At 37.3% G+C, this 223231-nt stretch overlaps 11 protein-coding genes and 1 long non-coding RNA gene across 31 annotated transcripts; 6 read left to right on the plus strand and 6 right to left on the minus strand.

Moving 5' to 3' along the window:
* The first annotated feature begins 27093 nt into the window (after window positions 1-27093).
* On the plus strand, window positions 27094-68565 carry fgd5a (FYVE, RhoGEF and PH domain containing 5a). Of its 3 annotated transcripts, none has more exons than XM_058791940.1 (21): window positions 27094-27885; window positions 29948-32643; window positions 38160-38277; window positions 39570-39628; window positions 40093-40123; window positions 45204-45352; window positions 45715-45871; window positions 53570-53660; window positions 54880-54930; window positions 55034-55092; window positions 55351-55422; window positions 55588-55656; window positions 62824-62907; window positions 63022-63101; window positions 63196-63289; window positions 63426-63563; window positions 65086-65188; window positions 65487-65623; window positions 65706-65834; window positions 66666-66820; window positions 66907-68565. In XM_058791940.1, the coding sequence occupies exons 2-21, from the start codon at window positions 30017-30019 to the stop codon at window positions 66941-66943; spliced, it is 4440 nt and encodes a 1479-aa protein (XP_058647923.1). In that variant the 5' UTR covers window positions 27094-27885; window positions 29948-30016; the 3' UTR covers window positions 66944-68565. The 3 variants fall into 3 exon arrangements, with proteins under 3 accessions (XP_058647923.1, XP_058647926.1, XP_058647925.1); XM_058791943.1 differs by having other exon boundaries at window positions 65706-65807; XM_058791942.1 differs by lacking the exon at window positions 27094-27885 and adding an exon at window positions 29473-29635.
* Window positions 68566-73851: 5286 nt separating this feature from the next.
* On the plus strand, window positions 73852-95636 carry prkcdb (protein kinase C, delta b). Of its 2 annotated transcripts, none has more exons than XM_058792128.1 (16): window positions 73852-74004; window positions 83060-83187; window positions 83348-83614; window positions 84815-84980; window positions 86123-86154; window positions 86415-86500; window positions 87924-88053; window positions 88162-88262; window positions 88465-88552; window positions 89116-89240; window positions 89321-89494; window positions 92282-92373; window positions 92510-92572; window positions 93060-93387; window positions 93479-93607; window positions 94923-95636. In XM_058792128.1, exons 2-16 carry the CDS (start codon window positions 83079-83081, stop codon window positions 95079-95081), a joined length of 2049 nt encoding a protein of 682 aa, XP_058648111.1. In that variant the 5' UTR covers window positions 73852-74004; window positions 83060-83078; the 3' UTR covers window positions 95082-95636. The 2 variants fall into 2 exon arrangements, with proteins under 2 accessions (XP_058648111.1, XP_058648112.1); XM_058792129.1 differs by lacking the exon at window positions 73852-74004 and adding an exon at window positions 74681-74792.
* A 688-nt stretch (window positions 95637-96324) lies between these two features.
* sfmbt1 (Scm like with four mbt domains 1) lies at window positions 96325-121202 on the plus strand. 4 transcript variants are annotated; one of them, XM_058792017.1, is made up of 22 exons: window positions 97487-97710; window positions 97820-98045; window positions 101164-101221; window positions 102443-102537; window positions 104825-105068; window positions 105709-105797; window positions 106268-106520; window positions 107887-107984; window positions 109736-109837; window positions 110269-110428; window positions 111294-111376; window positions 111695-111821; window positions 112052-112165; window positions 112793-112835; window positions 112918-112988; window positions 113118-113257; window positions 114113-114222; window positions 114378-114553; window positions 116880-117058; window positions 118516-118740; window positions 119144-119272; window positions 119701-121200. In XM_058792017.1, the coding sequence occupies exons 3-22, from the start codon at window positions 101197-101199 to the stop codon at window positions 119839-119841; spliced, it is 2604 nt and encodes an 867-aa protein (XP_058648000.1). In that variant the 5' UTR covers window positions 97487-97710; window positions 97820-98045; window positions 101164-101196; the 3' UTR covers window positions 119842-121200. The 4 variants fall into 4 exon arrangements, with proteins under 4 accessions (XP_058648001.1, XP_058648002.1, XP_058648000.1 ...); XM_058792018.1 differs by lacking the exons at window positions 97487-97710; window positions 97820-98045 and adding an exon at window positions 96325-96380 and having other exon boundaries at window positions 119701-121201; XM_058792019.1 differs by having other exon boundaries at window positions 97485-98045; window positions 112921-112988; window positions 119701-121202.
* A 725-nt stretch (window positions 121203-121927) lies between these two features.
* On the plus strand, window positions 121928-131857 carry stimate (STIM activating enhance). 2 transcript variants are annotated; one of them, XM_058791387.1, is made up of 8 exons: window positions 121928-122892; window positions 124938-124986; window positions 125171-125266; window positions 125405-125526; window positions 126379-126491; window positions 126717-126794; window positions 127400-127593; window positions 129949-131857. In XM_058791387.1, the coding sequence occupies exons 1-7, from the start codon at window positions 122721-122723 to the stop codon at window positions 127565-127567; spliced, it is 798 nt and encodes a 265-aa protein (XP_058647370.1). In that variant the 5' UTR covers window positions 121928-122720; the 3' UTR covers window positions 127568-127593; window positions 129949-131857. The 2 variants fall into 2 exon arrangements, with proteins under 2 accessions (XP_058647370.1, XP_058647369.1); XM_058791386.1 differs by having other exon boundaries at window positions 121930-122892; window positions 127400-127549.
* LOC131549321 (THAP domain-containing protein 10) lies at window positions 128944-138018 on the minus strand. Of its 3 annotated transcripts, none has more exons than XM_058791389.1 (4): window positions 136572-138018; window positions 135460-135562; window positions 135161-135365; window positions 128944-130024 (listed from the first exon to the last, which is right to left on the minus strand). In XM_058791389.1, the coding sequence occupies exons 1-4, from the start codon at window positions 136836-136838 to the stop codon at window positions 129982-129984; spliced, it is 618 nt and encodes a 205-aa protein (XP_058647372.1). In that variant the 5' UTR covers window positions 136839-138018; the 3' UTR covers window positions 128944-129981. The 3 variants fall into 3 exon arrangements, with proteins under 3 accessions (XP_058647372.1, XP_058647371.1, XP_058647373.1); XM_058791388.1 differs by lacking the exon at window positions 136572-138018 and adding an exon at window positions 136061-136562; XM_058791390.1 differs by lacking the exon at window positions 136572-138018 and adding an exon at window positions 136061-136562 and having other exon boundaries at window positions 128944-133196.
* Window positions 138019-146751: 8733 nt separating this feature from the next.
* Window positions 146752-148383, plus strand: mustn1b (musculoskeletal, embryonic nuclear protein 1b). The gene is made up of 3 exons (XM_058791391.1): window positions 146752-146932; window positions 147041-147161; window positions 147793-148383. Exons 1-3 carry the CDS (start codon window positions 146924-146926, stop codon window positions 147897-147899), a joined length of 237 nt encoding a protein of 78 aa, XP_058647374.1. The 5' UTR covers window positions 146752-146923; the 3' UTR covers window positions 147900-148383.
* A 4381-nt stretch (window positions 148384-152764) lies between these two features.
* Window positions 152765-176557, minus strand: tmcc1b (transmembrane and coiled-coil domain family 1b). 10 transcript variants are annotated; one of them, XM_058791097.1, is made up of 10 exons: window positions 176409-176557; window positions 174475-174647; window positions 171062-171105; window positions 170380-170489; window positions 170114-170254; window positions 168337-168599; window positions 164166-164597; window positions 157209-157705; window positions 156884-157019; window positions 152765-153911 (listed from the first exon to the last, which is right to left on the minus strand). In XM_058791097.1, the coding sequence occupies exons 6-10, from the start codon at window positions 168556-168558 to the stop codon at window positions 153597-153599; spliced, it is 1602 nt and encodes a 533-aa protein (XP_058647080.1). In that variant the 5' UTR covers window positions 168559-168599; window positions 170114-170254; window positions 170380-170489; window positions 171062-171105; window positions 174475-174647; window positions 176409-176557; the 3' UTR covers window positions 152765-153596. The 10 variants fall into 10 exon arrangements, 9 of the variants coding, with proteins under 9 accessions (XP_058647080.1, XP_058647078.1, XP_058647081.1 ...); XM_058791095.1 differs by having other exon boundaries at window positions 168337-169107; XM_058791098.1 differs by lacking the exon at window positions 170114-170254.
* A 21167-nt stretch (window positions 176558-197724) lies between these two features.
* Window positions 197725-199661, minus strand: LOC131549464 (uncharacterized). Its single transcript, XM_058791673.1, has 6 exons — window positions 199356-199661; window positions 199149-199268; window positions 198949-199067; window positions 198705-198852; window positions 198510-198628; window positions 197725-198421 (listed from the first exon to the last, which is right to left on the minus strand). The coding sequence occupies exons 1-6, from the start codon at window positions 199588-199590 to the stop codon at window positions 197846-197848; spliced, it is 1317 nt and encodes a 438-aa protein (XP_058647656.1). The 5' UTR covers window positions 199591-199661; the 3' UTR covers window positions 197725-197845.
* Window positions 199662-200584: 923 nt separating this feature from the next.
* On the plus strand, window positions 200585-203121 carry LOC131549652 (uncharacterized). Of its 2 annotated transcripts, none has more exons than XR_009273457.1 (3): window positions 200585-200945; window positions 201574-201686; window positions 202567-203121. It is a non-coding gene; the product is annotated as an uncharacterized LOC131549652 (long non-coding RNA). The 2 variants fall into 2 exon arrangements; XR_009273456.1 differs by having other exon boundaries at window positions 201574-201711; window positions 202567-203116.
* A 2491-nt stretch (window positions 203122-205612) lies between these two features.
* On the minus strand, window positions 205613-207582 carry LOC131549471 (uncharacterized). The gene is made up of 6 exons (XM_058791684.1): window positions 207290-207582; window positions 207063-207182; window positions 206875-206993; window positions 206624-206771; window positions 206427-206545; window positions 205613-206338 (listed from the first exon to the last, which is right to left on the minus strand). Exons 1-6 carry the CDS (start codon window positions 207504-207506, stop codon window positions 205757-205759), a joined length of 1305 nt encoding a protein of 434 aa, XP_058647667.1. The 5' UTR covers window positions 207507-207582; the 3' UTR covers window positions 205613-205756.
* Window positions 207583-212040: 4458 nt separating this feature from the next.
* On the minus strand, window positions 212041-215895 carry LOC131549468 (uncharacterized). Its single transcript, XM_058791681.1, has 6 exons — window positions 215601-215895; window positions 215405-215524; window positions 215214-215332; window positions 214966-215113; window positions 214775-214893; window positions 212041-212741 (listed from the first exon to the last, which is right to left on the minus strand). Exons 1-6 carry the CDS (start codon window positions 215818-215820, stop codon window positions 212151-212153), a joined length of 1317 nt encoding a protein of 438 aa, XP_058647664.1. The 5' UTR covers window positions 215821-215895; the 3' UTR covers window positions 212041-212150.
* A 1199-nt stretch (window positions 215896-217094) lies between these two features.
* Window positions 217095-220299, minus strand: LOC131549132 (uncharacterized). Its single transcript, XM_058790983.1, has 4 exons — window positions 219066-220299; window positions 218858-218942; window positions 218620-218749; window positions 217095-217947 (listed from the first exon to the last, which is right to left on the minus strand). Exons 1-4 carry the CDS (start codon window positions 219900-219902, stop codon window positions 217095-217097), a joined length of 1905 nt encoding a protein of 634 aa, XP_058646966.1. The 5' UTR covers window positions 219903-220299.
* Between the last annotated feature and the right edge of the window lie 2932 nt (window positions 220300-223231).

Raw genomic sequence — 223231 nt, forward strand, 5'->3', positions numbered from 1 at the left:
TTAAATTATGTTAATCTTGGCCCCTATTTCTGCCAAAGGACGATAGTTTCTTTTATTAAAATTTGGATATACATAAAAAAAACACTGGAAAAATGGTCTGTGGTACCTTTATAGTCTTTATTCTAAAAGATTAAAACACTTTACAGTCTAAAAACATTAAATTATAAGATTAAATGGCTCTGAAGGAAAGACATTTCAGATATATTTTGAGTTTGAATCATATTGCAAGTTAGTTTGTGGTGTTACCAGGAAAGACAGTAACACAACAGACAAATCATCCTAAATCCAGATTTTTCTAAAATGGGGGCTGCCATCATGATGATTTCAAGATCAGGGGGCATTTTGAAAATATTAATAAGTATGTATTTATCAAAATATGGATAAAAATATGTCAGATCTGCAAGTTATCAACATAACACCACAGACACTAATAAAATGCGACACATGAAATTCTCAGAAGTTTAGCTAAATTTAAGAAAATGAATAAGAAAGAATGTATTCCCCATGCACCTCTCAGATCAACCAGCACCTGCAATGACCTTTACACACAGGAAGTAGTCCAAATAGCATTCACCCTTTTCTTAAAGGGGCGACATCCATTGTTGTAACACCACAGACATGAATTTGGGGGACACAATGCACTTTTTTCTTAAATATAACAAAATATGTATTTTTTTTAAAACAATTTAGTAAAACTGTACAGGTTAAATAAAATCTATATTCACAATATAACCACTTTATTTGTGTTAAAAATGTTATACTGTTGGCAGAAACATGCATATTTTGTTACAAATGCAATCTCTCAAACTCAATTAAATATGTATTTTAAAACAAAAATGTAACTATTAACAGTGCACAACAGGACACCACCTGCCACCACAAATGAAGAATGACCCTGCAGGTGATGTTTGAGAGAGGGACATTAACATTCTATAGAGCATCTGATTGGACAAAAATCTGTAGTCCAGTCATCAAAAGCATATTTGTACTAAAATTCGTTTAAGAGTATGCTAGCATAATGATGGATTGAAAGATAGGCCTAATTGTTATCATTCTCATTTAGCTGGATTGCAGTTGCTGGGTTGATGCAGGACCTCTCTTAAAGGGATAGTTCACCCAAAAATGAAAATTAATTTTCTCTCCCTCAAGTAGTTCCAAACCTGTATAAATGTCTTTGTTCTGCCGAACTCAAAGGAAGATATTCTGAAGAATGTGGGAAACAGAGCAGTTCTGGGGCACCATTGACTTCCATAGTATTTTTTTTTCCTACTATGGAAGTCAACGGTGCCCCAAAACAGCCTGGTTACAAACTTTCTTCAAAATATCTTCCTTTGTGTTCAGCAGAACAAAGAAACTCATACAGGTTTGGAACTACTTGAGGGTGAGTAAATGATGACAGAATATTCATTTTTTGGGTGAACTATCCCTTTAAGTAAGCGATTTGGATTTATGGGACCACAGAACTTTTCGAGCCATTTTGCCCGTGCTGTTCATCCGTGTTGTTACATACACTCTTAAAAATAAACGTGCTTAAAAGGTTCTTCACAGCGATGCCATAGAACAGGGGTCTTCAACTAAAACGGCTCGAGGTCCAGTAATGAACCCTCCCCACCAGCCGAGGTCCGAACAATTATATATAAAAAACAATTGATGGTTTTTGCCAGGCCAGGGTATCTGCAGGATATTTAAGCTTAAATTCAAGACTTTTAAAGACCTTTTTTTTTTAAGACCTGCACAAAAAAATTAAAAAAAATTAAAAATTAAATGACTGTAAAAAGCACGATTTACTGTTCAGATGCAGGTTTTCACAAAAACAATCAAGTATTATATTAATTAAATAACATATAAATATATTTTACTGCCTTAATTGTTTACATTTTATAACACATCTTGTTGATCCACCAGTTCACATTTACAACTCTGCGTGTTTGCTTAAAAACATGGATTGATTTTCACATTGGCCTTTGACAACAGCAGACTGTACGGGCTGATTGAAAATGGAAAATCATTCTCTTCCAGCAGGTGGCGCTTTGGGAATGGCAGTACACAAAGCCCAACAGACAGACTCCACAAAGCAGCGAAGCAGATGACTTTGAAACGTGCAGCGCTCATATTTATTCAAAGAATAGCGCAATTCTTGTCTTTCAGTCCCCACATTTAACACCTCCTGAAATCATAATTAAGACTTTCTTGTAACATTTAAGATTTTTAAGGACCCGTCAACTTTCCTAATTTTTGAAAATGCCATTGCTTTTCACCCACTGAAAGTTTCATCTGTCTGCGCGCAGCGGGCAGCTCTCTGCTCTCATCACTGCACGCACGAGCGCACCCAAACGGCTCTAGAGCTGACCTTGATCTGCTAGATATAAATTTGATGTACTAGAAATTAGCGTTTGGTATTTATTTCATTATGTCACAAGCCTTCACGGACTCGGACCGGAGTCCGCTACCGTAAAGACTACAAAAGCTGCGCCAGTTGAAATAGAAGCTAGATATGTAGGTCCGGGTCCAGATGGGACGGCTTCTGGGTCCGGACCCGGACCGCGGTCCGCCTGTTAGTGACCTATGCCATAGAAGAACCATTTTTGGTTCCACAAAGAACCATTCAGTCAAAGGTTCTTTAAAGAACAATCTTTTCCCTCTAAACCACTAGATGGCACAAAAACGTAGCACTTTCCAAAACATCCGCTTTTCAAGATGCAAGTGTTGTAGGCTATATTTGTCTGATCCTAGACGAGATCGCGCGCAGCAGCGCAAAGTTGATTCTGTGCTTACTTGTACTAATATTTTATGTTTTTTTTAATGTTGTAGATTTAAGTAGCAAATGAGAATCGCTCAAATTAATGCACATATTTTGAGACAAAGGTCTTCTTAACGATGTTCAGTTTTTAAATTAAAGCAACCGTTTTTAAATAACGAAAGAATATGTAAAAGTATTGTATTTGGGGTAAAAAGCGCCCTTGCTGTTGGGGCTAAAGGCACAGTAATTAACATGATAATTAACAGATGGCTGACTTTTCCATTTGTTGACATGACATGGTTAGATTCAGATGGTAGGCTAAATAGTATCATATGTTGGGTGTCCATATTAGACATAATCACCATGTTCAGAATGAAGCAATCATATTTCAAATCATAATAAAATATAATTTGTTGTTACTACTGTAAATCTATATTCATTTGTTATGGGATCTCCTTCAGTGCTTTCAGAATCTTTACTTTTTAAAATTATTTTGTTTCTGTATTTTAAAATATATTTTTTTATATTAACATTTTAATGACAGTGAACAAAACTTAATTCTTTTATTTTTTCATAATAAGCAGAAAATAGTACAAACTTTGCTAAAGTGATTGTTTTGAACAAGTATTAACTTAAGACATTATTTAAAACAACAACAACAACAATGACTTGTATGATTTATTTTCACACAAAATCTGTTGCTCCATTAATGTTCAATACAATACAAGTATATTTTTTCTGCAGTTATGCATTTTAGGTGCAGGGAATAGCAACTTTTTTCTTAAGGTGTGCATTTAGTGAAAAAGAAATAAAACATTTCCAGCGACTATATCTAATCAATTATACAAAATCAATAAATGATTTTAATCGAGATTTAAAAAAAGATAGGACACTTGCATGACTTGCATGAATATTGATTTATAATAAATATTTTATTTATTTAGTTTATGTATTTATTTTCATTCATCATATTAGATTTCATATACTTTACACTGCAAATAATGAATGATAGACCCTTCTATGTCATTGCAATAGCTCATCAGTAGGTGGTGGTAAATGCTCAGAGAGAAAACAGTGGGAAAGAACGACAGTGGACAAATTAAACAACCCAACAAATGTGCAGGTGTAATGTCTTAATGATGTATGTTTCCATAGTTTTATGAAAAGTAATGGATACAACTGAATTATCATCTCTGATGTAAATGTAAATAAATCCAAGAATAAAATTCAGTAATTATTTAATTATATTTGTCTTTTTGCCAATGTCATCCTATGTATTTTGATTAATAACTGTATATCATTGTAACAGGATATTTTTGGCCTGGTAGCACAAATATATGGTTTGTGATATCTATCAATCCTGCCCTTTTTAAGGTCATTCAGAATGATACCCTCAGTGTCATTTCAGTGCGGTTCAGGCGTCTTATCATTCATCACAGCCAGCCAGTAAAGAGCAAGCAAAAGGCCCATAGAATCCAGAATAAAATGTTCTTTTTACTGAACCTCTCCATCATTCTGTTGAGCTGTAAGCTTTTGGTTTGTCTCACATAGAAACCTACACACACTCAGTGTGTGACCTTTATCTGTGTTCCTATGATGTTAATTGTACTAGAAACCCAGCAAAATATATCAAACACAATTGAAGTGTGCCGTGACATGCAGTGACATCCATTAGTTTGTAGTTTACATTTGTTCATCATTTTAAGGTTATGTGTGTTTCGTACTGGTCCTTAGGGGACACAACAGAATGGCATTAGTGATGTTCCCAGACATGATACATTTTTGTGTTTGTGTATGTTTATGAAGGTGTTATGGTTTGTGTCAGTTATGTTGTTGTTGAGTATTGTACAGGCTCCTCATTAATGATCTGGATGGCTTTGAAGAGGTTCAGGAGAAGTTACTACCTCCATGCTTGATCTTAAGGTTGCAGTGAAAAGAAGTTTTTGTATGAGTTCTGGGATCCTTAATGATTTTTCTGGCCTTAGTCTTGCTCCTGCACCAGTGTTGAGAATAAAGATGATATTCAACTCCAGAGAAAACAGCTGAAACCAGCCTAAACTGGTTTTCTGGCCTTAAAACTTCTCCAAGCGTAGTCAAGCTGGTCTTTGGCTGGTTTTCAAGTAGTTTTCAAATGGTCATGCTGAGAGACCAGCTGGCTTCCCAGTTAAAATCCAGCTTGGACAGGCTGGGAGACCAGAAAACCAGCTTAGTGTGGTTTAAGCAGGGTTTTTTTTATACATGGTAATAAAAGGATCCTCACAGTGTCCTTTCCTACACTCTTAAAAATAAATGTTCCAAAAGGGGTTTTTACAGTGACGCCATAGACTTTTTTTTTAATAATCCAATAAACCTTTTGTGGAATGCAAAGATCAATGGCTATTAAAGGTTTTTCATGGAACCATAAATGCCAATGATGTACCTTTATTTTTAAGAGTGTATAGTCCAAGTGGGATGGGGTAGAGTTAGATCCTGTCCCAAATGACATCCTCAACTCTTGCAGTCCACAAAATAGAACACTTGACATCTATTTGCAGGATCTGCCTTTGTCCATTTGCTCACATGCAAAGTAGTGAACTAGCGAATCAAATATAGATTAATTTAGATTATTTTACCAAATGCAGAAATGTTTTGATTCACTTCTGTTTTTGAGTTTAAAGTTAAATTGTTGATTTGTGACATACAGGCCCTCATATAGGCAAACAGGAGTATCTGCAATACAAATAATAATAATAATAGCATGTTTGAAATGACAGCTTTATTACCCACGGACACTGCAGAGATGCTTCTTAGGACAGGGAGATGGGAAAGAGAGGGGGGGGGGGGAAGAGGGACAGAGCACTGAATGATTGATTATTCCCTTATACCTTTGTGGTTTGATTAAAGCGTCCATGATTTATCTGCACCACTCACAACATCATTACACCATGTACAGTATCTCTGTGTGTGTGTGACAGTGTGAGTGTGTGTTTGTAATCTCAAGGTATATTGAATCGCATGCTAAAAATATCCCAAACAAAGGCCTGCCAAGGTGTTTGCATAAATGTCTGTCGTCTCGATAAATATGCTCTCTTCTACTGACACTTAATATTAAAATGGGAATCATCCCCTGTCGCGCTACTGCACATATTAGGTTATTTAATACTTGATGGATGTGTTTACTTTAAGCAGATGTTGCCTAGAGTGTAATCATTTAGCAACCATCAGTTGTGTGTCTGCTCCACTTGCTTAGGCTTTTCCTTCGGCTCAGTTTTATAAGTTCTGGGAAGACAGATGTAGTCTGCATGGGACCGTGGACATGAATTTTTGTTGTTTTGAATAACAGTGTTAAATATATATATGTATATATGTATACTTACTATATTGCCAGAAGCATTGGGAATAAACAGGTTTGACTACTTTAGTAATTTCCATGAGTACAAATCTTATATATATATATATATATATATATATATATATATATATATATATATATATATAAAGCACAACTGTTTCCAACACTGATAATAAATCAGCAATTATTTCTGAAGGATCATATAACACTGAAGACAGGAATAAATTACATTTTAAAGTATGTTAAATTAGTAAACTGTTTTATTTTAAATTGTAATAATATTTTTATTGTATTTTTATCCAATAAAAACAGCCTTAACAAGCATAAGACATGTCTTTAAAAACATTAATATCTTACTGATCACAAACTTTTGAATGATAGTGTGTGTGTGTGTGTGTGTGTGTGTTCAGGTAGTAGCTAGAAAAAGATAAACCGTCCAGGTAATATTTAATTTAAATACTATTAATTTGTATTTTAATTATATAATATATAATGCAATGCACTTTTGTTTTAGTATAATGACAGTATCAAAGCAAATGAATTAATATTTTTTTCTTTCAAAGTATAAATGGTTCTTTGTACATGAAACTATATTTATGCCTTTATTTTTTAGGAGGGGGACCCCTTCAAGGTTCAGACGTGGGTGTCTTTGATCTCAATTTGGTCTCACTTTGGTCTAGATTGCAAAGTGCATTTTAAAAGCTCACATAATTCATAGTTGTTCATTGTGAAAGTAAGAGATTCATGAATACATATAGCATGAAATAATCTTTTTATTTTTTAATTGGAAAAAAATCCACTTTTTTTTTTTTTTTTAGAACTGTTCACTTCAAAGCATATTGGCCAAATAGGCCTATTCAGTATAAGATGCCTGCCTCGTGTGAAGGTCTATGTTAAAGGTCTGTTACTGGCATGCGAGCAAGGTTGAGATTTCTGTGTACTTCCTGGTTGGAGGGGTGGGTTGTGGATGCTGGTTTGCACTTTGTGCTTCCTGTCTCTGATGGGCCAGGCCCTTCGGCACTTCCTGCTTAGAGGGGTGGAGGGCGTACTGTGACCTTGCCTCGTGTTTTTCCCGCTGGGTTGTCCCATCAAGCCATTCTAAGATGGGCACACTGCAGTACTCTGGCTGGTGGGGAAAAGAAACATAAGTAATAGAGAAACAGAAGATGTTAAGCGAGGTTTGATTGTGCTTTATGGTATGGAATCCTGCTTATAAAAAAATAAAAACAGTTTTAGGGCTGCATGATTTGGGGAAGAAATTGTGTGATTATATTCCAATATGACTATAAAATAATAATTATAATATATTTATATGTAAAAAAAAAAAAAAAAAAAAAAATCATTAGTAATAAGCATTATTATTAATAATTATTGTTATTATTTCCTATTGTTATTATTTATTAAAACGTATTTATTAATACTATTTCACTGTAAAATAAAAAAGAGTATTTAAAAATATGATGATAATAATCATTTTTACAGTTTAACTGAAAAATTAGAATACTAATATTTATGGCTCAGTGAGTCTCATTTTTTCAAATGTTAAACCATCAAGTTTTTATTTTGGCAGAAAAACGCAGGGAGTCCTTAAAGCTTCCCTTTTGCCATTTTAGCCTTATTTCTATGAATCCTGCAGGAATGCTACATAAAATACTTCAGCTCTCTAGGATCTAGATTTTAAGGATAGAGTTATTGTCATTCTTGCACTGAAGGAGGGAAATTACACCCTTCGCTATTTCAGCTCTCATTTATTCCTGCCTCTGCTTCCTGTTTCCTGTCTCCCTCAGTGTACTTCCTCTCCCGCCTCACCTGCATGCAAGCCAGAAGATGTTTAGGATGAGCCACCGAGGAATTAGAAAGGAAAAAATTAAGTAACATGTCTTCTAAGCCTTATTATTTTCAGTTGTGCTGAAGACTCTTTAACTAAAGTTTTTAAAGGAATAATTCACCCAAAAATGAAAATCTGCTGAAAATGTACTCACCCTTAGGCCATCCAAGATGTAGATGAGTTTGTGTCTTCATTGAACAGATTTGGAGAAATTACAACTTCAAACAGCGAATAATCAATAATACACACAACTCCAGTCCATCAATGAACTCAGTCTTGTGAAGTGAAAAGCTGCGTGTTTGTGAGAAACCAATCCATCATTAAGGCATTTTAACTTTCCATCCTTAATTCATAATAACGCTTTTTCCAGTGAAAACATCATAACATGTTATTCTCTCATCAAAATCCACATATTTGTTTAGAACTTTTTTTGGTGCTTGATCTGTCATATTTCTCTCCTGATTCAGACGAGACAAATTTTTCACTGGAGAAAGCAATATTATGGTTAAAGGAAGCAAAGATTTGAAGTTGAAATATCTTAACCCAGGTGAAAAAAGGTACACTTCCATAATGTACTTGAGTATGAAAGATGGGTTCAAGTGTACTACAAGTGGTAACTAAATACATTTTTTAAATACAGAGATAGTACATTAAAAGTGCATTTTAGTTCATATTCATTCACGGTGTTCCAAAATAGCACAGTTGAGTACACTTAAATGATCTTAAGTTTATCTAAAGAATATTGTATATTCTTGTATATTAAATTCAAAATTAGTGTGCGAAAACAGACCACTTTATTATGGAAGTGCACTTTTTTTCACCTGTGAATGATGAATTTGTTTATTACAAACTCTCAGCTTTTCACTTCACACTAATTGATGGACTGTCATCAAGTCGTGTGGATTGCTTGTGGATGTTTTAATCGGTTTGGACTCTTATTCTGACAGCACCCATTCATTGCAAGTGATGTATTGCTAAATTTCTCCAAATCTGTTCTAATGAAGAAACAAACGTATCTTGGATGGCCTGAGGGTGAAGACATTTTCAGCAAATTTTCATTTTGGGATGAACTATTCCTTTAATTTAGCTGTAGAATTAACTGCATAATTTTTAAGCAACTAAATCAGAAGGTTTTTCATGAACCATAAATGAAAGCATGAATAAGCATATTGATCGGACTCGAGCATTTTGACAGAGCACACAACACAATACCAGGAGATGTGCTCCAGCACACAGAGCTCAGAAAGGAATGCGGTGTGCTTCCAGAGATCCAGCACACTGCCTGTTGTGAGGGATCCCACCCACAGGTTAATCCCCCCGGGAGTCTTTAAGCCAAAATGTAATTCTCTCCTCTTCTTTCCCCGTGCGCGATGCACATGCTAGGGTGTGGAGCTCAGGGAAGTAGGGTATATCCTTCCTCCCAGTTGAGGACATGTTGAATGGGGGAGGGTGATTTTGGGTTCTGAGCCACTGATTGAGAACTTTCTATTTTATATGTCCAAAATGTTCTATTTAGATACAAGCGTTATGGGTAGATTGAATATTTATTGGTCCGTTAAAGGGTTTATAAGACTTCATTATCACTGACAAGCTAATATAATCAACTAATGTATGGTACTAAACTAAATTAGGGGCTTAATATGTTTGAATGATTGTTTAACTGTTACTTAGTTACATTTCATTATTTTTATGTTTCTTTTGTAATGTGTTATCACTTGAAGTTAATGGAGATGTAATTGATTATAACAATATGTTAGTAGGGTTACAAGTATTTGTCATGACATTAATATAAAGCTGTATGTATTAGTGTCTCATGTTAAACAGTGCAAGTATTTATCATGGCTAATCACACTGCAGACAACAAAGAACAAAATTAGCCAGGGGTTACTCGATAAATGTAGCAACACTGCTAACATTAAAAAAAAAAAACAATTCTCTGATAGTCATTTAGCTGTTTTTAAGGTACAACCCGAATTCCGGAAATGTTGGGACGTTTTTTTAGATTTGAATAAAATGAAAACTAAAAAACTTTCAAATCACATGAGCCAATATTTTATTCACAATAGAACATAGAGAACTGTTTAAACAAAGAAATTTGACACTTTTATCCACTAAATGAGCATTTCAAATTCATTGAATTTGAGCATTTCATTTCAAATTTGATGCCTGCTACAGGTATCAAAAAAGTTGGCAAGGGGCAACAAAGGGCTCAAAAGGCAAGAAATTTTAGAAGATTCAGCTGGGAGAACATCTAGCAACTAATTAAGTTGAGTGCGTAAAAAGATTGTTGAATACTTTAAAAACAACGTTCCTCAACGTCAAATTCCAACACCAAAAATTTGGAACCAAATTCCAACACCAAAAATTTGGAACCAAATTCCAACACCAAAACTCCAGAAACTCATAACCTCGATGCCCAGACGTCTTCAAACTGTTTTGAAAAGAAGAGGAGATTCGACACCATGGTAAACATGCCCCCGTCCCAACTATTTTGAGACCTGTAGCAGGCGTCAAATTTGAGCTCATTTTGTGAATAAAAATGTAAAAATTCTCAGTTTAAACATTTGTTATGCTCTCTATGTTCTATTGTGAATAAAATATTGGCTCATGTGATTTGAAATTCTTTTAGTTTTTATTTTATTCAAATTTAAAAAACGTTTCCGTAATTCGGGTTGTAGTTTATATTTTCTAGTAACAAGCCATTTTTTTTCCAACAAAGCACTTTCCTTAAAGGGTTAGTTCACCCAAAAATGAAAATTCTGTCATTAGTTACTCACCCTCATTTCGTTCCAAACCCGTAACACCTTCGTTCATTTTCGAAACACAAATTAAGATATTTTTGATGAGCTCTCTGATCCTCCATAGACAGCAACACAACTGAAATATTCCCAGACCCAGAAACGAAGTACATCAATAAAACAGTCCATGTGACATTAGTGACTGAACTTCAATTTTGCGAAGCTACGAGAATACTTTTTGTGTGCAAAGAAAACAAAAATAACATAATTCATACAACAATTCTTCACCCCGAGTTAACGGCTTCCACCATATTTTAAGAGCATCACGATGCATATGTGCGCTTTCCCCAGAACGTAATTGACGTAATCAGCGTTGTTTACGTTCAGCATGTGCACGCTTTCTCATGAACTTATGAACTTATTCATATATATGAAAATGCATTGTCTCATTGAGGATGTAGTTATAAAAGAAAAAATCTGAAAAAAAATATAGTTGCAGTGTTTTAGATTTTATGTAGGCCTATTTAACTTACATTTAAAACCTGTATTTCATTAACTGCTACAGTGCTAATGTACTAACCTTCTGACGTACTAAAATTCAAATTATAATACATCCTTAAACTTTTGGAGTTATTGTTTATAACCATGCTGGTCTTTGAGTGTCACTGAGATAAATATGTATCTCAGAAACAAGCTCTTTGAGAATGCTGTGTGATATATTTTTTTTACATTTTTTTTATCTTCTAAAACGAGGTCAAGCCAATGCGTTTGATTTGCAATGGTTTGATGACATACGTTTATACACGTGGGAAACCTATTCTAACTATGATTAGCACAGTAAAGAGAGATCATTAGTTTGGCCCCTTGAGAGCTCAAAGCAGAACTAGAGGCAGTGTGCAGGATTTCCTTAGTGGTTTGCCACATATTTATTATAGCACAGTTGTGAGGACCTTTGATTAAAATCAATCCCATCCATGGCACACACTTCATCTGAACCATTTTTCCCAAGCATAGGTGTTTCTCAACACCAATCAATGAAGTGATGGATGGTAGCTGGTGTACTTAGGGAAAATAATGCATGCGCACACATGAGAGTGAGATTTCTCATGACTGAACCATGTCGCCGTGTGTCACTGTCATGCTGCATTGCCCAGAGTGATTGCCGACTCTGACGTGCGTATGCTTGCAGCAATAACAGCCCTAAATGCCCAGGAAATTAAATGCTCCACAGAGGTAATAAGGAGAGTAAGTCCAAGGGCTCGTCGCTACTGAGTGGGTGGGTTGAGAAAATGATATTTCATATTACCTTAGGCAAAAAAAGAAAGCACTTATGCAGACGTGTATTATTGAGTCAGTGGTTTGTGCATTATTTAACACTGTGATGTAGGCTGTTGTTATCTGAATCTGTGCACCTGCGTAATGTTTGTTCCAATAAATGAAATGCAGGATTGACTTATAATTGGCATTTTCAGAGGTGATTGTTATTTTATGAGTCAAAATCAAATCAAATTTGCCTAATAAATGCATGTTCATGGTCATGGTCATTAGTTAATGTTTTCAAAAAAAAAATAATAATAATAATTTAAAAAATGTTATTTGATTAATCTTGTAATCAAAATGCAATACAAAAGTAAAATGGGTTTAAACTGCAATTAACTTTGACTTTAACATTTAATTATGAGAGAAACATCTTTGACAGTGTTTCATGTTTATAGGTATCTTTAATGATGTCAAAAGAAATATCACTCTTGGGTTGTGTTATTTTATTTTGGACTATTTTAGACTATTTTCGATTATTTTAGACTATGTTATTTTAGACCAAAAGCCAGAATAACTACTCAAACGTTGTTTTAACAAATGCACATCTGTTCTGACTTCATTCATGTATTTTTCTCTATATTTTTACTGTGATTCAATCAATTCCCGAAGCATAAAATCAAATCCTGCTGTATTTTTTTTCTTGATAATCCAGTTTCATTTGTGAATGTCATATTACAGCTTCTGCAATTACTGTTGACCTTTATATTAATTGTTAGATAAATGTATTTGTCAGCGTTTCAGGAATATATAGACATAATGATTATCTTTAATAATGTAATTTAAGGACAATCATTCTTGGGTCAGTCACAAATAATCAACACCAAATCACAAATGCAAGCTTCATAATTTTACTATTTTATTTTATTTTAAAACATCTCTTTGGGTTGATTATTAGTAAGAGCTATAGCATGATTAAAACACACACGGGCCCTGGAAGAAACAGTGTGAAACCAGATTAATGTTACCTGGGTTTTGATGCATTTGACAGAAATGCTTTAGAGAGCATCAAGTGTCTTATCACAGTACAGTTTCCTGTCATGAAATGATGCTGCCAAAAAGGAGCCTTCACACTCCATTTGCAGGCATCATAACAGGACACCACAGTTATCTTTCGTCTGTCTCTGCTATCATTTCAGTGTCATGACTGATGACGTTCAACACCGAAGGAGACAGAAGGCCTTTGGCTTTCTCTGTGAACACCACGACCCACTAAATCATCGCAGCCGTGGATGTGGAGGCTCATATGAGTCTGGGATATTGTGGGTGCTGAGTGCCGAGTTGTGAATACCACATTTGCTGCTATCAATTTTATGATCACTGTATGAAACTATAAAAACAGCAATGGCCAGTGTTAGTAGCTATTGTAAAAGAATGCTGTAAAGTAGCGTTGATCTCTGTAAAATTTAGAAATATTACACTTTGGACTATAATCATAGATCACTGTCAGAGGTGACAATTATTGTAAATCCATAACCGCTTGCTAGATTGGACCCTCATGAGTTTATGTTTTTTTCTTTCAGCAAATGGCCAGGGAAAGGAAACCTTGTTCATCCACCGCTAAATATTATATGTGCCAGTTTATTTGATCTTTATGCATACATTTTTTAAAGGTATTTATTTTAAATAAATGCTTCTATTATGTATTATTTATTTATTTTTTGCCATAGGGCACATGTCTACACCCATTTTAAACCCTGAAAATGTTATTTCACAACTTTCTACCAATAAACATCCAAATTAAATACATAAATGATCAAGTAAAAAAAAAACAAAATACATTAAAAATGTTTTTAATTATAAATACAATTATTAAAGTACATAAAAATAAAACATTACAAACAATTCTACATTTTATTGTTAAAAAATAATACTACATTTTTATTGGTCACACATCTTTTTGCTAGTTCACCAAACTTGGGCCGTTTTATTAGATTTAGACTAACCTCTGCAGGAAAGAGCATCTTTTTAGTAAAGAAACACTATTTTCTCTGTTATTGTTATGTTTGCTTTGACATTCAAACAGTTCAAACAGACAAAAAATCATGTATTTGCAGTGAAAGTGATGCTAAATGTCAGACATATTTACCTTTCTGTAAGCTGCTGGTGTCACAGCGGATTGCCATTTCAAACACAAATGAATAAATGATGAAAAGAGTTAAAGATTCCAGATATTTTGTACAACAGAGGAAAATTGGCCATCTAGTAATGAGCAGATGCACATATCAAAATGCAGCATTTATGAGAAAACTACTTAAATTATATAGCTTTTGATGTACACAGTGGCTGCAGGGGTAATGCAATATTCAGCAAAAACATCTTAAAGACGCTTACAGTGGGTAACATCATAAGCTGGATGGCCAGATATGGTCATTAATCCCTTTAATCATTATATCATTATCCCCACCGGACACCCTCAGCATTTAGCACGGAACTGAAAATGCAGAATTTTGAGCTCGCATGTGGTGATGGCTTAAAACACATTCGTGACATTTTAATCATATTTTAGTTGTTGTTTTTTCACATCGAGGTGAAATACAGGTCAGTGTTTGCAGAGCAAATCCGTCTGTGCAAATCCCAATTTTGTCTAATCTTTCCTTCGAATAACACAAATATTTTACTTTTCCTCAAATGTGTGTCACTGTATGGAATAGCAGTCATGCAACCATAATCCTGTAATATCCTGTAATTCTCCGCTGAACAGTGCTTTTCAATAATGCATCACAAACAACATCCACAGATCTGCTAAACATACAACTTTAAGGATCTGGTGATGATGGTTTGTGTGCAAATCGGTGTGGTTGTGGTCGTTTACTGCATTTACTGACTGACTACTTGCTTTTAATAATAGGTTGAAGGTCTATTTGACATATCTGTGCAGTTATAGTGGGGGAATGTATCAAAATGTGCTGCTATTAGGAAAATTTTTTAAGCAAGGTCTTCTGATCATTGCAAGTCCAGAAAGCATGTTTACGGTTATAAAAGAATTGTGTAAAGGTTCACAGTGTGCTTAGAATCAGGATGAAGTTAGTTTACAGCAGATCAATCTGTAGGAGCCATATATTAGTTCCACTCATCATCTTTACGTTTGTTTTCTTGTTAGCTTCCATGAGGATGAATACTTTTAGTCACGTAATCAATACTTGAGTGCTTTAATGATAAATACGTTTTTAGCTGTTAGTGATCAAATTAAAATATAGTACAAAACATTATTATATTATATTATATCATATTATATTATATAGCCTATATTATATATTATAATCATGGCAGTCGCTTCATTCAGCAGGTAATTAAAACCATGCAATCTGTCTGAGACATCTCCACGTACTGCGACACAGCAAGAAAGCCATTCATTTCCCTTTTGTGCACTCCACAATGTTATGAAGAGACATTGTTGATACATTAAAGGGAAAAAAGCCTTTTTCCATATGTACTCAAGATGCTGGAGTGGGTGTTCTGAAGATCTGTCTTCATTTCCCCAGTTTTGACCCCAAGCCCAACCCCAAGATCACGAAGCGGCATAATGAAAGATGCATTTGGGTGCTAATGTACTGCTGGTCTTCCTTTCCATCACTGAAGGGGAAGATGTTGGCAAATGTGAGAAAAAAAAAAAAAAAACAGTTTGAAATGCAATGTTTTATGTGGCAGCATAAACACAAGCTGGAAGTGAGAATGGAGGTTCAATATCAGCTCAATGGACAGTATGCCCTGAGGATGGTTTGTGTGCTTTTATGGGTTCTTCTCCCCTTCAGCATTAGAAAGAAAACATTATGAGACTCATAAAATCATGCTGTTGTTATATATTGTGAGAACCCCTGCAGTGTTTTAACCAGCCTGAATAGGCTTGCAAGCTGTTCTAAGAATTGGAAATAAAACATGACGAGTTCGTCAAGTAAAGGCCCTCAGAATATGAGAAGTGTGCATTTATTGTAGTTTGGTTAGTTGGTTTGTTTTAAGAGTGACTTCCTTTTGAACATATAATTTTGTTTGGTTGTTCTTTTCATTGCTTTACTTTCCTGTATTTAATGATAATTTATATTTTCTATATTTTGATCATTGCTTCCCTTTTTGCCTGAATTGTATTTTTTTATTTTGTTTTATTATTTTTTTTAAATTTTATTTGTACTGTATTGTAATTGTACTGGTTGCTCATTTCCAAACAGCTGTTTACTTCTGCGACAAAATTGAATCAGTGAGTTGTACTCAAGAGCTGAATCAGTCCTATTGATTGACTCACGCTTTTATGAACTGAATCAACTTATCAACTTTTCAACCCATTTATTGTAATCAGTATTATTTTAGTGATATTAATATACTATTATAGTTTATATACTATTTATATACTATTATTAATATTCTAAATTAGCTTTAATTTAAATTTAAAGTTTTAATTATTATTATTTTTTTTGTCATTTTGTTATTATTATCATTATTATTGTTATTGTTAATAATTATGACTGTTTAGGACTAATTATTTTTTCAGATTTAGTTTTACTTCACTGTTGGTTTTTGTTTATTCCCAGTTAGTAATTTTAGTGTTTCATCTTAAACTTTTATTAGTAATTAAAGTTGTCAGTCCAAACAATGATTTTATGCACATAGCCTACATGATTAGCCATTTCCAGAATATGAACTGATGTATAACATTATTGTGTAATAAAATTATTCCATAATTCCTAATCTGGATAAACTGTACAATCTGTCTTGAAAAGGTCCGCAGCACACACACACACATAAATACGCGTGCACACGTACAAGATCATGAGATTAGTCCACGTGTGAGGTTACTGTGAGTGTAAGCTGTGTAAAAGCTGCCACATCAATCAAATCAGACATGTTTTAGGTTGGAAAAAATGGGTATATATACGTGGTGTGATTCCAGCTCTGAGAGACATCAGTGGTCATAAGATGGTGGTTATGAAAATCTATAGTCTGTGATTGCTCTCATGAGCATATAATAATGCTTGACTGTAATCAGTGAAGAAAATGTATTATGTATTTTTTGGTGTTGTAGCCTTGATATTACACAGATTTAAAGTGATTCACGATAAACAGAATCATTATTGAGGTATAGAAAATTTCTGTGTATGCTCATTTGCATCATCCAAACTTTATAACAGAGGGATATTTACAGCTCATTACACAAGTTCACAGGCTGATAACAGATTTAGATTTCCAGTCAGTGAATTGTTTATTGTTAAGCAAGCATGTGACAAAATGATGCAGAAATGAATTCAGTGTGACTGTATTATATTGTTATCCCATTCAACTGGATTCTTTCTTTCTATATATATAGTATATGTAGTGGTAACACTGCACTTTGGATGGTTAAAATGTCTTTTATTAACATGTGTGAAAGTTAATATACTATGACTGTATTATATTGCTGCTTTGAGGTTTACAGCATCTTCTTCTCTCTTCTCTCCTCTAGGTCAGTTCAAGGTCAGTTCAGGTAAACGCAGCAGGAGTTCATGGCAGGTGAAAAAGCCCACATAGAGCATCCTTCACAGAGACAGTCATGGTCACAATTAAGCTTTATGATGGCACTCCATAAGCCCATGGGCCATTTGTTTAGACCGTCCTCATCTAATCATCAACGCGTGATCAAATTTGTGAAGCTGCCTCTTGCAGAGTTCCCCACACTTTTTGATAATGTCTAAATGTATTCATAGAGCACCTATGGGCCTAAATGTATTAGCAGTAGAGAGGTTATTAATGAAGTAATAAATGAAGAGAAGAGAGTAAAGGGGAACACAGTCATCCGCTCCTGTAGTGAGCCCAGCTGGCACCAGCATACAAACATCCAGTATTAAAACTTGTGCGCCTGAGCACACACATAAACACAAACACACAAAATGAAAACAGTTAAGTTGCTCAGAATCTCCGTGGAGCTTGATATGTGCACACAAACTCTGTATAAACTGTCATATAAACTCCCACAGCAACCACTGCTCCCACCAAAAGCTCACAGCGCATATGCTTTTATGGGTGGCCAAGGAGACATGGACTAGTTTTTAATCTTACCTTTATTGTATGGGGTCCTAGGTGTGGTGTATCTTTTGACAAGATGAACAACATAATAAAGGGGAGGTTTCTTTTTATGTCATCTTTATTTCTCCATGTCAGTTTTTCTTTATGTCTTTATAGCTGATTGACTGATTTGTCCTATTTGCTGAGTCTCAGCTTTGTAAACAAATGAACAGACATCACAGAGGTGACATGTAGTCTCGGTAGTTGACAGAAACTGACTTTTGACAGCAGAGTGACACATCCATCATGTGACGGAGTGCCACTGATATTGGTATGTAGGTTAAGAAGCTCATCACAGAATGAAAAAGAGGATGATGAAGTCACACTTAAGCAGTTCGGATGGCAAGTCTTTTTTGTTGTAAAAGGGGAAGTTCACCCAAAATTGAAAATAAATTACTTACTCTCAATGGGTCCAATTATGTTTTGGTCCCCCATGACACTTTTGTGTTCCACAGAAGAATGAAAGTTAAGGCCCTGTTCACACCTAGGATGATAACTGTAGTGATTTCTATAAAGTTTTAATAATCGCTCTGACTCTAAGACAGGGGTCACCAGACTCGGTCCTGGAGGCGGTGTCCTGCAGAGTTTAGCTCCAAACCCAATTAAACACACCTGAACCAGCTATCAAGGTCTTACTAGGTATACAGGCAGGTGTGCTGAGCTAAACTCTGCAGGACACCGGCCCTCCAGGATCGAGTTTGGTGACCCCTGCTCTAAGAGAATAGTGGAGTCCGCACCACAACTATAACAATAGCAACACAGAGCCAATCAAAAACATTGGCAGTCAATCTAGCTGACTTTAATATACTCAAGCATTTAAAGTGGTAGACCATCCGTTTTTGATGTAAACAGCTCTTTGGAATGACATGAGGGTGATTAAATGATGACAGAATTTGCATTTTTGGACAACTAGTTCGCTTATAGGAAATGTTGTCTTGTTTTAATCAGTGTCAATTTTTGTCTGAATTTGCACTGTAATTTTTATAATGCAGATAGGCCTACAAGATAAACTAAGCTCGTCATATCAGAATGTAACACAGTTATTTTCTTAAATACCATAGACGTTTTAATGCATAACCATTTAAGCCATCAGTGTCCTGACATTTAATGGATAAAAGGTTCTTGCTAGTGCCCAAATGTGTTCACCATAATACTGATTTACTCCATTGGGACCTAAATTTTGCCTGCAGAAAGGTGTATTGTCTGTGATGAATGTAGCTTAGACAGAAGTCACTTTCAAACCAAGCAGCTTTCTGTTGGTCAATGCGAATTGGTGTGGGGAGATCTTTCGCCTTTACATGAAATTCAAGTGGATTCCTATTGAAATGACTAGATTTGCACGAATTCAGAGAACAAAAGTAAATTTGAATACACCTTACTTGGTGCAATATTTGGTGACCGTGACATGCTATAATAATGATGTGAAATATACTTTAAGATGGTGCAAAAGTATTGTAGAAACAGTAACAGATTGAAATCACAGTCTGTACAAGTCCAGCATCACTACATTATTAATGGTTCTGAATAAAAATTCAGCGAAACAGTTCTGCTGATGTGGTGCAAGTTTGCACAGAAAGGATGATCTGTCATTGCCTGTTCATCCTTGACTGTATGTTCAGGCTGGAAAATAATGTGTATGTCTGTTTTAATGTGTATAAAACAGGCAAAGATGACCTCAGCAAAGGTTGTCCCATCTCATTGAATGGACTCCTGAGGGAATCCCAGCAGAGTACTGGTGAGGGTCACCTTATATTACCTTAGACTTAATCAGGTTCCAATAATCTCATCTCAGATATATCGGCAATGTTTCAATATTATGGCCAAACTGAATTTTGCAGAAAGGAATTGTACAGATTGTTGCATTGATTTAGCAAAAGTACATAAAAAGTGGCAGGTGTGAAAGTGTTCGGATTATGGCACTAATTGCAGCCCATTGTTGAGGAATTATTGATTATTGGCTCATCAATAAATCTGTTTGGTATCTTGGTCTCTTTAAAAGTCTGAAACTGTCCTAAATGCTAAATGCATTGATGATAATGCCGTTCTGACACTCTTGTCTTGCTCTTGTCTTGTCCCAAAATAATTTGGATTCCAAAGGATTTATTTAGTCAAAAACAAAAAACAAGGGCTTTTTAAAAATAAAAATAAACAGAGCCTATGACAATCACCCATCTGCTGCTTAACACTCTGCAAACCAGCATTACAGTCTATCAAAGCTTGTTTTTTTTTTTTCTTCTTCTTTTTTTTTTCATGGGAGCTGGGTAAAACATTCCTATCTGTCTAATCTGTAAAAGTCAAAGGCTTTGGAAACAGTTTTTTATCATTTTAAAAAACTGTATATGCAAGATAATGCCATATTAAAAGACCACTTAAGCAAGTACACCTCTAAAAATTGCAAGTATACATTTTAGATCATTATCTTTAGTTGTTCTCTCAAGAATTACACATACTTGTGTTGACTAAAAACTTCATCCTTACAAACTGTAATTACAAATATATTTAAATGCATTGCAAGTTTAGAAATGACATTAAGTTTACTCATTCTTGTCAGTACATTTGGCAGTACACTTTAACCAATTTTCGACCAAAACAAGAGAAGCAATCATGACTTAATTGTATTTAATATAAATCTAAATCTCTATAATACAGTTTCATTTAACTGCAATTAACAATGTCTTAAATTACATTACGTTCACAATTAAGTGCAGTTTATCTTTTAAATTATATTATTTTAGTATTTATTTAAGCATTTTATTTTAAAAGCATGCTATAGTGCACTTCTTTTCCATAAGGGGAATTCTATGGCTACTTTATTTTATTCTCATTTCAAATAAAGTACAATAAATACACATCAAGAATTTATTGAGAAACGTAATTTGCAAGTTAGCATGATTGTGCTCTCTAATTTATCACCTTCCTTGCTTAAGATGTTTAGATACATGGGAGCGGCTGACAGCCAAGGCCAAAAGAGGTTAGAAAACACAGATATTTTTAAACTTAGTATCTGTATCCGTTCAGTCTCATTTGGCTGAAAGATGTGAAAACAGTCACAGGAAAAAGTAAATCCAGGCTACGGGACTTTTTCACAGTGGTATTGTTCCCCTTAGGACCTCCAGAAAGAAAGATCAGCAACTTGGTCTTACTAATCAGCTTGGAAATTATTCTTTTGCACAGACCTGCATTTGTTTTAGTAATGGTTGAGCTATGGAATCCAGCTCTTGGATCAAAAGAAATATCATTGCGGCCTAATGAGATTCTCTGTCATGCTGCACTGTGCGGAGCTGTAAGGCGCATGTGTTCGTGTTTGCATTAGAATACTAAGCAAAACAGAAAGTGAGAATGAATGTGACGGAAAAGGGCAGCCAGGCACTCTGCATCATTTTTCAAAAGAAATCAAGCTCTCCCGGGTCCATAAATCTATTGTGCTAAAGGCTATAGGCTAGTGTTTGACTGGCCCATTGTGCAGCGCTTTTAAAGGCCAAGCCACAAGTCTTTTTATGAGGCTTCTTGAGACTTTTATTCATGACCGGTAAATCGATGTTATTACAGTGCAGCTCTGACGATTGTGTCTTTCTGAGAGGGGTATGGAGGCAAAACAAGAGACTTGTTCTCAAGACCTGCCCTCCTGCTTAGCATATCACACCTGTTTAAAATCTCACTAATCACTCTATCTCTCCCTAAGCAGTTACTTAAGTTAATTTTCCTGCTCTCAGCATCTGAAAATAGCAATATACCTTCTTGACAATAAGACTTGAAATGAGTAGCACTCACTGACAGTTTACTGCATCACCTGCCGTCTTGATTTTTTTTTTTAAACAAGTAAATTCAGCTTATGAAATTAAACGTTTTATAATCAACATAATGCAACGTTTTATAATCAACATAATTTTAAGCTATTAATGATATTTTTAATAAATAAGAGTGTTCATAATAAAGAAAATTACAACTTTTTAAAAGAAATCTTTTAAAAATCTAGTTTAAAACACAAAGTTCTTTCAATTTGTATTCATGTTGGTTTTATATGGTTTTGAAAAACCAGAAGTGTAAAAAAAATGTCACATGGTGTAGCCTAGTAAAAAGTAGAACATATCTTTTTTTCCATCTTGAGTACATTTCAATGTATCTTCATTATTTTCAAAAAATGTTTTAAAATGTATATTTCAATGTTTCTTTTTTCTTCTTCTTTTTTTTCTAATTTTTTTTTTATTCTGTATGTTGGTTGCACCACAATTATTTTATTGGTTGCACCACTTTGAGGGTGATTTTTTTAATAAGCATAATAATAATAGTCATAATAACAATAATAAAATATTATTAAATATTGTTGCATGTTATTAAATATTATTAATATTAAACCTTAATATGGATAATATAAATATTTTCTGAGAAATAATAATGGGAAATTATGCATTTTTAATTTTAAGGCAACGGGTTTTCAAAAAATTTTTAAGTTAAGTCAACTTATCACTTTTTACAGTGTGCCAATGATGAAAGGTTGTTCTTTTCAAGAACTAATCCCTAAAGGTCTTTGCACACTGAGTCCGAAATTTTCATCTGAAATTCATCTATATACGACCTCATGTTGTTTCAATCAAATTTACACACTGCCTCCGAAATTTTGTTTCGTCATAAAAAAATTTGGATCAGGTTCAATTTTCAGTTTTCTACGTTTTCGCATCCGTAGCAAGCATTTTGATAGGAAAGGATGACAAATATGAAAAAAAAAAAAACGCATGTGAAAATTTCTCACTCAGTGTGCAAGGACCTTTAATGTTGCTTTTTTCATTATGACATCTGAACAGACATTTTTGTAGACTTTATGCTCCAAAAAAAAAAAAAAAAAAATCAATGAAAAGGTCCAGACAAAAACACATTGACCCAATTAATGTATATGAACACAAGGTTAAAAACTACTGCATAACAGATTGTTACAGACTGCTCTATAATCTTTAACTACATATATGCGTTCTTCTATAACCCTGCATGGCCAGCAGTGTGGTATTGATTTGGCTTGAGAGGTCCTGGACTCCACAGGGAGTGCAGTCTTTGTTTGCTATTTTTGATGAAGTGCTGACTCCTGGCTTCACCTGTTTTTCTCTGGAAGTGGCATTGGTCGAGGGACTGGGGGAAGGTGAGAGTGTTGTTTCTGTAGCTGTGCTTTTGAGTTGCCTAAGAGTGCTGATGCCATTTTTTCTTTCATGTTCTCTTCTAGGGGAATATGATTGTCTGACACCTGGAAATCCCAGACTGGAGTGGAGCTTTAGTGCTAAAAAAGTTTTTTAGTTTTTAAAAAAAAATTCTAAGAGGCTTTCAATAGATTTTTTCTTAATTAGAATTGCTTAAGATAAATTGGTGGGAAGTTACAATAATTAAAAAAAAAAAAAAAAAAAAGCTTTTTTAATTTTTTTTTTTTTTATCACCGATATCTGTAATATTTAATTATGTAACACTGAGTTTGATGCATATCAATGAGACGTCCTTCTGTGAAAACATCCATCAATATAGATTCTTATTGTTTTTAAATAATTTTCAATTATTGCATTGAGACTTCTTTTTGTGAAAACATTTTGCAGTTTTCACTGTCCGAATGTACCTTTTCAGTTCAATAATAATCAGCTTTTTTTCCCAGCTTGTCAGAATTTAGAAACATTCAGCGTGTTCTTTTAAAGGCAGGTGTTATGTAAAGGGTGGTGAAAGACTCATATGAGCTCTGGGAAAAAGTCATTGACCCTCTTTCCCAATCAGTTTCCTGTTTGGGTCAGTTCTGTGAATACATATGTGTGTTTATGAGTAAAAAAAAAAAGGTTTTGGACATGTTTTTCCTCTTATTCCAAGCATGTGCCATAATGCAGCCATCCAGGTGGAGGGGCACAGATCTGGAGGGGCAGATCTGCTCGGTCAGAAATATTTGTTCACAGAATCTAGAAAACTTGTTTTCATCCTGTGCATATAGACCACATCTGTAGGGTTATTTATCTCAGAGCTATTCTTTCAGTCACCCCTTCAATTACAATGCCTACAAACACTCCCCGCTTTGCACCCGTCCCCAAAGACGAAAACACATTTGTCTGATAAAACGCAAAAAAGGTCAAATTTGGTGCCATAGCATACTTTCCAGTAAGGGACACAATTAGCACAGCAAAATGCCAGCCGTGTGCTATCTTTGGCTTTGGTTTGCCATTAAAAGAACAAAAGAAGAGGCACAGCTAGGAAAGTTTTCAGTCTAAAGCTTGAAAAAATATACGTATGTTGAAAATTTATCAGGTTATCTATGAAAACATTTGAGAACACAGTTTTTAAGAAAGCAGATTTCTGCTAAATGTTGTCATTTAAGCTGTCGGACCGTTTACAGGAATAACAATGTTTCCTGTGAGAGCTCATGTGACGCTATAGCTGTTGTAAATATTGGTCCTGGGAGGGGTCAAGGCCACAAAAACAATTATTTTATGGTGTATACTCTTGTCTAGCTCATAATGAAAGTGGTTTACGGCAGTTTGATGTCCATTTCAGAAGCCAACATGGTCAAGAGAACAAATTGTTAATTAATAGTCACTGCTGGCAGTTATGAAACATTCTGAACATATGGTTTATTCCCCTGTACTACACTCCCTGTATCTCAGCACTGCTATCCTATCACTCGTGGTGTTCATCTGACCTTCAGTTTGCAGATATATAGAGGGAAAGAGAGATACATATGAGGAAATGAGTCCTGTGGAGTTATATATATATATATATATATATATATATACGTCCTATGGAATTTGCCACCTAATGTTTGATGTTTTGGCTTGTGATATAAGCTGTCAACATGGAGCCCCAGGTGGCTGACAGTTTTCTCTCCTGAGTTTCAGGACTGTTGTCTGCCCTTGAACATCACGGCAGCGGCTCAGCTGGGGGTTATCTTGTCTTACAATTCGGTGTTCATTAGGCTTCAACAAAGGCTCTGTCAAAGAATATCTGATTTGGTGGATAGCCTATATGCCAAAGATCTGTGTGCATGGATGTCTTGGTGTAAAGGAGAGGCTATGAAAGTAGAATTAACAGAATTATATTTACACTATATGTTTAGAATTATGTTTAGACACAGTTGACTTCCAAACATTTTACTTCTACAGAATGTCATTTGATTTAATTTGATTGTTTCCACTGATTTAGACTGATTTTGTCTTGAATTGTCTGGCCCATGATTATGAGGTAAAATGTGTTTGTGCAGTAAAATTATAAGTAATTTCTTTTTGCAGAAAATTTGCTTTAAATAATAAATGCATGATGATGATTGGCTGTCAAGGTCAGCTGCAACTTTGCTTGGTGTATGAAAATTATAATAAGAAGAAACTGAATTATTACTATTATTATTATAGTTATATATTAAGTCAGGATTTGCATGCCAAATGAAAATTCTAGCACCAATTCTTTTTCTTTCTTTCTTTTGTTCATGCTGAGTTCAACTGAGTCAGGATTAGGTGTAAAGAGTAGGCCTGCTGGAAAACCATACTTGAGTAAAAGTACAGAAAATTACTCCACTGCAAGCTAAAAGTCACCAATTTTAACAGTACTAAAGTATTTTACTTATACTAAATATAGGCTCAAAGATGCACTATTCAAAGAGACATGCCAGTCAAAAACTGCAATGTTGTGGAAAAGCTGTGGAAAACAGGCAGAGGCAAGGATCTACATGCAGGCATTTCATGAAAAAAATTAGAACAACCAATAAGCCAAAAACCAAAGGGAACAAAGAACAGAATGACAGGCAAACAGACAACCATTACATTCAACAACTCACAAAGAACTAAAGAAACACTGGGGCTATATACAGTATATACAGGAGGCTAACAAGCTGAACAGATAAGATATAAACTGACTACAAACACCACGGGAGACAGGAAGTGACATAAAAGTCTAAGACAAGGCACAGTGAACATGTAACACAAACAAGAAAGAGTTGATTTGTGAGGAGAGCAATCACGTTTATTTTCTAAAAACAAAATAAAACTGAGCACCTCATAATTGCAAGCAATAAATTAATTAATTAAATTAGTTAAAAAGTTAGTCTTCTTGCACTGGATGTGCTGTTTCGGCCTCATTGCCAGCTGCAGTCATCTAAAACACCTGTGATTCACAACTATACTTGCTAAGGAGCTCACATTCACGTAAACTTGTTGACAAGTTTGGGTGAGTTATGCCGAGTTCACACTGTATGATTTTCAAAGTCACCGGATCACCGTTGTTTTCACACTGCACGACTATCTGGGGTAGCATTCAGTTGCTGGTTGTTCACATTACACGATGAATCGCCGACAGGTCCAGATATTTAGCATGCCAAATATTCCATGGGCGTCTGCGATTCTCTCAGATTGCATCTTTGATAATTCACACTGCGTGATTGTCACTCGCGTAATCCGATTTGACTCCGATTTCGGGCATTTGTTGGCGATTTTGCAAAACCTGTCGGCGAGTGAAAATCGGGGCTAAAATCGTGCGGTGTGAACTCGGCATAAGTACTTTCAGTGCCCTGTAGTAGACAGTATCACATCTTTTGTAGCAGAAAAAAATTGCTGCAGAAAAGCTAGGTGAAATGTAATGTGTAACTGCAACGCTCCAAATGTAGTGGAGTAAAGAGTACAGATACTCATTCAAAAATGTAGTGAAGTAGAGAGTAAAAGTTGCTAATATCTTTGATACTCGGTAAAACTACAAAGTATCTGAAAAGATACTTAGTTACTTAGATACAGTAATTAGTTACATTTACTCCAATACTTTACACCTCTGCACCGGCGGGACCTAAAATACTCTGTGTCTCCCCTGGGCGTCCCCTGTTTGGATTATTTATAAGAACTGTTTTCGTCTAAAAATACTCATTGAATTAGTGATCTCCTATCAGTTTGGAGTTCCATTAGGAAAAATAGAGTCTAAATCTTGAATGCAGTAATTCCCCAGTAGCGTTAACAGCAGCACCTTTGTTCATTTGTTGCTAAGGAAGCGTTGCCTGTTGTGCAGGAAAGAGGGATAGCAGTTTCCTGTTATGAAGAGAGGTTTTTAAAGAGCTGCTTTCCTCCAATCAGGCAGCAGATGATCAAAAAGGAAGCCTGGCCAAAAGCATTTAGAGAAACTGATTTAGAACATGTTTTTAGGAACATTTGTTTGCCCAAATCACAACAGTCTTTGATAGGCTACCAACAAAATTACTGCATTTTTATGTTTTTTTTGTTATTATTTTTATAGCTAAAAAATTAACCAGGGCACAGTTAACGTAATGTTAAATATTCTGACATAGGCTAGTTAAAGATTTAAGCCACCTTTTCAAGGCTATAAATCTAAATCGAATGACAATGTGGTGATACAAACCCACTTTGATTAGAAATTTCGAGTTATTTTTTATTGTATTGTATTGTATTTTTTTCTGTGAGAGCAAGAAATTCTGTAAAAGATCCTCTAATAGGGACACTCGTGACAGCAATGGAGCAGCTGTTCGTGAAAGTGCCGTACGCAACTGATGGTTATTGGCTTTAGATGTTTTTCTCTGTGGTTTCGGTCATCGATCCTTGTATTCCCGTGAGGGAGACTCGTTGTACCTCCTCAGGAAGCGCGCGGAAAACACCTTCAGTCTTCACGCTCAGACCGGAGCGCGAGCGCATCTCTCTCATTCCTTCAGGCGGGAAGCGCGCTGTTCTGAAGAGACCTGCTGCAACAGTCGCTAATAAAACTGATATTTTTTTGGAAGCACGCCGTCGAATTAGTGATGAAGTGTTCCATGTTTACTTCGCAGGCTTTATGACATATGTCATTGGAGTAAGTTCACGGCACCTCTGGATATATACTGTTGCTTCGGCGGAATATCAAGGAATAATGTGGAAATATTTCAGATGCCATGGTGGATGACATCCGACAATGAACGCTGGTATGAAACCAAATAGTTCTGAGTAAACTTTTCAGTACAGTTAATTTATTTGACTTTTTATGTGAAACCTAAAAGGATAATAGTCAACAGCCAGATCATGTCCACAGTTTTGCAGGGTATTTTATGAATGCATATAGCCTATACTGAAAAAAGTATGACATAAGAAGTAACTGTTTGTCCTTTCATCCTGTAGTAGTCCTTTTAAGCAAATATCGATAATGTTATTATAGTTCTCCATAGAACGACAATGCTGTATTCAGTTATTTTCCCTTCATTTCTTAATTGAATAACATAATTCACACACGCATACATACACATGTATGTAATTCACACACACACACACACACACACACACACACACGCACAGACACAGCCTATATGAAGAGTTCAGATGCAAAAGCCTCTAAGTGCCATATGACATTTTCATCTAAAATTATCATTTTTATTAGGCTCCTATGTTTAGGTAGGCTACAGTAATTTTACTCTAATGGCAATGTGTAGGTCCTTTTCTATGCAATTAAAGTAAAATTTAGAAGAAAATTTCAGATGGCACTTAGAGGCTTTTACATCTGAACTCTTCATATATATACACAAATATATATATATATATATATGTGTGTGTGTTTATGTGTGTATATTTATATGTGACCCTGGACCACAGTCATAAGTGTCAACTGAAAACATAAGCTTTCCATTGATGTATGGTTTGTTAGGATAGGACAATATTTGGCCGAGATACGACTATTTGAAAATCTGGAATCTTGATCAAAAAATCAAAATACTGAGACAATTGCCATTACAGTTGTCCAAATTAAGTTCTTAGCAATGCATATTACTAATCAAAAATGAAGTCTGAATATATTTACGGTAGGAAATTTACAAAATATCTTCATGGAACATGATCTTTACTTAATATCCTGATGATTTTTGGCATAAAAGAAAAATGGATAATTTTGACCCATACAATGTATTTTTGGCTATTGCTACAAATATAGCCCAGACTGGTTTTGTGGTCCAGGGTCACATGTATATAGGCTCTTGATTTATGTTAATTTAGTTTGTCCTGTTCACTTTCAGCTGGTAGGACTAAATTAGCAAAGCACTTTACAGCCCATATCTTAGATCATGTACTGATGGCTTTGCACAGTGAGAGTTTGTTTCTCCCTTTATTCCTCCCATTGTGTTTAACCATTTGTTTTAAGTGAATTCTTGTTGCATAATTCATATCCTGTTATTTTGCCAAGGGGACCTTAGTTGGGATGTTGATGTTTCTCTTTTTATTGTTCTTAAACGCACTGAAACGACCTTTTCAGCAAAAAAAAAAAAAAAATCTAGTCTGGGGGGTTGTGTGTCTGGGTGGGATTTTTCACTGGAGAGTGAATCATGGGAAGTCTGACGAGAAGGAAGTGTATTTGTGTTGTGCAAAACTGCACTCTTGTAGAAAAAAATGGGGAGGGGGGTTCATGTAGAAGACATGGTGCGCTGTTAATGTCCTTCCCCTTTGCACTTCCTGTTCACAGTCCTTCCAGGAGAGTCTGCTGGAATAGTTAATTAGTCGTGTCAGGAAACAACATCTTAGCAGGGTGAGCACCAAGTGCATGGCGAGTTTAATAGGACGTGCGTCAAGGCAGGTAGCAAATAACAGGAAAAGACAAGGGGTGTATGAGTTTTGTTAAGAGAAAGGGTGTGTTTCACCAAAAATTATCTTCAAGTTAACCCTTTTTGAGAAGATGCACTTGGAAATCAATGGGTGAGATCTTATTAGTTGTTATTAGTTCTTTTTCATTGTTTATAATTTTTATTATTTTTTACGGCTGTGAAAATGCTATTTGGTGTGAATGGACTGAGCAAATAATCACTTCATTATGTTTTAAGTTTAGAGGTTGCAGTTCATCAGTCAAATGATCAATGTAGATCAATCATGCTGCTTTAAAGGAGCAGCTGATCTCATAATGGCGTATTGTCAGTCAGTTTGTAGATTATTTCACTTATTTTTATTGCAAGGGCAAGGATATCCAATTCAGCATCGAAATGTAATTTTCTTCTCTCTTTCTATTTGCAGATTTTTAGAAGTAATTCCAAACTTATCAACCAAAGACAAAGCCAGACTATAACTGTGTGCTCCACCCTGATGTCAAGGCCTTGTCCTTCCACCCGAGGTCCTAAACCTCCTGTGGCACCCAAACCAAGGTTAGCCTCTGAGGTGAGCCAAAGCATTGTGGGCAATGGGGACATAACATCCTCCGATAGACTGGAGCTGAACCAGGATAATGAATCAGATGTCACACAGGATGAAGCAGACACATCCAGAGAAAACTGTACAGGTGATGACGTGGACTTATCTGACAAAGAGTTTACTGTAAATTATGAGACTAACCATGACACAAGTTGCTACAATGAAATAGAGGAAGAATTACAAATGGCAGTGGATGAAACACTGGGAGAGGATGAAGGTAAAGTTCATCAAGCCACTGAAATACAGCATTCAGCTTCTTCAGATTTATCAGAAGTGGTCGATGAAAGTCTTGTTTCAGGAGATGAGGACCACAGCAAAAACACTGATGATACCAAGCCAGCTGAGAATGGAGAAGATACTTATAATGTCCTTGAGGACACCTGTGCACTGTCTGAGAGTGAGACGCTCATTAAAGATCAGCCTGCAGGTGAATCTCAAAGTCCGTATGAGGAGATTGAGGACCCATCATCAGGCGGTTTTTATTGTGCCAATAATCAATATGAAGAGGACACTAGAGCAGGTGCAAAATATGTTCATGAGGCACAAGAAGATGAGACTGGACTTTCTTCAAAAGCTACAAACTGCAGTCAACCCTCACTATGTGAGGAATACCCTTATGATGTTATTGGCACACCGGATGACAACAGCACTTGGCAGGCTGAACGTGCTACCAAAGACCCATCTGGACGTTTCAGGTTTGCAGAGGAGACAGAGGATGCATTCGAGCCCTACTCTGTCATTGAAGTTGTGCCAAGTGATTTGACTTGTACCTCTGATCCAGAAGCAAGATGCACTGATGATGAGTCCAGCAATGAGAAACCTAAAGACTCTGAGATCGCAACAGAGGGAACGTCAAACCAAGAGCCTTACTATGTATCATCGAACGATGTGGCAGAGTTAGAGGAGGAACAGGAGAAATTAGAAAACGGTGTCTCTCAACCTGCTTCTGAGGGTCAAGAGATGGCAAAAAATGAAGAAGTGGATGACTATGCTGACATCAAAGACAACGATGGTGATGATCAGCATGTGGAGTGCGTGTCGTCTGAAGATTACGTTGAGATAGGAGATGAAGATGAGCCGGTAAACATGGAGAGGAAAACAAAGGGTAAAAGTATAAGAGAACGATCAGCTAGAAGGGGACAAGCTCAGTTGAGTCAGAGGAACAGCTGCCAGCCACGTCTCAGACTTTGCAACATTACCGTTCCTGCTGACTTGGATGTAGGCAGAACTCCAGAACTTACAAACCGTGTGGTTTTTGCCCACACCACAGAAGCATTTGAAGAGGACATCGAAGAGCTGGACTGTCATATTGTGCCTTTCTTTGAGGACTCAGACACAGAAAGTGAGGAACACATTTACGAGGAGGCTGGCTTCGACTCGGAGGGCGAGAATTTTATCTCTCTGGACAGGAAGAGCATTGTGACGAGATCTCGCTCGCTTTCTGGGAAAGTACCTGGATATGTTCCTGAGACTGTGCCTGAGGAGACAGGCACTGAGTACCAGTCTCACGACTATTACACTGTGGCTTTGGACCAGAATGGAGTTCCACATCCCAAGCTTTCAGATGAAACAGAGGAAAACCGTGTAATTCCCTCGTTGAAGCCAAGGCGCTTTCTTCTTTCTCCTCGTTCGCTTTCTGTTGAGGGCAGAGATTTGCCATTCCCAGGGTACTTTGAGGGTGAGAAATCTCCTAGAGTGGAATGCAGATTGCAAAGAAAAGATGACACACTTTCTTTGCCCTGTGTGATTACTTCCTCTGGAAGCTTTTCTCAAAGAAGTCACCAGTCCTCCAGTGGTGTGTCGACACCTACATCTCTAGTTGATATCCCACCACCCTTTGAGTTAGCTTACATAACTAAGAGGCCTGTAACCAAAAGCTCTCCATCACTTCTAATCCAACACGAATCTCCTGACAACCCCCAAAAGAAGAAGACTTCGTTTAAACGTTTCTTGGCTTTAAAATTTAAGAAAAAATCAGAAAGCAAAGCCCGTGGAGATGGCAGTGTCCGCTCTTCCAGGTCATCTTCTGAGTCTAGCCACCACGGGCCAATTCGAGTGCTGGAGCTTGATCGAAGGAGTACAAGCGACTCCCCACAGCTTCAGTCCCGTGTGGGAAAACCACAACGTAATTCAGAAATACCTACCACTTTTCTGCTTTACAAAGAGAGGCAAAGAAGGCAAGGTGCACCCAAGAGTTATAGCAACAGGGGTATAGCCAGAGTGGAGTCTTTTGAGGACCGCTCTCGGCCCCCCTTCATGCCCCTACCCCTCACTAAACCACGCTCCATCTCCTTCCCAAGTGCAGATACTTCTGATTATGAAAACATTCCTGCAATAAACTCAGACTATGAGAATATTCAGATTCCACATGGACGACCCACTCGGGCAGTCACTATTACAGAGTTCTTCGATGACCACAATCGGACAGCAGCACCTGCCAATGAAAATGATGGCTATGTGGACATGAATAGCTTTGCAGGAATAGAAAACAAGCCCACCACGCAAGAGCAAGACCCTGAAAGGTATAGTCAGGTTTTTATACAACTACATACTTAAAATGAACATTTTCCACATTGGTAATCGTAAAAAGGGATCTGAAACAAACTATATTAGGAAGACGTATTTCTGTTTAAGTCATCAAACTCTAGCATAAGATTGTCTAGAGAGTTATATTTTAAATGCTGAAACACCTTCCTCTCAACACAATGGCAATATCATCACACAAGTCTGGAGGAAGTGCTGTCCAAAACAATGTTAACAGGAAATTAGGCAAGTGTTTGGTCACTCTGATAGCTCAGCTTGAGCCTCTCTCTGTCTCAGAATATTTTCTGTAATCTTCCTGGCTGAGTAAACAAGACTTAAGTATTACAGATATTCTAGAATATATATAATGAAACATTGGAGAGCTAGATACAGTATACAACAAGATGTTGTCCAACATTGCTTTTATGCAACAGTTCTTTGCAAAAGTTAATAATAAACAACTTAACATTTTAGACACATTATGCTCCAGTTGTTTTTCCAATCAAGAATTGTTGCAAACAAAGCTAAAGCAAGATCAACATAGCTGGAAAGCCACTAGCTGTTGTCTAAAGTAGTGTATAATTATGCAAGCTGACTTGCCAAACACTTAGGTGCCGTGTTGCACATGTGGTAGTGGAGCAGCCTGTGGCGTTGAGATTCATGGGTTGGAAAGACGGACTATGTTTGCAGGGTAGCTTATCTGATTTTCTCATTTGCAGGATTTGATGGTACATTTGTTGGAGTACCCTATCTGTGTGAGAAAGAATACAACGCAATTGTTCAATGATACAAATAGTATAGGAAGAAAGTGGATTAAATGTTAGGGCTATTTTTCACCTTTATTGCAATGCTCTCACAGCCTGATGCAGCTGAGTGGAGGGGAATAGATGAGAAAACCAGGGAGAGATTTCTGTCCTCTGGGTGAGCATTTTGGTAGCATGTAGTGTTATTAAGCCAAATTCCCCATGTGTGTTTCTTTTATTGGGCTTTTGGGAGATTTGAGGATTTACAGAGGTTTAACGACGGATGACTTTCTGCCCTTCCTTTGACTGTATGACCCTCTCTGCTCTCACTTTGCCACCCTAGAGTCATCATTAGAAACCTCTGCTCGATTACCTCCAGTGTAGTCTAAAGACCCTGACTTTTTCAAGTGGCCTCTGGGTAGATTTTTAATCCGATTTTCAGAGAAACACAAGGGAAATTTCCAGAATTGCTTATTGGTATTGTTAGACTTTCCATTGTTTATTGCTCATTCTGCAGTTTTATACATTTTTCATAATTTTATTCAGAATGGGAGAAAATCTATTTTTGTATTGGCTCTGTAAAAAAATATGTATCCAAATACATATAATTATATATTCACTTCCTTTAGATTTAAATTTTATAGATTATGCATACATTAAGCATTATAAATTTACTTTCTTAAAGCTCATCTGACAGTACAGATTTAATGCTTTAATGCAAAATAAAATACATTACTTGAAGTTAAATAAAGTGATAGCTTGATATAGGTTTTTTCCCCCATGGAAACATTTGGATGTTACCCTGGGCCATAGTGTTTATGTGCCACACTTTTAAGCATCCTCCATTATTCAGAAGATGATATGGGAGCCAGGGACCTTTTTCTGGTGACATTATTGACTCATTGTGTTGCTGTGCAATCTAACAGCATTGCATGTTTGCAAATGGGCCTATGTGTCTGCACCATTAGCCTCTCTGTGTCCCAAGAGAATCCTCCGTCACTGCTGATGTTCTGTCTGTTTTTGTTTGTCGTATTTTGAATGCTTGCAGAGAAAAATTGACATTGCTTCTTTGGTGGATGGAGACACAATGACAGTAAACTCTTGGTGATTGATTGCAGATGCATAAAAAATAATATTTTTTCATGCCTAAGCCAATCAGAGGAACGTTTTGTACTCATTGCTGATACCAAAGGACAGTGGGTAGTGTGAGAGAATGATTGAGGAAAGATGTGAAAGTCCTTTAGCATAATAGTGTTATAGTTATAAATAGCAACTAGTGTGTTTAATATTGACTATTAAACCCCCTATATTATGAAATGTTTGTCTATTCATATTCTGAATAATCCTTATTTTGAAAAGTATTCATGCGTCAAAGACAAAAAGTACAATAAACAATAAGTGTAATACAGATTTTTTTAATATTACATTATATTATTACTTTGGCTCTTCATTTCCATGGCACTTATGCAATAGTTATAGAAAAGGAAAATTACAACAGACATACAACAAACACAGCATTAAACATAATTGAATTTTTGTTGTTGTTTTTCAGTACATTAGATCATGTCCTGTTTAATTAAATAGTTTTTCTGCACAAAAAAAAAAAAAAATCATACTTTTTACCATGATTTACAGAAAACAGCCACTAAAATGTAATTCAGTGTAACAGTCTTGTCAGGCATATTTACCACAACAGTCAGTTTATGACATATTAAAAAACTAATTAGTTTTATCCCAAACACTACTTGTAATTTTACATGTTTAAACTTTGCCACTATGCTATTTTGGCCATGTGTCAGCAAGATTTAAAATGCAATAAAATTTAGTATGCACTTATTTTTATATATATTTTAATATGTACAGGTCGGAATAAATATGTTGTTTAAATTTTTACATAAATATAGTCCTAAGTGTTACACTGAATGACAGTGGAACATTATTTTACCCACATTTTGACATTTTATTTTCCCAGAACTTATTTGAAACCTTTACTTGCATTTAATGTGCTTTCTATATATATATATAAAATCACTTTTGTAAAATTTCTGTTGATGTGGACTTTAGAATGTCTTTGACCCTCATATAGAATTTAATCATCAGAATTTTTCTGTTATTATATTATATTATATTATTACTTTGGCTCTTCATTTTCATGGCACTTATAAATTATAATATTATTATGCAATATTTATAGAATAGGAAAATTACAATAAACATAGCATCAAACATAAAAAAAGGAAAAGAGTTTGAGATACTTAGAAACATATTTTGAAACATACTTCCAGATAATTGAGAAAATGAGCATATCTTTTAATTTACGTTCTAAGTGCCTTCTGCATTTTGATGCTCACAAAGTTGGGTGTGGATCTGGCCTGGTCTGGTCCGGTCCAAATTGGGCCTGGTGCCCAGGGCTCTCAGGTCATTGCCAGGTTATCCCAAGAGGGGACGCACCCAGCCAATGAGCCTCCATGCCGCTGTTTACAGGAAATGCAGGACAAGGGCGAGGGGACAGGGTCAGTGGGATGGGGTGGAGACAGGCAATACCGATCTCCCAGACTCCCCTGCGACCCAAACAACAAGGCGAGGTGTGGCAGTCAGGAAAGCAAGGCTACCACAAAGATGTTGTTGTTGTCATCGTTCCCAGCTTTCTCCATCTCTTTTCTAATATTACAGTAAAGGCAGGGGCCAGTGTTTGACTTGAATGCTATTTACAATGTAAATATGTACACATTTGTCAGAAGGCAGATCATCTGAACTAAATGTAACCATTTTAAAAGCCATATTTAACATTACAGATAACTTAAATGGTTCTGAAATGATGACTAAATAAACAAAAACCCCATTTAGAAATGAAATTAGACCCTTTTTTATCTGTTCTGAATCTTAGCCCCACCAAACTAAAGTCAAGCAAGAATATGCATCTCTCGGTTCACACGTGCTGCTCGTCACTTTCTCCTCATCTGCATTCAAATACGTTTTGTTAAATGAAGTCTGGTAATGAAGTCATCTCAGCGATGCTTATCTTCTATAATAGCACTATTACACAGATTCAGACAGAGAAACACTGGGGTTTCTAATGTATATTTTATTATCAAGAGTTTAAATCAATTGAATTACATATAACAAGCCTCGAGGAAGCATCAGGCAGTAGGACATATAGGTGTGTTATAGGAAATCATTGCACTCTCTTTGTAATTTTCTGCAGTAAATTTAGCTCATGGGTACCTTAAAGCAAACAGCTTAGAGAAGTACTTTGCTCCATAATTGCTTCTCATAAATGGTAATGTTGAAGTGTCAGGAGGATTGTGTAAATTGTCACTTTTGGGAGATGGAGAGATAATATACAGTAGGATTGATGCATGTTTTTCATGACATTTTCAGAATTTTCCAATGCCTTTTTGTTTGTTAAATTTGTATTTTATTATGTATTTTATATTGTACTGTTTCTTTTGTGATATGTTCATATTGATTTATTTATTTTACTGGACTATTTTACTATTTTTATTTATTCGATTATTTTGTTGTATTATTTTATTGTTGTGTTGTGACAGTCCCCTCTGCATGATGCAAAATCCATATGTATTCATAAAAATATCTTAGTTTTATTTGATTTGATCCTGGAGAGCTACATATGGGCAGTTTCAGCTTGAATTTATTTGAAAGTTGTTTCAGATGAAAGAAGAAGCTTGTTTTGTCTTATGCTAACCCTCATTCCGATTTCACTGAAAATAGAGTCCTCAGCTGGTGAGATCGCTGAAGATTGTAGTGACGTCCTGCCAGAAGGCTCCTATATGCTTCATCTGTGGCCTCTAAACGAACTGTCCCCTTAGCTCGCCCAGTTCAGCTGGCTATGAGCAATGATGAGCAATTTCCACTTCCAGCTGCAGACATTGTGTGTGTGCAGTGTACAGTGTCCTTGAGTAGTATAACACCTATCTGGGCACCTCTAAACCTTTGGTACATTGACAATATGCACACACAATAACTTTAATTGCTTTGAAATTTGATTCTGTTCAACACCACTAATGCAAAAGACAGAAGAGTTGCTTGTTAATGCCTGTAGATACAGTAAGTGTAAGCACAAATGCACTCAAGGTTTCCCTTATATGTGCATTTGAATGTACCCTCCACAGTATATAAGCAGCTTCACTATGTGCACATTTGCATATGCTCAGGGCTATTTTTTATTTTTTTTGGTTTAAGTGCTCACCACAGGATCACCAAGTCAGCCCTTCATGCCCAACCGTAAATTTCTTTGCAATCTGGCCCCAGCCATCCGTGTTACTACTGTAAGGAGGATCAGGGGAGAAAAAAGAATTATTCTCACCAGGTCTTGTTTAAATGAAGAGGGGGAATATGTTTCTCCTTGGCGAAGGGTAATTTCTGCTCGGCTAGACACCAAAGTGCCCTCTAATATAAAACATTGTGCTTTGAGAGGGTTTGTTCCATAGTTTTGGTAGTGGGCTTTGTATCAGTAGAGATTAAATATAAATTTACACATTATGTTTAGGATTTTTAGCCTAGGATAAAAGCTGAAAACTAAACACAACTCATTAAAGTTTCTGCGTATGAATGATGTGCACGATCTCTAAAGAAGAGATTTATTAACTAGCAAATAAAAATGGGCCAAACATGGTCCCTTTCAAATTAAAAGTGTACCATTTTCATAATACAGGGTCAAAATCCAAGGTTAAGTGTTGTGTGAAAGCCTACAGTAACTTACCCATAGTGATCATACATGTAACTCTCTTTCATGTTTCATCTATTCACAGTGCCTACACTGAGCCATTCCCTGTTTGTTCTGTGTCTGCCACTGTGTCCAATGAAGAAGACCATGGACGCACATCTGAGGAAGAGGACGGTTGTGGAGACCACTGCCATGACCGACAGGTCAGCTATTATATAATATAGTGGTACATACACAAACCAAGGTTATAAATAATAAATTATATTTTAAAATACATTCATTTAAATTGTAAATTGCAGAAAATTTGAGAGATAAAGAAATATTTTAAAATTATTTCAGTTAAACATATTGCAACATTGATTTTTCAGGAATCGCTTACTATACAGTACTTATAGTACAGAACTTTTAAAACTTAATACAATGTACATATTATACACTATAATAAAAAATATAAAAAATATCACAGTACTAATGGGTCTTTAACATATTTAGCTGATTTTATATTGTAAGAAGGCTTAAACTCATTATTTTTGTGGGTCCCTGATATCAAAAACTTTTATAAACCCCTGTGTTATAGTTTAACACACAGTAATACTGTATGATCTTATACTTTATAACTATGTATACACTTTTACTGTTGTACCTCTTCTAACCTTTATACTTTTACTCAAGTAATAACAGCTTTGCATGCTAAAGTAGATAAAAACAAGGACCCTCCCTGTTAAACTGGAATTCCCTGTGTGTGCAATTTTTGTGAGATCCAGGTTCATACGTCTCCTGGCAGTCAGTTTAGCGCTGCAGTGAGAGGTGGACCCCACCCCTTCCCTCTGCCACTGTAATATCAGCCGGGGCCCGGCCTTGTGACGCCTGCTTCCTTGTTTTCTTCGTCTTTAAAAAGAAAAGAATATCTGGGAGTAACCTATCCCAGCCTGATTTCAGCATAACAACAAGCTGGAAACAAGCCAGCTGCACTGTAATTAGTTTTATTATGGATTTTTTATATGTGCATAAAAGTGACCCAAGCACATATTAAAGACTTTATTAAAATCTAAACATGGATATATCAGTACTAGCAGTGAAGTCCCAGTCATGCAGTCATGTTCTCCTAAATATGTCCATTCAGTAGTAACACTCGTGTTCAGACAGCTGTGATTAGCTTGCAAATCAATGGTGGATTTGTGCTTGCCATGAACACAGTGTCTCATCCATAATGCATCTGTGCTTAAAGCGGCACGTCCAGGAAAGCTTTCTCATTTACGTTGTGCTTTAATGAAATAATCAGTCTTCTTTTGACAGGATTGTATGAGAAATTAGATCAGAACATCCACTCCTCTCTCGCTCTGTCTCCATCTATGCATCTATCAATATTTTTATATATAAATATCATCTATATATTTCTCTTTACCATGCTCTGTGACTGAACTGTGTATACTTGAACTCTTTAAACACTGGGTTTCTTCATTTATCTGTCATGGCTCTTTTCTGTCACTCTCAGATTGATGGCCGATCCAGAGCCTACTATGTTGCCAAAGACCTGGTGGACTCAGAAAGAGAGTAAGTGTTTGTCTTTGTCTGGATTTAAACACGTTCCAAATACATTCTAGTTGTTTTTCATGTGATGTCCTTCAGGGATCTTCTTTATCCAGACCCTGTCCACATCTTTATCACTGTCTAGTCTTATTCACTCAACAGCTCCTCTGATATTCGAACTGACAGCCTATTACTGGACTGTCTGCCTTAAGATACCACATTTCAGCAGCGGCTCAATGAGTCATTAAGTGTGAAGATTTATTAAATGTGATCCACTATCTAAGCAAGCCTGCTTTTTCCCCCTAAGCCCTTCAAATGTATTTGTTATGTATCAACTGGCTTCGTTAATCAGCTGTCTAGATGTTGGCATCACTTGGATGATCAGGAATATATCTGCTTGACAGAACTGAACAGCTGTTTTTGTTCTAAGTCTATTTGTTTTTATTTGTCTACTAACAGTAATGTCATCTCTTTTTAATAATCCACAGACACGTGAAGGCTTTACAGATTCTTCAGGAGGTATGAAAATCTGTTTTGTTTATGCATAATATTCTGTTTAATTGTGGTCAAACTGCAGTGGTCGTAAGTGATATTTTTGCATACATTATCATTTGAAAGTTTGGGGTCAGTAAGATTTTTCTTTTTTAAAGATCTTTAATATTTTCATTTACCAAGAAGCATTAAATTGATTGAAAGTGACACTTAGAGGAAAGATTTCTAAACAGAGGAAAGAAAAATATTAAGTAACACAACCATTTTAATCACTGATAATATTAAGAAATGTTTCTTGAGCACCAAATCAGCATATTCGATTGATTTCTGATGAATCACATTTAATAATAATATTTCACAATATTACACTACCTCAAGTTATGCATGTTGTTAAGAAGAGGTATGCTGTTACTTATCTAGCAATCGGACCAGAACACTTTAGCAACTAAGCAATACTCTTGCAACCACCTAAAACACATTAGCAACCAGATAGCAACACCCTGGAAACCACCCTAGTCTTACCCTATCATAATTTTGGTGACTTTTGCATGGGCAAAACTCATGAATTAATGAATTTTAAATGACACAACCTATGTAAAACAGTTAGATTTGATTTCATGAGTAAAGCAAAGGTCCCGTAAAAGGGCTCCTAATACTGCTGCTGTCACTACTTGTGTCTTCTGTCTTGGCAGCCAAATGTATAAATGTACCTTGCACCTTTATGCACATACGTTTAAACATACATGAGAGACACACAGTTGGGTGGGGGGTTTGCAAACCTTTATCAGTGTTGTTTCAGTAACTGAGACTTCCTGGCCTTGACAACCTTGTCTTGAAAAAGTCAGCCTGTGAGTGACGCAATACCTACGCACCAGGCTTTTGTTTTGGGAATCTTCTCATGAGTCTCGTCACTTGTAAACATAAAAACACGTCAGTTTTGGCTTCAAGCCCCAAACAACTTGTGAAATTGTTTATGTTTAAGTATTCAAAGTGGTTTTAAAGGGATTTCACCCAAATATAAAAGTTGTCATCATTTACTCATTCATAACCTTTATGACTTTTTTTCTTTAGTTTTAGTATTTATTTGGTAACATTTTAACCAATTCTCACTAATAACTAGTTGCTTATTAGCATGCCTATTATTAACATATTGGCTGTTTATTAGTGCTTACAAAGCGCATATTCTGCATGATGATATTCTAAATCCCTAACCCTACCCTACCTACCCTACTAACTATTAATAAGCAGCGAATTAGGAGTTTATTGAGGCAAAAGTCCTAGTTAATGGTTTGTTAATAGAGAGAAATTGACCATAAAATAAAGTGTGACCTTTTATATATTTATTTATTTTTGTCAGTTTTTTTTTTTTGTATTTCTATATAGATTTTATTTATTTTATTTCAATTATGTTACTACATTGAGTTGAATGAAAAGTGTGTGTGTCTTAATGCATTGGCTCTTCACACCGTACTTAATATTGCTCTGTCATGTAGTGTGTCAAATTTAAGTTATCATTTGTTTTCATTAGCTCTCCCACTCTGACAGCCAAAGTGTCTTTCTAACCTGGTTCCCTAGGGCTGCGTGTGTGTGTGTGTGTGTGTGTGTTTGTGCTTGGCTTGCAGGGTCCGTGTGAGTGATGAGATTAGCCAGAAAAAAAAAACTATAACCTATTGTTTTAAACATTGTCCTCTAGACTGTAACCTCATAACCAGATTTAGCACTTTTGTTTTCATGATTAATACAATATGTATCCCAATTATCAAGTCGAGGTGGGGCTGAATGGGAGCAATTTAACACAATCCAGTGGGAACTTAAGTTCTTCATATGGTGCACCTCATGTAAATTACTATACTTCATATTCACTGTTTTAATTGCCTCATTTGAATAAAATAAGCCATTGTCAATAGAGTCGCTGTCCTATTAACGACTAAAGAATGCTAATCATATACATGCCTGTGTGTCTCGTATGCATATACTGTATTGTATTACAGTAGAGCTGTAATTATAGTTCCCCTTATTCATACATAATGCTGTAGATTTGCATTGGGCTGCATAACGGGAGGGATCATGAATGGAGCCAAATGAATAGGCACATCATAGTAAGTGCTGCAGTAGTATTACATGTCTAGCTTTCGTTTGAGAGAATGTTCAGTTTGATATTGATGTGCTATAAATATTTATACTGCATTTAACAATTAGTGGGTATGTGGAAAAGATAAAGATGTCATTAATCACTGTGCTGTGCTGTGCTGAATGATAATGAGCTGGAGGATCTGAGTCACCTTGATTTTCAGTCCACTATGACATCATTAAATCAGTGTTCAGCTGCTGTCAATGGTGACTTTGAGGGCGTTTCCTTCCCCACTGTTGCTTGGGGATTTTTACAGTTTTTAGGTTTAGCATATACATCTCTTAAAGGTACTTGACAGTACTGATTGGTCCTAGATGAAGAGGCTGAAGAAACAAAGCAAAATAGTGCAAATAGCGTCACTGCATTACCTTTTTTAATAAAAAATTACTCTCAGTGAAATTAAATTGAGATCAAATGGAGACCTTTCATAGAAAGTTCAAAAGAGCAGCATTTATTTGAAATGGTTAAGGTAAAGTTTAGGAAAAATCTGAATAAAAATATTTTCCTGGGTTACTTGGCTTGCCATTTTTGTTCTCCAGTTTTTATTTATCTTTTTGTCTCTTTTTCTCTCTCAGTCTCTCTCTCTGTTTTGTGTACTCTGAAAGGAACAGAGTGCTCCATCAGAAGGCTACTAGACAGAAAATGTGCCCATTGTTCCATTGTTTGTTATTGAATAACACAGAAATACAAAGAATTTCCAGAACCTGTCCCTAATGGGAAGTTATGCTTGTAATTGTAGTGCAGGTTGCTATGCGTGTGATTTTTGAGAATTTGCAGCTTTTTTATGGTTTTGAGCAACAAATGAAAGCTTGCAGATGCATAAAAGGGTACAAGAATGCAAGTATCTCCCACCAGCCGGTTCATTCCTGTGTCAAATTTAATGCACTTTAACTGTAAAAAAGCAAAGAAAGTTTAATGAGACTTAAGAAGGCCACTGTAAACAAAGCACTTTAATTACAATGAGCATTTGGAAATTTGTCAGGCAGTTTCAGCTATTAAGATGCTATCGGAGGAAACAAGTTTCATAGTACCTTGGAGGACTATATAACAGCTCTGAGTTATTTATGAGAGAATTGACAAATGCTGACATGGCTGTGATCGATACACATTGATTCATGTGTGAAGCTCAGAAAGGAATTCCAGCATACCACCTCCCAGCACGACCGCTTACACATCTGTGTGCGCATGCATGTCTGACTTTGTTTTATGCCATCCCTTTTCTCATAATGGATACACATTCCCTAATGGCTTTCCCTGTGAAGACATTTCAGAGCAGATTTTATCCCGATTCATAAGGTACATGACTTGTGTATATATAGTGGGTCAAGTAAATCCTCTCTGGATCCTTAGCCATCAGGCTAGTGTGGTCCCCGAACAGGCCAGCTCATGGGCGCTCAAATTCACTGTCTGTTACGGCCAAAACAAATATATTCAGCAGAAACTAATAACATGTTCCCCTGACGGATTGTATTGTGGGCTAAGATTGTGTCAAAGCTGGAGGCTCGTGCACAGGCTGCTTTTAGCTCTATCCAGTTGCTTAAGCCTGGAAGCTCATCCAGAGGGATGAATGTGGTCAGAGATCAGAGAGGACAAGTACAGATTATGATGTATTCGCACAGAAGCCTGAGGAAGCTGGTATTGTTCTTTGCATTTTGTATAACTTTTTTTGCCACTGTTATTAGACAATGATTTCTACTGTATATCACCACCTTGAATGGCTAACACACCCACTGCTTTATAGCTGTTTTATTATAGAACAATCTGCTTATGATGTTCAACCCAGGTGTTAGGTTATAGAATATGTATCATGTACTGAAACTACATTTTTATGCAGTAAATTAAGTATATGCAATACTTAATGTGAACATCTGTTCATTTCTTTCTGCTTACTCAGTCTCGATGTATGTTACTTTAATTTTTTTTAACCATTATTTTACTTATATAATCATATATTACCGTAAGTTTTACTTATTTTCTGTCTGTTCTCTTATATATGTGTATGTACTGTATATAAGTACCTAGAGCTTCAGGAAACCATTCCAAATTCTGATTCTGAGAATGGAATGCGGAATTCTGTGGAATGGATTTAAACATGATAATTTATGTCACTAGTACACTTTTATTGGCAGCTGAAATCATCAAACGATACAAAATATTTAAAGGAATAGTTCATCAAAAATGAAAATTTTCTGCCATCCAAGATGTAGATGAGTTTGTTTCAGAACATATTTGGTTTGGAGAAATGTAGCATTATCACTTGCTCACCATTGGATCCTCTGCAGTGAATGGGTGCCGTCAGAATGAGGTCAAACATCTGATAAAAACAACAATCCACAAGTAATCCACAAAACTCCAGTCTGTCAATGTTTTCTCAGGTGAAAAGCTGCGTGGTTGTAAGAAACAAATCCATCAGGACATCTTAACTTTAAACCGTTGCGACTGGCAAAAATTGTTTGTAATCCATAATAATGCTTCCTCTCATATCAAAACGCTTCTCACATCAAAATCCACAAAAATATTAGTTTGGAACTGTTTTAGACTGTTTTTGCATGTAAACAGTGCTTGATCTGTGCATGTTTCTCTCCTGATTCATACTGGAGGAAGCAATATTATGGATAGAGGACTCACATTTTAACCTGTATCAATGGTTTGATGATGAATTTGTTTATTATAAACATACAGATTTCACTTCACAAGATGTTAATTAATGGACTATCATTTGATGGAGATTTTTTCAGGTGTTTGAACTCTTATTCTGACGGCACCCAGAGGATCCATTGGTGAGCAAGTGGTGTAATGTTAATTTCTTTTCATCTCTGATAACCAAACTGTCTTGAACCATCCTGAGTGGCCTGAGGGTGAATAAATTGTTAGCAAATTTTCATTTTTGGGTGAACTATTCCTTTAATATGCCTTCGCATTTTGTTTTGGAATATTTAATTTCATGATTCCTCATGCCAGTCCACTTTCTTACAGGATTTCAGAGCAGCAGTGGAGTCAGCAGGAGATGATGAGGAACCACTGTTAGAAAATGGGAAGCTGGATGAGATCCTGAGCACTCTTCCTCAGGCCTACCACCTTCACAATGAGATCTTCAATGAGCTGGAGACCCGCATTAAACAGTGGTGAGAACACACATACTGAAGCACATTAAACTAATGCACATCACAAAATTCCACATGCTTATGCACACATTTAATAGCATGTCATTCCATAAATATTCCTTACTTGTGTTTTATATAACATGTGCTTCCTTTACAAGGTGCTAATGCATGCACTCCGCATCTACTGTACTGTATGCATCCCCCCACCTGAGCCACATACTAATATAGACAAGCTGATGTGTTCTTGCCCACATTACATTACATTACACATCTCTTTCATAGCAGTACATATGATGTTACAGTAGCACAATCCATTATAATGCCAGCATGAGTGTCCTTGGATGCCCTATGAAAAGTTCTCGTTGTTTCTCATTCATTTTCAGGGAGGACAGTCCGAGAGTGGTTGATGTCATATTAACTCGCCAGGCTGAGTTTTCATCCTTCGCAACCTACATCTCAGCCTATGACCGCAGTATGTCACTGCTGGAGGAGAGCTGTAGACAGAGTAAAGCTTTCGAGGATGTGGTGAAACGGTTTGAGGTGAGGTCTGACACGCAAATGTGTGTGGTTTGATTGGGAATTGATCCCAATTTGATGATACGGTTTGTTAGGATCGGACAATATTTGACTGAGATACAACTATTTGAAAATCTGGAATCTGAGGTTGCAAAAAAATCTGAATATTGAGAAAATCGCCTTTAAAGTTGTGCAAATTAACTTCTTAGCAATGCATATTACTAATCAAAAATTAAGTTTTGATATATTTACAGTAAGAAATTTACAAAATATCTTCATGGAACATGATGTTTATTTAATATCATAATGATTTTTGGCATAAAAAGAAAAATCGATAATTTTGACCCATACAATGTATTGTTGGCTATTGCTACAAATATACCCCAGCGACTTAAGACTGAAAAAAGGATTCTGGAAAAAAAAAATCTGAATTGATAGATAAAATGTAGCCTTTGAATTACTCTTTTTGTTTTGTGCCAGAAAGAGAATAAGAAAGTCAGAATTCAGACTTTTTTAAGCTTTATGTCTCAATTATTTTGATAACTTCTCACAGTTGTAAGAAAAATGTCTGAATTGTAAAATAAAAAGTCTCAATTACCGTTTTTATTTTTTAAGCATATGCATATTTTCTAACATAATCATTTTAGATCATTTTAATATATATTTGTATAATTTTCTGTATAGTATTTATATATAAACAAATTAACACATTATATGTGTTAATATCTCTTAATATTTTATTAATATCTTTGCCTTTTTAAATAGTGTTTTCAATAGTTTTTCACATTTTTTTTGTGAAATTTTTTTTAGAATCATAAAATCTGGTTTCATCAACTGCTGTGGTTTTCTGTTCAGTTCACCGTAGCAGCCATATTCGACAGAGGCTCCGCTGAATCATTTAATTGGAGGATGGTTGGTGGAGTCACTGACCACACATTTCAGTGGTGATCGGGATCACCAACGACAAGAAGCCAGCTGTCCTCGCTCATTAATATGCATGAGCATCTGTATTCAGAGAAGCCTCGGTGGGTGGCAGACTCAAATTAGACCCTCAATGTATAGCAGGGAGAGATCAGGAAAGAGAGAAAGAAAGGCTGATTTAGCCAAATGTCCTTTAAATGTGGCATTGTCATCAGCTGCTCAAACTGAGAAGTAAAATTGTGGGTAGATTTCTTCTTATATGCATGAATTAAGCTTGGTGATATGCTCAGGGGTTTGTGAAATAAGTTAAGGGGTGCTTTTTTATATTTTTTAAATCAAGGACTGCATCTTTGTAAGATATAATGTGTGACAGCCTGCCATGGCTTCAAACGCAGAGGCTCAAGATCCAAATAACCCCAGAGTAATGAAACAAGATTAAGATGTAATTTCTGCCTATAACAGCACATATTATTCTTCACAAAGCATTTCAACACAATGTAATTCATTTGTGGCTGTGAAATGTGCTCACTCAGTGCTCTCAGTGAGTCCAGGTCAGTACGGCTGCAGTAACGCTTATAGGCTTTGACTGGGTGATGTATGTACCAAGCATCACTGGTTGCCTCTGGTCACTCCGCACTAATGAAACTGATAGAGCTGACTCTCAATGGTGTACCACCACGTAAACACACACACAAGTCAACAGCGAGGCAGGCTTTTCCTTACATTTCTCTTATCCTGCCAGCCATTTGTCTAGCCACCGCTGACTTGTTTTATTCACCCAATCTGTCCTGTGAATTCTCTCGGCTCGTTAAATGGGAGGAGATGCAGTTGTTTTATTGATCGGGGCCTGAAGGTGGACAAGTCAGGAGTTTAAACACCCGCTTGACTTTATCAGTACATCCCACCACTGTAGCTCTGTAGAAATGTTAAATGTTGAAATGGTACTGGATCACTTCATCAAGAATTTGTCTGGGTCATATTTCACCCCAAACAAATTCTGTTTAATAAAATGGTGCCTGGTTTAAGGACCATATGTGACCCTGGACCACAAAACCAGTCTTAAGTCGCTGGGGTATATTTGTAGCAATAGCCAAAAATACATTGTATGGGTCAAAATGATCCATTTTTATTTTATGTCAAAAATCATTAGGATATTAAGTAAAGATCATGTTCCAAGAAGATATTTTGTAAATTTCTTACCGTAAATATATCAAAACTTAATTTTTGATTAGTAATATGCATTGCTAAGAACTTCATCTGAACAACTTTAAAAGGCGATTTTTTCAATATTTTGATTTTTTTGCATCCTCAGATTCCAGATTTTCAAATAGTTGTATCTCGACCAAATATTGTCTGATCCTAACAAACCATACATCAATGGAAAGCTTATTTTTTCACCTTTTAGGTGTTGTATAAATCTCAATTTTGAAAAATGTACACTTAAGACTGGTTTTATGGTCCAGGGTCACATATGATTTTATTGAATTATAAAATTTAAGCACGTTTTCTTCCCAGTCCTCATTATCATTATGCAAAATTTCATATTCTATCATTTAAAACAAGATTGATATTCAAATTTTAAAGTATTTATGTTTTATGGAAGTATTTTCTGCACCAACTTAAAGTATGCTGTTTTACAGTAATCTAATGAGAATCATTGAGAATAAATTTAATTACTAAAAAAAAAAAACAGCCTGACACATTACAGTAATAACAACTTGGGGGAATAATAAGATAAAAAATACTAAGGATAGGAATTTCTAATAATATAATATAAAATGTATTCAAAATATTATTTATTTTAAAACAATTTAACAATGTAACATTTATTGTTTTTATTATTTTATTTTTATCTCTTTTTTTTTTAACTTGCAGGGTGAAGTGTGACCTGGCCATGCTTTTGTGAGATTCCTCATATATGTCTCTATCTGTTATATTTATCTTCTACTTTACACATGGAAATGAATGTGGATTTTACCACATGGGTTTCAATGATGTGGCATTTCGTATTAGCAAACACACCAGCAGCATTTGAGCTTTTTGATGAAGGATAGTAGATGCATTGAGGATCGAGGATGCATTAGGAATTCTCTTCTCTGGAGCCGAGCTTGAGTAATCTCATTTTGTGCGTGCGTGTGCGTGCTGGGTTGATGACAGAGATGAAGTATCTACAGTAGCTGATCTGATCACCGCTGTGGTCTGATAGGATTAAACCCTGTTCAGCTACACTGTTTGCGAGGGTTTTCACCACAAACGTGTGTGTTTGTAAGTATCTGGCTGTGTGTGTGCAGAATGTGTAAGGAGGAAGGAGACAAAGGTGGGCTGCTCTGAAAGAGAGCGAGAGATACGAAGAAAAATATATATGTACATATACATATACACATACACACATATATATATATATATAATAAACATTTAAATTGAGCTGAATCATAAGACTAAAAGGGCATGATATATAGTATATGTGTGTAGTATATAAATATTTATATGCATTCATTAATATTTATTTATTTATTTATTTATTCTTGCATTCATCTCAAAGGCCATGTTTGCACTATGAGCAGGCCTGGTGTTTCTTTGGATGTGTATTATTGGTACACAGTGTTGCTCTTAAAATGTACAGGTGGAAAGGACAAGATAAAGACAGAACAAGACACTGACACACATACACACAGATCTGGCATTTAGGCAATGAGGCGGAAAAAAGCTAATTAGCCAAGCAGTCTTCTTAAACAACCCTCAATTAAATCAGCTGTCCACGCAGACGCTGCTTCAGCCGGACCAGTGCCTGATTTGTGTAGCCTGTCTGTTCTCTGGCACGAGCCGCCGTTCGTTCTCCTGGCTGTGTCCCAACTCTACTAAATATCTGCGCTTACACACATACACAAAGACTGGCCACTTCTTCAGCACAAATGTCAATTGGATTGCAGTTTGGTGCAAGTGTTCAGTACGAAGCTGTTCATTAGTTCTGCTGCCTTATACAATGAGACCATGTTGTGCTTAAACACAGGAATCTGACAGGCTTTATGGTCAGGATGAGGCTCACTGCAGTGAAGGAACAATACAGAGAGGAAGTAATTAGATAATGAAGTACAGGTGCAAGATATTAAGAGTTGAAGAAGTAGAAAGGCTACATTCACACCTGAAAGTGCCTAATGTAGACTTTCTAATTTACACTAATCTAATTGAGATTTAGACTAATTTTATGCTTTAAAATGTGGTCTTATGCTCCTTAACATAACATCATAAATAAATTTGATAATTCACATGAAATAACGTTAACATCAACCTTTTGACTTGTATCATTACTGTATAATACATCAGTATATCTGGTAATATAGATTTAGTGCATCAGTAAACAAGTGCAGTTTACAGAATACTTTAAATATTTTATACATCATGAAATTGTGCAATGTTTTAATATTTAATTTAATATTTTATAATATATTATATGAAATCAAAATTTTGCCATAATTTTGCACTTTATTTACTCTTGAAGTGAACAAAAATTCTATATTTATTATTATTTTAATATGATTGCATATTTTGATATGAAATTAGAAATCGAGTATATGCATTAGCATAAACCTTTTAATTTGTATTGTTGCTATGTATCTAATACATCAATTTGCTGAATATTTTAAATATGAAATATTAATTGAATATTATATTGAATAATTAAATTTTTATTTGATTAAAATCAATTAAATATTTTTTCAACTGAATTTTTTTAAACAGATTTTCTGTTTTAGTACACACAAATAGAGAATGTAAAATACAAAAATATCTACACCAAGACACTCACATTCAATGAAATATTTTATAAAACATTAAACTGAATATCAATTTCAGGTTACACTTTATTTTAAGGTGTCCTTGTTACATTGTAATTATACATTTATGTACTGAGTAATTAACTACATGTACTTATATGGTTAGGGTTTGACTTAGGGTTACTTGCATGTAGTTATGCATAATTAATTATTATTTTAATAGTAAGTACATGTAACATACTTGAATTTACTTGAATTTTCAGACTTAATGTGTGTGTGTGTGTGTGTAATTTATGAAGAAAATGAAGAGAAATAAGAAATGTGATGGATAAAACCTGTGAATTATATGATGATGATGACAGTAAGGTTATGACACAGTTAGAGAGCTGGTGGGGAAAAAGATAATGAAACCCAGAGAGTGTCTTTCAGAGGTGTTGTGGGAATGATGTTGTGGCAGGTGTGCAAACTGGACAAACTGAACACTGTCTTGTGTTCGTTTATCTTGAAGCCACAACTCCCCACAAGGTCATTAACAGCATCCCTTTTTCCCTTTTCTTGTTGAAGATCTCAAGCATTGTCTCATGTCTCTGGATGTCCATAACTCTGAAGTTATTTGCCCTTATCTGCCCTTTACTGACCTCTCACGTCCCCCCTGGCTCCTCAGAGCTCGCATGAACAATGACGTGTCAAAGTCAATTAGGCCTTGATTGATTTCTTCTCACCGCGTGTTTGACTGATTCACTTGTTCACTTTTTCTCCCAGTGAATGATATAATTGGGATGGAATTGGATGGAATGAGGCGTACTCAGGGTTTTGTGTAGCTGGAAAAAGGGAAGGTCAATGAATAACCTTGAAATGGGCTTTTCTAAGTGGTGCCATTGTGATCTATGGTACTGTATCTTGTCGGTCAAGAGAGAGCACAGGTGGCATGTAACTCTTGATTGTGTATGACTGTGCGATCGAGTTTGTGTGTGAGTTTTAAGGGAAAAACTGTTTTGTGTTTATAGAGATCTTTTTGGGTCTATACATTTATGTGCAGCACGTGCAGATGCTATAAAAAATAATTGTAATTACTAGGTATGCGCCAATGTATTGGCCGTCAATATTTATCCTCCTATTTTTGAATAATTTAGAGCCATCGGCATATCGGAAATAGCATGAAAAGGGCTGATACCGATGGTTTACTAATTAACTGCATGGAGACAATGAGTTGCATGTCTGTTGCAAAATCCAACGGTTTTCTCTGGGCAGGATAATTAAATACTTAATAATTAAATACCGAAACAGAATAAAATCTGTACAAAATATGTGAATGACTGCGCTCAGCTGTAAATTCATCATAGGTATGTCGCAATGGCGATTCATCATTATCTGTTAGTATGCGTCTGTGAACGGACAAAACAGAATAAAATAGGCTACATAAAAAAGGAATAGGCCTACACACCAAATATATTTTGTTTCATTAACAGATTAATACGTAACATCAACCTTCACATAGGCTATATCAGTAATAATAATACGATGTGCGATTTGACATTGAGTATATTGCAAAAATCTAACAAAAGACACAGAGTGCACGCATACATTACGTAAAGAAGTCCAGTAGGTTAGACTAGTGCACGTGTGAGTGCGTTCTTTCACTGCATAATTCAGTATTAAAATGCATGAAGAATGATCAGAAAATTCAAGATATGGAGGCAGAAAATGTAGCCTATATATTTTGATATCATTTCATATAGTTAAACAATATCATTTTAGACACCATATTGCCTGTTTTTGCTCTATTTCACCAACAAAAATAACTCCAAACACAGCAACAGCACTGTTTTGTGTCTCTGAGCAATATAACGGAGTTTCTTTCCTGAATGAATCAACCGTTTAAATGATACGGTTCAGTCGCAATGACTCACATATTAACAGTGACTTGATGCCACCTTATAGTGGTTTTAATTTCACATTTAAAGTATCCTTTTTATTTTTAAAATAATTTCAAATATCAGTATTCAAAGTTTTACGTATCAAAACATTATTTATTCATTTCTAACTGCAGGTTAAATCATTCCATGTCCCTCAGAGCTGCATTAAACAGTGGGTGAATATATCTATTCCACTTCAGATGCAGCTTCTGTGTTTCCTCTGCATTGCAAAGATGAATTTTGATGATACTGATTTCATTTGTTGGTAACAGCCCAAATGTCTTATTATACTAATTGACTGAATAAATGTAAGAATTTGACTCAAAAGGTGATGCACACTTTTAGAAAAAAGGCTTTATAAAGGTAAAAATGCCCATAAAAGGTAAACTTAAGTTAAATTAAAATTAATTTCTATCACTGCTGTGAACTGACCACCACACAGAATATGAAAAATATCAAAAACTTTAGGAGTCAGCTGTCCATGGTAGTCCTTAATTAAGATATCAGCACAATAACACACTCAAAATATCGTCTAATTATCGCTATCGAAACCCCCAGAAAATATTGAGATATCTTTTTTATCATATATTGCACACCCCTAACAGGAACAGATATGTTCAAATACCGATTCTGCCTGGACAGAACCAGTCGATTATTTTTTTTCAGTTTTTAAGCCCTGCTTTATGCAACTGACCAATATCTGTATCGGAATCGGCCAGTAAAAAAAATCCTATCGGTGCATCCCTAGTAATTACCATAATTATGAGTTTCTGGCTAGTAAAATGGTTCACATCTTTGTTAAATTGATGAATTTGATACAAATTTAGATTTATCTTAATTTACCTTTGTGACATCATGTAAAAACAACAAAATGGCAGCTTCTTCAACAGTTAAAAAAGTTTTATCATGAGGAGTAACAAATCCTGTTTGACATGAATGCAGCATTAGTGCATGATTTATTTTGAGTGTGTGTGTGTGTGTGTGTGTGTGTGTGTGTGTGTGTATTCCAAGTCCTCCTTCTGTATGTCTCTGTTTACAGTAATAATATGTTTGCATGCATTGTATATTGTTTTATGTGCCATTTCTCATATGCATGTGTGTTTGTATTTCAGACACAGAATGCAGAAGGAGTTCATGTTCCTCTGAAACACCAGCTGCTGCGGGTCATTGTGCGTGTGCTCCAGTACCGCATGATCCTCACAGGTGAACACTGCGTGATTCAAATATTTAGTCCAGATGATATTTTCCCATATTAATATTTTATCGCATTCAGTTCCTTTTTAAGGAAAGAAGACTAAATAATTTGTGCAATTTGGTTATTGTTAACTAAAACTGACATTTTACATTTTTTAAGTTTTTATTAATAAAATAAAATTAATAAAAATAAAACTGAAATAAAAAAATTATGAGTAACAGATTTAACCTTGTTTAAACTAGTTGTTTTGGAAACTAACTTAAATAATTATTGCTGTCAAACGATTAATCGCAATTAATTGCATCCAAAATAAATGTTTTTGTTTACATAATATGTGTATGTGTACTGTGTATATTTGTTATATATATATATATATATATATAAATACACACACATACGGTATATATTTTAAAAATATTTACATGTATTTACATGCATAAATTTATATTCATATAATTTATATTGTATATAAATATATTTAATATATAAACATAACATTTTTCTTAAATATACATGCATGTATTGCATGCAGTATTCAAATTACTAAAATGAAAACTGAAATAAGAATAAATGAAAGCTAAATAGAAATATTTAATACATTTATTTAAAAAAATAACTTTAAAAAAATTACAAAGCACATAGGAAAAATAACTAAAACTCAAAATAAAATTGAAATTAAAACTGAAAATACAAAAAATATTTAATTTAAAAATATTAATAAATATTATAATAGTACAGAAGTAATGCAAAAATAACAATTATTGGGTTCTACATGTGTAAATGTTGGAAGTACAGGTATGTGCATAAATACTGCATACAGAGATACTGAACAAAGGTGCATTTATGCAACAAAAGTCTATATTTATGAATCTGCATAAAAATGCACAGGAAACAGTAATTAAATAATACAACTCAACACTTTATTGACATAATCTCACAGTAGGTGTACATTGTTGTTTTTGTTGCTGACTTGCAGTTCTGGTGTTCACATTTTGATAGATGGTATTTCACTTGTGAATGATTTGTCTCTTAATTAAATCTCACCATACAAAGGCTGCCAATGACTTTGAGGTTTGGGGTAAAAATGAACTGTAAATAATGTACTGTATGTCGGATCTTGTACATAAAACATACGACTGTTTGAGTGTTTAAAAGAGTATGGGATGATGAAGTAGAAGCTATTTTGTCTGTTTATCAGTAATTTGGTTTTCATCTCATTCTTTCCAGACTACTTAAACAACCTCTCTCCGGATTCAAAAGAGTATGAAGACACACAAGGTATTGTTGTCTCAGTCTCTCTCCCACACAATGATGACCACTGACCATGTTCGAACTGTGAAAACATTAATTGTGCTTATGACTGTAACTTTTTTATCAACAGCTGCACTGGTAATCGTGTCAGAGGTCGCAGACCAGGTTAATGACAATCTAAAACACGGGGTGAGTTGTTTCTGTGTGTGAGAGAGCATGTTGTATTGTTGATACATGATGAAAAAGGAGCGAGGGGATATGATGTCATCATAGTGTACCAGGTGTTGAGAAACAAAGAGAGTAGTGTGAAATCAGCCAAACACAGAGGCATTTCCAAACACATACACACAGACCCTTATTCATTTCTGAGCAGCTCTTCCTTTTTCTCATCCACAAATCAATTCTATTTCTCATTCTTACTCTTATGTCTTTCTGGCGCAATCCCAGGAGAACCTGCTTCGTTTGGTCCACATCGACTACAGCGTGAGAGGAAAACGAGACCTTCTTCAACCAGGAAGGGTACATTCAGCGTCATACGCTGTATTTATGGTTTCATGTTTATAGTTTATTACTGTTTTTACTGGCAGTAAAACCTGAAAGATCAGTTATTAGACATCAAAGGTTTAAGTGAAAAACACCCTTACCCATAAGTCACCTGCCCTCTTGCACCTGTGTGTTTTTCAGGTTTTTGTCAAGGAGGGCACTCTGATGAAGGTCTCTCGGAAAAGCAGGCAGCCCAGACACCTCTTCCTGGTATTTTTTCATGCTTCTCTCTACTTGCAGTGCACTTAATTATATTAAATGTGCACTTGAAGTGTAATTCAAATCTTTAAGTATATTTAAAAAAACTACACTTGCAGATAATATAATATTAATTAAACATAAACGAAACAGGCCACTTAAGTGCACATAAAGCAAGTAAACTTTCATGACTTTCTTAACATACTTAAGTACACTTTTGAAAAGTGCACTTTGTAATAATGTCAGATTAAAAGTTTATGTACCGATTAACTAGTACATTTTAATAATCATTTGTCATAAAGAAATACTTCATTATAATTTTAACTTTAGATTTAAGGTTAATATACTTTTAACATATTACACTGAACAAAATTATAAATGCAACACTTTTGTTTTTGCCCCCATTTTTCATGAGCTGAACTCAAAGAACTAAGACTTTTTCTATGTACACAAAAGGCCTATTTCGCTCAAATATTGTTCACAAATCTGTCTAAATCTGTGTTAGTGAGCACTTCTCCTTTGTCGAGATAATCCATCCACCTCACAGGTGTGGCATATCAAGATGCTGATTAGACAGCATGATTATTGCACAGGTGTGCCTTAGGCTGGCCACAATAAAAGGCCACTCTAAAATGTGCAGTTTTATCACACAGCACAATGTCACAGATGTCGCAAGTTCTGAGGGAGCGTGCAATTGGCATTCTGACTGCAGGAATGTCCACCAGAGCTGTTGCCCGTGAATTGAATGTTCATTTCTCTACCATAAGCCGTCTCCAAAGGCGTTTCAGAGAATTTGGCAGTACATCCAACCGGCCTCACAACCGCAGACCACGTGTAACCACACCAGCCCAGGACCTCCACATCCAGCATCTTCACCTCCAAGATCGTCTGAGACCAGCCACCCGGACAGCTGCTGCAACAATCGGTTTGCGTAACCAAAGAATTTCTGCACAAACTGTCAGAAACCGTCTCAGGGAAGCTCATCTGCATGCTCGTCGTCCTCATCGGGGTCTCGACCTAATTGCAGTTCGTCGTCGTAAACCGACTTGAGTGGGCAAATGCTCACATTCGATGGCGTCTGGCACTTTGGAGAGGTGTTCTCTTCACGGATGAATCCCAGTTTTCACTGTACAGGGCAGATGGCAGACAGCGTGTATGGCATCGTGTGGGTGAGCGGTTTGCTGATATCAATGTTGTGGATCAAGTGGCCTATGGTGGCGGTGGGGTTATGGTATGGACAGGCGTATGTTATGGAAAAACGAACACAGGTGCATTTTATTGATGGCATTTTGAATGCACAGAGATACCGTGACGAGATCCTGAGGCCCATTGTTGTGCCATTCATCCACGACCATCACCTCATGTTGCAGCATGATAATGCACGGCCCCATGTTGCAAGGATCTGTACACAATTCCTGGAAGCTGAAAACATCCCAGTTCTTGCATGGCCAGCATATTCACCGGACATGTCACCCATTGAGCATGTTTGGGATGCTCTGGATCGGCGTATACGGCAGCGTGTTCCAGTTCCTGCCAATATCCAGCAACTTCGCACAGCCATTGAAGAGGAGTGGACCAACATTCACAGGCCACAATCAACAACCTGATCAACTCTATGCGAAGGAGATGTGTTGCACTGCGTGAGGCAAATGGTGGTCACACCAGATACTGACTGGTTTTGCTGTCTAATCAGCATCTTGATACGCCACACCTGAGGTGGATGGATTATCTCGGCAAAGGAGAAGTGCTCACTAACACAGATTTAGACAGATTTGTGAACAATATTTGAGAGAAATAGGCCTTTTGTGTACATAGAAAAAGTCTTAGATCTTTAAGTTCAGCTCATGAAAAATGGGGGCAAAAACAAAAGTGTTGCGTTTATAATTTTGTTCAGTGTAAATTGCTGCATCATTATTACAAATGTGTAATTACAAATAGATTAAAATACAAGTTTCAATAGAAATGTATTATATATTTTACATTACATTATTATATATTTTAGTTTACCATAAATGCTTGTCAGTGCAATACAATGAACTATGAAATTACTTTTAAAGATGTACTTAAGTGGGTAAAATAGCACTCTTGCATAGTATTTCTGCATTTACATGGGTTAATTTACATTCCTTAGAACAGGTGGCTTCCAGCCATTTGGAGCTCACCTGACTTTGTTTGTGTCTGAAAATTATTGATCAAACCAATTGGCAGAGTGGGACCGTTAAGAGCTTCTCTTTCAGTTAGATCTGTATTGCTTCTTGTGTCTGAGGGCAAGTAGGTGTTGCATTCTTAAAGCTATAGCTGTATTTAGTATAAACTGTTTTATTATACAGTTGGTTTTATTATACTGTCATCGCAGGGAAAAGTCTGAATGGAATCTTGCTTGGCAAGTTAGTTAAAGTTAGTTAAACTGTCAGCATGTTTAAAGCTAGTTGCCTGACACATTCCATTTAATATGATGAAGGTACGTATTATTTCCCTCTTAAGTACTGAGCAGTTATTGACAGGTATGTGCATTGATGATATTTGATCATTCAAAAAGGCAGCCAGTTTCCTAGACAGTAAGTGAGCTGGTTTATATGTGCCTTAACTGTTCAGCAGACACTGGAGGCTACATTAGCTGTAGCACAAGGCTACCCCCACCCCTCTTTATAGCGCTCTTGTTTTCGAGGGTCGTACTTCCTCTCAGGATGTCTGCTGTAGGTCATTGGATGCCAGCTTCCTGTGCTGGGACTTAACTGACAGCACACTGAAGACTAGGCCCAGAGAACAACAGATCAACAACACTGAGCCACCGCAGCTGAAAAACAACGCTAAAAACATTAGGCCGAGCGGTCAGTTGAGTTGTTTACCTGAAGTACATTTACTCCGTTACTTCCACTCGGGTGGTTTTCTGAATGTCTTAAGGTACTTGCACACTCCGAACTTGCCACGGATGCGAAAACGCAGTGATTGACACAACGTGAGGTCGTATTTATTTTTTAGCGTGTTAAAATTTCAAACGAAAATCAATGTGCAATGACCTCTAATGACAAGATTTTAAAAAGAATGGGCTCTGTGGGCTCTGCCGAGATGTTTTAAATAATGTCAACAAAAAATTTGAGGTCAGTTTGATTGTTTTACGATTGTCAGAAATAAAACACTTTTTAAAAAGTCATTTTTTTACAGTGGCACATTTTCTCTACATACACACAGGAAGCTATTTTCTAATATTGCAACACTCTTGGCTCTGAAGATCCCAGATACTGGAGTCTTTCTTCATCTCTTGTCATCCTCTCCTTTCTGCTCTCTTCTCTCCCTTAATCGATCAATCTCTGACTGGTGTTTTTTTTTTAAATTTTTTATGATAACTTGTGACTGATGTCATAGAGTCCAGCACTGACTGGTTGTGATATGATATCAGAGGGTCCCCTAACGATGATTCTTCGAGATCTGGATTTAATTTATGGATTAATAAGTGAACCAACTATCACTCACACACTGATGCCCAAAGGCCATTTCCTCTGTCAAAACTACCCTTCATTGCCTGTACAAATCTACCACTTCACAGTATGAAATATCTTTGAAAGTCTATCTCTGATCACTGAGATAGGGTTTCCATGATCATGGTCATGGAATTTTAATTCTGTGATTTACACCATGTTGTTATTGTTCACTAAAACTAAAACATGTAAAATCATTTATGTTAATTGAAGTCAATCTGAAATAAACTAAAATGAAAAACTAAATGAAAAACATGAATGAATATTAGGAATGTTACCTTGAACTAATTGAAATAAAAAAGGTTAAGTTGAAGTACTAAATTACTAAAACTGAAATACAAAAGTAAAGCTAAATAGAAATAGTAATACATAATGAAATAAAAATAAAAAAAATGAGCACATAACAAAATTACGGAAACTTAAATTGAAAACTGAAAATATCAAATTAAATGCTATTTTAAAATATTAATAAATGCTATAACAGTATACAAATAATACTACAAAAAAAAATTATAATAAAGAAAACCTGTCCTAGAAATCCCTATAAAACTCTTTATCCAATAATCATGAACCACCAGAAAAGTTTTGGTCAAGTTTATTCACCTGAGCTGAATTGGACAAAAAATTGTCACAAATATCATGCAATACTAGTTACCTTGTGTTGGCCTTGTTTTTTGTGGCTACTGTACTGGTATCAGATCACTATGGAGGTCTTACGTAGGACTCTAACTGTAAGTTATTTGTTGTTTTCTCTCATATGTTTTCTTCACCAAGGTCCAGTCTCAAGGGACACACACTAGTTACATGAGAACTGATACATTCTCGGCTGTTTGAGGGTTGTTGTGGCTGTTGTTGTTGATGTTTTTGTTGTCTCTGTCCTGCTGTCTCCACCCAAAAAGGCTTTCTCAGAAGCATCCAGGCTGAATTCCTGAACCCGGCCTGTGAACTGCGGATGTTTGGGGCACGCACATTGCATGTCTGATGATGTCACTACTTTTGTTTGGAGCTATATATGTCGAGCAAACACAATGGTTTGAAGTGTAGGGCTAGCCTGTTTTTGGGTGTGAGTTTGTGTTCTTAGCACAACTACTTCATTGTCAGGAATGAAGCAAAGCAGAAAATACCCCATAAACTGTTTTTATCAAGCACAAGCTATTGCATTGAACGTGTGAATTGCTTTCTTGGGTACTGAACTGAATTTGCTACACCTTTGGAAGAATGTGCATTGAGCAGACAGGAAAAACTATTTAAAGCAGTTGTTTTAAAGCAGGGGTCCAGGGCCCACTAGGGGGCCTCAAGGTGGCTTAAAAAATACTGAGTAAAATAATTAACACCATGTACTTCAGGTTTAGTTGCTTGTAATTGTGCAGAATTTACTATTATAAATTCTAAAATACACTGTAAAATAAAGTGTTGCCGTTATTTTCATCTATGGACACTCCTAATTCTTTTTAAAATAAAAAAGGGAGATGGGGGACTTGAAATCAAAAAGGCTGATACCCACCGATTTAAAGCTTATACTGCCTCCTTGTGGTAGACATAAACATAACAGAAAGCAAGCATCACTATTACTTTGCTCATACTTAAGTTTAGGGGTAGAGCCCTGCACGGGCCTCAAATATAGGCCCTAGCCCGGCCCTGGCCCGAGATGCTCAGGCCCTAGCCCTGCCCGTGTCCGACAGTTTATCAGAATTACCGACCCGAGTCCGTCTTTTTTTTTTTTTTTTTATTCTTCTCCCAAAACGGCTCATATTTCAGCTGTTAAAATAGTTCAGTTTTGTATGTAATGGCAAAGTGATTTATAGTTCGTTTTTTTCCTTTTTTAAATTTTTTTTTTTTTATTAAGTTAATTTTGAAAAACGTTTGGAGCATTTTTTGTTCGTTAAACAAGTTATTTATTTCTTAAAGTAACGACCAAGCGGCCAGCGGCAGACCGGCAGGCTGATCATAGCATGTTTGATCAATTTAGCCTTCTCAAATCATCACGACTTGCCTAAAATAAAATCTATAGATATACTAAAACAGTTCAAGCATATAACAATGTTTAAAGGTTAAACCTAGATAAATGTGCGCTATATCCAATAGTTTGTGTGGAGAACGGAAGCTAAAGCGCAGGACACGGAGGCGCCAGCGCAATCAATTGCATTTTTTTTTTCAATGGAAACAACTTAAAATAGGCAGTAATTTTTGCTCATAAAGGTAGGAGTAATACATCATTCGGAACTGTAAAGGGTCTACTTCTATTTGTGTGCACTCACAATATCAACAAAACGTTGTGCTTTTAAGAAAACGATACGCTTTCTGCCGTCTCGTCTTGAACAGGAGAGCTTCACAAAAATGAACCGAAAGTCAGCGAATACATTCCTCACAGACATGATAAATATATCTATAGAAAGCTTTAAATTACTACTTAACGAAATAAATCAAATCGAAAACAAAAACTCATTCATTATAATCATAATCCGTGAAGATGCACTTCTCTCTAAAGGCGCGTCTAATGAGGAGATGAATCCACACTGATGCAACACTGACACAGAAAACACTAGTTTATTAGTAAGTAATTCAAATATCTCCTTACTATTTCCCTCGGACACATTCATGGTAATTACTTTTGCTGGGGCTTTACGGCAAGCTTTATTGCGTGTATTTGAACGCAGAACAGCTGCGCTGACGGCGCGATCGCTGCTGCGGGACACTAAACACCGTCGAGCCGCTCTTCACAGTCGCGGCACGGTCTCGTGTTGTTTCCACCAGCGCGGCAATTTTTTTTTTCATCACTAATTGATAATAATAATAATTCCTTACATTTATATAGCGCTTTTCTAAGCACTTGGCTTAGACATTGATGGATGTCTAAAATATAAAAATAAGGAGAAAACTAAAACAGGCCCGAGGCCCGGCCCTCGTCTGAGCTATGACGTGAAAATTGGCCCAAAGCCCGGCCCTAGGGACGTAAAAAAGTCGAAATGCAGGGCTCTACTTAGGGGTTTAAATAATGTAAATATTATTATTTTGATAGTCTATTCAATAGAAATATACTACAATAATAACGAAACTAATAATTATGATTAAATAATGTAAATCTAATCTAAATGGTTTAAGTTGGACAGGGATAGAGCAGAATTGTGCAGACTTAAATGTTTTACTGCCTCCTTGTGGTGGCATCACTATTTACTTTTGCTCACATTTAATTTTAGGTTTGAATAATTTAAATATATTATGATTAGTAGTAGTAATATTAGTAGTAGTATTGTCTATAGGAGTAATAATGATGCTAATAATTATAATAATCATAAATCCACAATAATAATATATAATAATTAATATTAAATCATATAAATCACTAATCTAAATGGTTTAACTTTAATAATTAATTGAAGTGCTCATGCACTCGTGTTATTTAAAATTGTGTATATATTTGTGTACTGTATAAAGGTATGTGTGTGTGTGTGTGTGTGTGTGTGTGTGTGTGTACATATTTTGGGGACAAATTTGTACCCAGAAATGAGTTAAATCTGACAAAACCACCTTGTAAGAATGGTATTACATTAAAGTAGATTTTTATTGTAAAAAATGCAGAACATTTAGAGTGCTGGTTAGGGTTAGGTTATAGTATATATAATTAGCTGTATATAAAGCCATTTCTAGTCCATGGAATGTCTCCATTTAGATAGTGAACATGTTTGTGCATGTGTTGCAGATGAATGACGTGATGCTGTACACCTACCCTCAGCAGGATGGTAAATACAGGCTGAAAAACACACTGACTCTAAGTGGAATGAAGGTAAGACAGCAGCGTCTCTCAGCACATTCATTTTGTTTTTTGGTTAACCTACTAGAAACAAAACAGATTAGGCTAAGTGTGAACTGAGCTGTATGTGTTTTCATGTGTCTGTAGGTCAGTAAACCTGTCGTAGACAATGTGCTCAACACGCTCAGGATAGAAGTCAGCGATGTTACCATCACTCTCTCAGCGAGGTAATGAGCATTTCCATAATGGTTTGCATGTGTCTGTACTGACATCTACTGTCATGCAATCACATCAAGCATGGCTTCTTTCTGTCTCTGATAGTTCTTTAGGTGAGAGAGAGGACTGGTTCCACACGCTGAGCCGGGCTATAGCGGATCACGCCGCAGGCCTCAATACCTTCAGCTGCTCTAGTGAGGTGTGGGGAAATATTTTACACAGCCTCTGTATCAAACAAGCAACAGAAAAAAGTCATTGTTAATTTTTTTTGTTTACTGCATTCAGTATTCAATATTAATGTAACTAAATGACGAAATCACTGTCCATGTTTCCAGGCGAGAGAGAAATTATGGATGTCTCTGGGAGAGGCTGCTCCTGTTCTAGTTCCTGTTTCACATGTGATGATGTGCATGAACTGCACGTCAGACTTCAGGCTAACATTGCGACGGCATCACTGCAATGCATGTGGAAAGGTAAAACATCTGTACCACACGTAGGGAAATGTCTGATAGTCTTAAAGGGATAGTTCACCCAAAAATGAAAATTCTGTCATTTATTACTCACTCACGCTCATGTCGTTCCAAACCCATAAGACCTTCATTCATCTTCAGAACACAAATTAAGATTTGTTTTAATGAAATCCAAGAGCTTTCTGACTCTCCATACACAGTAATGCAACTGAAATGTTTTATGGGCAAGAAAAGTAGTAAAAACATTGTTAAAATAGTCCATGTGACATCAGTCGTTCAACCGTAATCTTATGAAGCTACAAGAATACATTTCAGAAAATATGTAAGGCTGGGCAAAAAATTGTTGAAAACACAAAAAGTATTCTCGTAGCTTCATAACGTTATGGTTGAACCACTGATGTCATGGATGCATGGACTGTTTTAATGTTGTCCTTACTACCTTTCTGGGCCTTGAACGTGGTAGTTGCGTTACTGTCTATGGAGGGTCAGAAAGCTCTCGGATTTCATCAGAAATATCTTAATTTGTGTTCCGAAGATGAATGAAGGATCCTACGGTTTTGGAACGAAATGAGGGAGAGTAAATAATGACAGAATTGTCTTTTTTGGGGTTAACTAGCCTTATAAATTTAAGACATATATTCTTTGATATGTTACAGTTAACAATAAAACACTCAGAGGTGGTCTTTAAAGTGACCCTAATAAGCATTTAGACTCAAAAATGTATGAACAGCATTGTATTAGATAATAATAAATTATCAAACAGCAGGATTACATTAGTGGATATTTCACAGGATTGTATGTACAGATATTTTTGCATGTAGTACATATGTATGTTTTGATTTCAACCAAAAAAAAGTAACTTTTTTCAAGAACTTTTATGGAATTACTATTTTTATTGCCATCAAAGAAACATTTGTTCTGTGATATTATGAATAGGATTGTTGTTAGTGATTGACTAGTAAATCAGCCTAGTTAGTCAGCAAATATTTGGCATTGGCTGGTAGCAGTGCCCACTTGGCCAGTTAACAGAAGTGCCAGCTCCCCCTTGTGGTAGGAAAGGGTTTTGTTCATTGTTCACTTCATTCTGAGACTTTATAGTGTTTTGCAATATCTTGAGTGAATTTTGAGGAAATAATGTGCAAAGTAGATTACAAGGATTTTGTGTACATTCCATTTGTTTTCTAATTTTAAAATGTAATTTATTCCTGTGATGCAAAGCTAAATTATCAGCAGCTATTACTGCAGTTTTCAGCATCACATGATCTTTCAAATCATTCTAATGCTGATTTGGTGCTCAAGAAACCTTTCTTCTTATTATTAATGTTGAAAACAGTTGTGCTGAATAAAAGTATTAATTTCTTTAAATGCATACTTAAATAATTCTTACTGACCCAAAACATGTTAAATGGTAGTATATACTGAATATCAGTATTAAATTGTGACCCTGCTTTCTCTTAATTTTATTATTGTCTCTCATCGCATCTCATTTTTACTATTCATCTGAACTGTCTCGCCCTGTTTTTAGGTTGTGTGTCGCTCCTGCTCGAGAAACAGGTATCCTCTAAAATACCTGAAGGACAGGATGGCTAAAGTCTGTGACCACTGCTACGCTGAGCTCAGAAAGAGAGGTAAGAGAAAAAGCCTCCAAAATGAAATCAAACTTTAAAATAAAGTGTTATGCAATTTAGAGTTAGAAATAGTACGGAAATCATTCATGTAAACTGTTCACTTTAATTGAACCATTTCATACTCACCATTACAGTTAAAATGATTTTTTACAATATTATCAAGAATATAATTTAGGTTTGTTATTTTTCATTATTCATATGCAATTGATTGTTTAAACAAAATAGGCTGTTTCCATTATAAACATTTAAATTATCACAGTAGCTGTATAGTTCATGTCCGTGCATGATGTGTTTGTAGGTGGTAATATTCTAGGATCGTGTGGGAGCGCCAGTCCCCACACAAACAGGGCCAGCAGGCCTCTCTCTGCTGTGTTCCAGAGCCTACAGCCGCCCAGTCTGTGGAGGAACAGAAAGAGCAACTCACCTCTCACACAGGTACACACACAAACGCTCACATTCACATCTGAATTATTGAGAAATTTTTATACTCAGAGTTAAAAAGTCTCGGTGTGTGCAGGTATCTGTGGGTGCCGAGGGATCCAGCATGAGTGGCAGTCTGCAAAGACGCAAAAAGAGCAAAAGGAAGTGGAAGAGGCTGTGGTTTCTGCTCAAAGACAAGGTGCTCTACACCTTTAAAGCACGAGAGGTGAGGGGACCCAGAGTCTCCCACACCAACACAGACACTACATTATGTACAAACAAATACTCATGCATACATACGCACATTATAACCTGCACAAACTACATTTAATGTGTTGGATCAATACCAAAATTTTGATTTTGATACAATATCAGCCTCTTGATATTGCCTCTCTCACATCATTACTAAATCAATAGCTTAGGCAACAAATAAACCACTTTTGGTGACTGATGAAATACAACTAGGACTGTCAATATTAATAATTTGTAAACATGGCAATACATTTTTTTTTTTTACGCTACTACTTAAATGTTTGGGGTTTTAAAAGGTTTTAAAAGTTTTTGAAAGAAGTCTCACCAAGGCTGCATTTATCTGTTCAAACATACAGTAAAAACAGTAATATTATTACATTTTAAGATGTTATGTTTTAATATATTTTGAAGTGTCATTTCTTTGTCAGGGCAAAGCTGAATTTTCAGCATCATTTCTTCAGTCTTCAGTGTCACATGATCCTTCAAAACTCATTGCAATATGCTGATTTGTGGTCTGATTATTGTTAATGTTGAAAACTGTGCTGGTTAATATTAAATATTAATAAAATAATTATACAAAATTAAATAATTAGATCCTTCTTACCCCAAATTACTGAATTACGGATAAATTACAGAATGAAATTGTCAAATTTAATTTTTTACATCACATTGTCTGAACTGCTAAACTGTGCTGTCTTTTTTTGGTCAGGTGCTGAAATATGCAAAATGATAATACTGAAATAATTAAAACAAAGCACAAACCCTGCACACATTTAACCTCTCTCTCTGTTTCCTATGTCTGCAGGATAAAGTGGCATCTGAAAGTCTTCCTCTGCAGGGCTTTACTGTGAAGCTGTCGGATCGATCAGAAGGGGAAGACAAAGACAATGTTTTCCAGCTGTACCATAAAAAAACACTGTATTATACCTTCAAAGCAGACGACCAGCATACTGCACGCAGGTACGACACACAAGAGTCATCGGCATTGTTCATTCCCATTTGAAATCCTCAGAATTATGATAAAGAAATGAACTGTTATTTTGCAGGTGGGTAAATGCAATGGAAGAGGCCACAGTGTTATAGTATCCAGCTATCTGCCCAGACGACAACAGGACTCTGGGCAGGATTCCCCAGACAGCTCAACCCATTACGGGCTTAATCCTATGACATCAAAGTCACCTGTGCCTGAGAAACCAGCGGAATCACACCATTAATACCTTCATTTTGATTTCTATCTTCATTTTGGCTGCTGAATTTATGGACAGATTCACACAAGGCATGTCACGCTCGGTGTTTGTGCTGTCCCAGGACGAGTCTCATGCCTCACCTACTTCACAGACTCATTAAAAAAGTGCCATATGTAAACAGTGCAGTTCAGTGAAGCTCAGGTGTTGTGCATGATTGCTCTGAAACTACTCGTCTGTGTCCAATAAATGAGAATGTACTTCTTTTTCTTTTTTTTAAGAAATTGTAACTGCCTTTCTATATGCAGTGCTGTCATTTTATACATTCATGTAAAATTAAAAATAAATGAAGGCATTTGTTATAGTTTGGAAGAATATGATAAGCCAAAACTGGCTTGTTATAGACAATGTATCGTTCATCTGAATTAACAGCTAAATGTTTAGCATGGCATATCCTACCACCTCAGATATAAAAAGTCCATGTTTTATATACAAATGACATCATGTGATATATATATATATATATATATATATATATATATATATATATATATTTACATTTGGATTTGATACAGAATTGTATAGCCTAAATGAAGAAAGCTGTACATTTTACAATTCAGTGTAATATATTTAATTTGCAGCTGTATTAAGATATTGCTATCATCTGCTGTGATTCATTTTTCTCTGCACATTTGGTAGTTACTTTACCGTGGTCCCCAAGTTGACTTTGTTCCCTTATAAACATCACCATGCCAACCATTGTTTTCACTAGAATACCACTACAGTTATTGTTACTACAGTGAAGCTGTGCTAATTTGATATTAGTCACCACCACTGACATCAAAAAACTATCAGGAGAAAAATTCTATTTTGAATATGATCCTATATGCATTTGGTATAATTACATCGATATGAATAACTATGGTATATGGTCAGAAACAATGGTTACTATGGTCATTTTATGTAAGGATGGTTGTATGCGCCACAGTGTATACATATGAAGGCCACATTTGGTAAAACCTCGATGTAAATCAGTATGCAAATGTTGTGAACATCTGTGTCGGTTGAACCTTTCATTAAAAATTGTGACGTGTCATACGCTTTTTGTACAGTATCAGCCTTAAGTTTTTTATTTAGGCAATCATCTAAAGCCATGTTATTCCCAAAAAACATGTTTAATATATATATATTTTTAAATGCCATAAACATTCAAACTGCATTTCTTCAAATGAGTTTAGGCGAATGTTGTTGTATATATTCATCTAGAAAAACCGTTTGTCTGAGTTGGGCCTTTTTCTGTTCAGTATTTTCAAAATGCCTAGAAGGACTCATTTTTCTTTTTACATCATGTTTGTTTTTTATTTGTCTTTCAATGTTACATTTTAAAAATGCGTTCTGTAAAACTAAAAAAGTGCCAGTATTCATTCTCAGTAATTTGTATCTGATATTTCCCAGCACAGACCCTATTCCCACAGAGATCATCCCTCTTCCTTAATGCTTTATTAAATTTAAATAAAGCCCCTGCATAATGAAGAATAAAAAGGCATGTAAACCTGCATTTTAAAAGTAAGAAAAATGCATTTTGGTTTAATTTCACAGTTAAAATTATTCCCATTAAAGCAGCAGTTTCATAAGAAATGACTGATTATACGATTGTTTGGCTTCACATGTTTAGATATTTGTGACCCTGGACCACAAAACCAGTCTTAAGTCGCTGAGGTATATTTGTAGCAATAGCCAAAAATACACTGTATGGGTCAAAATTATCGATTTTTCTTTTATGCCAAAAATCATTAGGATATTAAGTAAAGATGATGTTCCATGAAGATATTTTGTAAATTTCTTACCGTAAATGTATCAAAACTTAATTTTTGATTAGTAATATGCATTGCTAAGAACTTCATTTGGACAAGGCATTCATATTTTCTCAATATTTTGATTTTTTTGCACCCTCAGATTCCAGATTTTCAAATAGTTGTATCTCAGCCAAATATTGTCCGATCCTAACAAACCATACATCAATGGAAAGCTTATTCAGCTTTCAGATGATGTATAAATCTCAATTTCGAAAAATTGACACTTAAGACTGGTTTTGTCGTCCAGGGTCACATTTGGTATTATGATAGACAGAATGTTTCTGTTTTAGAAGGAGATTAATAGGCCTATATTATTTATAGCCTACAATGCATCGATTAGAGTATAAAAAGACTTTCCAATGGTCTCTAGGGGGCGACACACACTTAAGCAGGGAGCAGCAAGTCACGCTTCTTGGCAGTGATTATTATGCGGTAGTTAAATATTTGCTAGTAATAAAAATAATTGATCAGATTTCGATGCTGTTTTGCTTTTAGAACATTTGTTTAATAATTAAGCGTATTTCATTACAATATTTTATTTTCTTTATTGTAAACGGGCCTTCAAACCTAGCAACAAACAGCTAATTGTGATGACACGCGGTGATTATTCGAGTCAAATGTGTATCCCTCTCACCATTATCTCAATAATCTGCCCGAGTGTGACCTCTATTATCAAACTGCAGCCTAGTAATGCGATATAACTAGGTTAAGATAATTAGCTTTATCAAAGTGGTCTGTGGCACTTCGGCCAACAGCCAAAGAGAGGTTGATTAAGCAGCAGAATGCCTAAATAATTGATATGATAGAAAAAAAGAGGCAGCACAAAACATTTTGCCCTATTTCTTTTCATCCTTTGAAATATTAATGATGCTGAGGTCCACTGTGCTATTGTAGGTCCCCTGAAATCTGTTATTTTGACACTGATCTGGGATCAGTTTTCCAAACTTAAATACAAAGGCTATTCACTTGAGGGGGGAAAAAAGCACAATGCTGATGTCAGATCAGCATACATTTCACTAATAGCTTCTAGTCTGCTGTCAAGACTAAAGTAGACTTCATTAGACTGAGCTTTACTAGGTCATCAAGACAAGACACGAAGGATAGAAAAGAAAGTAGAAAGCAAAGGACAGGAAGGAGGACTGAAAAGGAGGATCCAGGGAATATAGCAATAGTTTGGCAATGAAAAGGTGGCGATATGGCAAGAAAGAGAAAAAGGATGTTAAAGAAGGAAAGTGAGATAGAAATGGAACTGTTCTAGTTGCCACACTCCCTTGAGTTCCCCTGACCCACTAATGAAAGAGTAATTGATAAATTCGAAGCATTTAATTGCTTAAAATGTCATTTCATTAGATTGGGGACTGTATTTTTGTTAGCATGTCAGTTTTGGTGAAGTAGGTGTACGTGTACAGGTGGATAAAGAACGAGCTCATAACCAAGTTCAGACATAGGCTACAGAGAACAAGGTGCCTTTATGACTCCACTTCCTCTCTTGAAGTGTCTGTACTATGACCATTAAACTAGAACATTCAATGACTGCCTTTGCCTCATTTAAAGGAACAGTTCAAATTTTGCTGGCAATTTACTCACCCTCAGGCCATCCAAGATGTAGATGAGATTGTTTCGTCATTGCAACAGATTTGGAGAAATTTGTGCAGTGAATGGGTGCCGTCAGATTCAGAGTTCAAACAGCTGATACAAATTGAAGCTAAAAATATCAGTACCGCTGTTTGACTTTACCAGCAAAAATGACTGAAAATATTGTCTAAAATCCGCGTTTCACAATATTATTTTCTCGTTGTTTTAATCTTTGTTTTAAAGCAGTTAGAGTAAGCAATCATGGTCATGTTATGTGAACAAACAGCACGATTACCGGTGATTTTTATATATGTATATATTTGATATATCAGTTTGTGCAGCACATAACTATAAATTTCATTGAGCCGTGATATAAAGTGGTCATATTTTAGTTCTACAGTAATTCTGAGAGACTCTTATTTGAGAAAGATCAACCTCAAACTGAAACAAAGGTTGACCACACACAGATGTTCCTCTGTTCCTCAAGACCTAAAGCACAATGGGCATAAAAAACACAAAATCCATTAGGGCTTGGGAAACATAAGCTTGTGCTCAGCAGTACCTGGCTTTTGTGGTTTCATGAATGAGCTTCACTTCCATTACTGACAAAAACTTACAGAACTTCAGAGTTTGGAGTCCTTTTTCCATTTGCCTGTTCGAAATGCATGCATTTGAATGGTAAATGAGCATCTTTTCTTTACAAACAAACAGAGGTAGTCTTCTGTTAGCACTGTTCTCCCCAACCAGGTTAATGTATTCCAGGATATAAGCACCTTTGCTCTTTATTTCCTGATTTTCCATCACCCTCACCCATAATGAATATGAGCTATTTATCTCCAGTGCGAGGGCAGAGTTCCAGAGCGCTATCGCTGTATCCATGAGGTCACCACCATTATCAAGCTTTCTTTTGGAGAACACAGCCTGGACATTAACATTCCTGTCTTCTCTTTAAGCAGAGAACAACAGTATAACAACATACAACAGAGTACAAAATACACAAACCAGTTTATTATACTATGTACCATTAAAAGCAGTGGTGGTCGGAATGCCTCTGAATCACTTGGACATTACTTCTGGCATGGAATCGCACAGCTTTATTTTTATGTTTCTAGTTATGTTTGTGTTACAACATACATACCGTTTCTTCAGTGCCACTTTTGTACCAGAAAGATATCAGAAGGGACAGAAACAGAGTGAGACAGAGTGAGGAATAGATAGCAGTCGATAATGAATTGTTCTTTTTGAGGGGGTTTCCTCTTTCCTCCCTACTGGGTTCCTGTCCTTACTCACAGACTGCTTGCCTTGTGGGGAAACTGGCTCTGACTCCACCCTCGGTCAATCATTCCTTTGCCCAGTGATCAGCCTCACTGACACAGTGAGAGTGAGTCCACCAAGAGCCTATAGTTTAAGCAGGAAAGTCAGGGAAGTCAAAGCTATTAGCGTCTTTCCTGTAAATGTCTGTTACGATGGAGACAGTAAAGATCAGTAAAAGACATCGATGAGTTTGTTTCTTGATCAGAACAGATTTGGAGAAATTCATTGCTTACTCGCCAATGGATCCTCTGTAGTGAATGGGTGCCGTCAGATTATCATGATAATCTACAGATAATACACACGACTCCAGTCCATCAATTAATGTCTTGTGAAGTGAAAAGCTGTGTGTTTGTAAGAAACAAATCCATCAAGACATTTTTAACATTCTGGCTAAAATACTAGTCCTCTATCCATAATATTGCTTTCTCCAGTGAAAAAGTTGTTCTCTCTAAATCAGGAGGATCCATGGGTGAGCAGTTTCTCCTAATCTATTCCAATGAAGAAACAAACACATTAACATCTTGGAATTTTAGCCAATTTAAATTTTTGGTTGAATTATTCCTTTTAAGGGCATTTTTGTTTACTTTTTTTTGCATTAAGCAATTTTGGTATTTTGTTGGGTTGCTACTTTATATTCAAATCCAATCCTTCTGAGAGTAAAATAAAAAGTTAGATTTGGTTACGATGCGATCAAATGAATGTGAAGATTTCAGATGAGTGAGGAAGAAACACGAAATATGCTAGAAAAATGAAGTTGTTCTTAAACATATTTAAAACTCATTACAGACTTGGGTTTAAAGATAGAGGGAAAGAAGAGGGAAGTAAAAGTAAAAGAGAAGTGAGGCAAGACTGATAAACTGTATTAAAAGGGGTGAGATAACACAGAAAGGAAGAGGGGAGAAAAATAAGGAGGAAAGAGAAACAGTAAAGGAGAAGAAAGGAATAACTGGTAAGAAGCAGTTCTATAAAACAGGAGAGAAGTGAAACCACACATCATAAACCAACGCAATGAGTCCTCGCTATTCCTAAGAACTTTCTATAAAAATGGTATTGGTTGGATTGCAGTTTACACACCTTAATTTGTTACACATAAAGTGTTAAATTGGGTTAAACAGACAGTTATTGGAAATGATACTAAATATAGAAACACTAAAACTCACAGCTTTATACAGCACTGACAGACCTAGATTGAAGGGGTGGGGCAGTCTATGAGTCAGCATCATGTGACTGCTGCCTCTCTGTGTATGTGTGTGTGTGTGCGTGTATGCGTGCATGTGTGTGTGAGTGTGTGTGTGTGTGAATGCAGTAAATGTTTTGTCCATGCCCATTCCTTGTGTTGGTGTGGGGCGGGACTAAATGGAGTTCCCAAAGCTAAGGTTTCCTTCAGGAATCTCCTGCCTTCAGGAAATGAAAGCATCAGGTCAACTACCAACAATGGTAATTCATAAACCAGTCCAAGGGCAGTTAAATGAGAAACATACATGTTTATGTGTTTTTATTAAATTATGACCTCGATTGTGCACATCTGCTAAATCTTTAACCATACGACATTATAAAGTTTCTATATCTCTCAAAGACATTATGAACTCCTGCTTAAAATGTCATTTCATAGCATGAGACAGTAGGACAGATAGATAAATTGATTGATTGATTGATTAAAGGGATAGTTCACCAAAAAATGAAAATTCTGTCATCATTTACTCACCAAGTTGTTTCAAAACTATGAGTTTCTTTCTTCTGATGAACAAAAAATAAGACATTTTGACGAATAACCAAACACTTCACGGTAGCCATTGACTTCTTTTGTTTTCATAGCTACTGTCAGCTACCAACATTCTTCAAAATATCTTCTATTGTGCTCAACAGACAAAGAAACTCATGTTTGGGACAAATTGAGGGTGAATAAATGATGACAGAATTCATTTCTGGGTCAACTCTTACAGAGAAACAGATTAATGTATGGACAGACAGACAGACAGACAGAGAGATACTAGATAGCTAGATAGATAGAAACCCCCTCCCTCTCTCTCTCTCTCTCTCTCTCTCTCTACCTGCCCGACGTCACTCCTCCAGTATTGTCAAACCCCAGACACAGACACAGAAAGCGGGTAAATACTTCCTCAAACACGGCGCGCCGCTCATTCTGCTCTCAATTTACACAGCGACAGTGAGAATAAGAGACGAATTACTGAAACCCTCTCGGACTTTGAAGTTGGTGAGTTTTGTGCTTGCAACTTTTCACTTTTAATGCGCTTTGTGGGTACTTACAAATCCGCCCATCGGGAGAGTAGAAATGACAGACCTGTATAACACGAACCGTCCACGTTGTTCGCCAACAACCAATAGATTTCGTCGCATTTTCGATGTTTGTTTATCGGTCGCCGCGAGCATCTAGCGACACATATCCAGCAAATCCATTTCTGATTCATTGGAGACAATTCTAGACATTTGAACGAGAGATTAGAAACGCTTTTTGTTTTAACAGGAAGTCGTTTAAATGTTTAGTATCGTGTGTTCCCAAACATTCGAGTTCAGGAAAAGAAACTTGATATATTCTTTTTTAATTCGGTTTAGTTACGCTGTCCAGATACGCGGAAGCAGCAGCAGCTGTACTTTTTTTTTTTTTTTTTAACAGTGTTTCATAGAATGCGCTGCGATAGTTATGTCAACACATTTAGAAAGACCAGACTTACAACGCTTTCCCGCTCCGGCTCCTTCATACTGTAAAATATATACAGTTTTATAATGTGTATACATTTAGTAACGTAACTGTTGGCCTACTGTACGGTCTTGTTTCTCAAGTTCTTTGAGATGGAGATAGAGATATAGGCGAAACTAACTAGTCTTAATGACAATGTCTTATTCGCTTATTAAAAATAATAGATAAAATAAACTGCGCCGGATTCGCTTTCAAGAACGTTTCAGAAGCGTCTTAATAATGGTGGTTTCCATAGTTACCGCTTTGGCTAGCAAGTTCTTCAAGAGGCGTTTTGGAGGCTAGAGGTAAAATATATTTTGTTTTCCTACTGAGATCAGACTCAAACCCATTGCTTAAAGCTGTGCCATTTTTGTAAAGCAGGTTTATTTATTTTTTTGCGAAAGCATTATCTGCCACCACAAAATGAGCAGTGTAGACTATTGTTTGACAATATTTACCAAACCATTCAGTATGACAACTGTTCCTGCACGATCTATCCATCCACCCTTAAAAACAAACAGAACATGGGAAATATCTGTACTGTAAGCCTCGATGTGTGGTAATGCTTTGTCATTTTCATTCTTTTTGTTTTTAATTTGTACTAAAATTAGAGTACACTTTATATACTAAAGTGTACTAAAAACTTGCATATTTGCATTGGGTAGACTCAGGGAACATATGCAGGCCGTTGAGTACTACTGTTGACTACTACTTTTAATTATTTCATCCTGACACTTGGCATGCACCAAAGCTGACATAGACAACACTAATTATTTGTATATTATGGCCAGTAACCAATATGATGGCCGATATTAAACCAACTTTATTAGTTTTGATGTGTCATGCACATGTGTCCTGTGTTGACACAGCTGTTGGTTGTTTACGGTTGCCAAGAAACTCCACAAATTGGTGCACAGAATTCAACTAATGTTGAATATTTCAAAAGTAGTGCATCCATTTATATTATGTATATTCCTTAATATTTGTGGATTGCTTTTTACACTTTACTAAACTTAACTTTCATCTGTTATTAATTCCCAATACAGTTTGTTGTGCATTCATCAAGCTCAAAAATATGAAAAGTGAAGTTAAGAGTACCCTTTCAAGAGTTCAAATTTAAAGTTGAACATTTTGAGCCAAATTTTCAAAGGCAGCTTCAGACCAAGAAAGATAATGATGTCTCTAATATGTCAATATTGATCATTTAAAAAAGTTGGCCAGTTCCAGTATGATCGCAGATATATTGCGCATCCCCGCTTAAAATGTATTGCAACCGAGCTTCTCTTTTTTGATTGGCTACACTGCATTGCACCATTCTCTTACTAACCACAGACTTAATCATTTTTAATCTTTCCTTTTCAAGCACACACGCACAAGCCACCATATTGCACCATTTTTTTTTTGTTCTTTCCTCTTTCACACATTCTCACTGGGTGTTTTGTTCTTGACATTGACCAGAGACTTCAGCAGTTTGTCTCTTTTGTTTCATTGTATAATGAATGCTTGTATGTCATTAGTCTCTACTGTACATCCACAACCTGTGCGGTGAACTGCATCAACACATTGTTTTCAGCCGGAAGGCACATGTTAGTAAAGGTCTTAATCAACAACATGCACCTCCTCTAAATAATTTATCTACCAAACTGCAGGGGAGAAGAATGTAGCGATGATGGTGTACGTCCACATGCCTGTCAACAGCAGTGTTGTTTCTGTAACGTGCACGACAAGCAAACACCATTAGGAGCATTCATTCCTATCATTGGCTTTGTTTTGAGTTTTTTCCATCATAGTGCCTCTGGCAAACACAAATATAGCACAAAGTCAGTTTTGTATAGAGGCTCAGAGTGCAACACCCGACAGTATCATTTGCTTTCTGTACATTTTACATGTCATTGCTCATTTTGTCTTGTATCATTTTTTGAACACACAGCAACAGCAAAGGTCTGTTGCGTACTTTTATGGTTGCGAGCAGACAGGCCGCTCTCTGTTGGTCTTGGATTAATGAAGCTTTTGTGAAGTGTGCGCAAGGCAGAAATGGACACCGCTCTTATTGCACAGACAGACAGAGGCAAGCTCAGCTTCACCTTTAGGTCGACATACCAACATACACACACATACATATCCGTGTGTGTGAATTCTTGTCCAAAATACTGCAGTGAGCGGATTTGTGCCCTAATATGGCACACACACATTTGTAAGCAAACTGGCAGTCACACAGTAAGCCCTGTTTCAGAGAGGAATTGGCTTTTCCAAACTAACCTTGTCCAACCATTGTGTGCTTTTGTGTGTGTGTGTGTGTGTGTGTGTGTTATAGGCAAGCGCGAGAAAGACAGAAGCATAGGGTCTCTTGTTTCTTAGCCTAAGGGAAGAGAGGGGTGAGAAATCAATGCTACACTAAAACGAATGTCACATGGCACTCAGCACTCATCTGACCTTGAAGTCACTGATCTCTTGCTCTCCATGTTTCTCTCCCTCACTCTGTCACTTTCTCTGCACACAAATGCTTCCTTGATGTGTGTTATTTTAACCCAATAACCCTATGACATATGTGTAGAGAATAAATGGTTTTGCTTGATGTTATGCAACACTAGCACAATTACATTTTTGTTCTTGAATCCAATGATCGGTAACTGATTAAACTCACCTACAGACATTTACACTTAATTCTAGATCTTGCTCACTAAAACGAGGAATGCAAATTTTTATTTGTATTTGCTAAAAAGACTATGTTTTCCAGTTTTAACAGGATAAACATGTTATTGTTCTTGGGTGTGTTGTAGATTTGTAATATGAAATGAAAAATAACACTATTTACTTTTTTTTTTTAATGGAAGTTCCTTGTCTTATTGTGGATGATTTATTGATTCATGTTAGTCCAAAGAAAATATTTGTGCTTCTTGAATCAAGGTAACACAATCTTCCTCTGAAATGTCAACTGATGTTAATGATATAGTGAAAAAAATTCAGGTGTGGCTTCATTCTGGTGTGTAATATTTAATTTTCTTATTTTAACCTTACTTTAACCATTAGATGGACAAGATAACATGAAAAATTCCTTTCATTTCCAACATTTCCTTGCTGAGTGTGAATCTTGTTTTACTTGAAAATAAAACTGATCAAAGGTTTGGCATTAGAAAGATCTTTTTTAAAATAAATGAATAATTTTAAATGATCAAATAATCCTGAAATAAATATATCATAAATAAATATTAAATATATTTTTGCAAATATAAAAAAAATATTAACCATGTTTAACATTGATAATAATAAAAATGTTTCTTGAGCACCAAATCAACAAGACTGTTTTAAAAATATGCAAAAAAAAAAAAAATTTAATTAAAGCTCTCCCCTCCAATCACCTTGTCATATAGGAGCCACTTTTTACGATCCAAAAAAGTTCTCGATCAAGTCTGTCCCTTTTTTTCTTGTACATCCTTTTTCACATTAATGTGCTACATTATGAAAGTAAAATGAATTGCAAGCACTGTTTTATATTGACTTCAAGCTGAGGATTTTGCATTGCTTAACTGTATTATGAAGACTGCTATGCACAGAGGGGGATTTTGGGAAGCTGGGGGATTATTTTTGCTTCATGTTAGCAAAGTACAAACAGCAGCATGGTGCTTTTAACTCTGACAAACTCAGCTGTATGTGTGTAATTCCATGAATGCATACATTCACAAGTGTGGTTATAGAAAAATACAACCGCACCATCCGGACTAACAGGTTACCCGTGTGCTCTGAATCATGGCTGTCCTCTTATAAACTTTCAGATTCTCTGCACCATGTTCACATTTTTTCTATAGCCTACTTGTACTTGTGGCACATTTCATTCCCCATACGTTCATTCCTCACCATAGCGTAACCGTAGCCTCATTTTCCGACATAACCTGTTTGTTTGTTTTGCTCTGTACTTAAAGTGACAGTCTACCCCTTTCTCATACCTATTATGCAGATGAGTACAATACCATGAAATGAAAACCATAGTAATGAAAGATCTTGCAGTGCAAAGCACTTTCTAATTCTACAACAGTGTCTTATTTAGGAAAAAGCAGCTGTGTTATCTATCATAAGTACACAGCATTCTCTAAACTAAAATATATAGATGTTTTCAAGCCACTGTTAGTCAAAATAGTTCAATTCTTTTGTTGCTTTAAACTAACAACAACCACTTAAAGTCAAAATGTGTCTTTCTTCTCCAGTGATCTAAGATATAGAATATAACTTACTTCAAGGCTACATTTATGCTTCAGATTTAAGTTTCACTTTCACACTTGTGTACTTTCTGCACTGAAGAAATGTGTGGGGTTTTTTTCAATGGTAAAATGCTTTCTTCTAGTCTATTCATAAGTTTCAACCTGGTCTCCATTTGATCTGTTGTTTAATGAGATCATCTGAAATATATGTGCATGTTTCCAGCCCAGTATTGAGCGAGAACAGTTTGGAGACTGTGTAGGAAGTTCCAAAAAAAAGGCGAGCGGAGCAGCTGTCTGGTGCAGGACAGCGAACAGAGCGATTCTTTTTTGCACTATGCACTGTAATTCTCACCAATTACTTGAACACAAACACCCGCACACAGAGAGAGATCTCCAGAACAGACAAAGCCTGTGTGAGCTGAGACTAATATCACACAGAAAGAAAAACAGAATGTGTCCAATAGATAAAACCAGTGAAAGGTCAGAAACAATAGAGCGAGAAAATGTAGATATTTCATGCTTTCAATCAGTATACAGTTTTAAGAAGTGAGATCAGTGAATCATAAAATTTTAACAGTGCTTCTAGTATCTCAAATGGAAGCCCAATGTGTTTACATTTATCTCAATGAAACATGAAGTTGTAAAGTTTATAATGTGTGCGAGAGAAAAAATCAAAAAGATAAATGTAACTTTGCATTAACATTTTCATTCGGATTTCATGAACACTTCTCCTAGACTGCTATTGGCTGACCAAACAGAAAGTTCCATCCCAAAACTACGCCATTGGTTGGCTAGTTCGTGGCCTGTTACGCAAAGCTAGTTCAAAAAACTAAAAGGAGTCAGGAGCTCAGCTGTCATCTCAGAGTCTATAACTCTGGAGCATGTACACCTGAAAATGTGACATCTGCGGTGAACAGCCTATCATCCAAAACGTAGCAGATCGATACCCATGAAAGAGCCTTCATGAAATAGGCTACTGGCTGCTCAAACAAACAAAACGATCCTGCATCTTTAATCTGTTTTGCTTTAGCATGTTGGCTAACTTGTGTCCAAGTTCAATGTGTCCAAGTGTCCAAAAATGACTTTTTTCATATTGTACATATCATACAACAGAATTGTTCTATAGTATTGGAACATAAATTAGCAATGATGAAGCAGCGCTGATGGTAAAGCATGGTAAAGTGTCTTCAGTGTGAACAGTACTCTATACAAAAAAAGAATAAAATACTGGGGGGGGACTCATAATTAACTCATTTAACTCAACTAAGTTAACTCATTAACTCGTAGTTATCTTTGCACATTAAACTAGGATAGAAATGATTTAACATGGAAAAAATGACACTTTACATCTACTTCACACGTAGCCCCACACATGACATAAATAGATATTGTGGCCATGATTTATTAATTTGTGGCTACTTTGTACTAACTCATTTAATTCAGTTAAATTTTGGCCATGAATTAGTAAGCTACAAAAAGAGCATTACCTAAACCAAGGTAACAAATAAATAAAGTGGGAACAAATTCATGGTCATGGTATCTTGGCATCATAACAGCCTGCGTGTTAATAACTTCATTTTTGTGAAGTGTTGCTTTAAGTGTTAGTGAGGCTCTGTCTGTTCCTCGTCCAACTACCTTAATTGCATGCATTTGTGTAATCTGATCATAATACCTTACTCCATTTGTTTAGCACAGAAGCATTGCGGTTACCAGTTTTAACATCAAAAGAGTTAAATGTAGTGCCATGCACACATTACCACACGTCTACATAGGCATACCAGAGGGATGTGTGTTAATTAAGCAGCAACCGGTCTGGGTGTGAGGGAGGTGACCTCTCTTGACAGATTAATGGGCCGCTGAGGGAACTGAGGCTACTGAAAAGATACACGCACACACCGGACACACTTATTCATTTCATATTAAAATAAATGACGAAACCTTGTAGTAATGACGTGTATTTTGTACACTTAAAACATGATTTGTAGACATGGATTTATGAATGCACTACATTAGTAAGGCAGTAATAGCCTAACAGTCTGGATGTTTAGTAAGCACATTGAACTTCCAGTATGTTGCTCAATGCTTTCTTTCTTCCTTCCCCCTTTCTAGTTTTTCCTCATTTTCTCTCCATCCCCTCCCTTGCCGCATGGGCTCATTTTTTCCACTCTCTCCAGGGAAACATTTTTTTTTTCTGTAGTCTTATGCATTCGAGTGTAAGAGGTTTATGTTTGACTGTGTGTTTCATTAGTTGATATTAATGCATTTTTTGTCATATTATGTGTGTGTGGTCCCAGATTATCCTTAATTTTTCTCACTCTCTCTATTATAGATGTACATGTTTGAATATACAACACATCATCACCATGTAGAATAGAGAAGATAAAAACAAATATCACCAGATTGTTTTCCCTTTGTATTTGAGAGTTTGTGTGGGAGCTTTTAAAGCTGGTTCCAGTTATCTCAATTTACCATTTTATGATGATATAATTCATGGAGGATTATATAATTTGTGGAGCAAGGCTCTGTTACAACCTTCAGCAATGATCTAAATCTACTCTGTATCAGTATTTAATACTGTGTTTGACACAGATTTAGTTCAAAACCATCCATTTTTAGGACAATTTTAGGGCATGCAGTTTCTAAGCTTTGGAACACCAAGTGTTTGAGAGCATATCAAAACTTCAGAGGTTTTCCCAATGAAACCTTCTATATTTTGGGTTGTGGATTAACTCTTCTTTATCATTTGCTTTGACTGAGATGCCCACATACATGTCCTCTGTCATTTTATGTTGTTACCTGCACAGACTTACATTTCTGTTGGCCTGTCCTGCAGTCATTGTCACTCATCTGGGTGGTCTCAACACTTTGTTGGTGTGGAGCCGCTGGCCTAAAACTGTGGCAGATCAGCAAATACATCTCGATTAATCTCTCAGTACTCCATCATGGGTGGTGTCACAAATGGTCCCACTTCACTTGCTCTACATTTTATCTTTCAGCGATCAGTCATGAGGCAGAGATAAAGATACTCAAAGCTGCTTCATCGGAGTTTTAAGATAAAGTGTGAATTTGTTCGTTTTTAAGCACTTAATATGCCACTACAGCATGAGTAAGCCATTTGTAGGTTGATTTTCCTGAAAAGTACGAACACTGTGGTTCTGTGGTACTTTCCCAATGTTGATCTGTTTGTTTGAGCATTGCCCGACAGCAGCAACACTGATTTGGTCAAAGGTTTGAGTTTGGGGCGGAGCTATCTGTTTATCTGACCAATGACAGATGAGTGGGGTGTTGAGGAAACCTGTTTGATAACAAAGTACATTTCTTAAAAACTATTTAAATAAGTAGAAGGTTGGTGACAGATTTACCATATACAAATTGCACTTGCAGTTTGTGTTTTTCATTCACTTCTTTTTCCATTGTGTTTGTGTGTGTTTAGTGTGTATCTGAGCTTTTAATCCCAGTGATTAAACTGTGAAACCAAGTAAAGGTCTGCAGTTGGCCAGTTGCGCCCCAGAATCCCATCAAAGCTCTGTGAGCCATTGTGTGTTCTGTAATTCCAGCAGGAGAGGGGTGGGATTGGAAAATGATGTGGCTATGAAAAATAAGACATTATTTAGCTTCTACTCTGTAGTTATGCCTATTAGGAAAATAAAACTAGCTAGTCAGCTGCAGTGAAAATGATGTAAGCAGAACCATCAAAACAAAAGTAGATTTCACAAGTATTGGCTTTTCACAATAGGAAGCTGAAGCAATAATCATGAAACTTTAGCAAATCTTGAGGGTTTTATGAATAGTTGTTATGGAAAATATTCTATATACTGTACAATATCATTCAGCCTCGCCATCACAGCAATACAATTACATTTTAAAATAGAAAAGTTATTTTAAATTAGATTAATATTGCTGTTCTTACAAATGTTTGGTTAAATAAATGCACCCAAAACCTACTATTTTCAAAAAAACGTAACTTTTTTCCCCAAACTTGTTTTTTTGTGTAAAATCCAAAATATTCAAACGTTCGAGTCAAATAAATGTGTTTCTGTTTTTCATTTTAGAATTTTTTTTATTACAAATTATATTCTCAGCATAATATCGAAATTACGAAAAATGCGTACGTTTCATAATTTCTCCACTGTATATCAGAAAGAATGAACTGATCACTCACACATCACACATATCATGTTTGTTCATCTTTTAAAAAATACTGCATTATATTTCTTTGCCTATCACAGCATATCTCTGCCTAAACAGTGTTTTGTCAAAGCAAGTGATGTTTCTGCTATTTATGAGAAAAAAAACAACAACTTTTCTCTGAGTGAGAGATGTCTGCCGACCTCCAGCAACCTATGAACTTCATCTGTTTTTTCTTTTGTATGTAGGCAGAGTGATATCTCAACCATGGCTCCGTTCCTGCGGATTGCCTTCAGTGATTTTCAACTGGGAGAGCTTCCCCCTATGACAGAGCAACCATTCTGTGCCATCAAGATGAAGGAATCCCTCAGCACAGGTCAGTGAGGTTTTTAAACAGAGCAAGGTAAAATTCACTTTTTGTGATTGTCTACTAAAGATAAACAGTATGCGGTGCTGCCTCAGAATTTGGCATAAACAGGGTAACTTAGGAGGCATCATAATTTCATTAGCATTTCTTCCTCTCTTTGTCCACCCAGAGCGGGGGAAGACACTGGTCCAGAGGAAGCCTACTATGTACCCTGCGTGGAAATCCACATTTGACGCACACATCTATGAAGGCCGTGTCATACAGGTGGTCCTGATGAAAACGGCAGAGGAGGCTTTGTCGGAGGCAACGGTTGGGGTCTCTGTCATTGCTGAGCGCTGCAAAAAAGGAAATGGCTGTGCTGAGTTTTGGGTCGACCTGCAGCCTTCTGGGAAGGTGATGATGTCCGTCCAATTCTTTGTAGAGGGTTCAGACCTAGGTAGGTACATGCAAGCGTATATACCATTCAAAAGTATAAAGTTGGGGTCAATAAAATTTTGTAGTGTTTTGAAAGAAGTCTCTTATGCTCATCATGGTTGTGTTTATTTGATCAAAAATACAGTAAAAACTGAATTTTCAGTCATTACTCCAGTCGTCAGTATCACATGATCCTTCTGAAATCATATGAAATAGAAGTCTTTTCTAACATACATATAACATTTATAACTGTGTTTACAGTCAGTTTTGTTCAAGTTAATGCATCCTTGCTGAATAAAAGTATTAATTTCTTTAAAAAAAAAAATGAAAATCTCACTGAACCCAAACTTTGGAAAAGTAATAAAGGTGGTGATTTCCCCAAAACCTTTTTGTTTTTAGCTATTTTAATAGATGACTAGATTAATAGAGAACTTTTTCTGATCCAAGTTCTGTCCTGATTAGCAAAATGTAATATTTTTAAAACCTTCATTGAAAACTATGGAAGGCCTGTTTTATTTCTATAAGTAGTGTCTACTCTCTTTGCTTGCCTTTGTTCCACTCTGGTTTCCCCCTGTTTCTTTAAATTCAGTCTTCTCTTTTTTCCATTATCTCACCACCCTCAGGTACCAGCTTAGTCCTGTCAGCTGGTATCTGTCCTGTCTATGCTTACTCATGCATCTTACTCATATTTTCATGCTGGTGCTCTTTCTGGCATTTAATTTTTTTTAAATACCGTAGCAGATTTGCTTTTTGTATCTCACTGTTTACTGTAAGAATGTTTATTGGATATTGTTAAGACTTGTCTTTAAACTCAACAATAGCTGGTGACAAATATTGTGGCATACACTCTGTGGCAACACACAGAGGGTAAAACCATCAATCTCGTTTTTTAGTTTTTTAGTTTTGCTACTTCTGTTGCTCTTGGCAGGAAATGAATTGATAGTGATCTATAAAAATTCTGAAGGCACCATAAACAGAACAGTCATTATGCACAATATAAATATGTTTAGTATCTTAAATCCAGTGGTACTAATAAATATACCATTGACATATTTATTCCAGAAATGAAAATTCTGACAATTCTGACAATATTTCATTTTGGATGAAATATCATTTAGCAATGTAATTTCATACTGATGTGCGAGTAAAGTTCATTTAATTCAGTAAAAAGAAATAAACAAGTCGTCTATTTCAAAAGACCCTGTTTTGACCTGCTTCGCAGAATCAAAGTCCTCAGTGACTGGGAAAGAGGACGACGGCGTTCTCACAATAAACAGGAGGAGAGGAGCCATCAAACAGGCCAAAGTTCACTTTATCAAGAACCACGAGTTCACAGCCACCTTCTTCAAACAGCCCACCTTCTGCTCGGTCTGCAGGGAGTTTGTTTGGTTAGTATATAAATACTAGTATATAAATGTACATAGTAACAGTAAAAACTGCCATTTAATAACCAGATTTTGGTTTCAGAAGAATTGTGTCACTTTTGCCGTTATGATGCTAGGCTGTTGTGGGTGGTTGCCAGGGCTTTGCTAGTAAATTTCTAGGGTGATTCTAGACCAGAAGAGCCCAAGTCTTATGATATTAAATATGACATTGTGGACTGGTCTTGTACATACATTTTTTTTCTTGTTTGCACTTTTTTCACATTTTAAAATCCACCATTGAAAAATCGTAAATCTGATTGCTTAGATTTTTTTTAGACGTATCATATCCACAGCAAAAAAATACAGGAGAAGTTAGACGCATAATACTTGAATTTTTGGGGTTAGCTTGTTCAAATCCTTAAGTCTGAGTATCAGCAACAGCAATGCTTGTTAATGGATAGTGGTAGCATAATGGTTTGGGATCTAGGCTGTGAAAGAAAAGCTTGCAGGTTCAATACCAAATTGGAATGACCCAGAAACTTACAAATTACTGAGATTACAATGCAGCTCTGATGTGCCCTTAAGCTAGGTACTTCTCAGTCAAAGTGACGCATAGTCCATAATTGGTGTACTATAACAAGTTAGTCCAGCGAGACAGGATCCTGCATGATCAGTCACTTTGTATGAAAAAATGCATCATAAACTGCATGACTAACATTAGATATAAGAAAACACTAGTTCATCACTATCAGAAATCTAAATTATTCAAAATTGCATCTCATTTAGGCATAACTATAAGTAATCTTAAGCAGCCAGAAGTCTGGCAGCAATAATCTTAGCGTGTGTGTGTGCGATTGTAAGTCATAGTATTGGATAGCATCTGTGTTTGTGTGCGCAAGCGCACTTGGATTTTCCTCTGATATTTCAGCCGCCTCAGCAGAGTCCCTCGGGCTGTCTCCTTCCTGTGCAGTGTGAGACAGATCGCTATGCTTTTGTGCCTTGTTCATGCTGCATACAGTATATAAATGTATATGTGCTGTAGAGAGTCAGTGCTTCAGATTCTCCCTAATAAGAGTTTTACATTTATACCATTTGTGTACTAACAGTTCATTATCACCCACTGTGTACAAATATCAATACTCCAACACACTCTTTTTGCATTCCAGGGGTCTCAACAAGCAGGGCTACAAATGTAGGCGTAAGTATCTTCACAGCTTTCTCAGTCTTTTGTAGACACTCCCATCTGGTTCTCAGTAAGAACACACATTACACATGTTGTTGTCATTTAATGTTACATTTTGACCTGATTTTTCTATGTGGAACATAAATGATCCTCCTGTGGAATTAACATAATGGGCTCTTTGAAATCAATTTTTTTGTAAGATATTTTGTACTATTAAGTGAATTAAAAGGTAATTTGCACACATTACACCTTACTGCCCCCTTGCTCTATTTCAGAATGCAATGCCGCCATTCACAAGAAGTGCATTGATAAGATCATTGGGAGATGCACGGGAACAGCAACCAACAGTCGAGATACAGTGGTAAGCATTAGTGTTCTGAACCTCCGACACGGAAACACACTTACACACTCCATAACCACGAGCGGATTTGTTGGGAGGCCGTTAACTGTTAAAGGAACTGAAACCAGTTTTTATGAGAAAAAATAAAAATCTGAAAACAATATTAAGTAAAGCAATATTTACTTTTACAATAGTAGGTTAATTTATTTAATATACATTACATTGTATATATAATGAATCATGGATTCCACAAGAATAACAACGTAATAATAATATGAAATGATGCTGATAATAACAAAACATGTTTCTTGAGCACCAAATCAGCATATCAGAATCATTTCTAAAGAATCATGTGACAAAGTCTGGAGTAATGGCTTCAGAAAACTCAGCTTTGCCTTCACAAGAATAAATTACATTTAAAAATATATTGCAATAAAAAGCATTTGTTTTAAATTGTAATGATATTTCACAATATTACTGTTTTACTGTATCAAATAGATGCATGAATGGAGCCTTGATAAGCAAGAGACTTGTGACTTGTTGTGTGTATATGTGACCCTGGACCACAAAACCAGTCTTAAGTGTCAATTTTTAGAAATTGAGTTTGAAAAGTTTGAAAAGTCTGAAAGCTGAATAAATAAGCTTTCCATTGATGTCTGGTTTGTTAGGATCAGACAATATTTGGCCGAGATACAACGATTTGAAAATCTGTAATCCGAGGGTGCAAAAAAATCAAAATATTGAGAAAATCGCCTTTAAAGTTGTCCAAATGAATTCTTAGCAATGCATATTACTAATCAAAAACGACGTTTTGATAAATTTGCAGTAGTAAATTTACAAAATATCTTCATGGAATATGATCTTTAGTTAATATACTAATGATTTTTGGCATAAAAGAAAAATCAATCATTTTGACCCATACAGTGTATTTTTGGCTATTGCTACAAATATACCTCAGCGACTTAAGACTGGTTTTGTGGTCCAGGGTCACATATATATATTGTTATGACTTTGCACTGTAAATATAAATGCATTAATATGCTACTACACTGATGTCGGCCTTAACTGTTTTGGGTCACATTTTAACAAGGACTTTTTTCAAGAAAGAAACATTCACTTGAAGTTCCAAAGGGCTGGTCCTTCTGTTTCCAACACCAATAGCAAACTGAGCAAGGATCAGAGTCTGTCAGTAATCAATAGAAGGCCATGATATTGTAAAAGTGTCGCAAATACTGTATGTTGGGGTAACTAAAATAAACACTGTAAAGCAGTCCAGCAGTACTTTGGTGGAGAGTCTCTGATGGGCAGTGGGCAGCTCTGGGATTTATGTGGCTAGGAAGGACCTCTTCTGGAAAGGACACCATGTGGCGTTGTAGATGTTGCATCTGTGCCCACAAGCATTTCGATTCAGTTTGGTGCTGATGGTCTGTTTGTACATCTGCAGTTTCAGAAGGAGCGCTTTAAGATTGACATGCCACATCGCTTCAAGACCCATAACTACATGAGCCCGACCTTCTGTGATCACTGTGGGAGTCTGCTGTGGGGAATGGTCAGACAAGGCCTCAAATGTGAAGGTAAGAATGATGTTGTTTTATTAATGGTTGTCTCATCTGTTTTTCCCTTTCATTGTCTTTTTGTTTCTTCTCTGTTAATATCTAATGCAACTTACTCTCTCTGTTCAGAATGTAGTATGAACGTTCATCATAAATGCCAGACCAAGGTTGCCAACCTCTGCGGAATCAACCAGAAGCTCCTGGCTGAGGCTTTGACTCAAGTTAGCCTGGTAAATGATTCAACCAGTCAACCGTGGCTTTTTTTCAAGACATTTGCAGTATCGTTATTTTGTAAACCTAAAAGATTAGGCTACATTATTTTGGGGTTTTCATGGGTTCATATGTAGCATCATGCTGTTCTCTGCATCAGTATGCAATAAATAAATAAATAAATACATCTAACATGGTTACTATTTCATTGATTGTGTTTAGAAATCTTCCACAAAGCGTCCAGATCCCACTCTGTCAGATATTGGAATCTATCAAGCCATAGATAAAAATGTGCCAGTGGACCCTAGTGGTGAGTTTGAATTACTGCATATTTCCTGCTGCATTATTGCTTTCCTTAGTTTTGGTACCTTATATAAGTTAGCTTTGATTTTATTTGAATATGAAGTGGCCCCAAAACGTAATCTTTAATAAAAAAAATTAAATTAAATTAGACATTAAAATTAAATTAAAATTTTAATTTAATTAGATGCGAAATAAGAAAAGGATCTTGTTTCATTATTTTTGTATCTTTGATATATATATATATTCTGTTTGCATTTTCAGTAATTTTGTGGTGTTTTTTCACTTTTTCATTTCTTTTTTAATTTATATTTAGATATATCTATATCAAAGTTTGTATTTGTTTTTATTTTAGTTTTAGTTATTTTAGTATAAAGTGAAACTAAATCAAAATAAGAAATGTTGCCCTGGCAACTGGCTAAAATAATACAGGTTTTAATATATTATTTCATTTAACATTTATTTTATTTTAATACCAGAAATGTTTTAGTTTCATTTAGCTATTATAACCTTGTCTTGTTTATTAATGTGTGGTCATTGGCATATATGTATATTTGTGTTTACAAATATTAGCGGAGGGCTCTCAGTATGGAAAACTGTGGGATGATATGACCCCTGCCCCTCCCAGCACCACATCCCGTGTCTCTATGAACAACTTTGTGTTCCACAAGGTACTAGGCAAAGGCAGCTTTGGAAAGGTAAGGAACACACAGTATACAGATTTCTGCATTGTATTGTTATGCAGTCCTCTCTTTAAACAATTCCCATGTTCTGTCAGGTGATGCTCGCTGAGCTCAAAGGAAGGGGAGAATATTTTGCTGTAAAGGCCCTGAAGAAGGATGTGGTTCTTATGGATGATGATGTGGAGTGCACAATGGTGGAAAAAAGAGTGTTAGCATTAGCCTGGGAAAACCCTTTCCTCACACACCTCTACTGCACCTTTCAGTCGAAGGTAAGCATTCTTCCAAATAATGTGTTACATACACTACCATTCAAAAGTCTGGGGTCTCTTTTATTCAGCAAAGATTGGTCAAATAGTAGCAATAGCAATAAATTGGTCAAAATTGACAATAAATATGTTTATAATGTTACTAAAGATTTCTATTTCAAATACATGCTGTTGTTTTCAACTGTCTTATTCATCGAAGAATCCTGAAAAAATGTGTGGCTTCCAACTCTTTTCAACATTTACAATAAAAAGTGATTCTTAAGCACCAAATCAAAATGATTTTTGAAAAATCAGCTTTGCCATCAGAGGAATTAATTACATTCTAATATACAGTATCTCACAGAAGTGAGTACACCCCTCACATTTTTGCAAATATTTTATTATATCTTTTCATGTGACAACACTGAAGAAATGACACTTTGCTACAATGTAAAGTAGTGAGTGTAGAGCTTGTATAACAGTGTAAATTTGCTGTCCCCTCAAAATAACTCAACACACAGCCATTAATCTCTGAACCGCTGGCCACAAAAGTGAGTACACCCCTAAGTGAAAATGTCCAAATTGGGCCCAAAGTGTCAATATTTTGTGTGGCCACCATTATTTTCCAGCACTGCCTTAACGCTCTTGGGCATGGAGTTCACCAGAGCTTCACAGGTTGCCACTGGAGTCCTCTTCCACTCCTCCATGACGACATCACGGAGCTGGTGGATGTTAGAGACCTTGCGCTCCTCCACCTTCCGTTTGAGTATGCCCCACAGATGCTCAAAAGGGTTTAGGTCTGGAGACATGCTTGGCCAGTTCATCACCTTTACCCTCAGGTTCTTTAGCAAGTGTTTGGGGTCGTTATCATGTTGGAATACTGCCCTGCGGCCCAGTCTCCAAAGGGAAGGGATCATGCTCTGCTTCAGTATGTCACAGTACATGTTGGCATTCATGGTCCCCTCAATGAACTGTAGCTCCCCAGTGCCGGCAGCACTCATGCAGCCCCAGACCATGGCACTCCCACCACCATGCTTGACTGTAGGCAAGACACACTTGTCTTTGTACTCCTCACCTGGTTGCCGCCACACATGCTTGACACCATCTGAACCAAATAAGTTTATCTTGGTCTCATCAGACCACAGGACATGGTTCCAGTAATCCATGTCCTTAGTCTGCTTGTCTTTAGCAAACTGTTTGCAGGCTTTCTTGTGCATCATCTTTAGAAGAGGCTTCCTTCTGGGACGACAGCCATGCAGACCAATTTGATGCAGTGTGCGGCGTATGGTCTGAGCACTGACAGGCTGACCCCCCACCCCTTCAACCTCTGCAGCAATGCTGGCAGCACTCATACGTCTATTTCCCAAACACAACCTCTGGATATGACGCTGAGCACGTGCACTCAACTTCTTTGGTCGACCATGGAGAGGCCTGTTACATTTACATTTATGCATTTAGCAGACGCTTTTATCCAAAGCGACTTACATTGCATTCAAGTTACAGTTTTTACATTTTATCAGCTCTTGCTTTCCCTGGGAATCGAACCCATGATCTTGGCGTTGCTAGCGCCATGCTCTACTATTTGAGCTACAGGAAAGCTGTTCTGAGTGGAACCTGTCCTGTTAAACCGCTGTATGGTCTTGGCCACTGTGCTGCAGCTCAGTTTCAGGGTCTTGGCAATCTTCTTATAGCCTACGCAATCTTTATGTAGAGCAACAATTCGTTTTTTCAGATCCTCAGAGAGTTCTTTGCCATGAGGTGCCATGTTGAACTTCCAGTGACCAGTATGAGAGAGTGAGAGCGATAACACCAAATTTAACACACCTGCTCCCCATTCACACCTGAGACCTTGTAACACTAACGAGTCACATGACACAAGTCACTTTTGTGGCCAGCGGTTTAGACATTAATGGCTGTGTGTTGAGTTATTTTGAGGGGACAGCAAATTTACACTGTTATACAAGCTGTACACTCACTACTTTACATTGTAGCAAAGTGTCATTTCTGCAGTGTTGTCACATGAAAAGATATGATCAAATATTTACAAAAATGTGAGGGGTGTACTCACTTCTGTGAGATACTGTGTGTATATATATATAGCTTTGGTGAGCATAAGAGGCTTCTTTGAAACATTAAAAAAAATCTTACCAACCCCAAGCAGACATATGCTGATATGTCCCAAATATAGTTTCAATGATTATCTAAAAGACTGCATTATAAGTCTAATATTTATTTCAGTGTTGCTAAAAATTCAAATGAATGATGAATATGGAATGTAGTCGTGCAAAGTGAAATATCTTCCTGTCAAATGACGCAAATCGATGGTTACAGTAAAGCAACTGCAGGAACAAAGCTTTGTTACCATTGCCGTAATGCAAGCTGAAGAACTCGTTTTCCCTGTTACACATGCTAAGTTTGTGTGACTTTCGGGATTTGATCAGCACATCAGCCTGCTTGGCATGTGTGAGGGACAGTGGGTTTGACAGCAAACATTATGAGAATGACATGGAATGTTGTCAACAAAAAATAACAGGCTCTGTTTGAGAGCTCATGTTATATCATGAAAATACAGCCTTGAGGAATAGCTTATCAATGTGTCTGTGAAGTCCGGAAATGTTTTTAGGGGAATAACACAAAATATTAGTGCTATGTGAAATCGCCTTGCTGTTAGCTTTGATTTTCCTTATTTGACAGGCTCCCACAAAGATCTAACCAAGATAGTTTGTTTTAGAATGATGTGTTGTGGCCATTCTTTCCAGTCAAATATATTATCACTCAATAATGATGATGATCTGTGTGTTTTATCAATAGGAGCACTTATTCTTTGTGATGGAGTATCTGAATGGAGGAGATCTGATGTTCCACATTCAGGATAAAGGCCGTTTTGATTTGTACAGAGCCACGTGAGTGATATCCATTCTGAATAAATCATCTTTTTTGCTGTAGCATATCTATATTGTTTGTCTTCAGTAATCAAGAAATAATGTTTTTTTGTGAAACAGCAGCAAGTGTTTTGGTCAAATCTGTTTCTTGTCACAGGTTTTATTCTGCTGAAATCATCTGTGGACTACAGTACCTCCATTCTAAAGGAGTAGTATACAGGTAAAATGAAGATGAAACTCTTATTTTGATTATTTGAATTCTTTTTTTTTTTCAGTGAGATTGAGGGTCAATTTAATATCTGATGTCTAATGTCTATAAGTCAAAAAATGTATCACAATACTATTAAGTAGCACAACTGTTTTTTAACATTGATAATAATGAAAATGTATCTTGAGCACCAAATCAACACATTAGAAGGATTTCTGAAGGATCATGTGAATGAAGACTAGAGTAATGATGCTGAAAATTTAGCTTTACCATCATAAATTACATAATTTACCATAAATTACATTTTAAAATACATTTTATTACATTATAATTATATTTTACATTATTACTGTTTTCAATTTTGTATTTCAAGTTGTGATTATTTTTATTGTCATGTACTAGTAATTTAGCAGAAAGTTGCTCTTTTGTCATACAACGAAAATTACCAAACAAAAACATGCCAGAAACGTCCATATGTCTGTTTTTCTGTCTTAATCAGAGATTTAAAGTTGGACAATGTGATGCTGGACAAGGATGGACATATTAAGATTGCAGACTTTGGGATGTGCAAAGAGAACATGCTTGGAGAAAACAGAGCAACCACATTCTGTGGCACACCAGATTATATTGCTCCTGAGATCCTGCTGGGACAGAAATACAGTTTCTCTGTGGACTGGTGGTCGTTCGGCGTGCTGCTCTACGAGATGCTGATTGGCCAGTCGCCGTTCCAGGGCGATGATGAGGACGAGCTGTTCGAGTCAATCCGCATGGATGTACCTCACTACCCACGGTGGATTACCAAAGAGACCAAAGACCTGCTGGAGAAAGTGAGTCTGACCAGTTGATTTATCTTAATGAATGGCGTCAGTACTGATGCTTTATGGAGTCATTCAATCTGTGCCTTTTACATTTTCACAGTTATTTGAGCGGGATCCAACTCGACGGCTTGGTGTTGTGGGAAATATCCGTGGACATGCCTTCTTCAAGACAATCAATTGGCCTGCTCTGGAGAAACGAGAAGTGTCTCCCCCATTCAAGCCAAAAGTGGTATGATTCTGATTTGATTTACTGTTTAAAATTGTTTTCCTTAATCGATATAAAGCTGAATTTAAATAAAATGTAAATGCTTCCTCGGCTGAAGTAAAAATAAATTAAAGCTAAATAGAAAAAAATGACAAGTTTAAACGAAAATGAAAACTAATTTATGAAAAGAAATGCAAATTCTAAATATTAATAAATACTATAATAGTGTATAAATAATGCTAAAATAACACTGCCATGAGTGATGTTAAAAGAGTTTTCACCTACATGCATGATTCATTTTACAGCTGAATTCATTGCATGATTCAAAGTAATGCAATATAAATGTAAATAATGCAAAGCAGGGACTGTTGAGTTTCATAGCTTATTGCTGTACTCAGAAACAAAAGGCAGTAGCAAAATATCTGTCATAAATGTTTAGCTAGTGTAGTGTTCATGTAAACTTGAAAACTTGTGAAGAAGTTAATGATAAACCAATAACCTTTGCCTTATCTGTGCTCTAATGATGACATTACAATAACAGGAAATCTCTTTTAAAGAGGTTGTATCGTGTCACGAGCAATCAAATTTTCCTTAATCTGTTGAGATAAGAGTTGGATTTACAGTGGAAAAAATGCTGTAACTTTCAGAAATCAAAACTTCCTCCCCAGTCCAAGTGGATAATTTATTCAGTAAGTTAATGATGTCAGACTGACGAATAGATTGCCACATTTACAGTATACGTCATCAATGCCTATTTGGTATTCAGAAACTTGACCATTACCTATTATTTCTTCTTACTAGCATTCCTAAACTGCAGAACAACTAATGATAAAAGTCAAATGTGGAAAAAATCTTACAAAACTTCTTTTTTGACTGTGTGTAGCACCTACAGCTCTGCATGTACTTCAGTAGAATCACAGCATTAGGTGGCAGCAAATGTATTTTTTAACAGTGGAATCTTAACAGTTTTAGCAGCACATTAAAGTGTAGATTGTTTTGTGATTGTGATTTGTGAATGTATGCTAATTTTCAAAGTTTGAGGTCAGTAAGACTTGAAGGAAATTTGTGCTTTTATTCAGTAGGATGCATTAAGTTGATCAAAAGTAACGGGAAAGATATTTTTAATCTTACAAAAAAATGTTTTGAACATGGATGATAATTAGAAATGTTTTTTGAGGACCAAATCAGCATATTAGAATGATTTCTTAAAGATCATGTGACACTGAAGACTTCTACCCACGTCACACCAGACAAAAAATGAAGTAGGATATGACCCCTTCAACAGTCTTGATAGTGACTTCAGGATTATTTTCTGACATCTCTCTTCCTCTACTTGCAGAAATCCCCCAATGACTGTAGCAATTTTGACCGGGAGTTCCTCAGTGAGAAGCCCCGTCTCTCTCAAAGTGACAAGAACCTGATAGACTCCATGGACCAGTCTGCCTTTGCTGGCTTCTCTTTCATTAACCCCAAAATGGAGACGATTATGGAAAAATAAGACATTCCGACCAGGATCCTGCCCAACTCAAATCAAAACGGCGTATAGGAGCCAGGAGTTCAACCAGTGTTACACTTGTTATACTTTCTGGATGGTCCAAATAGATAATGCTGTATTTATGTCTTCTTTAATCAAATGATCAAAACTTTATTTGATGATGTACTATATTTGTTCTTGTAATATCTCTAATATATGTTCATGTGATTAAATAATGCCCTTACTATCATACGTCCAAACAGACAGACAAAAAGGAATTCTAGAAACCCAAAAGAAAGGGACTGTATATTTTAGTCTGTATAATATGCTGGGACTTTGCAATTTGATTGAATAGTGGCCTTTTTAACACTCTTGAATCCTCCTTGTTTTCCCTCAAAAAAAACATTTTATTGATAAAAAGAATGTCTTGCTAAGGTTTGTTTGTGGGATGATTTGGTGGTTATTTTTGTATCTTACCCTTTCTTGTTGATCTGAAACAAGTTCTACAGTGTAAGTTGTAATTAAGATGCTGATTTTGCCAGCCTGAGCTGAGCGTGCACAGAATAGTGTTTTTTTTTTTTCACTATGGATCTATAATGGAGGTCTAGTGTAGGTGAACCTTAAAACCTCTTCAATATGAAAACCTAGAAATATTAATGTCTTGCTAGACATTGTTTATACATAGGGTTGCTTTTATGGTACTGTAATAGGTAGTATATTGGTACAGTATATTGGTGGGTGGAGGATATACGTGAGAGTATAAATATATGTTCTATTATTTAATGTCGCTATTTTAATAAAGTATGATACTGTATATAACAATATATGTATATTGTTCTGAACTGTTGTTGTTACTGGAGGTAATAATGTTCTCTTTTTTTTTTTTTTTTTTAATGAATTTACTCCTCAGAACTCAACACCAATTAAAGGTTTCTTCAACTTTAATCTTGACTTTTGGCTTTACTGTCTTGTGGTGGCACATTCATTCATAAAGTTTTTATTATAGTAATCATTGTTTCTACCAAAATGCCATACCACCACCGCCTTTAAAATAAAAAAACCTCCCAAATGAGATCCCATATTAATTTAGGTTCAGAAATGTTGGTTATTTTGATCATTTTGCTAAAGAACTGTCAGGAAGACATTCATTCAGTGCAGTTACTTTGTGCTGAGCCATCATCACCGTCCATCACAGGCGCTTAAACTAATTTGAAAAGATTGAAACTAGTGCCATCTAGCGGAGCTGGGTTTAAACTGCATGTTAAGCCTCGTTTGACCTAAAGAAGCATTTCCCGGAGCATTTCAGCAAATTCAGATCCACCGGTAATATGCGTGACTAAAATTGACTTTTGAGGTTGAAGGGTTTTAAAAAAGTTGTTAGTGTATTTTACACAAGGGTACCAACTATAAATGAAAGTGCAGACTGTCTTCATTTCATGTGAACATTTTTACATGGCGGGTGTAAACAGTCACATGACCAGAGCTGTTTAATTTCAGTTTGTCCCTTGGAAAGATGATGTCTGGGTCAAAGCTACATGAAAGGAAGCACGTAAAACATGTTAGTATACAGGTGTAACTACCATATATAATGCATGTAATATTTTAAAGGTCTATTAATAGTATTAAAATGGCTAAAAATCATGTTCACAGTACATGTAAACATGTCAGTGATCACATGTTTGACTAGAGGGGAAACCCATTTTGAATAAAAGAATGATTGATTCACACTGTAAAACTATAATTTCAAAAGTAAGAACAAATATGCATTTATCATTTGATTATCGCTTCCTTTTAGGCACAGTTTCTTGATAAAAATAATAAAATATGCTACATTTTTGTTTGCAACTGATTTTACCCTGTATAGTTCCCAATAGTTATAATTTGAGACCAGGAATAGAACACATACTTTGATTTCCACAACTATTTTCATTAACCATTTTAGAAAATGCATACAGATTGTTTCATGATGAAACATCACTTACTAATCTGAAACAACAACAACAAAAAGTTATTAAATTGTTAAAAGATAATTGGTCTTAGAACATAGTTTACAAAAATGTGCATCATATTGCCAAAAGATTAGTGTGTAAAGTAAACCAAGACTATCAAAAGGTTTTAAATAAAGTAAATTAGTAAGAGCCTGTTAGTTTCTCTTTCTTTTTTCAAAGAGATAAACCCTGTTTTATGGGATAAATTATTTAATCTGTACTTTATGCTGACAAATGTCAGTCCCTGATTTGTTAATCAAAGCTAATTTATTTGAAAGCTTATTTTAAAATGATTGTTTTGAAATGTTGACCTAACAGACACCAAAAGGAAAATGGAGATTTTGTTTAAAACAAAGTTTTTGAATCAATCATGTTAGCTTCAGTATGCTATACATAAATCAATCAATTACATATCAAATGCAAAATCAGTGTTTCTCCACAGAAGGATCCAGAAAGATGAACATAGAGGAGCAGGCTGCTCAGCGTGGCGCAGTTGCGATAGATTAAGCTCTGTTTAATGGTACGTTCTAGCCAATAGGACTAACACTTTACTGAACAAAACGACAGAGAGGCAGGGCGGCAAACCTTGTATACAGAATTATTGATTGCATTCATCTCAATAACTAACCCTCGCGAAGCGAAGACCAGAACAGGTTATGACAGTTGTAAGCAAGCGTTTAATATTGCGCCCCAGCGTTTTTATTGTTCAGTCTATGCACATTTCATATAAAAGCTCTAATAATCAACAAAAGTGCTGTGTTAACGTTATTTCAGAGTTGTTTCGGTGGGACACTGTAAACGTTCTGTTCACAAATGTGGCAAGTTCGCCTTTTTAATCGCTGAAAGCCAACAAATATCAATCCCCGGGCTCGTGGATGAGAGGCTCGCGCGAGAGACGGCGCATGCGCACTCACACTTTGTGCCATATTGGAATGAGGTCGTGAACGACTAGGCGGAAAAAGACACGGCATCTAAAACCGACTTGAAAAACTCCTCACTGGTAAGAAACGAAATGCATTCCCAAATATTTATGTATTTTACCCTTTGCCCTAATCGACCTTGGCTTTAACGAGCGATTTCGCTTTGCCTGCATCTTTTTTCCCGTCTCCAAAAAAAGGTGACTTGTGCTCGCTCGTATGAGTGCCTGGCTCTATTGCTTAAGCTATGACGTTTCAGTAACTTGACTTGGTTACAGGCGTTTTTAGCATGTGCACGAAATCAGCCGCACTCACATCAACAAAAAAGCCTCGCGGAACAGCGCCGAGAAAATGTTTCATGTCTAATAATGTTGAATTGCGCGATGTGTCTCTCGGAATGAAAGTTGCCTGATCGGCGTGAATGTATTAAATGCTATTATCCAGTTATATGTAGCTAGCCGAACACACTGCGCTTGACCAGCGAACTATCATCATCCCTTGTTGGGCGATTTCTATGAATTACACTCGCTAAATGAATCAAATTATACATCAGCTATCGGTTCTATTTATCGCTACGTTACCTTCTAAACGGCGTTTATTTGGCCGGTGGTTATATACGTAACAGTGATTGTGGAAGATCATGTTGTTTTGTGGGGTTTTTGTAATGTTCATATTTAAAAGATAGTTTAATGGTCAGCATCCTTAAGCACTTTTAGAAATTGTTGACAGTTTCATTCTCTGGCCGTGTTACATAATAGAAGTTGTGTTGTAAGTCACCATCACTGTATTGTGAAGAACTCCAGCTTATACATTTGGCTTCGTTCTGTCATTCAAATGCAGGGAAACATTATTTCACATGTAGTTTTCAGTATTAGATAGTCTTCAAGAATGAAAAAAGGAGATTTGACTTTTGAACTGATCATTTGTCTAATCAAGAAAAATATTATTCTCTTGAAAGTCCTCACAACAGTAACTCGCCTGAATGTCTTTGAACGGTTGGAGGAGCTGAAGGTGGTTTGTGCACGTGATAACGGTCACTGCGTCATTTGTCATGTTCTACCTTTCGTCTTTTTTTTGCTTTAAGTCATTTATGTTCGTTGTTCGCTTGTTTTTGTGTGTACTTGATCAATGGAGGGAAGTTGTCTTTAGTTTGAAGTGATGGAGCGGCAGAGTTTGGCAGGAATGTGCTGAGGGTTCATAGACACACCAGAAATAGATTTCCGCTGTCCCGGGGTCTCCTCGTTCACTTCATGCATGATCATGACAGTAGAAGTTGTACGTTTTTGTGTTAGAAATATAAAGAGCATGGCTTCATGTTATGACAGAAGTGGTTTTGAATCAAATTCTCATGTCTGATATGTGACATCCAAGGTTTTTCTCTGCATTTGACAAAATTAGGCATCATTGCTATTTTTTATTTGCTTTTTTAAATCTATTATTTCCCATATGCTTGCTATTTTAAATAAAATAAATAAATAAATGCATGCTCAAAATAGTTAATAACATAAGGTAGATTATAGTAGCGGTGTTCTTTCCACATGATGTTATTTTACACAGTTTTGGGACTAGTATATTTCTAAACTATTTTGTTACAGACATCAAAATATGATCTAAGTTTAGGACAGATGGCACAAAAACGCTGAGTTACAGACAATGAAAACAAAGACTACCTTTCCCTTAAAAAAGAATCACCATGGTAACCATAGTTTCTGCCTATTTCCCATAGTTACTACATTATCTCTGGTTCTCTTTTAACCATACTACTGTAAAAATGAAAATGGAGTGTAGGCATACTTCAAATAGATAAAGATGTTATGTCATTTTATTTTATTTTTTATTAATTTGATCAAATTCATGAAAAAGCAAAGAAATTTGTTTGGCATTTTGAATTAAAATGTTTAAAATGCGATGGTTACAGGATAGTAATAATGAATTTAAAAAAGGAATTAGTGGGTTAACGCCAACAAGCAGCGCTTTTTGTACTTGACATTATTTTACATGGTTTAGAGACAAATATTATATCAACCTTTAAGATGCATAGCACAAAAACACTTTGAGTGTTTTAGAGTTGCAGACATTGAAACAAAGTGTTACACTCTCCATCATCTCGGTATATTTTCTTACTGATAAAAAAAATCGCTATGGTAGTACTAACGACTTTCTGCTAAAATACTGTAGTTTCTACAATATGTGTAGTTTATTTATTTTTATGCCCAAACAGGCTTATACAAGCTACCACAGTTATTGTACTAACACTAAATTAGAATTTTAATTAAAAAAAAAAATTTTTTTGAGCGGAAACTGTTGTTACCAGGGTACTTTTTTTATTGTAAGGGTAATTTCTTCACATAATGCTTTAAAGTTCAGTTGATCTTCATACCGAGGGACAGCAACATGGTTTTTTAAACAGCCCTGGCTGCTCTTTTCAGTCCCTATTGGAGACCACCGTGACCCCCAGTACATTGTGTCCGTGGCCCGGGCTGTGCTCCGGGGCTCTGGGACAGTGCTGGAGTGGAGGGGGGGGTGGACTGAAAGAGTTGATCCCAGCAGAGCAGGAGGGTCGTGGCCCGCCAACGGCTGTCAGGGAGAATGTCTGACTCTCTTTAATAGAGATGTCAACCTTCACAAAGACAGCTTGACAGCTCTGGATGAATAGACGGAGTTAATGCAACTTTGGTAGCCATTTTCTTTCTTTTTGCATTTTTGAGAGACATTTCAGATTGCATGTTGAGCTTGAAACAGAACTTTCAAAGTTGTTTATGGCTTTTTCGTTAAGTTTCTAGTTGAATTTCTTCATTTTGGTGTCCCTTTCTCCATACATGTTGCATTATTAGAGTCTTTGCTGTTTAGGCGATTTTATGTCTACCCAGTGTTTTCATTTTGCAAAGCTATATTGGGCATTGTGGTGCATTTTTGCTTCTCAAAGGTGATGTGGGGAGTCTGAGTGACAGAAGTGGCTTTTATCTTTGAAGCTACGCACTAAGGATTCCTCCTCCCACTTACTTAAATGAGCTAGGCTGTGTGAAATGTGGCTTGCGCAAGTCTCCTCATGTTTCTGCATTCTCTCTCACACACATGCAAATAATTTTACAGAATTTCTTTTATATGAATTGTTATTCTAATATCATAATTCATCTCTCTTTGTTTCAGTGTTTGTTTTCCTCTCATTAGTTTTTTTTTCCTTCCTTATTATTCATGTAGAAACTGTTTGATTGTCCTCCTGGGGCTTCAAACATGAGCCTTGAGGCGCTGGAGTCTGGTAAGCTCTTTATTTTCTTTCCTTCTGCACTGTTGCTAAATAATAGTGGTCGACCGATATTAGTTTTTTGACTGCCGATACCGATATCTTGGAAAGCAGGGTGGCCGATATACAGCCGATATCATTTTGTTTAATGTTAATTAATATTTAAGAAATTTGAAATCATTTTAAAATGGATTAAAAAATAAATGTGTAAAATGAACATACTTATACTTCAGATGACAAAGTATTTTTCACAAATAAATAAATATTTAATAAAAATATAATTAAAAACGAAGTAAACATTCGCAAACACAAAAAAGGGAATCATATTGTTCAAATAAAGCCATCATTTTACACACAGCACACAGTGAAAATGACATGAATATGACAGTGGGCAAATGCATAAAGCGCAGCATAGTTTGAAATCACGAGTTTAAAGTTTGTTGATCGAGCGTTTCCTCCTGACCAACCGTCACGCAGAGCACACGCAATCATGCAGGAGACAAATGCACACTTCACAAGATCTTTAGAATATAAATGTGTATATGCTGAATGCTGTCAGCAAACGAGAAAGTATTATAATGTTTGCCTTTCTGTTACTAATAATTTAAAAGTAATCGTTATAATACTTTTTGTATACATTTAATTCCTTTGTTTGACAGTTCTATCTGATTATTAGACAGACTTCTATCCATATAGACAGAATTGTTATTGACGACAGCGAACTAGAGGGAGAATGTGAGCACTGTGTGTTCAGACGCTGCCGCTCTCTGCGCCGTCAAAATAAGAGTCCCGCCTCGAACGCATTGGCCAAACAGAAAAACTTATTGGCCGATGCCGATATTTCAAAAATGCGAAATATCGGCCGATATATCGGTCGACCACTACTAAATAATTTGAAGAATATCAAAACTATAGTCCATCCTTTGACCCTGAAAATTATAGTATTGAGAGCTGTATTGCACATATGTAAATTGTACTGGCACGGTGTTTGTCCTTGACAGAGAGTGGTGGACATTTCTGCACTACCTCAAGCAAAGGTCACCCGAAAATATGCGCGAGCGCCTGCCTATTATCACTATATATATATATATATATATATATATATATATATATATATATATCAGCACTCTCTTTCATGCTCTGTTGATATGGTTTGATGTGAGGTGATGAGGCTGTGTGTGGAGAGAGCTGAATGAACTCTGCAGTGTTTGAACTATTGGTCGTTCAATGTTTCAGATGCGGACTCTGGTCAGGATGTGTCAGAGTTTAACTGGGATGACTACCTAGAGGAAACCGGGGCACTTTCTGTTCCTCATCATGCGTTTAAACACGTGAGTAAACCGGGCCAGTCTGTGTTTTTTCTACACCACTATAGTGAATCTGCAGAAAATAAGTTTTTTTTTGTTTGTTTGTTTGTTTGTTTTTTCTTAACCAAGCTGAAAGCTTTTAATCAAATTCGAATGTGACAAAAACGTGTTTTTCTGTTACACTGATGCAAGCAGCTAGAGTAGATTTTTTTTTATTCGTTTGGAAGAAACTTTTATCCAAAGTGACTTGCATTGCATTCAAGGTAAATATATTACTAGTTCATGCATTCCCTGGTAATCAAACCCATGACCTTGCTATTGCTGCAGGATCTATGTGATTCATAGATGAACGGCTCTTTTGAGCTGGTTCTTTTAAAGAATCAGGTTTTAATCCACCAATACCCAACTTATTGAGACATTGCTTTCTCTTGTGTCCAATGGCAAAAATAGGGTTGTTCCCCCTCTGTACAGATAGCATTCCACGTTCCTCTCAGTAAATTGTGTTCCGGGGGGTCCCCCTCGATAGAAATCGCGATTACGTTCCCCTCTGTAGAAATCGCGTTTCCCCCTCGGGGGGCCCCCTCCATCGTCGGGCCCTTAGAATCGTCCTAACCCACATCCCCCCCCTGTGCATTAGTGATGTATTCCTATTCTCATGGGATCTGTAAAACCAATAAGTGACCATTTAGATCTTAAAGAATTTATTTGCTGGGTTTAATTAGGAAATTAACCAGGGCACGGGGCAGGAATACCATTGACCAAATTCCCCAGGTATTTAAATTCTGGGGGCAAAAAAAAACATCCTCTAAGTTTCTAAGTTTCATCAGTGTATATATGCCATAATACTAGGGTTTAGTGTGGATGTAGTGTCTGCAGAGTTCACTGAATGACCTCTAGCTGTCAGATTGTCAGAGTCGCTAAATTTATTTGATGTAGATAATATTGGCAAACATTTGTTCACGTTAAAATGTATTTCAGTGGAGGTATTTGACATGGATGGCATGCAGCGTGCTTATATGTTGAAGTGTCATTTTTAGTTGCATGAAATAATTAATATGCAAAAACAGCTATAAGTAATGCATTGGCAGATTGTCTGTGCCTCCTGACAAGCCCAGCGCAGCAAAAGTAGATCAAAAAGTAGTTGAGAGAGGGACTATCGGTATTTGACCAATGGCAGACAAGGGAGTGTTTGTTAGTGTTGGGAGATATGCTCAATTTTCATATCATCCTATCGTCAGCCTGTGAGATTGCCGATACATGATATTATTGTGCTAATTTATTTAATTATTTATTTACTTAGTTTCATTGCCGGAAAGTGAACCAACTCCAGTGTAAGGCTATAAGCAGCCTAATGTTTCTAATATGACTGAATTTGTGTTTAACATGATAACAAATTAATAGAAACATCGTAAGTTACTAATTATAATGCTTACATTTCCTCAGTTATTCAAAAAGCAGCTACAGAAAACAAGCAAAGAACATTACATTACCAAAGAACATCATCACAAGCTCGGCCTAGCGCGAGTTTATGCACTTTAAAAACACTCCCGTTATAATCAGTGAATCTACACTCTATGATGAATAAATCTCTTATACTTACATTGCACATACATCTGCACTTTGTTGTTTATGATGAGAGAACTCGCGAGTCAGAATTCAATCAGTGCGCACTGAACAACAGAACTCTGCTGTTCCAGCGATGGCTCATCTGAACGCCTCTGATTGGCCATTGCATTTATAAACTCAGTATAATCGTGTGATTGGTTATAATAATGCGCAACACTGTAAAAACGTGGAAAAATAAATATAATGCAACAAATAAGCCCTAATATTAATTAGATAGTATTACTAGCCTGATAATAATAATAATAATAATCGTCTTGCTATCGTCAAAGGCATCATCCACAGGTGATATCTCTGACTATCGTCTATACACGATACAATCGTCTATCGGCACAACTCTAGTGTTTGTAAAATCTGTTTCAAAACAGTAATTGTTATTGCAATCTTGTTTCATGCCAAGCAGTGCTGTTATTGTTAACTAAAACTAAATCTATTAAAATAATTTCAAGTGATTAAAATAAAGCTGAAATTTTTTTATAATATATAAATATTAGATGAAAAAAGTTAGAAATAACTTTAAGATTAAATACTGAAATTACTAAAACAATAATAATAAAAAATTAATAAAAAAATTAAAAACGAACAAAAATGACACAAACACGTAAATGACAAACACTTGACGAAAGTATTGAAACAAACCAAAAAAAAGAAAACTAATGATATAAAATTAAAAGTTTTTCCTTTGCAGGTGGACCAGGGCCTGGAGACCGGTCTGACTCCTGGTATGAAGCTGGAGGTGTGTGTGCGTACTGAATCAGAAACTGCATACTGGGTGGCCACAATAATCACCACCTGCGGACAGCTGCTGTTGCTACGGTATGAGGGTTACCAAGATGACCGGCGTGCCGACTTTTGGTGTGACATTATGACCGCTGACCTGCACCCGATCGGATGGAGCAAGCAGCAGGGTCGACCGATGAGACCTCCAGAGGGTGAGCAGAGACTTAGGAGTTTCCCTGTGCTGTGTAATTTATGATGATTAGAACCTAATTGTTTCATTTACTCACTCACTCAAGAGAACATGTGGCTTTTTAGGTAAAGATGATTTGACTCTGATTGATAATTTAGGCTCTGGTTATGCTCTCATTTCAAAAAAGCTTTGTGCGCATCATCCACACAGTGCCAAATTTGCATATTTCTTTATATTCTTCAAGTGCTGTGTTGCTTGCAGCGCAGTGCTAATTTCTGTAGGTGGTTGTTCACAGTCGATTTGTGGGCATATTCAGGAAATGGGGGGAGGGGTGTTTGTGTTGGGGCTTTTATTTTTGCTTGAAGCTTGCTAATGGGCATAGCCTTTACTCCTCTGAAATTATTAAAAGACCCATTTTAATACTTAAAGCTTCTTTTATTAATAAAGTCCTGCAATAGAGTGCAGTAGGTACAGACGTGGGGGAGTCCAGATGGTTGCTGGCATTTTGCTTCTGGCTGCCTGTGCCTTATTGACAGCTGTGCTTATGGCCCAAAATACCATGTCAATGGTGAAGCCATCATAAGCGCAAAATGGCATAAATCTGTCAGCAGGATAGTCTAAAGATCTATTATGTGTTTAAAATGCTCTGAATTTGTGCTCAGGTGTCCGTGAGAAGCATCAGGACTGGGAACCACTGCTGGAGAAAGCTCTGGCTGAATCCTGCAGTGTACCTGCTAGTCTCCTGGAAGGGGTAAGAGATATGCCATAAATGTAGGAGAAAATGTATAGAGAGCTGGTCATTATTGCAAAATAAACTGATAGCACGATATACAAAAATTAATCAACTAAGACCGTTTTTACTGCAATCAGTATCTCAGTGTTTTGAGTTGCAAGACTGCAGGCGATTAGCTGTTCTAAATTGCATGAAAAAGAGGGACCATGAGAGACAAGATTAAGTGTACAGTTTAATAGTCATTATACAACATTATTTGACAGCTAAATTCTGCAGTTGACCAATTAGAATCAAGTAGAAAAGACATAATTTTTGATCAAATAGTATTAAAAAAAAAAACATTAATTACAATTATAAATTAATGACACATTGTTATAGCTGTGATTTTTAAACTGATGTGTATAGCACAACAATGGAATTTCCACAGTTATTGCTAATATATTATGTATTACATTATCTGCATGCAACTTTTGCTTCTGTGTTTGTAGGCTCAGCGTGGCTGTAATCCTATAGATCTGTTAAGTCCGGATCTAAACGTCGAGCTAGTGGACCATCGAGATGCTGGGGTGGTCTGGTCTGCAGTGATCAAGGAGAACATTGGGGGTCGCTTGCGGCTTCGATATGCTGGAACAGACGGGCTCCCTGACACCCAATCTATAACATGGGTCTACTACCTGGACCCTCTGCTTCATTTGCCTGGCTGGGCACAGGAGCACAGCTGCATCCTTAGACCACCAGTGGGTGAGGAATTTATCATTTCTAAAGATCTTTGTTTTACGTATCTTGAAATATCGGAAATCAAATTAAAAGTAGTGCTGTCAAACGATTAATTGCAGCCAAAGTAAAAGTTTTTGTTTACATAATATATGTACATGTTATATAATATGTGTGTATCGTGTACATTTATTAAGTATATATATAAACAGAAACACATACAGTATATATTTCGAAAATATTTACATGTATATAACATAAAATTTTTCTTAAATATATACATGCGAGTGTATTTTTATATATATAACAACAGCCAGTTTTAAAGAGATTCGCTGTTTCTGACATAAGCGAATAAAATAATATTTTCCAAAGACAAGGTCATCGTGATTAGCTGTTCTGTCATAAGCGACAAGAGCGAATCAAATAATAGGATACAAACGGACTGATAAGGTCAGAGCAGTGTGATGGCCAGCTTGTCCCTAGACACGGTTCTAATAACTTTTACCTGAGAAGATATTGCTGCTTCATTTCGGAAGATTAACTTTTCTTTATTCTTCATAACCCGACACATAGCAACACGTAGGAAACGGTGCTGTGCAGTAGGCTATATAGTTTGAAAGGCTGCGCGTTCGGCTGAACACATATGCAGAGCCGCTTCAGACACCGCACCAGTAGCGCTTCAGCGGACGAAAACACACACAATTATGTTACGCGGTAACATAATACGTGGTTTTGGCGAGTTACCTCGTAAACGTAGTCTTAAATGAGTTATAAAGTCTTAAATGACAGTAAAGAGTTGGGAGAAAATCGAATATGTGTCAGATTTTGGATGCGATTAACTTTTTAAAACTTTTTTTTTATTTTTAATTAGGATGTATGTACACAGTGTATGATTTTGGTACTAGCATGGTCATTTTTCATGTTTATGTGCTCAATGCTGTACCAAATCCAGGCACTAGCTAGCTTTTGAAGAACGTAAATATTCAGTGCAGCTAAAACCATGGAAACAGAAGCAGAAACTAGAAATAAATGTGAATGTTTAGGGTTGTTGCTGCATGTTTCTGTGGCTAGATGATTGAATGAACAGAGCAACAGGATTCACAGCAGATTCTTCCTGACCTATTAATGTGCAAATCAACTTATCTGTTCCATGCTGGAAGTTTAGATCATGCACAAAAAGGCAGATAGCCCGTATTGTCCTCTTAAGCACTGCTTAAGTACTTTTACCCTAGGAGACCCACATATTACAGTTCAGCTAATCAATAGTAGGGATTGGTGGATGGGGGAAGGGTTTACAGGGGCTTAGAACAGAGTCCACTAGCTTTTAGAAGATAAACACATGTGATGTGGTCAGCAGTGAGGTGATCGTGTCTTTGTTTGTGTTTGTTTGTAGATCTGCTCACCCTGCGCACTGAAGCTGAATGGGAGGAGGTTAAGAAGACCGTCTCCTCACAGGACCAGGACTCCAGCATCAACGAGGAGTTTTACAGGGTCTGTAAAAGCTGATTAACCACCACGTTTAGTAGAACTTGACTTTGACCCTAATGTTGCTTGTTTGAACCATGTTGGTGCGATCCATAAACTGGTGAGTTATGGAGATCCACTGTGACCTTTGTGCCCCTGAGCAAAGCACTTAATTGCAGGTTGCGCCAAGGTGATCATTCATGTAGTAAATGTATTATAAGTCAGCTTGGATGGAGGCATTTTTGGGAGATGCCTACACAACACGTTTTTGTGTTCCACTGTGCAGCTTTTTCTATGTAAACATGCACTAGACGGAGATCTTTGACTCTTGCTGTAGAGTCTTTTGGAGCGTGTGCACATGAACACTGCGTCAAGTTAAATGAAGTTCAACTTGGAGAAAAAAAACATCTCTTGAAACTTTTTCCCATTTCAGTGCCTTTATGTGTTGCTCCAAAAAAAGGCATTCTGTGTGAAATATCCCTTAAGCCCAAAGTGTGTTTCAGCTTAGATGCATATATAGTATGCATGTTATGTAACCTTTCCATAACTATGATCATCAGAATACATTGTGTTAAACACTGAATCTCACAATGTATTGTACCAGACAATCATTTCCAGAAGTCTAATTAAAAATATATAGGCTATACTTAAAGATATTTGATTCTGCTAAAGTGAAACTATTGCAAGTATACTTAATGTACACCTTAAATATCTTGCATTTAAAGACTGATGTTATTCAAAGATACTCAAAAGTGATATTAAAACACATTTTAGGCTTAATATTGAGAAATGTGCATTGTGCATAGTACTACATATAAAGTTAATGTAACTTTACAAAGGGTGTATAAAGTCTTGAGCGATATGTCAGTAAATATTAATGGATTTGAACTATACTTAGTATGAAATAAATGTATTTTAAATATGACTTTTTTACTAGGGTGGACGCCACTTGCTGAACTAAGCATGTAATGTAATAAAGTAACGTGACAACAGTTTAGTGTACTGCTGCTTGATTATTGTTTATTGTTGTGTGTGTCCTATTTCACATACTGTTTTTAAAAATCAAAATTTGAAAAGTTGCTCCAGATTTTCTGGATTTTTATTTTTTTTTAATCCTTAAAGCAACTGAAAAAAAACCTCTCTAAATTAATCTCAATATGTATTAATTCATTTGAATTTAAGTTGTAGGGCCAGATTGACTAAACGGGGCAAATTAGCGTTAGAGAGCAATTCCATAAAAGTGCAGTTGGGAGGGTAAAATTCTGTGTGTGATTTGCTGACAATGCGCACATTAAAGAACACAGACGTAACCAGATCATTTCCGTAATGACCAGCGCAAATTACCGCCTGCTATAAGATATGCTTTTTTGGGCAAATACCAGTAATTTGACGAGCGCAAACGTTGCGTGATTCATTTTAATACTCTCCTGCTGTAAATTTTGCGTCTGAAAGGGAAACTCCTACAAATGCATATTCAGTAAGGTCAGGCGCAAAAATTACTGCATCCACGTCTTTTCATTGCAAATTCTTCACTGCGCGTGTTTAATAAATCCTGACAGTACTGTTTTAACGCCAAAAGATGGTTTGTGCTGACACAAGCTGTTAGTAAATCTGGCCCATTGTTTGCTTTTATATATTTATTTATTTATTTTTGTGTAATGTTTTTTATATTGTGGTGTGTGAAACAATGACAATGCTTTTTCTGCTTGTTTCTACTTTATTTTTTGTTTTTAAATTATTCAGTCATATTCAGACTATACACTTGTTTCTGTATTCAGGACCGGTCAGCCATCAGTCCACACTCCTTTACTGAAGGGATGAAGCTGGAAGCTGTGGACCCAGCTGCTCCCTTCACCATCAGTCCAGCCACTGTGACGAAGGTATCGTAATGGACCCTTAAGTTAGCACTGTCAAAAAGTGTCCAACACACTAAACTGTTGTAGTTTGGACCTGCTGCAATAATACTGTGCTATTACATATAGCTCTGTAATAGACAAATGTAGTGTTAATTTGGGGTTATAATCCAGAAATGACCTGTTTTTCAGTTAGTATTATGTCAAACACAACTTTTCATGTTATTAATGATGTTGGCTAAAAACAGGCCTTCAGAAGGGTCAAGAGAATTAGTCTCCTCAGTGTTACCACACATGAAGGTCAGACATGTCACACTGAAGGATGAGTGTTTTTCATAACCATGGGTGTATTCCAGATAACTGAGCTCAGGATGAACAGGAAACCTAGTTGTAGAGCTGTACTCTTCTTCTTATCTTTGTGTGCTCTATTCATTTACGTGTTTGTCTGTGTGTGACAGGTGTTTAATGACCATTTTTTTCTGGTGCAAATGGACGATATGAGAGACGAGGCACAGAAAGAGGGAGGCGGACGCTCTTTCCTGTGTCACAGAGACAGTCCAGGCATCTTCCCTACACAGTGGAGTCTGAAGAACGGAGTCAAACTCAGCCCTCCTCCAGGTCCGTACGTTTAGCCTGCTTTTAAACGTTATATACAGTAAGGAAAGTCAAATAACACAAATGTCTAACAATTTATTAATAAAAGGACCTAACAGAAAGGAGGTCCACCCTGTTCTTTCAGAACAGCTTCTTTTCATGGAATGCTGTCTTACGAGTCCTGAACTGTCTGTAAGGGAAAATTGCGTCATTCTTCTCAAACAGGAAAACTTTGCCTAAAAGATCTGGCAATTGAATATGCCACCAAGCATTTCACTTCATCCTGCTGTTCATGAAACATTGGTTTTGTGGTAATGCGCACACATGAGCGAGCAGTGTCTTTACTGTAGGATGCTCTCTGTCCTGAAAAATGGCTTCATTCGCTGGCAGTTATACTGCCCAGCAGAGCAGTCATTAGACCTAATGGCTGGCGTGGGACATGCTGGCCATGTCATTATGGATCCTTCCCAATTTTAACAGCTGGAAACAGACACTGAAGCTTTAGCCAAGCATCAACTCATCTGGATGAAAAATCCATTAATGCGATTCATTATTTATTTTGATCTGGATTTTTTTTTTTTTTTTAAACCAGGTTGTGTTGATATACTGTGGTCTTAGTCTGGGAGACACTATTTGACCCCTTTGGACCTTTGTTGCTGTGTGAGCATTCACATATCAAAATGTTTTTTTCTCAGATCTCTTTTATGCCTCACATGCTGCTAATTGCCAATCAACATATTGATTAGTTAAAATCTTGTTTCATTTAGCATTTCAGTTATTTCTAATCTGTATGTATATTAAAGGAGCGAGTCATGCAGTTGACAGTTTCTCAGGTGCACTTGTTGACCTTTGTGTTTGTGTGTGTGTGTGTGTTTGTTTGTGTGTGTAGGGTTCCAAGGTCAGGACTTTGACTGGGCAGACTATCTAAAGCAGTGTGAAGCTGAAGCAGCCCCTCAGCAATGCTTTCCTCCTGTGAGTTTCTCATTCTGCATATTTGGGGCAAAGGCATTACAAAAATACATTAAACACATTATAAATGCATTAAAAATGCAAATTTGACAAATTATATACCTCAATATACCTCTTTTATGGTTAACATGTTTTACATTTTTGAAAACTCATTTAACCCCTTATGAAGTACTTTATCAGACCATTTGACTGAAATATTTGACAGTAAAATGTGATTCTTAGTATATAAGTATATATTTTTTTACATTTACAAATATTAAAATTTTTATTTAAATATTGCTTTTAACTTGATTTTAACTTGCTTTTTAAATTTCCTTGTAGGACCCTTCTGATCAGTGCATTAAAGAGTCCATGATGCTGGAGGCTGTTAACCCACTCTGCCCTGAAAACATTCACGTAGCAACTGTTACCAAGGTCAAAGGTCAACACATGTGGATTCGTTTGGAAGGTGTGATGTCAACATTCTTTCTTTTTTCTGCAGCATGGCAGCTCTGAATGACCAAAAATAATGAAGCTGTGTCTCATTGAACTGGCTTCAGAGGAAACTAACAAAGCAGAGACCCTGATTAAAAATAGCAAGTCCATTAGTGGACTAATATAAGACTGGGCTTAACCCTTTATAGACATCACAGAAGGTCAGTAGGCTTATTTATCTCTCCCCTCCCGCTCTTTGTTCAGGTCTGAAGCAAGCCATCCCAGAGATCATAGTTCACACAGACTCCATGGATATTTTTCCAGTGAGCTGGTGTGAGACCAATGGCTATCCTCTTCAGCACCCCTGCAAGCCCAGAGGTCAGTTTTACAGCCAAGGTGCTATGCACACAAATTACTTCTTAAATTGATATTTATATTTGATGTTCCCTAGTGAAAAGTAAAGAAAACAAAATGTATTTTAAATATATTTAGTTCATTGTAAGTATACTACAAATACATTTATTTAGTTACTCGATAAAAATACCCTGCAGTTGTACTTTTGGTATACTAAATTGGTATACTTGAAGTCTGCTAAATTGGAACAACTAATTTTGTACTTAATGCACTTTAATTGTGCAGAAGTAGTGCTGAAGTACAACTAAAGATATACTGAAGTATATTTGATTGCACTAAAATGTAACTATTGCAAGTATATTTCAGGTACACTTCAACTATCTTGCATTTAAAGACTGATATTATTCTGTGATCATACAATCCTCATCAATAGTGACATTAAAACACATTTTAGGCTTAATATTTAGAAATAGTAGTACTCCATATAAAGTTAAATTATAATTTTTATATCAGTAAGTCTCGAGCTATATGTCATTAAAGATTTTAACTATACTTTGTATGAATTAAATATATTTATTTATTTATTTTTTTTTTTTTACTAGGGTTGGCTTTTTAAGAGACTTAAATTCATATTTTATGTGTTCTTTGCAGTCGAGAAACAGAGAAAGGTTGCAGTTGTTCAGCCAGAGAAACAGTAAGAAAGATACAAAAGTGTTTGAATTGAATTCAATTACTTTTGATTATGGAAAAACACTCATTTATCTCCTTCATCACAGCAGGGTACCATCCAAAGACTCCTCACCTGATACTACCAAACAACAGATTAACAGCAGTCAGGCTGAGATGGGTAAGTGCTAGATACACATCTGAACATTTCTTCACATGCATGGTCTTCCTTGTCATCCGTTTACACACTAATAAAAGCTCAATGGTCTCTAACATGGTACTATTTTAATCTTGTTTCTGTCACCAACAGGCCAGGCGAATGGGAAGTACTGTTGCCCCAAGATCTATTTTAACCATCGCTGCTTTTCAGGGCCCTACCTCAATAAGGGCCGTATTGCAGAGCTGCCGCAGTGTGTGGGACCTGGGAACTGTGTCTTGGTGCTGAAGGAGGTTAGCCATAACAGACTGCTGATTTGCAGTAGTATTTAAATTTCTCCTTTCTAAATTACAAAATGTAACGAGTGAACGTTATTAATAGTACTTAAAATCTCCTATTCTGCTGTATAAAACTCGAATGGAAATGTGCAGAAATGTATAATGGTGATTTTTACAGTGATCAAATGTGTTCTAAGACATGACGCGAAGTGTCTGAACATAGATAATAACAGGAACATGAACAGCAAATCAGCATATTAGAATGATTTCTGAAGGATCATGTGACACTGAAGACTGGAGTAATGGCTGCTGAAAATATAGCTTTGCATCACAGGAATAAATTGCACTCTTAAGATTTATTAAACTAGAAAACAGTTTTAAATTGAACTAATATTTCACAATATTACTGATTTGACTGTATTTGCAACCAAATAAATTCAGCCTTGGTAAGCATAAGAGACTTTTTTCAAAAGCATTACAAAAAATGTAATGCATTTATAGTAGTACATAATAAAAATAATAATCTTAACCACTTTATAGCCAGATGTAAAAATCTGAAAAATTATTCTGCTAGTAAAATAATAGCCTAGGTGTTTATGGTTGCTGTAATATAGGCCAATGAATATGTGTCCTTAACTAACAGCATGATTTGTATAAAATCATATCAAAGTCACCTCTGATAACAGATCAATCTTAATTAAATTAATTGAACATTAATTTTCTGTAAAGCTGCTTTGAAACAATATGTATATGCTTTTATCTGCATTTTGTAATAACTTTAAACATGGCTCAGAAACTGGAGCTGAACTATTCTGTTCTGTTTTGACTGTGTGTTGGTAATGCTGACCTATTGACCTGTGGCCTGTCCAGGTGCTGACATTGCTGATAAATTCTGCCTATAAGCCCAGTCGAGTGCTGAGGGAGCTGCAGCTGGACCAGGAGGGCCGCTGGCAGGGTCATGGAGAGACACTTAAAGCCAAGTGAGTATATAGTGCCCTAAACATTTATTTTCTGCAAAAGTGAAGAGGAAAAACACATGTCTACAGAGGTACTTGTAAAAGGTTGATTAAACGGGTATAATAATTAACATAAATTGTTTGCTTTCAGTTTTCTGACTAGACTTTGTGCTTTACAGGTACAAAGGGAAGAGTTACAGAGCGACAGTAGAAATTGTGCGCACTGCAGACCAGGTGGCTGATTTCTGTCGGAAAACCTGTATTAAGCTGGAGTGCTGTCCCAATCTGTTCGGCCCACGAATGGTGCTGGAGCGCTGCTCAGAGAACTGCTCTGTGCTCACCAAAACCAAATACAGTGAGCCTCTTTTCTCTGTTTTAACAATATCAGTACATATAGGAGTTACATAGGAAAACACACCCATGTCTTTTTTATATTATAAAAAATAGGGATGCATCGATCTGATACTCAGGATCGGTATCGGCTCCGATACGGTCATTTTCTGCGAATCGGGTATCAATCAGACGAGACCGATCCAAATCCGATATTGTGCGTATACTATTCTGTGTTATTGTTGAGCCCCACGAAAGGCACAAAAACATTATAAAGCACCATAAAGTTTTCGTGCACTATATTTCAAGTGTTCTGAAGCTGTTGCATAGTTTAATCTGAGGTACAGATGAATATTTAAGTCGTTAAATTCAAGTTCAGGTAAACTCTTCTCTCTGCTGCGTCTGTCTGTCATCCTCCATTCACGTCAAACTGCGTGTCACGTTCGGTTACTACAGTCAAACTCTCTTCAAGAGCGCACAGTAACTGAGGTTTAAAACGGTTAAAAGAAAAGGCTCAATAAACTGTCGCACAGATTTAACACACTACACCAGGGGCGTAAATTTCATCTGACAGTAGGGGGGGACAATAAACGTAAAATTTCGTTTGTAATCGTGCCGCGCCGTACCAGGCTCACGTGGAAAAACAACTGGAACCGTACCTGACCGTTCTTAGAACCGTTCGGCCCGATAGTGGAAAAGCGGCTTATAATTATTATTTTCGTCTGAAACCTAGTATGTCTCTTTCGCATTAATTCAACCGCATTAAACCCACTGATCTGCCACTTGACATTATATTGAACGAAACCCAACACGTAGGTCTACAATATTAGCCTAATATCAGTTCACACACAGGCTTATTGCCGTGTTAGTTGTAGTGGGTGACAAGCTACGGTATTAAGCTTGTTAACCTTATAATCGGTCATAGAAAATACATCAGATGTCATATTTTTTTTGTCATGACTAATTTATTAATGATCATCTGTATTAAAGAGAAATAATCATTTCACCCGATGTTTAAAGAGAATAAAATAGCCTTGACAGCCTACTTACACATAACTAACTTGCTCTCTCTCACCGGACTCGTGTGTGCATCGGTAAAGAAGGAAAGCAGGCAGTGGACCAAACCACTGTGAGGAAAGGGAGGGGGGGGAATCTAAACATTTCTGAACGTTTTTTTGCGTTTATTTTGTTTTACTAATCACACAATTATTTTAAGTATATGTCCATTATATTATTTTCAATACACAGAGTCGCTTGTAATAATATTTTTAGGGGGGACAAGCCTCAGATAGGGGGGGTCCTGTCCCCCCCGTCCCCCCCGGGATTTACGCCTATGCTCTACACATTAATATCTCTTTCCTTTGTACTTTGAACTTCTCTATTCGGGATGTGCATAAGCGCTTTGTGCCGCTCTGTATTGGAGCCTTTCGTATTATAATACTTTTGCGCAATGAAAGATTATTAATAATCTTTCTTGTTCTGTCCTATCTATCATATGTTGCTGCCTTCATTACTGTTCTATAGATTTAAAAGAAATGTCTTAATTTTATAGTATATATTTATATTTAAATGTATTTGCTTGTTTTTCATGAATGTATTTTAGAAAAATACAAAGAGCAATGTGTACCATTTTACCAGATTTAGTCCTACACTTGTTCACTTTTATTTGTAAATAAGAATGTTTCACTAGGTTTTATAAAATGATTGTGCACCCATGATTTTTCTTAGTATCATTTGCTGCTAAATTATCCACTAACCTAGTTTATAATAGTATTTTTGTCATAGATTCTGATTATAGATTTTTTAAATTTGTTTGATTATATATATTTTCATTAAAATGAAGTTATCTATATGTAGTAGATTGTGTTTAACACACAAAAGAGTGACGATCAGGTCAACACACAGAAGAATAGAAATTCTACATCGATTTTTAAAAAAAAACTGTGCTGGTATCGGATTGGATCGGTATCGGCAGATACTCAGAATTTTCGGGATCGGATTGGATTGGTTCTGAAAAAATAGTATCGTTGCATCCCTAATAAAATTTTTTTGTAAAAGTTGTTTTGTAATAATAATATAGTAATAATATATATGCTTTGCTGCCTTTAATGCTGATTGTGATCTTTAAACAGTTTATTTTTTAACATTACAGCAATAACTGTTGTGTTTTTTTTAAATTGTGTTTATATATATATATATATAAAATGTTTCTTTTTTTTTATGAAGAAAAAATAATGACCTGGACAAATTCACCCATGATTTATTTAAATTGTATGATAGTATAAATGATGTGCTTTCCTTTACTTTTTGTTTAGTATGGCTCTGTAAAACTAACAGTACCTGTTTTATAGCATATTACTATGGGAAGAAAAAGAGCAGGCGTGTGGGCCGACCTCCCGGCGGACACTCCAACTTAGAGGGAGGTGTGAAGAGACGAGGCAGGAGGAGGAAGAGGAGGAAGCAGCTCTTCGTCCACAAAAAGAGACGTTCTTCTGCTTCAGTTGACAACACTCCGGCAGGTTCCCCTCAGGTAACAAAAGCAAAATTGGACTGCAAAAATCTGAGACCTCTAGTGAAAATGCTTCTATTTTGCATTTGTCTAATTTAATACAAATGCTTCTAATTATAAACATCTCATCATTTGAGTAAAAAGATAAATAACATGATTTTTTTTTTTTAGTATTACATTCTCAATGCCACAGATTTTATGAGTGTTCTACAAATAGTCCAAATTCTTAAACATTTATTTTACATCATAATGCTTTACTTTTAGATTATCTTTAGGTTTAATTAGACTCTTGAACCTAGATTTTTAGATGTTTGGACTACACTAAATACGAATCAAATATGTTCGGAGTAACTGCTCAACAAGAACCATCTTCCTCCATCTGTTTTAATGTGGTCATTAGAATGTGAAATGCACAGTCTGGTGAAACATTTGCACTCGGAGTAAATGTCATTGCCATTTCGATTCAGCCCATGAGCAAAATTCAGATGTGTCTACCATCAAAATGAACATCTTGGCCATTAATATAAAACATAATGCAAGTTAAACCAGAAGGAGCATTAAACTGGATCTACAAATCTATGGAATGCCAATCCTGCCATAATTATAAATAAATAAATGTACAAAGAAATGTAAAAAAGCAAAAAATAAATAAATACATATATAAAAGTAAAAAAAGCAAAAATAAATAATTATTTGTAATTTTATTTCCTTTTTTATTTTTTTCCACATTTATTTTTTTATTTTTTTATTTATACATTTATTTATTTCCACATTTATTTATTACTACATTTCTTTGTCCGTAGGGTAATGAGGAGGGCGTGTTTTACCTCAGGAATAGCAATCGAGCCAGAGTAGTCGAGGGGTACGCTTTGAGGCCACAGTGACACCTTGTGGTGCCCAAACGAAGTACAAGAAGTGTAGCCTACATGACGCGCTTACAAACAACACCCAACGTGAAACTGAAATAATAACCGTGATATAAGATTTTGGTCATATGGCCCATCTAAGTCATTCATCCCACACTATCAACAGGCGCATCATGTAGGCTACACTTCTTGTACTTCGTTTGTGCACCACAAGGTGTCACTGTGGCCTCAAAGCTTACCCCTGGACTACTCTGACTACTCTGGCTCCATTGCTATTCCTGAGGTAAAACTCCTCCTTTATTTCTAAGAAATGTAGAAATAAAGAAATAGATATGTAAATAAATACATAAATGTGAAAATAAAGAAAAGTGGAAATAAATAATTGGATAAATAAAAATTAAAAAAATGTGGAAAAAATGAAAAAATACATAAGGAAATAAAATTACAAATAATTATTTATTTTTGCTTTTTTACTTTTCTTTGTATTTATTTATATATTTCTTTATTTTTGCTTTTTTACATTTCTTGGTACATTTCTTTCTTTCTTTATTTCTAATTATGGCAGTTTGGCATTCCATACAAATCTACTAATGTCACTGTTTTGTCTTACAGGGCAGTGGTGATGAAGAAGATCTGGATGAGGATGACTCTCTAAGTGAAGACACAGGCTCTGAACTGCAAGACGAGCTGATGGATGACTCTGAATATTCAGAGAAGAAATCACAGCCTCCCACCCCCTCCCCGTCCCCTCCAGAAACCCCCCGTCCCACACGCAAACGGCGCAAAGCTCGCTCACCGTCCTGCTCAGATGATGAGAACAGACCTCCTTCACCCAAGGTAACACTGGGGTTTCTAGAACTATTAGACAATAATGTAATATTTAATATTAATTTGCAGCAGTGATTCTTAACCATGGGACTGGGGCCTACTTCCAAGAGGTGGTAAAATTGCTAAAAATGATTTAAAATAAGAATAAATATGCTTTAAGCTAAAACAACTAAAGATCAAGATGTAAGCTGACATCATAGTTATTTTTATTGGTTTCTGTGGAAAAATGGAAAGCAGCTTTTAGAAATTTTAAAATTTTATCTTTGAGAGGCCTTGAAGTTAGAAAGGTTGAGAACTGCTGACTTACAGTATACAGTACACATTTAGCAATAAAACTCCATAACTAGGTTTTGTACTGTTTTGTGTATGAAAACACATAATGCAGTACTGACTGTTTTGCTCTCTTCTGAAGAGTCCACGTACTGAAGTTCCTCCCAAGCTGTGTTTGGACAGCAGTCCACTGGAATGGAGTGTCACAGATGTTGTTCGTTTCATCAGGACCACCGATTGTGCTCCACTGGCACGCATCTTTATGGATCAAGTAATGAACACGCCCCTCTAATATATCCACAGCTCCAATGCATTAGCATCCAGTCACATTGCCATTTATACTTAGTAGTAGTCTTCTGTGAGCACCTGTGATTGGATTTCAAAGGGTCTTAGATTAGCTGCAGGCAGTAACATATTATAAGTACAATGCGAATAATTGATTTCATTAAAATGAGGAAACTAATTAGTAAGTCATGGGAACAATTTACCTAAAATGAGGGAACAAATTAGTGCAACAAATGAATACGTTGTTGTGAGAATTCTTCATTTGTGGCCAGCTTTGTAGATTTGAGTAATTTGATTGCAGAACGTTTCGGGCCCCAATACATTCCATACACTCATTTAAACTACATTTCCTGGCTCACATGCTTATTACTGGTGATTTAGTGATGGTGATTCTCTTTTTCATTTACCTTCCAGGAAATTGACGGTCAAGCGCTGCTTCTGTTGAACCTTCCCACTGTCCAAGAATGTATGGACCTGAAGCTCGGCCCCGCCATCAAGCTGTGCCATCATATCGAGCGGGTCAAGCTAGCATTTTACCAACAGTTTGCCAGCTGAGGTTGACATTCTGTAGAGAAGAGCAGGGCCTTTGACATTTTGGGTGACGTTCCTAATGTTTGTGATCTTCCTTGTGCTCTATGGATCATAGAACCTTTAAAATCACTTAGCGCTTTAGACGCCTCCCGTACCATTAGATACTGCTGGAGGGGCGTTTTTCAACAGGGTGAATATGGTACTTGTACAGCTGGGCTCTCCCTCTCAAATTAAGCCTGGACTACTGTTAAGTTTGTGATCTTTTTTTAAAGATTAGTTCAACTCAGGGTAAGGTTAGACCTGAGTCAGAGGAACTAGTCCATTCAGTGTCTGCAACAATAAGCAAAGCTCTTGTTTCTGAAACCTTTATTAACTGTAGAGCGGATGACAATGCAATTACCTTAAGCACAAAAAACAGTTGCCCATGTACTGTAAGTGGTATGCAACCGTGTACATACAGGAGCGTGAATGTAAATAAATACTGTAAATAAGCAGATGTTAATTTTAGTGGGACTGCTTTAATGCTCCCATTTTGGTTTGGTTTTTCTATAAAAAGCTTGGGAATTACACTGTAACACAACAGTGTAAAAGATGAGGCCATTGTGGTTTCTGTAAATACTAATAATCATTTGCTCATCCTAACGATGCATTATTAATTAAAAATGCAGAGTAATAAAAAAAAATGACGAGGTGTTGTGGTTAAGACATAAGCACACAAAGATTTCAGGTTATGTCAGTGACTGTGATAGGGATAATATTCATAATGGCAAATCCAGGGTTTATCAACAACACCAAACTGAAGAGTCTTGTACTCTTACAAATGTGTCTGCTTGTAAAAGTAATATTTTTAATATTAAGCTGAATGCAGCAACTGTGTTTAAATGCATATACTGCATTAAATCATTTCAGGGGCCTCTATGTTGTAATGGTCTAAATAAACCGTTTGGTCTTGCAATTGCAAAGCTATGTCCCCTGCTCAACAAGATAGCATCGTTTGGTTTGTTATCTATGGATTGTATTTGAATTGATAATGAGATATGCAACAGTCTCCCTTTTCTTGATTTAGCAGTCCATTTCCCTTGATCCTTCTTCTTTAAGCAATTTGTGCTGGAATGGTGAAAGATGGTTTTGAAATCCTTGTCTTGCCACATTCTGTTCTGTTCATTTGCTGATTTTCATCTGTTTGATTAAAGGTTGTTGAAACAATATTGGTTTACTTTTAATTATATGTTGGTGGAAATTGTTATTTAAAAGAAAAATAAAATGAACAGAATCTGCATTTGGTTCCTTTTTTCAGTGGGTGAATTTAAAGAAAGTGGTTGGGGCTGTGATGGCTTTAAATAATGAATGTATTTTTTTCTTTAGAATATACATTTATAGACGGTAGATATTAATATTTAAGTAGATGTTTCTGCATGGTCTCCTGTGTACACTATTGTTCAAAGTCTTGGGTCAATAAGATATTTTGAAAGAAGTCCTTTATGCTAACTATCACTAGGCAGCATTTATTTGATTCAAAAAACAGTAATCTTGTGAAATATAATTAAAAATAATTGTTTAATATATTTAACATTTTTACTTGTTTCTGTGATGGCAAAGCTGAATTTTTAGCAGCCATAACTCCAGTCTTCAGTGTCACATGATCCTTCTGTTATATTTGATGCTCAGGAAACCTTTCTTATTAGTTATTTAAGATTTCAGAATTCTTTGGTTAACAAAATGTTCTAAAGAACAGCATTTATTTGAAATAAAAATATTTTGTTTATGTATTTTTGTTTATTAATTTAATGAATCCATGTTAAATAAAAGCTGCAATTTCCTATAAAATTGAGAGAATTTACTTAAAATATGCAATTAGTAATTATAACATAATTATAGACCCCGCAACATCCCTTATAATTAAAAAAAAAATGTATGAATTTATATTTATTAAATTGTGGTTCCTTGGTTGGGAATAAAAATGGATTAAATGAGGTTAAATAAATGCATTTTACAATACAAATGCATAAGTTTAGCTGTTCAGTAAGTAAATTCTAAGATTTATTAGAATTTAATGAATTGCACCTGCTGCTACAAGGGATTTTCTTTGAACTACATATCCCATCATGCTTTAGTACGACGTGACATAGTGATGACGCAATAGGTCGTCGCGTAAATGAGTGTAAACGGCACCTGAATACATTGGAAAAGGAAGTGTCCTGCCTTTACGGATAATATTTCTCTTACCAGATACGTATGTGATTAGTTTGGGTGCCGACCTTCTTGAATCTGAGCAGATTGAGAATCAACACTTCTCTTGAAAGCAGCGGTGGCGGGTTTTTCCTCAGCTGGTTTGCTAGCAGGAGCGTCTGACCGGACTCTCGCTATAAAACAGCAGAACTACCGAATCTGCCGCGTATTATTTGCCTTTCAAAACGCGTTATAACGGGAAGTGAAGTTCTGAAGGTCTTGTTTCCTGACTTAATTTAACCGTAACCGTTTAACTGCTTTGATTTAACCGTAAAGCCACAGCATTTTATTCTTCTAGCAGCTAACCGCACGCGCTGTACAATAATATAACCGATAAATGTCTCCATGACAACGTGTGTGTTGTAGTATTGAGAGCATCAACCGCAAGCTATCGTTACACATCTAAGTCTGTAACATGTTTACTCGATGCTGAAGGAGATGTTTATACAGCACAACCTGCTGACAGACATTAGGTAGCTCACAACTGGATGGCGACGCATCGAGGTCCAGTATGAAACACGATACATCTGCGCTTCAGTAACCGTGACTTGAGGCTCATAGGAGAGCCTTCATTATGTACCATAGCTGTGTCATCGTCCTGTCGATCATCTCCACCTCTCGAGACTGATATTTTCTGGCTTTTTTAAAACACTCGATCCACCAAGTGTTGCGCAATGGCGGGTGTTGGGGTCAGCGTGCTGTCGCGGGGTCAGCTGCCGTCTGTATCCTCCAACTCCTCGCCCACTGATCCTGATACCAGGGGCTGCTCAAACGGGGACTTCATGGGCACCTTTGGCATCTTCCTGCAGGGCCTGCTGGGAGTGGTGGCTTTCAGCACCCTTATGTGTAAGTATAGGGTAACTGTCTTCATTAAAAGAGTAGATAATCCAAAAAAAAAAAAATATTAAAATCTCAGGTGTACTCACCCTCAAGCCATCCGAGATGTTCATGAGTTTGTTTCTTGATCGGAACAGAGAAATCTGTACATTACTCGCTAGCCAAATAGATCCTCTGCAGTGAATGGGTGCCGTCAGAGTCCTACCAGCTGATTAAAAACATCACAATAATCCACACGACTCCAGTCTATCAATTACCATCTTGTGAAGCGAAAAGCTGCATGTTTGTAATACCCAAATCCATCATGAAAAAAATATTGTGACGTTTTTATTAGCTGTTTGGACTCTCATTCTGATGGCACCCATCCAGTCATTTAGTCCGCTTAAATGCGTCCCTTCAAACTTGCATTCCTCTGCCTCCACATTTGAGCACAACGGCCACATCTCAAAATCTATTAAACAACGATGCATTGGACCAAGTTGTTGCCCCACATTTTTTTCAATAATCTGTTACACTCAAATGTATGTCATAATATGGACAAACAGATCTGTCTGTTTTTTTTTTTTTTTTTTTTTTTTTGCAATATTAAAGGATCAATTGATCAATTCAGGTTGACTCATTGAAGATTTAAGGGTTTGGTCCCAGAAGCGCACAGGTCAAGGCATGTTTGTGAGTCATGCAGTGCAGTGCAGTGCTGTACCTGCATGCTCACCACTGTCAACCTGACACAGTACTTTAATTAAAGACGGTGTGTGAGCACATTTAAAGGGTACATAATGTTGGATCTTTGGTTTTTGCTTGGCCACACCCTCTCAGAGCTTCTTAACTTGTTTAGGTCATTTACAGACCCCTGGTCTTTGGGCATGTGTGTACTTGCATACACTTCTTACATGTCTCATTGCCATGAAAGAATCTGTGTTGGGATGTTCATACCAAGAACGATGACTAGAAATCACTCTAAATATTGTGGAGTCAAAACCACAACAACGACGCAGAGGAATGATATCGTTGAGATCACTTTGAACCTCTTTTTTTTTTTTTTAATCTAATTTCATTGACTAATAACTAATAGATCATTTTGTATTTGTATACATAAGAGAACTTATCACAAAAAAATAGAATAGACTTTATTAAAGCATGTTTTAAAGTTGAAGATAGATTTTTACTAGTCATCATTGTTTTTATGACCCATCTCTTAGGTCTCTTGATAACTCAATAGAGATTAAAAAAAAAAAAAAAACAACCCACTACAACAGTCCAATAGAACAGGGTAATCCAGAGGAATATACGAGATGTGTGAAATTGTAAGTTATGTGTCATCATCATCTCTCAGAGGTTATGTGAGCTGTAATTGTAAAGAGTAAGAGATTGTGTTCAGGGGACAAAGTTAACAGCTGTACACAAACAAACAGCCATTGTGTGAAACAGGCTGCCCTTTATTTGTGTGAACCATTGGGTCACGTTTGGAAACTAGGGTGGCTGCACTAGCGGTTTCCACAGCCTAAAAAGCAGCAGTTCTCACTTCTTCTTTGAAGCAACACTGCCAGCAATTGCATTTGTTTTATCTTTATTACCGTCCTCTCCGATGCAGTTTACAATGTTTTTGTTGTCAGAATCTAAAAAATTATATAGAAACATAAACAAACATCATGTATGAACTATTCAGTGCACCTCTTTAAAATTATATTTTGGGGGATATAAAGAAATATATTGTATAAAGAAAATGGCATTATTAAAAGAATGGAAAAAAAAAAGTAGTTTTTTGCAATCTTTTATTATTTTTCTTAGGGAAAATAAAATTGTAATTGCTGCTACAGTTGCGCATTGTTTTGGTTTTGCATGTGAATGCAGAAAACTCTAAACCTGTGATGAAGCAGTTACTCATTCAGCTCTTCCTGTTTTGAAATGTTAATCTCATGTATCATTTATTGACCTCTGCACTGTATCTGATAGAGCCAGGAAAGAGTTTTTAGCTTCACCCCCATGTGGCAGACATTATTGATCACCCCATTTTTCCTGCTTCCAATATGAAAGCTTGTGTTTCCTCTCCACAGTGAAACGGTTCAGGGAGCCCAAGCACGAACGGAGACCCTGGAGAATCTGGTAAACCACCATTTCGTGTCATTAGCAAGCCCTAGATACACATGCACGGTCAATGCTGCACTCCACTGACCTGAGATCTTTCTAGCGGCCCTCTAGAAAGCCCCGTTTCCCCTCATGATTTAATGGAGAGTTCTAACCAGGTCTCCTCCCTCTCACCGCCCCTCCTCCCCTTCACCTCTCTCAGGTTTCTGGACACCTCCAAACAGGCCATAGGGATGCTGTTCATTCACTTTGCCAATGTCTACCTGTCTGACCTCACAGAGGAGGACCCATGTTCACTGTGAGTCTGTGTGTGCGTTGTGATTTCAATGTTTCCCCCACACATCGTTGTACTTCCCGTAGTGTTTTGTGTCTGTGGTTTTTACATATTTGTTATCAGCTGTGCTCAGCGACCAACTCGCTGTGTTGTTTTCCACAGATACCTGATCAACTTCCTTTTGGATGCGACACTGGGCATGCTGGTGATCTATGGTGGCGTGAAGGCCGTTAGTGCTGTGGTTGAATGGAGACAGTGGGATTCGCTGCGTTTTGGAGAGTACGGTATGAGCCATAACATCAATTGTTAGGAGGAAATTGAAAGTCTAGTGGGAACTGTGAGTTAATCATGGATCACTAGACACTTCCGCTGAGCTTCTTTATGTGAATGTGGCCTCATATAAAGAGGGCAGTCCTCAGACTCATGAATGGGAAATTGAATCAGCCCTTTCATTCCTTACCATTGTTCAATTTGTGTTCACTGAATTAAATTCATTTGAAATTAGGATAGAAATCTTGTTCTTCACGGACTATAATGCCTGTCTAAAACCAAACAATAAGTTTAATAAATGATTTTACAGTGTTTTTATATAAAGGTTCCCTTCAAAAGAAACTAGTCAGACCATCTTTCAAGGCACTGTGATGAAATTTTGTTGAATTAATTTAGATGAGATTAACTTAACTAGTTCAACCCACCAATTTTAACACCAGTTTCTTGTTTCGGTTAACCACTGAACTGCACATACAGGGTTGTGGGATCTCATTGGCAGTGAAAGATACATTTATGATGATTGATGAACAGGAAATTATATTTCAAGCAGTGATTCTTAACCTTTTCATCTTTTATGTGATTTACCAAATAAGTATTCTTTCTAAAAGATAATTATGATTTTATTAATTTACATGACTTTCCAGGTCTAGGCTTCCTCATATATCCACATTTTTCAAGGCCATGGGAATCCTGGTTCTTTAAAATAAAAATAAATTGAAAAAAAATTGAATTAAAATACATTTATGTTTTAATGCTTATTTTGTCTTCATTTAAAAGTCATCTTGGGGCCCTCTTGGAGGTTTGCTGGGTCTTCCTGGGTAAGAACCACTGTTTTGAAGTGTTGTATTTCTAATGTTTGCACATAGGTGAGCCGGTTCAGTGCAGTGCCTGGGTGGGTCAGTGTGCTCTCTACATCCTCATCATGATGTTTGAGAAGGTCATGATCATGTTGGTCCTCCTCCTCCCTCAGTGGAAGAAGGTCAGTCAGGTGTCCAAATACTAACAGATGTTTGTGTTTCATGTTCTGAACTAACTGATATGTATGGAGAAAATTTATTATCATCGTGTATCATTATAATAGTGCTTTACTAACTTGCAGTTAAGGAGATACTCCACCTAAAAATGAAAATTGTCATTTAAATTATGGTTGTTTTAATTATTTGGTTTGTAATGTATTTGACTGGTGTTTGTGTGTGTTGGACAGTTGGCTACGCTCAACCCCATAACAAACCCTCATCTGGAGCTAGCTATCGTCATGCTAATAGTCCCGTTTTTCGTGAACGTAAGTGAGACACTTATGTATCGTTACCATTCAGAGGTTTGGGGTTAGTATGATTTTTTTTTTTTATGCTCACATGCATTTTTAAGTGTCTTTGCTCATCAAGGATGCATTTATTTGATCAAATATACAGTAAAAACAGTAATATTGTGAAACATAAGTTTTAAAATAACTGTTTTCTGATTTAATAAAATATGCAATGTAATTTATTCCTGTGACTATACAGTGTAACACGATCCTTAAGAAATCATTCTAATATGCAGATTTGTTTCGGAAACATTATGGATGTTGAAAATTGTGCTGATTTGATTACTTTTTTTATTTATTTATTTTTTTGTGTAAACTGAAAAAAACTATTCTGGATTCTTTGATGGATATAAAGTAATAAAACAAAAAAACAAAAAAATGCATTTATTTAAAATATAAATCTTTTGTAACTTTATAAATTATGTAACATTATTTACCATCAATTTAATGCATTCTTACTGAATAAAGTATTACTTTCCAAAAAATCTTACTGACCTCAAACTTTTAAATGGTAGTGTAATTGCATCCTATTGGTTAAATGTAATGACTGAATGTTTGCCCCTGTTTGTGTGCGTATCCAGGCTCTGATGTTCTGGGTGGTAGATAACTTCCTAATGAAGAAGGGCAGAACAAAAGCCAAATTGGAGGAGAGGGAAGCAGAAGATGACCCTCGTGGCAGCAGCAAAGTGCGCTATAGACGGGCATTGTCACACGATGACTCTGAATCAGAAGTAAGTTACTCTTACTGAGTCAATCTGATGTGACAGCAAAAAAGGTAAATGATTATTCCTATGGCTGTTAATTAAATATTTTAATTGAACAAGAACTGTAAGCAGTTATATGTGCTAAGCCAGCTACGCTGCCTGCCTGCATCTGTCTATCCAATATTAAATAAAATAATTAGTAATAATTGAATAACTATTATTGCACTATTATTGTGAATTCCTGTATATATCAGATCATTTTTAGAAATGAAGCAACTTCTGCATAATTTCTTGCCACAATACCTCTTGGGGTCCAAATATGTTCCACAGGAAATGCACTACTTAGTTGATACACATTCATCAGGCTGCTGGGGAGATCTTTCAGTGTGAGAATGAGCACACAAAAGATTTTGGACAAAATCCAAACAAAATTTGTAGGCAGAGTAGTGAAAAAACATTTGTCATTTAAATCAAAATAGTGGACAAAAGTTAAGCATTTTTGCAAAAATCTTTGCATCTCTGGAACACTAGGTCGCACTTTGATCAGACTTCTCAGGTACCTCCAGGACATGCTGTCAATGATCCCTACCAATTTTTGTGTTCATCTGTCAAATTGTTCAGAACATTGCAAATTATGACCAAATTAAAAATGGTGGACAGGCAGTTCATCGGATCCTGGCAAAATTGTTATCCTCCAATTTGGCAGGAGTCAAGGAATCATGATTCAAGATCAAGATTTCTGACACTGTTTTAAATTTATAAGCAAAAGTGTAAATTTTTGGTATCTCATGACCTGTAGGTGGCACTGTTCCCAACTTTGGCATGTCCCCTCAGCCTACCGAGTTTAGTTTGAACCAATTTTGGGTTGAAATTAAGTTCATGACACCATAACCTTTGACCAAAATATCAATATTTTGTTCAGTCGTTTCTGTGCGGCTCAGTCCAAAGACCCTCTCCAATTTTCGTAAGAGTTGGGCAAATTTTGTAGTAATGAAAACCGTAATACTGTACTATTTAAAATGGCCACTACTGTTATGGGTGGAGTCTCAATGTAAGCTATTGAATGTGATCACAATGAGGAGATTATTAAGATGAACTAAGCTTCATTTTCTAGAACAAAAGGTTCAAAATTTATAAGCTTTAGAAAAGTGAATTTTTTTAACTGGTGGTGGTGCCATAGAGTTGATTCTACAGACTCCAAAATTGGTCAAATCACTATTCATTACCATCTTTACAATTGTGCCAAATTTTCTCACTTTCTCATTCCGTTTATGGGGCTGCTATAGACTCCCATTCGGTGGGAGTAATACTTAATAATTACATAATAATTTTAGACATGAGCACCAGCAACATAGCTGGTTTAAATGATTCAGTCAACCACTGTGACCCAGGTCACACTCTGGAGGAAAAAAAAAAAAACCTTGTAATGTTAACATTTTTATTGGAAATGAAATGATTTGCATGTTTAAACCACAGAATAAAACCTATTTCCATTAAACAAAATCATAACTGATGACATAAATGATTACATAAATAACATTTATTAGTTTATGGAATGTATAAAACACTTATCAAAACAATCAACAAAGTCTAAACATTTGAGATCTGAATCCAAACAGACTTGCTTTGGCAAGACACTCTTGCTGCTCCTTGAACATCTTTAAATGGCAGAATTCATATTTTGGGCTTTCCTTTGACCTACAGTGTTAAATTCAAAACCATCCCTCTACCCAGGTCCTAGATGGGACATCCCCCTTTTTCCTTAGTACAAATGCATGACCATTACATGTGCATGACAGCTCCTTAATATTTCCCAACACTTCAGACCTGAAGTGTGTATAACCATGATAAGTCAGTGAGTTTATTATTTTACAAAGCAGGTATGCCTTAAAGAAAAGGCTGCACAGACTGTTCTGTTTAACAAAACATCCAGTAATGAACTCTGGTCAAACTTGATTTTCAGTGGAAGACAGTTTTTTTTTAGGATGAATAGAACACAGTGTATGTGGTTTGCTAACATGCTACTAATATTTCTGTATTTATATGATGTTTGACCCAATAACATCTCATGAATACATGTATATCCTGTGCTAGTGCTAGATTTGAGACAAGGCAAGTCATTTGAGGAGGGAACAGTGAGTTCAGTCATCTCGAGTGTAGCATTTCCATCCACACGATATCGGTGTCAAATACTAATTCGTTGACATGTCAGATGTTTTAGTCAAGTGATCATAGTCCATCTTTCTCACTTGTAAAGGGATGAGCAGCTCAGTCAGAATGTAATGGAGAATATTACCTTATTTAGGTTTAAGAGGTGTATTCCACTTTTAGGATGACATGTTTTCAGTTATCACCTGTTTGTTTAAAAAAAAAAAAGATTAGTTGAACACCGTCTTTCTTTGCCCTCTTCCTTCTGTGCTGGTCAGATTCTGTTCTCTGCAGATGACGAAATGGAGGATTCAGATGGTGACGACGATGTACGAAGACTCACAGGGCTCAAGCCTGTTAAGAAAAAGAAGCACCGGCTTGGTATTCCAGTTTGAATTCAAATCAATTTAGACTTGAGGCCTCTCTCATTCTCATGACCCCACCTCATTTACCTGAACATGGATCAGAAAGTGAGGGCATGAAGACTAACTCGACCTATGATTAGGGGGTAGACATACACGAGAAAAGCCTCTGGACAGCACTAGAAAGATTTTTGCTACCCTGTGTCAAAGGGTAAAACATAATATTTTCAGTCTGTCAAGGTTTTTTTGTGCACATTCATAATTCTCTTCTGCGGCTGCTTTGCCATGCTTAAAGAATGTGATTCTCCAGTGGATATACAACACACTACATCTCCTTGCATCTATCCAGCCTTTAAACTGAACAAAGCAATTCAAATAACATACTGATGTTGTTCCTCTGACATAAGTACCTTTAACCATATGCATGTGATTGAACACACTGACTTGGGCGAACGTTCAAGGTCACTCTGTTGGTTCCAAAGCACGTTTGTGAGTGTAGCTGCTGCAGAAAGTTTTGTGCGTGTCAGCTGTGAGGAAATTGTGCTGATAAATGTTACAGAATAACACTGGTCAGCAGTGTTATGAGAGAATTACAATACAGTTGGTACAGTCTGCTTGCAGTGTATGGTTTTAACCATTTGGCAGCAGACATTCTGAGAAGGTACGTAAATCCAGGGATGGCTTGTCTGACTGTTTGGCTTTTCAAAGTGTATCTGCCTCAAATCAGTGTCACTGTGTTCTAGCACTCATTTTCCCTGTATTTATTTGTTGTTTTAATTGTTGTTTGTATGGCCTCTTAAAATGAAAATTCAGTCATTTACTTGCCCTCATGTCGTTCCAAACCTGTATGACTTTCATTCTTCTGTAGAACGTTAAGAACATTGAGGTCCAAAAATCATTGGACCCCACTGACTTCCATTGTATGGACAAAAAATCAAATCAGAATATCAAAAAATATTTTTTGTTTCTCACAGAAGAACAAACGTCACAGTTTTTGATCAACATGATGGAGAGTGCACGATGCTTTTCATTTTTGGGTGAACTGTCTTTAAACGTTGTTTCTGTATTGCTACTCATTGCAGGGTAGATGCTCTGGTGCGGATGCTTCTGTAACTTCTTGCACAGTTTGGCGTTACATTGTGGTATCTTTTTATGCGGTATTACCTTCAAGTTTTGTATGTTTTAAGCATTCCCTGTTGCCTCTATATACTCAGACACTGTCAAATTCTAAACCCTAAACCAGCAGGCCTTTCTTCCAAATGCTTTCTCATCCACCCTCACACTTTTCTGCTCTATGGAGCATTTGATTTTATTCCAACACAAAAGCACAGATCCTTGGAGAACGATGCATTTGCACCATGCATTCTCTGCAAAAATGTCAAATTAGTCTTTGTAATCTTTATTCTGAAAATGGATATAATGTGAAGAGGAAGATGCCTGTAGGTTTAGAGTTGGAGTGAATGTAATTGGGAGTACAGGACCAGTTGTTTTATCACTTGTATTGTCAAACTGATATTTAATGGACCAAGTTTGTGGGAGTACTGTTTGCACATGGTATGTGTTTGTGTTTTACAGGGATGAATTGAAACCAGGCCTTCTGAATGAACAAGGTTACTGATAAGGATTTTGTCTTGGTGGAAATATAACTGCCTTTCTCTTCGGGTTTGATTCTGACTATTATTACAGAGCAATCTTGGTTTCAGTTGGAGAATGAAACAAATTGGATGTGGAGAGGGGTGTTAAATACTAAACAATATTAGATGATTAAGAATTACTGACAGATTATGAACTTGTGTATGCTTTTTCAATAAACGGTGTAAAAATGGCTATTTGTATGTTATTTTATGTGTAACTTCTCTTACACAGCTTTTTTTTACATAAATATTTTATCAGCAAAAGAATGCTTAAAATAATTATTTGATCCCCTGCTGATTTTGTAAGCTTGCCCACTTAAAAAAAAAATCTTTATGGTAGGTTTATTTTAGCTGATAGAGACAGAATATAAAAAATTAAAATAAAAACTGAAAAAAGCAGCATACAAATGTTAAAAAAATATTTACATTTTAGTAAGTCAAATAAAACTTGACATGGTACTTGGTGCAGAAAACCTTGTTGGCAAGCAAAGAGGTCAGACGTTTCTTGTAGCTGGTCACCAGGTTTGCACACATCTCAGGAGGGATTTTGGTCCACTCCTCTTTACAGATTCTCTCTAAATCATTAAGGTTTCTTAGCTGTCTCTTGGAAACTCGAAGTTTCAGCTCCCTCCACAGATTTTCTATAGGATTAAGTTCTGGAGACTGGCTAGGCCACTCCATGACCTTAATGTGCTGCTTCTTGAGCCACTCCTTTGTTGCCTTGGCGGTATGTTTCGGGTCACTGTCATGCTGGAAGACCCATCCATGAGCCATCTTCAGTGTTCTTGCTGAGGTTCTCGTCCAAGTTTTTACAGTACATGGCCCTGTCCATTTGCTCCTCAATGTGGTAAAGTCATCCTGTACCCTTAGCAGAAAAACAGCCCCAAAGCATTATGTTTCCACCTCGCTTGATTATAGGGATGGTGTTCATGGGGTGATAGTCAGCATTTCTCTTCCTCCAAACACGACGAGTCGAGTTGATGCCAAAGAGCTAAATTTTGGTCTCATCTGACCACAGCACATTCTCCCAAGCCTTCTCTGAATTATTTAGATGTTCATTGGCAAACTTCAGATGGGCCTGTACATGTGACTTCTTGAGCAGAGGGACTTTGCGGGCACTGCAGGATTTCAATCCATTGCGGTGTAGTGTTACCAATGTTTTGCTTGTTGATTGTGGTCCCAACTGCACATTAACAAGCTCCTCCCGTGTAGTTCGGGGCTGATCCCTCACCTTTCTCATGATCATCCTTACCCCATGAGGCAAGATCTTGCACGGAGCTCCAGACCAAGGCTGACTGACGGTTGTTTTACATTTCTGAATAATTTCACCAACAGTTGTCTCCTTCCCACCAAGCTTCTTGCTGATGGTCTTGTAGCCCATTACAGCCTTGTGCAGGTCTACAATCTTGTCCCTGATGTCCTTTGACAGCTCTTTGGTCTTGCCCATGGTAGTGGAGAGGTTGGAATGGAAGATACAGATTCTATGGACAGGAGTCTTTTATACACACAGCGAGCTGAAATTAGGAGTATCTGTGGGAGCCAAAATTCATGCTGGTTGGTAGAGGATCAAATACTTATGACTTACTAAAATGTAAACCTTTCTTCTTTTTCTTCAACATTTGTATGCTGCTTTTTTCTGGATTTTTTGTTTGATATTCTGTCTCTATTAAAATTAACCCCCCCCCCCTTTTTTTTAAGTGGGCAAACTTACAAAATCAGCAGGGGATCAAATAATTATTTTTCCCACTGTATGTATGAGCATTTTAGAAAATAAAATGTGCTTGTGAATTGTAATTCATAGCATTTTAAAGGGGTCATATGATGCTATTTTAAAGATAATTATTTTGTGTATTTGATGTAACCGAATATGTTGACATGCTTTAATGTTCAAAAAACACATTATTTTTCAAATACTGTACATTATTGTAGTTCCTCTATGCCCCGCCTCTCTCAAATGCATAGTTTTCTACAAAGCCCCTCCTTCCGACAAGCACAGTCTGCTCTGATTGGCCAGCTGACACAGTGCATTGTGATTGGCCGAACACCACAAGCACACGTCAGAAATGTAACCCCCTTACCATAATCGCAAGCTTCAGCTTTGAAGTTAGTTTTACCATCAGTTCAAGCCCAGGGGAACAGAGTCGTGTGACAGACACAGTGATGATGATGCTTGTATGTATTTGCAGTACACAAGCCGCGGTTAAGATGATTTCTGACGGGCTGTACACTCCGCTGTGATGTGACCCTGTTCCCCTCTATCACACACACACACAACGCGTTATGCGCAAAACTCCGCATTTGAACAGTCAATACCAAATACTTGAACTAATAACAAAACATACTTACAGTTGCTGATTCAGAAGCACCAGATTTTCAGAGCAAAGTCAGAATTTACCCTTTTTTTTTTTTTTCTTTTTTTTTTAGAAATAGCCTTCGTGCACAGCCAGCCTTGTACTCTCCTAGGTTCATGAAACTGTCGTTCATAAAATGCGTTGCACAAATTCGAACATTTGGGTTGTGCTGTTCTGTTGTAAACATATTAGCCAATGATTCCTAATTGCATCTACTTCCGGAAGGCCAAATAAAGTGCTTTTGCTTTCGCATAGAAACACACAGCGTCTCCCTGACATGGCTGCATCAGCACTACTGCGGTTACTGAAACCACACCTTCTTTCTTTGCATGAACATTTGGGAAATTATGGAAATATATCCACATCGTGATGTAGACATGTGGGGGCGTGTTTGAATGAGACGTTTTAGGCCGGTCTGGATCAGCCTTCTCTTTTAGATCCTTTTGTGGGAGACTTTGAGCTTTATAACTCTGTAGATTGTATACATGCACAAACAGCTACATAACACACTAAAGAAAAGGAAAACAAGAAATCACATCATATGACCCCTTTAAATGGCATACTTTGTTGAACTTCTGTAATATGACCGATACACACTATTCACGCTAAAGACGATAACTATAAAGTTTGAATAATCATTCCAATTCTATAAGATTAGGGAATGCCACAACTATAAAAATAATGATATTGTTGCAGTCACTCTATAACTTTGGGTATGTAAAATCTTTGAAGTGACTCCTATGAATGCAGAATTGTGACGCAAAAGTCGCATGAATTCCGATATGACTGTTTAGACTGTGGTCATGTTGCAAAATGTCTGACATGTATCGGATTTAATACCACATATGGAAGTGACACAAATCAGAATTGAAAAGATCAGATTCCGTGTGGTTTGTGCTGTTCACACTGTTCATGAGAAAAACAGATCTGAGTCACGTGAGCAAAATAAAAATCAGATTTGGGCCACATTTGCCTGCGGTGTGAATGTAGCCCAATATAGTTAGTTACTGTTATCGTTCTTAATGTGAACTTTAGCTATATTCTGGATTTGACTGAATCATGAAAAGTGGGTGTTCAATACCAACATGTAGCTGATTGTGAGTTTACAAAACAACATCCCAAATGAAACATGGACAGACTTACTTTATGTCATCTTCTTTAATTATATTAGGCACATGGATGTCATCTGTTGGTTCTTCTGAGCTGTATGGCGACCCCTCAGGGGAATCCTCCATGCGTGGCCTTTTAATTGGTGTTAATGTAAATGAAGATTCAGATTTGACGGGAAAATCCTCATCAGAGCAGGACACACTAGCACAATGACTCAAAAGTGGTCTCACTTGAATGGCTGTTATTAAACCACATAAAAATGAAAATCAAACCAGTGAAGCAAAACACAAAACTGTTAAAATCACATGTGAACTTTTATCTAAAAATTATACCTTTACTTCTCCGTTTTGGCTTTTTCTGGGTGCGTACTGCTTGGACCGCAACGCTCTTTAGAATCGGAGCATTACATTGGCAGCCTACCTCGCGTGTTACTGGCTGTTGGAAAGATGCAACAATAAAGAAATAAAGCAATGTAAATATTCTTTATATATGTTAGAAAACAACAAAACCGTGAACCACATATTTTGACCTTAAAGTTTACACATTTTTAAACATTACCTGTAAAACCTGTTCGCAGAGACTACTATCCAAACATAGTTCTATGAATTCTATGAATGATATTGTGAGAAATGTTTCAGTGTTTTCTGTCCATAAACTGGAAGTCAGTGGTAACTGGTTTTGTTGTTGTTTGGTACAAACATTCTTCAAACTATGTTGTATTGTCATACACTGAACAAAAAGTCATACAGGTTTAGAACGTTATGAGGTGAGTAAATGACAATTTTCATTTTTGCGGTGAACTGTCCCTTTAAATGCAAAAAACTACCATGGTTGGTTGTTCTATACGTAAGTCAGACTGCCACTTCCGGTCAGAGTGGGCGGTTCTTCGATATAATAAACTGCAATGTTAACCAGGCAGGCGTAACTACTTACCTTCACACTCGGTGCCGGACCAACGGTGTATATTGTCGGAACAGCCATATCTATCAAGCTAAGAAAGTCAGCAAAACCCATTTCGTACTGCTGTAAGTTTGTGAAGCATTCTGGGGCGAAATGCTTCGCACACAACCGCGAGCTCTCCGATATTCCTCCTTCCTCAAAATGCAAAAATTCAAGCCAGCGGGCTCGCAACCACGGCAGCTTGGGGAAAGGGAACAAGGTTTTGTGCGGATAACAACCCAAAACGCACCTTTTCACCATATCTGTCCGTCGCTTGCTATGCTCGTTCGGTGTTTGGGAATCCGACTCTTTTCCGAACTGTTTTTTTTTTTTTAAATGTTCGTTTCAAAGAATCGGTTCGAAAGATCCGGTTCAAATGATTCCTGCGTCATGACGCCGCTACGTCACTCAGCAGAGCATACAAGAAAGGTTGTTTCCGAGGCGGAGAGCTTAGTGGTTACATTTTGATGAAAGAAATGCAACGTCTGAAGAAAACAATACTTACTCGTGCGGGAGGGGAAGCGCCTACAGTGTACAGAGTGGGAACGGCCGTGTTTGCTAATGTAAGGTAGCACGTTATCCCAGCATTAACCATCCCCAAATTGGTGAAGGATTCATCAGAGAAGTGCCTGTCACAAAGCCGCGAGCTGGCGCAAATAGCCCCTTCTTCGAAATGTATAAACTCCAGCCACTTTTTTCGTAACCAGATTGTGGTTGGGAAACAAAATAAAGTACGTGCGTTAGAACAGCCAAATACACACCGACGAACCATGATTAGAGCAGAGAAGAGAGATCACTTAGTGGGAGGGACATTCTCATTCTAGAGAGCATCTGATTGGACAAAAACCCTTGTAGTGCTGGATGACTCATCGATATTTTGTTCCGTTTTGCCGTAAATGCCCCTTTTGGGTAGAATAAAATAAATATGAAGTTTTCGTGTGTGTGTTTCTTTAAATGCAAACGAGCTGCTGTTCCCCGTCCCCTTTCCAGAAGAGGGCTATGAGTTTACAACTCGTGCTTCTCAGATACTTGCGTTATGAGGATGTGAAGTGGTAGGATCATGCAGAATTGGTATTGATCCATCCTTGATTAACAGCTTTGATACAAATCCTGCATTGTACTGACCTTCATTTACGAAGAAATCTGGTGTAAAATGGTTAGCACACACATACAGGTATTTGCCTGCATTTTTGGGCACATTCCCTTCAAGAAATCAAACGGAGCTACTGTGTCACTGTGCCATCTTCAATGATTCAGATGCCGGGAGTAAATGCATACTCTTATGTTCATTGTAACAGCTAAGAACAGCACAGATTGTTTACCACTTAGCTGAGACGAGGTATTTCGCCTCGCCTGAAATGTAGGCGAGAGCAGGCGGCTGCAGTGAGGGGAGGAGTGAAATAAGCTCAGTCAAGACGGACGGTTCTGACCTCTCGAAGTGGAACAGATACATACGCGATCAAAGGCGGATATCGCGTTATTCTCACTCGTATGCTGTGCTGCTGATAAACATGATATAATTTCAGTTCTGTTGCTTTTATATTAATATAAATATGATGAACAAGACACTCAAAGTGCTTGCTATTTAATTCCATACGAAAGGCGTATTTATCATCCATTTTTATTTGAATTCAAACATGTATTTTTGATTTTTACAGAAACTATGACAACAATCACATACCTCACACAGAGATCGCATTGTCATAGTGTTTGGGAATATTCGTGCACAATTTAAATACATAATGGCATGAAATCAGATTTTAGAAAATAAAACATTTTAGAAGATAACGCAGCATCACGGTTGTCTGAACCAATGAGCATTAAGCTGTGTCATCAGTCAGTCGTTTCCCATCATGCTTTTGATCAGCGCAGTCGGTGGAGAGCAACTGCGCGCGACTGCTCAATCCGACCCCCGAGGGGGAAACGTGATTTATACCGAGGGGAACGCTAGAGCCCTGCATTTCAGCCCCGGGACGGCCCCGACTTTTTTACGCCTCTAGGGCCGGGCTTCGATCGGGCCAATTTTCACGCCTCGGGCCTGTTTTTGGCTTCTCCTTATTTTTATATTTTAGACATCCAACAATTGGTGATGAAAAAAATTGCCGCGCTGGTGGAAACAACACGAGACCGTGCCGCGACTGTGAAGAGCGAATGAGATATTTGAATTATTTACTAATAAACCAGTGTTTTCTGTGTCAGTGTCGCAAAGATGATGATGATCCTGACTCGCAGTCTCCTCATAGATGCGCCTTTAGAGAGAAGTGCATCTTCACTGATTATAATGACAGAGTTTTTGATTCGATTTGATTAATTTCGTTAAGTAGTAATTTGAAGCTTTCTATAGATATATTTATCATGTCGGTTCATTTTTGTAAAGGGCTCCTGTTCAAGGCGAAACGGCAGAAAGCGCATCATTGTTTTCTTAAAAGCACGTTTTGTTGATATTGTGAGTGCACACAAATAAAAGTAGACCCTTTAGAGTTCCTAATGATGTATTACTCTTACCTTTATGAGCAAAAATTACGGCGTAAGTTGTTTCCATTGAAAAAAAATGCAATTGATTGCGCTGGCGCCTCCATGTCCTGCGCTTTAGCTTCGACTCTCCGCACAAACTATTGGATATAGCGCACATTTATCTAGGTTTAACGTTTAAACATTGTTGTATTGAACTGTTTCAGTAGGCTATATCTATAGATTTTATTTTAGGCAAGTCGTGATGATTTGAGAAGGCTAAATTGATCAAACATAGGCTATGATCAGCCTGCCGGTCTGCCGCTGGCCGCTTGGTCGTTACTTTAAGAAAGAAAAAACTTATTTAATGAACAAAAAAATGCTCCAAACGTTTTTCTAAATTAACTTAATAAAAAAACGAAACGAAATATAATCACTTTGCTAGTTCATACAAAACTGAACTATTTTAATAGCTGAAACAGTATAATCTGATTTGGGAGAAGAAAAAAAAAAAAAAAAAGACGGGCTGGACTCGGGCCGTAATTCTGTTAAACTGTCGGACACGTGCCGGGCCTGAGCGTCTAGGCCTAAATTTACTGAGGGGGATTCTACCGGACTGCGATCTGTACGGATGGGGACTCAATCCGAACACAACACCCCGAAGCGACCCTGAGGCGACATGAGGAAACCATTTTAAAAAACTTAAGTTTGCCTGGCACACAATCTATAATTAAGGCTGTCATCACCTTTCTGAAAGAAATTCAGCTTGTAAATAGGATTTAATTGTTTATATATTTATAAAATGTAAAGTAGCTCTGATTTATTTATTTATTTATTTATTTTTTTGCATGTAAACACCGGAGTTTGTATGGTACGGAGCCCGGGAAGTCACCTGTAGGAGAAAAAAAAACAATCCGTGCCGACGGTTTTGCAATCCGTTCCCTCAGTTTATAAACCGTACTCACGAATTCTTAAACTGTTCAATTGGTTTAACAAATCGTGCCCACGGATTAATAAACAGTACCCACGAATTTCCAATCCGTGCGCTCAGATTTTGTAAACCGTACCCACAGATTCATAATCCGCGCGCACGCTTTCGCAATCCGTTCCCACGGGTTTAAACTGTACCCACGGATTCATGCAGCAAGCTCCTAGGTAGCCTACGTGTTAAAGAATCATACTGTATATTGTTTTATTGCTTACTATTATGTGGAATAGGCCTACAGCAAATTGTAACGGACACGAGTTGGAGTACAACGATTTAATAAGAAAGATGTGCGTCAGAATCTTGTTTAATTTGTGATCATCTTAGACTTGATTATTATTGTATAATAAACCTGGCATTGTGACTGACTTTGGAGTTATTTGTTACTCTTTTGTAAGTCGTTTTGAATAAAAGCTTCTTCTAAATGCATGTAACCTAAATATATAACAACAACAACAATAATAAAATAATAGTTATTATTATTATTTTAATTTATAGGCTAAATAAATGAGTGCACTTAAGACAGTAAAATGTTTGTCATACAATAATTCATGAATGCTTTATTTTTAATAACATTTTACAGTTTTGGAAATGTGTTTGTGTACTATTCATTCTTAACACGAAGACTTATTTTGGTGATTTTATTATACTTTTCCCCCCAGAGTTAGATACTGTTAATGTGGATGTTCCAGAACTTTCTTCAGTTAAACAAGGAGAAAACTGAAGTCATTGCATTTCGAAACAAAGATGAAGTTCTCGAGGTGAATGCATACCTTGAGTCTAGGGGTCAAACAACTAAAAACCAAGTAAACAATCTTGGGGTGATTCTGGAGACAGACCTTAGTTTTAGTAGTCATGTCAAAGCAGTAACTAAATCAGCATACTATCATCTCAAAAACATTGCAAGAATTAGATGTTTTGTGTTCAGTCAAGACTTGGAGAAACTTGTTCATGCCTTTATCACCAGCAGGGTGGATTATTGTAATGGTCTCCTCACAGGCCTTCCAAAGAAGACCATTAGACAGCTGCAGCTCATCCAGAACGCTGCTGCCAGGATTCTGACTAGAACCAGAAAATCTGAGCATATCACACCAGTCCTCAGGTCCTTACACTGGCTTCCAGTTACATTTAGGATTGATTTTGAAGTACTTTTACTCGTTTATAAAGCACTCAATGGCATAGGACCTAAATGCATTGCAGATATGCTCACTGAATATAAACCTAACAGACCACTCAGATCATTAGGATCGAGTTAGAAACACCAAGGGTTGGACTTTGGACTTTGCACTGGGCTGGTTCCACGCTGCACGTCACGCTATTTCAATGTATCATACACTCAACAATACATATACATATGCATGTGAGTGGCGGCCGGGGGTGGGACTTTGGGCCTTGTCCCCCGCAGCACCTCTCCTTGATGGCTCGTTTTGGGCCTAATTTATGCCTTACGCATGGAGGGTCCAGAGGCAGCCTTACAATATCTTACTATTTATAGCTTTATTATTATTATTACTATTATTATTTCGTCATTACTATTACTACCATTATTATTTTTATTATTATTATTATTATTACAATTTGTCCTCTTACTGATTCCCCAACCACCCCCTGTCTCGGATGAATAAATGTATTATCGTTATTGTTGCTACTATTACTAATTACTATTTAATACAATTATTATTGATGTTTGTCATCCTCACCCTCCAACTTTCCCCTCATTTCTGATTAATTGAGTTAATTACTATTATTATTATTACTGTTATTATTTATTTATTGATATTGTTGCTGCTACTATTACTATTATACAGCTTTCCTGTAGCTCAAATAGTAGAGCATGGCGCTAGCAACGCAGGATCATGGGTTTGATTCCCAGGGAAAGCAAGAGCTGATAAAATGTAAAAACTGTAACTTGAATGCAATGTAAGTCACTTTGGATAAAAGTGTCTGCTAAATGCATAAATGTAAATGTACTATTATTACTTATCACCGTCCTCATCCTCCATCCTCTAATTTTTGTTATTAATGCTATTATTATTATTATTATTACTGTTATCATTACTATTATGTTGTTGTTTTTTACTTTTGTCATGTCTGTTGTACTTTCCTTTATTTATATACTTCCACCCCCAACACTTACACACACACACACACACACACACACACACACACACTCACTCACTCACTCACTCACACACACAAATCATGTTGGCTGTCATGTATGTTTTGTTGACCTTGGTTATTTTGTATTTGATTTGTTATCTGTAAGTATCTGTATGTTTGTTTGCTTAATAAAAAGAAAAAAAAAAGAAACACCAAGGGTTCACACAAAACAAGGGGAGTCTGCTTTTAGCTATTATGCCTCCCGCAGCAACACACGCACATCTTTCTTATTAAATCGTATTCCAACTCGTGTCCGTTACAATTTGCTGTAGGCCTATTCCACATAATAATAAGCAATAAAACAATATACAGTATGATTCGTTAACACGTAGGCTACCTAGGAGCTTGCTGCATGAATCCGTGGGTACAGTTTAAACCCGTGGGAACGGATTGCGAAAGCGTGCGCGCGGATTATGAATCTGTGGGTACAGTTTACAAAATCTGAGCGCACGGATTGGAAATTCGTGGGTACTGTTTATTAATCCGTGGGCACGATTTGTTAAACCGAGGGAACAGTTTAAGAATTCGTGAGTACGGTTTATAAACTGAGGGAACGGATTGCAAAACCGTCGGCACGGATTGTTTTTTTTTCTCCTACAGGTGACTTCCCGGGCTCCGTAGTACGGCTACTGCTCCAGAATGTATGATAAAGACATAACTCAGGTCAAATTCCTACTTCACCTAATTGTAGCCTGTACCCAGACTACGTCTGCTCCCAAAACTGAAAGAGGCGGAGGGTGAACAGACTCCAGGGTAAGGCTAAAAGCAGCCAAATGTATTAAACATCATAAATCCGTCTTTTTAGGCAAGAACCAGACATGGGTGTCATAGGCCAATAAAATATGTTTAATGGGACTGAATTTGTATTTAACGTGATTTACAATTTAATAAAAAAAGCATTAGAAATTGATACTTAGCCTATATAACGTTTCCTTTCCATGGTTATTCGAATAAATTATAGGTAATGTTAGGCTATAAGTGACATTATGACTAACTTTGATCTATCGCAAATTTAAGCACTCTCAAACCAAAAAACAAAACTATTATAACTAAATCTGAAATGAATCTCTTGCTTGCACTGTAAGTACATCTGCGCTTTGTTGTTTATGATGAGAGAATTCGAAGTCCGGAATTAAATCAGAGAACCCGCGCGCACTCAAAACTGATGAGTTTCAGTGATGACTCATCTGAAGGCCTCTGATTGGCCATTGCCATTTCTAAACTCAACAGAATTGTGTGTGATTTGTTAAAATGCGCAACACTTTAAAAACGCCTAAAATGAAATGCGGCATAAATACATTAAATCTTAATTTAATGCCACAATCGACATTATTCATTTTCGCTTTGTTAGCAACAGACGTAATAGATTTAATTTGTTTGTGCAGGCGCATTTTTGTCCAATTTAGTGGCATTTTTGCCCCAAGGTCCCCATGGCCAGGCAAATGGCCCCATGCACTGCGTGATGCAAATGGTGGTCACACCAGATACTGACTGGTTTTCGGACCCCACAACACAGTAAAACTACACATTTTAGAATGGTCTTTTATTATGGCCAGGCTAAGGCACACCTGTGCAATAATCATGCTGTCTAATCAGCATCTTGATATGCCACACCTGTGAGATGGATGGAGTATCTCGGCAAAGGAGAAGTGCTCACTAACACAGATTTACACAGATTTGTGAACAATATTTGAGAGAAATAGGCCTTTTGTGTACATAGAAAAAGTCTTAGATCTTTGAGTTCAGCTCATGAAAAATGGGGGCAAAAACAAAAGTGTTGCATTTATAATTTTGTTCAGTGTATGTATAATGGAATGCTATGGTGTGTACAAAACAACTCAACACACTATAGTACAATAACGTAAGCAGAGTAAGCTGTACAGTTATAGATTGCTGACATTACCCATATCTGATGTGAACTTGTGCTGACCTCTCTTGACGCTCAGAGCTGTATCCTCTTTGATTTTGTGTTCAATAAGCATTAGCAGACAGCAGATCAGCTTCAAGTGAATGAAGTACAATAGCATTGAATAAAAGATATATATATATATATATATCTTTTATTCAATTTAATTATATATATATATACATACACACAGTGCTGCTGGAAAGTTTGTGAACCCTTTAGAATTTTCTATGTTTCTGTATAAATATGACCCAAAACATAATCAGATTTTCGTACAAGTCCTGAAAGTAGACAAAGAGAACCCAATCAAACAAAACAAAAATATTTTCTTTGTCATTTATTTATTCAGTAAAAAAAAATCCAATATTGCATATCTGTGAGTGGCAAAAGTTTGTGCACCATCTGTGCAGAGGTGTTTTCAGTCAGTGCAATGACTATCAAATGTCAGTACGTGACCTGTTTTATTCAAAGAACAGGGATCTATCAAAGTCTGATCATGTTTTCGGAAGTGAATCATGCCACGAACAAAGGAGATTACTGAGAACCTCGGAAAAAGAGTTAATGTTGCTCATCAGGCTAGAAAAGGTTACAAAACCATCTCTAAAGAGTTTGGACTCCACAAATCCACAGTCAGACAGATCGTGTACAAGACCACTGTTACCTTCCCGAGAAATGGTCGACCGACAAAGATCACTCCAAAGCAGAACGTGCAATAGTCTGCGAGGTTGCAAAAGTTCCCAGGGTAACTTCTGAGCAACTAAAGGCCTTTCTCACATTGGTTAATGTTCATGAGCCCACAATTAGGAGAACACAGAGCAACCATGGTGTGCATGGCAGAGTTGCAAGAAGAAAGCCACTGTTCTCCAAAAAGAAAGATCATGTGGACAAGCCAGAGGACTATTGGAGAAAGGTTTAATGGATGGATGAAACCAAAATAGAACTTATTGGTTTAAATGAGAAGCTATTATGTTTGTAGAAAAGGGGGTCACACCAGATACTGAAAGCAAAGATTCACATACTTTTGCAACGCACAGATATATAACGCTGGATCATTTTTCTCAGAAAAATATTTTCTTAGTCATTTATTTATTCTCACTTGTTTGATTCGGTTGTCTACTTTCAGGACTTATATGAAAATTTGATTGTCATATGTGCACTGTGTCTGTCCTGGGACTTTTATGTTGAAGTGTTTCTCTGCCCCGGTGTTTCTGTCTTCACTTCCTGAGTCTAGTTCCTGTTTCCTTAGTTTGCTTGTTTGTTTCTATAGTTACCCTTGTGTGTTCCTAAGACAACTGCCCACGCCCCCTTGTTATCTCATTTAGCTTGTCTGTCTGTGTGTATTTAAACAGCTTGGTTTTCACTTGTGTTTGCTGGTCGTTGTTTTATCATTCCCTGTATTGTTCCCTGGATGTTCCTGGCTCTCTCTGTGAGGATTATGAGTTATTGAGTTTTGTCTTTTCTTTATTAAAGTTGTGCTTGCAAGTGGATTCTCTCTCTGCCTCATCACTACGTTACAGAGACGATGTTTTGAGTCATATTTATGCAGAAATATAGAAAATTCTAAAGAGTTCACATACTTTCAAGCAAAGCAGCACTGTATATATGTATGTATATATGTATGTATGTATATATCTCCATTAGTGCTGTCAAACGATTAATCACATTCAAAAGAAAAGTTTTTGTTTACATAATGTGTATGTACTGTGTATATTTATTATGTATATATGAATACACACACATGCATGTATATATTTAAGAAAAATGTTTATATATTAAATATTTTTATAAATAATATAAATTATATGAATATACATATGCATGTAAATATTTTTCTAAATATATATATATATATATGTACACAGTATGCGCACACATATTATGTAATATCAAAAGTAGTGTATTGTGCACTTTTTTTTCATTTAAAAGTACTGCTATATGAACAAAAGTGCAATGACATTTGGTTCGCAAACACTTTAAACAAATAAGGTGCTTTTTTTTTTACAGCAGTATTCCTTTTACATAGTAGCAGTCAAAATATTTATTGTAAATCTCAATTTATACCATTAATATAATCAAATTAAATATAAAACCAAAGCTATTTCCCACTTACAGGGCATTATTGTTTTTATAGAAAATATTTTATAGTTTGTTATAGAAAAACAAGTTATGATCAGAGTCCAATGCCAATGTGAGCATGTTGCATTCCTTTCTGTTAAAAATAACAGTGAATAACAGTTTTGTATTATTTCATAATAATAAAAAACTGCGTTAATGTGCGATAAAATAATTGTTGGCAATAATCAATTAATGCGATGATAACGCGTTAACTTGCCCAGCCCTAATATATATAATACTGTACGCCATTACAGTTTGTACTGTATTTTTGATCAAATAAATGTAACCATGGTGAGAGACTTCTTAAAAATAGAAAAGAAAAAACATTAAAAATCTTACCAGCCCCAAATGTTTGAGCATAGTGTACAATCACAATGTTTATTGAATTTTCTTCTGGGAACAGTAGTATAAAAAAAAAAAGCAACTATGCAAATTTAGAACCCATCCCACCCCTGGTAGACTTAAAAAATAAAAAAATAATAAAAATAAATGTATTAATAGATAAATAAATAACAATAAAATAATTTTTACAAAGATTTTAGAAAAGATGACAACATTAAAAGCTGAATGCCATAAATGTATAGTTTTCACATTAGATCCATGTATACGAGAAGTTACAATCACAATGACTGACATAAAAACTGTTTCTGAATATCTATTTTTATTGGCGCATGACTTCGGTTGCAACTCATTCACAAAGGCTGACTCACCAGCCCAGAAAAGTGTGTAGTGATTTGATTATATAATCTGTGTGACATGTTAACGTCTCCATCATTACACACATTTGTCACAACCAACAAGGTTTCATTTTTTTTTTTACATATTCAGCATTCAAGTAGTGAATTGAATCGTTTATTGTTGTAAACCAAATCTGGTTTAAATGAATTGACTTGAGCGTGTCATATATATATATATATATATATATATATATATATATATCAAAAACAGTTTGTTTTTCACAATTTTGACCTGTAGCAACAAAATGGATTCTTTCATCTACACGTCACTGATCTGTGAGGAGGGACGTGAGGGTTTGTTTGTAATGTGTTCAGCTGTTCATAGTAGTCATGCTCAGAAAGAGGCTTTCTGACACTGACTGCAGAGCTAATAATATATAATGATAAGAGAGAGAGGGGGGATGGGGGTTACACTGAGCTGGTGACAAGGGTATAAAAGAGCCAGGACGAAAAGAAGACAAAAGCGCCAACTTATCCAGAAACCAGACCCGCAAACATACAGAATGTCTCAGGTATGAAGATTTATCTATTCAGTGAGCAGATTAGAAATTAAAGTATGTGTAACAATTTAAGTGCTAACTACTGTAGACATTTCTCTGTTGAAATGATTTTTCCATCAGTCAGAGGTTAAGAAGAAGAAGAGGCCAGTTGTAAAGGAAGAGGACCTGAAGGGAGCCCGCAGTAAACTGGGGCTGAAGGGAGAGGTCAAGAGCAAAACATACGAGGTCATGGTGGAATGTGGTAAGTTTGTCATGTTTTGACCGTAAATCAGTAGATTAGCTATTATAGTTTAGATTAGAACAGGGATTGTCCTTTTGAAAATGATGTATAAGAATGTAATATCTTTTGGAACTTTTACTTTTTTTTTTACTGCGATAATGTAGAATACAATAATAATAGTAATGTACAGTTATTACATACTATAGAATAGTATTGTACATAATGAATTATCAGGGTCCCCGTAGGTTTTTGAAGGTCAATTTAAGCCTTTCTAAAGACCCTTTTAAGACCAAGTAAAGAAAATTAAGGAATAAATGAAAGAGAACATGAGTCAGTATGTTTTGTAAATATAATGACATACCTTAACTAGAATATGGAAATAACTTTACTCAACCTTTTATTCACACTGCAAGAAGTGATGTTCCTCCTCAGGATTTTTGTCTTGTGTTTTTCCAGTGCAAATGTTGACAAGAAATTAATCAAACTTAAGCAAGTTTATTTTGATTTATTAATTCTTTACATTTATGATTCAAATAAGAACAAATATCTGACATTGGGTTCAGAAAAAAATACACTTAATTCAAGCGGGAAAAACGTTTTCACCTGCAAAAATCCCTGAAATCAGACCGTTGTGTTTTTGTCTGTTGTGTAGAACGCATGGGGAAGGTGGCGCCATCTGTTTTCAGTGGAGTACGATCTGGAAGCGAGACAGTGCTTGAGAAACCCAATCCTCCATCAGGAAGCGTGTTTGGCAAATGAGTGCAGAATGGACAAATGGACTCTGGGTTTTAAATGTATGTCCATGGGCACACAGAGTACTCTTTTGGCATCCACATCATCAATTAATCAACTGTAATTTGGATAATTATGTTGCATATTTGTAAGTATTAGTGTATGTTTTTTATACTGCTAAACATGTTGCACTTAAAAACAAAACAAAACAAAAAACACTTGTTTCTAGTGTCATGTTTTCTATATTAAAAAAATGCTAAAAGTGTCTGAGTCACAGGGGCGGTCCTAGACCACAGTAACTAGAACCACGGGGGGAGGGCAGACAGGGGCCACTTGTGCTTTTAGGGGCACAATTTTCAAATTCATCTTAGCCTACTTTAAGTATTATTCATTCAATCATTTTTCACCATGTCATGTATCACTGCAATCTCTAGAAGTAATCTATAACAATTCCAACTAAATTAAATATTTCATCATGTTTCATTTATTTGCCAAATAATTTATTATTGTAGCGTCAGGGGGCATCATGCACTCATTATTTTTGAGGGGGCACAAGTGAAGGGGGGGGGAGGGGTTCTCATGCTTGTCATGTGACACACAGCAGCCACAACACCACTGTATAACTGATATAGGCTTATGTCCCTACTAAAAAAAAAAACAGAAAAAAAATGGTTTCCACTACAAATACCATTACGAACTTTACAAACCATCAACATTTAACCATTAAAAATGGTTTTATGTAGTGTTTTTTTGGGACATATTCCATTAGGATTTATTAGTTTTAACAAGCCACCAATAGAAGGCAACCAATTAGCAGTAGAGACCAACAGGCACCATTACAGTTTCCAGTAAAACCAATATAAATCCCATTATAAACAGTAAAATCATTACTACATTTGTAATGGTGTCTATTGTTTTTTTCAGCAGGGGTTTTATTAATTTATAAATTTATTTTAATTAGATATATCCCTAAAATATATCAGGAAATATCTCGATTCTCAAATATGTGTAAGAAGTAAATGTATTTTGCACCTTTATAGATTATGTTAGTTGATTTATAACGGGCGATAGGCAAAGCAGCCTAATAAGTTACTGTAATCTATTAACTACGCATAAATGCCTGTCTTTTGACTAGCTAGCTGACTGCCTCCCCCCTACCTATAACCGCCCCTGCTGAGTCACCAAGTATAACTAGTATTCTCTGTCATGCCGCATACAAACAAGTCTGTCATTTCAAACCATGTGAACAAATATTACATTAGTCATTTAATGAAATTGTTGCTTGTGCAAATTTGAGGAAGGAGGGTGGAGTACAAATGGAAATAGGTGCTCATTAAAGGTTGTAGTCATCTAAGATTTCCTTGTCAAGTCTGGGTTGAAATTCTATATGGATGGCTGTTTAGTACATCCCTGAGACAGTTTTAATGTCACCAATAAAGCAACTCCCACAACTGCATGAAGTTGCATGGTGTTTTGTAAGGGATACTGCCTTCAGCTGATAAAGTGACAAAGCACCATGAAAGACCTGGGCCCGTATTCTTAAAGATTCTAAGAATCCTCTCAGAGAGCTCCTAATTTAGCTTAAAATTTTCTAACTAGGAGTCTTAGTTTAAAAGTGATTCAGGACCAATCTGAGAGTAACTCTGAGCGAGGAAAAGTCAAAAACTTTTATCTCAGTGAGGAGGCGGGGCTGACCCCATTGCTAGCGATGACACAGTCTTTTGAAGACTGTGATTGGTTGGTTGTCCAAGAAGGAAATAAAAGAGCGCTTTTAAGAGTAGGGTTTATTATAAGCCTTCACTTTGAAATTACAGGTGTAATTTTTCCTGTTTTACTGTACTCTCTCTCTCTCTCTCTCTCTCTCACACACACACACATTATATATGTATATATATTCTTTATTTTTCTATTTACCATACTGTCATATTTGACGTATTTTATAGGAAATGAACAGCGACACAATGAGGTTCTGAAAGTGCTGTAACAGACCCAATTCATCGCTACAGCAGAGTTGCATTTTTCCAGTTGCCAAATATGTTAATGTAGTTAATGTAGTGATTAAGTCCATTTCTGGCGCTATGGCATTTCTGTGTGGTGTTGGAGATGTTAGCGTGTCTCTATAAGATCGGTCACAAACATGATCCCTGCACGATCTAATGTGTAGCGTCATATTAACTCACTGTCATGCATTGTGTGCAACACATTTCTTCTCCCTCTTCATGTTTAATCCATTTTATCCACAGCTAAAGAAACTCTTAAGCCTCTTAAAAGTCCTCGTTCGTACTCCTAACAATTTTGGACCTTAAGACCTCTTTTAAGGGTTAAGATGCTTTCTGAATTACTTTTTTCTTTACTAGGATCTTTTCTTTAATTTTAAGGGGAAACACCCACATTTCTAAGAATTTTCTTAGAATTTTGTTACTAGGAGCAACTCTTAGCGCTAAGATTTTTCATGAATACGGGCCCTGAAGTCCATCTGTAAATTAATTTGTCAGGTATTTTGCTATGACTTGGATAAATAAAAATCTTCCTACTGTGTGACCTTTGTCATTTACCCAGCAGTTACATGCACAAGGTTTAACAGATTTGTTTTAATATCAGATGGCCTGCAAACTTTGTTGCACATTCATTGAATGTTGCATAACTATAATAATCTAGGATTTATTTATAAATTATTAAACCAATAATTTACCTAAATTATTTTGCTTTAAAAAAAAAAAAAAAAAAAAAAAATAGCTGAACTGTCCGAATGTGCCAAACCACATTACTGCAAAATCAGTCTTGACTAAGCAAGAAAAACTATGAATTGTTATTGTAGCTTAACTGCAAATACTGAGATATACAGTGGGGCAAAAAGTATTTAGTCAGCCACCAATTGTGCAAGTTCTCCCACTTAAAAAGATGAGAGAGGCCTGTAATTTTCATCATAGATATACCTCAACTATGAGAGACAAAATGAGAAAATAAAATCCAGAAAATCACATTGTAGGATTTTTAAAGAATTAATTGGTAAATTCCTCGGTAAAATAAGTATTTGGTCACCTACAAACAAGCAAGATTTCTAGCTCTCACAGACCTGTAACTTCTTCTTTAAGAGGCTCCTCTGTCCTCCACTCGTTACCTGTATTAATGGCATCTGTTTGAACTCGTTATCAGTATAAAAGACACCTGTCCACAACCTCAAACAGTCCAACTCCAAACTCCACCATGGCCAAGACCAAAGAGCTGTCAAAGGACACCAGAAACAAAATTGTAGACCTGCACCAGGCTGGGAAGACTGAATCTGCAATAGGTAAGCAGCTTGGTGTGAAGAAATCAACTGTGGGAGCAATTATTAGAAAATGGAAGACATACAAGACCACTGATAATCTCCTCGATCTGGGGCTCCACGCAAGATCTCACCCGTGGGGTCAAAATGATCACAAGAACTGGGAGCAAAAATCCCAGAACCACACGGGGGACCTAGTGAATGACCTGCAGAGAGCTGGGACCAAAGTAGCAAAGGCCTCAAATCCTGCAGTGCCAGGCGTGTCCCCTGCTTAAGCCAGTACATGTCCGGCCCGTCTGAAGTTTGCTAGAGAGCATTTGGATGATCCAGAAGAGGATTGGGAGAATGTCATATGGTCAGATGAAACCAAAATAGAACTTTTGGTAAAAACTCAACTTGTCGTGTTTGGAGGAGAAAGAATGCTGAGTTGCATCCAAAGAACACCATACCTACTGTGAAGCATGGGGGTGGAAACATCATGCTTTGGGGCTGTTTTTCTGCAAAGGGACCAGGAAGACTGATCCGTGTAAACGAAAGAATGAATGGAGCCATGTATCGTGAGATTTTGAGTGAAAACCTCCTTCCATCAGCAAGGGCATTGAAGATGAAACGTGGCTGGGTCTTTCAGCATGACAATGATCCCAAACACACCACCCGGGCAACGAAGGAGTGGCTTTGTAAGAAGCATTTCAAGGTCCTGGAGTGGCCTAGCCAGTCTCCAGATCTCAACCCCATCGAAAATCTTTGGAGGGAGTTGAAAGTAATTTGGCCCTAACCTTATGCGCCAAAATACCAGCAACAGTGTGTGAAGACTTACAGAAAACGTTTGACCTCTGTCATTGCCAACAAAGGGTATATAACGAAGTATTGAGATGAAATTTTGTTATTGACCAAATACTTATTTTCCACCATAATTTGCAAATAAATTCTTTAAAAATCCTACAATGTGATTTTCTGGATTTTTCTCTCTCATTTTGTCTCTCATAGTTGAGGTATACCTATGATGAAAATTACAGGCCTCTCTCATCTTTTTAAGTGGGAGAACTTGCACAATTGGTGGCTGACTAAATACTTTTTTGCCCCACTGTGTGTGTGTATATATATTTATCTGCAGTAGTTTTTATAAAAAAATCAAAGCATACTGTACAATTGATACATCCTGTTCAACAGATGGTGCCTAATATTAATACAGAGACGTAAGCAGACCTCCAATAAGCTACTTTGTGATTAGATTTTCAAAATTGGTCCGTTTGAACTAAATTGATAAAAAAATAAATTAGATGACACTACTTGCTGCACAATAGCAGACCAAAAAGTCTTTTACAAATTATCTTTCAAAAGGATTAAAGATGCTACCCAAATGCCACATGAAAATGTTTCAGGAACTGGAAATCTGTACCTTTCTGCCTGACCAGAAAAAGCATGAATACACTTTTCAGCTCTATAACAAAAAGCATTGTTATATATCAAAAAGGGAACTTCACTAAATAAACATTCCTAAAACCAAAAGAGGCTGATTATGGGAGATGCATGATAAACTTATAAAGTTAAACTGTGATCTGCTAAGTGAAAGCAAAAAAATTGTATTATAACCGTTTTGAAGCTCAAACATTCAATCACACGATTTAGCATTTTTAAAACAGTGTTTATTCATTTCATTTTAAAAAATAAAAAATAAAACTAAAAAGGACTATTTCATTGTCGCTATAAGAAACAGTACGGAAGCACTGAGAGTCTTTGAGCATTTCTAGCTCTTCAAGTATGTTCGTTCTGTTCATATACCAGGGGACTGTGCCTCTTTGAGGGCATGGGGCTGACTCGGGTTCCTCGGCCCATTCGATCAAACTCCAGATGCCTCCTCTCCAACGAATCTTTTCCTTCATTCAGCAACAATTGCAGTACAGTCCAAACAGCAGCAAACGGTTTCGAGTGGGGAAAAGTGAAGCGATAAGCACAAGAAATGAATAGAGTTAGAGATGCACTTAAGAGGAAGAGCAAGACGACAGTAGAAGAGACTAAGAGAAATGAAAGAAAGTTAGGAGGGAAAAGAGCAGTTGCTATGGTATTAAAACCGAGGAGAAAGATCTCCATCCAGTGCATGTTAAAACCACTCCAGTCAAGTCAATGCAATGCAACACTCAGGAAATTGCATAAATGTACATCCTAACGATAATTACGAGAACAATGAACAACACGACTTGCATCATTTCCAACAAATAAAAGGAAACTCAGCAATACAATTTATGTCGACGGAAAAAAGATCAAAATGTAAACAAATTCACTCCTTCAGTGAAAGAAACGAGAAAAAGAGGTTGTAGGATCTGTCCGTGTCCTCCACTCTTGTGCCGCATCCCTTCATACTAAGTGCAACTGAGGCAGTGTTAGTCTCCATCTTTGAATCAAAGTTCCCGCCATCCAGTCCCTTCACGAAACGACAACCACAGCGCCCCTGCAGGTCATCTGGGGTGCAGCAGAAACCGGTCCAGGTACTGCGACATGGTTTCCCAATTCCGCCACAGAAAAGCCAAGATTACCACAAGGAGCAATGTGGAAAGCGTACGGCTACGTGTTTTCATCAGCGGAACTACACAGTTTGCGACCGTCGAGACGAACACTAGGAGCACCGCCATGACGGCCAGCAGCACGTTGATGAGTTTGCCGAGTAAAGTGCGTGCTGTGGCGTTTTCCAAACCCTCCAACTGAACCACTTGCTGTTGCTGCTGTTGAAGCTCCATCTTAGAGATGCGTGTTTGACAGGCCTCTAGCGCCTCCTACAGGAAGGGAGAGAGAATCATGTTACAAGTAAAGCCGCCTTGTCACAATCTCTGACAAAACAACACACCTGAAGTCATTTATTTCAAATGGAGACTAGTATGGGAGCTGCATGGAGTTACGATCATACGAGTGCGCAGTTTTTGGATCTGATTTAAGCCTTCATTGTAGTGAAATATTTGAACTTTTGTGATGTATTCTAATCAAAACTAAAACATCTTAACGCTATTTTTTGTAAAATCTGCAGTTAAGAATCATTATGCTTGGAATAAATATGTCGTAATTGTTTGTGCCGATTAGCTCTAGAATGTTTTTCTTTCAGATGTACTGGTGGTTATTTGTTTTGTGTGGATATGTTAACAAATTCATTATATTTATTCATTCATTTATTCATAGTAAATAAGCAAAGGGTAACAGCTGCTACTGACAGCTAAACTATCCCCTTTGAGTGAAACAACAGAGCAAATGCAGCTGATGCAAAACTTCCATTTCACAATGTAAAAGACATAGGGGTGTGCGATATATATCGTCTGCGATAATATCGCAATTGTTGTTTAAATGATGTGCGATTTGACATTGTGTATTTTGCAAAAACCATTCAAAACTCACCTACAGAGTGCACGCATTCATTATGTGAAGTCTAGACTAGTGCGCGTGCGTAGAGTGTGTTCTTTCACTGCATTTTCACTACATTTAGAATGAACACAAAATTAAAGACATGGGAGCAGAAAATGTATATAGGCTATTTTGTACCACTTAATTTGGCCTAGTTAATCAATTTCACACGAAGAATAACAAACTGATTTCATTTGCTTGGTAACAGCACAGATGTCTTATTGTTTTAATTCACTGATTAAATGTAAGAATGTCTCAAAAGATAATGGACACTTTTAGAAAAAATGGCTTTATAAAGGTAAAAATGCCCATAAAATGTAAAAATCTGTTTTAATTAATTTCTATCGGTGTGAACTGACCACCACACAGAATATGAAGAATATCAAAAACTTTAGGAGTCAGCTGTCCAAGACAGTCCTTAAGGTACCCGCACAATAACATACAGCAAAATATGTCTAATTATTGTTATCGATAAAATCCCAGAAAATAGAGATATTATTTTTTGTCAATATTGCACACCCTTAGTAAGACGTGAATGCTAATAAAGGGTAACAGAGTAGAACATGTACATTTTAGCTGCATCATATCATTAAGACTAAGCCCTCAAAGAGAACTCTTGAGTGAGTCGCATATGGATTTCATTATGAAAACTGAATTAGAATAATGTTTTCCATCAGATCGATACAAAATAGCTTTATGATTACAGCTAATGTTCTTTCCCATCAGAAAACTCAGCATCAACATTATCCTGTTTCACTTAAAAGTTCATATACCCAAAATAAGATTGGTCAAAAAAAATGTTAAAATATCTTTGAATAATGGACCTTTTTCACATTTCCGGGTTTCTCAGCAGCGGAAGTTGTCATAAGCCCAATTTGGATGGTAACTGTTTCTCATATGGACATCTGTATAAAAAATTACATTATCACCTCGGTGATAAAACTCATTGATTTGGATGGCGGTTTATTCACAGTGGAGGAGTGAGTTCTGTGATCCGAAACCGGGGACGTGCTGCTCACATGGCCAGTCACATGATTGATGAAATGAATTTTATTTACAAATTTATTCTTATTATTGTGTAAAATGTATTTAAAAATACTTATGTAAAATGTATTCTTATTATTCCAACTTTCCAAGCAAATTTTATAATATATAATCCTATTTATTATTTGATTATTTAAATTTCCTGTTTAAAAATTGGAAAATAGATGCGCTAGTTATGTATATATCTGTTTATAATACACATTTTAAACTTGTATTGCATACCTGCTGCTGTCATAATAAAGACCCATTTCGAATGTTTATGTGCTTTTCTTCTCTTTCTGCTCCCAGTCTCTGTGGAGCAGTTATGAAGTATTGTTCTTTTAAAAACTTTCCAGCAATAAATATGTATGCAAATTACAACGAAGTACAACAGTTACCATACGGTGTTCGGAGTGCTCAAAAAGGATGTAAACACTGAATTTTGAATTGATTTCTTCTCGTAAACTCAGAGATGTGGATTCGGACGGCAATTAAATTACCACATGACCTTGGTGTTTGTCAAAAAACAGTAGGTAATTCGGGCAGGGATTTTTATGTGGGTGATAAGAGAAAAACACAAACATTCTGGATTCGGACGGCAATTAAATCACCGACTACCCCCTGTAAATGGTGAAAATCACTTACGTCCCCATGAGAAACAATTACCATCTGAATAGGGCTATAGTTGAGTTAACTTCAAGAGCAGTGAATGGGAGAGTACCACAAATATATTTTTTGCATTCCCATTTGCTCAAATAGCAAAAGAAAAACTCCATGATAGTGTTTTCATGACTTTTAAAAAAGAAAAAAAAATTAAGAGAGGCTGATAAAGGCAGTCAGAAGAGAGAACGATGTCCTTCTCATAGACGCTGCAAACACCCTTGCATTAGCGGTTTTTTTTGTAATTTGATGCAAAGGTGATATATTACAAAGTATAGTGTTATAAAATGTAAAAAATTTAAAAAAAAAATCAAAATATATATAAAAAAAAACCATCAGCATCAGTCATCAGTGGTCATCAGCATCAGTCTTGTGAAAAGGGTCCATCACAATTTTTAAGACTGATCAAACACTTTTTTTTTTTTTTATTCATCAGTGAAAAATCAGTAAATAAAATGAAAATAATTTTTTTTTTGGCCCTTATCAGGTTTAAGGGATTATGTTATAAATTCTTTTACCCCTCTCACTGAAAAGAAATCGTACCCTTCTTTAAAAATGATAAAATTAAAATGGAAACTGAAAATATAAAAATAAAAGCTAATTCAAATTATATAATATATACTATAATAGTATCTAAAAGATAACAAAATAACAGTAATGTTGGAATGAGCACCTGTATGTCTCTGGCTCGTTCATTAGACTGGTAAGCAATTTTCTCCTCCATGCTGGCCAGCTCCTGCTTCAAGTTGTGAATCTCATTTTGATGTAATTCGGTTAAATCATTCAACTGCTCCTCTAGACGTTCACACCTAACACATGAACATACAAAATGAGATAAAATAGCAAAATAAAAAGGCCAGACAACTAGAACATCATCATCCTCTCCAGTGCCTTCTCAACAAGCATGCTATTTTGACTGTGAAACCTTCAATATCTATACAAACCTACACAGACCACACAGCAGTGCCAGCAGAATCAGTTTCTATAGTAACATGTACCTGTATCTCTCCTCTTGCAGGGCCTGCATGATTTCTGTGTAGTCTCTCTGATAGTGACTCTTCAGGTTTTCAAAAGATTCTTCTAGTCGACTCTGGTTGTCCTTCAGTTCCTGGATCTCGTGTAGCAGTGCATCAAAGCCTGAGCTCTGGCCATGCTCCAGTGTGTTACCCTTTGAGCTCGGAGGGCCTCCGGGAGCCCCCGTGGTGCTATTTGCTCCTGCTGACCCCGACGTAGCACTTGAGCAGTCGTCCTCACTGCCGTATTTTGGGCTGGACTGCAGCTGCCCAGGTCCTAGGGTCCTAGTGCCTGCTGTCCGTGTACTTGTTACAGACTCATCAGGCCCTTGTTGTTCATCCAGAGAGTCTTTTAGAGCAGAGATGTTGTCTGCACTTCCAAACTTGTTGCGGATGAGAGAGGCAAACTCGCGAGGTTTGGACACGACTGCTCCCGCGGCGGAGTGCGTTGCCTGAGAGATACTAGAGAGGCCACCGGTTACCTGAGAGAGACAAATCATTTAGTCAAATACATTTAGCAGTGACACTAAGTTGTATCTGAATGGGCTTGTGGGTGGGTGATATGAAAATCATTGTCACCCGAATTTGCACAAAAAGACAAAAAGTAGTTGCAAAGATGCAAAATTTGCTTTTATTTTATGACTAAGATCTGGTCAAATGTGTCTGAAAAAAAAAAAATTATAATCACTAACAGGGTGAGTGATACAGATAAAGAGTGATAAAGCTAGTAAGCCGCCTACCCAGGCAGCATTTTAAGGCACCATAGGCACACTTCCAACATGCAGGGTGTTCTGAAAGGTAGGCAGCAACAATACAAAAGGCTACACTGAATTCTTCTCATAGAAGGCAATACCATAATGTAATGTGACAGAAAAAGCTCAGAGGAGAAAATCCATTCAAGATGGTGGACCATGAATGGACATTCAATATCATAAAGTTTCAATAAAAATTCCCTCCATCCATACTTTTCCAAAACTGCTCACCCTATGTAGGGTCACAGGGATGCTGGAGCTTAGCGTCTCAGGCCATAGACAGGGATCAGTAATGATTATTTTATATACAACCCCAATTCCAGAGAAGTTGGGACGTTTTGTAAAATAGTATAGGAGATTATGATCCGCACTCACGAGAAAAAAAGTTTTCTTTTTATTTTACATTCATTGCTGATCCCCATCAGAAATTAATGTAAAATAAAACGTAAAAAGAAAACTGTTCTCATGAGTGCGGATCATAATCTCCTATACTAAGTAATTTAACAGATCGATGCACCAAAATAAAAAGATTAAGTGACAGAAGGCCATGGTGCAAACAGCGTTGTAGAGACATTTTGTAAAATGCAATAAAATCAAGAATGTGTGATGTCAATTCTCTTTAACATTTATCTAATTGACAAAAGTACAAAGAAAAGATTTTCACTGGCCAATGCAAATGTATTTTGTAAATATGAACACATTTTGATTTTGATGGCTGCAACACACTACAAAAAAAGTTGGGACAGAGGCACGTTTAACACCGTTACATCACCTTTCCTTTTAATTACAATGTTTCATTGTTTGGGAACTGAGGATACTAATTGTTTTTTGTCCAGTCTCGCTTGATAGAAGACTTCAGAAGCTCTGCAGTCTGTGATCGTCGTTGTCTGATTCTCCTTTTCGTGACTGGTCATATATTTTCAATTGGAGACAGATCTGGATTGCAGGTAGGTCAGTCTAACACATTCACTCTGTGTCTACGAAACCATGCTGTTGTAGCACATGCAGAATGAGAGCTGGCATTGTCTTGATCAAATAACCATGGACTTCCCAATGAATGACATCATCTTGATAGCAGTATATATCCCAGTACAATCCTAATACATGCCTCCATGTCAATAGTACCTTCGCACATATGCCAGTCACCCATGCTGTTTGCTCTGCTGCACCCCCATACCATGACAGACATTTGCTTTTGCTTCTGTCGCTGATGAAAGTCTGGATGGTCCCTTTGGTCTTTGGGACTGAGAACTCGAAATCCATTTTCCCAGTTGAAATTTGGACTCATTTGAGCACAGCAGACATTTTCACCGTCTTTTGACTATCTGAGATGAGCTCTGGCACAGAGAACCCAGCAGCATCGCTGCATAGAATTGATGTATAGCTTTCTTCCTAGAGTAACAAATATTCAAGTTGCATTTCTTGATGCAGCAGCAGACCGTGGTAAATGACAGTGGTTTTCTGAAGTACTCCTGAGCCCATGTGCCTATATTTAACACCACAGCATGACGGTTTCTTATGCAATGCCATCTGAGGGCTCAAAGGCCATGCACATTCAACTGAGGTTTCCTGCCTTGCCCTACGTGTACTGTGATTTCTCTGGATTCCCAGAATCTTTTCACAATATTATGTATGGTACTTGGTGAAAGACCTAAGTTCTTTGCTATTTTTAAAGATCATAATTTTGTGTATTTAGTGTAACAGAATATGTTGACATGCTTTAATGTTCAAAAAACATTATTTTTCAAATACATTATTGTAGTTCCTCTATGCCCTGCCTCTCTCAAACGTGTCGTTTTCTACAAAGTCCCTCCTTCCGACAAACACAGTCTGCTCTGATTGGCCAGCTGACCCAGTGCATTGTGATTGGCCGAACACCACAATTGTGCATCGGAAATGTAACGCCCCTTACCATAATCATGAGCTTCAGCTTTCAAAGAAAATATAAAGACAGTTAATAATGATGGTTAGTTTTACCATCAGTTCAAGCCAGAAAGGGGAACAGAGTTGCGTGACAGACACAGTGATGATGCTCGTATGTATTTGCAGTACACAAGCCGTGGTTAAGACAGCCGACGTGCCATGATTTCTGACGGGCAGTACAGTCCGCTGTGATGTGACCCTGTTCCCCTCACACACGAAGCGTTACTCTACACTAGGGGTGAAAATCGGATGGTTCGTCACGATACAATATCGATTCTCATACCCAGCAATACAATATTTGCAGTTACCTCAAAAAATTCAGCGATACGATTCGATACAGGAGTATATCGATCGATATATCGATATTATGATATTATATACCTATTTAAATGATATTTTAACTCACAAATGCAACCAAAATATATAACATGAACATTTATCTGAAATTTTCACATCCTGTACCTCAAATGACCGTTTGCAAAACCCGCCCACCCTTGGTTACTGTTGCTATGACCAACAAACAATGCCGCTCTCACACTACACATGTTCTCACACAGTGAAAAATACATCGCAGAGCAAAGAGGAAACTGACAACACACCAACAGAGAAGACAGAGCAGGTTACTTCTGACATGAAACAGTCTCAGGACCCTCAGCTTTTAAATTGTGTTATTTTTAAAGAAATTCAAACAATAAATACCGTTTTGTGGCTCTTTAAGGTGTCGTGACAGATCACTGTATTGCCTCAGTTCAAACACGTGAACCGATCGTCTTTTCATAGTTACTTAAAGCACGAAATGAACATGAATAAACATCAGAAAGTATTTTATTTCAATCGTGGAACACACCATTTTTCAAGTTTAAGTCCACCGAAGTGGTGGTCTTTTTGCAGTAAAGGACCGGTCATAGTTTAATGAGTGGGAAGAGGACATGAAGCGACGCAAGGTTAGCTGCATTGAAAACAGATGAGCGCACATGTGCATACAGCTCCCCGATCGGGAGCATATTTTATTATTTCACACTCAGTATTTTTAACTTCTGCATTGCTTGCAGTGCCGGACACGACAGGTTTTCTGGTACACAAAACAAGTACTTTAAAGGAATACCGTAGCTTATTACCATTACTGTGGCAGCCAACAACAGCACAGCTTAACCCTCCGCACATGTTTATATTTAGTTATATTAAAAAAGTTTCAATTCAGTTGATCTTTTTTACCCCGTTTTAGCATGGATTTCTATGGAGACTGGGCATAGCTGTCAGGCAAGATGGTGGATAGCAGCGGTGGCACATAATACACACGTTCTGATTGGTCAGATCACCTGTCAATCAAGCTCTTTGCGAACAGTCAATTAGGACATTTACAACAAACAAACAAAAAAAATAGGCCTACACTTTAAAAAAAAAAAAAAAAAATTTAATAAACAATTGGAAAAACAATTCTGGCTGCTACTATGGGCTCAATGCTAAAAATCTTTTCTACAGATAACCAAATTACAAGCAATAGCAGAAAATAAATACAATAGAACAAAAGACACAATTTCAATAAACAGTGCTTTTCAGGTTTTTCAGCTCAGTCTAAAAGAAATCTGTTTAGTTTGCTTTCACTTTAAGAACGAAAGCACGGATTTAATATACTGATACACATTCTTTCTCAACTGTTAAGACATGTGCCTACTGCCTAACCGACTGCGTTTACTAGGATAGTCGCCAAAACACGCATTTTGTTGTAATTTTGTCTGTATTTATTCATCCATGCACAAAAAAGTGGAAGAGAGCTCAATTTAGTATTTGCGTGGTGTAGACGCGGCCGTCTGTGTGCGTGCGCTTCAGATGTGTGCGCAGAAAACTCCTCACACAGCGCTCGACTGTTCAGCCAACTATCCCGAGCGTCTTTTATGCTCGCCTTGTGCCTTCGGGGCAGTCCTTATATCGAGTCCTGATATGCGAGTTTGAACGAGAATGCACGTGTTGGCAGTAATGCATAGAGGGACATTATGTGAAAATGTGGACAGTGCCAATAAAAGTACCCCAGGCACATCGTTTTTCCATTTTTGAAGCATAAACCCCATAAAACCGATGCGAGCTTTGGATCTTGCAATGTTTCTCTATGGCGCTGAAACCTAAAGATGTTTGAGTTCCGTTGGCTAGTCTGCGTTCGAGGGGAGGGGCTTACCGATAGGTCAATTGCACCTACTTCCGGAAGGCCAAATAAAGTGCTTTTGCTTTCGCATAGAAACACACAGCGTCTCCCTGACATGGCTGCATCAGCACTACTGCGGTTACTGAAACCACACCTTCTTTCTTTGCATGAACATTTGGGCAGCATTATGGAAATATATCCACATCGTGATGTAGACATGTGGGGGCTTGTTTGAATGAGACGTTTTAGGCCGGTCTGGATCAGCCTTCTCTTTTAGATAGAATAAATCCTTTTGTGGGAGACTTTGAGCTTTGTAACTCTGCAGATTGTATACATGCACAAACAGCTACATAACACACTAAAGAAAAGGAAAACAAGAAATCACATCATATGACTGAAATGAAAATGAAGCAACATAGGCCCTACTTTTCACATTCTTTTTTGCTATGAGATCATCAAGATGGCTTGTTGGATCACCTTGCATGTGTCATCGAAGCGCACACACACGCCCAAATAAAATAGCTTTCCCAATCTCTGCTATCTGCAGTGACCTTTTGTGACTTATTGAACTATTAAAATCATTAATTTATGGCAAGCGATGGCAAGTGATGTTCTATTTATGTTACAAGGATACTGCCTTGAGGCTGGAAAACACTACACGTCTTTTCAAATCCGGACAGATTTTAAGACATTAGGCATCATACACTTGCTGACTTTGGGCATGATACACTAAACCACTGAGGATCACACACTACCATACTTTCATATCGTTCCAAACACCACAAACTCTCAAAGAAAATGTGCCTTGTTGCTAGGATACGCATGAGAAAGAAAAAAAAAGGTGTTCTAAAATCAGCTCAAAACACCAAACATGTTCGTCTTCCTCTGGAATCAGAGTCTGAAATAAAAAAAAAAATAGGAGTCTGGTTCCATCATACACTACCAATTTTATGTGAACTCTGTCAAATCGAACTACCCCAAATCTGCAAACTGACTATTGCTTTCAGCAACTAGTGTTGGCTTGTCCAGACTGAAAAAAAGGGCTGAAATTTGGACAAAAAAGTAATGTAGTGTATTCCTGTCTTCAGTAGGTAGTATGAGCTGGTGACTAAATATCATGATTCTTGTAGTTCCATCAATTAAAATCCAACATTTTATTCAATCACTGTAAAGATACAAAATTGCCTTGTTGACAAAGTGCATGATAGTTCTACACTGCATGTCGTCATATGATTAAAGCCCCATTTAGACTACACAACTTTTTTGTCGATTATGACAGTCACTGTGCCAGATTATGCGATTTTGACTCATAAAATCTTGTCGTGTCGTGAACTAGAAACATGTAAAACTATACAATGCTACCCGAGCATTCATCGCATGCCGTCATTATCAATGTACATGCTGTCATCGGACAAGACAGAAGGTGCTATGAGCGTAAACAAACAGCGGCTAGCAAACAGCTTGTTTTGCCCTGTCTTGTCATCAGAAAAGCCCAAAAAAGAAAGAAAACCTGACAATGGACACAAATCTGGATTGCATGAAGAGGATGGTATGGACTGTCAAAGAGAACGGAGGTAAAATAGTTTTTATTTTATTTTTTTTCACTGTGTCGCAGTAGTCCCTCATCATAAATGCAGGAGTATTGTTGCTGTAGCTCCACGAACATTTCCTCCATTGTAAAATTACACCTAGCAAGACAGATACCATTCTCTCTATCGTTTCGGCTTGTTTGAAAGCTTGTACAAGGCGCTTCTGTGCTCCTATTGGCCAGTGTCACAGATGTGATGGAACTTGTCGTGTACGACGAAAAAAATGTAATAAAAATTAAACATGCTAGTCTTTCTGTACTGATGTCGTGAAGCATCACAGAGGTGTCGTGCACTATAACACACTACACGAGATGAAGCGATTGAATCGTGTGTCCCGACGCCCATTGTCGTTTACAAATCCCCACGACACCCTACATCAAGCAGATCGTGGCAATATCGGGCTAAAATCGTGTAGTCTGAACGGGGCTTAATTTAAAAAGTCCAGTTTGATTTAAAATATTTTAGATCACCACACATCTACTCCAACCATACACAACCTTTAATGTACCAAAATGTAAAGAAAGTAGACAGTCTTTACCTTGGCACCCACATCCTTCAAACCCTGGTGCATGTCTCGCAGGACATCTTTGGGTTGGCGTGGTATTCCGTTGTGTTCCACTTCTCTGAGCTTGCGGTGGTAATGCTCTAGTTTCCTCTGCAACTGCTGGATGGTCTGCGCAGACTTCTGGTTCTTCTTCTCGAATACTTGCTTGATGCGAGCACTCTGCTGTTTGTCTGCATTGTTGGCCAGCTTCAGGTATTCAGCTACATTGTCATCTCTTGCCGTTTGTTCGATTTTGATCTGCTCTGTGAGTTTGAGGATCTTCTGCTGTAGCTGAGCGATGGCCTGCTTGGTGCGCTGAGGGTCTGGAGTTCCATCCACTGAATCCACACCATACTGACCACCGTCTGAGCTGGTTGACAGAGCATTGGGAGACACGGCAGGGCCCGACACCTCCAAACGATCTTGCTGCAAAGAGAAGAGAGAGATTTAGTGCTGTGCATATAAAATAATAAAATTAAGAGTTCATGTCACTGCATTGATAATTTAGATCAGAGATGCCCTGAGTTGGTCTGTGATGACCTTTGATTGGAAAATAGGAAAAATAATTTAATAAAAACATGCCATTGATGCATTTCTTTATATTGAGAACCTCTGGTTTAGATCGTTGTGTCAATATTATTTATTTACAGATTTACATCTTTTCTAGGGATGCACAATATATTAGTGTTATATTGTTTATCGATATTAAATATATTTGTCATTTAATCAGTATCAACCATTATTAGATATTTATTTTTGCATACTCATTTCCCCATTTTTCTCCCACTATTTACTTAAAATTAACTTCAAGTAAGTGCTAGATGATTGTAAAGGTACTATTTTAAAGCACAAAATATTTTAAAATGCCATTAAATATATCCTTTAAGTAAAAACAATTTTTTAGCATTTAAACGTATTTTAGTTTTTAGCGTTTTCTTTTTAATATAATAATTATAGGTCATAATTTTAACATCGGAGCATCTCTAATAATTTACTACAGTTTACCAAATAAAGAAGAAGGTTATCAAAATAAGCACATTTCTTGTACTGAACAAAAGTGACAAAGTTTCATTCGATCCAATTATGTTATTGTTACTCCCTGCAATGTATTCAACCATGACAATGACCCAGCCTTAGAAAGGTTAGTGACAAATAAATTATTAAATTAGATAGTAAAATAGTAGAAAATTAAAATAATTTATTTTGCACTATTTTACTACAACAATAGAAAATACTGAAATAAATTACCATTAATGATGGTTCACTTTCAGTGCAGTCCATCTTGAAAGATATGCCACATTTGAACTATGCGAGTGAATATACCAGTCTCCGGTGACGTTGACAGTTTGGACCTCTGTACTATGACATAGCCCTCAAATTCTGAGATAATGCAGAACATTAACTGATAAAAAGGCGGCACACTGCACCACTTCATCAACTGAGGAAGATGACAAGGGAATCAACATTAAGGAAAGAATGTAACATTTGTTAAATTCTTTCTGCTTTTTTGTATGATTAATATAGTTTATAAGTAAGATTTTTTAATTGTCTTGTTAAATCTTTAGCACAACCTTGCAATGCAATGAACTCTGTCCCTCCACCCACTGACAGACGAGTCGAAACCAGATTATCAGTGATATGGCCTTCCCTGATTGTAGATAAAGAGCTACAGATGATCTAACCATCGATGAGAGTCATTATAAACTGGCTAAAAGCCCCACAAGCATTGTTCGACCATGAAAAAGGAATTATTATTGCCAATATGATCAGGTGTTTACTGCAAATTTTAAGTGCCCCTATTACAATAAGACACATGGGTTGATGTGGACACGCATGCAGAGGAAAACTAGGTGAACTCATCACATGGCCAACAGCCCATTTGATAAGACCCAGACAATGCCTGTAGAGACATTATAGCTGACTTTTGATGCTTTTTTCACACCTAACTGGCCATCAGAGGATTTTCTCCCCGTTTATCTGAGAAGCGCAGTTCTGTTTGATTAACAAAGGTGTTAAAGCCTCTTACAGAGCTGAGCTAACTCTGTGACAAAATACATTGACCTCAAGTTTCACTGACAACTGAACTAAGCTGTAAAAACAAAACTGTAATGACAGATATGGGCTAGCAGATGGACTAGCCAAACTACAGTATTTTTCAACTTACAAACAAAAAAACAGCACACCATACCCAGTTAAAATCATCGTAAACTGCATTTACCGAGCTAGCCAGGCTGAAACAGTGGTCCGAAATAAACGAGAGGGCTTATGTTTGGACACTCCCCTGAGAGAGGAACGTTCTGGATGGTGCCGCTAGCTTCTCCAGCAACAGGTGAGTCGAATCACTTTGGCAGTCACCCAGACCCTTTAGTCTATCTGGTAGAAATGCTTAGTGGTTGAAAAAGGAATGCTTAAAAGCATAGTACTATGTAAGCATAATTACCCTCAAGAGACTTTATGCAGTCGTCTTGGACAACATTTCTCCAGGTAAAATGAATTCTGAATGCTATTTTGAGTGAGCAGCAGGAAAAATCATCTAGTAATGGGGAAAGGCCAAGCAGAAGAGTAACTGGTTTTGCAACTATCTGAACTGCGGTTCTAAATAAAGTTGCTGCACTTGTCATGCAAGAGCAAACTTAACCTTGAGTGTATCCTTGAGGACACAGGAAAGCAAACAATTACCCTGATCCCACATCCTGGTAGGAAAAAGCACAAAGGCTATGATTTTGACATTATGCTCAATGTTGCCAACAGAAGTGCTCTGAACTGAAGTGCATCCAAAGACCTGGCTAAATATAGTAGGGCTTAAGAACATAGTGACCTGCCACACAAGCTTTCTGACCTGTGAATGCTGTCAACTCGTCCATCCATCCTGGAGGCTTCTTTCAGACACACGCAGCAGGCAACAGATTGCCATCTGCCCAGATTGCTGTTAAATTCAAATCTAACTTCCCATCACTTTCAAACAACCTACTATCACTGCCTATTGAAAACTGATCACGTTTCCCTTGGCAAAATGATTGCTAGTATGTGCAAGGCATGCTGGAATACTTTGTAAAACTCAACATCAAGAATTTATTTTCTGTATGCTTGGTCAGGGCAGAAGTTCAGAGCTGCATTTTCCACTGAAAGCCTAAGCAGACTGTAGAGAATTATTTTTATAATAACATTTAGAATTTTAAAATTCCACATTTCAAATGTATGATTTTTACATTAATATTAATTTAAAATAATTTAGAAGGCTTTTTAACAAATTAATATAATTCAAGTTACATTTTATATTTAATATTTTTATAAAATTATTTTTAAGAAGTTTAAGAAGATTATAAATTTAATATAAGTTCAAGAAGATTATTTAAATTCAGTTATAATTATACAGGAAACTCAAAGAAATACTTTTAATGGAAAACAAAGGCTTTGTCTGAAAGCTGCCTGGCTGCCCTTTCAGGCAATACTTTGCAGGCACCTCATAAAACTGATTTCGGACAGGTTTCTGAGGCAGCGTAATGGTTTAATGCTCCACAACAAAATAGAACGGGTTTTGGTGATAACTAAACAAATATTTAATTACTGTAATACTGATTTCTCGCTAGGAAATAACATAAAAAGTGCAAAACGTTAGTCAGAAATATACATTTACACAGAAACTGACCACCAAACGCAACTTTCAGATGCCATCTATATTTTTTTTTTAGCTTAACTATCAAAGAATGGAACGTACAGGATTATGGGATATCAAAGGCAGCGAAGGATACATCCATGCTGCCTTCATAATTCGATCAGAAGAAGGTACCTCCGGAGATGGGAAGTGAAGCAGAATTTGGATTCAGACATGCCTTGATGCCTTCCCGCCTTGGAATGCTGCCTCTGACGGCAGCATTTTAGAGCTTTCGGACGCAGCCAAAGACATTCATAGCAAAAATAGTATTGATTGCTTTGCAATTTTAAACACATTCTTAATGAAAACCTCATCAGTGTTACCCAGCAAGGTCATTTTACCAAATTGACAACTTATTTAAAAGAGGTTCATGATTTTTTTACTGTCCAACATCACTTTTCTGTCCATGAAACTTTGGGAAATTGCAGCTTGGCCACCAACAATGACCATCACAGCACAATCATGGAAGAAATCATCTTGACAAACCTGTGCCGTTCATGTGGCACTTACCCGATCAGCCTCTTCAGTGGAGTGGTACCCCGAGGTCAGCAACATGTCTACCAAAGCTGGGCTGCTGGGTGTGTCGGTGGTGGAGGAGGAGCGTGGCCGTCCCGCCTGCAGCAAGGTCTCCTGGGTACTGCGCCTGTGGATTTGGGGGCTGCCTTTCTGGGGGGCCTCCCCTCCCCCCCCTGCCTTGCTGCGGCGGCTCTGCAGGCTGGTCCCTCTCTTCATTATGGGGGGGCCTCGAATCTGCTGCAGCACGCGGCTCAGAGCTGCAGGGGGGGCGGAAGCGTGGGGGTCAGAGTTAGGGATGGCGACTGCCACGGCAGGCGCTTCCCCCAACTCTGGCCCTACTTCTGGGGGCTCAGGGATAGGGCCTGTGGAGGAAGAGGTGTAGTCGTGTGGCGAGACGGACGAGCGTCTGCGCTGAGGTTGGAAGAAGTGCTTCAGGCCGTGGCCCAGCGCGCCCATGTTCTCCAAGGCATTGTGGGTAATTTTGGTCAGGCCGTGATCAGGCTCAGATGCCCTCCTGCTCGCCTCCCGCTCTGCTCGACCCCCAGAGTCTGGCTCCTCGGCCCCAGGCTGCTCGCTACCACCCTGGTCCATCAGGAGGCGCCAGTCTCACTCAGAGGGTCAGCACAGGGGTGGGGTCTAGCTAAGCCCCGCCTCCACCAGCCCTCTGATAGGCAGTTTCAAAAGCCAGGAAGCAGAGGGTGGCAGCAGTCAGGTGGACTCTGAGAGCGTACATGCATCTGTGGTTTGGCGCAAAGTCATGCTCGTCTACCACAGAAGGAAAATAAAATGGATTATGTCATGCAGCTGTGAGCGATGGAACACAAGCAACAACTACATGAGCTCAAATCACAACAGCAGCATAGCATTGGTTGGCTTAGAAACAAAAAGTTTTTTTCCAGCTTCAGCCTGTTGCAGATGAATTGTGTTTTCATTCACGATCATGTCTCGCCAATCTTTTAATGAGAGTGATGGCAGAGGTCATGGATTAAATAAGCCACGCCTTGAAGGTTCTGAGCCAACCAACAAAAACTACATTACCAATATCACTATTGACAGACTACTAGCAGTATACAGCCATGGGTGTTGCCAAGCGTATGAGGTGTGACAGAACTACAAAGAAAACATGAGGGTGCTAATTTCTGAAATGCTCAAAGGGTCTCTGGGTCAAATGATATTAGAGCACTTCAACAACATCACGCAGTATTTTACGCAATTTTAGACCCTTTAATGGAAATCATTGCAGAAATTTCTTAAATCATTATCAAAATCTTTTGTGAATAAGGTCAGAAGCATGAACGCTAAAGTAGGGCTGCACAATTTGAGGGGAAAAAAATTAATCGTGATTTTTTTCTGATTAACAAATTGCAGTTCCAAATTAAATTCCAAGTTAGCTGTGCTTGTTTGTAGGACTGTACAATTTGGCTAAAATTTTGTGATTAATTTATAAATATGGCTATAAAGTAATACTATTAAATAAAAATATAAAACACTAAATAAAAACAAAATAAGTAATGGGCTATTATTATTTAAATAATTCACTGTATCCTTTTACTTTACACTAAATGAAAAAAAAAAAAAAAATTCTAATAGAATTTTACTTTACACTACAACTACAAAATTGCAATACTAATATTTATGGCTGTTTTCAACCTCTGTTTTCTTGGCAAGTGCTTCTCATTACAAGTATGGGAAGATGTTCCAAGTTAAAACGACCAAAACTCAAGAGCAGATGCAGAGATGCACTTTGTGTGGAGCTGCATTTACCACGTACCAGGACGCTCTGGGATGCTGCAAAAACCAGTGGAAAATTAAAGGTGCAGTAGGAGATCTTGGAAAATGTTAACTTTAGCCTGATAGCACTGAAAGCGAACGTCCCACCCTCCCTGCAAATCGCCGTCCAAAGCCACGCCTCCTGAACGCATGAACGCGAAGTTCACAAACAGATCAGACGACCAGAGACAACATTACTACAATACATCATATATCATTTACCGGTGAGAAAACTTTATAGTGCAGTTAGTAAAAGTACTACAATACCAGGAAGGAAGATCAGGTTGTTGATGTCTGCCTGCCATTCTCGCTCTGTCTGCACAGCGTGCGGCGTGGAACGAGCGTTTTGATTGGACGAACATTTCTTGGTCCTACGCCTTCCACAGAATATATAAATACATATAAATACATTTAGACCACTTAGCTTAATGACTGCTATTGGGATGTGGAGAAACTTTGAACCAGCATAACAAAATGTTTCTGAAGACAATCGCCTATTGCACCTTTAAATGCTCTCGTGTAAGAACACAGTAATATGTCTCACTCTGAAACACGCGGAGCATTTATTTATTCAAATAAATCAGCAATTTGATTATTGCACTAAGCCATAAAGATCTTATTTCATTTAATTGTGCAGCCCTAACGTAAAGCTTAGGTGAGTAGAGGTGATGAGTTATGGGTTTGGCATTGTTTAACACAAAAGTGAACTTAGGCGAGGTGACAAAACCTCAGTGGAGCCGAGGCAATACTACAACCCCAGGTGGACTAGCAACAAATCGTTTGTCCATCAAGCACAACCCATCTAAATGTTCAGCTTAATTGTTTTGGACATGCTCAAATTAGTTTAGTTTAGACTAACATAGAACTGTATACAGGACAATATCACATCAGATCTCAAAAGATAAATATGATATAAAGTAACAATGACAAAGTAAATCATCTCTCCTACCATTAGTCCAGCCTGACTTCCACTGGCTCACAGTTCAGGGTTGGCTGTGGAGAAAAATGGTTGTCAGATGGGACTCAACTTATTATGACACACAAATTATACAAGTTAGTAATTTACTTCAAGATTACTACAGATTCACACAGTGACGACAGGGTGTGTTCATGTTTGAATTATGATGCATGATTTTGGCAGCCGTAGTAGAGTCATTTCCGGGAACGTTTACATTACATTTTTGATTACATCATTAGATGACATTAGATGGCGTAAATAACCTTTTTATTTTCTTGATCAAATTTGCTGCACTAATTTTGTAAGCTGCCGTGGACAAACAAACAAACATGGTGTATGTTGCATAAAACATTCCAAAGTCGAAAATGAACCTTTATAAAACAAAGTCCAATCTTCAGGTGTATTGAATCAAGATGTGTTGAGTCTGATGGTGGAGCTCAGGCTTAAGATGGGCCTCGATGGAGAGAATAACAGCCAGCTGTAATCCTCTTTATTCAGCTTACTTTAACACACACGAACCTTCTTACTACCACAGCGCTCCATAAGTTCAACAGCTACCGCCCAGTTCTTCATCAGCCTTTGTTTCATTTCCCATTTGTGACCCTGGACCACAAAACCAGTCTTAAGTGTCAATTTTTCAAAATTGAGATTTATATATATCACCTGAAAGCTTTCCATTGATGTATGGTTTGTTAGGATTGGACAATATTTGGCCGAGATACAACTATTTGAATATCTGGAATCTGAGGGTGCAAAAAACTCAAAATATTGAGAAAAACACCTTTAAAGTTGTCCAAATGAAGTTCTTAGCAATGCATATTACTAATCAAAAATTAAGTTTTGATATATTTACAGTAGGAAATTTACAAAATATCTTCTTGGAACATGATCTTTACTTAATGTCCTAATGATTTCTGGCATAAATGAAAAATCAATCATTTTGACCCATAAAATGTATTTTTGGCTATTGCTACAAATACACCCCAGCGACTTAAGACTGGTTTTGTGGTCCAGGGTCACATTTGGATTCCAATAAATTCCTCAATAGAGTGGAAAAGTGTCCAGCTACTTTTTTCCCAGGGATAAGGTTAAAGGTCTTTGTTATGCAATATGACTCATAAACCAAACTGTCCGGCAAAAAAGTGAATTGGAACATTACAAACTTTGATTTGAAGCAAAAAAGTATTTGAAAATTGAACAAAAGGTACAAAACATCAACTAGCTCACCTCACAGCAGGTCTGTCTTTAAAGGTTTATAAGTTATTGTTCAAAATCAATACCCCTATGGAGAAAACGAATGGCATTTTTACTTCCGGAACCTTACTGTTGCACTCTATAAAGAACACTAAGCTATGACCCAAACCAATTCACTTCAAGATGAAATTACATGCATAAAAACTTTCCCATTGAAAATGAATAGGATTTCATATCCAAATTCTACTGTCAAGCTCACCATCTTGAGTATTCTGGGAAATATACAAATGATTCTTCTTACCCTTTGCAAACAGGCGGCACTGCCAAAAATCATCTTGTGAACTTAAATCCCAACCACACCAAGATCAACCATCCATTGTCAAACAGAAAATGAGAAACATGTCACCAATCCAGACTTAACTCAAGTCCTACACCTAGTTAAGCAGAAAACAAACCCACACCTAGTTTAGCAGTAAACAAACCCTGACCTTAATTAGTTCAGAAACACAGTATCCTCCAGATGTGGGAGCGGCACTATAGCAAGGTGACACATGCAGTGAATGAACAGCCATGTCTGTGAAGCTTTACCCGGAGAAGAGTGTTGATGTGTCTGTGTCCTACATGCATAATTAAACGAACGAGTGACAAGAGTGACGCACATGCCTGGCACAGCTATTCTATAACACAATAATATTCAACACAACAGCAGTTTAACAGACCCTGCACACACCCAAGAACACCCTGGAGTGCTGTCACACCAGTTCTATCAGCCCCCCAAAAAATGAGTGTAATGACAGTACCTTCAGAGACTTGTGTAAGCAACATTCTTGTCACCAGTCTGTTCTAGTCGTTTAGAGTTGATATTTAACTCTCCTTCATTTCATAACGGCATAGAAAAGGTCACAACAAGCCAATAGTGGCATGTGTGTCATGGGCATGTGTTCATATTATACTGGGAGAAAGCTCTTTCTAAACTTTTCAAAGTTGGCCATGCATTGTTTTAATTTATGTTGATGTCAAAGAATAATATTTATCATCTATTTAACACATGTGGTTTTATTCAAAGCGACTTTCATGGTATACATTTTTATGTGTTTGCCTGAATTCCAATCCATGAGCTTGCTGTTGCTAGTGCCATGCTCTACCAGGCAGCTGAGCTACAGGAACTCAATTTGATTTATGATTCATTGGATTTGATTCAAAAGCTAATTGTGTGAATTCAGTTTGATTGCACAAGTAATTGGATTCAGTAAATGGACTATTTTTAACATGGAACATCATCTTAATAACACACCAATCACAGCAGGTTGCTCAAGAAAAAGAGCGAGATACAACACAATGACCAAAGACATGTGTATGGATACAAAAGCAGTGCTTTAAAAGAGGATAAATTTCAAGACACATTTTCAAATTTTCTTTTTAGGGTTAATTCCCTTTAAAGTACTACTTGTCTTGTTGGAAAACTAGTTAACTCTTGAACTAATACATGAAGAATTTGGCCTGCAGCCTTGTGCCTATAAGACACAGCAGAAAGAGCAACTTTATTTGTGTGATATTGTTTAGAATAGATTCACTTTAAAAACATTTCTGACATATAAGCATGTTGTCAACAACAGCTAAACTAGCCATTACATTATCACAGGGCCACTGAAAATCTAAACTTGAGGCCCTGCTGGATAAACATCCTTATTATTTCACCCTGTAACCTAATTTATTAAAATAATTGTAAAATACAGTATGCAATTTTAACAAATCGCAAATTCTAACATTTGAACGGATCATAGAGGCTTAATTATTTAAAAGTAATATTTCAAGATGGATGAAGTGCATCTGCAGGATTTGTAACCAGTCTATCTTGAAAACAAATGAATCGTTACACCCCTACGCCTTCAAAAGCACTGTATTTTCTGTGACTGAAATGGGTCAGCTTATTCTCTCCATCACTCTCTCCCCCAGTCCCATTCTCATAGCTTCCCAAGGTCACATCACTGTCTGTGTGTTGGTGTGTGTGTGTGTGTGCCTTTGAGCAATAATACACTCCACTACAGTCAAGACATTCAGGTCACTCAGCACATCCAACAACAGTAGCATTATAATTCTCCATGTGTCTATCTGCCGGTATGTTCAGGATAACTTAATTTGCAAAATATTTGTTGTAAAATCCTTACCGAACAAAAATGCATATACGTGACATAAACAGCTCCTCATACCTTCAGTTCCAGTCATCCTGCTCAGTCTTCTTCTCAACACAGAAATATGATACTGTGGACAAATCTAAGAGGAAATCCAAAACTGCACATAGACAACAACCCTCAGTGCTGGGAATGCTGTCCTCTTAACACTTCAGTCAACTTGCCCCTCATGAATGTAAGATTATCACATGCTGAAAAGAATAAAAAGCATATAATTCAGTAAAGTAGAGATGTAGACCTTTTCTCCAAACAAAAGTGGAGGAAATACTTGTCTAGTAACAGCACATTAATATCATGAATGTCAATCCTAGTCTGTTAAAAACGACAAAAATTCGATCAAATTTTATGGAATTTATATTTAATTAGTAGACCATTTTACAGCCAAACAACCATGTGTGAGAATTTCACGGAGAAAACACGTAAATGCATGTCCACATATTAAACACGATTGTCAATACATTAAACAAGACTGTTAACCAACTTGATGGGTTGGTTTTAGGCCATCTGGTGGTAAACATGCTCGTAAACCAAAAACAAGAGTGATTAAAAAGACGTCAAAAACTGCAACTGAAACACAAGATTGGCTAAGTGTATGAAGCTAACTATCTCGTCGTGTCATCAGTAACATTTCAGGATGACATGTAACACGGGGGGCTAAAACAGGAATACAAACCCATTTCACTTTATGATACAAGCGAATGTGGCTGAAGGCTGAATTAATCCGATGATTTCCCTGGACTGTCCGTTGATGCGTTCGCTAGCTCGGTTAGCTGCCCGGCTAACGTTAGCTGGTAAATGGGCAGTTTACGCCCAACCCAGGCTAATACTATTAGATGGTCGATATAACGCGCCGCTGCACACGATCATCAGCAGAGACTGATTAAAAAAAAACATCGGAAACATTGCGCTCAAACCGCACGAACGGAAGGAAGGACGACCAGCCCTTAAAACCGGCTTCTAGTTAACATCGTAGGCTGTATGTAAACGCCTGTCAAAGTCATACAAACAGACAGCATCAGCATCTGATCAAGCCAATGAGCTTGTTTGGGTGGCACCACGCGATGGGACACATACAATATATTTACATGCGAGTGGGTGGCTAGCGATTCCTTTTGATTTGTGATTATACAAATTATCATCACCTATATTATCCTCATTTTACCAACAAGCACCCCTTACGTGGAAGATTAAATATTTCCACAATAACGCATAACTGAATCATTCATTTCGATATAAAAATTGGCAACAAACCTATTTTGACACATTGGTTTAATAGAGATATACGTTATTTAATATAATTGCCTGGTTGATTCCTTTCAGATCCACTTTTAGATTTACAACTTCAAAAAATAATTTACAACTCTTTTGGTTGCAAAGTTACGCATTTATCCACGTGAAAGATATTTTCATTTTACGAAAACAAAACGATAAAGGTCTTCAATTTATTTTATTAGCACAAATTCTAGGTTTTTGAATAATAAACTAAAAGTGTTTTTGAGGCACTGCAGTAGTGAATATACAAATCCCCAATAACACCGTTGTTTGTTTTTATTTGAATGAATGAATGAATGCTACAGTGCAATTTTCTGTGCTATGTCCTGTACTTCGTATTGTATTCATATGATACTTAATAAAGTGTATAGTACATCTGCATGATTAGGAACGGTTAGCAGTGAGATGTTTTGGCGTAAATGTAAGGTTTTGGCGATGTCTGACCTGCTGCACCTGATCTCGCGGCGTCTAGTCTAACGTTAGGCGAACAGCGCCGCTAGGCTGCTAACGTCATCAGCAACACAGGCTAAAACCGACTAGCTGGCTAACAGCTCAGCCAACAAACTGACCGACTCTGCCCAGTCCCACAATCCGAACTACAACATATCGGCGACGGCTTCGAGTTAACGCTGTGTATGTATAGAAGGAAAAAGCGTGCGCGTTTTGCGGTTACAACTTACATGAGCGCTGAGAGAATAGTGCTGATGTCCGTTAAATTCTCCCGATGGAACACTCCCACGGTGACGTCAGCGGCGCGCTCACACCGCGTGAGGAAGCGTGGCACGATATGACGGAGTGACCACATCAGAGGCTCAAAAGCAGAACTTGGTCAATGGTCATCAAAATTCTGCATTCACACTTTCGCTTAACCCTTGTGCGGTCTCCGGTCACTTCTGACAGGAGAATTTTACATTTTGAATTTTTTAAAATTTTCACAGCAATGAAGGAGTGAATCTGAAGAACATATAGAGTGCAAAATTAACACACCCACTCTCTCTCTCTCTCTCTCTCTCTCTCACACACACACACACCTAACTGGTGTGACTGTAACACAGCAAATATGTAAAATACAATCAATAATTCAACTACAATGCAGTAAAAAAAAAAAGTGGACAGCAAGGAAGGGTTACACTCTAAAACATCAGTGTAAAACAGATACATCCACACACACACATACAGAATTATACACACTCAAATGAATTGGTCTGGCTATAATCATATAGACAAAATGAGCCAGAAGACTGAAATAAGAGGATAAAATCAGATCAAACCCAGAAGGATTAAGCTCTGACAAAGCATTCCTGTTAATTGTTGTTACATTTTTATAGAATTTTAATGTTTTGTGTAACAAAATGCTTTCTGTGTTCAGGTTTGAATGTAGTAATAATAATGCAAAATCCTACACTTCAGATCAACATGTAAAACAACAAAAAAATATAAACCTTGACAAAAAGTAGTCTTTCAGAATGCGTTAATATACATTTAAATCCACAACCTAATAAAAGTAAACAATTATTTATAAAACAACTAGGGAATTCACAAGCCTCTCTATAGAGTCCTATACAGACATCTAGTGGTTACACCATGAAATTACATGTTTTTCTTTCTTTGCTCTCAGCATGAGGTGCTATTCTGCCTTGAAAAATTGGATTTTAGGCCTAGTCTCTGTTTTATTCTGAAATACTGCATTAATTGAAAAATAATTGTTAAAAATTAGGGGAAAAAATGGTACTATTTTCAGTGGAAAAATTTGATCATAACTATTGCATTAATATTAATTAGTACCATAAAATTCTCTCAAATTCAAAGGAAAAAAGAAAAAATTGTATTGAACAAAAATATATTAGATTGATTTTACTGAAGGAAAAAATTTACATTGTAGGTGTCTATGTCAATCACATATGACGTAGGGGCGGTATCTCGCGCCATCGGCCAATGAATTGGTGTGATTTTATACGGACTTCAGACAATCGTCACACCTTTGAGTGTTCCCATTGCGTGTCAGGTGTCACTTTTGACTGCGAAAACCATGAGTGTGACTCCCAAATGTCACAAGGGTTAAAGGAATAGTTCACACACAGGGCCGTCCTTTGGGTGGTGCAACTGGTGCGGTCGCACCGGGCCCCGCGCTGTGAGGGGGCCCCACGGCGGAACCCATGTGACTTTTACACACGTTTGCCGTAATGTAGTAACTAGTGATGGCCGCTTTCGAAACACTGCTTCGTGAAGCTCCGAAACTTTTGGGAATCAGTTATTTCGAAACAGTTGTTCGGAGCGCATATCAAACTGCCAAAGTCACGTGATTTCAGTAAACGAGGCTTCGTTATGTCATAACTGTTTCGAAATGTCAATGGTTCACCGCTGGGGGGCAATCTCTGTGAACCAATGAATCATATGAGTTCATTAAAATCGGCCCCCAGCGGTGAACCATTGAACCAGCGTCTATGGTTTTTTACCTGATCTCGGATCAGTTTAATCAGTTTTAGACATTTTTAACGAGACATTTGTGTAATTAAAATAATGAGAAGTAGTTAATGGTCCCTTACTGGCCTCTATATACAAGCTGTCCATAAAACAAACACAGCAAGCCCTGCAAATTAATATAAAATATTTTAAAAATCACATATTATACAGACACTTCATATTTATCGGTATGTTATTATTTTTTTTATTGCATTCAATGTATTATACTTTCAATAAAACATTTGCAATGTGTTTTTAAAAGCTGTTTTTATGTATGTTTGAGGCCTGAGTTTTTGTTGCATTTACACACTTTTGACCATCAGGCGTCACTAGCATGTGGTGTTTCGAGCGCTTCGAATTTTGCAAAGCAATTGGTTCAATTGATTCGAAGCTTCAAAAAGGTTCGTTTCTCCCATCACTACTTTAACCCTCTGATGTTGTTTGGTCATTTTAGACCAGGGGTGTCAACCTCAGTTCCTGGAGGGCCGCTGCCCTGCATAGTTTAGTTCCAACCCTGCTGCAACACACATACCATGTAGTTTTCAAATAAGCCTTAATGACTTGATTAGCTGGATCAGGTGTGTTTAATTAGGGTTGCATCTAAACTGTGCAGGGCTGTGGCCCTCCAGGAACTGAGTTTGACACCCCTGTTTTAGACCATTGGTCTCAAACTCAATTCCTGGAGGGCCACAGCTCTGCAGAGTTTAGCTCCAACCTTAATCAAACACATCTGATCCAGCTAATCAAGGTCTTCAGGATTACTAGAAACTTCCAAGCAGGGGTCTGTACCATGAAGCCGGTTTAGCTGGCTAGCCAGGTAAGTTTCAGTTTAGTTAGCAGCAACTCTGAGTTTTAGGCTTTTAGCAGTGTTCATCGCCATAGTAACTTACGCTCCACAGCTAACCTGCTCCGGGGCAGGTTATATTCTGGTTTAGAGCAGTGGTTTTCAAACTTGTTCCTGGGGACCCACAGCTCTGCACATTTTGCATGTCTCCCTAATTTACACACCTGATTCAGATCATCAGCTCATTAGGAAAGAGCTCCATGAACTCAAATGAGTGTGTCAGATAAGGGAGACCTGCAAAATGTGCAGAGCAGTGGGTCCCGAGGAACAGGATTGAAAATCACTGGTTTAGAGATCTCAAACCCGAAATTTGACCAATCAGCTTCAAGCAAAGTGACACGTCTCTGATGCAATAAAGCCACTCCCCCAGTTTCTCTTACTCCAAATTAAAGGATGCTATGTAGTAAAACATTTTAAAAGATAAAATCATCTGATTTTTAGAGATGATTATTTTTTATAATTATTTTAGATTATTTATATAATTATTAAACCCTTAATCCATAACACAAGCCAGTTTAGTTTAATAGTAATTATTAAGCTTTTATTTAAAATCAATGTAAACATATAGATAATATGCAATATAAATAAGTTTTAGAATCAATGGCTTTATATGATCTTAGATTTTTAAGTGTTTTTATACCTATACATATTATCAACTCCATAAACTAACTTTACAACTTTTACTTGCACTTATATGGTAAGATGTTTTCTTTAAGTTTTCCTCTTTCATGGATAGATCGTTTCATGATCGTGCTGTGTAAATGTGTTTAAATTCTTCATATTGTTCAATCGTTTAATCTTCGCACTGACTCTCTCATAAGAAGTGAATCATAGTTTTAAGGCATGTGATTGGCTGCTCATTACTGATGTCACACTTTCGTGTGCATGCACTCCATTAACTCAGGATCAAGCCTGAGTTGACAGAGAAAGTTGATGATCAGTTTCATGGTACCAACAAAGCCGGATTGGACTGGTTTGGTTTTGTCAACTCAAAACTAATCCTGTAACCCTGAGTTTGTTCAGCCACCATCATGGTACAGGCCCCAGGTGTGATTTGGAGCTGGTTGGAGCGAAACTCTGCAGAGCATAAAAACCTAAAGCATCATTTCATTTGTATCTTTGTGCTATATAGTTAATTGTGCCATTGCTTGTTCATTTGTTCTTATTTACTGACTGTTCACTTGTCTTTGATAATGATGAACTTTATACATTTAGTTTTTTTATACATCTAGTAGTTTTTGCTGTGGTATTGAAATTAAAAATTGAGAATCGTAAAATTAAATTGGTATCTAAAATTTTGGTTTCATATAAGCTTATTTATTAGAAGACAAGATAGCATAGATCAAAAACAATGACAGCAACTATTCTATTTTTTGCGGCAGGGCCAGTAGAAAAAATCCTTAGCGTTGAGCCCTGATTTATGTATAAAAATTGTTCTCAGTAACTACAAAATAAACAGCATTACATAGTACATATTTTATATACAGGACAATACAGGAATCGAATGATATTAAAGATAATTTTCTTTATTTTTGTTTTCCACCATGTTACAGCAATCTGCCTCCATTCAATGTTAAAGGGATAGTTCACCCAAAAATGAAAATTCTGTCATTAATTACTAATTAACCCACACGTCATTCCAAACTTCTTAGACCTTTATTCATCTTTGGAACACAAATTAAAATATTTTGATGAAATCCGAGAGCTTTCTGACCCTACATAGACAGCAACGCAACTGAAATGTTCCCAGGGCCAGAATAGTAACAAGGACATTAGTAAAATAGTTCATGTGACATCGGTGGTTCAACCGTAATTTTACAAAGAAGAATACTTTTTTGTGTGCAAAGAAAACAAAAACAATGACTTTATTCAACTTCTCCTCTGTGTCACCACCTGCCGCCATTATTGAGAGTACCATTACACATGCGTCTGCATTCTTCTGCTCGTAAGCAAGGCGCGCAGCATGCATGGTCTACGTCAGCAGCACCACAAACATGCGTCTTGGTAGTCTCAATAATGGTGGCAGATGCTGCCAAGTTTGTGATTCTTAATTCGCATATGTGAGTGAAGTTAAGCGAATTAACAATTTCTATGCTATGATCTCTATGCTATGATCTCAATGCATGCCGTGTTTGTATAAATGGAGAGAGGGATATGCTAGGAATCTATCCCTTGATGTGATTGGTTATTGAATTTTATGACAAAGTAAACCGAGGGCTGTTTCAAATGGCTTTTCTGGGACTGCCATTGGGAAACCACAGTTTTGAGGAGAAAATACTCAGCAATGGTGTTGATTAATGGATTGGCACATGGTTTGTCTGAAAGTAAATTAAAAACACTACTTAGACAAATAAACAATATAAAAAACTTGATTTTCACTACAAGGGGACTTTTAATAAAGAGTTTATTTTTGTTTTCTTTGTGCACATGAAGTTGATGACAGGATAATGCGGAGACTCTGGGAATCTGTTCAACACCTCAGCTGGAATTGCTCGCCAGTTCAGCGATGAACAGGGTATGGATCTGTCTGTTTAAGAGAAGTTGGACTGAAAGTGAACTTTGCAGTGACCAAGCCTCTTCTCAGCAGAAAGAATCAAAAGGCTCATGTTTGCTGAGGAGCATGTTGTGTGGAGAGAGGAAAACTGGTCTAAAGGTCACTTTAGTGATGAGAGCAAGTTTAATTTATTTGGGTCAGATGGGAAACATTATGTCCGGTGTCAAACTGGGTAAAGACTGAACCCCAAGTGTGTAAAGAAATCAGTGAAAGGTGGAAGAGGAAGTGTCCTGGTTTGGGGGATGTTTTGTGCAGCAGAAGTTGGGCCTTTTATACAGCTATATGGTAGGGAGAATGTAAATGTTTATCGGATCCTCCTTTAGCAACATGCAGTTCCTTCCCTGCAATTATCTGCCAATCAGCCTGCAATTTTCATGCAAGACAATGCCCCCGTCACACTACAAAATGGGTTAAGCAGTTCCTTGAAGCTAAGAACATTGAAATAATGAAATGGCCAGGTCAGAGATCTAAACCCAAGGCAAGGCAAGTTTATTTATATTGCACATTTCATACACAATGGTAATTCAAAGTGCTTTACATAAAAGGAAGTCAAATAATCATTAAAAAAATAATCGCAAAAAAAAACAAAAGGAATTTAAAAACTTTTTTAATTATTTAAAAATTTAATTTAAATTAATTAAAACAGTTATAAAAACGATTATACATAAAATACAGTTCTGTCATTGAGAGTCTGTGATAATGATCTGCTGTGTGTTCTGCCTGTTTTGGAAGTCCGGCAAGTAACTTTGTTTCAAGAACCACAATCCTTTGTAGAAGTCTGTGGCAGTTCATGCAGCAAGTAGATTCCACAAGAGGCATTTTCTTTCTTGTCTGTTTGAATGTAGGCAGCTGTGTTTTCCCATCTCCAGAATGTAAGCTGCTGGCAGTGGGAGGCAAAGAGTCTTCTTTTTCGTCCCGAAAAGTTTTTAGTTTTAGTGTTTGTGCCAAAAATTTGTTGTTTGAGCACTGTGCTGATCTGCTGAAGTTAAAAATTTTAGAAAAATCTGAGAAAAGTAGATAAACAGGGAGCAAAGCATGGCGTAGTAAGCAAGAGCGTCCGAACAGTAGCGAAGCCGGTAGCACCCAACTGAAAATCTTTGCAAAATCCTTGCAAACAAAGTTATGGCTAAGAAACCCACTACAGTTACCTAACTACAGAAGAGACTGCAAGAAGAGTGGACCAAGATCACACCAGAGCAGTGTGAGAGTGATGTCTGCAGCCCAAGACTGGTTGCCCACTGAAGCTAAGCAGGGCTGAGTCTGGTCAGTACCTGGTTGGGAGACCTCCTGGGAAAACTAGGTTACTGCTGGAAGAGGTGTTAGTGAGGCCAGCAGGGGGTGCTCATCCTGTGGTCTGTGTGGGTCCTAACGCCCCAGTAACCCCGGCATCCTGGCCAAATTTCCCCATTGGCCTCTGACCATCATGGCCTCCTAATCATCCCCATACACTGATTGGCTTCATCACTCTGTCTCCTCTCCACCAGTAAGCCGGTGTGTGGTGGGCGTTCTGGCGCAATATGGTCCAGGCGGATGCTGCACATTGGTGATGTTGAAGAGATTCCCCCCTTTCTATGTAAAGCGCTTTGAGCACCCAGAAAAGTTCTATATAAATGTAACAAATTATTATTATTATTAATAATGTCCTGCAGCCGCAGATGTGCTACAATTCCTTCTAATTTTTGACAGCTGTAACCCTCCAAAGTTTTAGTTGTAATCTTCTTTCGTGCTACAGTGGTTACGGTTCTCTAATTTAATTTAATAATCTAATTTACCACAAAATAAAGGTTTTTGTTGAAATGCCTTGGTTATTTTGTTAAACTTGTTAGTATAACAGTGGTATTCCCACACTTAATATTCCTTCAAATTTTGAGCGATGAAGATTAAGATTTCTGAAAATAAAACAAGTATTTATAGATTGATCTCTAATGTTGATCTCTACTGTACAAATATGTTTTTCCTGCCGTTCCTCTGTTCTCATTTACTTTCCTTGCACTCCTCCCTCATATCTTAAAGGGGTAGAGCTAAAATACATGGAAACACAGCAAGGAAAGGAACAGAGGGCCAAGGTGACTTCAGCACAAAGGAATAAGTGGACAGTCAAATATTATAAAGCAATTAGAGTGGGATAAAGCAAGATGTCACTTAGAGAAACAAAAATCTTCTCTGTCGGTATGTCATTTTGTGTTACTTCTTCTCTTACCTTGCCTGTTTGGAGATATCCTCTCATCTAATCATTTTTGTACTGTGTCCAGAATCCTCAGGCAAGGATTAATTAATCCACTGGAGCGTGTCCGGATTGGGAGCGCTAGACTGAACTCCTTTCGGTCATCCTCCCAGCCATCCGTCCAGTTGGTGTGGGCACTGGGAGCCCTGTTTTCTCCCGAACTTTGTGTTATCTATTTTGATGTGATCATCCGAAGTTTCTAATAAACTACATTCCTCTGTTTGGCACAGCACTTGAGTCTTCCTGTTTTTTATACACAGAGTTGTGTGACACCTATATGGATGAGACATGCAGATAACTATATAGTTCAAAGTCAACTTTCACAGAATTTTATATAGGCTAATCAATTCTGAAAAAGAAAACAGTCAATGTTTAACATTCTAATAGTTGTCAAAATGAATTAATTGCAATTAATTGTTCTCTTTTGAATCCCTATCTGCATTAATGTAAAAAAGAGCTGAAATCAACAGCACAGAAATGCCAGAATGTAAAATGACTTATTTTATGCATTTAAATATGGTTTCATTTTCATACTGTACAAATTAATGAAAAATTAGCGCATATTTTTTAGTACAACCGCACTGTTGTTCTTACATGTGATGCATATATGCATACATGCATGCATCACCATTTTGGTAATTTGATGACTTAACTGACGATGTATGCTCGTACATTCTAGTGCGGTTTATTTATGAAGTATATAGAGGCTGCATCCGAAAACTTAGGCAGCTGACTTGCCACTTCGCTGCCTTATGAGACAATGACTTTGCAGGCAGCGTTTTTGCACGAAGGCACCTCACGAAACTGATTTCGGACAGCCTTCTGAGGCAGTGTAACGGTTTAATGATCTACAACAAAATAGAATGAGTTTTGGTGATAACTAAACGAATATTTAATTGCTATAATACTGATTTCTCTCTAGAAATAACATCAAAAGTGCAAAAAGTTCATCAGAAATATACATTTACACACAAACTAACCACCAAATGCAACTTTCGGACACCATCTTTATTTTTTAGGTCAACCATCACGGAATGGAATGCAGAGGATTGTGGGATATCAAAGGCAGCGAAGGGTACATCGATGCTGCCTTTTAAAATCGATCAGTTGAAGGTATCTCATGAGACAGGAAGTAAAGCTAACTTTGGATTCGGACTTGCCTTGATGCCTTCCTACCTTGGAATGTGTCCTCCAAAGGCAGCATTTTTCAGTTTTCAGATAGAGCCAGAGTGTGTGTCGCATATTCGCATGCAGTTGAACAGTGTGCGCCTTAAGCATAAATGGCTGACAGGACAGGAAAGTTTGTTTACTGGCATATAACAACAATTCATCAGACAACAGTTCACTGTTGTTCTACTGAAGCTCATTTGGCACCTGTATAATTTCCGCACTTGTTTGACTAGCGTGCTGAGGGCAAGCTGAAGTACGCATTTGAAAATTCTCCCATTTGTTGTGGTCATAAAGATATATGCCTGTTCCGAGTCTTAGTAAGTTTAGAATAAATACATACTGAACTCATTAGAAAAGCTAAAAGCTATTAAATAAAAATGTTTCATTACATTACATTTATAACGTTTTATTAAAGAAGATTTTCACAGAATGATTTCAGCAAAATGGCGCCCCCTATTTGTGGCGCCCAATGCACTGCATATAACCTACTGCATACCCCGTTTTTGTGCCAATGTGTCCAGCATTTGTACAGTTTTGCTGCTGTGGGCGCATCGTCATTTTAAAGTGGCGTGAATGTGCATAGTGACCCGTGTATTGGCAGATTACCTTTACTGATCCATGTAGGGAAATTTACTCTGCATTTAACCCACCCTAATCTACAACCCGAATTCCAGAAATGTTGGGACGTTTTTTAAATTTGAATAAAATGAAAACTAAAAGAATTTCAAATCACATGAGCCAATATTTTATTCACAATAGAACATAGATAACATAACAAATGTTTAAACTGAGAAATGTGCACAAAATGAGCTAATTTCAAATTTGATGCCTGCTACAGGTCTCAAAATAGTTGGGATGGGGGCATGTTTACTATGGTGTATCATCTCCTCTTCTTTTCAAAACATTTTGAAGACATCTGGGCATTGAGGTTATGATTTTCTGGAGTTTTGCTGTTGGAATTTGGTCCCATTCTTTCCTGATATAGGTTTCCAGCTGCTGAAGAGTTCGTGGTCATCTTTGACGTATTTTTCGTTTAATAATGCACCAAATGTTCCCTATAGGTGAAAGATCTGGAATGCAGGCAGGCCAATTCAGCATCAGGACTCTTCTACTACGAAGCCATGCTGTTGTAATAGCTGCAGTATGTGGTTTTGCATTGTCCTGCTGAAATACACAAGGCCTTCCCTGAAATAGACGTCGTCTGGAGGGGAGCATATGTTGCTCTAAAACCTTTATATACCTTTAAGCATTCATAGTGCCTTCCAAAACATGCAAGCTGCCCATACTGTATGCAATTATGCACCCCCATACCATCAGAGATGCTGGCTTTTGAACTGAACGCTGATAACATGCTGGAAGGTCTCCCTCCTCTTTAGCCCGGAGGACACGGCATCTGTGATTTCCAACAAGAATGTCACATTTGGACTCGTCTGACCATAGAACACTTTTCCACTTTGAAACAGACCATTTTAAATGAGCCTTGGCTCACAGGACACGACGGCGCTTCTGGACCATGTTCACATATGTCTTCCTTTTTGCATGATAGAGCTTTATTTGGCATCTGCAGATGGCACGGCGGATTGTGTTTACCGACAGTGGTTTCTGGAAGTATTCCTGGGCCCATTTAGTAATGTCAACGACAGAATAATGCCGATGAGTGATGCAGTGTCGTCTGAGGGCCCGAAGACCACGGGCATCCAACAAAGGTCTTCGGCATTGTCCCTTATTTTATCTGTTAAACCTCAGTCAATAAGGATATAAGAATCAATTTACATAAATATTGTGTCCATTGCCTATTTTGAAGCATTTAAATCTGTTATTTTGCAGGTGGAAAGTGCTAAACGTCTTATTAGTTTAAAGATGATATCTTCACTCACTATGTTGGCACAGTCATCATACACAGTGACTTTTAGAATGGCCATATCTCTCTCCTATACATTTCTAATGATTTCTGGAGTTAAGGAAGCTGGTAGCTCAATCACAGACAGAGTCTGTTGTAGTGCAATCACAGGAGTCTGAGGAAATTTAGGACTCAAGCCATGATCTAAACTCTAAAGCCCACCTATAGGCTTTGTTAGTTGGGGTGGTGGGTGCTACAACATTATTGTAGAGTGGTTCACCTGACCCCTCATTTTGGGTCCAGGAGAGTGCTGAAGGGGTGAAAAAAAAAAATCTACACCAAACAACCATCAATGCTGTGATGGAGGTTGATGGGTGAAGGTAAATCTTAAGTGAAAGAAAGCAATTGTGTTCTCACTTATCCACAGAGGAGAGGCATGGTGGTCATAACAGCTGCTGCAGGACACATCTGCCAGTAAGTCCAGCATTGTCATTCACAGTCATGATTGAGTTTGCTGGAGTTGCTTGGTTTCGGATCACTGACTGGCTGATGTTTGCAAGGGACTGCTTGTGTGCTTTCCAGTTAACAGTTCAGCCTAGTTCCTATCCATTCTTCTACAAAGCCACACTGGTAACCTCCCTAGCAGTCTCCGCCGGTTAGGGTTAGGTGAAATTACCAGAAATTGACAGTGATAGAAGTGTTTTTTCTTTTTTTTTTTGAGAGGTGATATTCACCACCTTAAATTGATTTCCAGGGGCATATTTACCTTTACATGGCCAGTTTTTCTAACCTTATATGCATCATCTTTTATGCCAAATCCATATATTGTATTAAACTCAGATAAAACACAATAGTGTCATGTTATGCTGCCGGAAGGAACACGGAGCCATGGATAACACGAAAGAGTCTTTAATCAACACAGAGGGTACATCCAACGCACGGAACAAGAGGAAGACACACGTACACCAACGGTTGACCCACCAAACACTAATTCAACAGACTAGGGCTTATAAACACAGGATAACTGGAAAAACACAGGTGCAGGGAATAACTAATTAGACAGGGAAGAAACTGGGTCATGGAACACATGGGGAGCAAAAACACAACAAAACAGTCCAGGGGCATGACAAATAGGCTGTTACCAATCAAATAAAATTTTGTTTTGATGTATTTGCACTTTGATTACAACTGCATAAATTGTTTGAAAATATTGACTTTTTCATTTCAGTTTTTTGAATATTGAAATATGATTATTTGAAATTATACAATAAATTTGAAGCAAACTCTCAGCAGGAGATGGCAAGTCACTGTCAATAACTGAGTCAGTGGGTGCTTATCAGTACTGAAATGGTTGCTTCCTCATTTGTTCGCTCCTTCATCCTCCAGCTCGTGACCCGGAATCTGATCAAAGCCTTCTTGAAGGACTTCTTAGTTCTCTAATTGTACTGCGAGGAGGTGAGTAATGAGGAGTGAGGAAGTTGCTAGAGGAGCTGTAAGTGAGAATACACAGGTGTATCTTGTGGGGAAATGTTTCTTTTCAAAGAAAAAAAAAAAGACACACATATAAATTTTCCTCCCTCTTTGCCACGGGACAACGACTTTCTGCGACTTCTGAGGATTTATTATGTGCGCACACATAGCACTCAACTCCACAGCATGGTGCATTAACCAGAACTGTCCGGTATGCAACACCTTACCGGAACTATAATTGTTATCGGGCATAAAATCACATCTTCCCCCCTTTAAAAGTAAATAACTTTCCTTTGAAATCTTTTGTTCTATCAATTTGTTCTTATGCCAAAAATAACATTTTTATAACAACATCACAACCAAAGCATCACAGAATTTTCACAATTAACAGTCAACAGATTTCAATTAACCTTTCAGGAGGTCTAACAGTGCATTTTGGTCTGCAACACTTCCCAGGTGAAACAGAAAGTTCCTTTGTCAGATCAGAGTCAGTGTAATCCACAGAACCTTTGTTCAGTTGTGGAAGTGTGATACACATCTTGTTCATTCGATTGCGACTCGGCTTCTTGAACAGTCACTTGTGGTCTTAAGTCCCCTCTGTTCCTTCTTAGAATTGCACCATGCTCGGTCTGAATCTCGTACGACGGTGGCACTAATTCTCTTTCAACACAACCTTGTCGCGTCCATGTTCTTGTTGCATGGTTCAGGATACGAACTCAATCTTCAAGCTTGAGTTTTTGCAGGGTCTTTGCTTTCTTGTTGTAGTTCTCTTTTTGTTTGTTTTTGAGTTGTTGTTTTGCTTCTTTGATTTTCTTCGCCCCTGCAGGTGTCAACAAGTCCTGGTGGATGGGTAAGTTAGTGTGTATCCATCGACCCATCGGCATTTGGGCTGGGGACAACCCATTTTGAAGGGGAGCACTGCTGTAAATCATTAGATTCTAATGGAAGTCTGTCTTTCCATCGTTACTCTTCTTCATGAGAGCCTTCACAATCTTTACAGAACTCTCCGCCAGCCTGTTGGACCTAGGGTAGTTTGCGCTTGATGTGGTGTGTTGAAATCCCCACTCTTTAGCGAAGGCATCAAACTCCCTACTGCAAAATTGTGGGCCATTATCAGAAAACACTTCGCAGGGAAATCCATGACTTGTGAAGACTGTCTTCAGAAAACCAATCACAGCTTGGCTGAATGTCACCTGAAGTGTTGCAACTTCTGGATAGTTGGAGAAATAATCAGTAACTACAATATGGCTCTTACCATTGCAGTCAAACAGGTCTACCCCAACCTTTTGGTATGGATGATCGGGCACTGGATGAGGCATGAGTGGCTCTGCTTGTTGCCTAGACCTGTATGTGAGGCACATTTCACATGAAGCTGTAGTCTGACTGATTTTATGGTTTATCCTTGGCCAGTACATTACCTCATGGGCCCTGCGCTTACATTTCTCCTTACCTAGATGTCCCTCGTGAACCTTGTGCAGCACTTCCTTGCGCATCGATGCAGGGATGACAAACTTGTTTCCCTTGAAGATGATGCCATTCACTACTGAAAGCTCAGCTCTGCATGACCAGTAATTTTGAATTTGCTTTGGACAGTCACTTTTCTTTATTGGCCAACCTTTGTATGTATCAAGTATGGTCTCTTTGAGTTGTGTCATTGTTCCATCCGCATCAGTTGCATTTCTAATTTGTTCAGTTTTCTCTGGGGACACAGGAAGAAAACTTCATTTTGGCTTTTTCTTTACAATCCACACTCAGCATCTTAGGCTTGACCAGCTGCTCTATCTAACAATTTCTCTTTCTCTCACACCCCCCGTCAGGTTGGCCGGGGTGGGGGCACTGGTCTGCTCATTTCAAACAATTGGAAATACTCAACCCACTCTCCACCATGCAATCATAACTCATTTGAATCTCAAGCTATTACTGTAACAGCTCCTATAAAACTCCAGGTTGTGGTAATTTACCGCCCTCCTGGCCAAATTCTAGGCACCTCCCTAGAGGAACTGGATGGGCTGCTGTTCTCATTCCTGGAGGATGGCAGTCCACTTTTAATCTTTGGTGACTTCAACATTCATCTGGACAAGCCTTATGCTACAGACTTCCATTCACTCCTTGCTTCATTTGATCTCAAACGCCTTACCACTACAAGCACCCACAAATCAGGCAACAAACTTGACTTAATTTACACACACAATTGTATTGCAGAAAACATTTTGGTACAACCCCTTCATATCTCTGACCATTTTTCATTACATTTAAATTACATTTTGCTACCTGTGTGCCACCAATCCCTATACCGGTTACTTTTAGACGAAACCTACGCTCCCTTTCACCCTCCCATCTTTCCTCTGTTGTATCCTCCTCTCTTCCCTCACCTACCCATTTCTCATCCCTGGATGTGAATGCAGCAACTGACACTTTATGCTCTACTTTAACCTCTTGTCTAGATGATATTTGTCCTTTCTCCTCCAGGCCAGCACGGGCTTCCAGCCATCCTACAACATGCCCTCTAGACCCAATCCCCTCACACCTAGGGATGCAGCGATTAACCGGTTTTACGATTAACCACGCTTTAAAACGTCACGGTTAATTAATCGTAAAGGCTCCGCAACACCGAGTGTTTCTGTTGCACGGAATGGAACTGTTGAAACTTGCGCAAAACGAAAACAAAGTTACACTAGTGGGGCACCATCTTAAAATGCCATGCTTATCAGAGACATGGAGGCTACTAGATTAACTATGACAGAGGAACCAAACAGCAATCCTTTATTTCCACCAGAGAAATGACTGAAGTCTATAGTGTGGGACCATTTTGGGTACACCAAGAATGACCAGGGAGTCATTTAAATAGTGCCGTAAAAATTGCTGATAAAGAGCGAATACATAAGGGATAATGCACGGCTAGCCAACCTGTTCACGCTGTGCAATAAACGATTTTAATGCACGACGTGAAGGCAAGGACCACCTGATGCGAAGTTCGTTAGCTCCAGCATTCTGCCTGCTTCAGAGATGAAATGGTGCGGTGAGAGAGAGAGAGAGAGAGAGAGAATGTGTGCATTGGCCTGGCTGCATCTACACGTCGCTTTAAACAATGAAGATTTGAGTTCAGTTATTTAAACAGTCATTTTACCCCCTCTTTGCTGTTTAATATAATGTATCGATCCAGTATCTATAAGCTATTTTATTAATGAAAGTTGCTGGGCAGCGTTGACAACACGTTTCTGTCCTCCTAAATGTTTGTGTGGGCAGCTCGATCTCGATCTCACAAACCAAAATAATAGACATTTTCTCAGGCCATATGTAAAATCAGATGAATAAAGATGATTAAAATGAATGGATGACAGTTGAGTACAATAATAGTTTAGTTTACTCCCCTCATTAGTAAGTGTCCTCTGTGGGATAAAGTTAATATTAGTCTTATGTTAATAATTAATATTGTGATTTATCATCCCTGTCATCAGTTCTTATTTTGCTCAATCTATCAGCTGCTTTTGACACTGTCAATCATCAGATCTTCACCCTCTCATCACTGGACATCACAGGGATTCCACTTCACTGGTTTGAATCCTATCTCACTGGTAGGTTGTTCAGGGTGGCCTGGGGAGGGGAGGTATCCAAAGCACATCAACTGGTCATTGGGGTTCCTCAGGGATCAGTTCTTGGACCCCTCCTTTTCTCCATATACACTACATCACTGGGTCCCATCATACAGGCACATGGCTTCTCCTACCATTGCTATGCTGATGACACACAACTCTATCTCTCATTTCAACCTGATGATCCAACGGTGCTGCACGGATCTCAGGCTGCCTGGCGGACATCTCGGCAAAGAACATCACCTACAGCTCAACCTGACAAAGACTGAGCTTCTTGTCTTCCCTGCCACTCCGACTCCACAGCATGATTTCACCATCCAGCTAGGTTCTTCTACAATTACCCCATCAACTTCCGTCAGAATCTTGGTGTAATCTTTGATAACCAGCTGACCTTCAAAGACCACATTGCAAAAACTGCTCGATCTTGCAGGTTTGCACTGCACAACATCAGAAAGATCAGGCCCTTTATAACAGAGCATACTGCACAACTTCTTGTTCAGACCCTTGTCATTTCTAGGCTGGATTACTGCAATGCTCTTCTGGCTGGACTTCCATCATGCACAATCAAGCCTTAACAAATTATTCAGAATGTAGCGGCACGACTGGTCTTCAATGAGCCCAAAAGGGCCCATGTCACACCTCTCTTTGTCTCCTTGCACTGGCTCCCAGCTGCGGCTCGCATCAAGTTCAAGACATTGATGCTTGCATATAGAACAGCCACAGGCTCAGCACCCTCCTACTTCCATTCACTATTACGAATCTACCTCCCCTCTAGAAGTCTGAGATCCACTAGTGAACAATGCTTTGTGGTACCGTCACAGAGAGGCTTTCCAGAACATTCTCGTTCACCACTCCTGGCTGGTGGAATGATCTTCCCACCCCTATCCAGAATGCTGAATCCCTGACAATTCTCAAGCGACAGCTGAAAACTCATCTTTTTCGACACTACTTGACTACATCCTAAATAAAAAAAAAAAACTTTGTCTTTCTCTTCATTTATTTATTTCTTCCCTTTCTAGCTTGTACTTATTTGAACAATGCCTAAAACTTCCTGTGTCTGTTTGCCTCTTTAACCCTTTAACGCTTACGATCACAACGGTGTGATCAGTCTAGGCTGGTCCCTGAAGCGTATGATCATACTGGTGTGATTAGAACGTTCAGTGCATCACATCATCAACTGCTCAATTCAAATTTGCTTTCCCGCTTTGATTGGCACTGATCCAGAGACTGACGCATTCAGTGTTTTGCGTTCATGTCTATTCTTCTGCCAGTTTGCCAGCAACTAACATGTTTTTCGGGAGGAGTGGGTGATCTTGTGCATTATAAATCCAGGCGGCTTCTACTCCCTGACAGTTGTAAACAAATAATGGCGGCGCCCATAGCCCGTGATAACTTACCGATCAACTAACATGAGTTGACTTACATATATTTAACTGTCCTAATGCCAAACATTTAACAATGTATTTAAAAAGTTTGTAAATATTTTGTATAAAAAAAAAAAATTAAATAAAAATAAAAGATAAAACAGTCATGCATTGCAGCCTTTTTTCCCCGCCCAGGAGTGACGTCAGTGCACTTTTACCTCACACCCACCTCGCCTTATTTGTTAAAGAAATTTACATAATTTCAAAACAGTTTTTCATTAATAAATAAGTAAAAATGTCTGACAGTCATTTTAAAAGAAGAAAACTCATAAACAAATTGTTATTTTTTTTTATTCTGATGAGGATTTTGACAGTGAGGCAGACAGTGACAGCGATGAGGAGGTTCCTCAAACCTTGAAGCTCTTGACAGGACTGAAGATGAAGAGACTTCCACAACACCCGCCCATGTTTTCACTGAGGCAGACGGGATAAACTCATCATCCTGGAAGGTAACAAACCATTTTAATCCTCCAGGTACAGGGGATTTCGATGACCAACTGCGTGGAGTGCAAAATCCTCCAGAATCCCCCAATGAGATCAAAATGTTTCAAAATGTTCCTAACAGAAGATGTTGTTGGAGAAATTGTTGAGGAAACAATCCACTATGCCTCAGAAATACAAGGAGAGATGAAAGGAAAAATGGATGAATGGGCTTCTACAAGCATCCCTGAAATGTACACATTAGTTCTCCTAATGGGGATGGTCAAAAACCGTCACTCCGTGATTATTGGAGCACAAACCCCATGTTCTTGACACCATTCTTCCGGTCTTTATTTTCACAGGACCGCTTTCTCATGCTCCTCCGCTGCCTTCACTTTGCAAACAACACAACAGAAATTTTAAATGACCCTCTGAAAAAAATCTGAAAAGTATTCAGTACTCCCAACTCCTCCTTCCGTCGCATCTTTGTGCCATACAGAGATCTCTGCGTGGATGAGTCCCTGATGAAGTGGAAAGGCAGGCTGGCATTTCGTCAGTTCATTCCATCTAAAAGACACACCGATTTGGGGTTAAATTTTTTGTTTTGTGTGATGTGCTCACTGGCTACGTGCAGGACATGATCGTCTACTCCGGATCTACCAGTGACATCCAAGACTACCAAGGGCTTGGAATTTCTGAATCTGTTGTAATGACACTGCTAGAACCTTACCTCAGAAAGGGTCATGTCCTTTATGTGGACAACTGGACAAGTGGTACCACAGGCACTGGAGCCTGTGGGACTGTGCATGCAAACAGGAAAGCGATACCAAAGTTCACCTGTAAAATGACAAAGGGAGAAGTAGAATTCAGAGAAAATTGATCACAGTTGGCAGTCAAATGGCATGACAAGAGGGATGTTCATGTCCTTACCACAGTCCACCCAACTGGAATGGCAGCCACAAGGAAGCTCGATCACATCACTGGGCATCCAAAGATTGACAAAGCTGACATGATGACTGGTTTTCTTGAGTGCGCCAGAAAGTCCACCAAGTGGTACAAGAAGGTTTTCTTTCACCTCCTTGATACGGTTGTACTCAAAAGCCAAATAGTGTACTGCCAACTTACTGGTGAGAAATTTACACAAATCATCAAAGAATAACTACAAACAAGATAAACCTGATTAAACTGTCAATTAATGTAAACTAAACTGTAATTAACAAATCCACAACAATAACCTGAATATATTGTCACATAGCCTACTATTACATCCTCCTTCTCCTCACACCCCATTGATGTGCTCAACTATCAATAGGGAAGGAAACCACCTCCATGCAATTCAGGATGAACCTACTGAGAGGGCTGCTGGAGGAATACAGCACATCCCGATGTCCATCCAAAGGGGGCCGTCCTGTTTTGGACACTCCTCTGCGCCTTACAGCCAGGCATTTTCCATCTGAGGTACCTCAGACCACTTCCCAGGGCAGCCGGACCAGGCGACACTGCAAGGTCTGCCTCTCCAGTACACGCAAGAGCAAGCAGAGGCACCTCACCAAATACAGTGTGTGTGCAGTGCAACACTCCTTTGTGTGCTGCCCCATGTTTTGAGGAGTACCACGCACTGAAGCATTATTAAGCCTGTAAAAAGAAAATAAGAAAAGAAAAGTTTGTGAAGAGTTTTTAAATTTTTTTTATCTTTGTATTTATGTACATATTTACATTATTCATAGTAATTAACTTTGTACATTTTTGTAAATTTTGTAAATGTTAAACAAAATACATTGACTATACTTTACAAACAACAAGAATTCTAGATTGAAAGAAATGTAATAAAACATCTATAAAATGTGTATATTTTGTGAATAAACTACAGGAATTCTAGACTTAAAGAAATGTAATTAAATATCTATGAAACGTGTACATTTTGATTTATAAACTATAGGAAATCTAGATTGAAAGAAATGTAATAAAAGATCTGATTTCTTTTTAACAATGTCATAGGCCTATGTTCAATGGCATGAATAATGCTAAACTTATACTACACATACTTATACTACACTTTCTTAGTAACAAAGCAGAGAACAGCTACATTTACATTTACATTTCCCTAAATATCAACAACATTTGAGCAAGCTAATGGTAAGTGAAGTAGGCTATGTAATGCAGAATGAGAGAGCAATATAATTTGCAATGTGCTGAACAGCGTTGACAACAGAACAGCAGATACGTGAACATCCTATTGCGCATATTCATTGCATGCTTGTAAATAATTAGGTGCTTCAAAATCAAGAAAAAAAAATTCACCAATTGTAAGGCGGCTGTTGTGCAAGGTCTGCAAAGTGGCACGTGCGAGAAAATTCAAAGCCGTGGGAAAAAATAACTAAATAAACAACAGTTTATTATAAACAACAGTGAAAATGCTAACAAGTAATTTGAGAGAATTTTAACTCAAAATCAAGCAAAACGTGTCCTTGACTACTAACCTGCATGCGATCATCCATCCATCAATGAAAAATGGCGGCACTAGAAACCTAAAGAAACCTAATACTGCTCTAGAAAAGGGGAAAATAGATGCATATGTAGGTACTATAATGTACTATAATATTATAACATTATGTAAGTGTTCATACTGTTATTTTGTTGCTTGTTTAGGTTAGCAATAATTATCGCCGCTTTGTAAACTCGCCCCAGTGCAGGCTCGGCAGAAGTGCAAATTGAGGGTGCATAGCGGCCACTCGCAAGCACCCTTTTGAACGTTAAAACGGCAAATGGGACACCCTACGGTCTTGTGGACTTAACGGACACACGGCCGCCATTTTAAGCCCATAAGAGCACATGCAGTGTTCCATTTGGGACAGGGACAATCTGCATACACGTCGTACCCAAGTTTATTGGAGCCATGTCGCACAGTGTGATTTGCAACAATTTTCCAGGCCTGATAAAAATCGTACAGTGTGGAGAAGGCTTAAGGGGGTAAAGTTAAGACACCAGGAAGCAACAAGACGGAAAAAAAAAACATTATGAAAACATACAAGAATAGTGCACAAGCACATGACTTAAGACCAGTGTTGGGGGTAACGCATTACAAGTAACGCGAGTTACATAAAATTACTTTTTTCAAGTAATTAGTAATGTAACGCATTACTTTTTAATTTTACAAGAAAATATCTGAGTTACTTTTTTCCCATTTATTGACTGACAGTGTGCTGTGTGAACATGTTACTGTAGCTCTAGACTAAATGTGATTGTGCATTAATTCATCCCACTCGCAAAAAACAAATCAAAATGAATTAAAACAGTGAAATGCAAACTCAGAATATGACAAACCTGCAATAATTAAATGTTAAACAAATGTATCTAATCCCATTTTATTAACCAATGCCTTTGCTGCTGACCTTTGATGATCCAGTTCAACCAAACTAGTAAACAAAAATGACTTTAGATAAACTAACAATTGTGCTTCATTGTTTTTTTTTTTATTGCTGAAGAGTGTTGAACCTTCTGCTGTACAGACGTGAATTTACTTTTCCTTCAGCCTGAGGTTCATTCATTACACTTTTTTGTGAGAAAGGGCTTTTGCCTTTGCTATAAATAGAACTTGTATTAAAAACAATTAAGCCCTGCTCATTTAAAAGTAACATAATTAGTTACTTTTAGGTAGTAACACAATATTGTAATGCATTACTTTTAAAAGTAACTTTCCCCAACACTGCTTAAGACACACCTACTCTGATCCATTAAAGGAATAAAACACTGTTCATTGCTCAGGGGCACAACAGTTATTTTCCAGCTTTGTTTGGGACTAAATTCACTGGCAAAATGACCCCTTTTTCAGATGTCCAGGTTTCTCAGCAGCAGAACTTATTGAAGTGGAGTAAACTTCCATAGCAGTGAACGGGAGGTTGCAATTTCTTTTTTTTAAAAAAAAAGCATTCGTTAAAATGGCAAAAGAAAGACTCATTAACAAAAACAATTTCATGAAGGCAAACAGCTTTATTAGGCTTACACCCAAAAATTGATTGAATTCATGGTCAAAGGCAGTGCCACTTTAGACTGCACTTATCTGTTTAAGCAGTTATGCATGATACATAGATTGAGAATGACGCTGCAGGAGAAGATTAAGGGCTGCGGGGACCAAAGATTGGATCCTTAGGATACTGGGGCATGAAAGGGTATTGCACAACAGGAGGCACAAAAGACTTGATGGGTTGATAACCATAGAATGGGGAGTACACTGGATAACCTTGATACTGCGGCTGGTATGGGGCAGGTGCAGTTGTGGTCGTTGCAGGAGTGGTCACTTCAACTGGGATTTGGAAGCCATACATGGGAGGAAACTTTGGGTACCAGGGATATTGAGGTTGTTGTGCTGGGGTAGGAGCTGGGCCACCTTTAGGGTAAAAGTATGGATCAAATATTGGCCTGGGATTCATGTGAGGGAACAGGTGTTGCTGGATAGGATATTGAAAAGGAGTAGTTGTAGTCGGCACAGTGGGAGGCAGGGTAGCACCTGGTACACCAGGATAATATGGAGGATACCACCAAGGTCTTCCAAAAGGGAAAGGTGCAAACATCTGTTGCATGTCTGGGTCACGGACTGCAGGCGTGGCTGGGGCTATCGTTGGCTGTGTCAGAGGACAGGAAAGGGTCATCTCTCGGTCACCGTACATCAAAGGGAGTTGCCATTCAGTGTCCTGAGGAAGACATGAACCTCAATTAGTGTAAATATGGTATAATTAGACATGCTATGAATGACAATCCTGTCAAATGCATTATTTTTACCGTCACTTCCCAACAGCTTCCTGTGAACGGTGCAGTGACAACCATCGAACCAGCAGTAGCCTCCAATGTGAATGAGCATTGAGTGAATGTTAGAAGCAAAGGCTGCCATGATCCATCCACTAAAACCAGAAAACAAGGGAGTACAGCTTAAGGTCCTTTCAACTTTTAGATTGAATACAGAATTAGGGTACTTGCCTTTAACTTTAACATCATCTGCTCTGGCCCCAAGTGTGACAATCATGCCAGAGGAGAAGCAGGACACGGCAGGGAGGCGAGGACTCACGGGACAAGACATTTGCACTGGTTCTCCCATTATAATGAGTGGCAGAATATAACTTCTATCCTGTTAGGAGATGGGAAAGTAGTAATAGGTTTCAAACAAATTCATATCACGTGGTTGAAACATTACAGTGCACTTGTCACTGTAATCATCACTAACCTGTTGTCTGACATGACAACCACGGTATGGAGCAACAAGAGAGACATCCCTGCGTACTCGCTTCAGTGAGAAACCACAGCTGGCTGGCAGCTCCGACAAAGGCACTGGTGACTCCTCTCCTGATGGTCAAGAAATTAGGTCTATAAAAGGAGGAAAAAGCCAACAGACACAAAAAAACACCACAAAAAACAAACCCTCACCTCGGTCAACCAGAAAGGGTGGCATTCTCGGTCCTGGAATGCGCAAGACCATTGAATCATTTCTACACTGCACAGAAGAACCCAGACGTTGCAGCTTAGCTTTAGCAGGGAGAAGCCGCACTTAAAAGAAACAGATCAAGTTAATCACCATTATTCTTATGAAAAAGACAAAAAAAGGCTAATTTTAAGTTTGGGATCTCAGATTACCTTCCTCATTTGACTGGCTCCCATCAGACTTTGCTGAACTCAGTGCAGATGTTTTCACATTATTAGATACTGCACTAGGACCACTAATTAAAAGTCTGCCAAAACGGACTGTGTTTTCAGAGACTGCTCCATAAGCAGCACCTGCTTCAGAAAATGCATCGGGATCAGCCCTTAAAGAAGAGCCCAGTGTCATCACAGCCATTGTGAAAAGTAAGATGCCAATTGCCCAAGGCATGGTGAGTTGTCAAGCAAGCACCAAGAAAATCACAGTTGTTGGGAAAACTTTAAATCCACAGTTTGAGGAGTTTATTGAGACACACTACTATTTGTACTCACTTTTGAATTACTCAGTGATATTGGACAACCAATCAAATCTGTTCATCAGTCAGCTTGTTGTTTTCACCTGTGTCTCATTATGTTGAGAGTTAAGACAGGGGCTGAATTTGAAATAGCACACTAGCAAATGACTCCAGAGCAGTATGTTTGTGTTGTATTTGAATTTCAGCCAAAATACAGAACATTTATGGTGTCTTCATTGATAAGACTCATTAAGTTAGAGTAATCAGTCACTATATTATTTTGCAGTTTGTAAAGACAGGATTCAGAGACATAATACTTAAACAGATTGAAGTTGTATGTCTGGGATACAATTACCAGATAGAGCTTTAAAAATGATTGATTACTGATTTCATGTATTTTATCCACTAAATGTCAGTCAATAAGAATATAAGAATCAATTTATATAAATATTGTGTCCATTGTCTATTTTAAAGTATTTAAATCTGCTATTCTGTAGGTGGACAGTGCTAAACTTCTTTTAGGACTTTCAGGATGGCCATATTTCTATACATTACTTTCTGGAGTTAAGGAAGCCGGGGGTTCAAGTAAGGTGACCATACGTGCCATTTTTCCTGGACGTGTCCTGGCCAGGATTTCTATATTGCCTAAAATATTTAGGGTTTGGCTTTGTTTGCGTGTGCAGACGGATCAGTGTATGACATCAAAGTACCATACAGATGGTTCCTTATGCTTTCAAAATGCTCTCGAGGTACTTTGATGTCAAACACTGATCGGTCTGAGCCGCACCTAATATGTACGCACATTTGAATTGCTTTGACCGTAGATCCCACCTTCTCACACACCATGATTGGTTCATTATCTACAATGCCTGCATGTTATTGGTCAAACTCCTTTTGGATCATTACCTTCAGCAAGTATGAAAACAGGAAAACAAAGCCAAAACATATCCTGGCAAGGACGTGTCTGGGAAAAATAGCGCGTATGGTCACCCTAGTTCAAGACACTCTGTTGTAGTTTAATCAAAAGATGCTGAGAGGAGTTAGGACTCAAGCCATTATATAAAGCCCACCTATAGTCTTTGTTAGTTGGGGAGGGTCAGGTGAACGACTCTGCATTTTGGGTCCAGGAGAGTGCTGAAGGGGTGAAAAAAATTAATCTACACCAAGCAACCATTAATGCTATGATAGAGGTTGAAGGTAAAACTTAAGTGAAAGAAAGCAATTGTGTTCTCATTGGTCCACAGAGGAGAGGCATGGTGGTCATAACAGCTGCTGCAGGACACCGCCGCCAGTAAGTCCAGCATTGTCATTCACAGTCATGATTGAGTTTGTTGGAATTGCTTGGTTTCGGATCACTGACTGGCTGATGTTTGCAAGGGACTGCTTGTGCACTGTAAAAAAAAGTCCGTAAAAATACAGTACAATATACCGTGATAATTTGAAGGAATTTTCCGTAGGCTATTTTTTAATTACGCTTTGCATTGTGGGAACAAGAAGCTCAGTCGATTTTCGGCGTGAAAACAGTGCTTGAGCAGACGCCATTATTCACGGAGATAGTCTCTGTAAAAAATTAATTTTAAAGTCGGATTTTGGGTTTGAGGAACCTTTCTTACACTTTCGTGGTAAATTATATTTTGTTAAATGTAACAAACTGTAACATTAACCTAGTTGCTGTCTGCCTTGTTTGGCAAATGAATGTCTCAGCCCTCATATTCAACATTTTCAGCTCACCATCACATCTTACTCGACGTGGAGATAAGTTATGTGTTACAGTGTGCTCTTTCAGTTTTATTAATAAAAGTTTATTAACTTTTAATTGTTGTTGATGCGACATGTCGTAAAGCATCCGGTATGTTACTGAGGTGATGTTAAGCAGCTGTGATGACGTTAAATCTGAAGTGTTGTACAACTGTGTTTAGAGCACCGTGTGCCTCCAAAAGAAGCTGACAGAGGAATTGCCAAGAAAAGAAGATACCATTACGACTTTTTAAAAGAGATTATAGGACTAGATCTGACATCGCGGAATTCAAGGGTAACTACCTTTTCTGCCAAACGAGGTAACGTTAGGTTTAGACATGTTATTGTCTTGTTTATGTTAAACACACACACACACATATGAAAAGTTAATTCGGTAACGTTACTGGTACGCTGTCTGTGAACGCACACACATGTCGTGATGCACGCGCAGAGAATGCCACTTCAGACAGCGCGTTAGTAACGCACCGAGTTCTCTCTCGCACTTTATGTCGAAATGACCATTTTTGGCTAGTGACAGTCTTAAAAAAGTTAAAATGTCTTGACTGATGTAAAGAGTTGGGATGTGTCAGATGTGTGTCGATGTGAGTCATGTTTTAAAGGAGTTCATGAAAACAGTACATTCATGGTGTTTCTTTTGCCTACAAGGTACCATGATCGAATTAGTAAAAGAGTACAAATATCTTGGCATTGTTGTTGACGATGTCCTATCGTTTAGCTCTCACATTACTCAACTGAAGAAAAAATTGAAAATTAAGCTCGGTTTTATTTTAGGAACAAGTTTTGTTTTTCATTTAATGTAAGAAAGAAATTAGTTACTGCTACTTTTTTACCCATGCTTGACTATGGTGACGTAGTGTATCAGTTCGCACCATCATATCTTCTTTCTTCTTTAGATGCCGTTTATCATGGTGCTCTAAGATTTATATCAGATTGTAAACCCTCAACTCATCACTGTATATTGTATAACAGAGTAGGTTGGTCTTCTTTGTCTATTAGAAGGAAAATGCACTGGTATTTAATTATTTATAAAACCATCTTGGGGATGTTGCCCTCATATCTCTGCGGTCTTATAAAACAGAAAATTGTTGAGAAATACTTCCTTCACTCACAAATTTGTATACTCTCTCTGTTCCTTTTGTTCGATCTTGAATTAGGTAAGAAGGCTTTTATGTACGCAGCTCCGACTGACTGGAATCTTCTTCAATGAAAACTTTGGATCATTTTAAAACAGTTATTCAGCAAATGGAAGATGACCCCAAGGATATGTAACTGTTTTAAGTGTTTTTAGTCTGTTTGTGTTGTAATATTTGTGATGAAACTGACTGTATTGCTGCCCATTTTGGCCAGGACACTCCTGCGAAAGAGATTTTTAATCTCAGAGAGTCTCTTCTGGTTAAATAAATAAAAATAAAAGTGGTGTTTCGAGCGCTTTGAATTTTGCAAAGCAATTGGTTCATTGATTCGATGCTTCGAAAAGGTTAATTTCTCCCATCACTAATGTGGGCTATGTGTAAAGTATGATGTTCTCGCTCAGGTTCATGTAACATGCACTTCAAGAAATCTGTTAAATGTTGTTGGAACTTTAATCAGAAAATTCCTAATAAATATTACTAAAACAAGATGCATGCAGTTTTGAAGAATTTAGTAAAATGGATTGTTTATTCAAACACTTTAATAACTTTTTAAATGATTGTATCTTATTAGATTCAGTAACAATAAATCAAATGCAAATAACAAACAAGTAAAACAAAGGAACAGAGAAATATTTAGATGCACCATTGTTTGAAACCCGGAGTCATGCATGTCAGTTGGTTCAACAAACAAGACTTCTGTATAGGATGTACCTGTGTTTTCTTTCTAATAAGGAAGCATCAATCAGACTACTGAGAAGTGCACATGCAGAACCAAAATGGGCGTTTACCAATAAGTGCACATTTTCAAACTCCAACTGGGGTGTATTCCAGAAAGCACGGTTTACTTACCGTCAGATAAACCCTGAACTTTCGGTTGATTAACCCCAAACCTTGCTTACTCGAGGTATGTGATTCCAAAAACGCGTCTGGGAGTAAATTCATTCAACTCAGAGTATGTTCCTGATTAAGACTGAAGACATTCTCAACAGAGTGACTAATCGACGAGTCACTGTGGAAACGGACGCTAAGAATAAGCACGCCATACTGCTTCTTTCTTCTTTTTCTGTTCAAAGGTCATGTAGGCCTCATGCTTAGCGCATATCGCCACCTAATTGATGGTTTTGAAGTCATATCAGATATGTATTTTTATTAAAGAAATACATGATAGAAAATGCGATCCATGTGTGAGATGATAATATAAAATGTAATAAATATATATATATATATATATATAGTAGGCTATATACATAACTGTATTGTAATAATATATAATATCGTGCGCTATCTATCATGCCCACTGAAGGCTCGTCAGTAGATCACACATGCTCTGATAGCGCTGAAGTGAACTAACCCTGGAACATAACCTGCTCCGGACGGAGCAGGTTATCTTCAGAGAGAAAGTTGCTATGGTTACTTACATACCCTGAAAGTAACCTCCGATTTTGGAACCGAAAGCTGAGGTTATCCGCTCGTTTATCCTCAAACATACCCGGGTATGTCACATAACCTGCTTTCTGGAATACACCCCTGGTGTTTTTCAACCTTTTTTAAATAGACTTACTAAAATCATGAAGGCCCAGCCTGAAACCAAGCCCCCAGTGGATTAGAGCAAATCGTCTAAGCCAAGGCAATAGAAAAAGCCCATCATAGTTAGCCGCACCCCACTGATTGAGACACACCCACTAGTGTTCTGCAGAGATCCATGCCTGCATGATCTTGTGCTCATCAACTACAAATCACTGTTAGTTCAATGTCACTGTCTTTACCCATGTGTGCTGTTAACTTCATCAAAATTTCAATGTTGATCCAACATACATTAAACATTGAAATGTCGATCTCAACCAAGATGATGGTTTGGATCAAAACTCGACATTGTATCAATGTCTCCATGCTATCTGGGAAGACAACAGGAAGCAGCAAGGGAAAAACAAAAAAAATAGGGGTAATAAATAAGCGTATAGCAATAGGCGCATTCGACTTGAAGCAGCGCTGCGCAGAATGGTCAGTGTATGACATCAAAGTACCGCGAGAGCGATTCGAAAGCATAAGGATCCATCTGCTCTCTTATCGCTCTCGCGGTACTATGATGTCACACAGTGATCATTCTGCACAGCGCTGCTTCAAGTCGAACGCGCCTATTAGTTCTGGCAGGTCACGTGAGTCAAGCTTGCATCAGCTGACTCTCAGCTGATCACATCTACCTATAGCAGGGGTGCTCAATCCTGCTCCAGGCGATCGACTGTCCTGCAAAGTTCAGCTCCAACTCTAATCAAACACACCTGAAGCAACTAATTAAGGTCTTCAGGATCGCTTGAAAATTAAAGGCAGGTGTGTTTGATTAGAACTGAACTTTGCAGGACAGTTGATCGCCAGGAGCAGGATTGGGAACCCCTGACCTAGGAATACGACACCTGTCACAGCATTCCTATATAAGCTCTATTCAGTATTATTCAGCAGCTTTTTGCTTGCGCAGGAGCAGATTACCCTCCTCCATCCCCAACTCCTCCTTTCACCAAAGTCAGGACTTGGCTTTCTGATATTCCTTTTTGAATCAGACTCCTTTATCTTGAGTAAGGTGTTACACTTAAATATCATTACATTAATGATATCTGCTTTGTTCTGTTAACCCTAAAGGGGGTTATTATTGCTGCTCTCCCTGCTCATTCATGACAGGCTGCGTAGATGGGCAGGGAGAACAGAACCATACCACCAAACCAAACTGTATGCTAAATGTCTATCATTTAGACGATAATGGTCCTGACAGAATTATGAAAATATACTAGAATAGTGAACAAGCACATGAATTAGGACACACCTACTCTGATTCACTGAGGAATGAGACAGTTCATTGCTCAAAAGCACACAACTGTTCTTTTCCAGTTTTGTTTGTAACTACAGTCACTGGCAAAATAACCCTTTTTCAAATTTCCAGATTTGTCAGCAGCAGAACTTACTGAAGTTGAATAAACTTCCATAGCAGTGAATGAGATATTGCAATTAATTTTTTAATTTTTTTCCCCCCCAGTCACTCAAACAGCAAAAGAAAGAGTCGTTAACAATGTTTTCATGAAGTCACACAGCTTTATTAGGCTTATACACAAAAACCGTGATTGAATTCATTGTCAAAAGCAACGCCACTTCAGAGTGCACTTATCGGTTTAAGCAGTTGTGTACGAGATACGTAGCTTGAGAATGACGCTGCAGGAGAAGATTAAGGGCTGCGGTGACCAAAGATTGGATCCTTAGGATACTGGGGCATGAAAGGGTATTGCACTACAGGAGGCACAAAAGTCTTGATGGGTTGATAACCATATAATGGGGAGTACACTGGATAACCTTGATACTGCTGCTGTGGCTGGTATGGGGCAGGTGTAGTTGTGGTCGTTGCAGGAGTGGTCACTTCAACTGGGCTTTGGAAGCCATACATGGGAGGAAACTTTGGGTACCAGGGATATTGAGGTTGTTGTGCTGGGGTAGGAGCTGGGCCACCTTTAGGGTAAAAGTATGGATCAAATATTGGCCTGGGATTCATGTGAGGGAACAGGTGTTGCTGGATAGGATATTGAAAGGGAGTAGTTGTAGTCGGCACAGTGGGAGGCAGGGTAGCACCTGGTACACCAGGATAATATGGAGGATACCACCAAGGTCTTCCAAAAGGGAAAGGTGCAAACATCTGTTGCATGTCTGGGTCACGGACTGCAGGCGTGGCTGGGGCTATCGTTGGCTGTGTCAGAGGACAGGAAAGGGTCACCTCTCGGTCACCGTACATCAAAGGGAGTTGCCATTCAGTGTCCTGAGGAAAACATGAACCTCAATTAGTGTAAACATAGTACAATTAGATATGCTAGGAATGACAATCCTGTCAAATGCACTATTTTTACCGTCAATTCCCAACAGTTTCCTGTGAACGGTGCAGTGACAACCGTCGAACCAGCAGTAGCCTCCAATGTGAATGAGCATCGAGTGCATGTTAGAAGCAAAGGCTGCCATGATCCATCCACTAAAACCAGAAAACAAGGGAGTACAGCTTAAGGTCCTTTCAACTTTTAGATTGAATACAAAGAATTAGGGGACTTGCCTTTAACTTTAACATCATCTGCTCTGATCCCAAGTGTGATCATCATCCCAGAGGAGAAGCAGGACACGGCAGGGAGGCGAGGACTCACAGGACAAGACATTTGCACTGGTTCTCCCATTATAATGAGTGGCAGAATATAACTAAAATCCTGTTAGGAGATGGGAAAGTAGTGATATGCTTCAAACTAATTCATGCAAGGTGTCACGTGGTTGAAACATTACAGTGCACTGGTCACTGTTATCATCACTAACCTGTTGTCTGACATGACAACCACGGTATGGAGCAACAAGAGAGACATCCCTGCGTACTCGCTTCAGTGAGAAACCACAGCTGGCTGGCAGCTCCGACAAAGGCACTGGTGACTCCTCTCCTGATGGTCAAGAAATTAGGTCTATAAAAGGAGGAAAAAGCCAACAGACACAAAAAAAAAAACCCTCACCTCGGTCAACCAGAAAGGGTGGCATTCTCGGTCCTGGAATGCGCAAGACCATTGAATCATTTCTACACTGCACAGAAGAACCCAGACGTTGCAGCTTAGCTTTAGCAGGGAGAAGCCGCACTTAAAAGAAACAGATCAAGTTAGTCACCATTTAGATAAATAATAATAATAATAATAATAATAATAAATAATAATAAAGTCATTTTAAGTTTGGGATCACAGATTACCTTCCTCATTTGACTGGCTCCCATCAGATGTTTTCACATCATTATTAGATACTGCACTATGACCACCAATTAAAAGTTTGCCAAATCGGACTGTGTTTTCAGAGACTGCTCCATAAGCAGCACCTGCTTCAGAAAACACATCGGGATCAGCCCTTAAAGAAGAGCCCAGTGTCATCACAGCCATTGTGAAAAGTAAGATGCCAATTGCCCAAGGCATGGTGAGTTGTCAAGCAAGCACCAAGAAAATCAAGCGTTATTGGGAAAACTTCAAATCCACAGTTTGACAAGTTTACTGAGACACACTGTGCTATTTGTACTCACTTTTGAATTACTCAGTGATATTGGACAACCAATCAAATCTGTTCATCAGTCAGCTTGTTGTTTTCACCTGTGTCTCATTATGTTGAGAGTTAAGACAGGGGCTGAATTTGAAATAGCACACTAGCAAATGACTCCAGAGCAGTATGTTTGTGTTGTATTTGAATTTCAGCCAAGATACAGAACATTTATGGTGTCTTCATTGATAAGACTCATTAAGTTAGAGTAATCAGTCACTATATTATTTTGCAGTTTGTAAAGACAGGATTCAGAGACATAATACTTAAACAGATTGAAGTTGTATGTCTGGGATACAATTACCAGATAGAGCTTTAAAAATGACTGATTACTGATTTCATGTATTTTATCCATTAAATGTCAGTCAATAAGAATATAAGAATCAGTTTACATAAATATTGTGTCCATTGTCTATTTTAAAGTATTTAAATCTGCTATTCTGTAGGTGGACAGTGCTAAACTTCTTTTAGGACTTTCAGGATGGCCATATCTCTATACATTACTTTCTGGAGTTAAGGAAGCCGGGGGTTCAAGTAAGGTGACCATACGTGCCATTTTTCCTGGACGTGTCCTGGCCAGGATTTCTATATTGCCTAAAATATTTAGGGTTTGGCTTTGTTTGCGTGTGCAGACGGATCAGTGTATGACATCAAAGTACCATACAGACGGTTCCTTATGCTTTCAAAATGCTCTCGAGGTACTTTGATGTCAAACACTGATCGGTCTGAGCCGCACCTAATATGTACGCGCATTTGAATTGCTTTGACCGTAGATCCCACCTTCTCACACACCATGATTGGTTCATTATCTACAATGCCTGCATGTTATTGGTCAAACTACTTTTCGATCATTACCTTCAGCAAGTATGAAAACAGGAAAACAAAGCCAAAACAAATCCTGGCAAGGACGTGTCTGGGAAAAATAGCACGTATGGTCACCCTAGTTCAAGACACTCTGTTGTAGTGTAATCAAAAGATGCTGAGAGGAGTTAGGACTCAAGCCATTATTTAAAGCCCACCTATAGTCTTTGTTGGGAGGAGGGTGATACAACATTATTGAAGGTTCAGGTGAACCACTCTGCATTTTGGGTACAGGGTGAAAAGGGGTGAAAAAAATGAATCTACACCAAGCAACCATTAATGCTGTGATGGAGGTTGATGGGTGAAGGTCAAACTTATAAGTGAAAGAAAGCAATTGTGTTCTTACTGGTCCACAGAAGATTTTTGTTCTGTCGCTGTCATTCTGTTGCCCTGTGGAAGCTTCTGTCACGAAAACAAATTCCTCGTATGTGTAAACATACCTGGCAATAAAGCTCATTCTGATTCTGATAACAGCTGCTGCAGGACACCTCCACCAGTTACACTATAGGCTGTTACCAATCAAATAAAATGTAGTTTTGATGTATTTAGACTGCGATTACAATTGCAGAAATAGTGTTTCAAAAATATTGACTTTTCATTTACATTTTTTGAATATTGAAATATGATGTTTTTTAATGCAATTACTTTAAATTTGAAACAAACTCTCAATATGTGGTGGCAAGTCCCTGTCTTAATAGGTAAGTCATTGAGTGCTTATCTATGGTGACCGGGAGGGGATATGTTCTGTTCACTTAGTTTTGTCGTGGCCACGCGATGTGAAGTCATGGCTTCAAAATACGACATATTTTTCTCGTGGCCACAACATAATATCACATTCTTACAAGTTAATGTCACATTCCCAAGAGTTAATACGTCGTGGCCACGACAAAATTAAGTGAACAGAACATGTCCCCTCTTTATCAATACTCAAATTTTTGCTTTTACATTTGTTCGCTCCTTCATCCTCCAGCCCGTGACCCAGAAACTGAACTAAGCCATCTTGAAGGACTTTTTATTTATAGTTTCCAGAGGAGCTGTAAGTGAGGATACACGGGCATATCTTGTGGGGAAGTGTTTCTTTAAAAAAAAAAAAAAACTGACGCACGTTTAAATTCTCACATTGGCAATAATTTTAAATTTATGCTTAACCTATGCAATATAAATAAAACACCTCACGCATTACAATAAGACATCTTGCTTTATTAATAGTCTTTACAAATTTCTTAAATAACCAAACCTCAACGAAATAAGCACAGATGCTTTGAGCACAGCTGGGGCACGTTTCAATAAGGAAGTTCAATCAACTCTGAGTTGAAACTTGAACTCTTGTGTTGACTAACCCTGAAAGGGGAAACTGTTGAGTTTTTGGGTTCAGAACAGCTGAATTGTCTTTGTTCAATCCACTCTGAGTAGGCTGACTCTGAGTTTAGCGCGTGCACCACAACTATGAAAAGTCAATGGAGCTCCGAAACTCAATATGTAACTTAAATTCTTAATCACTGTTATAATATCAAAGGTGAAAACTGGCAGAACAGTAAGTTATTGAACTAATATTAATTATATTAAAGTATAAAAACAATTCAATCAGGTAAAGCTTTAAGCATAAAAGGTTCATGGATGTAGGCTACATGACTTTACAACCATTTGACATATTAAATAAATATCATTCAGAGTCTATTTCAATGTGCAGCAGCTTTTTCCTCATAGTCTAATGCTCTTTTCAATTAAATGTTCTCTAAACTAACATGTTACATTTCTTAATTAGAGTAATAAAATTAACATTTGACTTCAACTCAGCCAACAGCAAGAAGCTTCGCAAAATAATGAAGAACAAATGAAGAGGAGATAGCCACAATAATATTGGAAGAATATTAAAATCCAACAGGAAACAGAATAACTGTTGCTTTTGTATTTGCAATTAAATCTCGAGCCACCTTTCCAACTGGCATCCTTCCATTCCATACAGTAATCAGCTTCATTTTCAATGGGTTTGTGCTCAGGAACCTACACAAAAACAGGAGGGGTTGGGGTGGGTTCTAGATTTGCACAGTTGCTGTTTGTTTTACATTGCTGTTTCTATTCTGTAAGAAACAAAGAAAATTTCAATAAAGACTTGTTTACAAAAAAGGAAAAAAGGAAACTACACAAAAATTATCATAAAGAGCATGAGAGCACACTTTCCTTACCACTCTGTATACAGCGGCCTCACAAATCTGCTCTGCAGCCCTGATATTGTATAGATAACTACCATTTAAAAATAGTACCACTCAAATAATATGCATGTGGATATTTAAAAAAAAACAAAAACAAATCTAAATAATCCTCTCTAAATGTAAATGTAACTTCCTACGAATTAATACAGCCTCATCATCTACAGGATTCTGTATAAAAGGACATGCCATTTTTGCCACTTTCACAGATGAAAATCCATGTAAAGAATCAATGTACCTGCACTGTAAAAAAAAAAAAAAATGCTTTTCTTTGTATTTTTGTCTTTCCAGTCAAAATATGCAAAGATTCTTAAATAAAGATGCATTATCTACATAAGAAAAATGTCAAAGTATTCAGTCTTTTTTTCCTGGGGAATTTGTATATTTGTATTTTTCTTATTTTACAAATTGTCTGCCAATGGGGTAAGAAAAATAATCTTGTTTCCATTTGCATTATTTTTCTCTTATTTTGCAAATTATCTGCCAGTGGGATAAGAAAAATAATCTTGTTTCCATTTGCATTAATATTTTCTTGTTTTAAGTAAAATGTACTTTAAAAATACTCAAAAGCATTTTTGCAGCAAAAATGAACGAATGAGGCATTTAAATATTGCTTGCACTTTAAAAAGGGGGAAGAGACCAAAAGAAACTCTTGGTTTAAGAAAACCTGCTCCCTACCAGGGGTGAGTTTACCAAAACCAATGTTAGCTAACTAGGGTTAGTTCCACGGCAATGGCAGAACTTGTGACCAGTTACTTTTGGGAAATGCACCCCAGATGAGGTTCACAAAGTACAAGTTATTACTCATCAGATACAGTCTTGACTTAACCTGCTTTCTTGGGTTTGATGAACCTCCCATTCTGAAATGGAAATACCACAGTTTCCCCTCATTTCAGGGTTAACTTAGTGTTTTCACTTAACCTCATTTCTGAAGTGGGCCTCTGGTGATTTTAAGTGATTCCCAATTAAGCAAAAATATTCCAGCATACAAATAAGTTCTCATTTGATTCCCCATCCTCATTTTCTTTCATTGCATCCTTTCTTCATATCCTATGGGGTGGGGGGTGTAGAGCTATGACACCACAAGGACCAAGGAGAAAAAAAAAAAGCTCTAACACATCACTACAAAACCGTGTAAGAAGTGCACAAGTGCATGAATTGGGACACCTGCTGATTCATTCAGGAACACCACGGTTTTGTTACAGCATTGTTTGGAACAATATTGACTGGCAAAAATAAACCAAGTTTCTCAGCAGTAGAAAGTGGAATAAGCTACAGCGGTGAATGACAGGCTGAATATTTTTGCTTTCCCCATTTTCTCAAATAGCAAAAGAAACACCACAACATTTTCATGAAGTCACAGATTTATTAAGCTTATACCAGACAACTATTGATGTCATTGAATTCACTTTGGTGTCAATAAAAGCAATGCAACTTCAGAGTACACTCATCTGCTCAATTAAGTGTTTGTCTACGAGACCCGTAGACTGAGGACAACTGTGCAGAAGACACAGATTTAGGGCTGCGGGGAACAAAGATCGGATCCTTGGGATACAGGTACTTGAAAGGATATTGAGCTGGAGGCTCAAAAGACTTGATGGGTTGATAACCATAGAATGGGGAGTACATTGGATAACCTTGATACTGCTGCTGCGGCTGGTATGGGGCAGGTGTAGTTGCAGGAGTGGTCACTTCAACTGGGTTTTGGAAGCCATACATGGGAGGAAACTTTGGATACCAGGGATATTGAGGTTGTTGTGCTGGGGTAGGAGCTGGGCCACCTTTAGGGTAAAAGTATGGATCAAATATTGGCCTGGGATTCATGTGAGGGAACAGGTGTTGCTGGATAGGATATTGAAAAGGAGTAGTTGTAGTCAGCACAGTGGGAGGCAGGGTAGCAGGTACACCATGATATGGAGGATACCACCAGGGTTTTCCAAAAGGGAAAGGGTCAGACATCTGTTGCATGTCTGGGTCACGTGTCAGAGGACAGAAAAGAGTCACCTCTTGGTCACCATAAATTAAAGGGATTTGCCTTCCAGTGTCCTAAGGAAGATAAAAAAAACATTTAAAAAAAAAAATATAATTTTACACAATCAAGTAAGTGTTGTGATGTTTGAGATTAATATGGTAATATTTTCCTTGGATAAACTATACGTCAGCTAGTGAAATATCATGCCTTAAAGACTCTTCTTAAAACTAGACGAGAGACTTGCAGTGGTTTAAAGGACTGAAAAAAAAAAAAGAAAAAAAGTGAATAACTAAGGAATTTCGTACTTTAAAATCAAATTACGACTCACATATTATCTGAAGCTAAGGGAAATGGTAACAATATGGAAACATTAGTTTGATAAAACCAAGTAGTAAATCTCAGGATAAATAATTCTTAAAGTTGGAGACGAAGTTGTTCATGACTCAAAATAAACTGCAAATTTAATGAAAGCAATTTTTCTTCATTCAATCAGGAAGAGATCTTGCAGCCAATTTTTTTTTTTAAATGAAGTTGATGGGCAGTACGTAGACGTGGATGAAGATGCTAATCAAGTGGAAAATATAGAGGATGTTAAATAAAAGAGGATGGAGGAGCAGCAGCAGCACTTCAGTTAAGCCCCTTACTCATCTTAGTTTCTATCTGAACTGGGCAGTTCCCGATAGTTGGAAATAAGCATTGGTAAAGCCCATTTTCCAAATCTGGGAATTCAGAGAAATGATTAACTATAGATCAATTAGTCTTCCAGTTCCTTCTAAACTGGTGGAGAAGGTAGCATCAGAACAATTTTATCACTTAGAGAATAATAATTTTACACCCTTTACAATTTGGTTTTAGACAAACATTCTACAGAAACAGCTACTTGCTTACTATTAGAAAATATTAAGTGGTCACTTGATAAAAGGATTCAAAGTTGGACTATTGCTGGATCTGAAAGAGGAATGATACCGCAAGTCATTATATTAGTGTTAAAAAAACAACAGTATAACAGGTCAAAGTGATCTGTTATGGTTGGATTCATATTTTAAAAATCGTGAACAAAGTGTCGTCAATAAATAAGTCAAGTCAGTTCCTCATAATATTGATATAGGAATTCCTCGGGGAACGATTTTGGGTCTGATTCTTTTTTAGCATTTATATTACTCATCTTCCAGAAGTGTCCTGATGCAAGTCTTCAAATATATGCTGATGACAGTCACCTATATATCTGGTAGGAAGTGTGTAGAAATTGAAGAAAAGTTAAAGAAACTTAGTGTCAGCTTGGCTTGATGCCTTTTAAAACACTAAAGACAAAGTCCATATGCTTTCCGATAAGAAAGTTACCCGGCAACAGAATCATGAAGTATTAGAATAAAAGAGATTATAGAGAAAGTATCAAGAAAAATCTTGGTATGATTTTAGATGTTCAGTTAAATTTTAAGAGTCATTTTAAAGTTGCGTAAAACAATTAAGGCAAATCTTACCAGCTTCAGGACAATACGAAAAGCGTTGGTCATGCTTTTGTTTTTAAATTCTAATCACACATGGTATATGGATTAGTTATTTGGTCTCAGACAAAACAACCCATAATCAGGTTGAATGTCCATAGAGCCTTAAATTTTAGAAAGCAAATAAGATAATTATCAGATTCCAAGTAAATACAAGATTGAGCTTTGCTCACTTTGTGTTTTTTCATCATGTAAAGCTGGTTTAAATGTCTAAGTGGACTTGCCTCTATGCCCTCATGCAAGTTTGAGAGATTGCAGGGAAGCAGTAGCTCCACTAGAGCAGCTTCTAGTGGAAACTGTAGTTATACATGGTTTTAAAAAATAATTTGTTCAGACTGTTCTCTCAGTTTTGGAATTCATTGCCTGACTTAATCTATTGCAAATTAATAAATTTTAAAGAGCCACAAAATCTTGGTTGACACAGCAAACTTGTATTCATGTTTAGTGTAGATAAGTTTTTGTAACTAATTTATAAAAGCAGAGTGTTGCAAATTAGCTTTGGCTACAAGCACTATGGTCCATGCATGGGATGACTTCAGTGTCATCTAATGTTTATTGTAAGCAAGTAAAATTACACGCAAGAACGATTTAAAAACAATTACCGTCACTTCCCAACAGCTTCCGGTGAATGGTGCGGTGACAACCAGTGAACCAGCAGTAGCCTCCAATGTGAATGAGCATTGAGAGAGCATTGGGAGCAGAGGCTGCCACGATCCATCAACTAAAAACAGAAAGTGTCAAGCTCATGCTCCTTTCAACTTTTATATTAGATGTGAGGAATTAAGTGACTTGCCTTTAACTTTAATATCATCTGCTTGGACCCAAAGGGTGACAGTCATGCCAGAGGAGGAGCAGGACACGGCAGGGAGGCGAGGACTCACAGGACAAGACATTTGCACTGGATCTCCCATTATAATGAGTGTTAAGATATAACTGCCACCCTGTTAGGATATGGGGAAGATAAATTATATCCTTAAAACACATTGGAAGGCACCACAGTTGAAACACTACTTTGCACTCATCACCTTCATGCACACTAACCTGTTGTCTAACATGACAGCCCTTGTATGGAGCAACAAGAGAGACATCCCTGCGTACTCGCTTCAGTGAGAAACCACAGCTGGCTGGCATCTCAGACAAAGGGACTGGTAATGCCTCTCCTGAGGTCAAGAAATTAGGCATGTATAAAAAATAAAAAAAAAAAAACCCACACAAACCTACAAACAACTTACCTCGATCAACCAGAAAGTGTGGTGTTCTTGGTCCTGGAATGCGCAAAGTCATTGAATCATTGCTACACTGCACAGAAGGACTCAGGCGTTGCAGTTTAGCTTTAGCAAGGGGAAACCGCGCTTAAAAGAAAACAATTCAAGTCAAGTTAGTCCCCACTTAAAATAGGTCCCATTTTAATTTGGTATTTCAAATTACCTTCATTTGACGCCAGTGAAATCAGTCCAGATGTTTTCATGTCACTATCAGGTACTGTACCTTGACCAACAATTAAAAGTTTGCCAAAACGGACTGTATTTTCTGAGACTGCTCCATAAGAAGCACCAGTTTCAGAAGAGGCCTTAGAATCTGCCCTTAAAGAAGAGCTCAGTGTTGTCACAACCATTGTGAAAAGTAAGATGCCCTTTGCCCAAAGCATGATAAGCTGTCAAATGAGTGCCAAAAAACTCACAGTTATTGAAAGAACTTTAACTATAGATGTTGACAAATCAATTGGAATATACTCTGCTATTTGTAGTTGCTCAGTGATATTAGTTGACCTATCAAATCTGCCCATCAATCAACTTGTTTTCACCTGTGCCTCATTATGGTGAGAGTTAAGACAGGGGCTGTGTTCCAGTCCATTTTCTTGTGCCCTTCCCTCTGTCTCGTTTATTGGGATGTCATTGATTACGTTGCATGAGTGCCCACTACAGGCAGAACCCTTGGAATGTTCTAAGCCCTTGATCACTTACAATCGGCTATGGAGTTGGTTTATTGTTTACATTTTTCCCCTTATGAATTTGTTTGGTGCAGCATTCTATAGGTATGCTTGGGCTGTTATGTATGTTTTTAAAAAATCATTTATATATTATAGAGTTGTTTGGGGTGGGGATAAATTAAATGTGATCTGTGATGATGTCATAATTGTGTTGCATTGTCGTCTATGGAGCAGCCTGAAGTGTGCATATGAAGCAGACTCGCTCCGTTGGTCAAAATCGAGGGGTCGAGGGTCTGTCCATATATACTACCCTCGTCCACTTCATGAAGTGGAATGCACTTCAAAATGGCAGCAGGGATTCCCCCGAGGGGAAGTGTTTAGGGAAGTTCGCAAGTGCGTGTCTAAAAGTGGAGTGGAACGCAGCCAGGAGCTGAATTTAAAATAGCACACTAGTATATGTGCTATTTGAAATTCAGCCAATATATAGAACATTCAGAACAAGTACCTTGATTAATATGAGTCAGTAGGTTACAATAATTACTTTATTTATTTTTATGCAGTTTGTAAAAACAGGATTCAGAGATTTCATAGAACATGTATTAAACAGATTTATACATGAAGGGAGAACTTTTAAAAATGACTAATTACTCCTCTTTAATGTATTCCTTACACCAGTGGTTTTTGAACCTGTCCTGGAGGCACCCCTGCCCTGCACATTTTGCATGTCTCCCTCATCTAACACACCTGATTCAAATCATCAGCTCATTAGTAGAGACTGCAAGACCTGATTTGAGTGTCTAATAAGGGAGACATACAAAATGTGCAGGGCAGGGGTGCTTCCAGGACAGGTTTGAAAACCACTGCCTTACACTCAATAAGAATGTAAGAGTCAAATTACTTGCAAAGTAAGATTATCTATTTAAAAGCATTTAAATCTAAATCACTTAAATTTTGCAAGTGGAAAGTGCCAAAGTGCTAAACTTCTTAGTAGGTCAAAAACTTGTGACGTCATCTTCACTCGCTATGCTGGTGCGGTCATCATCCACAGTGACTCTTGGGATGGCCATATCTCTCTCCCACACTTTTCTAACAGTCTCTGGAGTTAAGGAATCCAGGGGCTCAATCACAGACACTTGAGTCTGCTGTACTGCATTGCCAAGATGCTGAGGGGAGTTAGGACTCAAGCCATTGTCCAAAGCCCACCTATAGGCTTTGTTAGTTGGGGAGGAGGGTGATACAACATTATCACAGAGCAGTCCACCTGATCCTTCATTTTGGGTCCAGGAGGGTGCTGAAGGGGTGAAAAGGGTACCAACACCAAGCATATGAGCATGATGGAGGGCCTTGTCAATGCTGTGATGGAGGTTGACAGGTGAAGGGGGGCAAAGGTCAAACTCAATAAGTGAGAGAAAGCACTCGTGTTCTTGCCATTCCACACCACTAGTCCACAGAGGAGAGGCGTAATGGTCATAACTGCTGCTGTATAGGACGCCTTCGCTAAGACCTCCAGCGTTGTCGTGCACAGTCATTATTGAGGTCGCTGGAGTTGCTTGGTTTCGGATGACCGAATGATTGACATTTGCATGAGACTGCTTGTGATCTTTCCAGTTATTCGGCAACAGTTCAGCCCAATTCCTATCTGGTCTCCTCCAAGGCCCTGTTGGTAACCTGTCCAACAGCCTGTTCCAGCGTGACACCGGTTTCCTCTTCCCTGCTCTCTTAGCTGTCTGCTTACTTCCTTGTGGTTTCCAGAACACCTGAGATCCCAGTAGTAAAAGAGAGAAACTCCAGGCCAGCTCAAGCAGTCGTGCAGAGAGCTGCCCGAGCCACCAGCCCCACCCAAATCTGCGCCAGTCACCAAGTAACCCATACAGCCAAAGAAAACTATAGATTTGCTGTGCACAAGAGAGCACCCCGAGGAGGGCACACAGCAACAGCACACGCCTAACACCGTTTTCTAAGCGCTTCGGGGCACTCCACCTTGGTAGTGGGGTCCTGTGGGAGACGTAGAGTTGCTTTAGAGACTGGAAAAAGATTCCTAAACAAAGCGGTAACCCCCAACAAATAGTAAGTGTCTGTAGCATTAATGGCAGTGCTGGCGATAAGGTTTTGGATAGCAGGTCAGCCAACATGAGGGAGGTACAGTGCAGTGCTGCTAGCCCCCCAGTCACCGAAAGCCGCTGAGGCGATGTTTCTTCTCTCAGAACAAGCAGTGCCAATGTGGCTTGGGCCCAGAGCAATAAGGGAACAGGTAAGTTATGCAAAGCTGTGAGGGCAGTGCGAGGCAGAATGTTTCTGGAACCATATGGGTCAATTATGAGCTGTACAAATCGAAGCAGACCTGCTAGCAGAAGTAGGATGTTAGCAAGGGTGAAGGCCTTGCAAAACGGATGGAGCCTATTAGCCCCACCGATCACTCCGAAAGTTGCAGCTACGACCACCAACAGAAACAATACAGCTGAGCCATACACATGGAGCTCCCAAGCAAAGGTTAGTGTCCGTTTTAAGTCCTCCCACTGTAGCCGGGTCACATTGCCACCAGTGGAGACCACACATGGGCCTAGTATGCATGTGCCTATGACATCAGACAGGTTGTGCTCATTTAATAGTCCAAATAAACTTCCAAACCATTTTGGCTTTTTGTCATCTATAATGGAAATGGAGAACATTTTAGTTAGTTGTTTTCTCTCTACTAACAGAGTGTAAAAGTTGTCTACATGTTTTTTTTAAATAAAATGTCAATATTCATGATTACCTTTGTTTTTTGAGTAATCTGTGGCTCTATTTGTTGTGGATGATGACCCCACGGGTAAATCAGATGTAGTCTCTTCACGTCCCTCCTTACCTGAAATTCATAAGAACAATCCATGATTTCCTGAGTTTCATGCTCTGTTTTTTTTTTCTTTCAGAACTGACATTGCAGTGGTTTTCAAAAAACATCACCACCATTTAACAGAATAAACCTTACCAGTCTGTAATCGAGGTGTGGCTGCAGGCGAATGGTTGGTGCCATAACGTTCCTCTCCAACTGTGAGATCAAGGAACCCTTGGATGGAGCCAGACTGTGTCACAAGGGTGCCATTGTTTCCCAACATTTCAGGCTTTGTGGTTGAGCTTAAACTCTGTGTGGATGCAACATACTCTGTATCTTGAGAAGCCTCCATGTCTTCTTTGTTGTTCACCTCTATATCTATACTAAATGTCACTAAATGCATATTGACTGGAGACTTTCCTGTACTGTTCGTCTCTGTAATTGGTTTGATGGTTGTCAACAAAGGTTGGTCTTTGTTCAATCTCTCATTGTTATTTGTGTGGATGTGTGTAGTCAACTGAACAGCCATTGTGGAAGTAGCTTGACCGGAGGCACTGTTATTATTTTCTAAAATTATATCTTGATCATCTTCATCAATATGCTGGGTTAGTTTAAGTGGAGTTGGAGGGGCAGGGTGAGCACCTAACTCTTGCATGTCAAAATCTTGTTTCTCTGCTCTGTCTGGAATTAACATGTCCATCTCCAGTAGACCAGTAGAGGGCAGCATAACCTCAAGGCTCTGCTGAATTCCACTTCCTTCCCCAGATCCCTCATTTATGCTCGAGTTAGGCAGAAGGGGTAAAAGCAAGTCTTTGGTAAATCTGTTGTCAACACTTTCCTCAATCCAGTTTGTGTTATGTGATGCGGGTAGATTTTTTGGAAAGTCACCAATTGCCTGGATGCTCAGGTTGTTGTGGCTTATGGGTTGTGTTGAGACAGGTTGCTGTAGAAGAGGCAGTCCTAATATTATAGTGAGGAGCCAAACCATTTTGTCCTGATAATTTCCAAAGGCTGTCAAGTAAAAACAGTGCCAGGAGCTAAATGGTGACAGAACAGGACATACATGGTTTATGAATATTTTTAATAGCTATATTTGAGACAGTAAATAACATTTCCCAAATCAAAACCTGGAAAAATGTACAGCATATTTATACAGAAAATGAAAATAGTGATAAGTATTTCAAAGATTAAAAAGTAAAAATATTAGCTCCCAAAGCAGGGACTAAACTAGTAACTATGATCTGCACTATCACTTTTTTCTTTTTGTTACATTTTCACCAGGTGCTTTTTACAGTTCTGTACTACATAGATTATAATCTGTCGGTTTACATACATTGTCCTGGTTGACAATGCATACAAATAAGTGGATTGTACAATAATTTTTGATTGGTTTGTACAACTTTACTAATGTAACAACTTTTTGCATTCTAGCATTTTTTAGTTAACAGCATGTAACTTGCTATACGAAGAGGTGATGAACCAGTAACTTAAATATTTGACATAGATTAAACAGGTTTCGGGTGTGAAGGCTGCTATCAGAATTATCTTATACCTATGAAATTTCTGCTAGCACAACCGTAGTACAATTGTATTAAAAATATAGTTCCAGCAAATGACATAAAATTAGTGTGCAGCAACATACAAAAATTATATATATATATGGTAACACTTTACAATAAGGTTCATTAGTTAACATTAGTTAACAACATTAGTAAACATGAACTAAGAATGAACAATACTTCTACAGCATTTATTAATCTTAGTTAATGTTAATTTCAGCATTTACTATTGCATTATTAAAACCACAAGTTGTGTTTGTTAACATTAGTTAATGCACTGTGAACGAACATGGATAAGCAATGAACAACTGTATTTTCATTAACTAAAACTAACAAAGATCAATAAATAGTGTAATAAATGCATTGTTCATTGTTTGTTCATGTTAGTTAATACATTAACTAATGTTAACAAATGACACCTTATTGTAAAGTGTTACCATATATATATATATATATATATATATATATATATACAGTATATATTTTATATATATAATTTTTAGTATGTGTTTGCATATAGCCTATAAAAAGAAAAAGTGACATTATCAACGATTGGACCATTCTAGGCACTTCACCCAGTCACATTTATTTATTACTACTGTTTTCATATTAAATGTATTTGTTTAAATGTCTGTGTAAATGTCTACTGCTCCAGCTTACTGTGGGTGAACTACCTTGTTGTCTATAGACCTAAGTGACTACAAAGATTTGTTAGATTTGAAACAGAAACCCAAATACTCCTCAGTCAATCCTTTGAACACTTACCTGAAGTTCCTGAGGTCAGTCATAAAATGAATATCACAGTTCCTTAGAGTATTTCTCAAATATAAATAATTTTTGGTTTACTGCTGGTGCAGTCTTCATTGAATGCTGTCTTCTTAAAACTGCTGTTTCTTTGTGGTGATGCTTAGAGTGCAGCCCACCTGACGTTTCACTGTAATCTTTCTGCCATCTGGCTGATGTCCTGCTGGATTTACATCTCCGAGCAGAGTTCTGATCCCCAATCCAAACAACAAAAGTTAACAAACCCCAGGAGCTTTGAAACGTTAGTGTAAAATGAAATATATCAAGTCAGTGTCACAAAATTTGCAGTCTTCAGAAAATATAGATACTTTACTCTTTCAGTTTTGTGCATCTGGTCCTTTCTGGTATCACAGATGTGTAAAGGTAATCTCTTCAATATAAAGGATTTCAGTAAGACCATTAGTTCTGTAAACAAGTCTGTTCCGCACACTGAAAGCTAATTGAACAAGAAAAATCCCATCGCAGTTGACGTAATGTGAGAAAATAATTTTCTCACACCTAGCTGTTTTTTTCTGATTCAATACAGTAATTCTGTCTTTTTCAAAACCATGTTAGAATAATATCTACCGCTTGCTTGGTTCTTGATACAAACCTGCCATGTGGGGCTTAACATGGTTACTCACAGCAGAGGCAACATGATGGATTTAACCAGATCTTATTTGAATGTATGTCAAACGCTCCCACACACACAAACCACAAAGACATTAGATTTGACCTCTTTCAGACATTGAAAAAAAAAAATTGTTATTATATTTGAAAGTAATAATAGTTAAGTTAAAAAAAAAAGTCATGTACAGTAGGCTATTTTACTTAATATTGCATTGACAAAATAGGCTATATACTGAAGTAAAAATAATTCTGAGTATAGTATTGTTTTATAGGTCTTCAAAGAGGTTCTATGCAAATTATGCATAAAAATCATATATAAAAATCATGGTTTAAGTTATTAGCTTGAGGTCTTTTAAGTCATTAGTGTATTTGGTCAGCTCTGTTTTAAATGTTGGAGTGATGCTTTCAAAAATCAATTTCAATTATCAGTTTTACGTGTACTGTAGCTCTAATAGGCTAATCCAAATTACAATAAAAATGGTTTCTACAAAACAAAAAGTGCTTTGGAATGTGTTTGAGTTTAACATTAAATCGTAATTTAAAATGTTTATTATTTGGATTGTGTTATTAATAGTTTAATGTGCTGCTATTTGCAATAATGAGCACAGGAAATTACATATTTAGGCTTACTTACTCTTTCAAATACTGATTTTCTGATATTTACAAATGTGATTTGTTGAGATAATTTGACTCCTATTATGCAAATTATTAAACGGCTTGTGAAGAGCTATATGTTTAACCAAATTATAGAACAGGGTCATTCTGGGGTTAAGAGAGAGACCGTGGGAATTAACTCTTTCTGAACTCATAACAGTCATATGATCAAGCGATATACAGCATATCTCACCCGGTCCACCTTAAGAGCTCAGTCAGGCAGCCTTTTGCAGGGCGATCAGGGGGAGGCCCTCACAGACACATGCTTAGCGCTTTAAGGCGGACTGGAGCGAATAAAGCTCCGCTTAAAGGCACAAGCACGCTGAAATAACATAAACAGAATGACTTTTTCTCGCTCTGTTACGTACATAATTATACGCAACGTAATTAAAATACATAAAATACGTTCGAAAGAATTTTGCTGTCATTCTTTTCTGTAGCCTATATTTCTTTAATAACATACTCTCATTAAAAATAAAGTATTTTACAATGAAATCACAAGCAGTTGTTTCACAGAGAATATGGAAAATAAACACATGGGTAAATCGCATCTGATTTACCTCTTTTTAAAGTACCAAACAGCCTTTTATAATGACTTTCAACATATTAATGTATAAGTTTACCAACAGCATATCAATGTACAGCGTAGTAGGTCTGTTCTTTATGTTCCTGTGAAACAGTTTAATGTAAA

This window comes from Onychostoma macrolepis, chromosome 11 (assembly GCF_012432095.1).
Source record: "Onychostoma macrolepis isolate SWU-2019 chromosome 11, ASM1243209v1, whole genome shotgun sequence".
Classification (NCBI taxonomy): domain Eukaryota; kingdom Metazoa; phylum Chordata; class Actinopteri; order Cypriniformes; family Cyprinidae; genus Onychostoma; species Onychostoma macrolepis.

Excerpts from the sequence above, each read along its gene's own strand:
- LOC131549468 (XM_058791681.1), bottom strand. The coding sequence starts at position 215,820 with ATGCTTTGGGCAAAGGGCATCTTACTTTTCACAATGGTTGTGACAACA. Across the intron at positions 215,525-215,600 it reads TTCACTGGCGTCAAATGAAG|CGCGGTTTCCCCTTGCTAAA; the intron begins GTAATTTGAAAT and ends TTTTCTTTTAAG. Across the intron at positions 212,742-214,774 it reads GAAGCTGTTGGGAAGTGACG|GACACTGGAAGGCAAATCCC; the intron begins GTAATTGTTTTT and ends TATCTTCCTTAG.
- LOC131549464 (XM_058791673.1), bottom strand. The coding sequence starts at position 199,590 with ATGCCTTGGGCAATTGGCATCTTACTTTTCACAATGGCTGTGATGACA. Across the intron at positions 199,269-199,355 it reads GAGCCAGTCAAATGAGGAAG|TGCGGCTTCTCCCTGCTAAA; the intron begins GTAATCTGAGAT and ends GTTTCTTTTAAG. Across the intron at positions 198,629-198,704 it reads AGATGATGTTAAAGTTAAAG|TGGATGGATCATGGCAGCCT; the intron begins GCAAGTACCCTA and ends TTCTGGTTTTAG.
- tmcc1b (XM_058791092.1), bottom strand. The coding sequence starts at position 168,933 with ATGGACCAGGGTGGTAGCGAGCAGCCTGGGGCCGAGGAGCCAGACTCT. Across the intron at positions 157,020-157,208 it reads CTGCAAGAGGAGAGATACAG|GTGTGAACGTCTAGAGGAGC; the intron begins GTACATGTTACT and ends TTCATGTGTTAG. Across the intron at positions 153,912-156,883 it reads AACGAGCCAGAGACATACAG|GAGGCGCTAGAGGCCTGTCA; the intron begins GTGCTCATTCCA and ends CCCTTCCTGTAG.
- fgd5a (XM_058791940.1), top strand. The coding sequence starts at position 30,017 with ATGTCAAGGCCTTGTCCTTCCACCCGAGGTCCTAAACCTCCTGTGGCA. Across the intron at positions 54,931-55,033 it reads AGAGTATGAAGACACACAAG|CTGCACTGGTAATCGTGTCA; the intron begins GTATTGTTGTCT and ends TTTTATCAACAG. Across the intron at positions 62,908-63,021 it reads TGACTCTAAGTGGAATGAAG|GTCAGTAAACCTGTCGTAGA; the intron begins GTAAGACAGCAG and ends ATGTGTCTGTAG.
- LOC131549132 (XM_058790983.1), bottom strand. The coding sequence starts at position 219,902 with ATGGTTTGGCTCCTCACTATAATATTAGGACTGCCTCTTCTACAGCAA. Across the intron at positions 218,943-219,065 it reads CTCGATTACAGACTGGTAAG|GAGGGACGTGAAGAGACTAC; the intron begins GTTTATTCTGTT and ends ATTTCAGGTAAG. Across the intron at positions 218,750-218,857 it reads AGATTACTCAAAAAACAAAG|ATGACAAAAAGCCAAAATGG; the intron begins GTAATCATGAAT and ends TTTCCATTATAG.
- LOC131549471 (XM_058791684.1), bottom strand. The coding sequence starts at position 207,506 with ATGCCTTGGGCAATTGGCATCTTACTTTTCACAATGGCTGTGATGACA. Across the intron at positions 206,994-207,062 it reads ACCCTTTCTGGTTGACCGAG|GAGAGGAGTCACCAGTGCCT; the intron begins GTGAGGGTTTTT and ends CTTGACCATCAG. Across the intron at positions 206,339-206,426 it reads GAAACTGTTGGGAATTGACG|GACACTGAATGGCAACTCCC; the intron begins GTAAAAATAGTG and ends TGTTTTCCTCAG.
- LOC131549321 (XM_058791389.1), bottom strand. The coding sequence starts at position 136,838 with ATGGTTCGTCGGTGTGTATTTGGCTGTTCTAACGCACGTACTTTATTT. Across the intron at positions 135,563-136,571 it reads GCGCTTCCCCTCCCGCACGA|CCAGTAACACGCGAGGTAGG; the intron begins GTAAGTATTGTT and ends TCTTTCCAACAG. Across the intron at positions 130,025-135,160 it reads ATTAAAGAAGATGACATAAA|GCTTGAGCCCTGTGAGTCTT; the intron begins GTAAGTCTGTCC and ends TTTTCTTAACAG.
- mustn1b (XM_058791391.1), top strand. Across the intron at positions 147,162-147,792 it reads CGAGGTCATGGTGGAATGTG|AACGCATGGGGAAGGTGGCG; the intron begins GTAAGTTTGTCA and ends TCTGTTGTGTAG.
- stimate (XM_058791386.1), top strand. The coding sequence starts at position 122,721 with ATGGCGGGTGTTGGGGTCAGCGTGCTGTCGCGGGGTCAGCTGCCGTCT. Across the intron at positions 124,987-125,170 it reads CGGAGACCCTGGAGAATCTG|GTTTCTGGACACCTCCAAAC; the intron begins GTAAACCACCAT and ends CACCTCTCTCAG. Across the intron at positions 126,795-127,399 it reads TAGTCCCGTTTTTCGTGAAC|GCTCTGATGTTCTGGGTGGT; the intron begins GTAAGTGAGACA and ends GTGCGTATCCAG.
- sfmbt1 (XM_058792018.1), top strand. The coding sequence starts at position 101,197 with ATGAGCCTTGAGGCGCTGGAGTCTG. Across the intron at positions 105,798-106,267 it reads CTGCTAGTCTCCTGGAAGGG|GCTCAGCGTGGCTGTAATCC; the intron begins GTAAGAGATATG and ends CTGTGTTTGTAG. Across the intron at positions 112,166-112,792 it reads GCACCCCTGCAAGCCCAGAG|TCGAGAAACAGAGAAAGGTT; the intron begins GTCAGTTTTACA and ends TGTTCTTTGCAG.
- prkcdb (XM_058792128.1), top strand. The coding sequence starts at position 83,079 with ATGGCTCCGTTCCTGCGGATTGCCTTCAGTGATTTTCAACTGGGAGAG. Across the intron at positions 89,241-89,320 it reads GCAAAGGCAGCTTTGGAAAG|GTGATGCTCGCTGAGCTCAA; the intron begins GTAAGGAACACA and ends ATGTTCTGTCAG. Across the intron at positions 93,608-94,922 it reads CCCCATTCAAGCCAAAAGTG|AAATCCCCCAATGACTGTAG; the intron begins GTATGATTCTGA and ends CTCTACTTGCAG.